Source organism: Rattus norvegicus, chromosome X (assembly GCF_036323735.1).
Source record: "Rattus norvegicus strain BN/NHsdMcwi chromosome X, GRCr8, whole genome shotgun sequence".
NCBI lineage: Eukaryota > Metazoa > Chordata > Mammalia > Rodentia > Muridae > Rattus > Rattus norvegicus.
The window spans coordinates 12,234,851-12,523,208 of NC_086039.1; the positions used below are offsets into that span (position 1 = coordinate 12,234,851).

Genomic DNA, 288,358 nt, shown 5'->3' on the forward strand with positions numbered 1-288,358 from the left:
TGCTGGAATTAAAGATGTATGCCACCACCACTATTTTATCTTATTTGGTTGGTTTGGTTTGGTTTGGTTTTTTTGTTGTATTTCCTGGAACAGACTCTAAAGTCCAGGTTGGCCTTGAATTTAATAAAGTTGCTTGTTTAAGATAGGGGTGTCTGTACTGGCTGGATTTGTGTCAACTTGACACGAGCTGGAGTTATCACAGAGAAAGGAGTCTCAGTTGTGGAAATGCCTCCATGAGACCCAGCTGTAAGGCATTTTCTCAACTAGTGATCAAGGTGGGAGGACCCAGCCCATTGTGGGTGGTGCAGTCCCTGGGCTGGTGCTCCTGGGATCTACAAGAAAACAGGCTGAGCAAGCCAGGGGAAGCAAGCCAGTAAGAAACATCCCTCCATGGCCTCTGCATCAGCTCCTGCTTCCTGACCTGCTTGAGTTCCAGCCCTGACTTCCTTTGGTGATGAACAGCAATGTGGAAGTGTAAGCTGAATAAACCCTTTCCTCCACAACTTGCTTCTTGGTCATGGTGTTTATGCAGAAATAGAAACCCTGACTAAGACACTTTCTCTGCATAGACCTAGCTGTCCTGTAACTGACCAGGCTGACCTAGAACTGCACCTGCTTCCGCCTCCTGAGTGCTGGGATTAAAGGCAAGCACCACCATGCCTGGCACAAATGAATAGTTATTTAAAATTTGTTTTAAGATCTATTTTTAGACACATACAAAATAAATAAATAATTTTTTTTACCAGGGTCTCCCTATGTAGCCCTATCTGTCCTGGAACTCACCGTGTAGACCACAGTGACCTCAAACTCAATGGAGATCTTCCTGCCTCCCAAATGCTGGGACCAAAGGTGTGTACCACCATGCCCAGCTGTAAAAATAAATAAATCTTTTTCTATATTTTAAAAAAGCCAGGTGTGTGGGGTTGGGGATTTAGCTCAGTGGTAGAGCACTTGCCTAGCAAGTGCAAGGCCCTGGGTTCGGTCCCCAGCTCCAAAAAAAGAATTAAAAAAAAAAGCCAGGTGTGGTAGTACAATCATTTAATCCCAGCACTTGGGTGGTAGAGGCAGGTCTCTGGGTTCAAGGCCAGCCCCGCCTGTGTACTGAGTGGATTGCAGGCCAGCACAGGGCTACATCATGATAGCCTGTCTCAAAAAAAGTTCGTTTTTATTTATGTATGTCTAAATTTATGTCTAATTTATATATGTATGTCCAGATAAACATGGAGGTCCCTGTAAACAGCAGAAGAGGTCATCTGATCCCCTGCAAATGGAGCTATAATTAGGAGGTTATAAGATGCTTGACATGGGTGCTGGGAACTGAACTCAGGTCTACTGGAGAGCAGGAAGCTTTTTTTTTTCTGCCTTTATTTTATTTTATTTTATTTTTTTTATTAACTTGAGTATTTCTTATTTACATTTCGAATGTTATTCCCTTTCCCGGTTTCCAGGCAAACATCCCCCTAATCCCTCCCCCTCCCCTTCTTTATGGGTGTTCCCCTCCCCATCCTCCCCCCATTGCCGCCCTCCCCCCAACAATCTTATGTCGAGCAGGAAGCTCTTAAACAGTGAGCCACATCTCCAGCCCCAACTCAGGATGCTCCAGCAAGGCTTCTGGAGAGGCCTGAGAATCCTTGTCATCTTTTGTTGTTAGTGTTAAGAGCCAGCTGACTATTTTTTCTTCCTTTTCCTACTTAACCATAGTGTTAGATGTTGATTTATTTTTATATTGTTTCCTCTGGTGTTTTTTCTATGTCCCAAGCTAGAGTTAACTTGGTGTTTCTTCCTCTGTATGCTTGTGATTTCCACATTGTAAATTGTTTTCATTGTTTTGGGGTATGTTCCAAGGATTGGATGACCATAACCCTCTACAGGCAAGTGGGCTGTGTCACTAGACAGGCAAGTGGGCTGTGTCACCAGACAGGCAAGTGGGCTGTGTCACCAGACGGGCAGAGGAACTGCTGAGCTTGAATGAGCTCGAACCCCAGGAATCCGAGAGATTTGAGAACAGCAGGAGTGGAGCTGCTCCCTACCTGTCTTTGTACCTGCTCTAAACCGTAATAGCCCACTGAGAGGACCAGTCAGTCCCCTAATGTCCTTCCCCTGCAACTAGAGCATCAGCAACTTCTCCAACTCAGGCGACAGAACATTTACCCCCAAATCCCATCCCACTTCCCAAAGTTCATATACTCCCTGTCCTCGTGGATTTATGCACACAAGTTATATTTCACTGAGGATTATCTGACAATGTCTTTCTTTACTGAGCTGTAACACTTGGGGAAGAGGTCTCTCTCCCAAAGCAGTTATCACTGACTCTTGGACCCTCCAGGCTGGCCAGGGTCTCACTGCAGACCCAGGGCCTTTGTTACCTGTCCTGCAAAGACCACTCAAACCTCTTCATTCCTCTTTATGAAGAGCTGTAATGGTAAATAAGAAGTGAACTATGGGGCTGGAGAGAAGGCTCAGTGGTTAAGAGCACTGGCTGCTCTCCTGAGGTCCTAAGCTCAAATCCCAGCAACCACATGGTGGCTCACAACCATCTGTAATGGGATCTGATGCCCTCTTCTGGTGTGTCTGAAGACAGCTACAGTGTACTTATATATAATAAATAAATAAATCTTTAAAAGAGAAGAGCTGTAATACTCCTGGCATTCCAGGCCAGACCAGAGTCTTGTGGAACCTATTGGTCCCAGGTTCTGCTTCATCCTCCTCAGTCTGGCATATAGAAACATCTGTCACATCTGAAGTGGGCAGACTGCAGACAACAGACACCCACAACATGTAGTTTTGTCATGTTCATAAAAATAAATCTACTTTTGTAATCAATTGCTATGTACCTCAGACTTGAGCTTGATTGTAAAAAGGCTGTCCTGCTTTTAGTCCTGGCTGCTTCTTTCTCCTACTTCAGAGGAGACCAAAAGTTTGGCCCAGTTTACCTTGCAACATTTTGGTTCCTGGTTTTTGACACCACAACAGAATCAAGTTCAGTGGATGCAAATGAGTTAGAGGGCTGAGAACTTCTGATGGGTTTTGATTTGTGTATTTAAAAAGGTCAAATCAAGCTGGCCCCTGTGGTGCAGGCCAACAGGACCAGACATCCTGAAAGGATCACCTTACCCTACATGAGTCAGCATCCATCAAGGCCTTCAGGCAGGCTAGTGGTCCACTGTGCTACAAGAGGACCAAGTGCCAGGATACAGACTAAATGTGGACACTCTTGTTTAGAGCTAGTTTTCTCGTCTTCTGGTATTTAACACTAGCTGACTTTTCCCATAAAGATAGCACTATTTTGGTACAAGAAACCTACTTTTCTCCATCTGGTATACACTTGTAGCTCATGTTTCTTCTTCTAGGACAACACAACTAAAAAGAGCCACCATACAGTAAAACCTTCCCACCATCATGACCTTCAAAAGGACAAGGGATCTCTCTTCAGGTTCTATTTGCTTAACTTTGAGCAACAGATTGGAGAAAACACACACACACACACACACATACAAACACACACACACACACACACACACACACACACACACACACCTACCTCTCTTACAAATGTCTATAGAACACAACAAGTTAGCATATGAAACACTAATAAAAGGTGAAAGTTAAATATACTTTTCATACCAGATGACGAGTCCTTTTAAATACTCAAAAGACTAAAAAGGAAAAGACAAAAATCACCTCTTCTGTCAGACGCAATGGTGACCCAAAGCTGCCCTGTACAAATTCAAAGGCCAAAAGGTAATGTGGAAACCAACAGGAAAATTAGCTCATTAGTAAAATTAGCTTTACATAAAAACAGTTTTTCCCCAAATAAACTTTTAGCAACAAGTAATAAATCTGGGTTAAATCTGAGTCTGAATGTTCTGGAATATGTGCACATGAGAGGCTGCCTGCCTGCGTGTGTGCATATGCATGAATCCAGGCTTTGTAGTGCCTGAAGGTCTTACAATTTAGAGAACCCTTTATTAATGAATGAAGAGAAAGCCCAGCACAGTGGCCCACATCTTTAATCCCAGCACTCAGGAAGCAGAGGCAGGCAGATCTCCAAATTTGAGGTCAGCCTGGTCTCCAGAGAGAGTTTCAGGACAGCCAGGGATACATAGAGAAACCCTGTCTCCAAAAGCCAACAATCAAACAGAAAGCTGCAAAGGCTGACGATATAGTTCCTTGGGTAGAGCAGTGCTTGGCTCCATCCAACACCACATAAATCTCCGTGATGGCACGCAGCTGTAACACTAGCACTCCAAAAGGAGACCATCAGGAAATCAAGGCCCCTAAACTACATGGGACTGCTTCGAAACAAAACAAAACAGGCTCCAAATTCAAGAACTGACCTTGTGCGATACTAGGGATGGACTCCAGGGCCTCCTTCCTATCAGTGTAGCATCCTACGGCTAAACTGTATCCACACCCCAGGGAGCAAACTAAAACGATTCCTTAACCAATTTGACCTTGTTATCTTTGCCAATGTCACTATTTTAGTCAAACCAGTATGAAATCAAAGTTTCCCCATTGTTCTGTCAGATAAACTATTAACCCAAAAGGCCCATATTTAAACTTTCTTTCCTCTTCACGGAGTGGTGGTTCATGTCTTTAATTCTCAGAAGGCAGAGACTGGAGGATATTGGTCAAAGTGACTAAACAGTGAGACCGTCTCTCTCTCTCTCTGTCTCTCTCTCTGTCTCTCTCTCTGTCTCTGTCTCTCTCTCTCTCTCTCTCTCTCACACACACACACACACACACACACACACACACACACACACACACACACACACACGTAGGGAGCCGTATTGGATTTGGGCCTGGCTGCTTTGTGACTATGGCTCGAAGTGGCTATGTGACTCTTGGCTGCATGGCCACAGAGGTTCAACCTTGAAATGATTGCCATAAGTCTTGAGATTGTTGGACAAAAGCCTCTCCCATGAATTTACGGCACAGAAAGATAACATTCACAGAATGTTTCAGTCTGAGCAAACACCAGACTCCCTGAGTCTCCATCACATGACCTCTTCACCTTCTGCTATCACTGCTGAAATGCCCTCCTCCCTCCATCCTTTGTGTTTCACAAAGGACACTCCCCCTACCTGAAAGCCTTAAAAGCTGTAATGCTCGCCCCATTAAACGAGACCTTGACAACAGAACTTTTGCTTGGTCTCCTTCACCCCCATTTGACCCACAGGTAGAAGGCCTCTTCGGGACCCTGAATAACTGGGTCCCCGCTGGCGGGGGCACACACACACACACACACACACACACACACACACACACACCCCTTTGGTCTGATCCAAAATATTGTCACAATTCATTTTTTAAATACAAAGTTTCTTTTGACAACTTACAGAAATATCTGAGGGTGTGTGTGATCTCAGCACTCAGGAGATTGAAGCACGATGGGCACTGGCACCAAGTCAGCGTGGGCTAAGCAGCAAGATCTGTCAAGAAAAACAATGATGTTGGAAAGACGGCTTAGCAGGTAAAGGCACTTGTTACCAAGTCTGATGATCTCAGTTCAGTCTCCAGGACCAGATGCTAAAAGGTGAGAACCAATTCTCAAAAGTTGTCCTCTGACCTCCACAAACTAGCTCTGTGGCACACATGCATGTGTACACAGACAAATAGATGTAATTTGTTTGCTTTAGGGTTTTTTGTTTTGTTTCGTTTTGTTTTTCTCCATCTTTATTAACTTGGGTATTTCTTATTTACATTTCCATTGTTATTCCCTTTCCTGGTTTCTGGGCAAACATCCCCCTAATCCCTCCCCCTCCCCTTCTTTATGGGTGTTCCCCTCCCCATCCTCCCCCCATTGCCGCCCTCCCCCCAACAATCTAGTTCACTGGGGGTTCAGTCTTAGCAGGACCCAGGGCTTCCCCTTCCACTGGTGATCTTACTAGAATATTCATTGCTACCTATGGGGTCAGAGTCCAGGGTCAGTCCATGTATAGTCTTTAGATAGTGGCTTAGTCCCTGGAAGCTCTGGTTGCCTGGCATTGTTGTTCATATGGGGTCTTGAGCCCCTTCAAGCTCTTCCAGTTCTTTCTCTGATTCCTTCAACGGGGGTCCTATTCTCAGTTCAGTGGTTTGCTGCTGGCATTCGCCTCTGTATTTGCTGTATTCTGGCTGTGTCTCTCAGGAGCGATCTACATCCGGCTCCTGTCAGCCTGCACTTCTTTGCTTCATCCATCTTGTCTAAATGGGTGGTTGTATATGTATGGGCCACATGTGGGGCAGGCTCTGAATGGGTGTTCCTTCAGTCAGTCTCTGTTCTACACTTTGTCTCCCTACTCCCTCCCAAGGGTACTCTTGTTCCCCTTTTAAAAAAGGAGTGAAGCAGGGGTTGGGGATTTAGCTCAGTGGTAGAGCGCTTGCCTAGGAAGCACAAGGCCTTGGGTTCGGTCCCCAGCTCTGGGAAAAAAAAAAGGAGTGAAGCATTCTCATTTTGGTCATCCTTTTTGAGTTTCATGTGTTCTGTGCATCTAGAGTAATTCAAGCATTTGGGCTAATAGCCACTTATCAATGAGTGCATACCATGTGTGTTTTTCTGTGATTGGGTTACCTCTCTCAGGATGATATTTTCCAGTTCCATCCATTTGCCTAGGAATTTCATGAAGTCATTGTTTTGATAGCTGAGTAATATTCCATTGTGTAGATGTACCACATTTTCTGTATCCATTCCTCTGTTGAAGGGCATCTGGGTTCTTTCCAGCTTCTGGCTATTATAAATAAGGCTGCGATGAACATAGTGGAGCTTGTGTCTTTTTTATATGTTGGGGCATCTTTTGGGTATATGCCCAAGAGGGATATAGCTGAGTCCTCAGGTAGTTCAATGTCCAATTTTCTGAGGAACCTCCAGACTGACTTCCAGAATGGTTGTACCAGTCTACAACCCCACCAACAATGGAGGAGTGTTCCTCTTTCTCCACATCCTCACCATCATTTGCTGTCACCTGAGTTTTTGGGGTTTTTTAGACAGGACTTCTCTGTATAACAGTCCTGGCTGCCCTGGAACTCTCTCTGTAGACCAGGTTGGCCTTGAACTCAGAGATCTGCCTGCCTCTGCCTCCCGAGTACTGGGAATAAAAGTCATGTGCCACCATGCCTGGCAATACATGTAACTTTTGAAAAAGAGAAGGCAAAACTGTTCCCCCAAATGAAAGGAAATGAGAATAAAAAGAAAAAAGGAAAAAAGTTAGATGTAAGCACTCTGATAGGGCAGAAAGGTTGCCCCAAGTTCAAGGTCAATGAGGACGGGGGTGGGGTGGGAGGGGGAGAGAGAGAGAGAGAGAGAGAGAGAGAGAGAGAGAGAGAGAGGATTTCATTGCATAGTCAGCAGCTATTATCGTATTGCATTGTTGATTTCTGCCGTGGGAGACTCTCCAGGGGAAAAAGCACACACACACAGCTCTACATACAGGGAATCCATGACAGACCGAAGTCTTTTGCACCAAAGTCCGACTTGATGAACTACTGACAACCCCGGATTTACTGGGGTTACTAACAGGAGTATGGGGGTGTTCCTTACAGGAGCAGGGGTGACTACAAATCAGATGCTTTCCAGAAAAGCCCACCCAAACACTGGTGACAATACCTGAAAGCCTAAACCCCGAAGTCCTCTTCATAATTGGACAACCGGAGAGGTCTGAGAGATCTCCTTGTAGCAGCTGCTCAGAGTTTCCTCCCCCAATAGTTGTTGGTTGCTTCTAGAAGCCGAGGAAAGAGAGCCCTTTAGAACCTTGCAAGTTTCAGCATTCAGCATATGAAGCTCACATTTCAAGTCTCCTAAGTTTCCCTGAGAGAATGTTTCCCAAGCCCTTCTGATAGTTTAAGTTTTGTTTGTTTAATTCTTATTTTATGTGTATGAGTGTCTCACCAGCATGTATGTGCACCATGTGTATGCTTGGTATCACTGAATTCCCTAAAACTGGAGTTAAAGGTGCCACATGGATCCTGGGAATCAAACCTGGGGCCTCTGCAAGAGCAGGCAGTGTTCTTGCCTGCTGAGCCATTGATGAACCATCCTGCCTCCATCCTATTTGTGGCTAAAACTGTTTCTCAAGGATTGGGCTCTGCCCCACCTGTAACCTTAACTTCAAATGGTTCTATACTGCTTGTTCCAGGAAACAGCAACTGTGCCTTTGTTCCAAAAGTTATGACCATGTTGCAACCCTATTTTTGTTTCAAAAGGTTATTATGACCACCTCACAACCATGTCTTTGTTTCAAACGTTAAGACCAATTTCATACGCTTATGCTCTGCCTGCTTGCCCATCCAATCACCCATTTGGAAACCCCTACCCCCAAGCTATAAAAACCTTGTCTCCCTCACATCCAAGGCTGACTTCTTGAACTCCACCTTAGAGGAGGCAACCTGTGTACATGAATAAAAAAAGAGCTGGCAGTGGGCTATGGTGGCCCTCACCTTTAATGCTAGTACTGGGGAGGCAGAGGCAGATAGTTCTCTGAGTTCAAAGTCAGCTTGATCTACAGAGTGAGTTCAAGGACAGTCGGGGCTGTTACACAGAAAAATTCTTTGGTGTGTGTGTTGGGGGGGGGTGCATAAGCTTGCTTTAATTAATTTGGCCGTGGTGATTTGGGTTGGTGGTCTCTCTTCAAATCTTAACACTATCCCTGGGTTTGGGGATTTAGCTCAGTGGTAGAGCACTTGCCTAGCAAGCGCAAGGCCCTGGGTTCGGTCCCCAGCTCCGGAAAAAAAAAAAAAACAAAACAAAAAAACCAAAAAGAATAGCCGGTACATTTAACACCATCCCTTCAGTCCTCTTTTCTTTGAATTTTTTGAGATTAGGTCTCATTGTGGATGGGTGTTTTGCCTGCACTTTCTGTCTGTGTACACGCAGATCTTGAGGAGGTCAGAAGATCCCCTGGATCCCCTGGAATTGGAGTTACAGATAGTTGTGAGTCACCATGTGGGGACCAGGAATTGAACCCAAGTCCTTTGGAAGAGCAATTAGTACTCAAAACCACTGAGCCATCTCTCCAGTCCCCGCTCAGACAGTTTCATAACTAATAGTTGGGATCATTTTTCACAGACCCTCTTCTGGCTCTGCATACTTGAAACACTGTTTCTCTTCCACCACCCACTTCCCAACTGCTGTGGCTGACTGTGGCGCTGCCAGGTGGGCAGGCAGATTATTCCTGGAAAGCACCCCTGTCCTAAGATGGCCAGTAATTCCCATGTATGGAAATACAATGGCCCATTAGAGTCATCCCAACCGTATCTCCAACGCGACTTCTCAGGATCCAGAAGTCCCTTAGCCTGTGGGGATGGGACAAAGGGAGAGTCATAGTGCGTAGAGATAACAGTTTTGCTTTTAAACTGGGTATGTAGTCCAGGCTGGCTTCAAACTCACAGTGAACCCCCTGTCTGTGCCTCTGTGGTGTCAGGATTACAGAGGAACACCAGCCACCACTTAACCAATTAAGCCCATACCATTCCCTCTCTCCAATTTTACACACATGTATAGTATGACAGTAGCGTTCATTTCTGGGATCACTCCAAGGGTTTCCAGCAAACAAGGAGCCTGGTGCTTGAGCCTTATTTCTGGCTTCCAGCTCTGGATATGTGAGAGTGAGAAAGGTGTAGGTGGTTTTTTTTTTTTTGTTTTTGTTTTTGTTTTTTGTTTTTGAGTTCTGGTTAACAAAGAGCAAAAAGAGCGGGGGGTGGGGGACAGCGCAGCAAAATCTGAGATGGCGTGGGTACAAAGCTCTTGACTCTGCGCAGCCGCCACAGTTCCCTTCCCCCATTCTCCTTGCCATTGAACAGACATTTTTCCCACCCCTATCCCTCGTGGTTCATGCTACCCTGGGGCCACTAGAGGGCAGCAGAACCTAACAAGCGAGGTCAGACACTAGAGCTGGGTTTCCAAGGGGATTTCCGAACCTGGCTCCCTTAGACTTCCGGTGACACCACCCATCTTTGGCAACAAAAAGTGTGCCCGCTTGGCCAGGCACAGAGCCGCAGAGTCCTGATAGATGCTATTCTGTTAAAGATCAGGTTCATGAAACATCATGGCTTCCTTGTCGCTCCTATGGGCAAAAGGTTCCTACAGGAAGGAGCACATCCTCTGTGTATCCATAACTAATCCTCGTCATCACTGAGCCCACACAGAAACATTGTGAGACCAGAGACTCCTATGGAGGTCAGGAAGAGGCCCCTGCTCCAGGCCTTTGGTGGGGACTCTTGGTTCTTTTTTTTTTTTTTCCGGAGCTGGGGACCGAACCCAGGGCCTTGCGCTTCCTAGGTAAGCGCTCTACCACTGAGCTAAATCCCCAGCCCCCAGGTGGGGACTCTTTAATAGCAGTCAGACCCCAGGACTGAACAAATCACTCTTGCTGTTGGCTTAGTGAGTCTGGGACAGGGGGCAGGGGGACTGCGTGAGTAGATGATGCGGAGTCAGGGCTGGAGGCATCTTACTTGTGACCAGATGAGAGCATGCACCAGTGTGGGCACACCACCCCAGCCTGCAGGTCCGATACGTCTGCCAACAGATGTTTTCTGTGGCCAGTGCTGGTTGTTAGCCCCAGCCTGCCTTCAGGGCCTCAGCGCCAGCAGCTACCTGATTACCAGCTGCCGAATTCCACAAGCATACCCTTTAAAAGGCTCCCTCCATCACGGCATACTCTCCCACCCTGTCTCTCTGTCTCTTGTTCTCTGGGCCAGTCCACGTCCCCTCACCTAAGTAAACCTCGTTCAGGAGATCTATTGCATGAAGGTGCAATCTTTGTGACACACCTTAGCCCCAACCTGCCAAGGCACTCTGCTGGTTAACCCTAACACTGGTAATATGGGATCTAATGGGGACTCTTCCAAGCACTCTGCAACTGAGCTGCGCCCCCAGCTCTCTGAGGTGTATTTTTTTTTGTTATTACTACTTTTATTTTCATTTCTGTGTATGTGGGCACATAAATACTGTGTCCTCAGAGGCATTGATAACCCTAGATCTAGAGTTAGGCTAGTCTCCTATCACCAAAATGTGCATTTTAAAGGTGGTTACGGGATAGTTCAAGACATGGCCCAGGTTCCACTCCCAGCACCCGCATAACCATTCAAAACTAGCTATAACTCCAGTTCTAGGGGATCCAACTTCCTCTTCTAATTCCAAGGCCGTACACACTCATGTGCATACATAGGTGCAAATGAAACATTTGTATCAATGAAATAAAAAAACCCAATGACTCCTGGGGTGGCAATCCTGTGATCTGTGTGATCCTGTGTTGTTTGTGGTGCTGTTTGGTTTTCCTCTTTTACAGGGTAGAAATGTAATCCAGACCTTTCAGAAGCAAACAGTCTCCCACTGAGCCACATCTCAGCTGAGGTCATCTCCTTGATTTACTTGGTTGGTTGGTTGGTTTTGAGTTATGTTCTGTATCGTTGTCTGTTTTTGTTTTGGAGACAGGGTCTCACGTAGCCCAAGATGGCCCTGAACTCATTCTAATCCTCCTCCCTCCACATCCCAAGTTCTGAAATTACAGATATACGACACCACTCTCTCTTTCTCTTTCTCTTTCTCTTTCTCTTTCTCTTTCTCTTTCTCTTTCTCTTTCTCTTTCTCTTTCTCTTTCTCTTTCTCTTTCTCTTTCTCTGTCTCTTTCTCTTTCTCTGTCTCTGTCTCTCTCTCTGTCTCTCTCTCTCTATATATATATATATATATATATATACATATATATATGCTTATTACACTTCCTTTGTGAATACCTTTGACTTGGGGGTGGTGACTCTCCCCACATCAAAGGTACTCACAGGACTTTGATTAGAAATCACACTGCGTAAATTTCTGAGCCACTGCAGCTCACAAACTGCACAGCTACCATCAAAGGCCCTAGAAGTTGATTGGATTCCCATCCCCCTACCCCTCCCAGGGAGCTTCACTCAGATAAAACCAGCCAAATCCTTGATGTCTCAAGAAAAACTTTCAGGATGGCCCACAGTGAAAGAACTAGTGAGTTTCTTAATTATTTGGAGGAAGACATATGGGAAAAGGATAATAGAATACTCCTGACTGTTCCCACCCCAAGGGTGGATGTGGGTGTCTCAAGAGCTGTGTTTAGATGTCTTTATAGTGGCTCTGTGTGCAACTGTGGAGTTTACTAAATTGCTGTCTTCAAGGGATATCACTTACAACAAAGCTTAAAGACAAATGCGGCTTACATGTGAGTGACACTTAAAAGTTATGGAAGGACTGGATAAATGGCTTCAGAGGTTAAGAATGGATGTTGCTCTTGGACCCAAGTTAGGTTCCAATTTCCATGATAGGTGTCTTACAACTGCCTCTTAGATCTCCATGGGCACCTGAATTCATGTGCACGTGCATGAGTTTAAATATATGTTTAAGATTTATTTATTTACTTAATATATACACTGTCTTCATGCATACCAGAAGAGGGCATCAGATCCCATTACAGATGGTTGTGAGCCACCATGTGGTTGCTGGGAATTGAACTCAGGATCTCTGGAAGAGTATCCAGTGCTCTCCAGCCCAAATACATTTTTAAAAATAATTTTTAAAAAGTTATGTACAAAATATACAAGCTGGTTTACTTATTTTTTTAAAGAAATATTAATTTTTAAGTGTGTGTGTATGTCTTTGTACATGTGAATGCAGTTGTCCTTGAAGGCCAGAAGAGGACATTGGATCTCCTAGAACATTGTGACATGTGTGCCAGGAAGCAAATTCTCGTTCTCCAAGAGAGCAGCAAACTCTCTAAACTGCTGAGCCATCCCTTTAGTCCCACTTTTTTCTTAAAGAATTTCCAGGGCTACAGGCTGGAGAAATGACTTGGTGGCTAGGAGTACTTACTGGTGGTCTTCAGGAGGACCCAGGCTCAGTTCTAAGCACCTATGTGGTGACTTACAACTGTCTGGTGTCTGTCACTCCAGTTCATGGGGATCTGATCCTCTCTGTTGATCTCCACAGGCACCAGACATACAGGTAAGGCAAAACACTCATATACACAAAATAAAATAATTTAAAAGAAGGGGTGGAGGAGGAGGAAGGAGGAAGAAGGAAGAGGAAGGATAGAGAGACGGCTCAGTGGTTATGAGTACTGACTGCTCTTCCAGAGGACCTGGGCTTGATTCCCAGCAACCACATGGCAGCTCACAACTGTTTGTAACCCCAGGATACAACATCCTTACACAGATATTTATATGCAGACAAGACACCACTAATGCACATTTTAGAAGAAGAGGAGGAAGAGGAAGAGGAGGAGGAAGAGGAGGAAGAGGAGGAAGAGGAGGAGGAGGAACTAGAACTATTAATATCATTTTTCCAGGGCTGGAGATGTACCTCACTTACAGATGTTTGCCTAGTGTGTACAAGCCCTGCATTTGATCCCCAGCACCCAATAAAACGAGGTGTGTAAGGAAAGTCTGTAATCTCAGCAGACTGATGGTGGAGGCAGGGGAGTCAGAAAGCCATACAGCAAGCTGGAAGCAAAGCCTGGACTATATGGAACCCTGTCCAAGAAAAAAATTCCTTTTATAAATGAAATTGTGATGTGGCTTTATTGTGGTTCAGTATATGCAGATTTAGGGATGGGAAAGGAATGCTGGTCTAGTAAAGCTCTAAGTTGTACGTAAGTAAACATAGTTCACTTCTTTTTTTAAATGTACACTGTAGCTGTCTTCAGACACACCAGAAGAGGGCATCTGATCCCATTACAGATGGTTGTGAGCCACCATGTGGTTGCTGGGATTTGAACTCAGGACCTTGGGAAGAGCAGTCAGTGCTCTTAACCTCTGAGCCATCTCTCTAGCCCCATAGTTCACTTCTTATTTAGCATCTTTGTGATGTCTTTAGGAAAACATTGTCTGTATAGGCAATTTTAGCTTCACCAAGTGTGGTTGGTGGTTTTTTTTTTTGTTTGTTTGTTTGGTTTTTTTGTTTGTGTGTTTTTGTGTGATTTTGTTTTTAATTTTTACATTTATTTTGTGTATGTGTTCACACATATGTATATGCATTGGCGAGTATATAGTATCGAATATGAGTGGAGATTAGAAGATTGTAAGACCTGTAGTTAACCTATAAGCCCTACCTGCCCAAGGACCAGTCAACTTTCTGGAATTCTGGGAGTTGTAGTTCTTGGAAAATCAAAGCTATATGGGAAAATATGGTGGCTATCTGGTTTTGTCCTACAAACCTATAGCACTGGATATCCCCAGGTGGTCTCCCATCCAAGTACTAACAGGCCCGATCCTGCTTAGCTTCTGAGATCAGGCGCGTTCAAGGTGTATGGCTGTAGACATGGTTTTGTCCTTAAGAAGCCACTACAACATGTGTCTTGTGGCCATTTGATGGGAATCCCGGAGTGGTCCTGATCAGAGTCCATCCTGGTCAGTACTTTTTATCAAAGCTTACTTCAAATTTGGCTCAAAATTGTGGAACTAGTTTTTCTCTTTCAAATCTCAGGATTAACAAAAACATTTTGTGGGAATCTGCATTTTTCCTTTCCAACACATGTATCCTGGGGCTTGGACTCGGATCATCAAGTTAGGATTTGTTCTTTCTTTTCTTTCCTTCTTTCCTTCCTTCCTTTTATGATTCCGTCACCAAGAAAAGCAAACCAAATCCCAAGTTGAGGGGTGCTTTTTCCCCCTCCTGTGTCCCTTAATTTTTCCTGTCTATATTCTGCCTCAAAATCAGAACGCATCTTAGCATCTCAGAATCTCAATAGCAGTAAGCAACCTTTGCTTCTCATGTAAAGCCAGTGCAGGGACAAGCCACTGCAAGGGGACTGCTATTTATGGCCTTCTCTTATTTTCATTCTATATGCAAATAACATGGAATCCCACGGGGGTGGGGAAGTGGGGGGGATATATTTTCTTTCTGGGCAGAATCTCTGCTCAGGCCTGTGGATTTATGCTAATATGAAAACAGTCTGATCACAGCAAGATCTCTGGCGTTACACAAATGGAGTAAAAGGCATTTAGTCCCAACAGTGGATTCATTTCCCTCCTCCGGACCCAATACAGAAACCAACTAATGAAGGATTACTATTATGAAGTCTCCGTTAGCGCTCAGAGGGTCTCTGAACAGCTATAGTCTCCAGGAAGTGAGGGTTCTCTCTGTCTCTCCCTCTCCATGAGTATGTCTCTCTCTGTCTCTGTCTGTCTGTCTGTCTCTGTCTCTCTCTCTCTGTGTGGGGGGGGGCGCAGGAAGAAGTTGCTGGCTGGTTTTTGTCAACTTGACACACCTAGACATCTCAGAAGAGGAACCCTAATTGAGAAAATGCCTTTCCCAGCTAGCCTGTAGGGCATTCTCTCAGTCTCTTGATTAATGATTGATGGAGAGGGCCCAGGCCACTGCAGGGCGCTGCACCCCTGGGCTGATGGTCCTGGGTGGTATAAGAAAGTAGGTTGAGGGCTGGAGAGTTGGCTCAGTGGTTAAGAGCACTGTCTGCTCTTCCAGAGGTCCCGAGTTCAATTCCCAGCAACTACATGGTGGCTCAAAACCATCTGTAATGGGATCCGATGCCCTCTTCTGGTGTCTGAAGACAGCTACAGTGTACTCATATAATAATAAAAAAATCTTTAAAAAAGGAGAAGAAGAAGAAGAAGAAGAAGAAGAAGAAGAAGAAGAAGAAGAAGAAGAAGAAGAAGAAGAGGAGGAGGAGGAGGAGGAGGAGGAGGAGGAGGAGGAGGAGGAGGAGGAGGAGGAGGAGGAGGAGGAGGAGGAGGAGGAGGAGGAGGAGGAGGAGGAGGTTGAGTAAGCCAGTAAGCAGCACTCCTCCACGCCTGCCTTTGGGAATAGTGTTTGTCACAGTGATAAAACCCCTAACAAATCCATTCACTTAATTTGAAGGTTGCTATTTTTCCAGCTAGACTATAACCCAAAGGGCTTCAGCAATCCTCCTGCTTCTGTTCTCCCTCACCTCAGAACCAGGGTTAGTAGTCTGGCCACAGCCAGCTTTTATCTGGGTGCTAGGACTGTTGTGTTTTATTAAAAAGAAAGAAAGAAAGAAAGAAAGAAAGAAAGAAAGAAAGAAAGAAAGAAAGAGAGAGAGAGAGAGAGAGAGAGAGAGAGAGAGAGAGAGAAAGAAAGAAAGGAGAAAGAAAGAGACAGGATCTGTTTGGTAGAGGCGTGTTATGGTGGGATGGAGGGGTGCTGCTGCAGACCTATGCTGATGCATCCCTTCCCCCTGGAGTGTAGGGTAGAGTTTACTTAGGGCATTCGGAGGGGAATCGAGGGGATAGTAGAGACAGAGGAAGGAAGAGAGAGAGAGAGAGAGAGAGAGAGAGAGAGAGAGAGAGAGAGAGAGAGAGAGAGAGAGGAGGAAGAGGTCTGCCAGGAACTCATTGGGGTGGCGGGGGGAGGGAGGGAGGGGGACAGAGAGGGTAAGAGAGTAAGAGGGTAAGAGGGTGAGTAGAGGCCAAGCAGCCCCTGTTCTAGTCAGGCACACCTGGCTGCTGCCAGGTAACTGTGGGGTGGAGCCTAGAAGAAATGCTAACAAGGGCTCGGAATTCAGGTTCTAGTGCATGTGCAGTAAGTACTCTTATCCAGTGAGCCATCTCCCTACTCCCATCAGTTCCTTACTTGTTTTGTTTGTTTTTAGTGACAGGGTTTCTCTGTGTAGCCCTGTCTGTAACTTACTCTGTAGACCAGGCTGGCCTCGAATTCACAAAGATCTGGCCTGCCTCTCCAGTGCTGGGATTAAAGGCATGGGCCACCACTGCCTGGATACTTAAAAACAAAAACAGTCCTGAGGTTTGAATCTAGCACACACATACATATACACATAAAGTAAGTAAATGTAAAATGCTTGTAAAATTCAAACTTACTCGAAACACTCAGAGAATAAAGGAAACCCCCGTTTCAAGGCACACCTCCAGTTCTGGCTGATGCCCAGAGAAACTGGCCTCCTACAGAAAGTGTTAGCACTTTAAAGAGCCTTAGGCTTAAGCCTCTCACAGAAGCTATCACTTTTAAATCTCTTTCAGGTCTGGAACCCAAGTCACACTTTGAGCAATTTAAACAGACGGGAGACAGCAAGTCTGGCCATTTCCATAGCAAAGATACTGTAACAATTACTTTTACATATAGTAGTGTTGTCCCCTGCCCTCAATACTTGCTCTCTAGGAACATCCTGCCTACCTCCCCGACCCAGCTCCCTGATAAGAGACCAGGGACTTGATGTCTGAGCAGGACTTAACAAGGGCTGTTATCAAGTGCCAGCTCCTTTGATGCAGTCTTGGTCTTTGATGGAGGACGGACTGATATGGGCTGGTCATAAATCAGGATCGGCTCCTTTCATTATAGCAACGGAGCCTAACAGACAGGATTTGGTGAATACTTTTTTTTTTCTCGGAGCTGGGGACTGAACCCAGGGCTTTGTGCTTGCTAGGTAAGCGCTCTACCGCTGAGCTAAATCTCCAACCCTGGTGAACACTTCTTAATCAGTTTCTCTAAACCTAAATTTCTATTATGGTAGAGGTCAGAATTTCCCTTCTCACAGGACACTCAATTCCACTTTGTGTAATTTAATATTTCCTAAGCAAGTCTGTTAGTAAATCCTATATACCACCAAGTTATTGCTTCCATTTTCTCCCGTATCAACCAGAGGAAAACAGACCAGACTCTTCTGTGCCAACTCTCCATTTTTGCGGTGTGTTTACATCAGCAGTGCAAACAGCACTTTAAAAAGAAAAACTGCCTCAGAGTCTTACAAAGACACCCCTCCCCCAGCAGATTTTCCCACTGATAAAGGCCATGCTGTCTCAAGCTGCTCATTCATTTGATAAATATATCCATGACCTTTCCCCTACCTTAAAGTCATCCGTATTAGGAAAGCTGGACATCATTAAAAACTGGGCCTGCTTGATTGATATAGCTCCCAGGGACTAAACCACAACCAAAGAGTGCACATGGAGGGACCCATGGCTCCAGCTGCATATGTGGCAGAGGATGGCACTGCTGGGCACCAATCGGAGGAGAAACCCTTGGTCCTGTGAGGGCTCAATTCCCAAATTAGGGGAATGCCAGGGCATTGATGTGGGAGTGGGAGCATCCTCATAGAAGCAGGGGGAGGGGCATAAGAGAGGGGGGAAAGGGAATAACACTTGAAAAATAAATACATAAAATATCCAAGAAAAAAACCTGCCTGCAATACGGCTGGTGCACATAGGACTTCACAGTGACTGAGGCAGCTGCATATAAGACCTGGATCCCACGGGGATCCTAGAGCTGAGAGAAGTAGGCACAAGCCCCTGAGCCTAACCCTGAAGCTATCTCCAGCTGATATGTGTTCAAATATGAAAACAGAGTCTCACTTGGTATGTAAGCCACCCTTTAGGGCAGGCCCTTTACCCACAGAAGTAGACAGAAGGGCTTTGTCTCATGATGCTTTGTCTGAAGTTTTTCGTTACAGAGCTTTTCCTTACATATTAAGGCTTCCGAGTCTGTTTCTGTGTGTTTTCTGTGTGTCCAAATGTGTGTTTCTTGTGTTTTTTCTTTGGCTCTTTTTTTCCTGTTTATTTGTTTTGGTTTATTCTGGATTGTTTGTTTTTTATTTTATCTTTTAAAAAAAGATTTATTTATTTATTTATTTTACATAAGTAAACCATTGCTGTCTTCAGACATCAGATCCCATTATAGATGGTTGTGAGCCACCATGTGGTTGCTGGGATTTGAACTCAGGACCTCTGCAAGAGCAGCCAGTGCTCTTAACCGCTGAGCCATCTCACATGACAGACAGTCAAGGAGCCAAAGTACACACTGCATGGTGGATTCAAATAATACTTTATGGGCAAACTTAAAGGAAAGGGTGGACTGTTTCTGAGTAGAGGGCTGTGGGATGACAAGGAATCTTAGGAATGGGTAGGAATTTCCGTGGAAAAAGAACCTCTCACAGGGTTTCCAGATGTATTATGGTGTCAGATGAGTCATGGTGTCAGATGCATCATGGGAGCTGGTGATTTCATAAAGCTAATGATACTGAGATACCATTACAATGAAGTTAAGGACAGTTAAGCCATCTCCTTTTGTGTCTTAGTGTTGTATTGCAGTGAGGAGAATATTGCATGAGTGAAGCAACTAATACGAGGAAGCATTTGATTGGGGCACTTACAGTTTTGGAGGGTCAGTCTGTGACCATCATGGCAGATAGTCCGGCAGCAAGCAGGCAGGCATGATGCTAGAGTAGTAGCTGAGAGCTTATATTTTGAGACAACCCAAGGCAGAGAGAAGAAAGAGAGTAAGAATAGGCTGGGCTTTTGTCTTAGGATTATCATTGCTGTGATAAAACACTGACCAAAAGCAACTTGGGAAGGAAAGGGTTTCTATAGTTTACACTTCCACATCACTGTTCATCATCAGAGGAAATCAGGACAGAAACTCAAACAGGGCAGGGACCTAGAGGCAGGAGCTGATGCAGAGGCCATGGAGGGGTGCTGCTCACTGACTTGCTCCTCATGGCTTGCTCAGCCTGTTTCCTTTTTATTCTTACCTCTTTTTGGTTTTTGTTTTATTTTTTGTTTTTCCAGACAGGGTTTCACTGTATGATGCTGGCTGTCCCGTCCTAGAACTCACTCTGTAGACCAGGCTGGCCTCAAACTCATAGAGTGCTGGGATTAAAGTCGTGCACCACCACTGCCCTGTCTCAGCCTGCTTTCTTATAGAACCCAGGACCACCAGGGCAGGGATGGCACCACCCACAATGGGCTGGGCCCTCCCCCATCAGTCACTAATTAAGAACATGTCTTACAGCTAGATCTTATGGAGGCATTTTTACATTGGGGTTCCCTCCTCTCAGATGACTCTAGCCTGTGTCAAGTTGACATAAAATTAGCCAGCACAGTTTTTGAACCTCAAAGTCCACTCCCAATGACACATGTCCTCCAACAAGACCACACCTCCTAATCCTTCACAAATAGTTCCATCAACTGAGGACCAAGCATTCAAATATGAGGGCTAGAGAGAAAAGAAAAGAATTAAAATCTTTTACACAGGCAATATGCACAGACACATACATATTCATACACAAACATACTCTGGGCCCAAACACATGTCGTATCAGCCCCACAAGTGTTTATGCATACTTACATACATACATGTATAGGTATACATGTATGTGGATCAGGCAGAGCCCCTCACACCACACACATACATTTGGTGGATGGATGGGTTAGTGCCCCAGATACCACCATTTTATTCCTTTTCTCTGGCCCTCTTATATCTTTTTAGACAAAAATTCTTTAGAAAATTACCTCACAGATAAAATGTTACACAAAAGGGGAGTTACAGAAGGATGTCAATAGTAAGTTCAAAGCAGTGTTTCATTCTAATAAGCTCATTATAAGTTCAAAGATACAGTTTCACAGGGCTTCATATTATCATAGTGCACACCCAAGGCTTCATCCTTGGACTTCACCTAGAATGAATGTTTTCCCTTCGTCATAAATTTGTCCCTATTTCTCTTTTTGGTGTAATTGTGAAAATGTATTCCTATTATGCAGCCTTTACTTATTATTCTATGAGGGGGGGCATGTTCTATTCTTGACTGTAACTTTATTACATCTTTTTGTTAAAACAATTAAAGCCATCTCTTAAAACTTTCTTTCTAAAATTATTTGAATCAAACCAGGAGTTCTATAAAATCATTAATTCAACAAAACAGCATTCATTCATGAAAGTTCATCTTTATGTTGATCTGCAGGAAATCTGCCCAATAGGGTGGGCCGATGCCCAGGAATCACTAGATTACATAATAGTAATAGGAAAAGGTTTGTTGGCTGAAAGAAGCAATCCTGAAATGAAATCTCTTGGAATCTTGCCTCTCAGAGCTCACCCATCATAAGCCATGTAAAAATGATGAGCCACCTCCAGGAAAGTCACCTGCCAGCCTTAGGCTCTCCTAGATGGCTCCTGACAGAACTTACTTTGTAGACCAGGCTGGCCTCAAACTCACAAAGATGCGCCTGCATCTGACTCCAGAGTACTGGGATTAATACCTTGCCTAGCCTGTAGTGCATGTTTTTAATCCCAGCATTCAGGAGGCAGAGGAAATTGGATCTCTGTGAATTCAAGGCTAGCCTGGTCTACATAGCAAGCTCTACACCAATCAAGGCTAAATAGTGAGACCCCCATCTCAGAAATAAACAAAAAAATAAATATTGACCATGCTCATTCTTTTTAACTCCAACACTCAGAAGGCTGAAACTAAAGAAATGCTGTGAGTTTGAGGTTAGTCTAAGTAAAACTGTTGCAAGCAAGCAAGCAAAACAACACAGCAACAAAAGTGAAGGCAAGTTAAGGTATTAAAGAGGTAACAATAGAACAAACCACCCAGGTTCTATCAACCATTCACCGGGAACCAGGCAACCCAAATTTGCCATTTTCTCTCAGTTGCTTGTCACCACCATTGTTTATTTCCTTGTAGTTCTGGGATGGAACAAGGATTCCTGCATGCTAGGCAAATATTCTCTTAGTGTGCCATGACCTGTGTCCCATGTCTGCTTCTCTCACTCAGGGTAGCCAGGCCCTTTGTGCGCAGGGCTGGACTGGAGAGAGGGAAGCTTAGCCAGGCACTGGGTGGGTGCCAGCAGGATCTTGATCGGCTGTGAGTATTCTGGCAAAGAACACTCCCTTCCCCAAGGATAGCTTTAGAAAACTGGTTCAGTTTAATGGGGGGCTGGGAGGGGGAGAAGAGGTTATTTATGCCCTCGAGGATATAGTCACAGTCTCTAGGGCAAGGTTTGTGGGACTGTGTACAATTGGGCAGGACAGGGGTGTTGGAAGACACTTCATCTGCATACTCAGGGTTTGTAGGGGTACAGGGACCGTATAAGGTCAAACAAGGAGTGAAGTCCCGATAACTGTCAGGGTGGTAAATTCTTACTAGGGTTAATGGTGGGAGAGCTAGTTTTCTGGCACCAGGTTGGGAGAAAGGGTATTTAATTATTTATTAATTAATTAATCCTGACAGCAGGTTCACTACCCACCTCAATGTTTTATGTTCCTGAGTGAAAGACTCATACACAGCCTTTATGTTTTGATATACCTTAATCACCTCAAAAGGTGGGCCACTGCCTAACCTCCACGCGGTTAATCCAGAGTTATTACTTACTAATTCTATGTAATATCTTGACTGCTCTGGACTGTCCAAATGGGCTGTGTTCTCCCAGTTCCTTCACATAGCAGCCACGCCTCTCTGTTCTGCACTCTTCTCAGGCATGGCGACTCTCCTTTCCTCCACATTCTCCTGGCCTGGTGGATCTCCTTCTTCCTCTCCTCTCCTCTGGGTCCCAAGCCTGGGAATCCTCAAGTCCCACCTCTGTCTGCCCTGCCCAGCTATTGGTTGTTGGCATCTTTATTTAGCAATCAGAACCAACTGGGGGCTGGTTCCTCCAGTGTCTGACAAATGGATTCTCTCGTGTAAACAATTTTGGGGACCCAAATTAACAGAGTTCTAGCAGCATTAGGCCAAAAACCACTAAAGAGGGGAGATAGCCGGGGCTGGGGATTTAGCTCAGTGGTAGAGCGCTTACCTAGGAAGCGCAAGGCCCTGGGTTCGGTCCCCAGCTCCAAAAAAAAAAAAAGTAAGAGGGGAGATAGCCAGCTACTGCTGTCCTGTCTCTGAGGTTTCCAGGGTTGAAGCTCTCAATCCTTCCTCCATATCCTTGGGCCATTACAGTCCCACAATAACCCCCAGCCTAGTTTTGAAAATTATGTTGGAACTAACATATTTGGTTTTGTGTGCCTGCATGTGTGTATGTGTGCACATGTGCCTGCAGAGACCAGAAGATCTGGAGCTGGAGTTCCAAGTATTTGTCGGCCTGTCCATGTTGGTGCTGGGACCTGCAAAAGTAGTGGGCTTCAGCTGAGCTCTCTCTCCAGCCTCTCCACCTTATTCTTTGACAGCATCTATCTGGGATACTGATAGGCTAGATTGGCTAGACTGGTTGATCCAGGAGTTTCACGGATCTACCTGTCACTACCTCTCTATTGTTGGGGTTATGGCCACACTGTCTGCCTCACCTTGATGGATCTTCAGACACAAGCCTCTCATGCCTGCACTGAAGAGAGGAGCGGGCAGGAGGAACAGAAGCTCAAGAGCACCCCAAGCTACATGAAACATTACCTCACCAACACAACCAAACAGAAAGTTCAGTCCTCAAGCCCATAGGTGATGGTGACCAACTTTAATCCCAGCACTTGGAAGGCAGAGGCAGGCAGATCTCTGGATTCGAGGCCATCCTGGTCTACAGAGTGAGTTTCAGGACAGCCAGGGCTACACAAAGGGAGGGAGGAAGAGACCCGTCCTCACGACTCATGAGCGGGCTGTCAACTAATATGAATAAAGCATCTTTGCATTTTATTCTGGGGGACATTTTATTCTGAGGTGAGCAGACCTACGAAGCAGGCATGAGCCAATGTCCTCCATAGAGGCACTGTTCCACTGGACAGGAGAGCTCACATGCTAGCTGTTAGATCGAGATTGATCAATGTGACCACAAATAAAGAGAAACCTGACCTCTAGAGACACAGATTGTCCTTTAATCAGAACAATAAAAAAGATGTCTCTTCAGTGGAGTGGAGACTACACCCAGGCATAGGGTCTGAAAAGGGAACCGTTGGGATAGAAGACTCCATCTGCAAGTCTATTTCCCTGTAGTGTTAAAGTTGTAGATAACAACAGGTTGCTAGACTGGCTGTTCAGAAAATCCAGGGATTCCTGTTTCCTTCCCATATGCTGGGGCTGTAAACTCAAGAGGTATATTGCCAGGCAGTAGCGGTGCACGCCTTTAATCCTAGCACTTGGGAGGCAGAGGCAGGCAAACCCGCTGAGTTTGAGGCCAGCCTGGTCTACAGAGTAAGTCTCAGGGAGAGTAAGTCTCAGGGCAGCCAGGGCTACAGAGAAACCTTGTCTCAAAAATATCAATAAACTCTGCATATTAAGTCCCACTTCAAAAAAAAAAACAAAACAATGAATCAACAACAATTTATTTGTATGTGTGTGGAAATGTGGGTCAGATGACAACTTGTTGGGTTGAGTTGGTTCTCATTCTGTGGGTCCTGGGAACAGAACTCTAGTTTCTAAATTTGGTAGCAAGCATTTTTATCTGCTAAGCTATCTTTCTGGCCTTTAACTTTTGAAAAATATTTATGAGTGTTTTGCCTGCATGTAGACCATATTATGTGCCTGGTGCCCATAGAGCTTCATACAACATGAATGGTTGTATGAAGTGGGAAAAAATATTTTCAAGATCCTGGCTGGACTTTGGGCTAAACCTGAAGCCAGCCTGACCCTTATGCATGTATGGCACTTAGAGGAACTTTTGCTAACTTGTATTTTTTTGCTGGTGTAACTGCAAGGCTCCTAATCAAACAGAAACGCTATGGTAACACAACTGTGCCCCATTCTTACTAGAAGTTCATATCCTGTCATGTTTGCTAAGTTACTGAAACTACATCAACATGGTATACCAAACCTGTGCTTTTTACTTTTATAAAAACCTCTGCTTGGTGGATCTCTGAATTCCAGGCCAGCCTGGTCTACAGAGTAAGTTTCAGGACCGCCAGGGCTACACAGAGAAACCCTGTCTCGAAAAACAAAAACCCTAAGACAAACCCCTGCTCACTCAAGTTTAGAGCCACTTCTAGACTTGTAGTCATTAGAGTGCATGGCCTGGCTGCATCTGTATGGCTCAATAAAATCTTCAGATTCATAGAGTTTATCTTCCTTAGCTTCTCTTGGGTGAGAAGAGACTGGCTATATAACCAAGAGGCCCTGGTAAGCAAACTGCAAGAACAGTAGATATTCTCAACTTGAGCCATCTTTCCAGCTCCCACCTTTAACTCTTTTTAAACTAACTTCATGTCAAGCCTTAGTATTTAGTGGGGATTTAGGTGACATCATAGTTCTTTTGGGTTCTAGCTTTGTATGTATACTTAGAACTTTATAACCACACTCACCCAGCTTTCTTTGAGTCCATTATGCACTTTAAAACACTTAAATGGTGCCAGCAATGTGGCTCAGAGCATAAAAAAAAAGCACTTGCTGCCAAGTATGACAACTTGAGCTCAGTTCCGAAGACCCATGGGGTGAAAAGGGGAGAACTTTCACAAGTTCCAGTTGTTCTCTGGCCTCCATGAGTTTAGAGTGGCATGCATGCACCCTTCCCCCATCATACACGGTAATAAATGACAGCTTTTTTTTTTTTTTTTGAGAAAGGGTCTATTACATAGTTCTGACTTTTCAGTGACTCACTTTGTAGACCAGGCTGGTCTCAACATCATAGAGATCCACCTACTTCTGCTTCCTGGTGCTGAGATTTAAAAGTATGTACCAACACGCAGGCTTCTACAATCTTTTTATTGAAAACAAGGCCTCTGGCTGACTAGTCAGGGAGCCCCAGCCTACCTTTACCTCCCTAGTCCTGGGATTACAAGTGTGGGTGATCCATACCTGACATTTTTATGTAGGTTCTGCAATTGAGCTCAGATCCTAATGCTTACTGGCAGCATTGTATTGACTGAGCCATTTTCCCAGCCTGCTAATTCTGTACCTTTATGAATTTAGTTTCTCCTTTTCTCTGAGCCTAGCTAGAGCATCAGAACACCCATCCAAAATCTCTCCTGAGCTCATTCAATGTTCCAATGGCCAGTAAAGAAATGGATGTAATCAGCAATAAGAGACAACCATCAAACAGCTCTGAAAGTGGTTTCCCCCTCCTCACTGATATCTGTGACTTGGTGAGAAAGTATGTTCTGAAGCATTAAGGAGCAGTTAGGCACAATTGTACCTTAGCTGAAATGATTCCCTAAATTTCATATATTCAAAGGGAATCTTTGAAAAATGTGCTTGAAATGTTTTGTAATGGTTACATTTTTAGGCTTAGAGTGGCTTAGTGATAGAGTGCTAGCTTACCTAGTATGTGGAAGGCCCTTTGGTTCTATGCCTGGCATGGCACACTAACAAAAACAAAACTATGGAAACTCAGCTGGGTGGGGGTGGCACATGCTTTTAATCCCAGCACTTGGGAGACAAAGGCAGGTGGATATCTATGAGTTCAAGGCCAGCCTGGTCTACAAAGAGTGCCAGTATAGTCAAGGGCTACACAGACTCTGCCTTGAAGAACCAAAATACCTCAAAGTCACATGCAAGGGACCATCACAACATCGAGCTAAAGACTGTGCAAGCCACATGATTTGTGTTTGCATTAGGGTCTCATTTAAATGGAAATGGGCCAACTAGAGTTTTCTAAAAGGTAAGAATTTTGTATGTGATTTGGAACTATTATAGTTTTGAGATAGAGCCAAAATTTAAGTAGATGATGACTGTGAACTCCTGTTTCTCCTCCTAAGTGGTAGGTTCATAGGCTGTACCCTGATTCCACTTAAGATTAAAAAAAAAAAAGGTGGGGCAGGAAGGATGAACCAGAAAATCAGCTGTAAACTTGGCACTTGGGAGGCTGTGACAAAGGGTCAATTTGAGGTTACCCTGGGTTATGGTGAGTTCCAGACCAGCTTGAGCTACAGAGGTCGGTTGTGTTTCAGTAAAATCAAATGTGAGGAATATTTGGGATGCCTTTCTTTAGCAGCAATCCATAGGGAAACAGGCTGTGCTGCAGAAGACAACTGTACTTTTTCAGACACTGAAAAAGTAATTTCAGCATTTCAGATGACATGCTAAAGTGAATTTTCACACTAACAACAAAACAGGTGACTTTTCAGATTTAAGATCAAGAACCAATGTTCAAGCTGCTTGGATATAACACCTGCTGCTGTATCTATAAATGACCCACTATAAATATTTCTCTTAAAAAAATTCAAGGGCCAAATGTGGCTGAGTGATATGGCACTTGCCTATATACATTTGATGCCCTGCATGCCACCCCTAGCAATATAGGGGGAAACCTTATGTTAATAAATGAAAGAAAAACCCAAATTTAATTTATAAAGTTTTATTTTTGTATATGTGCTAGATCTTACGAATTGCAGACAATCTTTATGTCAGTCTGTTGGCTTGTAAAAGGCTAAGAAGTATGTAAGATTTGGGTGGTGAAATTTCCTCTTGGGAACCCCAATTCCAAAAAAAATTGCACTCATTAGTGACTTTAAAATGTGGTTCACCTTTCCCCCTTACACCTGGAAGCTTGGAGGACAAGTGCAAACACAAAATAATCGTTAGAAATACAATCGGCAGCGAGTTCTTAATACATTCAGCACTTCCGTAGTGATTTATCACACCCAAACCCTTTCCAAATATGCAACACTCATGTAGGTGCAGGACCAATTCTGGTTGGGCCCTACAATGAAACCAGTACTGCGAATGGTTCTATTGGTAACACAAAAGCTGGGGCAAAGGGGTGCTGTTTTCCTTTATCAGCAGTCGGTATGTCCTCGTACCTTCAAACTAGAAATAAAAACTGGGCACTTATCACAAAAAGGCAATTTCCTAAAATCCTAAATAAGGCAGGATATAGCCACCAAATTAACCACAAAATTAACAAAGTAAAAAGTTCATGGGAAAAACATAACCTGGAAAAACACTAATAAAAACCTGAAGAACTATGCCAAAGTAGTCACCTGAATATTCAGACTGTTGCTTTCTTTTACAAAAGTAATTCAAATAAAAAAGGCTCCTCATCTTTTAACCAATATGAGGATTAAAGACTTAAGTTGTTATTGTCCCCTAATAAAAGTTAATCATGAAAATAGAAAACATTTGAATAATTCTAGGTCTGTATAATCATAGCTAAGAGACAAAAAAAAAAAGCTGGGAAATCATCACTGAGAAAAATCAACAAAAAGAAACAAAGCCCATATATGTTTATGCTTGTATTTCTGCCTCTGCGATGCTAAACACGAGAAGTCAGTAAGGTGGAGGGCTTAGAAACAGCAGCAATATGGTGTTTACCAAGTTGTACACAAAAATACTTAGATCCGACTGGGCAGAGCCCCAGTTTACACAGTTGCACAACTAAAATCTCTTCAGTCTTTTTTTTTTTTTTTTTTTTTTGGTTCTATTTTTCGGAGCTGGGGACCGAACCCAGGGCCTTGCGCTTCCTAGGCAAGCGCTCTACCACTGAGCTAAATCCCCAACCCCAAAATCTCTTCAGTCTTACGTTAACAGATTCTACTGTCTTCAATAGAGTAATCATGCCATTTAGAAACGTGGGAGTACTTCAAACGAAGACTAGTGATTCTATAACAAACATTTAAAGGAGAAAACATATGGCTCAAAAGAAATCAGTTGAGAGAATAAAATAACTTTGAGGCACTTTAAGACTTGAATTTTAAAATGTGCCACTTATGTTTTAGAGAAAGACCTCAAAATCACCACTATGTTGCTCTTACAATAACATGCATCTTAAAATTTCCGGTTATACATTAATGCTTAAAGAGTTAATATAGAAAATAATTTGCACAAACAAACAAAAATAACTCTGTTCACCTTCCCTCACTCCTGTTCACGACATAGGCCTACTCTTCCTCAAATGAAAGGGAACCATGACTCATAAGCCCTCATCATCTGGAACTGGTGGGCTTACACACTCAAAGCAACTAAAGGGGGTAGGGGGTAGAATTCCTCCAAGAAAAATTCACAGCCTTTGAAAATGTCAAGTTTTCTCTTATCTAGGAAGTCACTAAGTTTTAAGTATTTCATAATTTCCTTAAGAAGCAGAAAATCCCAAACTCGCATGTCAGATGGTAAGATACTGTAACTAGTACCAGTTACTGGTCCAAACAAAGCCAACCTACTTCACTACTTGAAGAACTTTAAAAAACTTCCAGTTGGAACTGCAAACACTGTACAATCTTTGCTCAAACTTCAACTCGGGCTGGAGGCTCAGCCTGAGTTGTAGAGCACTTGCCTGGGGGGACTTCAGGCCCTGGATCCCCAGGCTCCAAAAACCAAAACAAAAGCAAATTCTGATGTAAACAGACTCTAGCTGGTGTCAAAAGTTGCTAAAATTACAGGCAGCCTAGAAGCAGAACTGTGGAATACTGCAAATAAGACACCTAAACCTTTATCTTAAATACTGCCCCTTTTAAATCACAAAATAACATAATGCTCAATTTTGCTTCTGCTTTGATCAATGCCAACTATAGCCTTTCAACATTTTCCTATCAACTGAATCATAAAAATACAACCAAGCTTGTGCTCATTAAATACACATGTATATAAAAACATACAAAAAGTGTAAGATTGATTGCTAGGGAACTTTTACAGCGTCAACATCCTGTTCTCCAAGTCTTTAGTAAAGAGCCAAAGACCCCATCTTTCTGTGCACAAAAACTTAATGAGACTTAAAATCTTCACTGTAGGTTGTGTAAACATGCTATGCACAGAATTAGCTTTCCAGAAATATGCAGTCCTCAGAGAGGGGTGGGGGGCAGGCAGACACACACACACACACAGGCAGACAGAGAAGGTACCAAAACCCCCAAACACACCACAGGACAAAAAGTTCTTCTTAAATCAAATTCTATTTGCAAATTCAGCAAAATAATTTCTATAAAATAAAACAGCAAAATATTTAAATAGGGTAGGTTGTATCTGTTTGCAGGGGTATTTGGTTTTAGACAGGTTCCAAAAAATTACACATATTCAAGTCACCAATTTTCTTTGAAATACAGTTTTAACTGATTCCTTTATCTTTATTCAAATTGTTTACTCTAAAATTTAATCAGTCAATTATATTAACTACCAGTAACGTTTTAAATTAGACCCTGCTTTGAATGTTAAATTTTTTGGAATAATGGAAAAGGAGCTAGGACCATTTTGCTTTCAAGTAAAATTATGACTGAGCAGAGAAATCAGCCAGAGACCTTGGTGCAAAGGTACTCCAAAGATTGTGGGATTCTGAGGACTTCCGCATCACTGGGATCGCACAGAAGGACAGTTTGAAAAGAGTCACTTAGTAAGCTCTAGCAAAGAACGAAATAAGCACACCAAATACAGTCTACTAGGCTCCAGCCAGCATCCTGGTGTAGCAAATTTTTGCTTATTTTGTTTTAAATCTTTCAAAATTCCCATTACCAAGTTGTTAAGTTTAAGTGTTCTTTATTCCACCCAGAGATCACACTGTCAAACATGAGAAGAACATGTGTGTAATTGAGAACCGCCTGCTTGCAACAGTTCTCCCTCAGTCTGTAGTTTATAACCTAGGGTTTAAGAAGGAAAGCTCCGAGCAATGCAGATGCCATGTCAGGACAACTGCAGTCATTATGGTAATATTTCTTCACTGGCTACACTAACTTGTGTGAAGCCATGCTAAATGTTACAGCATATCTATAGCTTCAAAGTGATTAACCTAACATCAGAATAAAAAGGCAATGAAAAAGACCTAGAAACATAGTACATCACCAATTTTCCACATCAACCAAATAATTAAAAGGTAACCAGCCTTACATTGCTCATAGTAAAATTGACTCCAGTGGCAAACAATGAACACGAAACTATTGGTGTGACATGAATGAATGGGCTGTTTTGTTGATGTTGGTTTACTTTTTGTTTTTGTAAAGGAGGTGATCCAACTGCCACAAGGTAGGCAACACTGGCTGCAGAGTGCAGAGGGAGTAACAAGAAAATTAATGTAGTTTTGTAGATCTGTGAGTCTCATCAAGAAAAAAAAAAGTCTCTTGCTTAAGAATTAACAGTCAAACATTAATATACTATATACACCTTTGCCATTTACACATTAGCATCAGGCCATTTATTACAAAACACTATACACTTTCCACTGCAGGCGGGTTATATATTGACAGCAAATTTCTGCAGATAAGACAGTGAATAAACTCTCCACTCCATGTTGATTAGGAATAGTTTTCTAGTTTGAAATATTAGCCAGACACAGAAAAAAGTTGGACTGTAAGGCCTGGGTGCACAGTCTTGATGGAACCAGTTAATATGTGCATTTCACTGATCCTTGGTCTGAGGTGGGGACACTTCTTCACTGCCTTCATAATTTTCTTGTGCTCGTTGGCCAGTTCTCTGAGGGTTGTTCATGTGATGTGCGGCTGGGCCTGTATAGGGCTGTCCATGCACATGGTTATTCTGAAAGGGAAAAGAAATCTGCGTATTACAAATTTTCCATGGCTGGAGAAATGGGTCAAAGGAAAGACTATGTACTGGTACTGGTCAGACGGGAAGCACAGATGGGCTCCTAGCACCCATACCAGGTAGCTTAAACTGGCACAACTCTAGCTATAGGAGGATCTGACACCCAAGTCTCTGATATTCACTTGCATAAATGCACGATATATAATTAAACATGGCAAAATAAAGGAAAAAAAACCAACCTTTACAGCAGTAAGCACATTTTAAAATCGTGAGTTGAAATTAATGGGAGCAGAAACATTTCTTTTACTTTTAGGACTTATAACATCAATTGAAAAGAGAAAAATCTTACAAGCAAATATAAACCTCGGAACCCTATAGTACACATGGCTGGGAGGTTAAGTATAAATCTTTGTCCAAAATGATTGCTTGAAGGAGCTATATTTCTCCTTCTATCATAATGATCTTAGGATATGAACTCAGGTGGGGCTTGTGTAGCAAGTGCCTTTACCCACTGACCCATTTTGTCAGCCCAGCTCCAAAAATTTAGGTGTAAGCCCAACAAATTAAAATACCCCATTACTGTTCTTCGCTGCCATACATTAGTTTTTGTTTTTGTTTTTTGTTTTTTTGGTTCTTTTTTTCGGAGCTGGGGACCGAACCCAGGGCCTTGCGCTTCCTAGGTAAGCACTCTAACCACTGAGCTAAATCCCCAGCCCCCATACATTAGTTTTTAGACTTTACTTGCAGACTTATTCTAACAAGAAATGTCATCATAATCCTTCAGACTAAGCAATGATTATCATTCTATACTGACAGTTTTACTCATTCTATACTAGTACAAGACATACCTATTTGGTAAGGGAACCATCTTCCTGGGGCAAATTCAAATTTGTACTATGACCCCACTCCAACCCATTCTTCTGTCACGCCCTCAAAGTTAGTCCAGAGTCATGGTAAAAAGCCTTCTTTTATAATCAAGCATGAAATTGGTTCTAGAGCAGTGGTTCTCAATAACTTTGCGAGTGTGTGTTAAATAACCTTTTTATAGGACCAACATCAGATATCCTGCATATTTCAGATTTACATTATGATTCATAACAGTACAAAATTACAGTTATGAAATAGCAATGAAAGTAATTTTATTGTTGGGGGCCACAACACAAGGAACTGTATTAAAGGGTTGCAGGTTTGAGGTTGAGAGCCACTGTAGAGGTTAACCCCACCATCTGACTCCTGTTTACCTGCTGATATTGAGATCCAGGGGAATGGGGGTATAATGGGGCATCTTCAGGTGGAGGTGATTCATGCTCATCTGGGGCATCTTGGTCATCTGGTTCCTAATTTTAAACAAAAAGAATTATGCAGGTAACATCAAGCTCACTGCTGATTTTTTTTTTAACTTAGTAACAACTCTTCAAAATTGTGATTATAACTTCTATATCTAAGGCTCAAGGCACCATCCCAAACATCAAAGGGGCAGAGGATTGTAAGAGCCAGGAGGATAGGAAGTCTGGTGTGAACTACATTGCCTAGAAATGTCAGAGAAAGTGTATCCATGCAATCTCAATAACATGGCTGCCTAAACAATGGGTATGTTAACATGGATTGAGGAAGCTTCATGAGTCTTCAACCTTAGACAAACAAGGAATGCTGAAAGCAGAAAAACTATATTCCCCAGGGTAGAGTTCCCCAATTGATTAGACCCAAGTTCGAGTTCCAACACCTACATGGCAGCTCAAAACAATCTGCTAAGTCCAGTTTCAAGGGATCCAATATTCTTTCTTTAGGCCGCAATGGGTGCCAGGCAGGCACATGGTGCACAGACAATATACTCATACACATAAAGATTTAAAAAACAATTAAAAATTCCTAATTTGGGTTCTTCTGGAAGTAATTTCTAAGGTCATACATAGCACAGTAATTTCTCTAGATGGATGCATTTTCATTAATACATACATCACTACATATTAAAGCAAACACCAGTCTGGCAACACTCTTAATAAACAACACTATCATTACTACACAGTCAGTGGCCTATAGAGAATTACTTTGCTTTCTTCCATTTCTATCTCTTGTAGACTTGTGGCTTTTTTTACCTCCTCAGGACAGAGTTCACAAGCTTTTGCAAGTGTCATCCTAGCGCTATGTGATCTCTCCAAGAAGTAGCCATTTGATGTTTCATTGCTTTGCACTGGAGGAGACCAGTTGTTGTAAGTGTACTGAGGATTGCCAGTGTATGGTCTTCTTTCGAGTTCATCTCCAAGCCACTCTACTGCCCAGGTCCATTTCCTTTTAAGATCTCCATTGCCCTTTAAAAGTAAATAAAATTATGTACATTTAAGAGGACTGGGAGTATATCAAAGATAACTTAAAATGGTAACCCCACAAACTGAGGATTCTCTTTTTTTTTTCCTTGAAATAGTCTTGCTATGTAACTCAGGTTATCTGGTAATTGTTATATAGCTCAGGCTGTTGTGAAATCTGTGGTTGTCCCTTCCAGTCTTAGTCTCAAATGCTGAGATTATAGATGTGAACCCCCTCCCCCAAACCTAGATTAAAATAGGATCTTAATGCCTTTTTTCTTTCTTATTCTTTGTCATGTTGGGGAATTGTACATTCTAGGTAAGCACTATATCACAGAGCTACAGGTTTAGCCTTTTAAAACGGGATCTTTGAACTCCGAAATAAGAAAACACCCTTACCTGCAGGATTTGGTAAGCCACAGGACAACTGCTAAAGAGGGCTACCATACATTTTATACATTGGTATGCTCTTTTTTGATAGTGATTCTTAGAACGCTGAATTGTGTCAAACAGCCCATCTCGGTCATCTGGAATTCCTTTAAGGGCATTATGAATTCTGAAAAACAATCAGATGGAAAATAAAACGTCTAAAAGTGAAAAGGAGCTAATAATTATTGAGTGCTCATTACATGCCACCCTGTAAAGTCTGTGGGTTCAGTTGTTTCATAACAGACAGTAAGTACTTTTATTAAACCTTTGAGCAGATGGAGAAATAGATAAAACAGCTTGCCTAGGATCAGACAGATGCTAACTAGTCTGACTCAAGTCTGTATCTTTACTAATTTTACTTGTTCAAATTGCTTTTGATATAAAGTTTAAATACATTTCCAGAAGCAAATTCAGGACTCAAGAGTAAAACAAACTTTAATAAAAAAGTTAACACAGATACTGTAGTTGAAAATAATTTGATTACAATCATTTGTCTTTTGTTTTTGAGACAGGGTTTCATTATGCAACCCAGAAACGTCTTGACCTCTCAATATGACTGCCTCAGCCTCCAAACTGCTGAGATCACATGCTTATGCATCATGCCTAGTGTCTTGTTTATTTTGTTAGCTAGTACCTGCCAATAAACAAAATATGACATAGACCTGTAAGCATAAGTATTATTGAGCAGTAAAAAGGAACATGCTGGATGTAAAGGATCATTGCAATTAATTAGACACAAAATGCTAAATGTTACATTTTGGCAAAATGATTATAAAAGGCAAACTTATAGAAGCAAGCAGATTAATGGTTGCCAGGGGCAACCCAGAGTGTCTAAATGGGTATAGGTTTCTTGCTGTTTGATCTAAGATATTGCATATAAACTCTACCTCTCAAATTTTGTGTTGGGGCTAGCCTAACCCACTTTAGATAAGTGCTTTGCCACCAAGTCATCCCAACCCTACCTTTACTTTTGCCAACTGATATGAACATTACTTTGCCATATCATACTTTATTCCCACTAATATCAACAGTTTTCCAAATATCATCTTTAGTCAGTACTATCTTTGTGTTGCTTCCTCATGTCTAACAATGCAGGATATGTGGAAGACATTATAAATTCTTAAGACCTATTTACCCAACTAAAAAAAACAAAAAAAGCTACACTGAGATCATTTTCAAACTTAAGTTAATCATAAGTTTTTACTGACTACTCGAGTTATATCTCACATTTAATCCAACCAATGTTTTCATCACATCATATGCTAAAACAGAATTTAGATGAATCTATGTCCTTCTACATAGCCTTCAATTCACATGGATCTGCCTGCCTCTGTCTTGGAATACTATGATTAAAGGTCTATATATGCTATAGAATCTTATGCTATTTTTAGAAGAAAAATACTAGAAGCTAGACTGTATTGTAATCATCTGGGAAGTATTAATGGTGACAGCTTAGAATATATTGGATTCAAGAAAACTGACTTTTTGCTTACTGTCTATTTTTATAACAGCAATGTGAAATAATGATAAAAAGGATAATTTCATACAAATTCATAAATTCTGGCATTTGTAATCCATTCTAGACTAAAATTCATATTTAAAAATATTCTATTATTTTATATGTAGAAGTGTTTTTCCTGCATGTACATATATGACTGGTGGGTGCCTTAGGAGTCAGGAGAGTGCCAGATCCCAGAGAACTGCAGTTATTGAAGATTTTGAGCCATTATGTGGTATTGGGGAACCAAACCTGGTCAACTATAAGAACAAGTATTTTTAAATGGCCGAGTCATCTCTATAGCCCCTAGAATAGATAAAAATCAGTACTTAACACTCCTTAATCACAGCACTTGAGAGGGAGATACAGGCAGATCTCTGTGAGGTCTGCCTGGTCTACAGAGTGAGTTTCAGCATAGCTTTGGATATACAGCAAAACAAACAACCCCCCCCCAAAACCCCAAGTACTTTAACATGCTTTGTTAACTATCTGTGACCATGTGTAAAACAGCAAATAATTCAAGTTGCCCAGAACTCCTGCTTTCCTAGCAGAGGTTGAATAATGTGACTGTCTTGTTTCAGTTTCAAAACTATCAAAAAGTCCTCTTTTGCTGTTATAATTGGCCTTCATGTATAGCACTGAAGCACTGTCTAGTGTTATCTTACAGAAAGTGTACACTAGAGAAGCTCACATTAGTTGAGAAGATACTAAAAAACAAAACCACCAAACCCCTGACTCCCCCCTCAAACCAACCAACAAAGCCCATCACCACCACCAAAACAAAACCAAAATATCCCAAACACATGGCGTGCATGCCTGTGCGTGAGTCTGTGTCTGTGTGTTTGTGTGGTGTGGGCTCACACACACAGCTGGAGGAAACTGGTTTTCTCCTTCAACCATATGGGATTAATTCAGCTGAGCCACCTTAAAACAAGGTCTTGTTGCAGCCATGGCTGGCCTCAAACTTAAGAGATCTAATTGCCTCTATCTCCTAAGTATTGGGATTAAAACCACATCTAAGAACTATCATTAAATAACTACAGATTATGTTATGAGGTTAGTTCTAAAACTAATGTAATCTAAACCTAAAACAATCTTTGGATTTATTAATAAATTCACATGTATACAAAAAGTCTATTGCTAGTTTCCTTTAATTAAAAAACAATTCAGTTGAATGTTAATATATTATGTATGAAACCTGGGCAACGAGAAAAAAAAACCTAACAAAATTTGGAGAACTTGGTGGTCACTTCTGTCTTGAGTTTTTTCCTATAACACTGATGTTTTATTTTGTTTTAATGTGGTGGTAGTCAATTTCAATTATATGTAACACCTGAGAATAAGTCTAATTAGCCCAATAATAAAAAAGTACCCACCTGTGAGTCTGCCAGGAGTCTTCAATCAGTAAGATTTGTAAAAGCAGATCCAAATAGGGCCGGAGTTCGTAAGTATAGGAATACGCAACCTAGAAATATGTAAGACACAGTGAATAATGTATAAATGGGTAACAAATCAAGTCACAGAGATTTAACAACGGTTATGTTTTCTTAACCTGCCAAAGAAGTTCACTCAGGACAGTAGATGAGAACTGAGGATTCTCCCAGCAGCAAAAGCGAAGCAATTTGACGGTCTCATCAGAGTTACTGCAGTCTTCAATAATTTTCTTCACATAACTTGTTCTCACAAATAAAATGTCTACCACATTTTGTTGAATTGGCATTATAGGTTGTGATAAATTAGGATCACCAAAAGGATTTGGAAGAGAAGGATTACCTACAATACAGATTTGTCAATGAACAACCAATACGTTTCTCCATAAGAACAATGTAAACTTCTCAGAACATAGCCTATCAATGTGTTTTAGAAAAAATGAGCTGTAGGTCAAGCTTTCTAAGCATAACAAAGAAAAGTAGTACTGTGTATTATAATGACTAGATATCCTAACAATTTTTTTTTTACTTTAACCCAGTAGCAAGCAGAAAAAGGTCCATTAACAGGACTGCAGACATTGTAAAATGTTGCAAGAGTTCATACCCTTACTTTGTATTTAAGTGTCTTCAGAACCATATTTAATCTAGTTCTAGATATGACCCAGAGTACTCAAAACTAGTGCCAAGAATAGATTACCATTGATTGAAGACTGCATTCTTGAAGAGACATTGCAACAGCGGATTAACTGTGACACTACGGAGTATAATTTGCCTAATTCAGCATACTGATATTTAATTGGAGGACCAGGACCTTCATCTAAGGACACAAGCATAAAGGTAGCAGGTACACTCAGTTTGAGCAGCTGTGTTTTCTCTGCCACTCCTGCAGTGAAACAGAGACAGAAAACAGGGAAGGAAGACATTAGGATGGAGAGAACTTTGTGAACAAAAAGGGCAGTTATTAAAAATATTTATCCACCACCCGCTCACTCTTTTCATGTATACATGTATTCAATGATGTGCATGCCCATGGAGAACCAAAGTTGATGCTGAGAATCTTCCTAAAACCCCCCTCCACCTTCTCCTCTGTGGCAGGAATTTCTCAAATCCAGAGCTTGCAGATAAGAGTTCACCTTACTAGTCAGCTTGCTCTGTGGATCTTGTCTCAACCTTTTCAGGCTGGAATTGCAGGCAGATCATCATATCCTACTCATCATTTACATGAGGTCTGAGGATTTGAACTCTCTCTTGTACAGCAAGCACTTCGGCTGAACCATTCTTTCTAGCTCAGGTAGATCACCCTCCCCAACCCCCCGAGATAGGGTCTCTACAAATCACTACTATAGATCAGGCCAGTCTCAGATTTAAAGATCTACTTGCTTCTGTCTCCCAAAGAGCTGGGATTAAATTAAAGGTGTTAGCCACCAAGCCTAACCCTTGTCTATCACTTTAAGAACATATCACTTTTACTTGGATTCAGAATTATTTAACCAGCTAAGAAACTTACCCATTTAGCAGTTTCAATATAGCCTGGAAAAGCTAAAATCTAGATGTGAACTACACTATAGCCCCTATTAGAAGACTCCTACTAGAAGTGAGAAACAGGGTTCTGGGATACAGTGTCGGCTAAACATTACAACCAACCCTGGAGACAAATGAGAAGTAAAGTGGGCCACAAATCAGTAAGTGCTGCTTAGGCATGCAACTCAAATTTCAATGTAAAAAGTTTTGTTTTTAACTTTAAAGGAAGTTATTAAAAAATTCTCTAAGCTTCTGAACCAATTCTGAATATGGCTGAATGTAATTATTACTTATAGAATCTGTCAATAGTTATCTTATTAGCAATTTTTATAATTTCTTCTACCATAGTAAATTTATCTCCTGTCCATGCTAATTAAAATAAATAACAAAGTAAGAATTATTTGCTGCTTTTTTTGAGGCAGGGATTTCTATGTAACCCTGGCTGTCCTGGAACTCTTATCTATAGATCAAGCTAGCATTGAACTCATAGAGAGCTGTCTGCCTCCCTAGTACTGAAATTAAAGGTTTATCCCCATCCCTTGATGCTGAAAAAAATCCCATGTTCATGCTAGACAAGTATTCTCCCCCAATCCAATCTTTTGCAACAAAATAAAACAGTAGAAACAATTTGTGCATGATATTTAGGTCCAGTTATAGTAGTAACTAAACAGAAATGAGCAGGTAGTATTAGAAAGAGCAAGCTACTTTGAGAAGAAAAGCAGCATGGCAATTTAAGTCAATTCTTATTTTTAAAAACCTTTAGTGATGCTGGAAATCAAACCTGGGGTTAGTATGAGCTAAGCAAATGCTCTCCTATACCCCTGGCAGTAATTGAATGAACATGTTTTCTCCAATTTTATTTTACTTCAATTGTTTTCAGACCTTATTTCAAAACTGATGACTCACAGTAAAAACATGGCTTCTTTGCAATAAGTGTGGTTATTCTGATTCAGCTAGTGAATTGCATGAAGCCTGGGAATGAGTATGTTAATAAAGCAGATGCAGTATCATTGCTTTTGGAAGCAAAAGACAACAGAATCTCACTTGTATTTACCACGGTATTATGTACAAAATTATGAAGTGCACAGGGGTTCGGGGTATTCTGTATTTAGAGATGGTTTGATATAAAGAAAAAAGAAAAAGGAAAACAAATCCTATTTCATCATTGGACCTTCTGAATGACTATCATTTAATATAATACTTTAACAGAAATTATGAAAACCTCAATTCTTACCTAAATTGGCATACATTACAAACAAGTTGAAATACTGCTGTAAATGACGTCCATGCTCTGAAACCTCCCTCCTCAAGAGATTTAGTACTGCTCTTAGTAGGTGGTCACTCAAACTTAAGTTATCATAAGCCTGTAAAGGAGAAAACACTAGCTGATTCTTAACAAGGTACAAAGACAATTTTATGTGTATGTTGAACACAGAATACTTTCCTGGAAGGACTGATGACATGAATTCTACTCACCCTGCTTACCAGCACTAGACTGATCCAAGGACTTGTGTATGTTAATACTAGAGAAGAGCTTTGCCACTGAGCTTATCTACCAAGATCTTATTATTGAAGAAAGCATCTCAACTAAGTTGGCCAGAGCTTCTCTAGCCTTACCTTCCTAAGCAGCTGGAATTATGGGTCTGTACCACAAACTATTGCAGCACCACACCCAGCTTTTGAGAATTCATTATAGATTTCACTTTGAAGCAACTAAAATCAAAAATGTTTATTAAAAAGCCACCAAAAATAAATGTTATAAAAATCCCATATGGAAACACTACTTTGTATGGTAATTAAAAAACAGGCTGGATAAAAAAAACTCTATCTTCAGAAGATAATTCCCTTTTGTGCTGGTGATGATGGAAACTGGAGCCTTGTATATTTTAGGAATGTTCTCTACCACCTAACCACAACCCAGCCCAATCCACATGTTTTTAAAAGGCAAATAATCACTTGCTTTTTATCTTGTAACTTCAATGGAACTCAGGTTATCAGTCTAGGTCTGATAATGTGTGATAAACATAAGAACCACATTCAGTTTTCTCACTTTAACTTCAGGAAAGTATATATTTTGTAAAGAAAGGTATAATTACCTGACTAGAAGGTCCAGGAGATGCAAAAGGTGAAGGACAAGGCCCATCTTGTAAGGAAAAGTGTGCAATGAAAACTATAAGTTTAGCAAATGCACCTCTCACTTCTGCACTAGGGCATTCCAAAAGGTACTCAGAGAATCGATTTGAAACATTAAAAAGCACATTGTGAGCAAACCAAAACCGCACATTCTTGCTGTGACGGAGGAGAATACACAATGCATCATACCTAAAACAAAACAAAGCACAACTATCAGACTATCAATTCAGTTCACTTTTCCTATAGTAAAGGGATGGAGACTTGGATCAAAACAAACAAACAAAAAAAGCAAGTATCTTTTTTCACTGGAGAGAACAGCAGTAGTGACGACTTCTAGTATTATCATTAAAATGACTGATATGAGCTAGGTGTGGTGGTGCATGTCTATATCCTCCACGCAGATCTGAGTTTAAGGCTAGTCTGGTTTTACGGAGAGTTCCAGGCCAGCCAGGTCTGTTTTCACAGAGAAACCCTGTGTGTGTGTGTTAGGGTAGGGTGGAGTGGAGGTTGGGGGGCAGAAGAGTGGTGACTACTATATGGACTGGTCTAATCTCATGGAATTATAAAATAGGCAAAAGCTTGTATTTGTCATTAAAAATCCATTACTACCCAGAGGTGTTAGCATATACCTTTAATCCCAGAATTTAGGAGTCTTAGTTCGAAGCCAGCTTGGTCTACAGAGCGAGTTTCAGAACACTGAGTGCTGCACAGAGTAACCTTGTCTTAAAAAATAACAAAATAACTTCTTTCCTTAACTGTAGTCATTCTCTCTACCATGTGGGTTTCAAACTCTGTTTTGTCAAGGTTTGGTGGCAAGAGCTTTCACCCACTGAGGTATCTCACTGGCCCCAAGTAAATTAACAATGGTTAAAAAGGCATTAAAGGGTTGGGGGTTTAGCTCAGAGGTAGAGCGCTTGCCAAGCAAGCCCAAGGCCCTGAGTTCAGTCCTCAGCTGGTGGTGGTGGGGGTTTAAAAAAAAGGCATTATAATGGCCTCTATACTTATTTTTACCTTTTGAATTCATGCCAACTATTTTAATATGACTTCTTATTACTATCATTTTTTTTTAAAAATTCTGCCTCTTAAGTTTGAATAATAGTCTTATGGTTCTGAAAAAAAAAACCAGAGAGCACTCTACAAAAACTACCACCAAACGTAAACAGGAAACAAAACAAAACAAGGTACCAATCACTGGCGGATCCTCGGACTATTTTCTTTGTGTGAAATCCTGTAGTAAAAAGGAACCTAGCAGCAAGCTGAATACTAATCATAGTGATTTCTTCTGCTTCAGGAGACAGGTGATCTTGCCCTAAAGAAAAAAAAAAAACATGCACATATTTAAAAAAAAAAATGTCTGTTCAAGCCCCGTTTTCAAATAAGTTTGTATATTGCATTCTCAATTTGTTAAAACACTTCTTAGATTACTTATGAAATTATTATTCCTGATTTTAGAACCAAATACAATGCTTTATACTAATGTATTAAACAAAAAATTTGCTTTAACAAAAACTTGTCTCCAGACAGTATACTTAATACTCAAACACAAATCATCTTTATTTATTTATTTATTTATTTTTTAAAAGATTTATTTAATCCACATATGAGTACACTGTAGCTGTCTTCAGATACACCAGAAGAGGGCATCAGATCCCATTACAGATGGTTGTGAGTCATCATGTGGTTCGTAGCTGGGAATTGAACTCAGGACCTCTGGAAGAGCAGTCAGTACCCTTAACTGCTGAGCCATCTCTCCAGCCCCCACAAATCATCTTAAATGTAACTTTAGCCAAAAGTTACAAAATGGACTTGCATCCATTTAAAATGAAAATGTTGATTTTATATACTTAAATGGGGCGTGGTGACACACGCCTTTAATTCTAGAACTTGGGAGGCAGAGACAGGCAGATCTGAGTTCTAGGACAGCCAGGGGACAGAGAAACATTAAAAAAAAAAAAGCCCAAACCAAATAAACACACACATGCACACATGGCTATGCCTACTAATAAATCTTAGAAATAAGAATTTGTTATAAGAAGCTAACTCTTGACACTTACCTGGTGGAGGGTTTAAATAAACACCATTACATGTAAGTAGCTTTTTCATAAACTGAAAATATTCCAAACTGTACTGCATTCGGTTATGCATGAATTGGACATTCTGCTTCCGCACACTTCTTTCAATGGCCGATGGCATAACAATCTGATGGGGCCTTGTGGTGATAGCAATCTCTGATATGTATCTTATCACCTCATCATCATGATCTATCGTATCCATTCTTTCATAAAAAAGTATATATGCATTCCACCACCTTTTCTGCCGCCTGTACGACATGCGCTTCATCATGTGATCAAACACTTCTCCCATGTACTCGCCACCAAAACACTGGTTTTTCATTTCTTCATCATCATCCATTTTACACTCTGTTACATCTCCATCATCAAATTTATACCAACGATTTTTTTCACCATCTCCTCCATTCCTCTGAATGATGTAAGAATAGTAATGTCCCCCACTTGCTTGACCACTGTGTACAAGCACACCCACAAGTCTGTATTTTGTGCTTCCGGCTTTTTCGCTTTCAGACTGCTCATTCTGTTGTATCAGCTGACTTTCTGGGTTGACATTATCTCCCTCTAGTTTAGCAACACCTGCAACTGTGTACGGCTCCATGTCTAACTCTCGAGGAAACTCAAAGTAATCATTGAACTTGATTGCACATTCTCTTTCCCAGTCATAATCGAATCGTTTTAGTTGGATAGCAAGAACAGGAGGCAACTTTTTAATTAGCAAGCGCTTTACAGTATCAACCTAAAATCAATAGAGAAAATTAATAGATATAATCTATTGCAAAAAGCAAACCAAAATCTAAGCAAACACCACCACCCCCAAATCAGAAAGTTAACCCAGGAAGTCACTCATGTTAGGCAAGCACTCATCCTTTAGCTCTATCTCCAATTCTCTTTTGCTCAGGCTGGCTTTCAACTTGCTCTGTGGCCCAGACAGGCCTTGAATGTATGATCTTCTTGCCTCAGTTACAGGCTTGTGCCATCAAGACCACCAGATCAAGTAAACTTTTTGTCTTGGATTTTTTTTATCTTGGGATGGGGGGGGTCTTATGTTATAGTTGCAGTTGGCTTCAGATTACTGCACTATGACACTTAGGTAAGCCTGAACCTGATACTTGAGTTTTTCTTGTGTAGTTGTAAATCACTACATGTAGCTCTTCAAGTAAATGATTTTGTGTATAAGTGTACCACATGTATGCTTGTGGCTGAGGAGGTCAGACAAGGGCGTTAAGATTCTGTGAAACTGGAACCATAGATGACTACAAGCTGCCATGTTGGTGTTTGAAACCAAATCCAAGTCCTCTACAAAAGTGGTAAGCACTTTTCATGGCTGAGCTCTTTCTCCAGCCTCTTAACACAACTAGGGAGATGTAGGAGACTATCTCAAACAAACAAAATAAATAAAACAAAGAAAACACCATCACCGACACCTCCAATTCATTAATGATAATGTATACACATATACACATACCCCTAAAGAAAACTGTTTTTCTTCACCAGAAACTATTGACTACCCATAGCTCCTCAGAAGTATTATAGTAACAGATAATTCATACCTTTTTATTGCATTTTTCACAATGATAAGCATTTGCCCCTTCTAGTAAATCTCCTTTGACATACTGTTCCAAAGAATCAAGAAGATTTTGGTGGTTTCTAATGTCTACATTCAGAGTCGTAAAAGATTCTTCACATTCATACCTAAAAAGATATCATTTAAGAAGTTATCAGAAAAGGATTCACTGTTCAGTTCTCTAAACACTTCATTACTTAAATATTTAATGAAACTAAATTTGTAATCCTTAAACTATGCAATCTCTAAGGTTATGCAATGTTACCAGTACTGACGGCATTTCCTGGTTGTTCAGACTGTGCTGGTCACTACATTAGGTTGATTACATGCTGTCCTTTGCCTTCATGACAAATTTGCTTGAGAACTATCACCACCCACGCTTGAGTGCAGTGGGAATTAAGACAGGCCAGCTGGAGGAGGCAGAGGCAGGCAAATCTCTGAGTTCAAGTTCAGCCTGTTTTAGTTCCAGGATAGTCCAGGGATACATAGAGAGAACCTATCTTGGAAAAACAAACAAAAAAACCAACCAAACAAAAAGACAGGGCTATTTGAGCTTAAGCATTTGAGCCTACCATGTTATTTTCAGGTATGATTTGTTTTGATAGTAATTCTGGGCCTCTACAGCAAGTACTCAATTCTGCCATTATAGCAGGAGTAGTTAAGTACGTATATACAGAGTGAGCAGGTTCTAATAAAACTTTATAGAAACAGGTAACTTGCTAGATAAGGCTCATGATTTAGAGGTTTTTTGACCACTACTCTGGCAAATAAAGTTCTGGAGTAGTAGACTGCTGTTTTAAAATTTTAAGTGAAAATTATTTTAAAAAATGTATTATTTATATAGTGTGCGTGGCTGCATGCACATGCTATTACATACAAAATGCATGTGAGAGGACAACTTTGTGAAGTTGGTTCTCTTTTTCCATAGTTTGTTAACTTGAGCCTCTACGTGCCTTTACCAGCTGAAACATCTCACTGCCCCCAATTAGAAAAATATTTGTTATTGTTAAAATTTACGTGTTAAGTTTGTGTGTCTGCCATGTGTTGCATGCCCATTGATGCTAGATAAGGGTATTGGATCCCCTGGAGTTTGAGTTGTGGGTCCTGGGAACTAAAAACTTGGGTTCTCTGGAGAGCAGCGAGAGCAGCAAGAGCAGCAAGAGCTTGTAACTGCTGAGCTCCAGTTTATTTTATGTTATTAAAAAATGTATGTGCCAGCATGTATGTCTATGTACAGTGTGCATGCTCAGTGTCCAAAGAAGCCATGAGGAGGTATCTTCATGTAGATGCTGGGAATTGAACCTGGGTCTTCTATAAGAACAGCCAGTTCTTGGTATGAATCTTTTCTTTTCTTTTTTTCGGAGCTGGGGACCGAACCCAGGGCCTTGCATTTGCTAGGCAAGCGCTCTACCACTGAGCTAAATCCCAAACCCAGAACAGCCAGTTCTTAAACAAGCTGGATCTCCAGCACCTCCAATTTTTAAAATCACAGAGTAACACATTTCCTTATAGCACTGAAATAGAACGTTGGTGTGATTTGACAGTCAGTAATGCATATTTAATATTTTATACAGAGAAAATTAATATAGATTGTTTCCCCTTAAGTTTTATATGTATACATACCTTAAAAATGTTGATAATAGGTGTGTGTGTAAAAGATGGCAATAGCTGATACTGTTTAAAGTGATTATTTCATTTAAAAAATTAACACCTGTAGTCTATCATCCTCTAAACTCAGTGTATCTATATTATCTAAATTCTAAGATAAAGGCAAACTTGTAACATCTCTAGTCATTATATAAATTGTCATCTTAGTTCCTTACGAAAATATGAAATAGTAAGACATTAAAAGCACCAAAAAGAATCAAGTTACTTAACAAAACATCCCATAGTACTCAGATATTCACAGTACTTATTCAGTTAAAGAAGATTAATAGTGGTGTATTCCATTTTCATATTAGCACTAGTAAGAATTTTATTCTTATTAGCATATAACAGTAATATTATATATTAGCACTTACCTATGTGGGCAGCCTTGACAAATTTTCTGATCAGCGAAGGAACCTCCCAAGACTTTACTTAGCATAGCTGGATGCCCTAAGGCTTTTAAAGCTTCATCTAAACTATCCACCAATGAATTAAAGAACTCTAAAGCATCATGTTGTTCACGAAGATTAACAGGCTCACCCCAAAGCCTGAGAAATGAATGGAATATAACATGTAACATGTGACAATCACAATACATTTTGTTTTTTACCATTGTGGGTAAGGCAATTACAATGACAGCATATTGAAAAGACTACATGAGCAAGTAGGAAACACAAAAAGGCTAGCACTTTATGTTCAGAGTATTGAAGGGGACAGTGAGACCTGTAGTGAAAGCGGTAATAAAGTGGCAAAGCAATGCCATAGAACTAATGGTCTGGTCGATAGACAGCATAGCTCTGTAAGACAGGTGGTTGCTTCAGATGGTGTGACACATGAATTTTGAGCCCAGCTGTAGATGTCATTAAAATGAGATGGTCAATCTTACATGGATGCTTTCACTAAGCATTTTGCCAAATTTTGGATTACAGACAAAAAGAATGTGTATGCTTACTTTCATTAAGCTTATTTTTCTAAGTGAAAAAAAGAAAGGCTTGATTCTATAGTTAATCTCTTTTCAGTGATTTGAGGACTTAAGTTAGACAAACTAATTCCAAAACTATCATTCATACATATGTATATAACACGAAATGAGAACAGCCATTGCTTCAGTTCAGGTTCTGACAGAATCTACATGTGACCTTGTATTCATAGAATAATACACACAAAGGACCTAAGTGCATTCTTTCTAAGCAAGCGATTATGACAAATGTATTTTATATATGACACAGTACTACTCAATAAATATTTCTTGTACGTAGCAAATAATATTACATATTTTAGACAAAAAAGCCAGTGAAATGTAAATAAGAAATATCAAAAAAAAAAAAAAAAACAAAACCCTAAAACCCAGACCTATCAGTTGTTACATTATTGGAAATAACAATTCGCCATACTTTAAAACATGTATGCCCCTTACAACAGAGACATCTGTTAAGACACCAAGGTTCCAGTTCTTATCATGAACAGATGCTCATGTATGTGAAATTAGATGCCAACATCATTATTAATGTGCTTTTCTCACTCTCCTCAAAGCTTAATTTGAATATAATCACAAAGAACCAATCCTACAAACCTAATCTTGAGGTTCACTAGTAGTACATGGAGCAAAAAACACCAAGGTTTCAAATCTTAAAAACTGCTCTAAATTAACTTGTTCTCTTGATAGATTAACAGCTAGAAGAATTTCATTATATAAGCTAAGTAATATGATTGCTGCCACCATCAGAGAAGAGGCAGAAAAATGCCATGTACCAGCTCCTCGTGGCGGTAAAACTGTAGCCTTGCCTATCTCCTGCTCAAAGCCAAAAATAGCATGCTAATCTGATCAAGCCTCTGGATCTGACCGGGCACCTTAAAGAACTTGCAGGGGAAAAAGTGAAAATAATTTACGGTATATGGTCCTCACATGTCTTCTGATTTGGGGAAAATTATTTGAGATGAGAAAGTTCAAATGCTGACTATATGCAATATTAAGGGAACTTTAAAAAGCATAGTAATAGATTATGTTTTAAAACAAAAAAATACACAATAAAGTATTTATAGGTGAAACTCTGTTATCTGTGATTTGTCTCAAAATAACCTGGAAAGAAGTAGGAAGGAATATATGTTCCTATGATATACCCCTATGATTCTACTGTATATGCATCAGATATTTTCACAATCAAGGTAGCTATGCCTTAAGAGACTAAAGGAAGCTAGAGACTGCAGAAGATCTGGTTCATTTCCCAGCATCCACATAGCGGCTAGGAACCATTTGTAATGCCAGTTCTAGAAGATCTAACACCCTCTTCTGGCCTCCAATGGCACCAGGCATCAATATGGTACATAGTCATACATATAGGCAAAAAAATCCATATGAATAATTTTTTGGCTGGACATGATGGTGTATGCCTTTAACTCCAACATTCTGGAAGCAGAGGCAGAAGGACATCTATGAGTTTAAGGGTAGTATAGTCTACAAAGCCAAGTTCCAGGACAGCCAGGACTACAAAGAGCCGTGGTTCTCAACCTATGGGTTGTGACCTCTTTGGAAACCTTTATCTTCAAAAATATTTATAATTTATAACAATAGCAAAATTATAGTTATGAAGTAGCAATGAAAATGATTTTATGGTTGGGGGGTTACCACAACATCAGGAACCTTATATAAGGGTTGCAGCATTAGAGAGGCTGAGAACCACTAGAGACCCTGTGTCACAAGAAAAATCAAAATAAACAAAAATCAAATGTAGTGGTTTAAATGAGAATGAACCCCCATACACTCATTCATATATTTGCACGCTTAGTCCCTAGTTGATCAACTGTTTAAAGAATTAGGTACAATGGTTCTCAACCTGTGGATCATGACCCCCACAGGTTATAGATCAGATATTTATAATTTATAATAGCAAGATTATAGTAATGAAGCATTAATGAAAATAATCTCCTGGCTGGAGTCACAACATGAGGAACTGTAATAAAGGGCTGCAACATTAGGAAGGTTGAAAAAAAAAAAAACAGTGAATTTAGAGATGTGCCCTTGTTGAAGGTATGCAGCTAGGTGGGCTTGAGGTTTCAGAAGCTACACTAGGATCAGTATATTTCTCTGCCTGCTGCCTATGGATTAGGATGTAGAGCTCTCAACTACCACTCCAGCACTATGCCTGTCAGCTTCCTACTGTGATGGAAATGGACTGATCCTTTGAAACTGTAAGCAAGCCACTTTTATAAGAGTTGCTTGGTCAAGGTGTCTTCTCACAGCAATAGAACAGTAACTAAGTCATCAAAAAAGAAAGCGACTAAAGAATGCTATCCCTACATGTATCAAAGTATCACACACTATACTATAAATCTATTTAATTTTTAACATGTCAAAAATTAACAAAACACAAAAATTGTCCTTCACTATGGATTTTTTCATGGTCAAAACAAAGAAGAAAATCTAAGGGTAGTTAGAGGATTACTATTGCTTAAAAAACTGAACATAAAGGTTTCTTAAGATATGTATTTTAGGAATATGAGCTATTTTTCAAGTGATGTGTTTTATTACTGTCCATCCATACTTTACCTGAACTGTTTCCAAAATCCTCTGGGCACATAGTACTGTAGTCGAGAAGCAGCTAAATGGCCAAAGATAACTTGAAGGTGTCTTAGAACACCAATATTGTACTCTTTTCTATCTTCTGTTTTACTCAGTGGTGGTTTGTCTTCAAATTGTTGAGGATATCCAAACACATCATCCCTGGGATCAACATTGCTCTAGACACCAGAAAGGTATTATGAATGAGCTAATCAGAAGTTTAATAAAATATGTTGAGATAAATTCCAGTTAGTGAAAATACACTTTTACTTTAGTTCTAAGCACTTAATTTTCAAAAGGTGTACACATTTAATACATAGTCTTAGTGTTTGTTCTTGCCATTTCACATAAGTGGGAATATAGACATTAATAGTTATAAAAGAATGAGGGGTTGGGGATTTAGCTCAGTGGTAGAGCGCTTACCTAGGAAGCGCAAGGCCCTGGGTTCGGTCCCCAGCTCCGAAAAAAAGAACCAAAAAAAAAAAAAAAAAAAAAAAAAAAGAATGAAGCTGGGCCCTCCTTAATGTTACATAGAGAGAAAAAAACCCAACTCAACCTGTACCAAAGTCCTAAAAGTTAGAGCTATAAAACAATAAAACCAAACTTGAAGGCAAAATCTTCAAGAAATTGTAGCCTGTAACGATTTCTTACTATATCGAAGGCAAATGAACAATACATGGCAAATTGGATCTCAAGAAAATGGAAAAACTTTTGTGTAAATATACTGCCAAGAGAGGCAATGAATTCAGTGTGGGACGAAAATGGAAAATCACTTATCTGACAAGGAAGTAGAATCCTGAATAGACCGAGGACTCCTTAAACCCACAATTCAATTTTTAACATACAAAAAGCTGGCAAGTCTTTAATCCTAGCACTCAGAAGGGACACCTCTGTGAGTACAAGGCCAATCTGTTCTACACAACAAGTTGCAGGCCAGCCAGAACTATATAGAGAGACACTGCTTTGAAAAAAAATAGCAGAAAGATTTAACAAGTTTTTGTTCAAAGATGTTCTACTTTAAACTCAACTAGAACACCTACTATGCTAAGAACTAAAAGCAGGGTCTAAGAGATTTCTGTATATTCATGTTCATGGCAGCAATACTCATAGTAGCTAAACCAAGGAACCAATCCAAGTGTCTGCTACAGATGAAAAGGATAAACAAAATAAGCTACATATAAGAAGGACGCTCACAAGTTCCAGGTGTGTCTACTTTATTTTCAAAAAAGGCAAATGTAGTCAATCACAAAGAGCAAATGCTGTATGTTTGACTTAGGTCAAATTCATAGATAAAAGGCTTGTCAAAGGTGGTTGTCAAGTTTGGGAGGAGTTATTTAGTGGGCAGAGTTAAAGGTATGCAACAGTAAGTGCACTTTATAGTATTTAGCTGTATAAGAAAACATAGTTTAAGATCAGGTGCATTTTAAGGCCTTGGAAAATAAGTAGTAAAGCTGAGCATTACAGCATGTGCCTTGAGTCCCAGCCACTAGGGCCAGCACAGAAGGTAGTGGGCAACCTGGGAAACATAGCCAGAATCTTAAGTTAAACAAAAACAAATAGTGGTAGAAGGAAGAACATAAAAATTACCAAGGCTCAAAATTTTGAGGGCCACAGAGGAAAATTTATAGTTCAGTGGAAATCTCGTATTTGAAACCTTTAATACAGGAATAAAGCCCCCCTTCCCCTCCATGAAGCTTTGGTAGAAAGTAAAAATACTCAGTCCCCAATCCCTGGATTATTTAAGTCCAGTAGGTCTGGGGAAGAGTTGTTTTAGAAGCTCCAGAAGTGGTAAGCTGTTTCTTCAGAACAAATCCAATTTTACTGAATGAAGGGAAGAAAAGAAGTATCTAAAACATTTATGACAATAAGAATACAACTCATGGGATTCATCTAACACTACAAACAGGAATAAATAAAACAATAAATTCACATATACGCACACACAGTATGGGTACAAACAAGAGCCAACCTCAGTACTGCTCCATTCTTTTTTGAAAGTCACAGGGTTATCAACCTTTCCTGTTGCGACCACTTACATTTTTCCATTGCTTTATTTTGTTTTGGCTACTTTTCAAGAAACTTAAACTTTTGTCACAGGATCATGTAAACAGTATTTGAAGTATGTCAGAGTTTAGTTTTTAAGTAGGAAGACTTGGGGGAAAATATAAACATGTACAAAAGGGAGCAAGCACAGATGAAAGTGAAAAATACAGCTTAGTGTGGTGGTATACGCCATAATCCTACCACCATAGAAACTGAAGCTGGAGACCTTTAGAGGCCAGCTTGGACACCACAGCAAGACTATCTCAAAACAACAACAACAACAACAACAACAACAACAACAACAACAACAACAAAAAACCCCAAAAAACAACAAACAAATAAAAAAACAAAAACCAAAACAAAACATGGAAATAAAAAATTGGGCGGTGGTGGGGTGGGGTGGGGAAAGTGTAGCCTAAGACAATTCTTTGTCCTGTGTGGCTCGGAAAAGCCAAAAGGTTGGCTATCTCCATTTAAACTAGTCAAATTTCAATTTCTATCAAACACTCCTTTAAAAAAGATGGATACTTTGTAACTGCTGTAATGGAGACAACACTGTACTAAGAGGTAGCACGTGGCAGAGGCTGTGCCAACATTCAAACATACTTTTGACAGTCTAAGGAAGGAAACCACAATACGATTAAATCTTCATATCCACTAACAACATCTATGGGTTCACAAAGGTAAACTGATTCTGTACCAAATATGTCCAGACTTTTAAAATCATTACTTTTTATGTAATTCAACTATACAACATTAACAACATGGGGCATTATATGTAATCCTCAGATAACCTAAAGTGTGCAAAAAGATTTGTGTAGGTTCCATTCAGACTACCTGTATATTGGCAAATTTTGACATTTTGGGATGGGGATTTTTTGAAGGGAATCCTGGACCAGGAAGCTTTTGGGAGGGAATTCTGTGGAAACTGATTGGTGACTGTACTTATCCCCTCCATATCCAATGAGAGAATGGTATCTGTTATCAGAATTTCACACAGAGAACAGAAGTAATAAAAGAAATTTACCTCATTGTCCTGCTTCTCATCCCCAGACATATCATCATCTACATCACTACCTGTGCCTTCAATTGCAAGAATACCGTTCCTGATAGAGGGAATCATATAGAGTTGCTGAATCACAGAATTCATGTAACAAGTAGCACCAGCATTTTTCAGCCCCACAAATCCTTTTGGTGGACGGGGTCCAACAGGTGGCAGGTATTCCCACTCAGTAAGTGCCTCACAAGCTGAAAAAAAAAAGAGTAGTTTTACAGCACAAGCAGAGATGAATGATTTTGTGCTTTTTAAGCTCTTTTAAGCTGACAAAACAGAAACACTACTACGTAAGCAGTCATACATAGGAGGCAGGGCTCTGGCTTGGCATTTCTTCATAATAAATACATTTAAGGCAGCAACCCACACCACTGCAGGCTCCTTCACCTACCAATCTATGATCCTATTTGCATGCTTATAAGACAGTGTCTCATATAGCCAGGCTAGCCTGGAACTATCAATGTAACTCTGGATGCTATTCAACTTAAGTTCTTCCTGTTTTTATAATCCTCCCAGTGCTGGGATCATAGTATGTAACACCATGCCTAGTTTATGGAATACTGGTTATCAAAGCCACTGCTTTGTGTAGGTCAAGTATGTATTCTATCAACTGAGCCACATGCCAACTCCCACTAACCCCATTATTTCTAATCTGGTGTTGCTTTTATGGCAGTTTCTTAATATATTCACATGAGATGGCATACAGCTAGCCTTTCCTTGTTAGGTTTGGTGTTATTTGTACTATTCAGTCATTATTTTTTTGGAAAAGTAATTTTATTTATATGTATGTTTGTATATACATGTATGAACAGTTCTGTACCTAGCATAAAGTTAGAAACAATATAAATATTTTCTAGAGGGCCAGCTAAATGAATGACAGTATATTGAAGTGAAAAGTTTATAGCTAATAGATGAGTAGGTAAAAACCACTTGTTTTGAACAAGGAATAATGACAGCAATATCAAGTAGAAAGCAAAGCAAAGAATAGCAGGGGCATTGACAGATGGGGTTCAGCAGTTGAGAGTATTGGCTGTTCTTTCAGAGGACCTGAATATACAGAGAAGATGACAAGAAACATAGGAGGGGTAACAATTATGACTATCAAAAGAGCCAAGGGAGGGGCTGGGGATTTAGCTCAGTGATAGAGCGCTTACCTAGGAAGCGCAAGGCCCTGGGTTCGGTCCCCAGCTCCGAAAAAAAAAAGAACAAAAAAAAAAAAAAAAAAAAAAAAGAGCCAAGGGAACAGATAGGTAAAATGTACTGTTTTAGTGTATACTCTCTTTAGTACTTGTTTGCTTTACTTTTCTTTTCTTTTCTTTTGTTTTATGATGAAGCCTTGGTATGAAGACCTGGCTGTCCTAATTTGCTTGGAGATCAAGTGCTCTTTTAAGGATATGTATTCTGGGCATTTAACTTTACTCCTAGTCTGTGGCACTGCTTGGGTAAGTTTAGGAAGGTGTGGCCTTTTAGAGAAGTTTGTTACTCGGGGCAGGCTCTCAGGCTTTAAAAGTTATATGCCATTTCCAGTTTATTCTGCTTCCTGCTTGCAGCTCCCGGTTGTCAGTGGTACTGCTCCTGCCATGCCTACCTGCTGCCATGCTTCCTTGCTGAGATAGTGAAAGACTTTAAATATCTCTGAAAATAAACCCTTCCTTCTGTAAGTTGGCTTGCTTACTGTGGTTTATCACAGTAATAGAAAACTAACTGATAGAAACAGGTTAGCTTCAAACTCACAGCAACCTTTCAAGGTAGTAGGATTATAGGTGTGTACTGACATACCCGATTTATACTTAAATACCACCTCTGCCCTGAGACAGGGTTTCTCTGAATAGCCTTGTCTGTCCTAGAACTCACTCTGTAGACCAAGCTGGACTCAAATTCAGAGATTCGCCTGCCTCTGACCTCCTCAGTGTTGGGATTACAGGAGTGAGCCATGCTCTCCCAACCTCCAATTTTTTAACATGTAAAATTATTTCACTCAAAAGAAAAACTTCATTAAGCTAAATAAATTTTCACCTCACTACATTTAAACTTGCTGGAACGTAGTGAGAACTTTAAGAAAAAGTAGAGGCATTTCTCCGTGAGGGACGGAAAGATTTTCTGAGTCAAGAGATTATTTTAGGCTGTGGTTGCATTTATGACTACAATAGAGATAGGCTTTATTTCTGATTTGAAAGATAACATTTAATTTACCAAATACTTGTACAACCACTTATGTTCTCATATCTATTTGCTAAAAATCCTAGACTAGTTACTACCAAAACTATGACTTAAAGACATTTATAAGAAGACCAAACGATTTAAAACACAATCATTACCACAACCATGTTTTAAAGTACTTACTAGTTATTGCTGTACCAATGTAATACATTTCAGTCAAAGAATCTACTATCTGTTTGAGGTTCCTTACACAGCCAACAGCTAATGCTACAAGTAACTCAAAACCAGCATTAATTGTGGCTGGTGAACCACAGACAGGAATGGCCTGCTCAGCAGGGAGTTCTCCATTTCTCATATACTGGAGGTAAACATTGGATGCAGGAAAGATGAAATCGTCGATTAATTCCTAAACAGTTCAAAGAAAGGATTAATTATTAGCAATGACATATTCTAGAAAGAGGAATATTTGTCTTAGAATTTGACTTAAGCCTTATTATCACAGAAAATTTATGTGGGTTTTCTAGTAAAAATATTCTACTTTTACCTATTTACTAGACACTTAATTTGTTTTTTAAAGGAATAAAGTCATAATTAATTTATATTTTACATTTACTTTTATTGATACAGGAGTCTATGTAGCCCTGGCTGTCCTTGAACTCAAGAGACCCTTGTGCTTAGATCTATTTTACATTTACTTTAAAAAAATCAAATGGATACCTATAGAAGCCAATTTTGAATACAATTATATCAAAATGACAAATTTTTGTCTGAATTACCAGGTTAAAAAAATTCATCAAGAATTGATATATACGGGGGTTGGGGATTTAGCTCAGACACAGACTGCCAGGTATTCAGGAGTCAGAGGTAGGCAGATCTCTGTAAATTACAGGACAGTCCAAACTACAGAGACTCTGTCTTAAAAAAAGAAAACAAAATAAAAAAACTAAAACAGGCTTGATTCATTTAAATATCCTTAGGAACAGCTCAGATTTTTCAGAATAGAAAAATTAAGTAGCACTTTACACTTACATTTTATATGCATATAATATCTATAAACATGCCATGGTGCTTTATATATTATCTAAACAAATATTGTAACCTTGGTAAAGATTCTTAAGAGGCAGGTTTTATAAAAGGTCAAAGTAACACACCACAGACCTAGTGCTATCAATCATATTAAACAACACGTACAAGGAAAGGATATGTAGTTTAGAATCAAGAACACAGAACTTACTTTAATGAGATTAGCACCCCCCTTTTCACAACCAATATGAAACTTTTTCTCAGGGGTCTGAAAAGCCAGTAGCTCCTTTGTAACCCCAAGGTGTCCTTCTAAGATTGTCTCTTCAACGCCTGTTTCACCTGTTCTTTTAACATCATCCTGCCAAAGAGAAAAAAAAAAAAAAAAACAAATGTTTAACTTATGGAATGGAGGAATCGGAACAAGAAAGAGGTGGAATCTTGCTGGAGGAAATAGATTAGCTACTAGAAAGGTATGTTTGTTGGTTTTGAATTTTGGACTCACTTCCTGTTCTTCCTTTCTGGCTTCATCAGTTTCAACGTTAATGGCCAGCTTCCTGCTTCTACTGCCTTACCTTTCTTGATATGGTGGACTCTTAAACCCTATCCCCTCTCCCTTGTTTTTGTTGGGATGTAGTATCACAGAAACAGAAAAGTAATCAATATAACTATAGATTTCCTCAGAAATAAATTTTCATGTGGCCTTGAAAAGACTTATGATCAAAATTAGTGTATTTGACTACTTTTTTGGTGACAGCAGGGAGGGGCAGTATTTTCTTTAATATGACAACTTGATGAAAGGCAGAAAAGCTGAACCTCAGTATGACAACTGCTCCCACCCCACTGACAAAGTCTCAGTATGTGGCCTTAAATTCACAGAAATCTGCTTGCTTCTGCCTCCCAAGTACTGGGCTTAAAAAACCATGTGGTACTATGCTTACCGTGTATTCTAAACCTTAAACACACATTTTCTGTAAGTAGTAATGCATGCATTCTATAAAGTACAACTCAACAATGTGATGTATGTTCTTTGGTCCCCTTTAACTTTGAAGCTTAAAATGTTCTGAATTATGAACCATTTATAAATGAATCACCATTTCTTAATGATATAAACAAAGTATTAACTGCAACTTACCCTAATTCTTTTAAGCCAATCAATTTCATTATTTAGAAGAACTTCAGCATTGGGTACATTAATGTTACTGTTGTAAGCGTAATTAAGAAGATGCCTTAAAAGAGTAAAGTAGTCGCCTGAATGTTTAGCCCTCTCTCTGGCTGTGCTCTGAAAATGATAAAATACAGTATAATGAATCAATATGTTCATGCTTTGAAGTCCCCTTGTAAAAACCCCGAGTTAACTAATGTTTTATTAATTATAGATTGCCCTGACTGATTCATGCTAAACCTACAAATTCCAGAATATCCTTCCTTGTTGAAGGAGTAAGTTATACTGTTAAACATATTTTTAAGTCTCTTACCCCCAAAACAGTAAAGAGTAGAGTAATGAAGAAAAGTAGAGGCCTGTGTCCCATGCAACATCTGGTGCACATTAAGAAGAATTGTTCCTGTGCTACTTGACGGACAGTTCTGAAATGGAAATGAATTATGTTTAATATATTGTTTTCTCTTGGGGAGGGGATGATACATTAGGAACACAAACTAACATCCACTTAAACACTCATGAAAAGCATACATGTAGATGCATTTACCACTGCATGTTTAGTGACCTCATACTGTCCCTGAAGAGTTTGAGGGATGCATTCTAACCCTTTTCTGAAGAGGATAAAAACTGTAATAGATATCAACATGCCCTATATCGAACCTTAAAACCAGTCCCCTTCCATAGAACTTTTATCCAGTTGTGCCTTAGAGGAGGGGCCAGTGGGGATTATGTTATCACAGAACGCATTCTGCTGCACCTCTTCCTTATCCAGTGGCATTGATTCCAAAAGCATGACCCCCAGATGAGCAACATCGGCATTAACTGGTAACTTCATAGAGATGCCAATTTTCGGGGCTGGAGAGATGGCTCAGCGGTTAAGAGCACCCGACTGCTCTTCCAGAGGTTCTGAGTTCAATTCCCAGCAACCACATGGTGGCTCACAACCATCTGTAATGGGATCTGATGCCCTCTTCTGGTGTGCATGAAGGCAGCTACAGCGTACTTATATATAATAAATGAATAAATTAAAAAAAAAGAAATGCCAATTTTCAGATCCGAAGAGAAATGCTAGTAGTAGGCCTGACCAAGAATGTGTTAACAAATCTTTCAGATGATTCTGATAGTCTCTAAAGGTAGAAAACTACTGTGTTTATAATAAAATAGTTCCTTGAAGATGACTCATGATTAAATAGAACTAGAATGATTCACCCTACTTTTTTCAATGTACACAGCTGTCTAACTATGGTACAATTTTCTTAAAAAGGTAGCAAGTTTCCCCTCTTTTGTATGTGTTTGGATCTCATGAAAAAGGGTTTCTTTTCTTCCCCCAACCTCCACAGCCCTCTGGTTCCTCTGTGTAGCCCTGGCTATCCTAGAACTCACTCTGTAGAACAGGCTGGGCTCGAACTTAAGAGATATGCCTGCCACTGCCTCCCCCCCTTCCGCAGTGCTGGAATTAAAGGGATGCTACTACTACCCAGATGAAAAAGAGTTTCTTAACAGGCTAGACTGGCTATTTTCAAGGAAATCACTCAAGGTTCTTTTCTGATCACTACACATTTCTCACTTGATGCTCCACTGGATCATGTTAGTTGCTAGGACTAGGCAAGTTGTATCCAAGCCATTAATGACATCAATTAGATTTTGTGGTGGTTTTTTATTTTTCAAGACAGGGTTTCTTTGTGAAACCTTGGGTATCCTAGAACTAGCTCTGTTAAAAGAGACTGGCCTTGAACTCACAGAAATCTGTTTACCTCTACCTCCTGCCTGCCCAGTGCTAGTACTACAGGTGTATTGGGATTAGAGGTCTGTATGGTGGTGGTGCTGCAACCACCAACAGGCTGTGCTTGTTTTTTTTTTTTTTTTTTTTTTTTTTTGCTTGTTTGTTTTGTTGTTGTTGTTACTTTGGTTTTGTTTTGAGACACGGCCTTGCTATGTTGCACTGGTTGTCTTGAAACAGAAGAGCAGCCTAGCCACAAACCTAGAGGTCCCTTTGTTCTCTGCCTGCAAAGTGCTGAGATTAAAGATGTGTGCCGTCATGTCTTGCCTAGTTAATTTTATAATTACATGTGAAGATCAGCATCAGACCGCGATAAAAGGATGTAAACCAATCTACAGATTTGAATTGCCTTAAATCCAAATTACTTGCATAAAATCAGCTTGAAACATTAGTAATACTGATTAAATGTTCTTAAAATGAAAAAATGATAGATTATAATTAACCGATCTTTTATGCTTAAATTCCTATGGTAACCCATAAAATTTCACATTAAAGTTGGCAGAGAAATACAAGACAGGAGGCCAATATCCTACCCAATTTTGCTGACTAAAATTAAACAAATTTAGGTTAGGTTAAATAGTAAGTAAAAATTTCCTCAACATTAATGTACCATGGAGAGTATTTGGTTTCTATAATACCTGTATCAACATAAATTTGATTCTACTTTACAAACATAAGATCAAGTTTCTTAAATAAAAAATAAACTTACTTGCTGTGACAGTGTAACAGTAAGTCAATAATAAATGTCTGCCAAGCCTTTTCTTTACTTAGAGCATCTAAGGCTGTTGGAATCAGGGCGAAACACAGTGTCATCACTTCCAATGCCTCACAGCAAACCTGTTCATCTTCAAGGTCTGGCTCATTGCCTGCATTGGTCTGTAAAATAATTGGGAACAAATTATTTAAAGAAGCTTTTAAAGAAAAACCATATGTAATATGAAAGTATAAGGGAAAACACCTTGTTGGGGAACAGAGAGAACAAGAAAAGGGAGGAGGAATTACACAAGATGGATGAAGCAAAGAAGTGCAGGCCGACAGGAGCCGGATGTAGATCGCTCCTGAGAGACACAGCCAGAATACAGCAAATACAGAGGTGAATGCCAGCAGCAAACCACTGAACTGAGAATAGGACCCCCGTTGAAGGAATCAGAGAAAGAACTGGAAGAGCTTGAAGGGGCTCGAGACCCCATATGTACAACAATGCCAAGCAACCAGAGCTTCCAGGGACTAAGCCACTACCTAAAGACTATACATGGACTGACCCTGGACTCTGACCTCATAGGTAGCAATGAATATCCTAGTAAGAGCACCAGTGGAAGGGGAAGCCCTGGGTCCTGCTAAGACTGAACCCCCAGTGAACTAGACTATGGGGGGAGGGCGGCAATGGGGGGAGGGTTGGGAGGGGAACACCCATAAGGAAGGGGAGGGGGGAGGGGGATGTTTGCCCGGAAACCGGGAAAGGGAATAACACTTGAAATGTATATAAGAAATACTCAAGTTAATAAAAAAAAATAAAAAAGAAAAGGGAGGAGGAAGGGAAGGAAAACAACAAAAACTAATGTTTGAAAAGTGCAATGAATAATCTAAATCCTTTGTAAGTTAATTTAGAAAGTGCTTAAAAGAAAATTCTATGTAACTTCAAAGCTTAGCGCTTAAAATTTACCTACCATTAAACTACATATTCCCTCTCTCTACTTATTTCTTGAGGTCTTTAGAAATAGTTTGGAAACTATAATAGAAAACTAAGTCTAATGCCAATATTTTGCTATGATCCAAAAGGGGTTGGACATATACTGAACATATATATCATTGAGCACTTTGTAGTTAAGAAGCTCCTAGAGACCTTCTGAGTTGTACACGTCTGAACCAACAACCAATCATTCCTTCTTTGTGAACCACTCTAGCACAATAGGTAGGTATATTATTGTGCTATTTAATTAAAAAAAATCCAGTCTTTTTGAACAAGTGTTCAGTAAGGCTTAAACACTTTTTCCTAACTCCAAATATGCTGTGACTTTAATGTGACTGAAATGGGCTTTCATTCATTTTGCCAAATGAATATACCAAGGAGACACTATACCAAACAGATTCTACAGGAACACCAAAATAGCAGGAAGGACAAAGTATTCAATATAAAGAGGGCACTATACTGAGCAAGAAGTCCTTATTACTCAAGTTTTTCTTAAGAATGGAGAAGTGTGAGCTGGAGAGTTGACTCAGTAGTTAAGAGCTCTTGTTCTTACAGAGGAATCAGGTTCAATACATAGCACTTGTATGGTGGCTTTCAACTGCCAGGGGATCCAATCCCCTCTTCTGACCTCTGAGGGCACTAGACATTCATGGCACACATGTACACATATAGGTAAAACACTTATACACATAAAAAAATAACAAAGCAAAACTAAAAACAAAACAAAACAACAACAAACCTGTAAGAATGAAACAGTGTCTAAGGGGTAGGTACACATGACAGAACCTTAACTTACACAGGACTGAAAGGTAAAGGAAAATGCAAATTCTTTGAGACGGTCTGACTTCACTGAAATGTAAAAATCTCACTTTTATTCTAAAGTAGCCTCAGATTAAAACTCAAAATTAAACCTTTGGGGGGGTTGGGGATTTAGCTCAGTGGTAGAGCGCTGGCCTAGGAAGCGCAAGGCCCTGGGTTCGGTCCCCAGCTCCGAAAAAAAAGAACAAAAAAAAACCAAAACAACAACAACAAAAAAAAAAAAAAAAACAAAAAACAAAAAAAACAAAACAAAAAAAACCTTTGTTCAGGTACAGCTGCAACTATAACTATGCAAAGTGATGTTTAGTAGTGTAGCCATATATATATTCATTTATATAGGGGTATATTTCTCTCAAAATTCTTACCTTCTCATAAATTTTTGTGACTTCCTCATTTGGGCTGAATACCAGTTGTAATCCCCCACATCCTGATGTCCAAATAATCTTTTGTATAGCTCTAATTACACAAATATCAGGCATATATCTTGAAGCCTATAAAATAATGATTAATTAAAACTGTTGAGAAGACTATTAGTGTTGATCACCACAGAAATGACAACCATTTCATGCCCAGGTATTAGAGAATAAGAAGTTCAAATATTGGTATAAAATTTTCATAGCAGTTTTATTCATATCTAAAGGGCAAAAAAAAAACCCAAGTATATTTTGTCACATATATAAACAAATCATGGAATATTCATAATGGGATTATATGTTTTATTTTATAATATATATGATCTACCTACTTTTTTTTATTTACGTGTATGTGTGTCTGAGTGTACATATATGCATGCATATATATATATTTTTTCAGACAGTCTATGCAGACCAGGCAGGCCTAGAACTCACGTAGATTTGTCTACCTCTGCCACTAAGTCCTAGGTCTATAGGTGAGCCACCACGACTAGCATACAGTGATCCCACAAAATGGAATTTATTTAACAAAATGGAATGATCTATTGGACCTTAGAACACTGACAATTCATAAAGTCATCAATAACTTTTTTTTGAGATTGGGTCTTGCAGGCTGGCCTATTTATTATCCTTTTGCTTTAGCCTCTCAAGTGTTTGGATTATAGGCACATGATCCAACTGAATAAAACTCAAGAAAATGAACACTTTCATAGGGGACAAAAAATTTAGTGGATATCTGATATTAGAACTGAAAGGAAGTACTGACTGCAAAAAACCACAAGGAATAGTTACAGAAACGGTCTGTCTTAGGGCTATATATAGGTGTGAAACGTTGGATTTGACTGTAAGTCCCAAAAGAACAGAAAACTTATTGTGTAGTGTTTGTGTGAGTGTGAAATGTTATATGTATACTCTGAAAAAATGCTGTTTATTATATAAAAAGTTGAAAAAAGTACTAAGAATATTAATTGGCATTAGAAAAACATGATCTAGGCTGAAACAGTAAAATGAGTGAATTTTTAAAAAGGGTTAGAGAGACAGCTCTAGGAGCATTGGCTGCTCTTCCAGAGGACCCAGGGTTCGACTCCCATCATCCACATGGAAGCTCAGAATGGTCTGTAGCTCCAGGTTCTGGAGGATCCAGATGCCTTCTTCTGATCTCAAAGAGCATCAGGCATGCAAGCTGTGCACAGATATATTACATGCAGGCAAAACACACAGAATAAAACCTTTTAAAATTGTATAGTAACAATTATGACCTGTAAAACATTATGTATGATGTATTCTATTTAACTCTTACAATACTAACCTCATCAGAAATCTGCTGAGCAAGACGAACAGACACGTTTCTAAGCATGCATTCAGATGATGGGTTAGGAATGCTCTGAAGGGCACTTTGTAGCACCACTGCTTGATCATGAGTTACTTGGTTGACCTGAAAAACAGTTAACCATCTTATGTCAGTATTCTGTATATAACTTGACCCAATCATTCGTACCCCATTCATCAACATTCCTAAGATGTTTTCTTTCCACATTAACACACAATATCCTGCCAACATGGTATGCAACTAGAACAGATTTCTCTACAGTCCCCTATTCTAGATTAACCTAGCCTGTCTTTCTATTAACATATCAGGTCCAAACTCATCTCAAGATGCAGTAAATCATATTTTTCACATGTGTATCCTTTTAAGCAGACCCTGCTCATAATCTCTAGTTACAAAATTCTACTTTGAAAATTAGAAAAATTATGACTATAAAAAAACAAACAAAAGATAGCAGTACTTTTACTTAATAGTATATTAAGTGTTTTAATGAGAAACAGATAATGTAGTTAGCTAAATACTTCTGATTATCTTTTGAATTGTAACTTTTCTCTATACTGTAAATGTTTAAGATATCCCTACTACTACTAAATTTGTGTTTAGCTTTTAATTGACAACAAATACTTCACAATTATAATACCTTAGTATTTACAGCTAGCAAATGGCCATGTTCTCTAAGTATTATAGAAAAGATACAAGAGGAAGCATGCTATTGCCTTTTGTGTGTTTTGTACACTTCATTAAGTAGTCATGTCATGGATTAAAATAAGAATCTTTTTATCCTTACAAGAGCCCTCCCTCATTCGGTGAGATACAAGGTCTCAGGTTAAAGCTGGTGGTGGGGGAGGGGTGTTAAACTTTTTGCATACATCCTGCTTTGGCATTCCAAGTGCTGGGATTACAGGTAAGAACCATCATACCTGATAAGCATCAGTCTTTCCTTTTTAACCCATTAAAAATTATTTTAAAAATCCTAATGAAATGGACCACAGTATACAATATATAATCTTAGTCATTTTTATCTTTTATGGAAAAAGTTCACTCCTTTTGCTTCTTTTTTGTCTGTTTTTGGTCTTATGTAGCCAAGATTGGCCTTGAATATGTGATCCTTTTGTCTTAGCTTTCCAGATCCTCATGTTATGAGTCTCCACCATGCCTGGCTAGTTTACAGAAAATTTCTAACATATGAAAGTGATCAGATTAAGATAATACAATTATTATTGGGGGCTGGAGAAACAGTTCAGCAGTAGGAGTCTGTGATTCCAGCTCCAGGGAATATGACACTCGCAGACAAAAGTGCAGGCAGAACATCAATTACATAAAATAATAATTATTGTTAACAAGATCAAGGTCTCCATTATTCTGCCTCAACTACTGTCAATTACCTAATCACTCCCTTACTCTCCCATCTCAACTGACATTTAAGACTGCTAGTAGGCAAATCTTAAGTATCTATCATAAAACTTCATTTATACTTGGGCACGGTGGTGCACAACTTTAATCCTAGCACTTGGGAGGCAGAGGTAGGTAGATCTTTGTGAGTTCTGAGTTGAAGGCCAGCCTGGTTTATAGATCAAGATCTAGTAGAAGCTAGGATTAAACAGAAAAACTGTCTCAAAAAAACAAAACAAAAAATCCCCAGAAAACAAAAATAAACAAAAAAGGCCCAACAAATCTAATTAAAAACTTCATTTATGAATTATTTTAGAGACTATTTTAAGAATAAAAACAGGGGGGTTGGGGATTTAGCTCAGTGGTAGAGTGCTTGCCTAGGAAGCGCAAGGCCCTGGTTTCGGTCCCCAGCTCTGTAAAAAAAGAACCCCCCCCCCAAAAAAAAGAATAAAAACAGGGACTCTCATTACGTAGCCCAGGCTGGCCTTGAATATGTTATAATCCTTTTGCCTCAACCCACTAAAGACTTTTGTCTTTTATCAGTAATTCAGTAACTATTTACATAGTTTAGCCTTTAACTAGTCATTAAACTCTAGCATATCTTGAGACCAGCAAAATGGCCTTCATAATTAAAGTTTAAGTCAATGAACATGGGACAAAACCTGGTAAAAGGCTAAATCAATTACAAATCTTAACATCACTTCTTATCTGCTTGGCACAAGTTAGAAATTCATTCATGTGGCATTTATTTTACATTAAGAGTGAAGCAAAACTCAAATGGTCAGAAAGGAACCGAAGGAAATGCCCTCTTAAACTAGTAGTAGCAAAGCCAGTGAAGTGTGTACTTTTAATACAAATATGAGCCAAAGTTGAACTCTACACTTTAGAATCATTGAGAAATTTAACCTTGAAAATGACTATGTACTATTAGAGATTTTAGAAACCAAAACAAAAGTCTGTATTACCGATGTCATAGGATTCACGCCTTCTACACCTGGCTGACATGCTTCTGCCACAGCCCGAACATGGCCATAGCCAATGGCAGTTAGTAACAGTTTGGCTATTTTAAGAGCATTGAGGTAGGCACCCCTTCGAGTTTCCATATCAGCATTTGGTAGGAAGTTATTTCTGGTTAGCATACTCAGAACAAGGGGCAAACCACCACTTTTCAAGAAGTGAAACTGAAAATCAGAGGAGTCATCAGCCAGGGGTGCACCAGCAGGCATTAACAGGGCATAGACTACCTGAAAATAAAAGGGGGGTGGGGAAGAGACACGGATTGAATTAAAAGGGATTTAAGACATAAGCTCCATCAAGACTGCAAAGACATTGACTACCTCAAACCCACCTTATACATCAAAGACCAAATTTAAACAAGAAGAACTAAGTCCAAAATGAAAAACAAAAACAAAAAACTAACCTCTGTTAGGTATAGCACTTGTGAGGCTGAAGGACCAAAGAAAAGTGAGTCAAGAGATGGACTAAGGCTGCTTTCTCCAAGTTTGGCATGATCTAAACAAATAGCTCTTAATTTTTCTATTGTTGTACTATCTGTAAAAGAAAGAGGCATAGTATGAAATAAAACACAATTCACATCTATATCACTTCTAGCATTTTCAAGAGCATGAAACAGCAAACAATTCAGTTAAGCTATCTATACTTGGGTTGACTTAAAAGTAAACAAATCAGAGAGAATCAAAACACCAACCAGAGCCTTTTAATCAGCCAGCCTAAACATAAGGAGCCTCCAGTCAACACGTTCTCTGTCCAATTGCAGGAGACTGATTTAAAAAAAACCCACTTCCAAAGAAGTGTAAATAACAGCAACAGTTCTTACTCCCAAGTTTATTTTGTACTTTCTGACATTACAGATCACTTTGTTTCACTGAAAGACATCACAGTACTCAAGAAACTGAACCTTATTTAAAAAAAAAATCAAACATTAATACAGCGTGAAAAAAAGAGCCTGGCACTTTTGTGCAAACCTTTAATCTCAGTGCAGAGGCAGAGGCAAGCAGAGTTATGTAAGTTTGAAGTCAACCTGGAGTGGCAGGATATCCAGGATTACACAGTGACACGCTGTCTCAGAAAACAAAACAAAAAGCAGAAACCTTGAATGAAGGATGGAACCAAAAAGAAGTAAAGAAATGAGTTTAAGTGAAATTGTTCAGTAGGTAACTACCCGTACCAAACTGTGAAAGACCTGAGTTCAATTCCCAGAACCTACAAGGGGCAAAGAGGAAACTTGATTCCTGAGGCAATCTTCAGATCTCTACACAAACAAAGTGGACCCACACAAAAAATGAATATGTAAATGCAACAATTGTTTTAAAACAAAAGTTCAAGTTCATGAATGGTGGTATATGCCTTAAGTCCCAGTAAAGGCAGGCAAATCTGAGTTCAAAGCTAGCCAGGAACAATTAGCAAGACTCTGTCAAAAAACAGACAAAAACCTTAAATAAAAGCAATGAATTCTAAATAAATCACTTAATGGTTTTAGCTTAAAATGTATGTATTTGGAGTCTTAACCAAAGGTTCGCTTTGTGGCCATTCCAGCTCTTATATGTGTAACTAAATTATTTCAGGTCCCTGATCATATATAAGCTTTTTATTATAAAATATAGATGTCAAAAAACCCTATCCATAAACTTGCTATCAATAGATGGCTATAGTTTTGGGTTATTCACTTATGTTGTGGAAGATGAAGGACAATTTTATTAGAGTGGGAAGGTAAGCTGTGAAACTTGAGTAGCTGCCTGAAGGAGAGAAATGAAGGAGAAGGAAGGTTATGCTGGCAAGGAAGTAAGACCTGTGGTAAACAAGAAACCACATGGCAGGAAAGGAAGCTTTAGAAAGTCAAATGTACTTGGGGAAAGTCCAAGTGTTAAGAAAATCACGGTTAGAAAAGTAAAGGAAAACATATTTTTTGAGCAATTCAGAAAAGTGAGCAGGCTTCCAATCATATAGATTAACTGTTTGTAAGCTTCTGCCTTAGATTATTTTTTTCAAGTTTCTTTGAAGGATACCCAGATCCAAGTAATTATATAATTATAGCAATGCATTATTTAAAAAAGTAAATCCAGCAAAGCACAGTGGTGCAAGCCTTTAATCCAAGCACTAAGGAGGTAGAGGTAAGTGGATCTCCGTGCATTCTAAGACAGCAAACCTACATAGTAAGACCCTGTCTCAGAGAAAGAGAGAGCAAGAGAGAGTGCAAGAGAAAGACAGACAGAAACAGACAGAGTGAAACAGAGACAGACAGAGAAGAGAGACTATGAAGAGCTTAAGATAGACTGGCATATTTAAAAATAATCTTTAAACTCCTGGAAGGAGGTAGCTCTTAGGAAAAACAACTCATTCTGCTTGGTAAAGCAGTACAAACTTTAATCAATAGTTCACTGTTTCAAATTTGGACTATAGCTTGACTTTAAAATGTGAAGTTAATTAGTGTGTGTGTGTGTGTGTGTGTGTGTGTGTGTGTGTGTGAGAGAGAGAGAGAGAGAGAGAGAGAGAGAGAGAGAGAGAGAACACATGCCGTGTGTTCTCACACAGCACAGCACAAAGCTGTCTGAGTACAGCTTTGTTTATTTGTATTTGTGTGCACAACTGTTTATGTGCTTGTGCCATGGGCACCCACGTGGAGGTCAGAGTACAATTTGAAAGAATTCATCCTCTTTCCACCATGTGGGTCCCAGGGATCAAATTCAGGTCTTCAAGGTTGGTGGCAAGCATCTTTACCTACTGAGCCATCTTTACTGGTCCCAGGCAAACATATTCTGCAAATGGCCATACTACATTATTTTAGGATTTTGGGCCACATGGTCTTTGCTACTGAGCTCTCAGCTGTTGATCAACAAAAATTTGCAAAAAATATATAAATGAATGGATGTAGCTGTAAGACAGAAAAATTGAAAAGATTACAGATACTAAAATTTCACAGAATCTGGTATCAAAACTTATATTTTTTATTACATTTATTTGTAGGTGTGTATGTGTAAGTGAATGGTAAATGTATGGAGGTCAGAGGACAGCTGAAGGGAGTCAATTCTCTTCTACAGTTCATCAGACTTGCAGGCACACACCTTTATCCATTGAGCCATCTCCTAAAACTCCAAATAGATACTGTTCTGATTTTATTTTAGCCCTTGAAAAATTTAGACACTTTCTTTAGGTATTGGGCTGTATAAAAATAAGTTGTTAGAAGATTTTGGCTGGGGTTGGGGATTTAGCTCAGTGGTAAGGCAAGCTCCCAGCTCCGAAAAAAAGACAAGGAAAAAAAAAAGATTTTTGGCTTACAGGCTACTTTACTAACCACCGATATATGGTTTACTTAGAAGAGGAATTTGTTAATATACCTTCTAATGTTAGCATGCACTATGTCATCATTGAAAACACCTTACCTGGCGGCATAAGTTTCATAAGAACTCTTGCTCCATCTCTAAGAGGGGGCATATTTAGGCTGCTCCCTAAGTCTGCAACTTGCCAAAGGAAAGAGATGTATCTGGGATGAAGTGACATTATCTAGAATATAAGACATAAATAATTAGCTGAAAAATTACTCCTGGGCTTCAAAAAAGGTCTTCCTAAAATCTTATCTCCATACTTTGCTCCTGTTACTTCTGTTATTCTTGTTCATCTCATCTGTATAAATTCTTCATGGTGCAGACCTAAAACATCATCCAGGCCACATTTGTTTTATTATACTATTTCTCACCTGCATATAACTTAAGAGACTCCGAACATAGTGAAACTGCCACCATGCCATTACTAAACTTCTAACCAATTTGTTCTTATACTGGATTGACTGGTGTTACTGCAGTCATTAAAGTTCTTATGAAGTGAAAGCAGAGGTCAGTAGGGGACGCCAGTGTTTTCTTTGGATACAATGACAAAGATTACGGATATTTTCATATATACAAAGTTTTTTTAAAAAAAAATCCATTTTATAAAACAAATAGGTAAGATAGTGATGGCTTTTTTTAAAAAAAATCCATTTTATAAAACAAATAGGTAAGATAGTGATGGCTTTCTAAATTTGTATACTGAAATGTTATAATTAAATTCCAATGGATTAATTATATGTACATATAACTAAATATTTATTAACTACAGGGAAGTTTTAGTTTAAATTTCAACTGAGTTACAATTACATTTCAGAGGGACTGAAGGATAAATGTGCAGATATTTCTTCAACAACAACAAAAGCAGTTGTTCTCCAACAAAAACATCCTGTTTATGTACTGTCTGTTCTCAGCAATTCTCAACAAATATAATGACCTGCACAACTGAATATACTTACCACTCCAGGCAAACAGCTTTCTACCTCTGGGTTGGGACCATCACTGTAATGATTACCATGGTTTCCAGGAGATCCAGTTGAGGAATCAGAGGAGCTATCAGGACTTGACGGCATATTGGAGCTGATTTGTGTAAGTTTGGCTGTAATTAGCTGAAAAGGATACAAATTGGAATCAAAGACAAGGAAAAAAAAACAAGAGAAAACTTGGAAGCTAGTGATATGTCAACAATTGAATTTAGAAAACTAGATGCTGGGGGCTGGAGAGGTAGCTCATTGATTAAGAGCACTGGCAGTTATTGTAGGGGACCTGGGTTGCATTCCCAGCACCAATATTCAGGGGATCCAATTTCCTCTGATTTTCAAGGGGCATACACATGGTACAGATATACATGCATACAAAACAATCATATACATAAAATAATTAAACAAAAATTAGATGCTAATATTTTTTAAAGTACTCTTTGTTCTAACTACTTGTTTTGATATATTCTAAGTGTTCGATGCATGTCTAAATTAGTGTTATAACCTTAGCATCTGACATTAAGAATCACATAATAAATAGTTAACAATAAAATACAGAATGAGGTTCTATTTAAAAAATTTTCAGGGGGTAACTAAATATACTTACTGATTTATCTTTTAGGTTTAATTGTCCAATCAACTTTCTGTCATCTCCAGGATCAATAAGCTCACCACCCACAAAGAGTTCAATTTTTGTATGAGCTACATTGGCTTTAATGCGATTTAGTATACATCGTCGAACTGAACCAATGGTATCATTTGTATGAGACCAAACTTCCAAGTCATCTACTTGTCTGCCCTGGTTTGGAAACCGAACTATAAAAGAGAGGTGTTTACCACGGAAAGCTCTGGTGGGGAAAAGAAATGGAAAATACTATGTTCAGCAAATCTCCAAATTTAGCTGCCAAGAAAATAAAGATGGAACTTTAACATTGAATATTTTCTTTTTTTCTTTTTTTTTTTTTTTTGGTTCTTTTTTTCAGAGCTGGGGACCGAACCCAGGGCCTTGCGCTTCCTAGGCAAGCGCGAATATTTTCTTATTAAATAAAAGTGAATTGAAGACATTATAGTGCCTTGGAAAGAAATTCTTTATCCTTTTAACTATAAATACTCTAGTATCCAAAACACAATGACTATATTCTATTGTTAGTACTTTGATGTTCACAATCATATAAAATAATGTATTGACCTAAAAAGAATTAATACAAATACCAGGCATGGTGCCTCATTCCAGAAATCCCAGCCATTGTTGAGGTAGAAGGATTACATATCTAAGGCGAGGATGAGCAACTCTAAGCAACTACATCCAATCTGCCCCACCGATTAAGATACAGATATAGTAGGAACATTTCATTCACTTCTATACTTGTAAAGCCCAAATCACTAATCCTTGCTGTTTATAAATGTGCAAGTTAAGATTTACCTTGAGAACATCAATAAAAAAGCTGTTACACATTCTGCTTGAACTTTGATTTGTGAGACTGTCTCACTGTGTAGCTTTAGCTGTCCTGAACTTGCTATGTAGACCAAGTTGCCCTTAACTGGGAGAGATCCACCACCGTTCTTTGCCTGAGTGCTGGGATTAGAGGCACGCACTACTGCCCAGAATTGCCCAAAAACCTTTTATCAAGTCATTCCAAAACTACATTATGTTGACATTTTATCTTGAAGGTATGATACAAAAAATATGAAATTATATCAAGGAACAACTTAACATAAATATTATTTGAATTATTAAATGGTAAGGCCTTGAAAGAAATATGGTTAAACTATTTGAAAGTGTGTTTTAAGTATACTGATTACCTGTCATGTGAGTTTTTAAGAATTCAATTGAAGTAATTTTCAATCTGAGTATTATTTTGTTGTTGTTTTTTTGAGACAGGGTGCAGAGGAACCAGGTTAGGTTCTTAGTACCTACATGGCAGCTCACCTTACAGGGCTCAAATGTCTTATGACTCCAGTCCCAGGGGATCTAGGGCTTGTTTCTGACCTCTAAGGGCACCAGACATACATATGGAACACATACATACATGTAAAGTAAACACTCATACACAGAAAATAAACTAAATCTGAAAAAAGGAAAAAATTAACTATGCACCATGTTCCCCCCCCCCCCTTTTTTGTAACAGAATCTCACTATGGAGCCTTGACTGAGCTAGAACTTATGATACTGACCAGGGAAGAAGTCAGTCTCAAACTGGCAACAGTCTCCCCTGCCTATGCATCCTGAGCGTTCAGCTAAAAGGCATGCTATAATGTTTAACAGTATAAACAAGTATAAAAAAAACTGAAACTGAAGGGATGTCTCAGTGGTAAGAGTGCTTATTGTACAAGCACAAAGCACGAGGGCCCAAGTCCAAATCTCCAGCCCCTATATTAGCTTTTTAGCTAAAGGTGCTCATAATTCTAAAAGTGTGGGTGACGAAAATAAGATGATTGGGGTTTGCTGCCTGTCTAGCTCCTAGCTCATTGAGAGGACAGATTAAACGGAATAGTAAGGAGAATAACAGGACAGGACACCCAAAGTCTACTACTGGCTTCCACAAAGGAGCATGATGGGTACACCTTTACTCATAAAAATGTGTATATAAAACACAATTATATTGAAACTTGGGGCTTATGAGGTTTCTCAGTATATAAAGGGGATTGCTACCAAACCTGAAAACCCAAATGGTCCCTGGGAACCAAATGACCCAAATGGTAAACGAACAGACTCCTTTGAATTGTCCTCTGATCTCCACACTTGCACCACGGCACATGCACAGCCACATAAATGAAATAGTATTTTTTTATGTAAAAGGAAAATTAATAAAATAAAAACTGACATTGAAGGAATAAAAAGTCTGTTATTTAAAAAAGATAACATGGTGGGCATGTAATCCCTGCACAGGGGAAGCAGTGACAATCTAAGTTTAAGGCCACTCTGAACACTACACAGTGAGAAACATATTTAATCAAAACAAAATAATCACAAACTTTTTAAAAAAGCTCTAGAAACTCTGACCTACTTTCTTCCCTAATAAACTATTCTATCACAAAAATAAGCAAATATCTCCATAAGATGCTTATGTTGTTGGTTTTTTTTTTTTTCCCGAACCCGGGGCCTTGAAGCTTGCTGGGCGAGCGCTCTACCACTGAGCTAAAAAAAATCCCCAACCCGATGCTTATGTTTTTAAAGGTCAAGATACATTTTCAAAAAGATAAATCTCTTTTCTTCTCTTTCCCTTGTACACATTTTTAAATAGGGAAATGGTTAGGAAAATATCAAGCAACTAAAAATTAATCCCAGGTATCAATTATTCACAAACCTTGACATAGGCAAAATTGTTCTTTCTTCATGATAATCACTGTCACATTCATTTATATATTCTCTTAAAACAGTTAATACTCGGACCATTCGAACAGCTTCCTGTCTTGCACAATTAATACTGTCTTTGTCACCATCCAAAACACACAACGTGTCATAAGAGGCTTTCAAACGATCAAAGCAAGACTGAATGAAGTCTTCATGGATCACCACCTGCAAATATAATATATAGAGGAGAACATCTAACAATGTTGCTCTAAACAATAATCATATTTTAAGCAGATAGTTTATTATTTAAAGAGAAACTAATGTCAAATAAGTTTATCAAAGGAGATAAAAAAAGAAATTTAGAGTATATGTTACTAATTACAAAAGAAACTCAGCAGAGTCTTTAGTATTTCAATACATAATAATTGACATTCAAAGTAACCCAACCTCTTCAAGATTATCATCAAGGCAAGATTCATTTAGACAGTACTTCATATAAGTATTCTATATATGTATATATTTTGAGGCAAATTGCTACTATATAGTCCAAACTGGCTTAAAACCTATAATTTTCCTGTCCCAAGCTCTCTGATACCAAGATCATAGGCATATACCACCACACCCAACTTTTACATATGTTTTTAATAGCTGAAACAAAACAATTTCCAGTTAATTCTGAATTAAAGAGAAACATCTTATGAGGATTATAGTCCTATCAATTGGAATTCTAGCTTGTACAAGTTTTAATGCAGATCCTCTCACCTGATTGACCTGCAGTCTTGGACCAAGGTTTGTGTATATCTCTTTGAGGAGATCAATAGCTCGGCTGGCAATATCATCATTACTCTGAATTACAACCTACATTAAAAAAATTAATATTTCTCAAGAAATGTTTCATTAGTTATTTTTAATACACTATTTAACAACATAATGGTACACTGAGTAAGTAAATGAGACAAACAGATCTAAGAATAAATGCCAATTTTTAAATTTACTACAAATAAAATATGGTTTGACCAAAATATGAGGCTTTCAAGGAGGAATTTAAACTAGGTAGAAGAAAACAAGATTCTATTTGAATACAGATTTAGTATAAAAATTCTTCCGGGCTGGAGAGATGGCTCAGTGGTTAAGAGCACCGACTACTCTTCCTGAGGTCCTGAGTTCAGCAACCACATGGTGGCTCACAACCATCTGTAATGAGATCTGATGCCCTCTTCTGGTGTGTCTGAAGGCAGCTACAGTGTACTCATATACAATAAAATAAAATTAAAAAAAAAATTCTTCCTTCTCTCAGTTCTATAATATTTACAATCCATACCTATTTACATTGTGGTTTTCAAACTCTGTCCTACCCTCTAGTGTTTAGATGAAATATGTCAAGGCTGATCCCTGTAGAGAGGTTTGGAGAAGGCAAGATTAAGAAAGCCTGGAGACAAGGAACAAACATATACAGGCTTCCTCTATTCAACTGTTTATATTTTTCATTATCATGTAAAGTGTGATTATTGCTGTTATTTTCAGGATCTTACTCTATATCTCTAGCCTCAGGCTGGCCTAGACCTCTACTTTTCAAATATGTGCCATCCACTCATTTTACCTGAGGCGCGAATTTGGATTTAGAGAAGGGTTTGTAACATTAAAGTATGTGCTGGAGACTGAACCTGGGGCTTAATCCACGCTTACATACGCACTGCCTTTCAAGCACTTTCACTGCTTTTAAAACAGACAAACACCCTACAACTCCAAGCTTTACTTATTTGAAGTATTAAGCACTCAAATACCACATGAAACACTTTGGTATATGTATATGATTTGCAGACATCTAAAACATAGTAATACAAGCAGCTATATTTAACCAACCTAAGACTTTAAAGATAGAAATATAAAATATCATAATAGATACTTTAGACTTCAATAGATCAACACTATACTTTTCTATATTTAAAAGAATGTTAAACAATGCTAGTAAGGAACACACAAATGCAAGATAATGATAAATCCTGAGTCAAGCATCAGAACACAATTTATATGCTACATTTTTAGTTATAGTTACTTATTCATACAATATCAGGTACAATGTGGACAGAGCTCCTATTTTTGACTTACCCTCCAAAGATAGTCTAATCCTATCAATTCCAAATCATCCATCATATAGGCTCTTCTTTTTGCTACTAGTTTTCCTTCTCGACAATTCACAGCTTTGAAGAATCTCTCAAAACATTTCATTCCATTTTCAGTTAATAGTGAAGGATCAAGCTGAAGCACATTACTTTCAAAGAAGTCCTTATTGATATCAGGATCTAAGTCTGGTTCATCTCCCATTAATTTGGAATACCACTTAAAGCAGGCTTCACGGTCACAAAGATAAACCGCATTCTCTGCTAAGCACTTCCATATTTGTTTTGCCTGAGGAGCACACAGCCATAGCTGGCCATCCTTCAATAAAAATCTTAGAAAAACAAAAAATTAATTTATTTGACATTTATTCTGAAATATAACCTACCTATCTGTGTATAAAATAATATCTACACCACAATTATATATATTGAACTTGCTTCTCGGTTTTTATCTGATTTCCAAGAGTTACACAGAGAAAGCCTGTCTTGAAAATCAAAAACAAACTAAACAAAGAAAAGAACAAAGCAAAAAAAAAAAAAAAAAGACAACCATTTGTCTCACACTGGTTACTCTAAAACATCTGACTCTTGTTGATCAAATAGGAGGTAAAATATAAAATGTTTATTAGCACAGGCTAAGAGGTATTAATAAAAATAAGGTCCTTTTGCCTCTGGTAAAACTGTTGGTATACACAGGTAAGTACTAACATAAATAACCAGTCGGGACTGTAACACATCTTCGATTCCAAACTTCAATATGGCAAAGGGGCTTGCACCATTTTCTAGCTCTAGTAAGCCAAAGGGATACAGGTCATCAATAACTATGACTCACTAAGGCAACAATTATCAATGTGAGGTTGAAAAGCATCAACTTTAAACAAATGCCAATAATTCTTAAAAGATGGGAGAGGTTTTCTCAAGTTAAAATCATTATGCAATCCTATTTTCACCCCCAAACAAAAGAGCTCAATAAAATAAAGTCAACCAACAATCAAAGGGGGAAAACACAAAAATACTCTCCAGGACCTACCTATATCAGAGCAACAAATGCAACCAATTTTCAGATTTACTGATATTTAGGACTTGTCTGACTTCTTAAGATGTACCCCTTGTTATAAACCTTTAAATACAAGGGACTTTTCAAATCTTTAAAGGATTGATTATTCACTAAAAGTTGATATCATGGAGCAAATCTTTGGAAGATTCCAATGTGGTTTAATGAAACATACCCATTTTCCTCATCCTTCTTAGAGAAGATGTATTAATAACATGATTTCAAACTGCCTTTGCTAGCCACTGTAGAACAATGTACTACAGGGCTCAGACTGCTTTGGTCCAAAAGAACTTTTCTCTCAATTGTTTAGTTCTGATGGTACTAATGATAGTATGGTTCTCCATCTGGTTTGTATCAATGTATAAAAGTTTGTCCTCTAGGGAGGAGGGGTGGGGTGAAGAACTCTGGGAAGGAGGACGGGGGGGGGGTGTCAACATTTGGAATGTAAACAAAAAAATCTAAAATATTGTCCTCTAAAAGTAAACATTTCCAGCATAAACAAATATGAGAAGTCTATCCTACAGCTTAAAAAAATGAAATGAATGTTACAATCCCCTTTAACCTTATAGTATTCAGCAACATAGGAAGCTGTGGCAAAGGGAAAAATCAACAAAGACAGCATATTCAGTCAGTATACTCTGGTCAGAGACGAATACTAATTATATTAAACAAACCTAAGAAAGTTAAGACGTTCTTGGACTTCTTGAACATGACTATATCTACTTCCCACTCTCACAGTTTGTGGGTCATAGTCTTCATTGTCTGCAAATTAAGAAAATTAAAAAGATGCATTATATATATATGAATAATCATACCATTGCTGATTTCAACCAAGTAACCTGTCAGCTCAAAAGAAAAAAATCATTGATCAATCATTATATAAGGCAAGTGCAAATCTAATAACTGGTACATTGATAATTGGTGCTTTCCAACCCATCTAATATCCTAATGAAATATACATTCGTTTTATAAAACCCAAAGGAAGTGGTCTGTTAAATGTGCCACCAAAACTCTTTTTTTTTTTTTTGGTTCTTTTTTTTTTCTTTTCGGAGCTGGGGACCGAACCCAGGGCCTTGCGCTTCCTAGGTAACCAAAACTCTTTAGAACAATCCTTTTCCTCCTTCGTATATTTGGGCTATAAATTCTAGGCAAGAGTTTTAGAGAAGTGATGCTATATCCTCCTGGTATCAACAATCAGAAGGCAGATCATGTCACTTTGTGGCAATCCTCACGATGCTCTTTGATTACATAGTTGAAATGGTTTCCACTAGGCTTCTTCACTGTCAAGATGCCATTTTTGCCCCATTGGTTTTAGCAATTCACCCTACTCCATTCTGTGTTCAATTATGAACACTTTGGACATAGAGCTTTGAAAAAGTCCAAGGAAACCCAAACAATAATCGAGAAAAGTCAAGAAATAAAGACTCTAGCTTTGTAAGACATGGGAAATGGTGGTGGACACCTATAGTCTCAGCAATGGGGAGGGGCAGAGGCAGGCAGATCTTTGTGAGTCTGAGTTCAGTTGGTATATACAGTTGAGTTCCAGGCCAGGCATGGATACATAGAAAGATCCTGTCTCAAAAACAAATATAAAAGCTGATAATTTTACTGTAAGTAGTAGTCTCAACAATTCTTTGGTTTGCTAGCAAAAAAGGAAGACAACCATTCCTGACTTGTATTATCTTATGTAGCAGGTATCCCATGGAGGAAATATATACAATCAATTAAAGAATCTTAGAAAATTGGTTGGCAGATAACCAACACAAAATCAGTTCTCATTAATTTAAGTATCAAGTTGTGAGAGTTATTTTAGAATTCATTATGAAAAATTAAGTTGGGGTTGGAGAATTGGTTCAGTGGGTAAGACTACTTGTTGCTCTTGCAGGAGCTGGGTTCATTTTCCAGCATAACACAGAGTGGCTCAAACTGGTAACTTCACTTCCAGGAGATCTGATGTCCTCTTCTGACAGCTTTATGCACCAGACATGAATATAGTGCACATACATACCTGGAAAACACTCATTCACATATAATAATAAATACATCAAAATCAATTAAGTTCATCTGTTAATAAACTTTTTTCATTTTTCAAGACAAAGTTTCTCTGTGTATCCCTGGCTGTCCTGGAACTCCCTGTATAAACTAACAGAAATCTGCCTGCTGAGTGCTGAGATTAAAGGTTATGAGCTCCCACCTCAAGCAAATAAAAATTATTTTTTTTCTTTTTTTCAGAGCTGGGGACCGAACCCAGGGCCAAGCGCTCTGGCACTGAGCTAAATCCCCAACCCCAATAAAAATTATTTTAATCACCACCAACATCATCAATTTAAAGTCTTCAGGTTTTTGAGAGAGTTGTGTAATTACCAGTCTTATAGTGTACCACATTTTTCATCTTAGAGATTATACAAATCATTTTTGTTTCCTCTCCATACACAGACAGAGTATTATCTGAGGCATTTCATATGTGTAATTATAACATAGTCATATTGGGGAGCACAAATTTATCAGTGCTCCCCCAAATTAGCAAGTTTTCAAGATTCATGTATATTATAGAATGTTATTCTTTTGACATGATGAGCAGTATTTTACTCTATGGACATATCAATTTTTATTATTTCTACTTTAGGCTATTGTAACAAGTTTGCTATAAATATTCATTTCCAAGTTTTTTTTAATAGTTTGTTTCCATTTTACTTGAGTATGAGCCATACTAGATTCTGTATAATATTTAGAAGAACTGCCAATCTAGTTAGTAAATATGGTCACAAAGAATGAAGATCTAATTTCTGAATAGTCTCAGCAATACCAAAGTGTTATCCTATATCACAATATATATTCTTGCTTACCGTGGTTTTGACTTACATCTTTTTTTTTTCTTTTTTTCGGAGCTGGGGACCGAACCCAGGGCCTTGCGCTTCCTAGGCAAGCGCTCTACCACTGAGCTAAATCCCCAACCCCTTGGCTTACATTTTTAAAATTAATGATATTGAACATCTTTTAAAGTTCTTACTAGCCACCTATAGTTTCTCTGAAGAAATTTCAACCTGTTTCATATCCAGCCCTGAGTAGGTGATGTAGCATAACGCACTTACACAGCATTATTGAGTACTCTGTGAGACTGGGATCACAGAAGGGCTCATTTTGCCTTCTAGGTGGAAACTTGTTTGCTGTACCATTTCACTTGGTGACAGCAGTTAAGAGGGAGCTACAATCCTTTTAGATGTTCTTCACCCATCTCTCTGTAGACAAATTACATGACATGGAATGTTCTGGTTTCTTCAAATATAACCAACTGTGGAAACTCTGTCCCTATGCCTTCTCTCCACCCTTTGGGTAGAATGTCTGTGTTACTTAGGTAGGAATCAGAGACAAGACAGCATCCAGCTTTTTCGAGAATGATATCTGAGTTATCAATATGTGCAAGGGTAAAAATAGGGCCATTAATTTCCCCTGGTATAGACAACTGGAACCAGCTTGGGGGTGGTAATTAGTGCCCTAATGACGGCATATAATGTTTGTAGTTAAGTTTTTTTTTTTTTGTTTTTTTTTTTTAAAGATTTATTTATTGTATATGAGTACACTGTAGCTGTCTTCAGACACACCAGAAGAGGGCATCGAATCTCATTACAGATGGTTGTGAGCCACCATGTGGTTGCTGGGATTTGAACTCAGGACCTCAGGAAGAACAGTCGGTGCTCTTAACCACTGAGCCATCTCTCCAGCCCTGTAGTTAAGTTTTAACTTAATAGATACTGAATGGGCAGGGTAATGAAGTCACATCTGCATATTTAAGAAGGCATCTGTAACAAGGACTAAGAAAAAGAAGGCTAACAGCTTACTGTGCAAGAAACCAAGTGCAATCCTAGATTAGGAGCTGTGGGGAGGGAGACTACTCCTTAGTCAAACTAGTCCAGAATAGTTTTTTCATGGTGAACGAGTTGTAGCACAAATGCTAGTTCTGAGATCTAGATTTGTTATAACTCCTTATAACAATTTTTAAGCACTTTAAAATTATTTTTATCCATTTAAATGTTTTGTTTTGTCAAGGTCCACTGACTTTTATTTTCCTTTATGAGTTTATATTTTATTTATTCAATGTGTATAGTTATTTTAATTATTTTGTTCTAGTTTTGGCCAATAAACACCTAATTCTTCATTCTTTAAACATAAACTTGATTCTTTGATCACTTTTATACTTTTGCAAGTAAGAAGTCCTTGCTTCAGGCCCCAAAACATCCATTTCTCCAGATAAGTAGTAGGTAGAAAATGCTAACAAAGTAGTTAATACTATATTTTTAAAACCCATATACAGTTTGTACTTCATGGCTGAGAACAAGGAAAAGCGATGAGGCAAATCACATTTCTAGTAAGTGTTGAGGTCAGCACAATAACTATCCTTGCAGTGAACTAAAGCTTCAGTGACAACTGAAAGGTGGTTTACACTTTGCTATGCAGTCTGTACAGAAAAACTCAAGGAAGATGGGTAAGCACCAGCATATGAAAGCACTAGTAGTTACAACACATAGGCAAATATTGGTAAAAAAATTTTAGTAAGTTCCTCTTTCGTTACTTAAGAAAGTTGATATAGAAGATGGTGCTGGGTATAGTGGTGTAGCCTTTAGTTCCAGTACTTGGGAGGCAGAAGCAGATTTCATGGAGATCAAGGGCAGATTTGTTTACAGTTTCAAGACAGCCTGAATTATACAGTAAGATCTTTCTTTCTCTGGAGGAGGAGGAAGAGGAAGAGGAGGAGGAGGAGGAGGAGGAGTTGGAGTTGTGAAGAACAGCAGCATTGACCAAGACAAAAACAATCCCAACGTAGAACTTGAAACATTTTAACCATTTGACTGATAAGCATTCCCATCCAAGCTGAAGATGCTTATGGTAATGAAATATAAACAGAACATATACTTAATGTTGATGCAAAGGTTACATGTAATTCAGATTATCAGTTAACTGTAGAAGTTTGATGTTATTCTGCTAAGCATCTCATTTATAATGAGAGTCACCCAACACATTCACCATGCACAAGCAACAAATTCTGTAATTTACTGCACAATTGCAAATTCAAAAATGTTGGCAGACATTACTATCACAGAAGTAACTTAATGTGCATTCAATAGGATTTTAGTAGCATTAAAAATTACCTCTTGCCCATATTGAAATAAGTATAAAACATATACTAGTGTTCCTTACAATAGTGCTATATTATAGTGAAATAGTATACAGACTAAGACAAAGAGATATGTGGTATCAATTCAGAGGAAAATATAAAAAAATCCAGTGCTTACTATGTGCCAGATATTGTTTTAGCATAAGTAACTTAGCGATGGTCATAAAAAATACTATGTTTGAGTCAGTCATTCATATATCAGACTTGGACAATATATGTGTGAACTGACACGTATTGACAGCAAAATAGACAATATAAGAAAAAAGAAAAAAGCCTTGAAAAATGCAAGCATTCGTGTAAAATTTGACTGAAATGGAATAGAAAACGTTAGTGAGGCTGAACTGAAACTACACACCCTAACTAAAACTCCTAAGCACCCAAAAGCACATTTTCCAATTTCTGAGAAGAAAATATAGCCTGTATCATACTTACCTTGGGGCAAAGTCTGAACTGATAATTAAAAAGGCTGTATCACCAAGAGATTATAGAAAAAAGTCTGATGAATTAAATCTCAATGCTTGACTGTCTATGTACAGAGCTTATGACCTTTTCTCATCACATTTTGGTTTTCTCTGGTATAGAAAACATACCACATGGTTGTATATCTACATGGCCTTCAATGTTCGATCATGGCGATGAGAAACGATTTAAGATTAAAATGATTGAAGATCACTATTTGGTCCTTCCTCAACTGCCTAATGTTTTAAATATTTATCTGGCACCAACCACATCTAGGAGGACTCAGCTGGCCTAAAAGGGAGAAATCTAACAGCAGAGTCAACAAAATCAGTAGGACTATCTGAAGAGTTATTTTTAATTATGTTTATCGGAATTTTTAATGTTAAAACAGAAGTTTGGTAATCTATAAGCACTATGAATTTAATTGAATGTCAAGTCCATTCTTGCAACACTGAAATAGTGTTACAAATCTTCATTTTTAATATATATTCTGTAAATCTAATAACATAGCAAGTGAATGGTATATACAGGTATCATGTATAATTCAGCCTGTAGCATTGAAACTACATAAAGTTCTCTATGGTAGGGACAAACCAGAACATTAGGAAATGGCTTTTCTTTTGGGAATGCTGGACTATAAACATGACATAAAACAAAGAGTGTTTACTAAGAAGCACACTATACCCTAGCAAAAGAAAGGAAATAATTTTCAACAAATCGCAAAGAAGATAGCCACACAAACATAATTCCACCTCTAACAACAAAAATAACAGGAAACAACAACCACTATTCCTTAATATCTCTCAACATCAATGGACTCAATTCCCCAATAAAAGGACATAGACTAACAGACTGGATACGTAAACAGGACCCAGCATTTTACTGCATTATAGGAAACACACCTCAGAGACAAAGACAGACACTACCTTAGAGTAAAAGACTGGAAAACATTTTTCCTAGCAAATAGTCCCAAGAAACAAGCTGAGTAGCCATTCTAATATGGAATAAAATCGACTTTCAACCAAAAGTTATCAAAAAAGATAAGGAAGGACACTTCATAATCATCAAAGAAAAAAAACTCTCAATCCTAAATATCTATGCTCCAAATGCAAGGGCACCTACATACATAAAAGAAAGCTTACTAAAGCTCAAAACACACATTGCACCTCACACAATAATAGTAGGAGATTTCAACACCCCACTCTCATCAATGGACAGATCATGAAAACAGAAACTAAACAGAGACACTAACAGAAGTTATGAACCAAACGGATTTAACAGATATTTATAGAACATTTCATTCTATTTTTTTTTCCGGAGCTGGGGACTGAACCCAGGGCCTTGCGCATGCTAGGCAAGCACTCTACCGCTGAGCTAAATCCCCAACCCGTGAACATTTCATTCTAAAACAAAAGAATATACCTTCTTCTCAGCAGCTCATGCTTCTGAAAAATTGACCATATAATTGGTCACAAAACAGGCCTCAAAAGAGACAAGAAGATTGAAAAAAATCCCATGCATCCTATCAGATCACCATGGACTAAGGCTGGTCTTCAATAACAACAAAAACAACAGAAAGCCAACATAAACATGGAAGTTGAACAATGCTCTACTCAATGATAACCTGGTCAAGGAAGAAATAAATTAAAGGCTTTTTAGAACTTAATGAAAACGAGGATACAACATACCCAAACTCATGGGACACAATGAAAGCAGTGCTAACAGGAAAACTCATAGCTCTGAGCGCCTCCAAAAAGAAACTGGAGAGTATATAGCTTGACAACACATCTGAAAGCTCTAGAACAAAAAAGAAGCAAATACACCCAGGAGGAGTAGAAGGCAGGAAATAATCAAACTCAGAGCTGAAATCAACCAAGTAGAAACAAAAAGGACTATACAAAGAATCAACCAAAACCTGGTTCTTTGAGAAAATCAAAAAGAGAGATAAACCCTTAGCCAGACTAACGAGAGGACACAGAGAGAATATCCAAATTAACAAAACCAGAAATGAAAAGGGAGACATAACAACAGAAACTGAGGAAATTAGAAAAATCATCAGATCCTATACAAAAGCCTATATTTCAACAAAACTGGAAAATCTGGAGGAAATGGGACAATTTCCTAGACAGATACCAGGTACCAAAGTTAAATCAGGAACAGATAAACCATTTAAACAACCTCATAACCCCTAAAGAAATAGAAGCACTCATTAAAAGTCTCCCAACCAAAAAAAGCCCAGGACCAGGTTCAGTGCAGAATTCTATCAGACCTTCATAGAAGACGCCAGACCAATACTGTCCAAACTATTCCACAAAATAGAAACAGACAGAACACTACCCATTCCTTCTATGAAGCCACAATTATGCTTATATCTAAACCAAATAAAGACCCAACAAAAAAAGAGAACTTCAGACCAATTTCCTTTATGAATATCGATTAAAAAAAAACAATAAAATTCTCACAAATGGAATCCCCAAGAACACATCAAAATGATCAATCACCATAATCAAGTAGGCTTCATCCCGGGGATGCAAGGATGTTTCAATATACAGAAATACATCAATGTAATCCAATATATAAACAAACTCAAAGGAAAACAAACCACATGGTCATTTCATTAGATGCTGAGAAAGCATTTGACAAAATTCAACACCCCTTCATGATAAAAGTCATGGAAAGGTCAGGAATTCAAGGCCCATATCTAAACATAGGAAAAGCAATATACAGCAAACCACAGTCAATATCAAACTAAATGGAGAGAAAGTTGAAGCAATCCCACAAAAATCAGGGACTAGACAAGGCTGCCCACTCTCTCCCTACTTATGCAATATAGTATCGAAAGTCCTAGCCAGAGCAATTAGACAACAAAAGGAGGTCAAAGGGATATAAAGTAGAAAGGAAGAAATCAAAAATGTCACTATTTGCAGATGATATGATAGTATACGTAAGTGTCCGTAAAAATTCCACCAGAGAACTCCTAAACCTCTTAACTTCAGCAAAGTGGCTGAGTATAAAATTAACTCAAAAAATCAGTAGCCTTCCTCTACTCATAGGATAATCAGGCTGAGAAAGAAATCAGGGATATGTCACCCCTCACAATAGTCCCAAATAATATAAAATATCTTGGTGTGACTCTAACCAAGCAAGTGAAAGATCTATATGACAAGAACTTCAAGTCTCTGAAGAAAGAAATCAAAGATTTCAGAATGGAAAGATCTCCCATGCTCATGGATTGGCAGGATTAATATAGTGAAAATGGCTATCCTGTCGAAAGCAATCTATAGATTCAATGCAATTTCCACCAAAATTCCAATTCAATTTTTCATACAATTAGAAAAAACAATTTGAAAAATCATTTAGAATAACAAAAAAACCTAGGATAACAAAAACTATTCTCAACAACTTCTAATAGAATTACCATCCCTGACCTCAAGCTGGATTACCAAGCAATTGTGACAAAAACTGTATGGTATTGGTATAGAGACAGGCAGGTAGATCAATGGAATAGAATTTAAGACTCAGAAATGAACCCACACACCTATGGTCACTTGACTTTGGACAAAGAAGCTAAAACCATCCAGTGGGAAAAATGATAGCATTTTCAACAAATGGTGCTGGTTCAACTGGAGGTCAGCATGTAGAAGAATGCAAATTGATCCACTTTTATCTCCTTATACAAAGCTCAAGTCCAAGTAGATCAAGGACCTCCAATCAAACCAGATACACTCAAACTAAAAGAAGAGAAAATGGGGAAAAGCCTTGAACACATGGCACAAGTGAAAATTTTCTGAACAGAAGCCAATGGCTTATGCTCTAAAGAATCAACAAACGAGACTTCATAAAATTGCAAAGCTTCTTTAAGGCAAAAGACACTGTCATCTGGACAAAATGGCAACCAACAGATAGGGAAAAGATCTTTACCAATCCTACAACTGATAGAGGGCTAATATCCAATATATACAAATAACTCAAGAGGTTAGACTCCAGAGAATCAAATAATCCTATTAAAAATGGGGTACAGAAGTAAACAAAGAATTCTTAGCTGGGAATATCGAATTCGGATGAGAAGTACCTAAAGAAATGTTCAACATCCTTAGTCATCAGGGAAATGCAAATCAAATCAACTCTGAGATTCCACCTCACACCAGTCAGAATGACTAAGATAAAAAAAGACAGGTGACAGCAGATGCTGGTGAGGATGTGGAGAAAGAGGAACATTGTTGGTGGGATTGCAAACTGGTACAACCACTCTGGCGGTTCCTCAGAAATTTGGACATAGTAAATTTGGACCTGAGGACCCAGCTATACCAACATATAACAAGGACACATGCTCTACTATGTTCATAGCAGCCTTATTTATAATAGCCAGAAGCTGGAAAGAACCTAGATATCCTTCAACAAAGGAATGGATACAAAATACATGATACATCCACACAATGGAGTACTACGCAGCTATTAAAAACAATTACTTCATAAAATTCTTAGGCAAATGGATGGGACTAGAAAATATTATCCTGAGTGAGGTAACCTAATCACAAAAAAACCACATATGGTATGCACTCATTGATAAGTGGATCTTAGCCCAAAAGCTTGGAATACCCAAGATACAATTTACACACCACATGAAGTTCAAGAAGGACACAGAGCCAAAATGTGGAGCAGAGACTAAAGGAAAGGCTATCCAGAGACTGTTCCACCACGTGATTCATCCCACATACAGTCACCAAACCCAGACACTATTTTGGATGCCAAGAAGTGCATGCTGCCAGGAGCCTGATATAGCTGTCACCTAAGAGACTGTGCCAGAGCATGACAAATACAGAGGTGGATGCTTGCAGTCAACCACTGGACTGAGAACGGGGTCACCAAAGGAAGAATTAGAGAAGGGACTAAAGGAACTGAAGGAGTTTGCGACCCCATAAGAAGAACAACAGTATCAACCAACCACAACCCCCAGAGCTCCCAGGGACTAAACTCCCAAGAGAGTATACATGGGAGCGACCAATGGTTCCTGCTGCATATGTAGAAGAGGATGGCCTTATTGGGCATCAATGGGAGGAGAACCCTTCTGGAAAGGTTCGATCCTCCAGTGTAGGGCAATGCTAGGGCAGGGAGATGGGAGTGGGTGATTGAGCACCCTTATAGAAGCAGAGGAAGGGGGGACAAGGGTTTCCAGAGGGGAAACCAGGAAAGGGGATAAATTTGAAATGTAAATAAAGAAAATATCCAATAAAAGAAAACAATGAGATGATATACAGAAAAAAAAGCACATTAGTAAAGAGATTCTGACATGATGTTTAGAAGTCAAAATATGTTGACATAAGGCTTCACATATAGAAGACACTTAAAAAGACTTACAGAAGCAAAAGTTTTCTTAAAATTTGATGTAGTAATAAAAGAAATCATACACATTATCTCAAAAGGTCATAAGAAATTCTTAATACTGACTGGCAGTGCCAAGCAGAGGCGAAACAGAAACCAAACTTAACTATGAAAGGCAAACACTAAGTAAAAAGTGTTGAACATTTTATATATGTGTGTGTATGTATATATATATGTATATATGTGTGTATATACACATACATACGTACTTACATATATACACACACACATATATATATGAATGATCTGAGAATATATATTGATCTTAAGTCACAAAGTAAGAATTCATAAAACCAATGAATTAGTTTTTTAAAATAAAATTGTCACGCCTGCGGTAGTTTATGGAAAACACCAGTCGCTGTTTCTTCCTAAAGTTCAGATATCTTACAATACATACCTCTGCCATACAGTCTCATGCTTTCCATGTAAGTTGCAAGGTTTTCTGCTACCAAAGTAACTAGGGCATGATTGTGCTGAAGTTGATTGATTAAATCATGGCGATAAAATACATGGGGACTTCTCTGAGTTTGACTGAAACGAGAAGAACTTAACAATATAATTAGGCAATTAAACTCTTGTAATCAAGTGTTATTACAACTAAATTACTATCTACTAATTAAAAACTCAGCTTTACTCATTTACTTACTTAAAGACATTAAGCAAATTTAAAAGAAATTAATGTTAAAAAATAACTATTAGTTGAAAATCAAGATCAGTTTGTGTCTATTCTTATAGTGTGGCAATAGCAAAGCATTTTAATAAGAATACATGATTTTTTGAAAATTACAAAAATCCAAACTTCTTTGTACATACAGCTAGTATTGATTGCAATTGCTGGTCAATATTCTTTATTATTAATGAGGCCAAACAGATGGCTTAGCAGGAAAAGGCACTTGCTGCCAGTTTGGAAACTTGAGTTTGATCCCCTTATCCTCATTTTGGAAGATGAGAACATGTTGTCCTCTGACATACAAAAATAAGTTCCTATCCTCTGTTCCCCCCCAAAAAATGTAGTAAATTTTAAAAACTATTAGCTGTTTAAGTTAGTTATAGCCTGGGAACATTTGGTTTGCAGCCTAGTTGTTCTTGTCACCAGAAAGATACTTAATTCCTTTTCAATTTGTTTTGTCACAAAACAAATTTCAAAGTCAACTTTCATGGCTTGTACTACCATTCTGATATAAAGAAGGTCATTAATTTCTAGGATAGTAGCTGAATACTATGTTTAACTGAAAGTTAATAGATTTCAGAAAGGACAAGTGACATATATAGCATGGGCCAAACATACTCAAAGTAGATTACTTTGACAAACATTACTTTTTCCTCCATCTGCATCTATTACACAAGGAAACCATGATTTTTTTAAAGAATACTCCCAATTATATGATTGCATTGTTCACACTTCATTTATGAATATTAGTTCTAGTACACTCAGGCTTTCTTCCACTCCACATAATTTTTCCTTTTTATGCCAACCATTTTAACTCCTTCCCAGAAAATAAGAGGGCAATTTGTATTTATAAACAGATTTTGAAACCTTAAGATAGTACATTTATTTTATCCATTAATTCATTTTCTTTTAAAAAGACTATCCGGTATTCTTAAGCACTGTACCATCTCTTCAGCACCTGATTTTTTGTGTGTTAATTTTTCATTTTTTGATTTGCTTGAGATAGGGCTTCACTCTGTAGTCCTGGCTGGCCTAGAACTCAGGTTGGCCTGGAAACTATATAAATCCATCTACCTCTGATTCCTTAATTCTTAGGTTAAGGGTACGTTTCACCATGCCTGGCCTAAGATAGTGTACTTAAGAAATGATATTAAAAAGTTCAGTGTTCTATCATGCCATCTACTATCATTTAAATTTCCATGCAATTTAATCTTCTAAATTAACTTTAAAAATTAAAAAACAACCTTTTTTTATGAAAACATCCATGAAACAGCAAGATCACTTTTGATTTAATAGCTTACCTTCCTCATCAATGAAACAGAGAAGTTAGGAATGACAAAAGATTCTTTTGTTCCAAAAGGACCCCTTTTCTTAAAGTTTCCTGTCACTCCATTTACTTTCTTTAAAATTTTCTTTTACCAACTGAAATTAACAAACCATAAATAAAAATATTTAAACTGTCTAGTTTTAAATGTCTTACCTCAAATTTTGAGGTGCTTCACCAAACAAACTGCAAATTTCTCTAATTTGTTTCAGTGCAGGAATGACCCACTTGTCATTTGTGCGAAGTTCTTCTATGAAGCGATCTATCCACTGGATCTTTTGTGTGTCCCGGTCCTTAAACAATTTCAGTATTTTATATAAATTAATACTCAGGAGAATTCTATCTCATCTAAGTCACAATGTTCAAAGATAAATGTATATTATAATGAAATTAAGCTAAATTCCAATAATCCACGGAATTATAGTCAGTTTTTCTTATAAGATTTATATAATAAATGCTATGCTGTAACTTTGAGAGTTTAATTTTTTTAAAGTGCTCTAGGTATGTCTTATCTTCACATTTACTACCAAACTCTAAATAGTAAAACACTAAAATTTATCACATACATATATACATGTAAAGTTTGACTTATAACTTACTAGGTTTAAGATTTATTGTTTTAACTTAAGAGATTCTATGTCATCACAGAATCATGCATTAACATGCAACATCCTAATGCTATGATCTACTGCCTAGAAAATTCTAATTGTTCTTAATCTTTTATGAGCAAAGAAAGTATTTATCTACAAAATTCCTAACTCAGCTGTAATATTTCTATTCTATTTGATTCCTTTACTATATAGTTGACAACACTATCACTAAATGACTTCCTTTCATAGAGACTCAGATGGTTCTTAAAACATTATTGTAGAGACCTAAGAAAGGCAGGTTTACACGAACATCAATTCTTGAAGTCATTAAAAATATTAGGCTACGATAACCAAAATTATCCTGTACTTTAGCCATCCTATCTAGCACTGTAGTAACATAAAAGTCATAGAACCAAGCCAAACAACACCTGCTTACCTGGGAGCAACTATAATCTAGTATTTTGATGTGAGCACTGAGAGCCAAGTCCATGATATCCACAGGCACATCATCACTGTGAGCTAGATTCCACAGAAGGTTCAACACTTTATGTGCCATCACACCATCTTTATCATCTTCTGCAAGACGACGAATCAGCTCAAGGAGCTTTTCACGTTGCTTTTTACTTGCATTTGTCCAACTGGCCTAGAAAGACATTTAAATGACATGAAAACCCTCATTTCGTTTTTTTCCTCTTCATTTTTTAGTGTTTTAGGGTAGTGTGGTAGATCTTGAGTTTGAGGCCAACCTGGTCTATAAGCAGCCAGGGATACACAGTAAGATGCTCCCCAACTAAAAAAAAAAGTGCTTGCTGTTTGTTTAGCAAGCTCTTGATAAGCATTTATCAAAGGAGAAATCAATTAATCATTAAGCAATAATCATTAAGGAATTATCTAAAGATTATCCTGGGAGAAAGACGACCCAAAGGATGTAATAATTGCTTTATTTCTTTTCTTCTTTCAAGTCTGTCAGTGGTCATATAGCAGAACTATTCAGGACTCGCCTCAATATTAAGGATGTATGACTATTAACTTTAGGGCATTCACAATAACTTCTTACATTATTTCTACAAATGTCTTTAACATATTTCAAATGATGGGGAAAATGTATAAAGCAAGTTTATCTTTTCGTGTTAAAATGTATGATGAATTTAATAATGCATAAAACAGTCATTTAATAATTTGTTCCCTTCAAAGCAGTAAAATTTTCAACAAGATATTTGATTTACAACTTTTAATGTGTTAAAACTGATCTGAACTTAGTGAATATAGACTTTTAGACTTTATGTCTAGTGACTGACTTAATATGTCTGGGGTAGAGGGTCATTTCTTCCCTACTGTGAAATATACATTGAAGAAGATGTAAACTGGTTTCGTTATAAGAGTATTCGGTATAGACATCTATGTAACCATTGCCTACATTAAAAAACCGTATGTTTGTGGTGAATAGAATCCTAGGACCCATCTGGGACTATTTCTGAAATTTATGTTAATTAATCAAGGTACAGAACTTACTACATAGTTTCAGTGCTTTTTCAGTATACTGCCAATGAGATTTACCCATGTTGCTAAATCACTCCTGTTTGTTTATTCCCATTGCCATGGAGTATTCCATCCCTTATATATCCTCTCTACTGAGCCATTTGTAAGCTACTACAAACCACTTTAGCTCATGGGTTTTTGGACATGCAATGTGGTTTGGGACTGAATGAGAGCCTCGTTATGCCAGGCAAACATTGTACTGCTGAGTTATACTGATATTCCCAGAATATTATACTTCATCAGAAATACCACACAACCTTCCAAAGTGTTATGGCAACTTATATTTAATAGTAATACTTGGTGACTAATGATATAGTGCCAATAGTTAAAAGGCCCTCCCTTTGTAAGTACTCTCATAATATCATGTTCTTAATTCACAAATTAACTAACCAGTTAACTATGCACTGAATCTCAGTGACTGATGAGAGAGATTGTTAACACTATATAAAAGGACAACAAAACCAATGTATGACTGTATGGTCTGGCACTGCCATGTAAACCGCTACATTTCTATTAAGTTATGCTTTACCCCAGTATATATCCCCAGAACACCATTGTATTGATATTTCTTTTATTGCTCTCTCTTATGTTTCTCACAATCTTCCTTTACTACTTTTCTATACTTCAACCTATTTCCAAATAAACTGGGAAAAGAAATTCAAAACATAACCTGAACTTTGAACAAGAGTCTTTATTACAGCTAAATCTATCATGAAAAAGAAAATCAAGCTCTTAGAAAACACTGGCAAAGTCTTCCAAACCAGATAAAGTCCTTTTATATCAGAAACTGTCTCATGAGCTTTTTAAGTGTTTGTGGATTAAGAATAACTTGTAGTTGTAATAAATCAATTCTATGTAAATATAAAATGGTAATAACTCTGTTGTGTTAATAATTACCTTAAAGCAATCAAAAAGATGATCAAGTTGTTCAGGAGAAAAATCCCATGCCAATTTGGCCAGTAGATCATGGACATTCTTTACGATGGCTTCATGTTTCCCTGCCTATTGATAAAAAACAAAGATCACATAGCACACAAGACTGTGAATAATAGAAACATTATTTAGGGGGTTGGGGATTTAGTTCAGTGGTAGAGGCCCTGGATTCGGTCCTCAGCTGGGGGGGGGGGGGGGGGGCATTATCTATACTGATCGCTAATGACCACCAGGAAATCATCATTTCCATTTAATGGCTACATAAAATTCTTAACTATTGATTCTTTAGATCTAAAATCTGACAATTTCATTTCTGCATATACAGAGTTAACATGTACTTTAGGAAATATCAAAATTTTAATTAGTTTATTGAATATACTTTAATGTCATAAGTACGGCACATTATTATTATCCTTTTCCCATACTGGAACTTTAAATAGTCAAAAGCAAAGCTATTTTCTGTATTTCTAGAAAGTAAAAAACAAAAACAAAAACAAAAAAACCCAAAGCTTTTGAGATTGCTCCACCTGGGGATCCAGCCCAACCACATACAGCCACCAAACCCAATCACTATTGCTGATGCCAAGAAGTGCATGCTGACAGGAGTCTGATATAGCCGTCTCCTGAGAGGCTCTGCCAGAGCATGACAAATACAGAGGTGAATGCTCACAGCCAACCACTGAACTGAAAATGGGGTCCCCATTGGAAGAGTTAGAGAAAGGATTGAAGGAGCTGAAGGGGCTTACAACCCCATAAGAACAACAATGCCAACCAACCAGAGCTCCCAGGGACTAAACCACCATCCAAAGAGTACATAGGGACAGACCCATGGCTCCAGCTGCATATGTAGTAGAGGATGGCCTTGTTGGGCACCAATGGAAGGAGAAGCCCTTGGTTCTGCCAAGGCTGGACCCCCCCAGTGTAGGGGAATGTCAGGGTGGGGAGGTGGGAAGGGGTGAGGGGAACATCCTCACAGAAGAAGGATGAAGGGGGATGGGAGAGGTGGTTTACAGAGGGGAAACCGGGAAAGGGAATAACATTTGAAAGGTAAATAAAAAAATATCAAATAAAACAAAAAGGAAAAAAAAGCTTTGTAAATTAGAACTCAACAATGTTTCTGTAGTTTCTGGCTTTTAAAAACTTTTCAGAAAGGTTGCTAATCCTTCTGAAAAGTTTTAAGTCTTGGAATTGAGTGATTTAACTATACTGAAGGGTTTTTAAGTCTATTAAGAAGTCAATGATAAGTGTATATTTTCTCAATAGATAATATTTTATTTTTTGGCACGAAGGCAAGCACAGTGTGCCACTGAGCTGTAAGTATGTATCCGTAGCCCTTGCTTTCTAGGTCAGAAGCTTGGGCTTTGTAGCCCAAGCTACCTTCCAATACTTGATTCTCCCACTTGTAAACTTCCCATGTGCTGAGACTGCAGATATACACAAGCACAGTTTCCCTTATTTTTATTTATTTTTGCCTCTTTCATATTTGCCAAATATGAACTGTTGATGTTGAGTATTCAAACATTTGTAAGAGGTTTAAAGATTCTTACCTGTGCTGCCCAGATATTATCAAGATCTTGCAAGGTCAGAGCTTTTTCTTTTATGACAAAGCGAAGAATCTTTTCTAGTTTCTCTACATACTGTGGTTGATGAAGACTATCTCGTAAAACTATTGATAAAATATTGTTCTGCTGTATCCATTCCTAAATGGATTTTAAAAAGCAGATTTTAGAACAAAATAAAACACCTTTTTAAAGCACTAAAATATAATTTAAAGAATACATAGAACTTCAAAAGCATATTTACAAAATAATATGCAAGAATGCACTGTGTTCATAAAAAATTACTTTCTTCATGCCTCCACATCCATACCTGAGACAAAGTAATTTATTGGGGAATATCTCCATAAATTATAAACACTGAAATCATCAAAAAGATATTGTACATTCCAGCATTTACCTCATAAAAATATTATTTAAATGCATCACTTAAGGTTTAAGTAGAATAGGCACAGGGTCATCTTTGGTGTTTGCTTTCTTAAACTAATTCTTCCCCAGAATGGTTTAAGTATTAGGTTAAAAGATACTTTTAAAAAGATTTTGATTTATTAACTGACTGCCATGTATTGGATGCTACTGTTGCTTGCATCTTTGAAATCTAATAAGAGATACATTTTCTTAGCCTAGTAAACAGGTTTTCAGATATTGATTGGCACTGGTATCTGAATCAAGTCTACACCTTCCATTGTTTGTTTCTGTATCACTGTGCTAGACTAAGCCAGCTTGACTATCATTTACCTAACTTTAAAGTAGGATCATGAATTTTTTAAAAAAAGATGATCCAGTACTCAATTTTCTTAGAATAAAGATAGAATAAAGATAGGTAGGCCCAAATGTGCTATAAATATGAATCTTTTTAACTAATATAAGTTTAAAAATTCCCAACTTGTTAAAGGATTTTTTTCTAAAATATAACAAATATGTACCAATGTCAAACTACCACAAATTTTTATACATTTAATGATATTTTATATCTATATTTTAGGATGGTTCACACAGCTCAAGGACCGACAATATTTTCAATGCCGACAGGCACATAACATACATAAAACTAGACATCTACCACTTGACCTCCTAACCCAGGGAATGGTTTAAATATCCTGTATACTTTTCTTTCTGCTGACAACTAAACCAAAGGCCTCTATGAATAAGCTACACTTCAAACTTCATCATATTTTCTTTTTAAATCAATTCTAATCATTTCTCAAACCATTAATAGAAATAGAAGAGATTCTTGAAAGTAAAGACATTGATTTGCCATAGATGTCTCATGATTGCCACATATGTACTCAAATAACATGTGTTTTATAGTCAGTAACTTATTACAGCAGAACATAAAAGTTTTCTAAGTATTTAATGCCAAAATGATACAAAATTATGCACTTTAAAAACAAATTCTCGGGCTGGAGAGATGGCTCAGTGGCTAAGAGTCCTGAGTTCAAATCCCAGCAAACACATGGTGGCTCACAATCATCTGTAATGAGATCTGATGCCCTCTTCTGAAGGCAGCTATAGTGTACTCATATAGAATAAATGAATGAATCTTTAAAAAAAATCTCAAAAATCAAGATAAAAGTAATTTGTGTGGCTCTTAGTGTGTGTGCGCGCGCACACACACACACAATAGACAGAGATAGAGACGGAGACAGAGAGACAGGGTTTCAATATGTAACCTTGGCTGGCCTTAAGCATGTAGCAAATATTCCTGCTACTGCTTTCGCAGTGCTAAGATTCTGGTTGTGCCTAACAATATCCTCCTGTGCATTTTCTGTCTACAAGTCATTAACTGGAATTGGTCATATGTACATGCCCCTTGTTCAATTATGTTTCAAATACTATCTCACTCATCCTCGGGCTTACTTCTACAATTTGTGTAGCAAAACTTACAATAATCTAATAATTACATTCAACAATAAATTTATCAAAGACATACTCAGCCACCAAATAAGTATGCTACTTTACAAAGTTAAAGATTAACAAAGTGGTAAATTAATCAAAATATTCAATCTTCAACTCTAATTTAGAATGCTAACATTACTAATTTTACTGACAGCCATTCCAGGATTAAGTGTTTATTTACTCACAGCCATCCTCTCTGCTGTGAGCCACTCTTCTTCCTCAGAACTGCCATGCCGATGGGTATAGTATGACACACTGGAAATCACCTTATTAACCTCATTCAGTGCATTCATCTTTCCATTGAAGGAAGAAATTTGCAATAATCTGTAAGAGAAATTCAGTTGTAGATTGATTCTAAAAATTCATGTAAACAATTATTTTCACGATAAATAACTTACCTAAGTATCATTTTTAACCTAAATATTTCTAAGTTCTTTACAGTTTCTTCCTGTCCAGGAACTCGTGAAGCTAAACTCTTCAATGATTTAATAATCATTGAGAGAGCATCATTTTTGGCTTCATTCTTTGCTTCTTTCTTCAGCTCTTCATCAGTTAAGTTTTCTAAAAACTGTGGAACCATTTCTATTATTGGAAGAAAGTATTTTTTCACCGTGTGAAGAGTAAGAAACTCATAGCACTGTCCAAATGGTCTGAAAGAAGATAGGAAACTCCTGTAAATACTTGATTTCTTAAGAGCAATTTAGTAAATTCTCATAGCACATGTATTATTTTAAAAAACATTCTGCGTGTGTATATGGATTAGGTATATGCAGATGCCCTCAGAAGCCAGAGATGCTGGATTTTCCTAGAGCTGGTGTTAAAGACAGTTATTCCCTGCCATAGACAGGTGCAGGGAATAAAGCTCAGGTGATCTGAAAAAACAGCCACTTAACCACCAAGTCGTCTCTCCAGCCCCAATTACTCCATTTCTAAATTGAGCCAAAACAAAAAAACAGAAACTAACAACATACTTAACATTTCACTTTAACATGTTACTTACTTAATAAGGGCTGCAATTATCTGAACATTTAATGCTGATCCATTAATAAAACGATCATGCAGTATCTGGAATCCATTTAAAGTGCCAAATTTGTTGAGGAGATCCACTAGCCAACCCTGCAATACAATGAACAGAAATTTACTTTCTTGGAGGATAAACAAAGTACTATTATGACTGACACATTAAAGCCAATTCATTTTAAATCATTCTTGAAAAGGCTTCAAAACATTCACAGTAATAGACCTCTGATGCAGCAGCAATAAATAGTAAGCATGAATTAGATTACAAGAACATACTGCTCATATCACTTGCTTATTAAGCTATGTTTTGGTCTCAGCTATCCCACTTTTAAGAGTATATGGCTTTCCTAAATACCTAAAAACGCTTGTATTAAAAAATGTAAAAAGTTAAAAAGACCTTAAATAATAGATCAAAGAAAATCTAGTGTAACAAATTATGAGACAATTTCTTATTGTAGTTGTATTTAATTTTTCCAAATAATCCTGAGGCTCAAAAGTAAACTGTCACCTGAAAACTGTTGCAGAAATAGAACATTTGTCTACTATGAGCAAAGGCATAGAGAGGTTTGATAAAATACTTGCATTGCAGGATGAACAAAAAGAGAAAAAATTAAAGAGAAAACTGAATTATAATGTGGAATATATGGTAGTACTAACTAGAAAGTCTGGATGCTTTTGCTAACTTACATGAATATATTTGGTTCCCATTTTATTATTTTTCAATCAAGTTTCCAACTGAAGCAACTTAAAATTTACTAAAAGATTACAAGAGAATTAAATATATCTGAAAGCTAAGTATTAAGAGAACCTTTTTTACACTTTGCTACCCTCTAAAGAGCCATGTTTTAAAAACCAGTGAGGGGAAAGAAAGACAATTTCTTTATTAATGCCCTAAGCCAAAACAATACCTACAGCTATTTTTAAAAGGGTGACTGCTGAATAAAAGATTTTAATGTTAATATTTATTTTGTTTTGTTTGTTTGTTTTGAGACAGGCTTTCTTTGTGTAGCTGTGGCTATCCTGGAACTTGCCCTTTAGACCAGGCTGACCTCAAACCTCAGAGATCCACTACCTGCCTGTGCCTCACCAAGCCCAGCTATTAATATTTGTTTTAAAGACCAAATACAAAAAATGAATTGTAGCAATATAAATTCTAAGTTCTCTAAGAAATCTAAACTACCATTTTTTTTACTTTTACTTTGCTCTTAGAAGCATTTCTAGGTCATTAAACACTTCTCTCTCTCTCTCTCTCTCTCTCTCTCTCTCTCTCTGTGTGTGTGTGTGTGTGTGTGTGTGTGTGTGTGTGTGTGTGTGCGCACGCGCTCGTGTGTATTTGTCTGCATGCATTTGCACCATGTGCATGCCTGCTGCCCAGAGACCACAAGAGAGCTTTGGATCTACTAGAGCTGAAATTAAGGATGATTGTGGGCTACCATATGGGTGCTGTCAACAACCTAGTTCCTCTAAAGGAGCAACAAGTGCTCTTTAACCATTGAGCAATCCCTCTGTCCCCAAGTCCAAAGCTTACCAGATCTCTTTTGGGATTACTTGTAATATATTGTTAAAATTTTCTTCACTAAGGTACTGAGCATGATGGCATATGCATTTAACTATTCTAGCACTTGGGAAGCAGAGGCAGGCGGATTCCTGCAAGTTTAGGGCCAGCTTGGACCGTGAGTTCCGGGATAGCCAGGACTACACAGAGAGATATTGTCTTGGTAACTAGAATAAGACTACTGAGCTGAAATACTTTTTTTTTTTTCCTTTTTTCTTTTTTTCGGATCTGGGGACCGAACCCAGGGCATAGTTATGTATATTCTTTCTCCTTTTTAAAAAGAATTTATGTTTCCGAGTGTTTTGTCTGCACCTATGGATGTCAGGAGGAATCAGATGCCCTGGAACTGGCAACATCAAACTAGTCCTACATAGAAATTTTTTTGAAACGACTTCATAGCTTAGAATGTGCATGCACTTTTAAATGTAGTTTTACCTATATTTTTTATACATGGTTCTTTTTTAAGAATCGCATATATGCTTGGTGTAGTGAGTAGCACACCTTTAATCCCAGCACTCAGGGGCAGAAGGAGTCAGGTCTCTTAAGTCTGGTCTACATAGTGAACCTAAGGATGCTAAATCTTTGGAGAGTTTCTTTTATATCATAGTGTCTGCAACCAACTAATGACAGAGTTGAAAATTCTGACCAATACATTCTTGATAATTTTTTAAAAGTTCACAAAGGGGGTTGGGGACTTAGCTCAGCGGTAGAGTGCTTGCCTAGCAAGCGCAAGGCCCTGGGTTCGGTCCCCAGCTCCGAAAAAAAGAAAAGAAAAAAAAAAGTTCACAAAGATTCAACAATGAAAAAATATCAAAAAATTCCTCAGATTTCAGTAGCTAGCAGACAACTCTCCAGAAACATGGATTATAACTATAATCTAAAAAATATATATACTAAACTTCAAGGCTTTGTATTTATTGATTATATTTAAGTACACTGTAGCTGTCTTCAGACACACCAGAAGAGGGCATCAGATTTCATTACAGATGGTTGTGAGCCACCATGTGGTTGCTGGGATTTGAACTCAGGACTCGTACTTAGCCACTGAGCCATCTCTCCAGCTCCACTTCAAGACTTTGAATCTCTGTCATTCTTGACAGTTTTTGTATAAGAATCAGATCTCAAATACATAAAATATCTTCAGCCAGAAATCACTCCAAATCTTTGCATTAGCCATGTTAAATTGAGTTATTTTCTGTGAGCCCCTGAAGCAGATTACTGACTGAGAAACAAATGGAATAAAAGAAATAGAGGTATAGACAGACTTCTCCATGCTCATCCCCATAATCTCTCTGCATAGTCCCAGCTGTTTTGGAATTTGCTTTTATAGATGAGGCTAACCTCGAACTTAAGAGATCCAACCTGCCTCTGCCTCTGGGATTAAAAGTGTATATCACCATGCCTAGCTAGATGGAACTTTTGATTTTGAAGATCATTACTTTGATGGCAACTGGATGCTACTCAAGCAAAAACAAGTGACAACAATATGGACTGGAAAAATAACAGTTCTTAATTTAACACGATTGGTGGCTCGGCTTTGTTCTTACAGAGAAATTGGGTTCAATTCCCAGTACCCACATGGTGACTAACAACACTGTGCATCTCCAGTTACAGCAGATCCAATGCCTTCTTCTGGCCTCCGAAGAGCACCAGGCTTGCACACAGTTCAAACAAACATACAGGCAAATTACTCATGGAAATAAAATAAATAAATCTTGAAAAAGTGTCCCTAAATTTAGAAATTATGTATATGCTATCACTAAAGAAAATAAAATCTTAAAAGTATAAAATTTAAAGTGTACAGAAAAATAACTACCAAGTACAGTCTTGTTTACACTGCTATAAAAATTGTTTTCAAATATATATTTTAGTAAAATTTCAAAGACTTACTACGCTGCTTCTATTTTATAATTATATATTTTATCTATTTTGAAGTTTAAAAAATTTAGAATATAAAAAAATCATCATGGTCTTATTGATTCACACCTGAGGTTTTTAATCAGTCATAATCTCCTCTACTATTATTATAAAGGAGATCTTATATATTAACCCAATTTATGACTATTTCCAGGTTCAGTAAAAGATAACAGAAATTAAGTATAGACAATTAATATGAAGAAAAATTTTAAGAAGTCATAAGCACTGAACTAAAATGCTATGACTATGCAAAAAGGCTCCTAGTGCTATATATAAAAGTCTCAAAACACATTTGGCTGTCAGATGTCAACTATTACTACACAGAAAAACCAAATAGTATTACAAATAAAAAGTATAGCTTTGGTACAAATTAAGAATTCAAGTCATAATGCAGGACTTCTTTCAGAGTATAATTAAACCAGTCTTTTGCCAGTAGACTGAGATTAAAGTTCTGTGGTAGAACAAAATAATCTTAATATTTAGATTTGAAAACAACAAACTAACATACTTTTGGTGATCGAGGGTCTGGAGAACGAGCAAAGAGTTCATCTTCAGGCAACTGAACACTTGAGGACACTGACTCGCAGGGACGTGTACCATTGTAGATATGGAATTTGCAATGAGGATTTAAGGCCATGGCAAGAAGTTCTAGAAGTGGAAACCAGTCTTGGGCTAACTTAGCCACACACAGCTCCACCAGGCGATGAGTATTGTTAATAATACATCTCTGTTATATATGGGAGAAAGGTGATTTAGAATGTGAAAACATTGCAATTTCAAACAGATGTAACACTAATTACCCTTGATATTAAATGAGCTCCTTATTTTTTTATACTGATAGATACTAGTTTATTCACTAGTACTATGACCAAATTAATTTGCTTTTAAAAAGCTACTTGCTTAAAAATGAAATAGGTATTATGAGTAGCAAAATTCTACTCTGATGTCTTCAGACCAGATACAAATTCCCATTTTTCTAAAATTGAAACCATGTATCAGTTATCCCAGATAGAAAAGTATACACTGCCAAGCTCTACATTTCTAAATCTAAGAAATTATGTTAAACCAGATGATGGGACTTTTACCCCATAGTCGTAATTGAAAAAAAAATGGTTCAGACCACAAACCATCATCTGCGTCATGACTATTTTCATACAGAGAAACAGGTTTGTAGCATTTACAGCACCTTCTTAGTCCAAAAACAACTTCTTTGACTGAAAGAAGTGAAATCTGATTTCATCCTACAAATAATGAGTACTGAAGTATTTGTCTTTGTCTCTGCTCAATATTTGGAGATATTAGGGACCTGAGACCACTTTAAGTAGTCTTTACTTAAAAAGAAATCACAACTGTAAATTACATCAAGACTACAGAACTATTTAAACAGTAGCTCAATAATGTAAATACTTAGGAACTTTAAGTGCCCAAATTAAAATATACATGTGAGTTCATTTCTCAATTACTTCTATAACACTGACCTTTCTGGTGCCTCCAGACCTGTGCTATATTTTCCCCTTCTTGGGCCTTTTGTCTTTAATACATAAAATAGCAGCATATTTGATAATTGATAGCATCAAATTTTCAATAAAATGTGGCAACCTGCCTAAGGTTCCAAGGCACTGGAGAACCAGGAAGAAAGATTAAACCAAGTATTTTTAACTCTAAAATCTCATGCTAATTTTAAAGGCTCATGCTGCCTGGAAAGAGATGAACTAATCTGAAATTACTTTGTTACATGTTATCTTCTAATAGGCCGATACACAAACACACACATACTTGTTCTTCCCATCTAGTGGATCACTATATAATCTGCTTTTTAAAAGTCAAATGGAAAACTCACATGAATTTCAAACTTCCAGCCACTCACTGCTTCATCTGTAAGGATTTTTGTGAATGAGATTGTTAGCCCATCTCGGAAAAATCTCTGACATGCTTCACTTTTGACATCAAGGCCTAAGAAAGGGGAGAAAAAATAATTATGCTCAACTATATGATGAAAGACATCAGAAGTAATCAGAAACCCAGATAACAAGCTTGCAGTTCCAGAGCACATCTGGGGAAAAATGCGCACAGTGAAATATTTAAAGGTTTCTGTATGTCAGAAAAGAAACGTAACTCAGAATTACTCTGTAAAGAAAAATTTAAGGATTGAAAGAGCTGAAGGGGTTTGCAACCCCATAAGAACAACAATACCAACCAACCAGAGCTCCCAGGAACTAAACCACTACCCAAAAGACTGTACATGGACAGACCCATGGCTCCAGCTGCATATGTAGCAGAGGATGGCCTTGTTGAGCACCAATGGAAGGAGAAGCCCTTGGTCCTGCCAAGGCTTGATACCCCAGTGTAAGGGAATTTCAGGGCAGGGAAGTGGGATGGGGTGGGTGGTTGGGGAGGGAGAGTGACCTCCTAGAAGGGGGCTAGGGTATTTATGGACAGAAAACCAGGAAAGGGAATAATATTTGAAATATAAATTTAAAAAATTACAAGCTGGAAAAAAAAAAGAAAAATTTCAATGTGTATGTAACAGCCTGAGTTTATATCATGTTGAGTGCAGGTGTTCAAAGAGATGGTATCTTGATTCCCAGGAGCTAGTATTACAGGTAGTTGCAGGCCACCAGTCATGGGTGCTAGGAACTAAACCTGGGTTTCTTCTCCAAGAGGAGCAAGCATCCATAAATTAACTGTTTGGCTATTTCCTCAGCCCTCCCACCCCAAATAAAATTTTAAAATAATTATGCAAAAGTACATTTAATGTGATAATATTAATAACTCAGGACTGGGGATATAGCTTACTGTGAAAGCAGCTACTCTTTTTTTATTTTTTATTTTTTTATTAACTTGAGTATTTCTTATTTACATTTCGAGTGTTATTCCCTTTCCCGGTTTCCAGGCAAACATCCCCCTAATCCCTCCCCCCCCTTCTTTATGGGTGCTCCCCTCCCCCTCCCCCCTTGTCGCCCTCCCCCCAACAATCACGTTCACTGGGGGTTCAGCCTTAGCAGGACCAAGGGCTTCCCCTTCCACTGGTGCTCTTACTAGGATATTCATTGCTACCTATGAGGTCAGAGTCCAGGGTCAGTCCATGTATAGTCTTTAGGTAGTGGCTTAGTCCCTGGAAGCTCTAGTTGCTTGGCATTGTTGTTCATAAGGGATCTCGAGCCCCTTCTAGCTCTTCCAGTTCTTTCTCTGATTCCTTCAACGGGGGTCCTATTCTCAGTTCAGTTGTTTGCTGCTGGCATTCGCCTCTGTGTCTGTATTTGCTGTATTCTGGCTGTGTCTCTCAGGAGAGATCTACATCCGGCTCCTGTTGGCCTGCACTTCTTTGCTTCATCCATCTTGTCTAAATGGGTGGCTGTATATGTATGGGCCACATGTGGGGCAGGCTCTGAATGGGTGTTCCTTCTGTCTCTGTTTTAATCTTTGCCTCTCTATTCCCTGCCAAGGGTATTCTTTTTCCTCATTTAAAGAAGGAGTGAAGCATTCACATTTTGATCATCCTTCTTGAGTTTCATGTGTTCTGTGTATCTAGGGTAATTCAAGCATTTGGGCTAATAGCCACTTATCAATGAGTGCATACCATGTGTGTTTTTCTGTGATTGGGTTACCTCACTCAGGATGATATTTTCCAGTTCCAACCATTTGTCTACGAATTTCATAAAGTCGTTGTTTTTGATAGCTGAGTAATATTCCATTGTGTAGATGTACCACATTTTCTGTATCCATTCCTCTGTTGAAGGGCATCTGGGTTCTTTCCAGCTTCTGGCTATTATAAATAAGGCTACTACAAACATAGTGGAGCATTTGTCTTTGTTATATGTTGGGGCATCTTTTGAGTATATGCCCAAGAGAGGTATAGCTGGATCCTCAGGTAGTTCAATGTCCAATTTTCTGAGGAACCTCCAGACTGATTTCCAGAATGGTTGTACCAGTCTGCAATCCCACCAACAATGGAGGAGTGTTCCTCTTTCTCCACATCCTCGCCAGCATCTGCTGTCACCTGAGTTTTTGATCTTAGCCATTCTCACTGGTGTGAGGTGAAATCTCAGGGTTGTTTTGATTTGCATTTCCCTTATGACTAAAGATGTTGAACATTTCTTTAGGTGTTTCTCAGCCATTTGGCATTCCTCAGCTGTGAATTCTTTGTTTAGTTCTGAACCCCATTTTTTAATAGGGTTATTTGTCTCCCTGCGGTCTAACTTCTTGAGTTCTTTGTATATTTTGGATATAAGGCCTCTATCTGTTGTAGGATTGGTAAAGATCTTTCCCCAATCTGTTGGTTGCTGTTTTGTCCTAACCACAGTGTCCTTTGCCTTACAGAAGCTTTGCAGTTTTATGAGATCCCATTTGTCGATTCTTGATCTTAGAGCATAAGCCATTGGTGTTTTGTTCAGGAAATTTTTTCCAGTACCCATGTGTTCCAGATGCTGCCCTAGTTTTTCTTCTACTAGTTTGAGTGTATCTGGTTTGATGTGGAGGTCCTTGATCACTTGGACTTAAGGAAAGCAGCTACTCTTAACATGTACAAGATCTTAGGTTTGATCATTAATGAAGTAAAAATAAAAACTGAAAATGCTACAAATTATGACACTATATCTTAAACCCAAAATGATGGTCAGTATCATGTGACAGAAACTAAGTGTTTTATAATACCATCTTGTTCTGAAAATAAGCCTTAAATTTTACATTTCATAATTATTTTTTAAATATTAGTTCATAAACTATATACTTAGCACCCATTCATATTTTTACTACTCTCCAAATGACCAAGTACAATGAATTGTTTTGTCTTTTTATTTTCTATACATATCTTTCTTCTTCCAAGCCAAGGACCTATTTTATCTTCCTTTTAAAACTGCATTATTTATGCGTGTTCATGCATGCATGTATGATCTGGGAAGATGGGTGCTATGGAGTACATATGGAAATCAGAGGACAACTGTGTAATTAGTTGGCTTCTTCCACCTATAAGTGGATTCTAGGGATTGAATTCTGATCATCGGGTCATCTCGTCAACCCTACACTTTTATATACTTGCTTATCGCATCTGATTTTTTTTAAAGAAGGACAACAGAGCCAAGTGTCATCAAATACAAAATGTCTTTAACATCTCAATTTGTACAAAAAATATTTGGTTTTAATTGTACAATATGGGTGACATTAAACTGAGCCTTATGTAAAATAAATGAGTGCTAAAAATAAATATGAGCAAGGTATATATGCCACTGAATGCCAATGGAATTAACTGAAATACTGTGTTTTTATTACACAGTTAATGCTTACACTATAACCAGCAATGCTCATTTAAATTATGGAAAATATCAAACATCTGAATAACTTAGAGATTGATAAGGCATAATAAACATTCTTTTCTTTTTTCTTTTTTTCGAAGCTGGGGACCGAACCCAGGGCCTTGCGCTCGCTAGGCAAGCGCTGTACCACTGAGCTAAATCCCCAACCCCATAAACATTCTTTAAACAAAGGAGGAATAACTAATGTGAGATAAAATTCTCCTTGCCAGGGAATGCCACAAACCCAAGCATGGTACTATATAAAAGACGTTGATTTTTGACAATAACTAATATAAATGGCTTATTGTCAGTTATAACACAGCTGTGGTGGTATGTTTTGGTTAACTGTCCTCTAACAGTTTGGTCACCACTCTGTGGTGATATGGAGACTTGCTGAATCCTCTAAGAGGCAGATTCTAGCAATAAAGAACCTGACCGGCTAGACTGATGACTCAGCGGTTAAGGGCACTGACTGTTCTTCCAGAGGTCCTGAGTTCAATTCCCAGCAACCACATGGTGGCTCACAACCATGTGTAATGAGATCTGATGCCTTCTTCTGGTGTGTCTGAAGACCGCCACAGTGTGCTCATATATAATAAATAAATAAATCTTTTTTAAAAAACTGAAAAAAGTAGTGGTTTGTCCTCAACACTGATTTGCTCCCAAAAGACTCTGAATCTTTTTCTTTTGCTTCTTAGATACTAAAAGGTGAGCCTCTTTGCTCTATTCACACTTTGCCTTGGCCCAAATTATGAAATCTTGAAAATTATGAGCCAAAATAAGTATTTTCTGTTTATAAGCTAATTTTATAAGCTGATTATTTGTTATTTTTCACAATAATAAAAAGATAATACAAAATATTTCATAAAATTAAATACTGCTCCTTTTTAATTTCCAGTGCCTTATTAGCCAGGGCAGTATTGGCATACACCTTTATACCAACGTTCAGGTGGCAGAGACAGAACTGGAATTCAGGAACAGCCAAGGCTACTTAGAGAATCCCTGTCTCAAAAAATAAAACAAAACAGTTCTAGTGCCTTAAAAAAATGAACTGACGCCATAGCCCTCTACTAAGAGAATTCTACAGCACCAGAAATAGACAAGAGTAATTTAATGAAATTGTTCAATTTCAACGTTAACATTTTACTTCTGGACAACTGAGTATCAGATTCCTTTTATTGGGTTTTTAGTGTATCTTTTAATCACAGAACAACTTTACAAGTCTTTTTTCTTTTAGAGAAAAAAATTACATGTATAACTTTTTAAAAGGTAGTTTTATTTAAGAAACACATTACTGGGCTAGCCATATGGCTCAGTCTATAAACACATTTGGCTCCCAGGGACCTACAGGGTGGATGGAAAAGAATCAACTCTTACAAGTTCTTGATTGTACATGTATCCCACCCCAAACCACAATGAATACATAAATTGAAAAAAAAAAATCAACAAAATAGTCATCTTCATTCAAAGAATCATAGATTAGGCATCATGTACCTTTGCTTCAGGAAAGCTTAAGTAATTTATAGGTTTACACACGACTCATCTCAAGATCAGAAATCCCTTTGGATACTCACTATCCCCTTCCCACTTCTGCAACTACTTAAACCTGAGTGATATTTGTACTAGGCATCACCTACGGATTATTTAATTGTAAAACCTTTGTGTACATTATGGAATTCCCATAACAGAAATGTTTTAAATCATTGGCTGATTGCAAATCTAAACAATGGGCTTACTCTTTATAGACATATGAATAATACATATACATTTTATATCTACCACTCTTGAGCTTGCATTCTTTTAAAAAGGACAATCCTCTATTTGTAAGCTTAATATATACTTACTTAAACACTTTGTTTTAACAGGAAAATGAAGTTTTCAAGAATACAGTGAAAATCTATTTAGCAGCATGCATTTAGAAAAGCATTACACCAAGACATACCTTTCTTACTAAGATCAATAGCAGCTTCTAAAAGCACTTCTAATTCCCCTTTCGGCAAAACTGGAACGACCCAGCGAGGCCTAGGAATTTATAAAATAAAGAGGCTTACTGGTTATGCACTAAATGAAAGAGATACTACAGTCAGTTACTAAATACAATTATTTATCTCACTATGAAAATATTAAATATTAACTAAAATAGCATTAGATATGAAAACATTGGTGCTGGCTAGAGTTTTTTACAATTATCATTTGTTGTCTCTACAAGCAGAATTTTAAATAGTAATATAAACTACTACAATAAAATATCATTTAGGTACCACAGAGGCCTGTTATGAAAACTTCACAGGAAAGAGCTTTCAGGATTCAGATTTTAAAAAGTCTTGAACTTCCTCACAAACAAAAACTGCTGGAGGCCAAAACTGATTTATGCTTGATAATCTGTCAACTTTTTCTAACGACCAATTAGAAATAAATAACTACCCATTGTTTATTTATAAACATTCTTTGTCTTTTTTTTCCATCAAGAATTGTTTTTATGCAGCCTGGTATCTAATCTGCATATTTTACCAATCACCAGGCAAATCTGAAATGTAACAATGCAACTGTTATGTCATCTGAGAACAATCAAGGGTTGTTATAAATATATACTTTCAATAGTTCATTGCATGTGATTAATATACATATGCTGCTACTAGAAGCATATATGTTCTCTTAAATGTTACTTTGAAAATGAGTCAATTGGAAGAATATTTCAAACAAGTTACAAAATTATAGTAAAATTTTTATGTGTAGAAAAATCAGTAATACATAACAAACAGAAATATATGAAAATGTACTCCCAATTATTAAAAAATTTTGGTTGGAATACATGAAAACAGGGGAATAAAGCTGGGGGGTTATGAGGGAGGGGTCAGAGAGAGAAGCGATCTATTTACTGTATATAACACAACATAGTTCGATACTTAGCAATGCACACTTATTACTAAGAAAATCAGACATTTGTTTGCGTGCTTTTTCCAGACCAAGCCTCACTATGTGGCTCTGGCTGTCCTAGAATTCACTATGTAAACCAGGCTGGCCTTGAACTCAGAAATCTGCCTACTCCTACCGATTGTTGAGATTAATGATGTGGGACCCTATAACCAACTCAGTTTTATTTTAATGCAAAGGCTTTTTATTTCCCTGTGCATGTACTGGTTTTGACTTTAAAGTAAAAATATACCAAAAAGTAAAGCAAAGTACCTATAAGAAAGTGTATTTTCGGGGGTTGGGGATTTAGCTCAGTGGTAGAGTGCTTGCCTAGCAAACACAAGGCCCTGGGTTCGGTCCCCAGCTCCGAAAAAAAAAAAAAAGAACAAAAAAAAAAAAAAAAAAGAAAGTGTATTTTCATTATTCTTTTAAAAATATTCTCATTTTTAATTAATTTATATGTATGATGCCATGTAGGTACCAGGAATTAAACCCAGGTCCTCTGGAAAAGCAGCAAGCACTCTTTTTTTTTCTTTCTTTCTTTTTTTCGGAGCTGGGGACCAAACGCAGGGCCTTGTGCTTGCTAGGCAAGCGCTCTACCACTGAGCTAAATCCCCAACCAGCAGCAAGCACTCTTAATGGCTGAGCCATCACTCCAGTGTCCAGTTTTTGAGTGGCCCTTTTGTTGAACTCACACTGCCCACTGAGGACAATGCTCAGATGGAGTTTTTTTGTTTGTTTGTTTTTTTGGTTTTTTTTTTTTTTTGGATATGTTCTTCTTGGTTCTTTACAAACTTTTCTTACTCTACAGAACATCATGAAGGGCAGGCTAAGAAACTCCTTATAACTTGGATTTGCTTCAGAGCCACCCTACATTATTAAAGTCAGTCAAGACCATGCCAATTGTAAAGAAGCTTCATCGACTCTTAAAAAGGCAAACTATATATATATATATATATATATATATATATATATATATATACATATATATATATATATAAAGTTACTAATGTTCTTTCTCCTTTTCATTAGACCCATAAAGAACCATGGGTTGAAAAGTACTTGGCAGTGACTATGATGGGAAAATCAAGGCAACAGGTTCCTCTTCATTGTCTTTGTGTTACCCACCACACATAATGCTATAAAAAAACCAACCTTGCTTTTCTTATATATTACATAAATTAGAAACAAAACCAACTGACCTGTTGATCATATCATCTAACTTTGCCAGGTCAGTGTGTGGAAATGCAGGTTCCTCATCTTCAATCTGGGGAGGAGCATCACCTTGGCCTTGCTCATCAGGAGGAGTTGCAGGGGAATTTTCATTGGATGAATCAGGCGATGAAGTCTTGATTAAAATATAACATTACAGATATAAGTTTCTATTAACACACACACAAACACTAATATATTAGCATTATTTTAAAAGAATATTAGTAACAAAATTCTACAAGGATATCATTGAAAGCTTATGACTTAATATGTTCTCCTTTCAAAGTTTATGCTGAACTTCCAAGACAGACTAGCAACCTGTTGGTAAACTTTCACACTTAAAATGGAGAACACCTCAGTTACCAAACAGCTAAGTTGCCAGGCAAAGAATTCAAGAGCTAGAAACCCCACACAAAAGCTATCTGAAGCATGTAACTTTAGAAGCCTGTTTTAAACAACCAATAAAACACTGTCCCGTGTATTCCCATTCTTACAGAAAACACTGACAAAAATAACTGTAAACATCTATATAACACCACACCAACAAATAAAACACCAGTGATGACATTTTAATTAACCCCTTGTGATCTTTTTATGAGCTAAATAAAAACTGGCCATGTATGCATAAATTTAATAAAACTGGAACTATATTTGTCCTTTATCATTCAATATCTAAGTATTCAAATTCTTCAGCATTACATAAATTAAAAATAACATGAATAAATGGCAAGTATAAATCTTCTTGCAAAAAACATTTTTTTCTTTAGGATACTAGAAATATAACTACAACAGTATAGATAATTACTTTTAAAGCTATTGGCACAGGTTGCCAAATTTTAATCCAGATCCTTCTCAGATACCACATCTGAGGAATATTCATGCCACTTGTTAGTGATTTTTATGACTTAAAATTTCTTCTATATGTACAGATTTTAAAGTTAAAATTTTGATTAAGAAATTCCCTTTATGGGCTGTAACAAGATGGCTTAATGAGTAAGGAAGACACTTGCTGCTGAGTCTGATACCTTGAATTAAATACCCAGAACGCATACAGTGCAGAGAACTGACTCGCTTGAGTTGTTATTTCTATTTTCCTTTTAAGTAAATATATGCAAAGCTTATGAGAAACTGAGTGCTGGGCTGGAGGGATTACTCAGAAGTTAAGAGAGTGTACTGCTGTTCCAGAGGAACAGAGTTAAATTCCTGGGACCTGGACAAGGCAGTTCACAATCACCTTTCATACCAGCTCCAGGGAGATCTTACACCAACCTCTCTGTACCGCAACCTGCACTTATGTGCACATACCCATACCCAGATATACACACACATATATTTAAAAATAATGAGAAGGAAAACCAAACTAAAAAATTAAGCCCTAACTAACTTGGGCTCTGATTAAAGCTTTGGTTGTTCCTTTGTGATCCAACAGTATCAGATTTTATGAAGTACTTAAAACACATTAAAGAATAACAATAAGAAAGAATGAGAAATTCTAAGGTAAACAGAGTGATTCTAAAAGCAAGAGTATAATTTGCTTTTTTTCTTTTGTTTTAAAATTACCAGCCATCTTAATACATTGTGCATATATAATACCCAACAGACATATAATATTAATGTCACAAACCTAAAACTTCTAAAAAGATCAAGTAGATTTTAAAATAAAAGTTAACATATGCTTTTAATCTCAGCATATGGGAGACAGAGACATGAGATCTGAGATTGAGGCCAGTCTGGTTTACATAAAGGGTTCCAGGCCAGCCAAAGCTGCATAGTGAGAGAACAAATCTCAAAATGAGTGTAATGTTAACAACTAGGATATTTTTTCACTGAACCATAAACATTGCACAAGCGGTTAGAGTCCATGTACAATGCAGGTTAGCAGAAAAGACACGAGAAAGATGAACTACTAGCTCCTGGTTTAAAAATAAGCCATCATTAGTATCCAACAGCCCGTTGACTATGCTTAAAGAAACTTGAATACCGGCCTTCAAATTTATGATCCCAACTTCTATGACCATTTTATGTCTTAAATGAGAATTGTAAGAGAAAATGAATTAACAAAGTTGCCACATTTGAGTGAGGGTATCTGGCTTGCTCATTTCTCTCAACTGGGAAAGGAAGGGAAGTCAGAGGGGGAAAAAGTCAGATGAGAGTAATGATAGAATAGATAACCTGTAATGGCGGAATAGTAAATAAATAAATCCTAATGATTTTATGTATATGGCACACAAAATGGAATTATAATTTACTTGGTCCCATAGGCTACACTAAATCATGCAATGGTTTCTCCCAGAATTGACACCAAGCTTAATTTGTTCATTTTATTGAATACTGATAATCTAAGTCATCTGAAAAAAAAATGTTGCTTTCAGCACCTATGGTTTTTGGCTACTGAAAACTTGTATTTACTTTTTTAAAAACATTCCTTTTATGGTTACTTGACAATTCTTTCTAGCACATTTCCTTCTTTAGCACTCAAGAGTTTAGGAGACATAGCAATGTGACTTTAACTAGATCTTTAATTTCTTACCTGATTCTGTTGGAGGGGGGGCTGAGACTGTCCATCAGGAGCTTGGCCCTGGTTGTCATTCCCTCCAACTGGAGAGCCACGAGTCGTGGCTGTCATACTCGACACAGGGCAGATCTTTGCAATTTTGTCTGCTTATGTAGTTGTCTTAAGAAAAGAAATTATAGTCCACTTATAGAAGACGAAGTACCAGCATTTGTCAGTCTTAAAAGGTTCCAATTCAAGAATAAAACATCTTGCAGAGACCATTGCATAACCTACAAGTAAAAGAGAAAAGAGAATATTTTATTTTAGATATAATGAACATGATATCACCAGTGAATCGAGTCAAGAGAGCATGGCTATATAAATGACAGGTAAATAAATAAATGACAGGTACTACGTTCAACTTAAACTAATAATGGTAGTACGGCAGTCATTATACCACAAAACCCATACAAGTTTAGCTATATCAAGTAATTTCAATTTTCCTCTGGAACTTCAAAGGCAAGTGTATCAAGAAGTTAGTTGCCGCTGGGATTTAGCTCAGTGGTAGAGCGCTTACCTAGGAAGCCCAAGGCAAGACCAACCAGCGCAAGGCCCTGGGTTCGGTCCCCAGCTCCGGAAAAAAAGAACCAAAAAAAAAAAAAAAAAAAAAAAGAAAGCTGAAAGAAGTTAGTTGCCACTTGTTAAATCGTGGAATGGGGCAAACTGACCTTAACTGGCTAATGCCTTAAGTATATTGCAAAAGCATGCATACTCAGGACATAAAGCACAAACTGACTTGTCAATTTTAAGACACACTACTCATCTAACAAAGACAACAAGTTCTCCAACACACACGACAGACACACACCTAAAACAGAAAACAAGCATCAACACCTAGACTTTGAATTTTAGATTCCATAATTGTAAGAAATCTACACTTATTATTTATATCCCATCCTTATTCCCAAACCAAAGACCTCAAACCTCATCACACCTTTTGAAGGGAATTTTTCTTTGTAAAGAGTAAACTGTAACCCACTACTCCAGTACAACTGAATTCATCAAGTAATTGTAGCATTCTACTTTTGATAAGGTTTTCATTACAAGCACTCCTGAAGCCCTCTCAAGGCAACAGGTCCCAATCACTTAGTAGCAAGCATTCTTTATAATCTAACAAAAGTGCACAGAATACAAAGCAAACTTTAATTCCAATTATTATACCACTGAGTTTCCTTTTGGTCTTCAAGAGTAAAAGTAAAAGTACCCCTGGTCTTTTTCAAGAGGTACTTTTTTTAATAGTGCTGATGTCCAGATTCCTCATTAGGTACAATCAGGCCTATATAAAGAACAAACCAACCAACTTCCTGTGAATGAGTCTAATGTGCTACTAGACTGAGAAACTGGGTTGTTATCTGTATTTAGGTCTAATTTTTACCACTCTCACGTTCCCCAGCCCAGAACAGCCCATGTACTCTAAAATTGAAATTTAACCTAAGCCAGTCAAGGTTCTTACTCACTGGCTCGTAGAGAGACTGCTAGAAGCATTTTGCAAAATTTCTACTCATAACCTGGCTTAAGCCATTCAAGTTCATCATGGCATATAAAACATATTTGGAGCTCTTATACTACAGATAAAACATGCAGATAAAACACCCAGGCACATAATTTTTAAAATTAAAAAGTATTATTATTAAAATAATTAAAACCTTTTTTAATTAAAAAAAAAATAAGGTACAAAGTGAGAAAGATAAGTCAATATCAACCTCCAGCATCCACATACAAAAATTTATAAAAATTATTATTCAACGAGGAGATGAAAGGTCATGCTGCAAAGTTGGAAAGACAGCACATTTTTTAATTTTTTAGGTATATTTATTTTGTGTGTATGAGTGTTCTACTTGCATGTATACCTCGTGCCAAAGGGGACATCAGATCCCACTATAGATTGTTGTGAGCTACCTACCATGTGGTTGCTGGGAATTGAACTCAGGACCTCTGGATGAGCAGACCTTAAATGCTCTTAACCTCTAAGCCATCTCTCCAGCCCAAGACAGTACATTTATAATTTAACAGTTTAGTCCATAGTCAAGAATGCAAATATCTCTATGCAATTTTATTTAAAATTTTTTAAAGTTTTCTGGTGGTGGTAGTACATGCCTTTAATCCCAGAACTCAGGAGGCAGAGGCAGGCAGATCTCTTGAGCTTGAGACCAGCCTTGACTACAGAGTAAGTTACAGGACAGTCAGGGCTGCACAGAGAAACCCTGCTCAAAGAAATAAAAAAAAATGGGGCTGGAGAGATGGCTCAGCGGTTAAGAGCACACAACTGCTCTTCCAGAGGTCCTGAGTTCAATTCCCAGCAACCACATGGTGGCTCACAACCATCTGTAAAGAGATCCAATGCCCTCTTCTAGTGTATCTGAAGACAGCTACAGTGTACTTATATATAATAAAATGAATAAATCTTTAAAAAAAAGAAATAAAAAAATTACATTTTAATTTTCTTGGGTGGAGGTATGAGATGCTAAGGTACACAAACAAAGCTCAGGTAGCAATTTGCTAAGACTCATGTAGGTCATGGAGACTGAACTTCGGTTGTCAGGTTTGATGGCAGGGACCTTTATCTGATGAATTATCTCACTGGTCCCTCTAAGCAATTTTTGAATTTAATCTTTCTTCAAGAATAAAATATTTCATTGTCCTAGCCCCCAATACTCCTCCCATAATTATCAGTATATGAAGTCATCATTCTGAATTCTTATTGGTTCCCAACATTAAGAACAAGGTTCTAAGTGTGATGCCAGTTCTAGACAACTTCACAACCAATCAATTCAGAAACTGAAAATGAAGATGTTCAAGTTATTCCCATGTCAACCTTATGTTCATAATCTATTCTCAATACTACTTAAAATTCTCTTCATATATTTTGTAACTAAGTCACTATATCTATCTAGGAGTAGTTTCTAAGGATAACTTCCTAGAAGTCACTGCAACAGACCTGCACCCTGCATTTGAAATTCCTTATAGCAACTGAAATGTGTTCACTTAGAAATGCTTGATAATTAACTAAATACTCTTATTCAGACCTCCTGGAATCCATATTAAGGTTTGTCAAGTCCTATATACACGATTACAGTACTGGAAACTTCAGTGAATGTTAGCATCCTTTCTATGCATTATTTTCAAAACCAACATTTTAGTGATTATTGTCAAACTGAAGAATTTTAAATTAAAAATGACTTTTAAGAATGGTGACATCAGAAGCTCTGTGGGCAGTTTCCTCAGTAAAACATCACCAGCAGGTAAAAAAAAAAAACTAATCAAACAAACAAACAAAAAACAAAACAACCCCTTTCCCCTGGCTCGCAGCGCGATGCCTGGAGTTACTGTAAAAGACATTAACCAGCAGGAGTTCGTCAGAGCTCTGGCAGCCTTCCTCAAAAAGTCTGGGAAGCTGAAAGTCCCCGAATGGGTGGACACAGTCAAGCTGGCCAAACATAAAGAGCTTGCCCCATATGATGAGAACTGGTTCTACACATGAGCTGCTTCCACAGCACGGCATCTGTACCTCCGTGGTGGTGCAGGGGTTGGTTCCATGACCAAGATCTATGGAGGCAGAGAAACGGTGTCAGGCCCAGCCACTTCAGCAGAGGCTGGCTCTAAGAGTGTGGCCCGCTGGGTCCTCCTAGCCCTGGAGGGGCTGAAAATGGTGGAAAAGGACCAAGATGGGGGCCGCAAGCTAACACCTCAGGGACAGAGAGATCTGGACAGGATCGCTGGACAGGTGGCAGCTGCTAACAAGAAGCATTAGAACAAAGCATGCTGGGTTAATAAATTGCCTCATTCATAAAAACAAACAAACAAACAAAAACAAAACAAAACTAAGTCTCTTGAAATTGTCCTAAGGCATATAACAAAAATTTTGATCACAACAAACTATATCAGTAAGGACAGAACCTGGCATTTAAATCACCATGGTTTCATTCCAGAGAAGCATATTGAAGAACATTGGGCTCTCCCCTCCAAGCTAATGCTATCTTCCTGGGAGAAAAAAGCAGCTAGATTTCTCATCACATCCAGCAAGAGGCTCTATTGCAGGAAGACTGACTGGACTCTTTTGTTCCATCTAGGCCCTACCTAAGGGGCAAAATTCTACTCCAAGGGCACAAGCCAAGAATACTACAGTCCTAATGGCTCTCATCCTGTCTCATCCATAGGTTCAAGATCCCAAGGCAGGAGATAGGCTAAAAGTCACAGAGTAGATGCTGCCTCCACACAGATGTCTGCTAAGGAAGTAGGGGCTTTAACTATAAGAGAATCCAGCTATAGCCTGCTTCTTCAGTTCTGAAGAGGGATAAAGGTTCTACCAGGGAGGAAGAAAATATAAACAAAAATTAAATTTCTTTCATAGTAAACTGGCTTTATTTCAATTAAGATTCTGGTAACTCCATAAATGCCAATAAAAACCACCCAGCGAGGGGCTGGGGATTTAGCTCAGTGGTAGAGCGCTTACCTAGGAAGCTCAAGGCCCTGGGTTCGGTCCCCAGCTCCAAAAAAAAAAAAAAAAAAAAAAAAAAAAAAAGAACCAAAAACCACCCAGCGAGCAGTTTATCAAAGACAACCAGAGAATGGAGCTGCAACCAACCATCCTGAGTCAAAAACAAAGCCCCAAGAACCAGCACAAAGGATTATCCCTGGAAAATGAGAATTTAATTGGATCAGGGATCAGACTGGGGAATTTTATAACCTAAAGCATCACGTAAAACAATAGAGCAACCAGTAGGTAATTAGTAAAAGCTAATATCTGGGTGGAAGAGTGGGCAGGCAAAGACACACACACTGCTTGTTGAAACACTCAACAGAGAGACCACAGAGATTCTAAAAATGACAGGAAGATTTATTAAAATTGTTCCCCTAGTTATTACATAAATAAACCAAACAAAAAAACAAAGCTCTGGATGTGGCAAGGTAAGTAAAAAATCATATACTACATTATATGAAGTGTCCATTTTTACATTAGAAATCAAAATACATGAAAACAGGGGACTGGAGAGATGGCTCAGCGGTTAAGAGCACCTGACTACTCTTCCAGAGGTCCTGAGTTCAATTCCCAGCAACCACATGGTGGCTCACAACCATCTGTAAAGAGATCCGATGACCTCTTCTGGTGTATCTGAAGGCAGCTACAGTGTACTTATATATAATAAATGAATAAATCTTTAAAAAAAATACATGAAAACAGGAATGTGTCATCCACCTACAGGGACAAAAAACCTTCAAAGAGTCCAGATGTCCAACTTAGCAAGACTTCAAAACAGCTCTTGCATGTATGCTCAAAAAATTAAAGGAAAGCAGGATACTAGGAAAGGAAAATGTGATTATATCCTTTGAGGGTGTACTATTAAAAAATATACAAAAAGGACATTGAAAAACAAAATCCAAGAGCCAAGTCAAAGGTCTGGACTTGAAAAGTATAAGGGGGGGGGGGGGGGTTGGGGATTTAGCTCAGTGGTAGAGCGCTTGCCTAGCAAGCGCAAGGCCCTGGGTTCCGTCCCCAGCTCCGAAAAAAGGAAAAGAAAAAAAAAAAAGAAAAGTATAAGGGAAATTAAAAATTTACTACAATCAGCAAATTTGCAGATTGTTACATAGCAGTCTGAAAAACAAAACAAAAAAAAAAACAACAGATTATCAGAGCAATAATATATCACTCATCAACATAGAGTAATGAATAAGAAAAGATCTGTGATGAAATTATGGTCAAAATCTCACCCCAAATTTAATGAAAGAACATCAAAGTTTCAATAAATTCCAAGTGGAATACATGTAAAGATCTGGACCAAGAAATTACTATAATCAAACTGACACCTTGAAACAGAAAATTTTGGTGTGAAAATATTTTGTTTATTCTTCACTGATTTAAAGCATAAAAAGCAAATTTCAGTAGCCATTTGGCAATGGATTTTCCTAATAGCACAAGCAACAAAATGAACAGACAAACTAGACTTAACCAAAATCACAAACTTTGAAGGCTTGGGTTGTAGCACAATGGGAGAATGTAAGCACTGTATGTGAATGCTCAATCTCTAGTACCCAAAATAATAATTAAAGGGCCAGCCACATTCCTGAGCTTTAATGAAGATCGGGGGAGAGTGATAATAAAGATGGGGAGAAATTAGAACCATTGTGTGCTGCTTTTAAAGAAAGGTAATTTACCAAGTGAACCATTGTGTGCTGCTTTTAAAGAAAGGTAATTTACCAAGTGTGGTGGCACATACCTTTAATCCTAGCACTCTGGAGGCAGACGCAGATAGATCTCTCAGCTTGAGACTAGCTCACTCTACAAAGTTCCAGGCTAGCAAACGCCAGCTTGTATACTGTCTTAAAAAAAGATTTTTATAAGCCATGGCATGCATGAAAATTTGAGTGTATTATTTTATGAAATAAAATATGAAATAAGCCACTAAGAAAAAGATACAAATGCTATATTTATGAGATAGTCATCAAATTCATAAAGCAGAATTGTGGCTGTTGCCAGCCTTCCTCAATCATACTATTTTGTAGCCATAAGTTTATTGTCCCACATTCTTCTTGGCTTTGTCTAGCCACATGCTCTGCCTTTAGAATTTTTTTCTTGCAGTTCTACCTGATTTTTATATGTACTTTAATCTTGTATCCTAACTCAGGAACTTCGACCCTTCCATATACCCCTTCCCTTTTGTTACCTTTAAAGGGTCTTATACTTTGTCAGGAATTGAGGACCTTTTCAAATGTGCTATTTATGTATGTATTAAGTTTTGTTACTGTTTTTTGGTTTTTTGAGACAATTTTTTTTTCTCTGTAGCCCTGGCACTCTCTGGAACTAGCTTTGCAGACCAGGCTGGCCTTAAACTCATAAATCCACATGCCTCTGCCTCTCAAGTGTTAGGACTAAAGGTGTATGCCACTACAACTATTAGAATTTTTAACTGTTACTAATTACAAAGTAAGATAGCTTTCAGTTAACCAAACTGTTCTTAATTTCACTGTTTCTCATGAATCTCATTTTTCCAAGGCTGATTTTGCAGAACATAGGGGTTTTTTTTTCTTTTTCCAGCAATGCATAGTACAATATAACAGGACCACACATTCCAAGTATCCTCTTACTCTCTCCAGGTGGCTAAACACCTCCAGAGATTATTAGAAAACTTTAACGAGAGGATGTACAAGGGCCAGGAACATACAGAAGGGACCCAGTAAAAATATTTTTCAAAATGCTGATTAGATTATTACTCACTCTTGACAATTCTTATTTTTGAACCTTTGTTCAAAGGCTCTTAATTAGAATAGGATTTCTAGGCTGATGATGGAGGATAGAGGGAGGGAATCTCCAAATTATATACATTGTCAAGATTTTCCGCTTTTGATATACATTGTCACAATTGCTATGGATAACTGGTGAAATACACAATTTCAACATTTTTATATAACATAGCTGTATATTATGTGCATTAGCCCAAAACTCTATTACAGTTGACAGTTACATTGTCCTTTGTGAATACTGAATTTTTGAGTAAAAAAGTTACCTTCTACAATATTAATTCATAGCATCATAATATTCCTATCAGAGAGTTTGTTCTGGCTCTAAAAAAATTTTGATAGCAGGGAAATTAAGCCAGTAACAAGATGACATCAAAATTATGCAGTTGAACACAACTTGCTAATTATCTGTTGAATGAAAGAAAATATAAACAAACCACCCTTTGAGGTACAATTGTATCTTTCCCATTTAATAGAGAAATGACTTAGTAATAAGTATCTAATTGTGGTTCTAATTCATTTGATTACACCTGCTAGGTTTCTATCAATACTAAGCTGGCTTAAGTTGGCTACAGTTAAGTTCTGGGTCTACATTTAGAGAATCTTTTAATTACTTCCTAAATATAAATATTGCTTAGGGAATCTGGGCGTGGTAACACACCCCTTTAATTAAAACACTCAGGAGGCAGAGGTAGTTTGCTAAGTTCGGGACCAGTTGGGGCTACAAAACAAGTTCCAGAACAGCCAGGACTACATAGAGAAACCTTTGTGGGGGGTGGGGGGACAAAATTAAAAATCAAATGTTGGGTTGGGGATTTAGCTCAGTGGTAGAGCGCTTGCCTAGCAAGCGCAAGGTCCTGGGTTTGGTCCCCAGCTCCGAAAAAAAAAAAAAAAAAGAAAAACAAATTTATAAAAAAAAAATCAAATGTTACTTAAATATATAAACAAAATTAAAAATCAAACTTATTTGTAGTTATATAAAACCAAGCAATATATATGCATATGTATATATTAACTAAGTCCAAACAAACCCATGAATATAACACATGCAGATTTAGAAGTAGTTGTGACAGCTAGGTTTGAATTCTTCAGCCTAGCATGGGTATACCAAAACTGTCATATGCCATGTGGAAGACAGTTTTCTTACTTCTACTTCAATTACTATATCACTCTGTACACATGTTATGCTATGATATCATTTGCTCCTGGCACTAACTAATATATACCATTCATGTGTAAAATTTGCCTGCTAGTCTCATTATCCCAGAAATCAACAGATGAAAAGATTTATGTTTTAAAAGGTAAACTGAAGAGGTAAAACTTTAAAAGGTAAACTTTAAAAGGTTTCCTGAAAAACACACCAACAAAATCTACAGAAAGCTACAACTTTCAGGGAGGGATGGCTCAAAGAAAAATTAGGATTTGGAAATAACCAGCCAAAATGAAGGTGAGTCTACATCTATCCTTTCCCTAGACACGTTAACATTGCAACGCTCACCATACAAAGTTTTTTTTCCTATCATCAAAATGCTATTTTAGCTTGTCATTGGTTTATTAATTACAGTTCTGCTTCCTGAAACATAATATAAAGTTAAATTCACTACTATCTACCTTATCATCTTTCCAAAAGAAAAAAACCAGACTTATTGTATATACAGTTCAGGGTATATTTACAACAGAAAGATATACTTTTACCTAAAATTTATTAAATCCTTGCAAAAGGTACAAGAACACAATAAACCTCAGTCCCCAAAACATCACCAGCCAACATACATGAGAAATATTGATTTAAACTACTAAATCACACATCAAGCAATAAACCTTTCTGTAATATGTAATACCCTACTCTTGAAATGACTGCCTAAGATGAACTCAAAGTTACTAGCTAACAGACTTTGCTTTTCCAGACAGGGTTTCTCTGTGTAGCCTTAGCTGTCCTGGAACTCAAGAAAACCACCTACCTCTGCCTCCCGAGTGCTGAATTAAAGGTGCCCTACCACTGCCAGGCTGTCAAAACACTTTACAAGTGACTAATCGAACAGAATGACTTCAGAGCAACAAAGACTTCATTCAATAAACATCTTAATCAAGGCAGATAGATCATTAATAACATTATTTATATATCTATCTATATCCATCTTCCATAACTGGACTGGTTAAACAACAGTTGTAGGAGAGTAAAAGGTGTGACAAAGGAAACTAAACAATTTCAAACTGTTTCCCATTAATAAGAATATCTCATTGTATTATTCAGAAGTCAAAATCCAAATCACTTTATCTGAACTATACAATTGAAAATTGAAGCATATTATCAGTACTTCGCCTTTTATTGTTAATATTCCATTGTATGGTATATATTTTATGAATATATTTATTATATGAGGGCATTTGGGTTTATTTTGTTTTGTTTTTTAAGACAGCGTCTCTATGAAGCCCCTGCTGCCCTGAAACTCACTCTTTAGATCAGGCTGGTCTCAAACACAAGAGATCCACCTGCCCCCCAAGTGCTGGGATTAAAAGGGTATGCTACCATGCCAGGCTCTGTGCCAACATTTGTATTAGTACAAAAAAAGATCACTGAAATCCAAGTGTCTACCAACAGAAGAATGGATAAATTAACAATACATTGATATATGTGCACATAACTAGCAGAAAGGTCAAAATATATTTGAGTAATAAGGAAACCTTCTAGACTACTACTAAAAATGTTCTGTATAATAACCTGATTGGTGACTATACAGGTAAATTATCTGTTATAAAGTAAAATTTTTTAGTAAATTAGATGCCATTCTAAAAATCTGAACTTTCTTGTCTACAGTAGCCTTGTATGCTACTGATAATCCACTGGTGTTCTTGAGAATTCTTATTTTGGGGGAAGTCTTTTCATAAATACATTTACACTGATGGGGAATAAGTTATTCTTAATTAGCTTTTATTGGTTATATGCATGCACTCATGGATACCTATGGAGGCCAGAGGGTGATTGATCTGCTAGAACAGGGTTATTTATACCTGGTTATGAGACACCCAAAACAAATCTTTGGAAATTATTAGGCTAAGAAATATAAGCTTTCCAGCACTTGAGAGGTAGAAGCAGTTGGAGCTCTATGAGTTCAAGGCCAACATAGACTACAGAGAGAGTTCCAAGACAGCCAGAGCTACACAAAGAAACCCTGTCTCAAAAAACAAAAAACAAAAACAAAACCCAAAAAAGATATACAATAAAAACCAATAAGCTTGTTAGGTTAGTTCCCTTTAAAAAATAATCAAAAATTAGGTATCGCTATTTTCTCTGAAATCATGTTAGACGAAAATCACTGCTACTTCATTTACCTGTGCACATTCATCTTCTACTCAGAAAAAATAACTTCCCCTTAAATATTATTTGTTTTCCTAGCAGACTACCAACTTTAAGCTGCATTAATATTCTTGAAGCTTAAGCTAGATTTCAGATGAAAGAAAATTTCCCCAAGTTTTGGGCTAGGGACGTACCTCAGTAATAGGAAGCTTGCCCATAGAGGACAAAGGTGATAAATATATTTAGATAATTCACCCTTTAATGTATGTAAAGGTGCACATTGTGAGAGTAGTCCTTCTATAACCCAGATTCTGCTCTGTGACCTCAACATGTCTTAGCAGTCAGCAGCTCCTACTGAGAGGGAACTGAAGTTAGGAGAAGTTAAAAGAGGTGTTTTGCCTTAGAATCCATACAGAGACAAAGACAGAACCCTGGGGGATCCCATTCTTTTATTTCATTGTCAAAATCTTTATTATCCAACTGAACTATTATAATACTATCTCAAGTCTCTGCTACATTTCTACTTCAATATATCTACCATGCTATTCTCAGAATCTTTATGTTTTGTGTATGCAGGGGAGTGTATACATAGGCCGGTGGAACTTATTTTTTGAGACAGGGTTTCTCACCTGCCTGGAACTGTCCAGTGAGCCCTAGGATTCATCTATATTTCCTCACTGCTGAAATTAGCAGGTACATGCTATAGCTGGCTTTATGTGAGGTCTCTGGATTTAACTCCATTCTTCATATTTAATGATTGGCCTATATCCCCAACCCCCTCAGAATTTCCTTAAAAAGCAAACTCTTTCACTTAAAGGCCATTCACTTATTATAAAACCCAAACTTAAATTAAATTCCCTAACATATTATCTTATAACCTAGCCTAAACGAAGTCTCATCTCCCATAACTCCTCCTGACTCACTGCACTCTTCCTTCAAGTAATGGGTCTCAATTTTGCATTTGGTGCACACTTTTCCAATTCCTGAAGCCATTACTAGTCATCACAATGCAGAGAAGGGTCCTACTAAAATTTTATAGGTAGAAATCAGACATGATTAGTAATTAGTACAGCATGCCTCAAGGAAGTGTCTGGTCAAATAGCATGTGGTCACCAACATCAAGGTTAAGAAACACCACCTGAAGGTCCCTACTCTAATTCTGGTGGCATCAAAGTGACATTTTTGAAGATTTGCAAACCCCATTTAAAAAATCCAAACAAACTGAGCAATCTCTCCTAACACTACATTTTTATGGTTGGTTTTTGGTGCTGAGAATGATCACAAAAGCTTCATGCTTAGTAAATACCAAGCATACTATCACTTAGCTACACCCTCAGCCCCTTGCACAAGATACAGCTCTTATGTAACTGTCTGGCCCTAGATATCCTAGAGTCTTTTTTTTTTTTTTTTTGGTTCTTTTTTTCGGAGCGGGGGACCAAACCCAGGGCCCTTGCGCTTCCTAGGCAAGCGCTCTACCACTGAGCTAAATCCCCAACCCCTAGAGTCTTTTAAGGTAGACGTTAATCACCATCCTTATATCTCCCTACACCTATAATGGTGTTAAAATGAATGAATTTAAGTCAATCATCACAGCAAGACAGCAATCAGAGTTTGTTTGAATTCCTTTTACAATTTCACCAAGATCCAATACTTGCTCACCACTTAGCAGTTACAACTATAATCTAAGCCTCTAGGATTATTGAGGGTATGGTAGGTGGGAAAGAAAGACATTCCTATTAACCTGTTACAACACCTAATACACAGAGGAAGGGGTGGAGATACAGGGATTATGAAAGGCTGGAGTACTACTTACTATACCAACTACTGACCAATTAACTTGGAGAATGAGAAAAAACCTTACAAAAGTAGACTATGTCAAAATGACTTTGTTTCTCATGGAACTGACACAGTAAACATTTTGAGAAGTATTTGTGGAGAGCAGGAAGAAATAAGGGCATTAAAACAACCCCCACCTTACATTTAACTAATGTAATGACTAATTAACTTCAATGCATAGTAGGAAAGGAAAGTGCTCACAAAAAATAAATTCATGGGAAGATTCTTCGATCTTCACTCAGCTACACAACCACAATCCCTTTCCCCAGTCAGGCCTGGTGGCTCCTGACTGTAACCCTAGCTAGCACTCTTGAGGCTGAAGCAAGAAGATCACAGGGAGCTGGAGGCCAGAAGAGATTACATATAAGCTACTGGCTGTAAGAGGGGGAAAAAAAACAGACAGGCATGGTGGTGCAGGCCTGTATTCTCTACCAGCACTTGGAAAGCTGAGGCAGGAGTGTCAGGAGTTTGAGATCAGAAACATGAAAGCCTGTCTCAAAAAGTCAACAATGAAAAGAAAACAAATTAAAAAAAAATACCCCTTCCTCAAGTGTACTTCATTATCCTTCAAGAATTCAAATCTCTCAAAGATAAACAACAGTGTTTCCCCACTATCAAAATGAAGGAATTTATAAAATTCCTGGTTACCTTCAACTGTCAAATAGAAACCATGGGCTGGGAATATAGCTCAGTTGGTGCAGTACTTGTCTGGTATTAGTACAGCCCTGGCTTAATACCCAGCACTGCATAAACCAAAAATGGCAACACACTCCTGGGATCACTCCTGGGATCCCGGCATTCAGGCGGAGGTAGGAGGTGTAAGGTAGCACTCACCTACACAATGAGTCACAGCCTAACTTGGTATACATAAAACTATGTTTCAAAAAACAAACTACTACTACAAAAAATAGAAACCCTCTTTAAAAAGGAGAAAATGAGGATATGGGAAATAAATCTTAAGAGTGAATAGGACATTTTTAAAGTGGGAAACAAAGTTATAAAGTCATATTAAAATCAACTTTATGATAAGGTTTAAAAGTATCTATGAAAGTGTAGTAAAAAGATAAAACTAATGACTGGCAAGGATGACAGACGACTGTATTTCCAGCTACCTGAAATAAGACTAAATTTCATAATCAGAAAAAATTAAAGTATAACACCCCTGAAAGCTTTCCATCAAATATTAAATTGCAACTTAACTGGCTTGAAAGAGAACTTTTGATATTTTAAATTTTTTTTATCAAATGAAGTTTCACTGTATTCCCTAATATAGTTTTCAAATTTAGCATACACTTCACTGGCCTCCTTTCAAAACTGTACTGGCTCAAAGATTCTAATGAAGTAAATATGGAGACTAATTTTAAATTCATTTTAATATAGTGTGGAACAATTCTGTTTTTTTAAATCTTGTATTCTTATTACCTGATACAGTTCCCAATACACAGTACAACCCAGTACATAACAGGTATTTACTATATAATTAAACTTGAAGCACAAAGCAGAATATTCAAGATAGAACTAGACTGCAATAGAGCAATAAAGTAGGATATGCTAGAATTAATGGAGTAATTCTCTTGGGGTAATTCCCTACCAGGGAACTTTTTAGAAGCACACTCTAGATCTTCACTGCAGACTAACTGAATTAAACTCTGGGGATGATCAGAGAAATTTTTGGATTAACCCTCCAGGTCTGGGAACCACTTCTCTAAACCAGCTCAGGCAAACTAGGGTGACAAACTAAATCCAACCTCTTGGTTTGTTTCTTGTTCAACCTACAACATTAAGAATGACTTAACACTGGGTTGGGGATTTAGCTCAGTGGTAGAGCACTTGCCTAGGAAGCGCAAGGCCCTGGGTTCGGTCCCCAGCTCCGAAAAAAAGAAGTAAAAAAAAAAAAAAAGAAGAATGACTTAACACTGAAATATTTGCAATCAACTTGAGAACACTAGCTTTAAATCCCAATTAAACAAAATACTATATTATACTCTCAAACCAAGTCTTATTTTCTTCTCATTAGACCTATATTATACTTAATGTGTCTAGTTACATTTTTATTTCAACATACAATTCAATGTCCTCAATTTTACCTCTTGGCCCACAAAGTCCAAACCATTATTATCTGGCCTCTTATAGAAAAAGTTTTGCTTAAGTTATTATAAAGAAGAGCAACCCAATCCTTTTGCACTACTGTGCTCAGAAACAAACCACTCTGTTAAGGCTAGAATACAGGTCTAAGCATCAACTGTCATGTTCTCTGGTGTCAAAGTTACTAAAACAGACTCAAGGAGCTCATATAATTGAGAGTAAACACAAGAAAAAGAGACCTGTAACCAACCACCAAAATGTGTTGACTTTCAAAAGCCACCAGTCAGCAAAATACACGGCACTAAGACAGGAATGGGAGTGTTCCCCTTCTCTACCTTCTTTCCTGTCTTTCCCTTCCACACTCAGAATATACAGGTTGAGATTTAACATCTCTGTGCCTACTCTTTAAGCATTCTACTGGCCCAGTGATCCTGGCTATTGTTCACTTCATTTCATTGCCTCAGTTTCTTGGGTGGTGCAAGGAATGACCAAAGTAATGACAACAATTATCATTTATCCCACATCTCAAGCCAGTGATACTTTGATATGAATTAAAAATTAAGACATTTTCAAATGCAGCTTGGTCTTCATATGGGTCCCCCAACAACTGAAGCAGAGGCTGTTCATGAATCTGTTGCCTTCCTGTAGAATCCCATTCCCCTAGCTGGACCACCTTTTGCCTAGCCTCAGAGGAGGAAGATGCACCAGCAATAACCTGGTGTGTGTGGAGGGGGATAACCAGGGAGGTCTCCCCATTCTCAGAGAAGGGGAAGGGGAGATGGGGGAAGAGGGGGTACTGGGAGGAGAAGCTGATATTGGGATGTAAAGTGAATAAATAAGAAAATTAAGGAACTTTCAAGCCAACAACAAGATAAGCTAAATTATAAAATATTGAACAAAGAAGGGCAACTACTTGGAAAAAGAATGAGAAAGGAGACAAAGGCAAGAACTGATAATAAAGAGGTATAAAGATCAAAGTACACAATAAACATTTAGAAATAATGAAATTTATATTGTACAATAAAATAAACTAATTTTTAAAAACTTAAGAACAAATACAGTTTTGTTTTGGCTTCTTTATTTTTTGAGACATGTTGCTATGTAGCCATTAGTGGCTAGCCTTGAACTCAAGAGCACTGGTCTTTCTGCCTCTGCCTCCCAGGTACTGGGATTAAAGGTTTGCAACACCAAGCCCAGCTGAAGTTTTCCTTTTGTTCAAGTGTCAGCTAACCCTGCGTAATAAGCATGCAACATTTAAAAAAAATTCTTTCAGACTATCAGCCCTGTGACACTTATTTTTACAATCAGTAAAAAGAAAATGAATTTAACTAAAAACAGCCTGAGTAAGTCTGCGAGACCCTGTCTCAAAATAAAAAGTAAATAAAAGATGGAAGAATGGCACTGGGGATACATACAGGTTAGTGGCAAAGAGAAAGCTTGCTAAAGCATATTCAAGGCCCTAGTTTCAATCCCTGGTACTGCAAGCAAATCAAATAGGACCCCGATTTTGCCATTGAGAGAAATCAATAACGTTGTAGGTGTTCTGCAAATACTGAAAGGTAAAAGGCAAAATCTCTGACCTTAATATCCATTAACTTATGAATGATGGCAAAGCTATTGGTTTAAAAAACAACTGGCATTTGTTAATTATGGAAATAGCTTCATGAAGAAGGTAGTCTATATTATACATGCTATCTTGGTTATGTTTCTTCGCCTCACTGGGCCATTTCCTTCTTTGTTAAGAAGGTCTAGGTTCAACAGTACAGTGGTGGTGCATACCTTTAAGCCCAGCACTGGGAAGGCAGAGACAGGCAGATCTACCAGCCTGGTCTACAGTCAGGATTGTTACACAGAGAAACCCTTTGTCTTGAAACAAACAAACAAAAGACTAGATTCATTCCAGAATTCATCATATAAGGACTATCAAAGCTCAGCAGTTAAGAGTACTTGCTCTTGCAGAGGACCAAGGTTTAGTTTCCAGTAAGCTATCTTGTGGCTTACAACTGTAACTCCAGTTCCAAGGGATCCTATGTCTTCTTTTGGCCCTGAGGGCACTGAATCAATGTGTGCATTTAACACTCACACACATTAGATAGATAGATGGATGGATGGATGGTTGGTTGGTTGACCCATGTCTGAGTTCCAGGCCAGCCTGGTCTACACAGCAAGGACCAGGCTAACCAAGTGATTGACACAGAGTAAATAAAAGATAAGAGGAGGATTATCAGCTTAAGTGACTCCTTCTTTAACCAGCATTCTCCCATGCCAAGAATGTTCAAAGAATTCATTTCCAGCTGGGCATAACAGACTGGTATCCTAGCACTGGGAGGCAGAGGCAAGTGGATCTCTTAAGTTTAAGGCCAACCTGGTCCATCTATCAAGTTCCAGGACAGCCTAGGTTATACACCTGCTGAGACCTTGTCTAAAAAAAAAAAAAAAACCAAAAAACTCATTTACACTATCCTTGATACATCCTTCACTAGAGAAAATAAATCCAGATGAAATAACACCTATTTTAAAGAAACTAAAAATAGGACAATCCCGAATTGGTTTACACCTTAAGAGGGTCTACTACTTATATCTACCTAAATCAGTTTCTATGAGACACATAAAAATTATGCCAATTAGAGCCTAGGAGGGACTTTAGAGATAACTAATCTGGTGCCTTTCCTTTTATACAATAGTAGTTGCTAGATCAATGCCTAGGACATAGCAGATACCAAATAATTATCTGTGAATAGATAAAAATAGTCAATGCATTAAAAGATATTAAAAACATTAACTCTGGAGCCAGAAACCTTAATTCTTGAGAAGGTTCTCAAAACTAATGAATGTGTGAAATAATAATTTGAGTCATACCTGTGCAATCACTGCCTCATATACCTAATTAATCTAAGTGCTGAACTTCTCCCCATGTTTGGGTTTGAGTCAGAAATTTTTGATTGACAAAATTAGGTTCAAGTGTATTACTAACAGAATACAAAACGCACAGGGCTGCAAATCCTCCCCTTTCCCTAAAATGAACTGCAAAATAACTCTGCTGTCCTGGGTTGCCAAGACAGAACTCTAATCATTAGGCTTGTACTCCAAGCACATTTACTTTGTCCGCCTTTTTCTTTAAATGTCCAGTTCCTTCTCCAAACTTTACTTGTAAGCCATAGAATAAAACCAAGACAAACATACTTTGAAAATGTTCCACAAATGATTCTGACACACAGTTGAGGCAGAGAAATAACTGTTAGGCAATCACCCAGAATAAAATTGGAAACTACTCAGTGTGGCATGGCAGGTCTATACTCTCATGTACTTAGGCTGAGGCCAATCTGCTTCATGGGGGACCAGTCAGAAAACACCAAACAACCAAAAGTTATTTGCTAAATATACATGTAAGGTATACATGTACCTATGATGGGTACAGGACTTTGCATAGGTGTGCTTGAAAAATAAAGTTTAATCATTTCTAAGCCTTTTGGCCAAGATCAAGCGTAATTTTAGGTAAATATTTCATTTTAACAGTATAATACTTTCCCATATCTTTTCCCTAAAAATACACTAGTCATTTTAGCACCAATGACATGTGTCAGAAAATGTCATAGTCTTTTCTTTACTTAGGAAAAATCAGAGACAGATGATGTACCAGCAAATACCTGCAATCCTAGCACTTGGAAGGTGGAGGCAGAAGGATCAGGAATTTAAAGTCACCTTTGGCTATACAGCCAGTTTATATGCAGCCTAGGTTTATGAGCTCCTGTCTCAAAACACGCAAACAAAAATAATACAAAAGATCTTTAAATATCACTAAAATCCCATTTCTAAAATTCACTAAAGTTATTTGAGGATTCTTATGTCACATTAAGAATGATGATAGAGATGTAACTTGGTGGTAGCATTTAACTGCCCTAGGATTGATGTGTTCCTAAGGAAATGGGGCACATAAACCCAACATCTGTTGTGGCTATTTTCATTCCATAATTATCAACCAACGCCACAAAAATGCTAAAAGAAATCCTTAGTCTTAAACTTTTTACTGAAAGTAAAATTTTAAATTAAATGAAACTCAAGAGAGTTCTCAAACTGAAATTACAATTTCACTGTATGTTGAGATAATATGAATTCCCAAGAAACAAGTATCTTTTCATTTCAGGGATGTAAAAGTTGCCTAGTATTATTTTAGTCATAAAGTCACTCACTAGTAACCTATTACTCTGAACATTTTGGTAGAGGTATGGAAGACACCTATTTGTTCTATTTTCCATGGTCAATCAAGCTATTTTTCAAATGTCAGACTGTTTTGACAGTCTAAAAATAAAACTAATCTAAAGCTACTCTCTTACAGTCAACAAACTAAAGGGTCTAAATTTCTTTTAAAATAGTAGTCAGTATCATTTCACTAATATGGCACCTAAGTTAAAGTACCACTAGCTAAGTATGACAGATGTTAAGCCCTCCACTGCTATAATACCTATATAGTGTATAAATGAGAATGTTTAAATGTTTAATAGTGTAATTAATACTAAATAAGTGCTAATTATGCTGAAAATGGAAAACAGTTAGAAAAAACATTTTTATCTATAAAAGTTCTATAATAATATGCAACAATAGCCCCACAGTTTAAACTCTGATACAGTATCAAAATCATAGGCAATACTCTTAAAATATAGCTTTTATTCAGTCCCATATCAGATAAACAACAAAACCACTCCCAAGTGATTCTAATATCCAGAGTTGAGTATGAATGCAGTAAATCCTTCCCAAACACTGTTAGAACATGTAAAATCACAAGAGACGTCAACAAATAACATGGTTCTCAACGATGCAGATCCCAAAACAATGAAATGGAAACTAGACTTGTTTATCAATTTTTGAGAACTATTTCAAGATTCAGAATATTTATCAGCAAGAAAATATAATATACGAAATAATAAAAGTATTGTGTGCTTTTCAAATAAAGTTCAAGTAGTTCAACAACCACAGAATATCTCACTTCATAGGGGATCAAAGTCAAAGACTAATCCATATATAAATATGTGTGTATACACACAAACACACACAAGTGCAAGCACGCATGTGTCTTTGTGTTAATATTAGTGGTCGTGTGTGTGTGTGTGTGTGTGTGTGTGTGTGTGTGTGTGTAGGTCAGAGGGGTGTCAGATCCCCTTGAGCTGAAGTTACAGTCTGTGGGCTGCCTGATGTGGGTGCTAGGAATCCAACTTGGATTCTCTGAAAGAACAGTATGTGCCCTTAACTACTGAGCCATTTCTCCAGCCTTATATATTTCAAATATTTTTCTCTCACCTGCTTTAAACAAATACTGGTTCTAATAATAAAATTCTAGAAATATAAAAATTTTAAAAGTTGATCCATTAAATAGAAAAAATAAACGAATAGAATGTTTTCATGTGTCCAACCAATCAATAACTAAATGACTGGCATATGACAAACATCCATGAATAGCTTTATTAATATGTCAAAAAATAATTTAAAGAGACACCACTAAATCACTCTTCTAGAGATTATCATAAAATGTATTTCAAGATGCTAGAAAACAAAAGAACCAAAGTAAATCCTACTGGATGGAGCATTCCACTGACAGGCAGAAAATGAAGGGATCCCCATGAAATGCTACATAATTTAAGGAAAAAATCTGCTTCAAAGTTACTTTTAGAAAAAGAAAAAGAACAAACAAACAAACAACACTAAGATTCTTGTCCATGCTGTTCTGGTCCTTCCAGACAGTCCCTTAGATTCTACCAAGGTCAGCAAACAAAAGGAACAGCAGAACATTAAGATAACCTATTTGGGGGGAGAAAAAGATATATATATATATATATATATATATATATATATATATATATATATAGCTTAAAAGATGGACTTTTTAGTGAGAGAAAACATACTTTTTTTTTCACCCTTGAAACATTAAATTCCAAATACTTCCGGCTTTCATTCTACCAAACACTGGAACAATAAAGTATAATAATAAATAAACAGTAAAGGGGTTAAAGTTGCAAGTTTGACAAAGCAAGTTTAAACATTGCAAAAATAAATGTTGCTATCTCTGTATATTTAATACCTAAATCTTCTAAGAATTGGAAGGCATTTTGCTGAAGCCAAAATGGCAGCCTGGTGATTCAGTAGACCAGAACAATCTAAAGAAAGAGTTTGTAGTCTCTATTTTTAATTAAGTTCAAGTGTACGGCCTGGCCATGGCTAACCAATCCTTATAATAAAGAAAGCTAATGAGATCCCTTATTACCCGCTGCAGAATTCCCACGTTAAGTACACCCAAAATAATTCTTTGTAAGTCAAATTATACAAAGAAGAGAGATGGAAGTCTGGTAGGTTTTAAGGTAAAAAAAAAATTACTACAAATGCCTCTCCTACCAAAAGAAACGAAAATATTACCAAACCCCACAATTCCTTCATTTACAACCAACGACCCTCTGCAGCAATTACACACACCTGTAAACTGTGGCTGTGAAAATTCAATTAACGGTGTAACTACAGAATTTCTAAAGTAATAATTTAAGTACCTTGTCTCGAAAAATCTTATTCCAGTCTCTGAAGAAACCCAAACAGAAACAAACCCCCAGCTTCGCACCTGTTTAACTTAAATATTTCACAATGAATGAAAAACAATCCATTTATCAAGCCTGAAGCCTCACACCACAAGCATCTGAAGGTTTTATTAGACACAAATTTGCACATACTAGTATTTTCTTTCTTCGTCTTCTTTTTTCTTGTTCTTCAGGAACAGCTAAAAATACAAAGGTGGTAGGTCTACTCTCGCTTGGAAGCGATTTCGGCATCAAGACATCCTTCCAGGCCTTTGGCCTTGAGCAGATGAAGCGGGGTGAGGGAGGTGTGGGAGAGCGATAACCGGCTCAGACTTCCCAGGGCACTGGGCCACCGAGCGACTGCAGGTTATCGCGGGAGGGCGGAGAGGAGACAAACTAGTCCGCAGGCCTGATAGCCAGGCGTCGCCGGCGTCGCCGAGGCCTAGCTCTCCCGCTCCAAATCACTCCACCTCAGTAATGGCGTTCGGTGTCAAGTGGAACAGGCTGAGGGCGTCCGCGGCCGGGTTAAGGGGCGCGCGAACCAACCGTCCCCGCCCCCACCCCCGGCGCGCCCGCGCGCCGTCGCGCGCTCCGAGCCGACCTCCCGCGCGGGTGGAGGGGCCGCACGCCGCGCACGGAGTCTCCATCCTCCTCCTCTCCACTCTAGTCAGGACGGGAAGGGGGAGGAAGGGGAGGGCCAGAGCCGTCAGCCATTTTCCCTGCCAGTCCAAAACACACTCACACACACCGACACGCTCATTCACAGACACGGACACGCGCTCACGGGACACCTACCGCGCGCACGACGGAGGCTCGCGCGCGTTCGCGTTGGCCTGGCCCCCGGGTGACAAGGGAAGCCCCCCACACCAACAGCCAGTGACCCCCAAGGGAGGGACCTCTTACGCACGCACACCCCCTCGCGCCGTCCTCCCCACCCCTCCAGCCAGCTGTAGGCCCCAGAAAGGCGAGTGGCCCGGCATCGCCAAGCTAACTACTCACCAAACACAACACAGGAGTCTTCTAAGAAGCAGGACACGCGGAGGCGGGAGACGAAATGCAAAAGCTCGATCCTGGGACGAGGCCTAACCTGGGAGCATCCCAAGCCAGGGGCTGACGAGGGACAAAAATATGAGGAGAGGCTGCGGATGCCGGGCTCACAGCGCTCTACGCGAACCGACAAGGGGTCGGCCCCTCACCCTAGCCGCCCTAGGGCAGCGGTGGCCACGGCCGCCTCCTCCTCCCTCTCAGCCGGCGGCGGCCCTCTTCCCCCTTCTCCCCTCAGGCTGGGGCGCTCTCTGAGCTCAGTCAGGCTCCGGGCAGTGCGTTTCTCCTGCGTCACCTCCTCCTGCTCCTCCTCCTGCAGCGGCAGTTTCACCTTCCCCTAGTCGCCGCCTCTGTCCCCCCACTCCGGGCCTGCTCGCTTGGCTGCGGCTCCTCTCCTCACTCCCGTCACCGACTCCAACCCCTGGGGCGGTAAAGGCAGCCGCCTCCCTTGAGGGAGAGGCGGCGGCGGCGGCCGGCTCCCGCGAGGCCTGGGAGCGGGTGCAAGGCAGGGAGGGGGTTCGGTAGGACAGAGAGGAGGGCCCGAACGGGCCGTTTACCGAGAGGTTGCGGCTCCGCCACCGGCGGAGTCTAGCTTCCGCAGCTTTGAGTACCACAGCCTCGTCAATATGGCGGATCCAACAAATCAAAAAAGAAAAGAGAAAAAGAAAAAGAAAAAGAAAACCCGCACGGCCAGTGGCAGTGTCGGCGGCGGCAGCGGCAGCAGCGACAGCGACAGCAGCGGCAGCAGCGGCAGCAGCGCAGACTCCCACTAGTCTCAGCGCCGCCCAGGCTCAGAACTTCCCCGCCCCCGTCAGGCCCCTCCCCCTCCAAACCCCGCCCCTCCGCGCTGGGCCCGGCCCCTCCCCCTGCCCAGCCCCCATCTGGGCCAGCTGCCCCCTCTCCCTGTCCACTTCGGGTTGGTGAGGGAAGGAAAGGAAGAACGCTCTGGGCCACTAGGGGGCCCGGACAAGGCGGTGGAAGGCTGTAACACAGCAAACTGGGTGGGGGAGGAGAAAACAATGCTAGGGAAAGATTATTCAGCTCTACCGTCGCTTCCGGACGGCCTGTCCAGGGTATCTTGCGAGAGCCAGAGACTCTTACATACCCCTCAGCTAGGGGACCTGGCCGAAGGCTGACGAAGGACCCAGAACACTCCAAAGAGGAGGGTGGGGTGGGGTGGGGGAAGGGAGAAACCCAGCAGGCAGCCTGAGCAAAGGGACTAGTCTGTCAGTAATGGTGGGGATGTGGACAGGAGAGGGTTAAGCACAGAAGCTGCAGCCTTGTCGCCGAGTTTGACTAGGGCTGCTTGTTTTTGTTCCATTGTGAACCGTGGCCCCACCATGGAGTGCCCGGATGGTGACGTCACCCGCCTCCCCCTTTTCCGGAATGGTTGGGGGGGTTGGGGGAGGACCGAAAGAAGAGATTCCTGGGTCCCAATGCTAGGCGTTTGCACCCGCGTCGCTTGAGGGTCTTGACTGCGCAGCTGACCCGCGTCACGTGACACGAGGACAGGACAGGTGGTGCCAGGTCCTGAGGGTTTGGCCACCTGCACCCGGCCGATAAGGGGAAGGTGTGGCTTGCACTCCAGAGCAGAGAGCCTTCCCACTCCACTTTGAGGGAGGCGCTTTAAGCAGCCCATTCACAGGATCCTGCAGCATCAGTACCTAAAAGCATTTCGTCAGTCTTAAAGGCATAGTGACTGGGACTGAGAATATTTTGGACACAGGAATCCTTACAACAGAAAAGACAAAAAATTATACACTATCCTACACACCTTAGCTACTCAGTAATACTAAGTCTAGCAAAATGAACTTCCATTGCCCTATCATCAGCACTATTCAGTGTGAGAACCTGGGAGGGACTTAGGAACTCATCCGCTATGTCAGGGACTATTTTCTGTATACTGAGAATTCAAAGTACAGGCTGCAGAGGAAAAATGTATCAGAGCAATCTCAAATGTTGGTAGGTTTGGAACAATTCCATAATTTACCTAAAATTCACAAATGAAGAGGAAATAAATCGATCACATTTCATTTTGACTTAAAAATGCCTGTTGGCAGCAAATCTCATTTAAAATCATTATAAAATACTATAAAGTCCATTATATTTCGTATAGGGTTGTTGAAGTATGCTATAAATATAGTCAATTCTAATAAATGAATGTTAAATGGAATCCCAAAGAATTCAGGTGATAGGGGTTGGGGATTTAGCTCAGTGGTAGAGCTCTTGCCTAGCAAGCGCAAGGCCCTGGGTTCGGTCCCCAGCTCCGAAAAAAAAAGAAAAGAAAAAAAAAAAAGAATTCAGGTGATAATGAGTTACTGGTGTAATTTTTTAAAACCATTTCTCTATGCAGCACATGACTGTTTTCACCACAAAAACAAATAGCTTACCCTAAACCCATTATTTATAGTCCTTATTATAACTCTCAACACATGCAATCTTGTTTATGTAATTACTTCCATGCATGCTTTCCCTTGCTTATGGAGCCTCCCAAGAGAGAGGTTACCACCCATTGAACACTCTAAATTTGCTAAGCGGGGAGGGTATTTAATCCTCAGAACCCTCTGAAACAGAGGGATTAGTATCTGTAGCCTTGATTTTAAATAGAAAAACAAAACTGGTAAATCATTTGTTTAAGATCAACAGGATTGGTAAATAAATGTAGTTCTTTTGGCCACATCTAAAGTGCATCCTTAACAAAAATGTCCACAGTAGCCAATTCTATTCAGCATTATACTTGAGGTTCTAGCCAAAGAAGGAAAAGACGTGAGAGATTCCCAGATATGAAAGGAAAAATTAAAACTTTCCTTGCAAATAACATAATCTTACATAGGGAAAGTCCTAGGTAATCCTCTATTAAAAACAATAAAACTAATACATGATTTTTTTAACAAGACTGAGGCTAGAGATCTGTCTACTTCCATTCATCCTCTCAAACAAAATGCTATCACATTATACCCTAAAAATATGATTACTATGTGTCAATTTAAAATTACAATCCAACCCTTTTTAGGCAACCTACAGAATGTTTTTTTAAAAAGTCTCTGTAAATCATTTATCTAATAGGGAATTAACATCCACAATATTACCTTCAACTCAACAGCAAAACAAATAAAATCCTTCAATATAGAAAAAAACAAAAGGGTCTAGAGTGAGGGTCTAGGATGGCCAGGACTACACAGAAAGACAATGCCCAAAACACCAACAAAACCAAAAATAAAACAAAACAAAAAAAAGCAAAAGGAGCCGGTGAATAATTCACTGGGTAAAAGTGCTCGCTGTTAAGTCTGACAACCTGAGTTTGATCCTTGGAAGCCACATGGTGGAAGAAGTAAATAGGTTCCTTCAAGTTGTCCTCTGATCTCTGGTAATGCATGTACACACACACACACACACACACACACACACACACACACACACACAATTTTAAAATGTAAAAACTAAGCAAAGGAAACTGGATATAAGGCAGTTATAGTTGCCTGTAACCCCAGCACTCTGGAGGCAGAGGCAGAGTCAGGATGATGTTCAGATTGAGTCCAGCCTGGGTTACATAGTCAAACTCTATCTCAAATGGTAAAATCAAAATTTAAAAATGAAAATAGATAAAGGACTGGAACACACATTCATCAAATATGTGAATGGCTAATAAATACATGAAAAAATACCTAACTGAACCATTCATTAGAGATGTGTAAATCAAAGATAACAAGATAACAAACACTTCATAGTCATTAGAAAGACTATTATAGAAAAAGCAAGCTAGCAAGCAAGGAGATAATGAGTGCCAAGATACAGAGAAATTGAAATTCTACCTTGTGGTGGAAAAGTAAAATGGTACAGCTGCTATTGAAAGCCATAGGGCAGATCTTCAAACAAACAAGCAAACATAACATTACTAATTCTACTCCTAGGTAAAACCTTAAAGAACTGAAAACAGGGGCCCAAACAATTGCTTGTATACCAAAGCTCATAGTCACAATAGCCAAATGTGGGGACCACCCAAATGTTGAGTAGATGAATAGATAAACAAAATGTGGGAGATATATACAATGAATGTTACTCAGCCTTAAAAAGGAATGAGTCTCTGACAGACATTAGAACATACATGAACCTTGGAAACATACTGAGTAAAATAAGCAGGACAGAAAAGTTCCCATGCGATTTCACTTCTGTGTGGTACCAAGAGTAGACAAAGTAGGGCTGGAGAGACGGCTCAGTGGTTACGAGCACTGACTGTTCTTCCAGAGATCCTGAGTTCAAATCCCAGCAACCACATGGTGGCTCACAACCATCTGTAATAAGATCTGATGTCCTCTTCTGGTGTGTCTGAAGACAGCTACAGTGTACTCATATATAATAAATAAATAAATCTTTTTTCTTTTTTTTTTCTTTTCTTTTTTTCGGAGCTGGGGACCAAACCCAGGGCCTGGCGCTTCCTAGGCAAGCGCTCTACCACTGAGCTAAATCCCCAACCCCAGCACATCTAGTTTTTTTTTTAAAAAATATTTATTTTATATCTATGAGTACACTGTAGTTGTCTTCAGACACACCAGAAGAGGGCACCGGATCTCATTACAGATGGTTGTGAGCCACCATGTGGTTGCTGGGATTTGAACTCAGGACCTCTGGAAGAGCAGTCAGTGCTCTTAACCGCTGAGCCATCTCTCCAGCCCAGCACATCTAGTTTTAAGTCTTAGTTCTCCAGCTACTCCCCAGGAGCAAGTGTACACTTGGCTGCCAGGCTGGGTATGGCCACAGGACTGGCCCCTGGGACATCCTTCATTGTTTTTGAGACTGAATAAGAAGTAAGTCCAATGCCACAGTATAAGTGAAATGAAGACTCACTGTAGTCAAGCCCTTTCTTCTCACTTCCCCTATCTTGGTTTCTCTTTTCTAACAGTTGTCCTTTCAGGTTGAAGACTATAATTCTTTTAAACTTCCTGGTTCTTTGCCATTAGGACAAAACTTTATTATATTCCATTTCCTCATAAAATTTCTCATTGTACTCTATCCCCTCCTCACTCAACCCCAAAAATATTTGCCAAGTCTACTCATACTTATATATTCAGACATATATATTCATGTATGCTAAGTATATGCTTACTAGCATACATCCTAAAATGTAGGCTTTCTTGAGGACAAATTTCAAACAAGTTCTATAGGCAAGGGGTTAAATGATTCTCCCTATGGAAAAAAAATTTCCCATTAGAAATGATCTGTCCATCTTGCTCTGATTGGCACCTCTCTGAAACTAACCTATTTGCAGTCAAGGACTTGGCTCCAAAGTCCAGCAAGAACACCAAGAGTAACTCAGGTTGGATCATCTCTGTCTCAGGGATATACTCACAAAGAAGACATTTCCTATACCTGCCTACTTGAGAGAGCTAAAGCAAATGCTTTAATCTTAGAAACTGCACCAGCAGTCACCAGTGAATGTCACAGTCATTACAAGGAAAACATCAACGATAAGCTAGCTAAAGATTATTATTAAATCAAAGAATATTTAAGATTCTTAAATAAATCTTTATTTTTATATATTTTATATTTTATATATTTTATATAGTTTAGTTTATATATGAAATTGGATAGTTGTCTCAGATTTCATAATGAAACCTTAATATATTTCATATCAAGTTGTGAAACTGAACAAAAATGTCTAACTATTCACAAGAAAGACATTTAATCAACCATGTTTTCTCCCTCCTGAATTTTGTGCTTTTTTAATTTTTTTGGCTGTTTACAATTTGTAATTTGTGGTGATTCCTTTTCTCATTATAAATATTCACTTTTTTTGTATAGTTTGTAGAAAGCTCCCTAGATTGTGTCAGACTTCACAAAGCCCAGAGTTTTCCCCATTATCTCATTAGAAATTATGAATCAAGCCTTGCAGTGGTGGTGCACACACCTTTAACCCCAGCTCAGAGGCTGAGGCAGGCAGATCTCTGAGTTCCAGACCAGCCTTGTCTACAGAGTGAGTACCAGGACAGCTAAGGCTACACAGGGAGACATCTCTCAAGGAAAGAGAGAAAGGTGGAGGGGGTTGGGGGAATGACAGGACACTAACAGGTACACCAGCATCCATTTCTCTCAGCTTCCTGAGTGTGGATGCCTCAACCTGCCTCAAACATCATGATAGATAAATTGTATAACAATGGATCAAAATTAGTCCTTCCTGGGGTTGGGGAATTTAGCTCAGTGGTAGAGCGCTTGCCTAGGATGCGCAAGGCCCTGGGTTCGGTCCCCAGCTCCGAAAAAAAAGAACCCCCCCCCCAAAAAATTAGTCCTTCCTTCCTTAAGTTGTTTTTGCTAACTCTTTTGTCATAGAAAGAAGAAACGTAAATAATTTAGTGCCAGTGTAAAGTCTGTTCGTGTTTTGTGATAGCATCTTCCAGTGACTAAACAACACGAAGTTGTTTGCAGCAACCTTTAAAAAGCCAAGGGGAAAAAAAAACAAGGCAAACACATGGAACAAGATGAAATATTTTTCACCTTGATTTTATTTCTTTTTTTTTTCTGTTTGTTTTGAAACAGGTCTCTCCATAGTCCTAGCTATCCTGAAGTTCACTATGTAGACCAGACTAGTCTCAAACTTACAGAGATCCATCAACCTCTGCCTCTTGAGGTTTAAAAGTATGGACAACCATGACAAGCTCACTTTGGTTTTCAAGCTGGTAAGGTGCCCCAAGCCTGTGCAGGAAACTGTATGGCTCTGCAGGATGCCCAAAAAGGCTCCACATGCAGGAACAAAACCAGAGGAATTACATGGCAGCAGGGCAGACCACCAAAGATAAGAAGCAACTTAGAAAAGCGCAGGTGACAAACACCTATTTCACTAAAAAGTAGCTTTTCAAACTGTTGACACTCTATAGTAGGTTCCTTGGTTAATAAACACTATACCATTGTTAATAATCATGTTGTTGACTCCTTTAAGAATGAGCTCTTCCAGTTGTGCTCTCTCTGTTAGATTTATCTATATTTGGCTATCGTGCAATAAGCACAAGAGACTAGAGAGCTGTAAGATTCGAAGCAATCTTGAATCTAGAGAGATTCAAGATTCGAAAATTGAGACCTGAAAAGGCTGGCTGAATCCCAGAGCTGACTCTCCCCACTCCCAACAGGAAGCATCAGTTAATATTTGTCCAGTGAGTCTGTGGTCTTCATTCAAAGCGTTAGGAGATTCTTTTTGCTTTAGATTATGGGGATCTTTGGATGTTCTGCTTAAAATGTGAAAGGATCAATTTCCTGTAGTCTGTGCAAACTACCACAGTGTAAAATAATTAGATCTTTTTGTGGTTTTCTTGTAAGCAAAAGATAATTCTGTGTAGCTCTAAGAAGTACAGATTTCTTTAGCCTGAGAGGGAGGATCATATTGTTTGTCACACAGCTCACACCTATTCCTGACCCTATCATGCCAGCCCCAGCTCCTCACAGAGGCATAGCTCAGAGCCCTGGTCTGGAATATTCTGAATTGTCTAGGTCTTCCCTATTGTCAACATAAGCCTCCTAAGTTTATTATACACAGAATAACAACATGACTCTTTTAATCATTTTCATAATCAAAACATGATATTCTACAGGACCACTGTCTTGATCCTTTGGGGCATTGTCATTCTGGAAACAAGAAAAAGACTGGGGCTGAAGAAATAGCATAGCAGTTTAGAATACTTGCTGTTCTTACTGAGGATCCAGATTCACTTCCCAGCACCCACATGGCAGTTCACCACTATGGGTAGCTCCAGTTCCAGGGGATCCAATGCCCTCTTCCAACATAGGCACCAGGCATTCATATAGGGCACATACATACATACATACATACATACATACATACATACATACAGGCAAAATACACACATAAAATAAACATAAATCCTTTTTCACAAAAGAAAAAATCCTTTGGCACTATTGAAATTCACAGCATAAACAAAATTATAAGGGATTTTCTTTTTTACAATCCAGTTTCCTAATAGAATTGTCTGGAAATATTTTTTAAAATGTGTTAAGATTCTGAATTCCAAAAATCATTCTTAGTATTGAAACAGCTTCTTTAGAAACCTTTGTAAATAACATAGCAATGACATGAACTCTGTTTTTTATAGAACTTTCTAGAATCAAGACTAGCAGTGCCAAGAATTCAACTAAAAGAGATGCTTCCCAGATAATTCCATGGCAGATTACTGAAGTGTGAATTCTACTTATTTCATAATTTCTAAGACATTATTCATTAACCAAGTTTGTATGTTTGAGAGTGTGGTCACAGAGTGATTATTTTATTAAAGATATCCTGCAATTCAGAACTTTTTACTGATTCAAAGAGGGCCCATTTTTTCATTTCAATTGACACTAGTAGGATCTGGGCATATGTTTATTTTTATATTGTAAATATTGCATGTTTTATTGCTAAAAACAGACATTCTTTTTTGGCTCTTAAATATCTTTTGTCTCTTACTCTTAAAGACTTCATGCCAGGTAGTGGTAGTAGTGGTGGTGGTGGTGGTACATGTCTTTAATCCCAGCACTTAGGCAGACCCAGGCACATCTCAGTGTGCTTGAGGCCAGCTTGGTCTACAGACTGAGTTCCAGGACAGCCAGGGCCCAGAGAAACCCTGTCTGAAAAAAAATCTTTTTAGAAAAACAGGAATGGCTACCTGTCAGCTACCTAGCATAAAAGGTCTCCTTTCCACTTTTCGGTTCATCCCAGGACCTTTTGCCTTTTTGAGGGTTGACTGGGGTACGACAGCAGACATGCAGCTCTGCCCTTGCTTTAGCCAGCCCATCTGCTTGTTTCCAGGAGGTGCTGCTGTTGGAGGCTGGCTGTTCACTCTCAGTTTGCTTAAGCACTCAGCCAGCCTTTCCTTGGTCAAGTCCTTCAACAAACATGGAAGCGCCTACTGAAAGTGTGACAGATGACAGCTTTTAAATGTGTGCTACAAATGGCAATGGAACAAGCAGTGTTCTGGAAAAGGGCTTTCCATGTACTTTAGAACCTCCAAGCAAACAAAACTCTCCTATGTAGCACATAACCAAACCATTTAACAAAATATGATGACATTACAAAACTGTCTGGCCAATAGAGGAGAAACTGTCTTGTATTCTACCACCCAAATCAACAACTAATGTCATTTAAACATATTTCCTTTCAGATTTATTTCAATGAGCAGTTTTTCTAAAAGTCAATTCTTTTTTTTTTCTTTTTTTTTTTTTTTTTTTTTTTTTTCGGAGCTGGGGACCGAACCCAGGGTCTTGCACTTGCTAGGCAAGCGCTCTACCACTGAGCTAAATCCCCAACTAAAAATCAATTCTTAAAATAATCTAACAATATTAAAAAATATTTGAAGTTTTTGTTTGCTTTGTTTTTGGGATAAGGTCACATGTAATCCGGGCTGATCTCAAATGTGCTACAGAGCTGAGGCTGACCGTGGATCATTAACCCTCCAGCCTTCCCTCTCTTCAATGCTGAGATTACAGACATGCCTTGCCACATCTGGGATAAGTTTGAAAACTGAAAGACAAAAATATTTTTCACAATTCTGAAACACAACAATAATAGCAATAATGGGTTATATATGTATTTTTTACTGATCTTCAAAGATCTCATTGTGAGAAATAGATCTCTATGAATATTCATATAGTCATTTACATGCTCTTCATCTCCTTTACCTTCTCCCCTAACTTTTAGAAAATTTTAAAATGTTTCACACATCATTCCACATCTGGGTATATTTAGAACTAAGTAGTTTTAATCAACAGTATCATACTGGGTAAATGCTGGACAACTGGATAACCAGTTGTTAAGTATTTGGTATGTTATTTAATCTTTTTGCTATGATAAGAAAATGCTGACTTTCTAAAGCGGTGCATGAGGACCTCAGGAGTCATCATTGCTGACCTTACAATAACAGAAAAGCAAACAACCTTAAAATCAACAACTCCTCTTAGAGCAATCAGAAAATTGAGGTCACAAGGTTAAAAGTGCCATTACCCCCCTACACACAGACACACAGACACAGACACACACACACACACACACACAGACACACACACACACACACACACACACACACACACACGAGACAGAGGCATGAAAAGCTTAGAAAAATTACAGTTTACCAAAGCAGATGTTTGGAATAGAAGCCTGCCAGCTAGGGCCAGAACTAGGGTTAGGTATAGTTAAATTGTAATTGAAAGTGTGTATGGACAAACCTGAGAGTAAAAACTACTAGCTGGGGGCTGGGGATTCTATACAATTTTGTGAGTTTTACCTGCAGGAACTTTCCATGTTCTGAGGGTGTGCTTTTGAGTGAGTTTCGGGAGGTGATTGCCTCTTTTCAATCAGATAGGAGAAGAAACTATTTTGAAAGATTCTTAGAGGATTTTGTTCTCAACAAAGGCATGTCTACAAGGAAAAGTATTTTACCAAAGTCTAACCACCTTAGGTATGGTTCTAATCAAACTGGATGGCTTCTAGCCTTCCACATAGGGGAAAGGAATGCCTGCCAATGTAGATGGGGGTAGGGGAAGGAACATAAGCCAACTTCCCAATCCAGCCATCCAGCTGCATAAGTTCACTAAAAGACCGACAGTTAAGGCAGAAGACTGTAATATCTTTCCCGTCTCCAATACTGGAGCCATATCAGTGAAGATTCAATCCTGCTAGCAATGTTTACCTTCGATATGCCTGCCTGTCAACAAGAACATTAAAAACACACTGAGAAAAATTTTAAATACAGTTTTAAGAGCTAAGTCTCAGAAGCTCATTCAGTTATTGGAGAGATACTGGTCACATCAGCAGGGATTTAAAACCACTACAATATACTAAGGGATTTAATAAAAAAAAAAAAAACTGGGGGGTTGGGGATTTAGCTCAGTGGTAGAGCGCTTGCCTAGTAAGCACAAGGCCCTGGGTTCGGTCCCCAGCTCCAAAAAAATAAAATAAAATAAAATAAAATAAAATAAAATAAAATAAATAAAATAAAATAAAAACTGGAATGCATTCCAAATAAAACAGATAGAACAAATAAAAAATGCTAGATATCAAAATGGGGGCTACAGATGTAGGACAGTCAGAAACTATAGACATAGTGTGAAAAAAGCCCTAGATTCAATACACACACACACACACACACACACACACACACACACACACACACACACACACCACAAATTCTAAATAACCACGACAGAAATCAGGCGCATGCACCTTTTGAGAGGCTCAATTCTAGCCTGGTATGTGAATTCAAGGGAAATGCCAGAGAACGTGAACTCGTGCCAATAGAAACCTCTAAAATGTTAATGCAAAAAAAGAAAGAAAGGGAGGGAGGGAAGGAGGGAAGGAAGGAGGGAGAGCAAAAGGGAAAGAGGGAGGGAGGAAGGGAAGGACAGAGGGTCCTGTGGTTTGGAGAGATGGCTCAGCCTTTAAGAGCACTGGCTGCTCTTCCAGAGGACCTAGATTCAATTCCCGGTACCCACATGGCAGTTCACAGCTGTGTGTAACACCAGTTCCAGGGGATCCTACACCCTCACACAGATATACATGTACGTAAAACACCTACGCACACAAAATAAAAATAAATCTTAAAAAAGGGACCAAAAAGAAAGGAACAGAAGAAATATTTAATATTACACTGGCTGAGAATTTAACAATATTTATAATTATTTACTTTTATTTTATGTGAATACATGTTTGCCTTGACATATGAGGAATGGATACACACCACATATGTGCCTGGTGCCAAAAGAGGCTAGAAGAAGGAATCAGATGTCCTGAAACAGGAGTTATAGAGGCTAGTGTTGTACGAACAGCAGTTGTGAGGAGAACTGGAGTCGAGCTACCATGTACTTAGGGCCACATACTGGGGCTACAGCAAGAGCAGCCAATGCTCCTAACTCCTGAGCCACCTCTCTAGCCTGAAGTCCCCAGCTTTTTTTGTTTTGTTTTGAGTCAGTGTAGCCTTGAACTCTCCCCCACCCACCCCTTTTTTGGAGACAGAGTCTCTCTATTATGTAGATCTGGCTGTCCTAGAACTCACTCTATAGACTGGGCTAGTCTCTGCCTCCTGAGTGCTGGGATTAAAGCTGTGCACCACCACAACCAGACTGAATTTCTCCAAATTAATAATGATAAACACCAACTACAGGTCCAAGAGCAGAAAACAGTAAGCAGAATAAATGCCCCCCCCCCAAAATTGGTATCTGGGGGGGCTGGGGATTTAGCTCAGTGGTAGAGCGCTTACCTAGGAAGCGCAAGGCCCTGGGTTCGGTCCCCAGCTCCGAAAAAAAAGAACCAAAAAAAAAATTGGTATCTGGGCATCATGTGTAATCATATAATATCAAATATCATATTCATTGTAGAAATTGTTGGAAGAAACAAGAGGACGGTGACATTAGGTTTCTCTTTGGAACCCTTGCACATGAGAGTGAAAGAAATCTTTAAAGTGCTGGGGTAGGCACACAAACTAGAATTCTGTATCTAGCCAAGTTAATCTTTAAATGTGAAGGAGAAATAAGATTTTTCTCAAAGTTCTTTGGCTGGTAGAATTATCTAAAAAGAAATGTTCAAATAAGCTTTTCAATTACATAGGTCAGAAACTCAGCTCTCTAGTGAGAGACAGTTAGAAAAGAAATAAATAAAGGTAGGATAAAGTCATTGGCATTTCTCCTTAACTGACCTAAGAATAGTTTGCTCAAATCCTAATAGTGAAAGAATATTTGGTGGCTATAGCTGATGGATAGATAACTAAAAAGAATGACAGGCATGTCATGTGCAATGGGAGAGAAGACTCGGGAATATTCTATTAGAAGTTTCTTTAATACCTGAAATAGTATAGTTATTTGGAAGTGGACTCAGATTAGCTGTAAATATATATTACAAACTCTAAGAGCAAGTTTGTTGGAGTTTGTTTCTAAGACGAGTCTCCTAATTTGGCCCAGGCTTGCCCCAAACTCACTGGGCCCAAGGGCTGGTTCTTTCTATATGAGTCACCCAAGTAGTTGGGACAGAAATATGTCATTGTCCCTGATTTTGTTTAACAAAAATTTTCCTGGGGAGACAGAATATACATGCCTATTTACTTACGTAGGTAGGGAACCCAGGACACAGCAAAGTATGGATACAACCTAGGTCCAATTTGGTGGACTGATGAGTTTTATTACAGTTACAGGAATATGGGTAAGGGGTTACTTATAGGACTAGAAATGACTCAAAGGCAGCTGCACCATCAAAGCCCACCCAGCATGGTGACAGCTCACAAAGCAGGGATCCTGGTGCACACTGCACAGCCTGCAGGCAGCTCAACAAGTTAGAAAGTGTCCTTTCCAGGTGCCTCAGTGGGTCTGAACCTCTTCCAGGCACCTTGGCTGATCTGGTCTTAGGGTCTTATTTGCAGTTTGTTTGTTTGTTTGTTTTTTACTCCAAGAGTCTTATTTGCAGGCCAGCTTCCTAGTCTGAGGGGGATGCTGCACTTCTACTTTGGCAGGGAGGGGCCTCATGAATCTGGTCAGCTTCAGGGACTTCCTGAAGCTATTTTGAGTTATTTAATATCTTGTTTAAATTAAAGAGCTTCCCTGTAGGATGAAATGTTTCAATTTTGGAAGAAACTGTTACAAAACACATGGTTGGGAGATTTTTTAAATGGTATTATTATTTATTCTTTGAAGATTTCATAACACTGAGAATTTCATATAATATATTTTGATCATAATCATCCCCACTCCTCCAGCCAACTCCTCAAAGATATACAACTCTACCTTGACATCCCGTCCCAACTTTCTGACCTCTTTTTTTTATTTTTCTTAAAATAACCCATCAAGTCCAATTTCAGCTAAGTATATAACCCTAGGTGTAGGCCCATCCACTGGACCATGGCTGACTACCAGGAATCACACCCTTTTAAAAAAACCTTTTTCTCCCTCCCCAGGAAGCCATCAACCGCCAATAGCTTCTCTCTTTTTTTTTTCTTTTTTTTTTCTCCCCCCCCCCCCACCCCCCGGAGCTGGGGACGGAACCCAGGGCCTTGCGCTTGCTAGGCAAGCGCTCTACCACTGAGCTAAATCCCCGACACCCCCCACCTCCCCGCCAATAGCGTCTCAACTGAAGTGGCTGAAGTGGAGCTCATGAGCTCTTCTTTAGATGTTTATTCTTTTTAAGTATAATTGACATGCTAAGAAAGAAGAGAAAAGGGGTTGGGGATTTAGCTCAGTGGTAGAGCGCTTGCCTAGCAGGCGCAAGGCTCTGGGTTCGGTCCTCAGCTCCGGAAAAAAAAAAGAAGAGAAAATGGAACCTTATAAAATGCTCAATTAACACCAGGAAGGGTAGGAAAAGAATGAAAGAGATCAAAGAACAAGGTCAAAGAACAGAAAGGAATAACAAACATGGGAGACAGAAATACAGCTATATTGATAGTACTAGAAGCATCAGTAGTCCAAATACACCAATTAAAAGACAGCAGAACTAGGCCTGTAGCATAGTGATAGAACCAAGGCTTACAATGTATGGTACCCTGTGCGGCATCTCCAGCACAAAAAAAGAGATCAAGCAAGCTAGGTAATGGGGTGGGAACTGGAACGAGAACCGGGAGAAAGAGCTGGAGCAAGCTAGTCAGAGGTGATCAAAAGAAAAGGCTTACTATTTGTTGTCTAAGAAGCCCATTTTAAATATTAAAGGCACTGAAAGATTAAAAGATGGCCTTGCCTTTAATCCCAGCACTTGGGAAGCAAAGACAAGTGGATCTCTGAGTTCAAAGCCAGCCAGAGAAGTAAACCACTGTCTCAAAAAAAAAAAAAAAACAAAAACAAACAATAAAAGTTAAAAATGGCATTTTTGTCTTCCTAACACTATCAAAGGAAAGCAGAAGCGTTTATTTCCAACAAAAATGTTCCAATGAATAATGGTGGCCCTAATTCACTTACGCTTATTTAGAAGGCAGAGTTTGGGTTGTACCTATAGCTCGGTAGCACACACAAAGCCCCACATTCCGTCCCAAGAATCCCCATAAAACTACACCAGGCAGAGGCCTACATCTAACCCCAGCACTGTGGAGGCAAGAGGATCAGATGTTCCAAGAGGGTCTGTCGAAAACAAAACAAAAAAGACGATCACTCTTTTGTTCTGATGTACAAAACACATTCAGTAAGTATAGAGAGACCCACAACCACTTACTGTTTGTACGCATATGTCAGTTTTCACACTTTAACACTAATGGCTATCATTTACTGTTTATTATGTACTAACTGCTCCTCTTATTGACTATATTAGCTCTTGTAGTCCTTGGAATCAACTTTAAATTAGGTACTACTGTCATTATATTTTAGATAATATAGGTTAAGCATTTAGTCAGATTTTTGTGATTTTTTTCATCTGAGAGTCAAAATTTAGCTCTATATAGTGTTTTTAGCCTTTCTGTAGGGGTTACACATATATGGGCATGTGTGTGTGTGTGTGTGTGTGTGTGTGTGTGTGTGTGTGTGCGCGCACGCGTCTGCCATGCATGTGCGCACATAAGAATGTGTTTTCATGTGGAAACCAGTGGACAACCTTGAGCGTGGCTCCACAGGAGGTGTCCGTGTTCTCCTCCTCCTCTTCTTCCTCCTCCTCCCCCTCCTCCTCCCTCTCCTCCTCGTCCTCTTCTTCTATTTTTTAAATTTTGATTTTTATCTATGTGTTTGTGTATGTGTATGCAACATGTGTAGGAGTCCTGTTGGAAGGCAAAAGGGTGTTTCAGATCCCTTGGAGTTGGAGTTACAGCTGGTTGTGAACTGCTTGGCATGGGTGTTGGGAATTAACTTGGGTCATCTGAAAGAGCAGCTAGTGTTCTTAATCACTGAGCTATCTTTCCAGCGCCCCACTGGAGACAGGGTCTCTCACTGACCTGGAACTTGACAAGAAAGCTACACTGGCTGGCCAGTGAGCCCCAGAAATTCATCTTTGTCCACCTTCCCATTGCCACCATTATAAGCATATACCACCATATCTGGCTTTTTCTCATGTGGGTTGGGAGATGAACTCAAGTCTTTTTAGCTATTGAGCTATCTCCTCTTTCACCGTTCTATATTTTAACTACATATAAACATAGTCATAGAGTGGACTAGGAGGTTACCTGACTACAGTAGTCAGTATTCCTTATTATCAGCCTTTTACTATTATTATATTTCATTGAACCTGGGGTACCATCTATTACAAGATACATCACTAGATCAAATGCCGCTGACAAGGAAAGAAGATGCTGCCAATCACAATGATGGAAGATTCTACTGAGTGTTGGAAAATACATTCCAGTTTCAAAGGCACGAGAAAATGTACTTTTCAGATGAATAGAATTCAGTGATTATGAAGTAAGTTCATATTTAGAGTCCAAGTGGCTTTAACAACTGCCACTGTCCCAAAGGTCCCTTACATAGCATGTTTTGAGAGTACCTTTGAGAGGTAAACTTGCTTATTTAACTGCCTATTTGATGTCTCCATGTGCATAGTTTACAGTTATCTCAAAACTGCATGAGTTTTTGTCATCCACCATCTTGTATGGTTACTTCGTTCTTTCCCACTATTCGGGTCAGATACCTTGGAGTCAACAGATTCTGGTACTTCTACCTTCCGCAAAACCTCATAGTTTGGGCATTTCTTGCCATTCTCATACACCAGAGTACCTGTAGCAGAGACGTAGCTGCTCACCTCAGCCATGCTTCCCTCTTCCTCCCGGGCACACATGTTCCAGCTTCCTTTAAGGCAGATAGAGCCATATGATGAGATTATGGCTCTTTGGTGGTGGTGCTGGTGTGCATGTGTTCAGACAGGTTCTCATGTAGCCCAGGCTAGCTGGCCTGGGATTCAATATATACCTGAAGATAACTTTGAATGTCTGATCCTCCTACCTTTTACCTTCAAAGCACTGAGATGACAGGAATGCACTACCCATACTCCACATTAGCACTGCTGGATGAATCCCAAAGCTTTACATATGCTAGGTAAGCACTCTACCAACCACACTCCATTCCTAGCCCATAGATGAGGTGACAATTGGTAGAATATATGAAGACATTTTTGGCTATAAAACTCCAATAGTCTTAACTGCGTTTCTCTCCTTCCAGTTTGTTGCAACAGCAATGACTGTGGATTGTCACCTCAATGATTTGGTTGCTATGTGTTGAAAGCAACAGAGTCCATGTGAGGCAGGGTTTCTGACTGCTTAGGGGAGTGCCCTTTGACCTGTTCACCTGTCCAGTACATAAGATGAGTGATTGCAATCTGGGGGGTTCTGAGCACTGGGCAGTAAGGAAACTGATATTGGAGTTCAGAAAGATGGAGAGCCACATTACAAAGCAGCAAAATTCTTGATTAAAATGTCACCTGTGATAAATCGGGAGCCATACAAAATGCCTCCTGTGCCAATAACTTCATGGAAAGGGGACAGAAGGCAATGGGAGGTGTGCATCGGTGGTTATTTGGTGCATTTAGCAAAGGAGGGAGGAAGGCAGTGGGCAAGGGGTGGAGGGCAGCAAACGCAGGCAAGAACTGGCTGAAGAGCAGAAAGGAGAAGTCAGAGTTGGGAAATTTGGGAATTGGGTTTAAAAACTGGATTTTCGGGGCTGGGGATTTAGCTCAGTGGTAGAGCGCTTACCTAGGAAGCACAAGGCCCTGGGTTCGGTCCCCAGCTCTGAAAAAAAGAACCAAAAAAAAAAAAAAAAAAAAAAAAAAACCCTGGATTGTCCCTTTGTCCAAAATACTAGAAGGCAGACTGAGAAATGCTTTGTGCATCCAAAATGTAAGGGAATGTATGACATGCCGATGACTTTGCACATCTTCATCTAGGCCACATGAGCAAGGCTTAACTGCAGTCTGAAAGGAGTCTTGGCAGAGTGCCCTGTGATTGCTCCTGGAACAGGCAGCGATAAGGACAGGGGCTACTGCAAGGGAGTTCCTTGTCCCTATCTTGTGGGAGACCGCCACAAGGCCATTTCTCAGCCATCTTCTTTGAGGGAGGACAGTCCTTTCCATCCTCCCTGACTCCTACCTCAAGGACATCTGTAGGCCTCTGTGGTATATGAGGATACCCCTGTTCTGCACTGAGATCTGCCTTCTGCATGGCTGAAGAACCTACCTACCGTCAGGTGGTTTGCTTTGTCCTTTGGCTCCTTGGGTCAGACATCATCCTGTAGAACTCAGATGCAGAGCACTGATGCCATGTTGATCCCATTTCCACAGCTCTTTAAGTAATAGCATTCCTACCCATTTGATCCTTGCTATGTAGGACCAGCCAAGTCAGCAAAAGAGTAGCAAGCCAGCCTAAAACCTTTCTCATTTTAAGTATACAGCAAGAAAAAAGGAACTTGGCAGTATCTCTGTATACTTAAAAACTGGAACTGTATTGTTTTCTTTTGTTTTGTTTGTTTTTCAAGACAGGATTTCTCTCTGTGACAGCTTTCGCTGTTCTGGAACTTACTCTGTAGACCAGGATGGCCTTAAACTCACAGAGATCCACCTGTCTCTGCTAGGATCAAAGGCACGTGCCACTATTACTCAGCTTCTGGAACTGTATTTTAAGAGAACATATTTGTTAACATCTACTGCAATTTTTAAAATACATATTCTTTCTGACTCAATATTTCTACTACTCTGAATCTAGCCTAGAGAAACAAGAACACTGGGACTAATTATAGAACTTTTGTGACAGTTAAAACAGGGCAACCTGTGAAATAAGCCATGGCGTATACATGCTGAGGACTATTATGCATTAGTTAAAAAGAAATAATCTGTGTGAAACTTCTAAGATAAATTACTTAATGAGTAAGGGAAACTTAGAAAATGATCATTATACCGTGAACTGAAATTTAAAAACCTATAGAAATGGCATATATTTCAAAATAACAAGTGCTTATATGTTTAAAGGTGCACATAAATGCCAACCAATACAGTAGTTGCTTCATGAGAGGGATAAAGAGAAGGCAATTGGGATTGGGAGGGTGGATGGAGAGGGCTGTAGTCTTGTAATAATAAACTGTCTTCCAAAGACAATGAAGACTTGTGCAACAAGAAACCAATTGTTTTATAAAGGCCATTTGGCTGTGCTGCAGAGACTGCCCCTCTTCCTTACCAGTTTAACATGCACTGGTTCAACCTGCAACTGCTAGCAGGAATTCTAGGGGGCTAATGCAGTTCACTAGTGACTAAGAGATTCTGTCAGTCAAGAGCTAGTCAAGAATAGGAGGCCATATTAATAATTTTAAGTAACTAGCCAAGGGGATGAAAGGAACTCTATGATATTTTGGAGGCAGTAACTATAAGAAGCAGTGACTGTCTCAGGTATGGGATTTGCAAAAATGATGGAACTAGTAGAAGCTAGAAACTGGGAGGAGGAGCTCCGTGGAGCTGGGCCCAGGCTCCATGAAGGGATGCTGCTCACCTCATGCTGACATTTTCTGAAGCTCGTTAACTGCAAACAACTCAGCTGCACACCCAGGGAAGGCACAGCTGGTACCAAGGAGAAGTGTCTCTCGGGGAAGCTGAGAGACACAGGAAGCTGACAGGAAAGAAGAAGAGAAAGCATTTAAGTTCCTTCACCCCCCTTGAGCCTGTCAGTTCTTCTATGCCCCTCATAGCCCAAGTCAAGCAGGAAGCCACCAGCAAAGAAATTATGTGGCTTACAGAGTTTCCAGTCAAAATCTAGATCATAGGTGCCGGACGGAGATCCTGGGTTCCATCCCTCGTCCCCCAAAACTGTACATGATGGCACAGGCCTGTAACTTTTAGAAATGAGGTGAAATGATTAAGGTGTCCTTTATTTAAATTAGACAGGAGGCTATTTTCAGGGAAGAAGGGGACCAACAGGTCGGGAAAAGAGGGACAGGAGAGAGTCGTGGGCTAGTGAAAATCAGTACAATGTTATATACATAAGAAACTGTCCAAATGAAGCCCGTTATTTTGTATGGTAACAATAAAAGGCCAGGTTTCAATAAAACACATAATTAGTAAACAAATGATTGGATGGATATTTATGAATTGTACAGGTCTGGGCTGTCCACACTGATGACAAAAGCATTTACATATCTCCTGCTATCCCTTCACTAAATGTTTATGTCCCAATCCTGACGCTCTTTCTGAGTCTGGATGCATTTAACATAAAACTACCATTCTGGATGCGCCAAGAGTTTATAAAATAAAGGCAAGATGCAGGCTTCCTATTCATCTGCCAACTTTGTAATTACTAGCTTGGCATCCTAGCAAACAGTGGGCTTTTTTTAAGTATCAATATGTAGATTGTTTCAAAGTTACAAGGTTTGGTTTTGTTTTGTTTTTTGTTTTTTTTTTTGTTTTTTTTTTTTTTTTGGAGGAGTGTGGTGCTGGAGTTAGATAGACCCCAGGCCTTGTGCATGCTCAGCAAGCTCTCTTCCACTGAACCACACTAACTACCATTATGCTTTCTGAAGTTCAGATTGTTCTATCTCGGGCCAGTAAGAGCTCCTTAGAAAGTGTAGTTTTCTTTTCATCCTTAATTTCTAGTAAGAGGGTCTTCCAGGTTCATCTTGTATCTATCTATTCAGCCTCAGAACTGGAAGGAGCCATTTCTCTAAGGAGCTCTGAATGGTTTTCTGTTTAAATGATATTTAAACATCATGATCTGCATGCAGTCTTGACTGACATTTTGGTATAATTTCTTTCTTGGCTCTTCATTGAACAGAACTAAGAAAGTTGTGCCTTTTAGAAAAGGAAATTATGACAAACTCCTACTTCCAGTCTAAGAAGTAAAAAGGTTTCCAGTTAATTTCCTTGAGTTATATCTCTCTTTTCATGTGTAAAATCTTAGTTCTTAATGATGTTAACATACTAAATTATCTGGTTTACTCCACTACACAAATGTAGTTCTGGGATAATATCAATGCTATTAGTGACAATTTGATCATGGAATGCCATTTAAGATTTAGCTAGTTATTTTTGTCCTTGAAACCCAGACACAGGGGGATACATAATAAAAACACTCTGTCTATAAGTCACTTTTGCCACTAGCTTTATAGTTGGGCTCCCCTTCCCCAGTTCATCTTTAAATTTTAAAAACTATCTTTTTTTTTCTTTTTTGCTTATATTCAATTTTTTAAATTATTAAAAACCAATTTTACAGTTCTCAAGCTTATATAACAAACTAGCGGTGTAAAACAACAAACATATATTCTCTCAGAGTTTTCCAAGGTCAGAAAGCTGGGGCAGCTTAGCTTAGCAGTCCTGGTTTAGAGATGCTCAAGGCAGGCTCTCTTACCAAGCTGCAAGCATCTTAAGGCTAGTTCAGAGCTGGAGGTGTGGCTTCCAAGATGGCCTCTCATAAGGCTCTCATTGAGCCTCAGATTCTCCTCATGTTCTTGACAGAGCAAAGAATTTCCCAGAGAACAAATGATCCGGGAAAGAGAAAGGGCAACAAGGAAGCTACATTGTGTCTAAAACCTAGTTGTGATGGCTTCTCCGCCTTTTGGCTAAGATCAAGTGTAAAAACCTAGTTGTGGAAAGGATCACACAGCCCAACCAGGGCACCCTGTTGGTAGGACATCACAACGGTCTGAATACTGACAGATGGTTATCATTGAAGGTTATCTTTTACATAAAACTAAAAACCAAAACAACAAAAAGTATGAAGCAAAATACATTCAAAGAAGCTAGATCCCACCTTCGTACATTCTGAACTCCCTCCCTCCACCCTTAGGAAACCACTTTTACCAATTCCTGCTTCATCTTTCCAGTCTTTTGTCTTGAAAAATATCAGAAAATAGAGACTTACAACTCTCCAAGATTGATTTGCTATAAAGCATTCCTGCACCTTGCTTTTTCTCAGCACCAGTACTGTTTTTTTTACCCCTGGGGGAGGGGGGTCATTCAAGACAGAGTTTCTCTGTGTAGTCCTGGTTGTCCTGGAACTGTAGACCAGGCTGACCTCATACCTCAGCCTGCCAAGGGCTGGGATCAAAGGCGTGTGTCACCACTGCCTGGCTCAGCACCATACTCTTAACAGCAGCATACAGATGTCATCAGTCCATTACGGTGCTTCATTCAACTCTGCTATGTAACTACTGTCCTTTAGTCACTAAAGTTTAGTGTTTCAATGCCTTCATCATTTTGCAATTATTCTTTACATTTAGGGTACCTGAATTGCTTAAATTTTTTGTCATTATAAATAAGGCTATAGTAAATATGCTTGTTGTATGAATTTTCTGGATGTGCAATTATCTTAGACAACTTGAATTAAAGGTACAGATTCATTAAGTCCAAGGCCGATACTTTTTGCCTGTTCTATACATTGTCAAATTGATCCACATTAAACATTACATATACCCCCATGACATTCCTATATAAAACAGTGTTCGTTTTGTTCTGTGCTTTTTGTTGTTGTTTTTATTTTTGTGGTTTTTTTCTTTTTGAGACAGGCTTTTACTTTGTAGCCTTGGTTGTCCCAGAACTCGCTCTGTAGACGAGGCTGGCCTCGAACTTGAAAACCCACCTGCCTTAGCCTCCCAAGTGCTGAAACTAAAGACATGCTACCATGTTTAGGCTCTTGTCTACATTCTCATCTGCATTGAGTTAATCTTTACTATTTTTACAGAAAGCTAAGTATATCTGTGTAGTTGTACATTTTTGCACCATATCTTAGTACTTAGTTTACCCTATCAGCTCTTGTCTGCATTCTCATCTAGACTGAATTAATGTGAAGGAGTCGTACATTTTTACACCATATCCTAATACTTAGTTTACCCTATCACTATGCATGTCAATGATAATGCATTACTTTTGAAATTCACACACACATATCAAATACCATTTAATTTATTCTTCCATATTTAATCTAAAGTGCATGTGGACTCCAAGAATATTTTTCTGAGCCATTAATATTTAGTATTTACATGCAAGGCTCTAATGATAGTGCAAGTAATATAAAATCCAATACAAATTATTACGATATACTTATATGCTTAGAGATCAGAAAATACTTGAAGTGTTTTGTTAGATTTACAGCATCATGGTTTTATTCTGACTGTAACAATGGTTGTTAATACCTTCTCACTAAGAAAATTTCAACTGGTAGAGCTCTATTATTCATAAGCTTTCCGTTCAGTAAATTATTTCTAAAATAGCACTGTCATGTTCCTCATCAAGATGGCCATGGTCGGGTTGGGGATTTAGCTCAGTGGTAGAGCGCTTGCCTAGGAAGTGCAAGGCCCTGGGTTCGGTCCCCAGCTCCGGAAAAAAAAAGAACCAAAAAAAAAAAAAAAAAAAAAAAAGATGGCCATGGTCAGTTGTTTCTAAGTCCATGTGTCCTCATTCCCTCCTTTTACTTTCCAGAGTGACATTTCCAAAATATTTCTGGCATACATTAGCTAGCTATCCAGAGAGTGATTTATAGGTCAGAAAATAACTGTTCTTGTTGTAAAGTACTTAAGCACAGATTGCCACACTGCTACCATCAATCCTGAGAATATATCCCTAGTATTTAGACATCTAGCTAGTTTTCTGAATACCAGAGCCCTGTCCGACAAAGGTTTGTAGTAGTAAGATCGATCTCTGAGCAATCACCAATCTCATTGTTATCCATAAACAAATATAACAAACTGGGTCAACATGCCCTGAAATTCCTTGGGCTGATGCTTAAAAAGAAGCACTGTTAATTAGTGTGTTTCATGTCTTCACAAGCAAAACTAGGCAGATCTGCTAAAAATTAACCCCTGTAGTACAAAGAACACATCACACATGGTGTCTCCAAGTTTTTCAGAGTTAACAGAATGTAAAACACATTTTTGGACTATAATGCAAACAAAACAAACAAACAACAGTGAAGGCAGGGTACTTATAAAGAAAAACGAAGAATATACAACCAATGAAAATGTTAAAATCCAGTGTCTTAAAGGATGCAGGGGGAAAAATTGGTTTATTTATTTATTTTTTAATTTTCTTTTTTTTTTCCCCCGCTCTTAATGTATCGATCTCCCAGAACTAGGGTATTTATTTACATTTCAAATGTTATTCCCTTTCCCAATTTCCTGTCCATAAGCCCCTAACCCCTCCCCCTCTCCCTTCTATAAGGGTGTTCCCCTCCCCATACACCCCTCCTTACCAACCCCCCACCCCCGCCCCATGGCCTCTTCATTTATTGCTCAAGGAAAGCACACATAGAGGTTTCCCATGATACTCATTGGTATTCTTCATGAAACTTCTTTTAAAGGAGTACTTCCAAGTGACATACTTAGTGACTCATTTTTGCTCTGGTTACATTTTGTCACCTGGGAAGAGGAAACCTCAACTGATGGAGATCAGACTGGCCTGGAGGCATTTGGCCTGGTGGCTGTGGAGGCATTTTTCTTGATCAATGATAGATGCGGGATGGCCCAGCCTACCAGTGTGGCCACCCATGGACAGGTGGCCCTAGGTGGTATAAAAACACAGGCTGAGTAAGCCCTGGGGTGCATGGCAGTAAGCAGTGCTCCTCCATGGCCTCCTACCTCCAGGTCCCTGCCTGGCTTCCCTCAGTTATGGACAATCTAAAACAAACCCCTCCAAGGTGCTTTATGTCATAGTGTTTGCCAAGAAAACAGTGGAAGATATGGGCAGGGAGAAATTACTAGGCTGTTAATATCAATACAGTGGATCACAACATAATGTTATAGACACCCAAATGCCAGTCAATATGAAATCTGTGTCATTAAAGCAGATGTAATTATTCAAAATGTTTGTATAGAACTCCATTTTGTGGCAGATACTGTCAGAAATCCTCTAAGTGCTTTTGGTATGCCGAAGTCTTGTTCTGAGTAGCAATGTTTTCTGCACAATATCAGGGCAACCCTGACCCCACTTTCCCTCTCCCCCTGCACCTAACATTTTAGTTAAGGTCATTGAATGTGAGAGCCTACTGGGCACCTCTCCAAAGGGTTTTTTTGTTTGTTTGTTTGTTTTTGTTTTTTTTTTGTTTTTGTTTTGCTTTCCTCATGAAAGGGACTGATTCCTTTCTGATTCCTATTGCAAAGCTGATGAGCAAGTGGTGGATGGTGTCTTCTGCAGCTTGGAGCAAGCAGTGTCTTTAAAGGTGGTGAGCTGTAAGGTGCTTTTCAGATTCCCCTCCTTTAAGGCTCCTAGCTATCAGGAGGGTTACCAGCCTGTACCAGCCTTAATCTGCCCACTTGCTGGCTGGCTCTGGGAATGATACTCACAATAAGGCAGTTGCCCTGCCCAGTGACACCCCCGCCCAGCTCTTCTCCAGGGATAGACAGCCGGCATCAAACAAATGCCCCAGCTTTCTTTCTTCCAATGGGGACAGGGATGTAGGGAATTCTAAACCCAAGCTCCAGCCATTCTGACGACTGCAGCACTGCCTCACGTCCTCTCCAGTCTAATCCTGTTTCACTCCCTTCCCCCACTAGTGCTTGCTTGCTCTTTGGTCTCGAAAGCACTCCCGGATAAGCTTCCTGAACTCAAATCTCTTGTCTCCAGAGTCTGTTTCCCAGGAAACCCCACCCACAACACTAGCGATACATTTATTCAAATGAAAGGATGTTCAAAATATATTGCTACATAACAACAGGTTATAACGCAGTATGCATGATGTCATCCTGTTTTTGTTTTATACAGATTTCTCCATACGCACAGAAAATACATCTGGGAAACATTTTAGTAGATAATCGAAGAATGTCTTTTTTGACCATGTATATAGGATTTCGTTTCTGGTTTGGGTTTGTGTTTTCTTGAGACTAAGGGTCAAATTCAGCCCAAAACCATCACAGAATACCCTATGTAACTGCAAGTGACCTTGAACCCGAGTCCTGCCTTTGCCTCTCAGGTGCTAAGATCAAGTCTGCTTCACTCTGCCTGCCAGTTAAGGTATAATTTCTTAAATAAGACTTTAAAAGTAGAAGCCATACAGAACGGCTTATACACATTTCACATCTAAATTTTAAAAAATTATGTTAACCACAAAATGCTTCACAAAACAAAACCTTAAACCGGGAGTGGTAGCACATGCCCCCAGGAAGTGGAGGCAGGAGCATTCAGGCCAGCTAGGATTACCCAGTGAGACTCTTGTTTCAGAGAGGAAACAACAATTCTCTGGCCTAGTGTTTTGCATCTCCAACAGAACTGACAAAAGACTGAGTCTGAAGAATGTAACAAAGAGATTGGGGAAAAAATCAATTCAGAAAAGAAGGCACAGAATTTTTACAATGACAAAGCAATTTACAAAAGAAAAGCCATATTACGAATAAAATATTAAAAGACTCTCAACCTCACCAGCAAATTCAAACATTTTTTCAAACCTCAGACAGATAAAAAAATTAAAAATACTGATGATGTCCAGAGTTACCAAAGTTGTAGAGAGTATAGAGAAGCAGGTACTGACTTACCACGTTTTTAAAATAAAAAAAAAATAGTTAATTTGACCCAGCTTGTTTGGGGAGTAATTTTTTAAATTTTTATTTATACAATTGTGTGTGTGTGTGTGTGTGTGTAACATGAGTACATGTACAAGCATGCCATGAATGTGTGGTAGTTAGGAGTCAGTTCTTCCCTTCCACTATGTGGGGTTTGGGGATCCCATTCGGCAGCCATCGATTGCCTTTACCCGCTGGCTGTCTCCCTGGCTGAGAATAATTCATTTTCAAATGAAGTTTGTGTACACTCTAGGTCCTTTACATTGCCGTATAAACTTTTTTTTTCTTTTTTCTTTTTCTTTTTTTTTTTTTTTGGAGCTGGGGACCCAGGGCCTTGTGCTTGCTAGGCAAGCGCTCTACCACTGAGCTAAATCCCCAACCCCGCCATATAAACTTTAGAACTAGATTTTCAGTATTTACCCAAACAACTGTGGATATCTGGGTATGGATTACCTTGAATCTGGAGATCGATTTAGGGCAGACTGACATGCCAACACTTCCAGGCCTTTTGATTTGTGGGTTTGGCCTATCTCATTGTATACTTCATTTCCCTTTCCTTTCTCTAGAACATGTTTTGTTACTTTGACGTTTTGTTTATACATGTTAGCTTTATTGAATCATTTTAATGGTTTTGATGAGGTTACACATGGAATGTCATTTTTTAAATTGTATGTTTTCAATTGTTTTTTGGTAGCATGTCAAAGTAAAACTGAGTTTTAGAAACATGAACTCTGGCTTCTGTGACTTTAATGTATTCCTAAAGGTTTTCTAAAGAAATAGTCATGTCATGTGCAAACAGAACCAGTTTCTGATGTGCACGCTTTGAAGAGAAGCGGAGAGAATGAACATTATTGCCTGACTTCTACTTTAAGGAGAAAATGTCCGATACTTCTCTGTTAACTCTGATGCTATAAGGGTTTTGTTTTGTTTGTTTGTTCGTTTTGTTTATAGGTGTCATTCATCCTCTTGGAGAACAATGTGGACTTGAAGATATAGCTATATAAACTACCAAAATGTAAATGCAAAAATAAATGGGAGTCAGGTATAGGTCTACGGCTTAGTCGATAGAGGGTTTACCTAGCATGCACAGGCCCTTGGCCATATCTGAAGCACCACATAAATCTGGTGATACACGCCATAATCTCAGCACTCGAGCAGGAGAGCAAATATCAGAAATTCAAAGGCATCCGTAATTGCTAGCTAGCAACTTCAAGGTCAGCCTGGGATATTATGAGAGTCTGATCTCCAAAGAATGGAAAAGGGGGGAGGGGCTGGAGAGACGGCTCAGCGCAATTGACAGTTCAAGAAATGTTCATGTTTCTTTCAGGTAGAAGAAAATTGATAGCAGATGACAGTCTGAACATATACAAATGAACAAGCCAGAAATGCTTAACAAATTTGATAAATATAAGTTCATTTATTTCTTTTTGCACTGCTGACAATGGAATCCATGGCTTTATGGAGTCAAGTGTTCTACAACTGCGCCACACCCGAGCCCTGTAAGAATTTTCAAAATATCTTTTATTTGTGTAAATATCTTTAAAAGATTATCGTCTGTCTAAACAAAAGTCATATGACGTATGACATGGTTCAAAACACATATCGTGGGCTGGAGAAGTGGCTTAGCAGTTAAGAGGACTTGCTGCTATTGCAGAGGGCCTGAGTACAGTTCTCAGCACATCGGGTGGCTCGCCCCCACATGGAACTCCAGTTCCAGGACATCCAACACCTGCTCCACTCACTGGGGGCACTTACGACTCAGGCACACACACATAAAATAAAAATAAATCAATTTTTAATAAAAGGTAGCTTCCTTTCCTTCTTTCTTTGTATGTGTGTGAGAGATAAGCTATTGGACATTGACTAAACTTAGGTCTCAGACATGCTAGGGGAGCATTCTGGTAGTGAGCAATGTCCCTAGTCCCATCCTTTCCTTTTGCAAAACTGAAACTTTACATCCATTAAACAACAACTCCCCATTCTGCCCTCTCCACTTCCCCTAGTAGCTAGCATTCTGCTTTCTGTCTCTACGTACTTGATGATTCTACTTACCTTAGTTAAGTGTGATCAGAACATTTGTATTTTTGTCACTGGCTGATTTCACTTGGCTTAATGTTAGAGCATTTGTCAGAACGTCCTTTAAAAAAGAAAAAACAAAAACAAAAACACAGAAACAGTATTCCATTGTATGGTCACAGCACACTTTCTGTAGATATTTATCAATTTATAAACACTTAGATTGCTGTAAGTAATGATGCTATAAAACATTGCTCTGAGTCTTCATTTTCAGTTCTTTTGTATCTATATCTGAAAGTAGAACTGCTGTATTGTATAGTAATTTTAAGTGATCAGACATGCCTTTAGTATGGGATTTATGTCTAAAATATATAAAGAATGCTGAGACACTAATAAGGAACAAACACAGATACTTTGCTGAAGAAGGTACCTAAGTTGCCAAAAAGCACTTGGAAGGATGCTTGATACCATTACAATTATTAGGGAAATGTAAAAGGCACAAGATAGCACTCTACCTTATTAGAATGGCAAAACTGCAAAGAAACATACAGGGAGAGGCAAGGATACAGAAAAATGGGACCTTTCATACATCGTTGGGAGAAGTGTCAAATGAAATAATCTCACATGGCAAAATAGTTAGCAGTTTCTATGTAAGCATGAGGACCCAAGTTTGTCCCCAGAACCCAAGTAAAAAACCTAGACATGAGTGGTACATGTTTTGAATCATGGTACTCCATGGAGACAGAGGCCTGGTCTGCTTATTGAGTACTAGGGCATCCAGGGCTACAGAGTGAGACCTCATCAAAAAAAGCAAAATAACAAACCTGGGCACGGTGATACATGCATGGAATCACAATCCTGGAGAAGCTGAGGGATAGCAGGGTCCCTAGGGTTTGTTGGCTACCCAGTCAAGTTGAGTCAGTGAGCTCCAGGTTCAGTGACACACTGTGTCTCAATAAGTAAGGTGGAGACTCATTGAGAAACACTCCTCCAACCTGCATACACACGGGAAAAAAAGGAGAAGATTAAACATGTGCCATTTTGTGATCCAGCCATTTTATTCCTACACATTTAGCCACAAGCAAAGAAAGAGTTGCATATAAATGTTCAGAACCACTTGATTTATCACAGCCCTAAATTGGGAACAACTGATTCCAAATCATTAACAAATTAAAGGGATAGCCCCATTGTCATACAGTCAGACAAGAGAATCTGAAAACAGGGAGAAAAACTATCAATCAGTATAGTAATATGGATGACTTGTAACTGAGTTATCGTGTGTGAAAGAAGCCAGCCAAGAATCATTGACTACAGTTATGCAAAATTCTAAACAATACAATTTTATTTTGTGCTAGGGAAGTAGATATGGGTGTGATATGGCAAGCCTCTAATCCCAGCACCCAGGAGGCCAAAGCCTGAAGATGGTAAGTCAGAGGGGTCAGCCTGGGCTACATAGTAAGAGCCTGAGCCCTGGTTGCCTGGGGTGAGGGGTCAGGTAGGGAAGACTGAAGGAATTTGAAAGGGAAATTAGGAAATTTCTGAGGCAATAGATTTGTTCAGTTTTAGTTGTGGTGATCTATAGTGGGGTGTGTGTGTGTGTGTGTGTGTGTATGATGCAATCATATATTTTAAATATATACACGTCCTTATAAACTAATTGCACCTCAGTATAAACACAAAAACTCCCAGAACTGACTTTATAGTTCTTTCCCTGAAACCATGGTTCTTTCCTCTTACATAATCTTGAAAGCAGGGAAACAGAAAATTGTTGGCAGAGATGTATCTTTTCAAGATTTTTTTAAAGACAAAAAAATAAAAACAAAAAACCAAACCAACCAAACAAACAAAAACCCCAAAACCCAACCAAGAAACTGATTTTCTAAAATGTCTTCCTACTAATGGATTCCCATTCAGTTGAAGAGGCCTACCAAGCCTGTACACATCCTTTCATGGTGGTGATGACGTATGAAAAAACACAGTTAGGGCCCTGGGCTTCTAGAAAATGGAGTAAAATGCACCTTCCCCAGTATCACTAAGAACACCCAAAATGCCTAATTTTAGATATAAAATAAGGTGGAGAAGAAAAGCAGAGCTATTGAGGGTTACCGGACGTGATGAACACATGACTGTGGGGTTCCATACCTTCCAGACTGGTTTTGGAGAAGCCAGCACCCAAGAAAGAGCAGGCACAGACAGAAAAACGAAAAACGAAATAAACAAACAAAAAACCACCCTGCAAGAAAAATCTGCTTTTTCTATCTAGACAGAAAACATCTGCACAATAACTGCTCCATTTCAGCCAAACACTACAAGGGGAAAAAAATCTCAAAAGCCTGTGTGGCCCCACCCTTAAGCAAGAAAGGCTTGAGCCTCCAAACAGTAAAGAGACATTCCCACACACCCCTTGCCTCAGGGAGATAGCAGGGAAGGCAGGATTCCAAGCGCTGTGGCCTGCGGGCAGGCTAGGGCGCCTCCCATTCCTTGGCTCAACTGAAACAGCCCGGACTTTCCCCTCCGCCGAGAAGCACCGAGGCGCCCCGCCCCCTCGCTGACGTCACCCAGCCCAGGGTCTGAACTTTCACCCCCCTCGCAGCGCTGACGAGTTCCCCTCTACCGCCAGATTACTGGAGGCAATGTCTAGGCGCCACAGAGCGCAAGGCGACTGGCGGCCAGCGGCCTAGAGTGGAGCCAGCATCCCGTCCCGCCCCGCTCGGCCCCGCCCCGCCAGGCAGTCCCAAGCCGTCCAGGAGCGCAGGCGCAGGTGCAGGCGCGCGCGTGCGCACACGTCAGCAAACGCTGCTCTCGGAATCTGGAACTTAACCCTTCCCTGCCCGAAGTTGGTTAGTTTGAGCTGCTTAGGTGAGACTTGCTGAAACATAGTATTTGACCAATATAATGTCAATTTTTGAAAAGTACTCTCTATACTAAGAATCTGGGAATTCTCAGCTTGAATGGGAAATGACAATTCACTAAGATGACAGGATTGTTAAAATCATCTGGCAAGAATTTAAAAAACAGCTGTCATTTAAAAAAACACATTGGAATTTTTGTGAGCATGTTTTTTTTGAAACAAATGGAGAGGAAAGTCTCAAAACTCAAAATGCAGTTTTTTTTAACTGAAAATTACAATAGCTTACAGGCAAAAATAATAGACTCAATAGCAGAACTTAAAAGTCTGAGGAGAAAATCAGAATTGGATGTTAAAATAGAATTTACTCCATTTAAGCAAGGAGAGAAAATAGACTGGAAGAAAAGACCAGACCTTCAGGGACATGAAAGATAATATTTTAAAAATCTATTTTTTTAACATGAGAATGTCAAGAGAGAAAGATGAAACTAAAGTAGTAGTCAAAGAATTAATGCCTGAAATTTTCTGAAATTTGCCAAAAAGGCATAAACATATAGATACAAGAGTGTGTGTCTGTGTTGGTTTTGGGGGCATAGTTTCTGTGTAGCTCTGGCTCTCCTGGAACTCGCTCTACCTGTAGACCAGGCTGGCCTCCAACTTACAGAGATCCTCCTGCCTCAGCCTCAAGTGCCAGGATTAAACGCACTCACCACCATTGTAGTGAGAACATTTTAACCAGGATAAACAACAACAAAAATCTTTGGTTTATTAGAGCCAAGCTTCTGAAAATTAATACAAACTAATCTAAGCACCTAGAGGAAACCATGTTATCTAAAGAGGGAAAATAGGAGAAAGCCAAAAACAGTGGAAGAAGTTTAGTCAGGCCTGGTGGGTCTCATGAGCCACACGAGGCAGTCTGAGGGAGGAGGCTTTCAATTCAGAAACCAACCTGGGTTACACAGGGAGACCCTAAATAAAAACAACAAAAATACCTTCAAATGTAGATTTATATAGCTTGCAAACATAGCCTTCAGGAATGAAAGGGAAATTAAGATATATTTTCTTATGACAAAACCAAAACAACAACAACATCAAACAAACAACAAAGAATTTGCTGCTGACATATCCTAAAGAATGGCTAAAGAAAGTTTTTTTGACAAAAAGAAACTGATATAACTCCAGGGTAGAGCACCTGCCTCGCACGCACAAGCCCCTGGGCTTGATTTTCCAGAATAGCAAATAGGAACCATGATAATCTTGATAAACATAAATGACAAGTCTTGGCAATCAGAAAGGAAGGAAGAATGAAAGAATAAAAGGGGAGATAAATACAATAGACATTTTTCTCTCATCGTGGTCTTTCTAAATCATGCTTAACAGTTAAAGCAACAGTTACAGCACTGGCTTTTATAGTTCTTAATATATGTAGAGGAAATCGTTAACATAATTATATTATGAATGGGGGAGTGTTGAGTTATCAAGAGGTAAGATTTCTACGCTTCATTCAAACTGTTAAAATGGAGAGTCCAGTATATTAACTCGTGTGTGTGTATGTGTGTGTATACATATGTATGTGTATATGTATATACATATGTATATATATACATATATATGAATGCTTACACATTAAAAGTACCAGGCAAAGATACACCCAGAAGGACATATTGACATGAACCTGTAGTCCCATCTACTCCCAGGCTCAAGTCATCTGACTTGAGCCTGGGCGTTTAGGAGACATGCCAGATGTCCATTTCTTGAGAGAGAGAGAGAGAGAGAGACAGAGACAGAGACAGAGACAGAGACAGAGACACAGAGAGAGACACACAGAGAGAGAGACACAGAGAGAGAGAGAGAACAAGAACAAGAAAAACACGTCGGGCGTTGTGATAGTTTCTGTAATCCCACACTCAGGAAGTAGAGGCAGGAGGATCAGACACTCAACGTCACCCTGGTCTACATTAGAAGTTTAAGGCCAGCCGGGACCACATGAGACCCTATCTGAAACAAAAGAACAACAAACTATATACAAGGAAAACTAGAGCTAAATCAACATGAAAGTACAAAATATCTATAAGAAACACATGAGGAAGGCCGGTGAAGGAGCAAATGAGAGGGTGATGGAGGTGAAAGGTCAGAGGAACCCTTTTGTCACCTAGAGCATAGTCTATCCTAGGCTTTGGGATACATCAGAAATGTGGAAAGGAAGAAGAACCTAGTGGGCTGTTCCACAGAGCTGGCATTGGCTAATAGGTTGCCAGCAGGGCTGTTTGCACTAGGACTCAAGGAGGGCTCTTCTCCAATCCTCCACCACACCAGAAGGGGCTCTTTGCCAAGGCGTGGGCTCTTCTAACTCCAGCACCGTAAGGGATCCCTGCTGGGGCAGCATGGCATTTCTGTTTTCTGATTACAAAAGCCCAAAGTACCACTGTGTGTCTGTGTGACCTACAGTGCTGGTAAAATGGAATGAAATGGCTTTGAAAAGAGCCTGATACAACTTTGGCAAGAGCTAGAAGCAAACTCAATACATTTGGAGCTCTGCCCTGTTCCAAGTCAGGCAATCTTGGCAAACTCTTCCTTCTAGATATAAAGACCCATTTTAGCAGGCATCTTTGCTCTTTGAGTCACTCAGAAGAAAATGTGAACTGAGCCCTGGAAGCGATCAACTGCCCCTTCACGCTATTGAGGAGAGGTTAGGCTATCTGGTCCTTCCTGCCAGGAGACGAGCCCCAAATCTGGTAATAGGACCACCTTCTAGGACCTATGGGCCCTCTATTTCCGGCTCCTCCAATCCTTGGTGTCCCAGAAGAATACCCCTAAAGGCTTTCCTTAGAGTTATTTGTAACTTTTATACTTTTGAAAACAGGGAAAATAAGATGGTTTAGCAAGAAAAGGCATTTGCTTTCCAGCCAGGAAACCTGAGTTGGATCCTCCAAACCCACATGGTGGAAGGAGACTCCCACAAGTTCTCCTCTGACTTCTGCACTCACTCCATGGTGCATGTGCCCTCACCCAAAAATGAGTCCAAAAAAGTTTTTTATAAACAAGAAAAATAACCAAGCATTCATCGGTGGCACACACCTTTAATCCCAGAACTTGGGAGGCAGAGACACACAGATCTCTGAGTTGGAGGCCAGCCTGGGCTACAGAGTGAGTTCCAGGGCAGCCAGGGCTACACAGAGAAACCCTGTCCAAACAAACAAAAAAACAACAAAAGCCGCCCCCCCCCAAAGAAAAGCCAAAGGGGAAAAAAGTGGCCAGACTATTAGCACAAGACAGGCCATTCATTATTCCAAACGCTGTTTTAATTAGTTTGACACCAAAGCATCATAATACCCCTAATAGTGGCACTATTACCATCGAATATTAAAATCACTTTCAGAAAAAAATTCCAACTGGATGTGGTGCCTCACACCTGTAGCCCAAAATTCAATAGGCAGAGGCAGGAGGATCACTACAAATTAGAGGCCAGCCTGATCTATATAGCGAGTTTCAGACCAGCAATGGTTGTATAAAGAGGTAGGGAAAGTCTCAAAACAAGACTAAACCAGTACAAAAGAGTAACATGGCTAACTTCCTTTTACAGACATAATAAAGAAATGACCAAATAGAGCAGATTCATGGGAAATTGATATTTTTGCAATATAAAGTTTTCCAGTCCACGTTTCCCCACTCCTTGCCAACCTTTTAGCATACACAAGTTTCCACACTGGCCATCCTCACTTCCCCATACTCATAGAGCATGGTTAATGATACTTTCTTGCCTCATCAGCTGGCTAGGAACTACATTCCAATGGTCATGAGCTTCTCCGATTTTGTGTTCAAAGCTTTTGATGTTTTTTTCTACCACACCTGTGTCATCTGAAGCCCATCTCTCATTTTGAGCTTTCAAATGATTTTTCCAATCCTGAATGGATGTATCACATTCTTTTAATTAATTTTATGAAAGTCATCTTTTATGGCCATTCTGTATTCTGTTAATGCAGTGAGTACCCTTTACTTTCAAATTGTTCAGATGTCCGGTGTTTCTGAGAGAAACACATCCTTTCATACAGAAATACAGGGCAGTCTTTGCCAGCTCTTTCCAGACTGTGTCGTGATGACTCATGGTGGCAACCCTCTAGAGCTTTGCATAGTTTTGATATTATGTGCCGGAATTTTGTAAGAAATGTCTTCTCGACACACCAGAACCTGAAGGAAACAGACCGGATAAACAGTTCTCTGCACACAAATCCCGTGAGAGGGAGAGCTGAACCTTCAGAGAGGCAGACAAGCCTGGGAAACCAGAAGAGACTTCTCTCTGCACACACATCTCGGACGCCAGAGGAAAAAGCCAAAGACCATCTGGAACCCTGGTGCACTGAAGCTCCCGGAAACGGCGGCACAGGTCTTCCTGGTTGCTGCCGCTGCAGAGAGCCCGTGGGCAGCACCCCACGAGCGAACTTGAGCCCCGGGACCACAGGTAAGACCAACTTTTCTGCTGCAAGAAAGCTGCCTGGTGAACTCAAGACACAGGCCCACAGGAACAGCTGAAGACCTGTAGAGAGGAAAAACTACACGCCGGAAAGCAGAACACTCTGTCCCCATAACTGACTGAAAGAGAGGAAAACAGGTCTACAGCACTCCTGACACACAGGCTTATAGGACAGTCTAGCCACTGTCAGAAATAGCAGAACAAAGTAACACTAGAGATAATCTGATGGCGAGAGGCAAGCGCAGGAACCCAAGCAACAGAAACCAAGACTACATGGCACCATCGGAGCCCAATTCTCCCATCAAAACAAACATGGAATATCCAAACACACCAGAAAAGCAAGATCTAGTTTCAAAATCATTTTTGATCATGATGCTGGAGGACTTCAAGAAAGACGTGAAGAACTCCCTTAGAGAACAAGTAGAAGCCTACAGAGAGGAATCACAAAAATGCCTGAAAGAATCGCAAAAATCCCTGGAAGAATTCCAGGAAAACATAAATAAACAAGTAGAAGCCCATAGAGAGGAGACACAAAAATCCCTGAAAGAATTCCAGGAAAACATAAATAAACAAGTAGAAGCCCATAGAGAGGAGACACAAAAATCCCTGAAAGAACTCCAGGAAAACACAATCAAACAGTTGAAGGAATTAAAAATGGAAATAGAAGCAATCAAGAAAGAACACATGGAAATAACCCTGGATATAGAAAACCAAAAGAAGAGACAAGGAGCTGTAGATACAAGCTTCACCAACAGAATACAAGAGATGGAAGAGAGAATCTCGGGAGCAGAAGATTCCATAGAAATCATTGACTCAACTGTCAAAGATAATGTAAAGCGGAAAAAGCTACTGGTCCAAAACATACAGGAAATCCAGGACTCAATGAGAAGATCAAACCTAAGGATAATAGGTATAGAAGAGAGTGAAGACTCCCAGCTCAAAGGACCAGTAAATATCTTCAACAAAATCATAGAAGAAAACTTCCCTAACCTAAAGAAAGAGATACCCATAGACATACAAGAAGCCTACAGAACTCCAAATAGATTGGACCAGAAAAGAAACACCTCCCGTCACATAATTGTCAAAACACCAAACGCACAAAATAAAGAAAGAATATTAAAAGCAGTAAGGGGAAAAGGTCAAGTAACATATAAAGGGAGACCTATCAGAATCACACCAGACTTCTCGCCAGAAACTATGAAGGCCAGAAGATCCTGGACTGATGTCATACAGACCCTAAGAGAACACAACTGCCAGCCCAGGTTACTGTATCCAGAAAAACTCTCAATTAACATTGATGGAGAAACCAAGATATTCCATGACAAAACCAAATTTACACAATATCTTTCTACAAATCCAGCACTACAAAGGATAATAAATGGTAAAGCCCAACATAAGGAGGCAAGCTATACCCTAGAAGAAGCAAGAAACTAATCGTCTTGGCAACAAAACAAAGAGAATGAAAGCACACAAACATAACCTCACATCCAAATATGAATATAATGGGAAGCAATAATCACTATTCCTTAATATCTCTCAATATCAATGGCCTCAACTCCCCAATAAAAAGACATAGATTAACAAACTGGATACGCAACGAGGACCCTGCATTCTGCTGCCTACAGGAAACACACCTCACAGACAAAGACAGATACTACCTCAGAGTGAAAGGCTGGAAAACAACTTTCCAAGCAAATGGTCAGAAGAAGCAAGCTGGAGTAGCCATTCTAATATCAAATAAAATCAATTTCCAACTAAAAGTCATCAAAAAAGATAAGGAAGGACACTTCATATTCATCAAAGGAAAAATCCACCAAGATGAACTCTCAATCCTAAATATCTATGCCCCAAATACAAGGGCACCTACATACGTAAAAGAAACCTTACTAAAGCTCAAAACACACATTGCACCTCACACAATAATAGTGGGAGATTTCAACACCCCACTCTCATCAATGGACAGATCATGGAAACAGAAATTAAACAGTGATGTCGACAGACTAAGAGAAGTCATGAAGGGCTGGGGATTTAGCTCAGTGGTAGAGCGCTTACCTAGGAAGCGCAAGGCCCTGGGTTCGGTCCCCAGCTCCGAAAAAAAGAACAAAAAAAAAAAAAAAAAAAAAGAGAAGTCATGAGCCAAATGGACTTAACAGATATTTATAGAACATTGTATCCTAAAGCAAAAGGATATACCTTCTTCTCAGCTCCTCATGGTACTTTCTCCAAAATTGACCATATAATTGGTCAAAAAACGGGCCTCAACATGTACAGAAAGATAGAAATAATCCCATGCGTGCTATCAGACCACCACGGCCTAAAACTGGTCTTCAATAACAATAAGGGAAGAATGCCCACATATACGTGGAAATTGAACAATGCTCTACTCAATGATAACCTGGTCAAGGAAGAAATAAAGAAAGAAATTAAAAACTTTTTAGAATTTAATGAAAATGAAGATACAACATACCCAAACTTATGGGACACAATGAAAGCTGTGCTAAGAGGAAAACTCATAGCGCTGAGTGCCTGCAGAAAGAAACAGGAAAGAGCATATGTCAGCAGCTTGACAGCACACCTAAAAGCTCTAGAACAAAAAGAAGCAAATACACCCAGGAGGAGTAGAAGGCAGGAAATAATCAAACTCAGAGCTGAAATCAACCAAGTAGAAACAAAAAGGACCACAGAAAGAATCAACAGAACCAAAAGCTGGTTCTTTGAGAAAATCAACAAGATAGATAAACCCTTAGCCAGACTAACGAGAGGACACAGAGAGTGCGTCCAAATTAACAAAATCAGAAATGAAAAGGGAGACATAACTACAGATTCCGAGGAAATTCAAAAAATCATCAGATCTTACTATAAAAACCTATATTCAACAAAACTTGAAAATCTTCAGGAAATGGACAATTTCCTAGACAGATACCAGGTATCGAAGTTAAATCAGGAACAGATAAACCAGTTAAACAACCCCATAACTCCTAAGGAAATAGAAGCAGTCATTAAAGGTCTCCCAACCAAAAAGAGCCCAGGTCCAGACGGGTTTAGTGCAGAATTCTATCAAACCTTCATAGAAGACCTCATACCAATATTATCCAAACTATTCCACAAAATTGAAACAGATGGAGCACTACCTAATTCCTTCTACGAAGCCACAATTACTCTTATACCTAAACCACACAAAGACACAACAAAGAAAGAGAACTTCAGACCAATTTCCCTTATGAATATCGACGCAAAAATACTCAATAAAATTCTGGCAAACCGATTCAAGAGCACATCAAAACAATCATCCACCATGATCAAGTAGGCTTCATCCCAGGCATGCAGGGATGGTTTAATATACGGAAAACCATCAACGTGATCCATTATATAAACAAACTGAAAGAACAGAACCACATGATCATTTCATTAGATGCTGAGAAAGCATTTGACAAAATTCAACACCCCTTCATGATAAAAGTCCTGGAAAGAATAGGAATTCAAGGCCCATACCTAAACATAGTAAAAGCCATATACAGCAAACCAGTTGCTAACATTAAACTAAATGGAGAGAAACTTGAAGCAATCCCACTAAAATCAGGGACTAGACAAGGCTGCCCACTCTCTCCCTACTTATTCAATATAGTTCTTGAAGTTCTAGCCAGAGCAATCAGACAACAAAAGGAGATCAAGGGGATACAGATCGGAAAAGAAGAGGTCAAAATATCACTATTTGCAGATGACATGATAGTATATTTAAGTGATCCCAAAAGTTCCACCAGAGAACTACTAAAGCTGATAAACAACTTCAGCAAAGTGGCTGGGTATAAAATTAACTCAAATAGATCAGTTGCCTTCCTCTATACAAAAGAGAAACAAGCCGAGAAAGAAATTAGGGAAACGACACCCTTCATAATAGACCCAAATAATATAAAGTACCTCGGTGTGACTTTAACCAAGCAAGTAAAAGATCTGTACAATAAGAACTTCAAGACACTGAGGAAAGAAATTGAAGAAGACCTCAGAAGATGGAAAGATCTCCCATGCTCATGGATTGGCAGGATTAATATAGTAAAAATGGCCATTTTACCAAAAGCAATCTACAGATTCAATGCAATCCCCATCAAAATACCAATCCAATTCTTCAAAGAGTTAGACAGAACAATTTGCAAATTCATCTGGAATAACAAAAAACCCAGGATAGCTAAAGCTATCCTCAACAATAAAAGGACTTCAGGGGGAATCACTATCCCTGAACTCAAGCAGTATTACAGAGCAATAGTGATAAAAACTGCATGGTATTGGTACAGAGACAGACAGATAGACCAATGGAACAGAATTGAAGACCCAGAAATGAACCCACACACCTATGGTCACTTGATTTTTGACAAAGGAGCCAAAACCATCCAATGGAAAAAAGATAGCATTTTCAGCAAATGGTGCTGGTTCAACTGGAGGGCAACATGTAGAAGAATGCAGATCGATCCATCCTTATCACCCTGTACAAAGCTTAAGTCCAAGTGGATCAAGGACCTCCACATCAAACCAGACACACTCAAACTAATAGAAGAAAAACTAGGGAAGCATCTGGAACACATGGGCACTGGAAAAAATTTCCTGAACAAAACACCAATGGCTTATGCTCTAAGATCAAGAATCGACAAATGGGATCTCATAAAACTGCAAAGCTTCTGTAAGGCAAAGGACACGGTGGTTAGGACAAAACGGCAACCAACAGATTGGGAAAAGATCTTTACCAATCCTACAACAGATAGAGGCCTTATATCCAAAATATACAAAGAACTCAAGAAGTTAGACCGCAGGGAAACAAATAACCCTATTAAAAAATGGGGTTCAAAGCTAAACAAAGAATTCACAGCTGAGGAATGCCGAATGGCTGAGAAACACCTAAAGAAATGTTCAACATCTTTAGTCATAAGGGAAATGCAAATCAAAACAACCCTGAGATTTCACCTCACACCAGTGAGAATGGCTAAGATCAAAAACTCAGGTGACAGCAGATGCTGGCGAGGATGTGGAGAAAGAGGAACACTCCTCCATTGTTGGTGGGATTGCAGACTGGTAAAACCATTCTGGAAATCAGTCTGGAGGTTCCTCAGAAAATTGGACATTGAACTGCCTGAGGATCCAGCTATACCTCTCTTGGGCATATACCCAAAAGATGCCTCAACATATAAAAGAGACACGTGCTCCACTATGTTCATCGCAGCCTTATTTATAATAGCCAGAAGCTGGAAAGAACCCAGATGCCCTTCAACAGAGGAATGGATACAGAAAATGTGGTACATCTACACAATGGAATATTACTCAGCTATCAAAAACAACGAGTTTATGAAATTCGTAGGCAAATGGTTGGAACTGGAAAATATCATCCTGAGTGAGCTAACCCAATCACAGAAAGACATACATGGTATGCACTCATTGATAAGTGGCTATTAGCCCAAATGCTTGAATTACCCTAGATCCCTAGAACAAACGAAACTCAAGACGGATGATCAAAATGTGAATGCTTCACTCCTTCTTTAAATGAGGAAAAAGAATACCCTTGGCAGGGAAGGGAGAGGCAAAGATTAAAACAGAGACTGAAGGAACACCCATTCAGAGCCTGCCCCACATGTGTCCCATACATATACAGCCACCCAATTAGACAAGATGGATGAAGCAAAGAAGTGCAGACCGACAGGAGCCGGATGTAGATCGCTCCTGAGAGACACAGCCAGAATACAGCAAATACAGAGGCGAATGCCAGCAGCAAACCAGTGAACTGAGAATAGGTCCCCCGTTGAAGGAATCAGAGAAAGAACTGGAAGAGCTTGAAGGGGCTCGAGACCCCATATGTACAACAATGCCAAGCAACCAGAGCTTCCAGGGACTAAGCCACTACCTAAAGACTATACATGGACTGACCCTGAACTCTGACCCCATAGGTAGCAATGAATATCCTAGTAAGAGCACCAGTGGAAGGGGAAGCCCTGGGTCCTGCTAAGACTGAACCCCCAGTGAACTAGACTATGGGGGGAGGGCGGCAACGGGGGGAGGGTTGGGAGGGGAACACCCATAAGGAAGGGGGGGGAGGGGGATGTTTGCCCGGAAACCGGGAAAGGGAATAACACTTGAAATGTATATAAGAAATACTCAAGTTAATAAAAAAAAAAAAGAAATGTCTTCTCTAAGAGCTAGTGACCTGAATCAGAAAAATCTTAAAAATCCCCAGGTTGCTTGTTGCACAAGTGCAGGTATGTCTGTCTCTTCAGTTTAAGAAACTTCACAGTTTCCCAGCCTTCTCTTGTGAATATAGTTATAATTTATTTTTTATGCATTGCTACATACACATAACAAAGCACACACCAGACACATATATAATCACCATCATCTATATGATGTGTCTTCCTTTATTCCTGATAGAGATTCTATTTATCTTCTTCACTTTTCTCCTCCATCAGTCTACCTAGAGTTTTATCTAGTTTATAGATGGTCTCAAAGAGCCAGCTTTAGGTTTATTGATCTTTGTATTATTTGTCCATATTCTATTATTTATTATTGTGTGTATACGATGTGCAGGGAGTGCACACACATGCCTTGGAGCATGTGTGGAAGATAAACTTGTGGAGTCAGTTCCCTACTTCACCTTCACATGAGCTTCAGGGATTGAACTCGGGTCATCAGGTTTGTGCCATTTAGTCAGTCCCCATTTTCTATTTTATTGCTTTTAGCGGGCAGCCTCACTTTTTCTTGGCGTCTTACTCCAGGTTTAATATGTTCTTGTTCTAGCTTTTTATTTATTTTTATTATTTTTTGGAGATTATAATATAATTTCATCCTTTCCCCCGTCCCCCCTCCAAGCCCACCCATGTACCTCCCCTCTGCTGCTCTTTCTCAATTTCATGACCTTCTTTTCTTTAATTGGTGTGTGTGTGTGTGTGTGTGTGTGTGTGTGTGTGTGTGTGTGTTAGGCTCAGTCTGTATACTGTTACTTGCGTGTATGTATGCTTTCATGGCTGACCATTTGGTATTGAATAACCAATTGTCATGCTCTTCCCTGGGGAAGACTACTTCTGTTCTCCGCATTTCATAGTTACCTGTAGTTTTTTGTGTAGGGTTGATGCCTAATGGCTTTTCCCATCTGCTTTAGTTCCAGCCCCACAACTGGATTCGTGTGTATTTGTGAGTGGCATGTTCTGAGTACTGGTGTGCATACCAGAAGGGCATGTGAAGTGGCCAGAGGTTAAAGTGAGAATTTCTTCATCAAGCACTTCTTTACCTTGTTTATTCAGTTTCATTGATTGATTGAAAATCTCTCACTACGTAGCCCTGGCTGGCCTAGAACTCACTATGTAAGTAGGCCAGGCTGACCTCAAACTCACAGAGATCCTCCTGTCTCCACCAAGACTAGAGATCTGTGCCTCCTTGTTTTTTGAGGCAGTGTCTCACTGAAGCATGACACTTGGGTCTTTGTGTTGGGCAACAAGCATTTTACCCACTGAGCTATCTCCCCAAACCCATACTCCTGTGTTTTTGAAGGCTATGTTTCCTGAGAAGAAAATTGTAAGAAGATGCATTTCCCTCTATTCCAGCTCATTAAGGAACTATTTATAATGCCTTTCACAGTTAGAGAAGTCTACAGAGACTTTGTGTACAGCTTTGATCACCTGTATGTAGTGTAATGTGCTTGTCTTCCCTTGTGCCTTCTCAGGTTTTCTTTATCGCTGGTTTTCAGCAACGACCTGGCTGTGTTTTGATGTGGTGGCGCTCTTTGTGTTTTATGTTGTTATTCTTTGTGCAATTTAGATGGGTGGCTTTATGGGATTTCTAAAATTGAATTTGGAAACTCTGTGAAATGTACATTATATTGGTAAATTGTCATGTACTGTGTGTGCTCACTCAGAAGCTGGCTCTAGAAGCATCCCCCACGCCCCATTTCAGACCCAACCATGTTTGTCTCAGTGTCCCCCAAAGCTGATTATCTGAGCACAGGCTATCTGCTCAAACTGTGACAGGGAGGAGAGAGAACAGCAAAACAACCTGGGAATACAAACATCACATCCTTGACAACAGTACAAGGTAAAACATTTCCTACAGAAGTTGCTGTTGTTTGTGGTATAAAATTGCCTGCAGTGGGAAAGGGAGGCCAGAAGCCAGCCATGGGGAACTCAGCCATGGGAAACACTGCATGGAAGGAACGCTCTATTAGGAATGCCAACCAACTGTCTCCATTCCCCAGTTGGTTTGTGCTGGGTGTTGTGAGCACCTGATTTGATGATGTTATCTTTATGTTGCTATTATTCTTTCCCTTGGAAGCCTCACCTAAGGAGATACTCTACTTTGCCCAGGAATCTCTGTATCTGGAACTCTATCCGGGTCCTGGGTTGGCAATATTCTGTATCTATCAATGCAACTATCGCTTGCAGTTCATTCTTTTGCTTTGACTTCCTGTATGCATAATAAACTCACTCATTGAGAACCAGAAGTAGCTACCGTAGATCATTTTTGGAACCTTACAGAATGCTTTGGGCCATTTTAAAAAATATTTTTGGGTGCCCAGCTTTTCTCCCCTCTTGGGATTCTAACTGTACATACACAAAGCTTCTTGATTCTGTCACTGAAGGTATGCATATTGTTTTGTAACAGTTTTCCTCATTGTTCTTTATTTTAGATGCATTTTTGTTGCTTAAGATCTCTGGTGTTGGTGCCTGGGGAGGTGGCTCCATACCTAGCATGCTTGCTGTACAAATATGAGAACCTGAGATTGCTTCTCTGGCAATCATGTAAAAGCTAGGTGGCCTGTGTCTGAACCCGAGTGCTGGGAAGGTGGAGACCAGAGGATCTCTGGAACTTGTCAGCTAGCCACTGTAGTCAAACTGAGTAGTGTGGAGTGAGAGACATTGTCTCAAAAGCAGAAATGGATGCTATTCCCAAAATAAACAAATGAGATTAATAGCAAATTAGGAGACAGATAGGTGTTCTTAATCTCATGCAAGAGACTATAAATGTGGATATTATAGTTTTCCTACTTAAAATTTTCACTTAGTTATTTTTGCATAGCAGTTATTTCTGCTTTCATTGTGTCCAGGTTCCTTTACTATACTTTCTACTTTCCATTTTTATAATGGCTGTGCTTTGCTTGATGAGTTGTATCCTGTGGATGTGATGGTCAAGGGAAATTTCTGGAACTTCTTTTTTTTTTTTTTTTTGGTTCTTTTTTTTCGGAGCTGGGGACTGAACCCAGGGCCTTGCGCTTCCTAGGCAAGCGCTCTACCACTGAGCTAAATCCCCAACCCCTTCTGGAACTTCTAGAATCTTCCTATCATGTCATTATATTAACCCATGGATTTTTATTTCATAGGCCATTGCCTTGAACTACAGTGAAGGTGACATTCTGTCAATGTTCTATACTGTCTATTTAATGACATATCCAGTAGTAATAAGTCACCGTTTGTTTTGGAGTGCCATTTTGGTCTCCTGTTCTAAGTACTATCAAACCAAGTTTCATAGGACAATGAAAACAAAACACAAACACATCATGACTATCACATTTGGTCACATTTTGGTTAAGACTAGAATTATTCATCATGTTCGTTTCACCAAAGGTCACACTAGTTATATATGTAACAGCTGCCCAGTTTGATGATACAGAACAGAGCTTGTGTATGTGGAGAGAACTTACTTACAACTCATTAGTGTGTCAAGATGGTTTCTAGGAGCTTTCTAAACTTGCCTCCTAGTCTAAATAACTCTAAAGATTTGTTGATGAAGTAAAGATAAAGTGTTGTGCCAGAGACAAATTAATGATTGGCCAGTCCTTAGTGCAAGTATGAGAAAGTCATCTGGGATTGCACTTTATAAAACATACACTAATTACTAATAGATAAAGGATTGAGTTAAAACACAAAAGATGATTATTTTCCCATCTTGGGTATGCAAATGACTGCTTTACCTGTCGGTAAAATTTAGTGATGCTTCAAAGACTTTTGTTTTACCTGTATGATAGTGCCATAACTTTTGACATATTTCTCAAGGAAGAAATAGTATTTCTCTATTCTTAATCATGTAATTGTGGGAATAAGTTGCTGGTAAGGTACATAATTGTGAGAGTGAAGAAGACTGTTGCTGCCTTATCTGCATTTCTCACTTCTAGTTTTGCAAATGCATAAAGACTCCATTGTGAAAACTGTTACAAGGTGCCATGGAAGGTTTTAACAGACTCATTGCCAATGAAACGAGGGGATTGCATTAAACTAAACTACTATCAGCTATAAAGTTTAAAATTATTTGTCATTTTGCTGTGTGGAATAGAGGCTTTCTCTCAGTGCATTGTCTATACTTTTGACAATCACCATCTTCGATTACCAATCAGATGATAAACATATTATATAGAAAGACTGAAAATCATTGAAATTATTTAAGGAACCATTTAACAGATCATAACATTAGACCTTCAAGACTCTCAGGATGCAGGGAAAAATTGCTAAAAATATTTAACCCTGTTCATTCACAATGATTATTTTAAAATAATCATAGATTATAAGTTTACCTATAATTTGATTGTCTGCTTTTATCAAAAAGAGTATAATGATGTTGTGATGGTTCCAGAGTCAAAGTTCTGGTTTAAACTATGTTTCTGACATTCACTGACTATGTGACTTTGGGAAAGCCACAAGTCCCTACAACTGGATCAGGAACATTGGGGCCTAGGACCTTGTCAAAAGTCTGTATGTATTCAGAACTTTTGGGCCAGGCTACACATGCTGGGCTTTCATAAGGCCTACCTCTTGATCAGAAGTTGAGTGTCTGTGGTGTATGGGTGTGTGCACATGTGTATCCCGGTGCACGTGATACGTGTTTGTAGAGGCCAGAGGTCAATGCCAGGAGTCTGCCTCTGTTGTTCTCTACCTGTTGTTTTGAGGAAAGTTTGAGAACCACTGGTGCCAGTCACTATCATGCCTTCCATTCCATCCCTGCTAATTTCTTAAGAAAGTATATGCTGGCTAGGTTGTTTGCTTGCTTGCTTGCTTGCTTGCTTTTTGTCAACTTGACTCTGTCACCTGGAAAGAGGGAACTATACTTGAGACAAATGCCTCCATCACAATGGCCTGTACATAAATTTAGGAGGCATTTTCTTGCTTAATGATTGATACAGAAGAACTTAGCCCACTAAGGGCAGTGCTATGCCTGGGCAGATGGTCCAGGGATTGTATAAGAGTGCAAACTAAGCAAGTCATAGGGAGTAAGCCAGTAAGCAGCATTCTTCTGCAGCTTGTGCTTCAGTTCCTGCTTCCAGGTTCCTGTCCTGACCTTCCCACAATGATGGACTGTGCTGGAGACTTACAAGCCAAATAAATCCTTAACTTTTCCAAATTGGGTTTGATGAACAATTTATCACAGCAACAGAAACCTAACTAGAAAGAAACCTAATTAGAAAAAAGTACATATAGCTGACCTACTTTCTTCTTCCCTCCATTCTTCCTCCTTCCTTCTTTTTTTTGAATAGTCACTTGCTGGTTGTTTGTTTGGTTTTACAAGACAAGGTTTCTCTGTGTAAGTGCCTTGTCTGTCCTGGAAACTGTCTTTGGACAGTCCAGGCTGGTCTCAAACTCACAAATATCTACCTGTCTCTGCCTCCTGAGTGCTGGGATTATAGGTGTATACCACCACTGCCTGGCTTGAATAGTCACTTTAAAAATATATATGTATGTGCAAGTTTTAATTTTTATTAATTCTGTTAGGTACTGGAGATCAAATCCCAGGCCTTGTACACACTAGACAGTGTTCTACCACTCAGCCATACCCTTGACCTTTTGTTTTTCATTCTTCACTAATGCATGATAACCGTGTTTTTCCTGAAGAACAGTATGGTGTTTCAGTATATACACATCAAAGAAAATGATCAGATCAGGATTATTGGTTTCATCACCTCAGACATTTAGTGTTCTAATTCTTTGTATTGGGAACATTAAAAAAATCTCTCTTAGCAAATGCTTTTGAAATACACAACCGATTGCTGACATAGTTATCATGTTCATCATGAGACAGAACACTAAAAGTTCTTCCTCCTAGCCAACTGCAACCTTGTGCCTGTTAGCCATCCTTTCTATGTGATTACTGCTCCTTATTGTTCCCAGTCTATGGCAACTATGATGGGTATTGGTGATCAACTGGACTACAACTGGAATTAACTAAAACCCAAGTGGCTAGGTACACCTGTAAGGGATGTTTTCCCATTTGCATGGGAAGATCCACTTTTAATCCAGTTCTCTTGGGGAGGGAAGATCCATCTTTAATCTGGGTCACACCTTCTGCTGGCAGCCTAGATAGCAGACATGGAAGAAAGAAGCTTGTTCATTGCCTTCTTGCTCTTGCTCTCAGTAGCAAGTTCATTTCTTCACTGGCATTAGAACCTACTTCTTTGGGGTTCTGTTTTATGCTAAAGACGAGCTGAGACTTACAGTCTCGTGGACTGAGCAACTACTGGAATTTTGGACTTTCCCTTCGTAACAGCCATTGTTGGACTAGCCTGTAATTGTGTGTGTGTGTGTGTGTGTGTGTGTGTGTGTGTGTGTGTGTGTAGAACCTTACTCTCCTCTAGAGAACCCTGATTTTGAAGTAACCATTATACCATTATTTTTACCTACTTCTATGAGATCAGTTGAGGCTAGAACTGTAACTAAGTTTAGAATGATTACTTAACCTTGGATTTGTTTCCTAACACACACACACACACACACACACACACACACACACACACACACACACCACACCACACCACACCACACCAAACTGTAAAATCTGTGCATTTATTTCTTGGCAGTTGTCTCGTCACTTAGATACTTTGTCCCAATTTTTCATTCCTAATAGAAGATTCATTAAGACTCAGTAGGTCTTCTTACTGAGACTTCTAAGCTTAGGAGGTAAGAACTCATAGACTTTAGAAAGTTCCTGATACTTAGAACACTCACAAGACCCCTTTCCCCAAGATTATACAAGAATAACAATTTCTGGAAAGGAGAGATGATCCATGGCTCAAGCTGCCTGTAAGTCATGTAGGAAGCTGCTTGGATGCTTCTTTTGTGAGTCATCACCATGCTGGGGAGGTTTTGTAGTGACACATTGCCTTTGACTCACTCTGCTCCTGTAAGTAATCCCAATAATGTCTCAGGTTCACGGAGCTCCACTTAGGTAAAATCATTTATTTCATCTGTTGTTGATGAATAAACATTTGTTCAGATTTCCTCAAGTGTCATGCAACCTCACATGCACATATGCGTGGGTGCGTGTGCGTGTGTGTGTGCGTGTGTGTGTGTGTGTGTGTGCGTGTGTGTGTGTGTATGTGTATGTGTGTGTGTGCATGCACTCGTGTTTGTGTGTATGTGTGTGTGTGCATGCACTCGTGTTTGTGTGTATGTTTGTGTTTGTGTGACTTGTGTATCTGGGTACATATGCACACATGCGCAGAGGCCTCCACATTACTGTTTTTTTTTTTTTTTCTTTTTTTCGGAGCTGGGGACCGAACCCAGGACCTTGCGCTTGCTAGGCAAGCGCTCTACCACTGAGCTAAATCCCCAACCCCCACATTACTGTTTTGAGGCAGCATCTTTCACTGAAACTGGAGCTCACCAATCAGTTAGGCTGGCTGGCCACTGAGCTCCCAACTCATCTGTTTCTGCCTCCCCAACACTGACATTACGGATGCCTGTCACCACCCCCAATTTTTTGTTTTACTTGGTGTTTTGGTTTGCCCAGAAGTTATCTGTATTTTGATGCTAATTCCACTGCCCCAAGGACAGTTGCCTAGTCAAGGACTCAGAACTCAGGTGACTTCAGCAGAACCACCTCCCCATTGAATTTGTAAAGTACAGGTGAGGGGCAGGTACAGGTTAGAAGGAGGCCTGTCATTGGAGGAGAAGGAAGGATGGGCGGGAGAGAAGTTTGAAGGAAGAGGAGGAGAGAGAGAAAGGAAGAGACAAGAGGAGGAGAGAGTGAGAAGCCCTGGCAGGTGACCTTAAGATTCTGCTCTGTGTATTTACAGGTTGTTATCAATGTTCCTAAGGGATGGATGGTACCAGGCTTTGTATGTTTAAGTGGGCAATTATATCTTACCAATTGGGTCAAAGATTATTGTGTTGTGTGTTCTTTTATGTGAGGGTTTGAGTGTAGGAAAATGTGCGGCAGCAGGAGACACTGGGCCGCCAAGGAGTTGGGATGTGATTCCACCAAGATATCTAGCAGATACCTTGGGCACTGCGGTGCGGACCTAGTGGGATAAAAGACAACTATACTTTTTTATTTTTTATATTTTTACAACAACAACAACTTGGATGCTAAAGATTGAACTCAGGTCCTCATGTCCACAAGCACATTACTGACCAAGCCAAGTCCCACACAACATCTTTAAAAGTTAAAAGCTTTTCTTAAAATTAGTTCTTTTTTGAGAACACCTCCATTTCCTCCCATGCCCTCCCTCTCAAATGCATAATCTTTAAGTATTATTATTATATGTATGTGTACAAGTATATGTATATATGTAACATGTATGTACATATGTATATATAACCTACTAAATCTAGGTAGCTTTATTCTTGCGTTCATGGGCCCAAGGTGAATGATTTGAGATTGCAAAGCTATGTGGGAGCTTGGTCCTGGAAAAAACTGATTCTCCCTCTCTCATTATCTGTAGCTCTCCACCCAGGTTTGCGACCACCCAGTTTCCCCTCTTCGAATGAGCATCTTAATTGGTGATGTCCTTATGCTGGTCTGGTTCAAGCAATTACCATTGTTGAGAGTTCATGGGTGCGTTTTGCCTGCTGTGTCCGGGGGAAGAATTGAAATCGTAAGCTGTGGTAGTACATGTCTCAGACAAGTTTTAAGAACGAGGATTCGAGAATTCCAGGACAGCCTTGGCTACATAATGGGAGGCCAGCCTGAGCTACATGAAACTGCTTTCAAAGCATAAAACAAAACAAAAACATCAAAAAATGTGAAATGGTAAGCCTCTCTTATTCTCAGGGAGGTCTATGAAGCCCATGAGCAACAATTAACAGATTATAAACGTTCGAACAAAAAGTCAAGCAGACTAAACTTCAGAGACCAATTAAACATACCCATTCCTTCTCTACTTTTCTTTTATGTGCTGAGGTTCAGACCTTGGCTCCTGTAGCAAACATTGTCACCTGAGCAACATCCCCAGGCCTGCAATGGAGGTTTTTTAACAGTAGGCTTTCTTTGGCCTCCTGAATGTCTGGCAATGGAATGGGATGGACTGGAAAGGGCCGAGCTGCCCTTTGCACCTTGTACTCTTCTTGCTCAAGGCAAATTTCATTCCAGCAGGTATGACTCTGTTTGAAAGTCAGCATACTAAGGAGTCTGGAGGGGCAAAACAAATAAAATGATCAGCATGGAGGAGGTGAGACTTGGGAATGGAACGCCGGGCTTTTTCGGTAAGAGGCCAGAAGATGGCCAAACATCATTGGGTGCCGCACACCTGTATGTAATCCCAGCACTCTGGAGGCAGAGGCAGGCGGATCTCAGTTCGAGGCCAGCTTGGTCTACAGAGTGAGTTCCAAGACAACTAGAGATACACGGAGAAACCATGTCTTGTAGAAAAAAAACAAGCAAATAAACTACCTGCCTCCCCAAGAAAAGGGGCCAGAGGATGGCTACCAAGACTCCAGGACTGAATCCTTGAGCTCTGAGACTCGGTAAATAAAATGGAGAATGACCATCAGACTCTGGCTTCCACACAAATACATGCACATACACATGTGTGCCCATGCACATGTGAATATGCATACACACACACACACACACACACACACACACACACACACACACACACACACACCAAAACAATTTATGATCATCCTTGGCTACAAGGACCAGCTTGGGCTACAAGCAACCCTGTCTCAAAAGAGAGAAAAACAAGCAAACAAACAAAACCCCAAATCAACAAGTAAATAAATGTCACTAACCCATGTTGCCTTTTCTCATTAATAATACATGTTGGATGTATTCCTATACTGCTACATGGGTGCTTTCCACCCTCAAAGTTATGAGTACTTCCTGACTGAACTATAACTTAGATAACTGGCCTCCCACTAAAGGACACAGACTACTTCCAGTCTTTAGTGCTCAGTGTTTTGTTGTATATACATAAAATTTTGCACATGTGTAAATATTTCTCGAAGGTAATCAGATAGGGTTGGAATTAATGCTCAAAAGGTTTGTATGTTTACAAATTTGATACTTTGGGGGTTATGTGTTGTGCACATGTGTGGACACACGTATGCACAGGTGTACACATGTGCCAGAGGAGGACATCAGATGTCTTCTCTCTTACTGCTTTATTCCTTTGAAACAGGGTCTCTCACTGAAGTTTTCCGGCCAGGGTGGTGGCCAGCAGGTCCCACCCCCACATCTCTAACCCCTTCTTCCAGTGGCAGAATTCATTTCCTTTGGCCACACCTGACTTTTTACACAGATACTGGTGTTCTGGACTCAGGTCCTCATCCAAGCTCTGAGACATTTACGTAGTTTTGATAACTTTCGTAAAACTATCCTTTGTGGTTTTTACCAATTTATACTCCCACAGGCAGGGTTTGAGAAAATCTAACACAGGAATATTTTCACTCTATACTTTGTGTCAGAAAGGTTGACACTGTTGCTTCAGGAAACGAGCTCACGGAAATGTTTCCTGTCGGCCCAGGTTTCCAGGTCAGGCCAAAGCCAGAGGCAGCTAGGTCACGTCTCTCATGAAGTTGTATGAAACTGTTAACTTTATTTATAGAAGTTCATTAAATAATCCCTATAGTTTGGAACATTATATTCCCTATATTTCCAGTCTCCTGAAATGTGAACTCTAACCCCATGATGATGGCCAAAATAAATATGCTGCTTTATAGCCTGTTTTTGAATTGGACCTTTTATTGATTCTCTGAATTTCACATTATGTGTCCCAACCCCACTCATCTCCCTGTCTCTTCATAACCACCCCAAACACATAACGTGTTGATAGACTGACTTATTTTCTTGGAGGATGGTGCTTGGGATCAAGTCCACATGTTTAACCACTGAACTACTACGCACATAGTCCTTGCAATAGTTCAGTATTTAAGAACGTGTACTGATCTTGCAGAGAACCTGCGGTCACTTCCCAGTACATACATAGGTTGGGAAGTTCATAGCAGCCCATAACTCGTTCCAGGGGGAATTTGTGGCTTCTGGCCTCCAAGGGCACAGTTCATACATACATATACACATGCATACATACATACATACATACATACATACATACATACATACATAAGGTTAAAATAAATGTTTAAACCTTACATATACATATGCGTCTGTGCATATATATATATATATATATATATATATATATATATATATATGGGGTGGGGCACATGAGTGTCACAGCATGTGTGTGGCGGTCATAGGATAACGTGTGAGAGTGGAGCCTCTTTTACCATGTGGGTTCTGGGGATGAAATTCAGGTGGTTGGGTTTGTCAACAAGCATTTTGTCCACTGAGTCATTTCATGGGCCCCTACATGTATTTTAAATGTAAATGTTATGTTGAATTTGACGAATGTTGGCTCAGAAATTCTAGAAAAGTCAAAAGTGAGCAGGAGCACTAAATCATCTATCAGATTACTCCGGCATGTTTCTCATGTCTTCAGGCTCAGTTCTGTACTTGGGAGCAGCGATTTTTCTCTCTAATAGTGTTAGGAATTCTGAGTAGCTCTTGAGTCCCAGCCTTTGTATTCAAACTGAATAACAATACCCTATTATCATAGCTGATTCCTGCTTTAATCTTTCTCACAGAACCTCTTCACATTGCAAGACAATGCAAAATGCAGATAGAAAGAGCTGAGTTAAGGTTTAATTCTCTAGGGTGCTCCTTTTGTTCGCATTAAGCTCTGTGGACCCTGTCGGCCAAGGAGATTGAGTAACAACACACACTCTGGAAGAACAGAACATTACGGACAAACAACTGCGTGCTGCTTGAAGCGAAGGCTCGACTAGGATCTTTGTATGGAATTGTTTACCCACCCATTTACTTAGCACAGGTCATGTGTCCATCTCTGCAGCTTGTGGGAGAGGAACAGAATTTGCTTGTGCACTGTACTGTAGCAACCTAAAAGAGATTTATTCCCGCCCCCGCCACCTTTTGCAAAGTCCATGGTCACAGGACTCTTCAAAAGCCTCTCAACAGCAGATAGTGTTATTTATTCATCTGGAAAATAACCAGAGCCTGTTTTTCTGGAATGATTTGCCCCCCGGATGTTTCTGAAAATAGACAGTACAATACATCAGTCATGTAATCCTAGGACTGCACAAGATACATTGTTAAAGGTCCTCTCAAGTAGAACATTCCACATCTGCATGGAATAACGGCAGTAATCTAGTCTTCCTTCATATCTTATATTCAGGTTGGCATTATTATTATTATTATTATTATTATTTTATCATCAATATTATTATTTTGCCGGTAGTTGGAGATGGAGTCCAAGTTATTGAGCTCTGCCACTGACCTATATCTCAAGCCCTTGTTTTTGTTTTTCTTGGGGACAAGGTCCCACTCTATACCTTAGGATAACCTTGAATCCACAGATTCATTTGCCTTTGCACCCCAAGTACTGGGATTACAGGTGTAGGCCACGCCACACCCAACACTTGATCTTATTTCTTCCTTATGTTTTTTTTCCTTTCCCAATACCAGTGGCCAACGACTCACTAGTACTCAGGGTTACAGTCCCAGAGCAGGCCTGAGGTTGGTCAGGAAAATGAAGTGTCTGTGTGTTCTTAAAATGCACACTCTGCTGCAATGAGTCCCGGTAGAGCTTGATGGTCCACATTTCTAATACACTAGAGGTGATGGATGCCTTGCTGTTCATCTGAGGACCACATGTTGATGGCAAGGGTGTCTGCCCTATAACCTCAGAGAGGATAAAGCATTTACAGCCCGACTCAAAGTGCAAAAGCAATAAGGAAAAATATTTGATAAACTTGGTTGCACTAAAATAACCCATTGCATGCAGAAATGCCTGCAATAGGACAAAAAGGAAAAAAAAGGGGAAACACAGTTCCAGCTTGTATCATGAAGGGTTCCTATCTCCAGTACTCGAGAGGCTTTTAAAATGGGAGAAGACTAAAACTCCTAGGAAATGGTCTAATAGTAGGAGAAATAAGTTGAAGCAAAAGAAATGCAAATGTTCTGAGCCACGTAGCAAGGAAATCTTATTCGCAGCAAGAGAAATGCAACATGCATTGTTGTGAAATGTTCTCTGGCATGGAATGTTAAGTATATACCAAAAAAAGCAAGGCAGGAAAATAAAAGGATGGAATTTACTACTTTAGTAAGCAAAGGAAAACACATAAGGCAGAGACATGGTCGCACATTTTCATCACAGCACTATGAAGGTGGAGGCAGGATGTGTAGATTCAAGATTATCCTAGGTTATACAGTAAGACCTTGTTGGTCCCCCTCCCCCCAAAAGAATTTCCGCCACCACTACCAAGAGCTGGGGATATAGGTCACTGGCAATGGAGATAACAGCAAGGTAAAAGTCGTGGGAAGGAGAAAATGGAAAAAAATGGGGCATGGGGTAGTTAATTGGGAGTGGGGAAGAAGGTCAACACATACACACATGTACACATACATATACAGCTTAAATGGAAATTTCCCAGCTGAAGCAGTAAAGTGGTAATGCTGCACCCAAGAGGCATAGACTATCTAACAAAAGCCACGACACCAGACACAAGAAGCCTTGATAAGTCATTGGTCAAGGGAGGTCAAGAGGACATTATTATAGGCTATTGTTGTTGCCCTTTATTGTCCCCTAGACCTTGAAGGACCCAGGGAATCTGAGAGGACCTGACAAGAAAGCCTGAGGACTAGCTTTAATGGAAACAGAAGGTGCCATGTAAGCTTCCAAGGGAGGGAAGCAACCCATAGTCTTACTCGGCACACCTGTAAACTCCAATGGCCAACACTAACTCTAAAGGGGCAATAACGTCACTCATACGTCGGGCACAACCTATTGGATTGGGCTCTCCAATTGGATTTAAGGTTCACTCAACAGCAAGGAAACCATCTCTGGCCAACTACTCAGGGCTAGTGAGGCTACGGATCTTGGGAGAGAAGTTACAACTGCCACTTTACTAAACTAGCACAATTCCTAACTGCATTTTTCTGTATACCCATGGACAGATGTAATCATCACCTCTCATCAAAGAAACTTCTCTTTGCAACAGATGGAGACCATTACAGGAAACCATAGCCAACCAGAATGCAGCGAATGAGTAACCGGTTGTGTGGTGCCCAGCCCCAACTGATTGATCTACAATACAACTGAGATCCAGAAAGATTGGAGTATGAAAGGATATCTTCTGATGGAGGTGATTCATGCGCATCTGGGGGCATCTTAGTAATATGGTTCCTAATTTTAAAGAAAAAGAATTATGCAGGCAACATCAAGCTCACTGCTAACTTTCCTGTTGATTTAACAATTTTTTTTTTCCGGAGCTGGGGACCGAACTCAGGGCCTTGCGCTTGCTAGGCAAGCGCTCTACCACTGAGCTAAATCCCCAACCCCTTAGTAACAATTTTTAAAAACTCTGTTTATAACTCCTGTATCTAAGGCTCAGGGAACCTCTCTAACCATTGAGGGGGCAGAAAGATTTTAAGAGCCTGAGAAACAGGATGTCTGCTGGGAGATTGCATCTCCTAGAAATATAAGAGAAGTCACACCCATGAACTTTCAACATGTCTGCCTAAACAAGACCTGAACAAGGACACCACCAATAGACATGCAAGAGAAAAATACCAGAGAGCCCTAACCCTAGACCAAGAGTTATATACAGCTAAGGAATGCTGAAGAGCGCCCCCACACATCGTGATCAGCCCTGAAATCATATACACACAAGTAACATTAAACGAGTTGAGAAGATTGCGCACGTGTGTATATCAATTAAAGAAAATGAGGTCAGAAGTTATGAATTTGAGAAAGAGTAAGCAGGGTATGGGGAACATGGGAGAAGTTAGAGGGAGGAAAAGGAAAGGGGAAAATAATGTAGATATATTTCATTTTGAAAAATGTTTAATAAAAAACTTGCATAAGACTGAGCTCACCAAAGGTCCATCATGGATGGGGGAGGGGCTCATAAGGTCACCGCCCTCCCAACAAGTTATTGGCAGTTAATGGTTCCTGGGAGAGGGGGAGGCATTTTCTTCAGTGGAGTAGCCATTGGTAAATGGCTCAAGTGCTAATGAATAACCTCCTACCCAAGTTCAAGCAAGCAATTCTAAATAAACTCCTTGGCTCGCACCCCAAAACTGGAATCCAGGGAAGGGGGAAGGGAATAGTTTCAAAGAAGGGTTTCAGTTGCAGGGAGCAAGGGCCAAGAGAAGGTAATGGGGTGAACATGACTAAAATATATTATACACATGTATGAAATCATCCAAAACTACACTGATGATAAAAGCAGAAGGAAACAAATAGATTTTTTGTAGTGACTTGTTGGCTTAGCCAAATAGAAATTATTGCAAGTAAACTTTTTATCTTTTAGAAAAATTATTTTATATTTTATGTGTATGGGTGTTTTGCCTGCATGTATGTTTGTGCACCACGTGCATGCCTGGTGTCTGTGTTTGGTCCCCTGAGGAGACCAGAAGAAGATGTCAGATCCCATAGATTTAGAGTTACAGAAGGCTACCATATAGGTGCTGAAACTCAAACTCATGTGTTCTGTAGGAATAGTCAGTGCTCTTAACCACTGAGCCGTCTCTTCCACTCCTCAAGTGAGCTTTAAGAGATAGTTATTTGATTCAGTTTGTTTTTTTCAAGACAGGGTTTCTCTGTATAGCCCTGGCTGTCCTGGAACTCACTCTGTAGACCAGGCTGGCCTAAAATTCACAGGGATCCACCTGCCTCTTCCTCCCAAGTGCTGGGATTAAGTAAGAGTGTGCCACCATTGCCCAGGCTTGATTCATACTGTCTAATGAGATATACTGTAACTATAAAAAGAAAATTCAGAAAAAAATCCAATATCTTTTTTTTTCTGGTACTATAAATAGGCTTATATTATGTAATAACACAAATGTGGCTATAAAGTTTATAATTATATCCATAAATTATACCTACAATTATAAAAGCTTATAATAGTGTTAAGATTTTTAACATAGGGGAGAAAAAAATCTAAAATTAAACTCGGATTCTATGAATAGGCACTACCAGGATAGATGATGTTTTTTTGTGTATGTATGTTTGTATGTACATGTCCAACATGTACATACAACACATGTGTGTTTGCACAAATGTACACGTGTCTGAAGGCCCTAACTTGAAGTTTTGTGTCTTTTTCCATCACTTTCAACTTTATTTACCGAGACTGTTTTTCACTGAACTTAGAGCTTGCCAATTCTGGCTACTCTAACCACCCAACTTGTCCTGTGGCCCATCTCTGTCTCTGCCTCTCTGGAGCTGAGATCTTTAGGCAGTCACCATCCCTGTCCCACTGCTATGGGGGTTCTGGAAATCTGAACTCCAGGTCTTACAATTGTGGGGAAAACATTTGAAATGCTGAACCATCTCCCCAGACCTATGATGTATTACTCTGAACCCTTCAGCACAGGACATTGACATAATGAAATAGAAAATATACAAAGAAAATTCTGAGTTATGAAAACTCCAGGAACGGCAACAGTGAAGTCAGCAAAGCTGAGAGCTTAGCCAATCTCTCAGTCTCTGTCTCTGTCTCTGTCTCTGTCTCTCTGTCTCTGTCTCTGTCTCTGTCTCTCTCTCTCTCTCTCTCTCTGTGTGTGTGTGTGTGTGTGTGTGTGTGTGTGTGTGTGTGTGAGTGTGAGAATAGTTATTTTGCCAGCATGCATGGCTATGCTTGGTGCCCTCAGAGGCCAGAAGAGGACTTCAGATCTTCTAAAGAAGATGTGGGTGCTGGGAGTCAAACCTGGGAGTGTTTTTAACCACTGAGCAATCTCTAGTACCCAAGCTACTCTTTTATTTATTATTCTTTTTTGTACTTATTCACTTTAAACCTACTTTCTTGTAAAGCATGATTTTTCCTTGTAAGAACCACTGACAGTCAAACTCTATTTATTCAGATACCAGTACTTGACAGCCATTTTCTTGAAATTAAGTGAGCCTGTCACTTCAAGGAAAATAATTTGACAGTTGTTGTTGCCAATGATAAAATTCAGCTTTCAAGAGAAAAATGTAATTTTAGAAATCTTGTATACACTCCTGTGAGTTTTATATCCTTTCAATATTTAAAGACTTTCCTGATGAGATTGGTGATGATATTCATAAATGTGTGTGTGTGTGTGTATGTGTGTGTGTGTGTGTGTGTGTGTGTGTGTGTGTGTGTGTGTGTGTGTTTAAGAATTGGTGTAACTGTATGTGGTGGCACATACCATTAATCCCAGAACTTGGGAGGTAGAGGCAGATGGATCTCTGTGAGTTCCAGGCTAAGTCAGTCTGATTTATATACATAGTGAGCTCCAAGACAGCTAGGGCATTACATAGGGGGACCCTGAACTATTGCTTTTGAAATGACTCATGCATGATATTACAAAATTGTAGATGGATAAAAGATCTGTTCAAAGTACATGATAGATTTTAATGGAGCAATATAAAAAGTATCTTGGTGTAGTTTCAAGTTCCACATTGCAATTACCCTTTAAAATGCTCCCACTTCCTTCTGGAAAGAATGCCCACAATGGTCTGTAGAGGTTATTTAAATGTTCCCTCTGAGCTGGGGCTGTGGGTGCAGCTCAGTAGAAGAGCAAGTGCATTTCCAAGACTGTAGCTCCAAGCTGGAGAGATGGCTCAGTGGTGGAGAGCGCTTGCTCATGTGAGGGACCTGGATTCAGTTCTCAGCACTCACATGGTAGCTCGCAGCCATGTGTAAATCCTATTCCAGGAGGCTCCCTTCTAGTTTCCATGCAGGCAAAACACTCATAAATAAAAAAAATCAATAAATCTAAAAAAATTAAGACTCATGGCTCCTATCCCCAGCAGGATGCTCCTTTATTTTCCAACTCTGTATGAATCTGCATATTTCTTAGATATTAATATTAATACTTCAACTAAAGCAATGCATCCAATAGACTGAATATAAACGACATGAGAATCCACCCCACCCATCATCTAAGCCACAAATTAAAGACATGTACTCAAATGTACAGTGTCAATTTTTCTCCATGATTGTTTTGTTTTGGAGAATATCATAAATTATATTTCTCATGCTATACTCATGATTTTTAATGTATGCCTTCCTTATCTAATTTGAAATAAGATCTCAAGTAGCCTTGAAGTGGAAACTTCTAGTTCTTTTGGAAAGTTAGTTATGCATTTGACATATTTGATGTTTTGCTGGGATAAACAGGTGAAAGGATGTCTTGCCAAAGTAAACACTTAAAAGATTGTTTCCTAAGCAGACTCAGGTGAAAGGATGTTTGGCTATAGCAGACTCATGAAAGGACCCTTGATGAAGAAGTATAGACATGACTCTACAGACAAGTGCTGAGCCTTGGTTTGGTTTGTTACACCTCCTCATTATTCTTTGATAATACATGAGTTGGTTCACCTTCCATAGAATGCCACCATTGAGAGAATAAACTCGCCCAAGAACACTTGTGAGGTTCCTGTGGCAGCTTGCTGCTTCTGCAGCCTCACCTCAGGCTGGTTGGTGAGCCTGGTGGTTTCTTCAGGATTGAACTACTGCTGCCAGTTTCTACCTGGTGTCTGGTTGCTGAAAGGACTGGACTGTAGCTGCTAGTTCGTGCCTGGTGTCTGCCTGCCTAGAGGACCTGTCTGCAGCTGCTGAATTGTATTTGGTGTTTGCTATGGGACTGAACTGCTGCCCAAGAATATCAAGCTCACCCCCAAAGAACCATTGCTGAACAGGTCCACTTCCCCCATATCCTGATAACTTTTCTCTTTCATTACCTTTGCTGGGTGGTGACCTAGAGGAGAGGTTGAATCCTTATTAAAAGTAGGCTGCAATAACTTTATGCCTAAGTAGCCCAAACTGGCATCAAACAGTCTTATGTATCCTAGGATAGCTTTGAATTGCTGATCTTCCCTAAAGGCTGGGATTACAGGTAAGGACCACTTCTGTTTTATGCAGTGCTGAGAATCACATTAGGGCCTAGTATATTCCAGGAAAGCACTGATTAAACTACATCTCCATACCTCACCGTTACTCTTTTTTTTAAAGATGATGTTTACTATGTGGTCCTGGCTGGGCTAGAACTCTCTATGTAGTCCAAGCTGACTGTAGTTCACACAGATCGACTTGCTTCTGCCCCTTTCATTCTGTGATTATTATTTAAAATAATAAATTCTAAAATGTCACAGTTTCAGCATTAAACATAGTAAGCCATATCCAATGTAAAGAACCTTTTTTGAACCTGGCAGTGGTGGTGCACACCTTTAATCCCAGCACTCGGGACGCAGAGACAGGTGAATCTCTGATTTCAAGGCTGCCTGGTCTACAGAGTGAGGTCTGGGACAGCCATAGCTATACACAGAAACCCTGTCTCAAAACAAAACAAAACAAACAAAACAAAAACAACAACAAAGAAAGTTCTTTGGTGTCATAATAAAATATGGTATAATGAAATAAGTATGAAAGAATTGTGAGTTCCAAAGGTTTGAGACCTTTGAATTTGAATATCGTTTTCCAAATGGTTAACAAAGGCAGAGAGCTATTAGATATTGATCCCTAGCCCCTACGTGACACAAATGACACTATCCTTTACATCTTGTCTTAGCTATTTTCTCACTGCTGTTACAGAACATCTGTGCAAGCAACTTAACTCGGGTCCACAGTCTGTCATGGCTGGGAACCAATGGTGGTGAGAGAGGTTCTGGCTGGGCAAGGGTGTGAAGAGGCATGTCATATTTTGGTCCTGAGTCAGGGGAGAGAGAGATGAATGCTGGTGCTCAGTTTGATTTGTTCTTTTTTTGTGTGTGTGACAATTCTGGAATTTGGTTTCTTTAAAAAAAACACATAAATATAGAATGTGTGTTGATTTTAATCTCAGGTGCAGATATATGTGGCTATGGAGCTGCCTCAGACTGACCGTAGCAGCTGACTGTGATTCGCCTCATGCTCTAGCAGAGGCACCGTTTTGCCAGCTGCAGATAATTTCTACAGTTGGGCGTAGATTGGGAACCTGGAAATTTTTCAGAGGGTACATAAATGCCAGAACCCTGCTGGGGGTGGGTGGTTGGTGATTGTTCAGGGGGGTTGTTTGCAGTTTGTTAGTAGTTGTGCTCAGAGAAGAAACTGAAGGAAAGAAATTAGATCCAGGGATTTCACTCTCTTCCATCCTTCTTTATCTCCTATCTAGTAACGGGGGTGAAGCGGGGGTGGGGGAGCAAAGGGTGGGAAAAAGAATCCACAAAATAGCAAAGACCAGCTACAAGAGTAAGGCTATGTGTGGGAGTGAGAGTGGCAGGTACTTTAGCTGGCTACTCTTCAGAAAATAGGTGGCCTATTGGCCACCTTTCAATGGAGCCTGGTGAACATGGCTTTTTATGGAAGAAAAGCTGAAAAGTTCTTCCAAATTTTTACCTTTGGGCACTGGAAACAATAAGTTCAAAGGACCTGGGGCAGGCAAGAGCTCGGTGGTGATGGAAGGCTAAGGTGACTAGAGAGAGTAATGCAGATGAGGAGATCGCAGATCATGGAGGTAGGAATGCACCAGAGCCCTGGCTACCAGCTCTTTAGATTTCTCTGGAAGACCAATGGGAACTGAGGGGTTTCAAGCAAGTAAACACCCTGGGCTAGGTCAGGTAGGTTACTGTGCATGCTGCCTGGGTCAAGGGTGACTGGTCAGGTGGGCAAGTGTGGAACAACTAAACCATCCAGGAGGCTCTCTTACCAGAAGTCCAAGGGAAGATGCTAATGACAGCAAGGTGCCCAGACCTGTGGGAGAACTCAATGCTAGTGTGTGCCCACATGGTACCCAGAGTACTGTACTCTTGCAACCCATGAGTGCTAACCTGGAATCTACCATGTCCCAGGAGATCCTTGGATGAATTTGCCAAGGAGCCCGCCACCCGTTGGAAAGGTGTCTGACCATTGTTCTGGCAGATGTGGCAATATGGGGGTCACAGTTTCCAATGGGTTCTCAAAGGTGACAGAGACAATGAGAAATGTCAAAGGTTACTATAGCTGAGTGAAGGGTACACAGAGGAGGTGGGTGGGGCTCGGCTTTCCTTTGGGAACTTTGACAATGACAAAAACAAAGAAGCCCTGTCTGGTAAAGTTTGATAGCTCAAGGTCAGTGCTTTTTCAAAGATCTCTGATCACGCCTGACAGATTGGATGGCTTCAGTGCTCCCTCATGGTGCTGCTTCCCAGGGTGGGCCTTCCTTATGAAGCTTCACTTAGAAGTGAAGTTTAGAAACAGGAAGTATATTAGCATCACTTTATACCCGTTTGATTGGTTCTTGTTTGTTTTGTTGTTGAGATAGATTCTCATTATGTATTCCTGCCTGGCCTGGAACTTGATATTTAGACTATTAAGGCCTCCAATTTAAGAGATTGCCCTGCCTCTCCCTCCTAAGTGCCAGGATTAAAGGCCTGCACCTGCATCAGACCACTGTTTTGCTTTTTTAAAATTTGTTTTTATTCTTTTTGATTTGTGCATATGCAAGTGAGTGTGTGTGTGTGTGTGTGTGTGTGTGTGTGAGAGAGAGAGAGGGGGGGGGAGGGGGAGAGAGAGAGAGAGAGAGAGACAGAGATAGAGACAGACAGGCAGACAGACACTTGGCCATTTAGGCTATTGTCAAATGCCTGGCCTCAAATGATTCAGTGTCACTCCTCTGTGTAGCTGGGACTCAAGATATATTCCACTGAGTTCTGGCTCTAGAGTCTATCAAGTTGTGTGTGTGTGTGTGTGTGTGTGTGTGTGTGTGTGTGTGTGTGTGTGTGTGTGTTTGAGACAGGGACTTCTGTAATTTAGGCTGGCCACATAGCCAAGGCTGGCCTTGAACTCCTGATCTTTCCAGCTTCCATCTCCGGAGCACTGCTCTAGAGTCATTTTAAATAGATTTTTACAGTAAGTGTAGGGTGGGGCTGGAGAAGGTGTGCATCAGTTAAGAACGTTCAACCAGCTGCCCTGCCAGATTCTCAGCACCCACAAGTCACCTCACAAAGATCTGTAACTCTGCTTTCAGGGGGGAAACCATACTCGGGCTCACATACCCACACAGACAAACACACACACCTAAAAATGATACAAATCTACAGAGAAAAAGGGAAATACTCATTGCACCTCAAATTCTTCTGTGTAGGAGGAAGATGGGGTTAAAACTGGGATTCTGTGGGTGACCATAGCCTAGGCCTTGGGTTCCAGGTCTAGCACTGCAAAGAAAGCAGTATAGCATTTTCATTCTTTATTATTATTGAGGATGTGTACAGTGGATGGGTGGTGATATATGGCTCGTGTATGGAAGTCTGAGGAAAACTTTGTAGCATTGGTTATCTCCCTCCACCCTTCCATGAATTCTGGAGACCAAATTTGGCTTGTCAGGCATACACACAACAAGCTATTTTTCCCATTTTGCTGCCTTAAAAAAAACCATTAACGGGGTTGGGGATATAGCTCAGTGGTAGAGCGCTTGCCTAGCAAGCGCAAGGCCCTGGGTTCAGTCCCCAGCTCCGAAAAAAAAGAAAAGAAAAAAAAAAAAACAAACCATTAACTTGCTATGTAGCCAAGACTGAACTAGAACTCACTAAATAGCCCAGGCTGGCCTTGAACTTTGGCTTTCCAAGTATTGAGCTCGCATTCATAAGCCACCAAGTTGGGCCAAATACTTTGACTGCATTTAAATAAACTTGTGAGAAACACTTCTCCCTGATCTCCATAACTGTGAGCCCACACCCTTCCTTTGTTCGCACTGCGGAAGAATAGCACAAAAATGCATAGCTGGACTTTCTCATGCATCAGTCAGAGGTCAAATTTAAATGTGAGCCTAGGAGAGGACTAATCTCCATACAGAAAGCCATTTATTACGTGGAGTACTTTTGTCCCCAGCTAGTTAGAACCATCTCCAAGGTCAAGTTCCTTCCTTCCTTCTTTCTTCCTTCCTTCTTCCTTCCTTCCTTCCTTCCTTCTTTCTTTCCTTCCTTCCTTCCTTCCTCCCTTCCTTCTGTTCTTCCATCTGTCCATCTGTCTGTCCTCTGGCCCTTCCTTCCTGTTTGTTTTTGAGACAGATTCTCACTATGTAGCCCTGAATGGTCTGTAATTCACTCTGTAGACCAGGCTGGCTTGGAACTCACAGACATCTGGCTACTCTGCCTCCTGAGTGTTAGAATTAAAGGCCTGTGCTAGCACTGGGTTGGCAGCTCTTTCATATCAAGGATGTTCCCTGACTCTTCTAGTGACTTTGTAGCATAGGTGACTCAAGTCTACCTTTGAGAAAAGGTTCCTACAGCCTGGTATGGTGGCATTTGCCTGTAATCTCAGAACTTGGGAGGCTGAAGGAGGAGGATTTAGAAGTTCATTTGACTACATAGTGAGGTGGAGGTCATCTCGAGTTACTGGAGATATTGTCTAAAAGAAGGGAGGAGAAAGAAGAGAAGAAAGAGGTGAGGAGGAGAGGAGGTATATATTACCATCTGGTATTTGCTTGTGGCCTGGTGGCAGCAAATCCAGGGCCTATCATTTTGCTCACTTTCCAACCTCAGCCCTTTTCCCTCTAGCTATGACAAAAACTGTTCCCAAAGCATTTTTGTGCCTGTCCTCAGTGTCCCAGGTTAGCCCATGGTTCTTCCTTGTGTGGTCCAGATTCTCCTCTGTTATCATTCTTTCTCTCCAGAGCCACTGGCCACATCCACTGTGGTCTATGAAGAAAGCCTGTCTTTGCTGGCTTAATGGTCAGCAGAGAAACACTGTTTCTAATATAAGGATGTCCCCTTTGGGTCCTATTTGACTCTTAAAATAAAAGGACAATCCTGCACAACTGTGGGAGACTGTACAGGACAGTGGTAAAGAAAGCAAGCTCTGTCTCCACGAACTGATCTCCTTCGGCTAAGTCAGTATCTCTTGGTTACCAGTTTCCCTCCACATCTAAAGCAGGGGAGGTGCTCCTTTACCTGCAAGGCTTCTGACAGTTCAACACACAACTGGATTCGAAGGTTCAACTGGTGAAAATCCTTGGGCACTTCAGGAGAGCTTCTGTAGCCCCTTCAGACCATTCTCCTCTCCATTCTGTTCCACCCTGGCTCCCTGTCTCACTTCTCCGTGGCTTTGGCCAAAGGTAATCCCCAGCAGGACATGCAAGGAAGATGTTTGGGAAGCAAAGGTTCTGGTTCCCTGGCCTATTCCTCTCCTGCATGTGTTGTCTTCCCTAAGAGAAGGCTGTGACTCTTCCCAAGGAGGCCACTGGGCAAGACTTTCTTCTGGGTTCTAGTAGCACAGTGGGAACTTTCAAAGGGGCCCCTTCTTGATGACCTCCTTCTTTAAGTTCTGGTAGTCACTTCCTTACAAGGACTTTAGGAAACAGCAAAGTCAAATACTGTTTGTTTGTTTGTCTTGTTTTTGAGACAGAATCTCATGTAGCTAGGCTGGGCTCAAATGCAATATGTAACTGAGAATAACTTTGAACTCTCAAGCCTCCTAGCTCTACATTCCCAGTGCTAGGAATGCCGACATGAGCCACCATGTTCTGCTTTGCTATGCTCTCTAGATATTTGGTTCATAAACAAAATAAGACAGTGTCACGTGGTGGTATATGGGAGATGGGGCTGGGGAGATGGCTCAGCAGTTAGGGGTGTTCACTGTTCTTGGCTACCAGAATCCTCTGTACTTCCAGTCCAGGATACTCAACACCTTCTGACCTCTTCCAGCTCCTGCATGCATGTGGCACACATATACTCAGGTACATACACACTAAAATAAATGTTTTTCAAGAACAACAACAAAGTACCAGGGCATGGCGGTGCATGTTTTTTTATCCTAGCATCCTAGAAGCTAAGGTGGGTGGATCTTTGTGAGTTCAAGACCAGCCTGGTCTACAGTGTGAGACTCTGTTTCAAACAATCAAACAAAAAATAATGTGTGAGTGCAAGGTAGTTATTACTGTGATTACTTGGCTAATGCCTAGTGGGTAGGAAAATGACTATAAAAGTTATACAGGAGCTGGGGCTGGGGCCGGGACTCAGCCAAGGAGAGGTATTTGTTTGTGGCCTGGTGTCAGCAAATCCAGGGCCTATCGTTTTGCTCACTTTCCAACCTTGACTAGCATGTAGAAGGCCCTGAGATCCATCCCCAGCACTGCATAAACCCTGCAAGGCACACACCTGACTGCAATAAAAGCACTAAAGGGTGGAGACAGGAGGATAAGGAATTTGAAGCCACCTTTGGCAACATGGGAGTTCAAGACCATCTGGGCTACATGAGATCCTGTCTCAAGAACGAAGCAAAGACAAGACAAAACAAGAGCCATGTAGGAAGCCATCTGACTACTCTTTACCTCCAGCGTTTCTCCCATTTCATAGATTACAATGTGAAAACACAGCACAATTACGAAGAATCTGAGAAAAGAATATTTTTTAGGTATGTGAATTTTGGGAAAAGGCCTTCTGTGGCAGCCTCTTTTTCCATCACAGGACAATTTAGGAGCCATATTTTCTTTCTGTTTTGTTTTAAAGACAAGGTTTTTTTTTTTTCTGTGTAGCTCAGGATGGCCTTAAACTCATGCCCTCCCTGATCCTACTGTCTCAGCCTTTCCAGTTGCTAAGGTTACAGACTCCTACACTTAGCTCAGGACTAATATTGTCTTTAGGCTATGCCCCATAGTCTTATTTAGGACTCCAGCTGCTGTGCTTTGATTCTGGGAACACTGGTTGTATCAAACTGTGAGGAAGTCTGGGATATAAGCTCTGTCTTCTTGGTCTATGAATTGTACAAACTTTGACACAACGAAGATGTCTGCCACTTTTTTCATTTCTGGTCTGTTTTCCCCTCTGGCAACCTGACTAAGTCTTAGTGCTGGTGATTAGAGACAGCCCATCCCCTTCAGCACTGGTTCAAGAGTGTAATTAAACATGTGGTGGCCTTATACTTGAAGGTAGCAGCTTCTGTGACCTGAACAGACATCTGTACAAAATGTCAATGTGTTTGTGGTGTCTTCTCTTTAAATTTCACCCACCTCTTCTTGATTGCCATGCAACTTCCTTCCTACTTGCATAAGAAATGTTACCACTGGTTCTGACTTTTCATGTGTGCATGCATCCCTATATGTGTGTGTCCAAGCACGCACGCACAAGTCTGCATGTGCATGTGGAGGTCACAGGATGATGGTGAATGTCTTTCTATCTCTTTTTCCACCTTGTTGCTTTGAGGCAGGCTCTCTCACTGAACCTGGCATTTGACAATTAGGCTTAGCTGACTGGCCTGCAAGTCCTAGGAATCCTCCTGCCTCTGTCTCTCTGGTGCTAGGATTACAAGAACCGTCTTCCGTGACTGTTTTTATACATGCATGGTAGAGATCTGAACTCAGGTCCTCATATTCACCTGACTGTCCTATTGGTTTACCAGCTGAGCAATCTCCCCAGGCCCTGGTTCTAGCTTTCCTAGGATGAATTCTCTACTATAATTTGGTTCTGGAGTGTCCCCGCAAAAGCCCATGCATCAAAGGCTTGGTCTCCAGCCCATTGATAATCCTTTGACAGCAACATAGGCCCTTTCTCAGTCTAGATATGCATGACCTAGGGACTTAGGGTGCTAGACACTCAGTGTTCCCCAAATGTCAACCTGAAGCAGTGGCTTGCCAATTCATTTCCTCACATTAAAGATGTGGCTATACATGATAAAGCAATGTAAAACGAAGCTTTTATTTTTAAGGCGAATTAAAGGTTAGAGAAAGGCCCAAGAGTGTTGAGAGGACGGATGCTGGCAGGGAAAAGCCATACAGCTTCTCTAGTTTGGAGACCTGAGTAGGTGGCTGCTGGGATACTTGTCTAGCAATTTTTATAGGAGTTGTGGCAGAAAGCGAATAAAGACCAAGGTGTCTTTATGGGGAGATTGGTTAATTCTGAGCCAACGAAGGACCCACACATTCTGCGTTTTCCTGGCCCAACTAGGAAGATGATTGTATATTATACATATAGTGCTTGCTTGGTTAGGGAGTGGCTGAAGCCCCTCCACCCCCCACCCATCTATCCACCTCGGTCTTCTGCTTAGTTAGCTATTGACTTTGCCTGGGCTTCTGATCTTTAGACCGGGCTATGTTGCGATTCTCTGATCACACAGGTGTTGCTGGTTTTAGCCCTTGGCTGAGTCTGATAGCTGTAAATTGGATTGGGATGTCTTTGTTCTCCTGGTTACATGGCCATCTTGAAGTTTGACCAGGGTGGGAAAGTAACTCCTATCATATCTACCAAGATACAGCTGCAGTCTTTTTTGGTTAGCTCGTATCCACCTCATTGTCTCTGGGCCTCCTAGTCTGGGATATACGGGGGCTTTTAAAGAAGCTGTTCTTATCCTTACCTAAGTCTATTTCAGTTAGCTGCATGTGTTTCTCGGGCATCAGGAGTAAAGGAAGTTGAGTCAGCTGGAGTCTGCCAACACTGTCTTACTCATAGCCCTTCCTCTTACCCAGTTGCAAGCCCTCTTATTTCTCATCCCTAACATCCCTGACTTGGCCATTTTAGCCCTAGTATTCCTTTTAACCCTAATGTCCATTTATACATTAGAACCTTTAAGCTGTAGAATCATTGGGAGAAAGGTCACTGGGAGCATGACCTTGAAAAAAATATTGGGATGTTGATCTCTTATATTTTTGGTTGCGAGCCTAGCCTTTAATGGCTGAGCCATCTTTCCAGCCTGAGCATCCCAAAAGAGATAAACAGACTTCCCCCAACACCCAGGCCCAAAGCAAGACGACCAAGAACCTATGAATTGATACAACAGACTGAGTCAAAGCAAACCCTTTCCTCTTCCCAAGTTGATTCCCTCATTCTTCTTTTGCATCTCAAATATAATTTTCTTTCTCTCTCTCTCCCTCCCCTCTTTTTTAGATTTAGGATTTTGTTATGTAACTCAAGCTGACCTCAAACTCATGCTCTGCCTGTCTCAGCTCCCTAAGTGCTGGAATTTCAACTAGCATTCTTTTTTTTTCCTTTTTTTTTTTTCAGAGCTGGGGACCGAACCCAGGGCCTTGCGCTTGCTAGGCAAGCGCTCTACCACTGAGCTAAATCCCCAACCCCTCAACTAGCATTCTTGAGAGTATATTTGTACTGTATCCCCCAATCTCCTCTTAGTCCATATGTTTGTTATCTTTTGTTGTGTTACTTTTCCTGGGACAATGTAAACAAATGTCAAATCTAGATAGTGTGGACAACAGACCCAAAAAATGATTACCTTAGTAAATGAGGTTTTTTTTTGTTTTTTTTTTTTTGGTTCTTTTTTTCGGAGCTGGGGACCGAACCCAGGGCCTTGCGCTTCCTAGGCAAGCGCTCTGCCACTGAGCTAAATCCCCAGCCCTAGTAAATGAGTTTTATTAGGGTAATTTATAGAAGCATAGGTGACTTGGGGAGCAGCTTTATCACCCCAAAGCCCACCACATTATGGATGATGACTCAAAAAACCTAGTGTCCACCCGGTGCAACTTACAGGTAGCTCTACTAGTAACTGTTGACTCTTTCTAGAACCTGGGACTACGGGTTTGTGACTCTTAGAAATGTCTAAGTTTTCTTAGCCTTTTAAGTTTCTTTAGCTTCCTAGGTCTTATGAGTCTGCTTCCTCTGTCCAAGAGAAAATGTTTCAATCAGAGGAAATAGGCAAAAAACAAAAAGACTCACAGGTCAAGTCTTGAACTGGCAGTGTGGGTAAATCAAGTTACCTTTTGTCCATGGCTGCAGGATTTGACTCAAATGAACTCTGAAGTGCTATACACATATGGCACCTGAGAGTCCCATTGATCTAGTTAAGGTTGTTTCTTCTTTTTTGTCAATTTGACATAAGCTGGCATCCTCTGGGAAGAAGAGATCTCAACTGAATAAATCCCTCCTTTAGACTGACTTGCAGATAAATCTGTGGGAAATTTTCTTGATTGGTGATTGACGAAGGAGGGCCCAGTCATTGTGGGTGCTGTCATCCCTGGGCTGATGTGGGAATGTTCAGCCCATTGTGGATAGGACCACCCCTGGGCTGTTGGTCCTGGGTTCTATAAGAAAACAGGCCGAACAAGGCATGGAGAACAAGCCAGTAAGCAGCACCTCTCCATGTCCTCTGGCTCCTGCCTCTAGGTTCCTGCCCTGACTTCCCTTCATGATAGACTATAAGATGAAATAAACTCTTTCCCAAATTGCTTTTGGTTGTGGTGTTTATCAGAGCAATAGAAAGCACGCCAGCACACCCACTTAGGGCCACTACTTCTTCCATCCATCTTTCCTCCACTTCAGTACAATTTAACACTTTCTGGCTGCCTGCTAGGGACTGCTTGATTTTTTTTTCTTTTGGTTCTTTTTTTCGGAGCTGGGGATCGAACCCAGGGCTTTGCGCTTCCTAGGCAAGCGCTCTACCACTGAGCTAAATCCCCAACCCCGGGACTGCTTGATTTAATCAAGCTACCAGACAGAACTCCAAGAGGAGCTCAGCTCTTTTCTTTAATTGGTACCCAAGGGTGGCCCCTTCCTCTCCAAACATAATTGCCTGTCATTAAAGCCTGTTACTGTCCCTCCTCCAGTTCTGCAATTCCATGGTTATTCTCTCCTAAAATTAAGATGCTTGTTCTTAGTAAGCACACCATAAAAAGAAAGAAAAACATACCAAGCTACACTTAATGGCAAAAATGTCTTTGAAAAGAAATGAAGTTGCAAACTAGAATTGCCTACATAGTCACTGTCAACTCTGTCTGCTGACACATATGTTTAGTCAGAGGATGCTAGAATGATCCAGCAACTTGAACATAAATGAATACGAGAGCGCTGAAATTATACTTTGGTGCTGTCTTAAAATCAATTACCAAAAGGATCGGGGTTTCAGCTGGACCCCAAAGGATGTCCAGTTACCTACTTTAACACTATTCATTTAGAGTCAGAAGGTAGCTACGCACTGCCTCTGCCTTTCTGTGTATGTACATGTGTGTACATGGAGGCCAGATGTCAAAGCCCATGCTGTACCTCAGGTGTCAACCATCTTAATTTTGAGACAGGCTCTTTCACTTGGCCTAGAACTCTCCAATTAGGCTAGATTAGCTGCTAGTGACGTTCCTTGTCTCTGCCTCCCCAGCACTGAGATTACCATGCCCAACACATCTGGCTTTTTCACACAGTTGCTTGGACTGAACTAAGGACTTCATGATTACACAAGCACTTTAATGACTGAGCTACCTTCTCAGCCCCCTCTTTTGCTTTTAGGTGCTAGAGATTGAAAGCAGGCACCATGTTGGCACCTCAGCCCCATCTCCTAAACTGCCTTGAAAATTGGGGGTAGGTACCTTCTTGAATTCTGTGTATGCATGTGCATCTATGTGAGTGTATGCCATATTTGTGCAGAGTCCAGAAAGGGGTGTCAGATCCCTTAGAACTGGAGGTCACAGGCAATTGTGAGCCACTCAGCATGAATGCTGGGACCCAAACTGGAGTCCTCTGCAAGAGCAAGGCAAAATTTTCTGGCTAAGCATCTCCCTATCCTCTAAGCTGCCTTTCTAAAGGAAGTATGTTGTCTTAAACTTTGTATTGAAGTGTAACACATGTACAGACATGTGACTAAGTCTTGAGTGTACACTTGGCTATGTTTCCACAGACTTAAGTGTGTGCTCGCATGGTCAAGAAGCGGAAAGCAGTCCAGGGATGGTGGCACATATCTGTAGCTCCAGCACTCCAGAGGCTGAAAAGGAAGACTGCCTTAGGATCAAGGACAGCCCGGGCTACAGAGTACCAAGTAAACTTGGGCTACACAGTAAGACCCTGCCTTGAAAGAAAGAGGAGGGGAGGGAGGGGTAGATGGATAGAGGGAGGGGAAATGTCCAATGATTCCTTACAAAGTTCCCTTCCAGACCCTTCCAGTCCCTTGCCAAGTCTACTCCCCTGATTATTTTCTTTTTAGCACCTTCGTCTAGCATACCGTATAGTTTAGTTGTCATATTTATAACGTGTCCCCTCTACCAGGTTGTATTTCACAAAAGCAGGAGCTTATGAACGTCTTTGATAAATGCTGTAATGCCAACTCCTTGAACGCTGTCTAATATGTAGTCATCTGCTGTGTTCTTGTATAGCTTGGGACCAGGTGACGAGAGAATAAAAAGGGACAGACCCAGACACTGACACATACAGAAAAGCTGGGATTGAGTCGTCTGAGCTCTCTCATTGGAAAACCCACAGTGTTCCTTTGTTATATACAGTTGAGCAAAGAGGGCGGGTTATTGCATGCAGTTGAACCAGGAAGTGGGTTATTTCATACAGCTGTACAAGGAGGCAACTTTAGCTAACCTTGGTAGGATCGGTCTCTGTAGGAGAGCAGTCTTCAGGTTGTAAATGTCGGGTGGAGGACAAAGCTATATTGGACATTTTCTGTACATGCTATCAACATCTGCACATCGAAGACTTTGCCATCCCTCTGAACCTCACCAAGGGAAGGCTGTTCTACCCGCATGGGTCTGAGGCTTCGGGGTCCTTGATAGGGTTATGCCTATGTCAAACGTACACATTTGCTCAAGAATTCATTGACTCTCTGGAGTTTTCATTCAGGAAATACTTGTGAAACTAATGAATGAAGCCATGCCATAAGGAATACTAGAAACTAAACTGGTAAAATGATGAAGAAACTATACCCTAGCCATACATTGGAATATCATTCAAGCACAAAGGAAAGGAAGTATGGATGTATGCTAGGGCATAGCTGAACCTTGAAAAACACAGAATTAGCTACGTGCTATTTAGTGTACTTTTTATTGTGATTCATTTTGTCATGTGACAACACCTTAGGACTCGAGGTACTCGAGGTAGTCCTCTGACCTCTACATACACATTTGTGCATGTGGACCCACACAAATATGAACACACTCCTCAATGCATACAAACATGCATACACACACACATGTGAGTGTGCGTGCGCATGCACACACATGTGAGTGTGCGTGCGCATGCACACACACACACACACACACATACACATCTAGTAATAATAAAGTTCTTATAAAAACAAGGTAGGCTGGAAAAATGGCTCAAGAGGGAAAACACTGACTTCCTGTTCAAGTGTGAAGATCAGAGTTTGGATCTCTAGAGCCTAGATAGAATCAGCTGAGGTAACATGCATCTGTAATCCCAACAGCACAATTGTGAGACAGGAGGATCCCCAGAAACTCACAGGCCAGAGAGCTTAGCAAACATTGCAATGAGCAACAAGAAACCCTGTTTCCAACAAGGTAGAAAGTGAAGACTGTTGTCAAATGATTGTCCTCTGACCTCTACCCATGACTGCCTTCTTACCTCTTCATGTGCATCTTAACATGTATGCGTCCACACTCACACACATGAAGGTATATACACAGATATATACACATCATACACACAAAAATTTAAAAGTCTAAAACCCTGAAAGAGGTACTCAAAGAGTGGATGGTGTACATCTAGCTCTTGGGAGTCAAGTCCTCGAGAATTATGAGGATTCCCTGGACCACCCAGAAAACCCCTGTCTCAAAAATAAATACAATAAATAAAAATCCCCCAAAACCCAAACCAGACAAAGACATTCTGCATCCAGGGAGCTGAAGTTTCGTAGTGGGCTGAATGGCAGTCCCCAGAAGATGTGTCCTGATCCTCCTCCACAACCTGTGAATGTGACCTTATATGGTTAAAAAAAAGACCTTTACAGTTGTCATTGAGTTAAGAGCGTCCTGGATTATGTGGAAGGAACCTACGTTCCAATGACAAATGTTCTTGTAAGAAAAGAGAGAGATTGGATACAGACCAAAGACACAGGCAGAAAGTTAGAGATAACAGGCACAGATGTGGTGGAGAACCAGCCAACGAGCATCAATGCTTGCTAGCAACTGCCAGAAACCAGGACAAGCTTGGCCCATGGAAGCTTTGATCTTAACATCTAGACTCTGGAAGTGTGAGACAACTGGTGTTTGTTTCCTTAACTAGCAAGTCTGGGGTCATTGGCTCCTGTTACAGCCAAGAACTGGATTTTGGAGCAGGTAAAACTGTACACAGAAACAGGAGTTTGGCTCTCTGAGGTTTGAAGGTTTGAAAAAATAACTTTTCTTTTTCTGTGTAATTTTTGTGTCTTGTGGGGGTGGGCATGTTGCACAAGGTCTTGTGGAGGCTAGAAGTCAACCGTCCTAATTTCACATCTGTTGTCATGAAAAAATACCCTGACAAAAAGTGACTTAGGGGAGGAAGGTTTTTTTGCTTTTATTAAGCTCACAATTTCAGATTGCAGTCCATCTCCATATTCAAGGAAGTCTGGGCAGAAATTTGAAGTGGCTAGTCACAGCATGTGTGCAGGCAGAAGCAGAGAGAATGCATGTATGCCTACTGCTGAGCTCACTTGTATTCAGTTCAGAACCCAAAACCTAAGGAATGGTACTGCCTACAGTGGGCTTCATTTTCCTACCTCAATTAATGTAACCAAAACTGTCCCTCACGAGATTTAGAGCAAAGGTTCTCAACCTTCCTAATGTTGTGACCCTTTAATACAGTTCCTCTGTATTAACATCTGCACTGACATCCAACCATACAATTATTGTTGTTGCTCCTTTGTCACTGTAATTTTGCTACTGTTATGAATCATAATGTAAATGTTTTTGGAGATAGAGGTTTGCCAAGGGGATGGTGACCCACTGATTGAGACCCACTGATGTAAAACAATCCCTCATTAAGAGCCTCTTTCCGGGTGATTCTAGATTGGGTCAAATTGACAGTTACAAGTAACCATCCATCTATGGGGCTATCTACCTTATTTTCTTTTTGATCCAGGATATCACCTTGTCCTGGTGCTTACTGGGTGGGCTACGCTGGCTGGACAGTGAACAGCAGGGGCCCATCTGCCTCAACCTGCCCAGCGCTGGGATTACAAGTGAATGCCATTGCACACTTAGCTTTTTGGTAAAATGCAAGTTTTGTGACTCAAACTCTGGTCCTAATGTGTTCAGGGCAAGCACCCTGCCAAAGGAGCCATTTACAGCCCTTTCCCTTCTTATTTTGTTTGCAAAAACGATTTTATTTGTGTGTGCATGCGTGTGTGTATGTGTGTGTGTGTGTGTGTGTGTGTGTGAGAGAGAGAGAGAGAGAGAGAGAGAGAGAGAGAGAGAGAGAGAGAGAGGTTAAACATGGTGCCCATGGAGGCCAGAAGAAGGTGTACGAGCTCCTGGAGTTACAGGTGGTTATAAGCATGAAACATGGTTGCTGGGATCTGAATTCAGGTCCCCTGTAAGAGCAGCAAGCACTCAAACACAGAGCCATCTCTAGCCCCATCTTCCTTCTTTTTCTTTTTTTCTGGAAGGTGTCACTCTATAGCCATGGCTGGCTATGCACTCACTGTTCTCTCTCGATCTCTGGAGTGCTGAGGCCTTGTACCACCATGCCCAATGAAAGATCTCTTATTTGGGTCCTGGAGGGTGAGCAGGCAGTTATATCATTTTCATAGGAACCTTCAAAAGTGTGTTCAGGTAACCCATAGCCAAGGGGAGGGTTCCCTGCAGAGGACTGACCTGTGGTCATTTTCTACTCTTTGCCCTCTTGTCGGCTTCAGTCAGTAAGTGGGTGCTCCAGGCACAAGAACTAGAAGACTTAAAAGTCAGCCAAGGAGAAAGTAATTTATATTTGCTTGGTGGGAATAAAATTTTACTGCTCTGTGAGCCAGGCTTATTAATTCAGAATATGGGAAGAGAAAATTGACGAAGTCAGCCACCTCTTATTTGATAAAGTGACCAGCCACATGAGGCAGGCATGTTTTAAGTGGGTGTAAACGCTCATTATGTGAGGATGGAAAGTGGGGGGGAGATGAACAGGTCTAGTCTTGAAAGAACAAAGGCCATGGGCCATTAACATACTTATACGTTCCTATGACATGTGTTCAATGTTGGGCAGGGAAGATGGCTCAGTGGGTAAAATGCTTGCTGTGCAAATATCCACGTAAAAGCCCAGTGAGGCAGTGCTGAGGGTTGGGGATTGGGGCATTACAGGGAGACAGACAAATCATCCCAGGACTAGCCAAAAGAGAGTGAGCTCTAGATTCAGGAAAGATCCTGTCTTAAAAAAAAAGACAGAGGCCTACACACACACACACACACACACACACACACACACACACACACACACACACACACACACACACAGGTTCAACAGCAACATTTTCTACTGGAAAGTTTAGAAACAGTTCCTTTCCCGGCTGCAAGGCCAGGGCAGTAAGAGGAGGCAGGGAGGAATCCCTGATATATTTATCTAACAGCAGAACCCTGGCTACATTGCAGTATCCAGGTGGGGTTCATAATGCTTATGAGTCTTCACTCCCATCCACTTGTAACTCCCACTGGATCTTTAAAGAATTGGATTTCCGAGTGAGGTCCACTCCCTTCTCCTTCAGTTCAATGGATTCACAGCATAGAGACTGGACAGGTTATTTTCTTTGGCTCTGACCTAAGGAGCTCATTGCCAAACACCATGAAAACGTGCAGTGTACAAAATGGCTCCTTTATCAATTCCTCTCCCATGAAAACGTGCAGTGTACAAAATGGCTCCTTTATCAATTCCTCTCCCATGAAAACGTGCAGTGTACAAAATGGCTCCTTTATCAATTCCTCTCCCATGAAAACGTGCAGTGTACAAAATGGCTCCTTTATCAATTCCTCTCCCATGAAAACGTGCAGTGTACAAAATGGCTCCTTTATCAATTCCTCTCCCATGAAAACGTGAAGTCTACAAAATGGCTCCTTTATCAATTCCTCTCCCATGAAAACGTGAAGTCTACAAAATGGCTCCTTTATCAATTCCTCTCCCATGAAAACGTGCAGTGTACAAAATGGCTCCTTTATCAATTCCTCTCCCATGAAAACGTGCAGTGTACAAAATGGCTCCTTTATCAATTCCTCTCCCATGAAAACGTGCAGTGTACAAAATGGCTCCTTTATCAATTCCTCTCCCATGAAAACGTGCAGTGTACAAAATGGCTCCTTTATCAATTCCTCTCCCATGAAAACGTGCAGTGTACAAAATGGCTCCTTTATCAATTCCTCTCCCATGAAAACGTGAAGTCTACAAAATGGCTCCTTTATCAATTCCTCTCCCATGAAAACGTGAAGTCTACAAAATGGCTCCTTTATCAATTCCTCTCCCATGAAAACGTGAAGTCTACAAAATGGCTCCTTTATCAATTCCTCTCCGGTTCCATCTTTTTATTTTATAAGCACAAGGTCAAAGGCAGTGATTTTTTTTCCCGTTATTCCTTTCTCGTTCCTCTGCCTACTTTGCACTGTGTAGAGGGCTCATTTAATAATCCCTCTTATTTCCTGTCTGTAAATCAAACATATGGATACATAGATTCTAAATAGCAAGTAGGAATCCACCATACAACACAGAGCAATTATTGTCTTGTGCTGTTTTTCATTTAAAGTAAGAGAAAGTCTGTAAGTACTCTCAGGATTGAGACCTGGAGGCAGAGCCACCCACAGATGGGGGAAGTGCTCCCAGGACAGACGTGTCTGTCTGGAGAGCAGTCCCTAGCCACTACTGGAAAAACATGTGTGCAGCTGGACAAATCAGAGCTTGCAGGAAAATTACCGAAGCTATGTGTATCCAGCCACCAGGAAGGTGGAGCTCTAAAGAGTGGAGAGACAGCCAGGCCAGTGGTGGGGGTGGCTGAGGCAGCTGCTGGGGAATGAGCCAGCAGCAGGGGCTGGGAGCTAAGCCCAGGAGAGCTGGAGGGAGCTGAGAGCTTTGGGGCACCTCTGCCTGTGTCAGAGCCTGCTAATCTTACCAAATTTCTCTGCTCAATTCTCTCTTTTTGCCAGCTCTAACCCGACAAGGGAGGGGCTTCTAGGTCCCAGACTTAATCAAGCTTCTCAAGCACAGTGCAGTACACTGCCTGTCACCATGAGAACTAAAATGACATCACAAAGTGAGCAAAAATAGCCCCTCTCCCTAGCTCAGACTAGCTTCCAACTCGTGATCCAACTGCTCGGCCTCTGCATTGCTGTGACTGCAGTCATGAGCTACCTCCCTCAGCTTAGCAAAAGCAATTTTACTTTATTTTATATTGATTATCATTGGGAGGGCCATAGAGAGCGTGTGCCAGTCAGAGGACAATTTGCGGGAGTTGGTTTGCTTAATCCACAGTGGGATCCAAGAATTAAACTCACGTTGTTTGGCAGGCTGTGTGGCAACTTCGTTCACTGTCTTGTCAGGTCCAAAAACAATTTTAAAAGAATTCCAATCATACTGCTTCCTAGGTCAGAATTCAGAATGAAGGCCCATGTGGTGATCTGTGCACTCATGCCTGTGTACTAGGAATGCAGATGTGATCTGTGCTTGCATACCTGTGTACATAGATAGGAATGCAGATGTGATCTGTGCATGTATGCCTGTGTACATAGGAATGCAGATGTGATCTGTGCTTGCATACCTGTGTACATAGATAGGAATGCAGATGTGATCTGTGCATGTATGCCTGTGTACATAGGAATGCAGATGTCAGAGTCATCTGACCTTTTGGAGCTAGCGCTAGTGAACCATCATGGGTGATGGAAACCAAGATGTGGGTGCTGGGAATTGAACTTGAAGTCCCGTGAAGAGCAGTACATATTCTTAACACCTGAGCCATCTCTCTAGTCCTGCGATGACCTATTTAAGGATGGCTAAGTTAATCATACTTTCTCAGGCTTGCCTCCATCTAGACACTAACGGGCACCTTTGGACAAATCGCTCCACTTTCTACAAAATGGCAGAGCACCATTCCTCTGTATATAGTAAGAGATCTTCAAATGAGAAACGAAAGTGAGCAAACAGCCATGGAGGGTGTGAATGCCTTTGTTTCAAGGACTATTTGTCAATTAGCAAATGTTTCTAGAGTTATAGCTGGCCATGGTGCCTCATACCTTTAATCTCAGTGCTCGATTGGGAGACAGAGTCAAGAGTATCTCTGTGTTCGAGGTCAGCCTGCTCTACAAAGGAAGTTCCAGGACAGCCATGGCTTCATTGGGAAACCTTGTCTCAAACCAACCAAACAAGCGTATTAATCATATGCCAGTGGGTCCCTCTGACAATCCGACACTTGCAGGTATCATACACTCTGACCCCACAGTTCCCCTCCAATCATCTTTGACATTAAGGTTCCCTGTTTCATTCTTTGTTTTGGAGTTCTACACACAAGAGGAAGCCTACGACATTTGTCTTTCTGTACCCGGCTTATTTTTCTTAGCACGATACCTCCCACTTCCGTCCATTTTTCTGCAAATGACAAGACTTCAGTCTTTACTGACAAAACCTGCATTTTATACTTAGAGCCACTTATTCTCTGAGTGATAAAGAGTGAGCAGGTCACACCCCCATTTTAATGGACGGGTAAGCAGCACATATCTTGGAGCTGCTTTGGGGACACTGGTTGAGGGCCCTTTCTGTGTCTTGGCTTTGCAGCACCTCAATCTCCTTATGCCAATTTCAGGTTAGAACAGATGAGCACTGTTTCAAGGATGCCTTGAGCAACTGCAAAGAGCTTCTAAGAGACCCCAAATTTAAACCTCACCTGCAAATAGCACAGATATGAGTAATCAAGACAATTGTGGTGGGCTCGGGAGAGCTTTGCGCTCAGCACCAAGGAAAAAAAAAGGATTGTCAAAGCAGACGTTGTCTTATCTTCAGATTGTTGCTTGTTGTGCTTTGGTTTTCTAAGATCAAAGGACTGCAGGAGACTCTGGGTTCACTGAAGAGTATGAAGAGGACAAACAGATCCTCATTTTGACTGTAGAACACAGGCTTCAGGGAGCAGGTGCACCAGCTGCCCCTTGGCCATATAGTCTAGAAGATGGCCAGTCTTGCCCCTTTGATGTATCCTTAAAGAACCTAGCTGTATAGCCACTTCCCCTTTGGGGCACATAATCAATCTTACTGTTTGTGCACAACAGTCCTCACAAGCTGGTACAGCATGGTCCATTGCTCTGTGTGGACACAACAGAATCATTAATGATTTACATCAAAATCCTTCTGAAGGCCACATTCCCAGGTACTGGTCAAAGCTTGAATGTGCTTCTAGAAGGCCTTGGAGAGGCTCAAGGATTGAGCAACCAGACATGTTACTCTTTTTTGTTCTTCACCGTCATCATCATTGTCGTCGTCTTTTTGAGAGAGAGAGAGAGAGAGGGTCTCTCGATTTAGCACTGGCTGTCCTGGAACTCTTTATGTAGACCGGCAGATCAGACTGGCCTTAAGCTCACAGAGATTCAGCGGCCTCTGCCTCCTGAGTGCTGGGATCAAAGGTGTGTGCCACTCTGCCTAGGGTTCTACTCTTCTCTACCCTCCAACCTTCAGAGTGTAGTCTCCTTTGCACCAGACAGGGGTAATGACTTACTCTTTATGATTCTCAAGTTCAATATCGACAGAGACAATTTATTTGTCTGTTTGTGTCAGGTGCTTATTTGCAGGCCAACCAAGCAAAGTTACTACGTGGGTTTATGCACACACAGAGGCCATTGCAACTCCTCAGACTTCCTCAGAAGAGCTTTAGGGCATTATCATAAAGCTAATTATTACAGTCTTGCATTTTCAGGAAGCTCTCTGAGATGGAGTTTAATGTGCAATATGTTTGTTAAGGGGTTGGGGGTGACTCAGTAGATAAGTTCACTGTGCAATCATGAGGACTAGTTTGAGTGTCCAGCATTCTCGTAAAGGCTGGCTACGTCGGCACATTGGCTATAATGCCAGCACTCAGGAGGTGGAGACTGAAGGAACCTCGGAGCTTTCTGGACTGTCAATGTAGTCACATGATTGGGATCTACGTTGAGTAAGAAACATAGTCTCTAAAAATAAGGTAAGTTCTTGAAGAACACCACCCAATGCCCCCAACCCCCATGAGTGTACTCATGGAAGGTAGAAGAATGTGGGATAGGACAGAGAGAGAACTCAAGCTCACACACAGCTCTCATGATGGACTTTGTTGACCTTGCAGAGAACTCTGGGGTTAGAAAGGTTATTCAGAGTTGTCCAAAGATGAGCAGGGATGGTCAGACCTTTATACCCTCTCATTGATCCTTTGTTAGGTGTGAGCTATTTGGGCAGCTCCCCATGTCTGAGGTAGAGCTTGAGGAATTTGTTGGCTGAGGGCTGCTTGTGCTGACCACACTCTTAAAGGAGGAAAACAGTCAAGCATTGAAAGGAGTCTGGGTAGGGGTTGGGGATTTAGCTCAGTGGTAGAGCACTTGCCTAGCAAGTGCAAGGCCCTGGGTTCGGTCCCCAGCTCCGGAAAAAAAAAAGAAAAAAAAAAAAGGAGTCTGGGTAGCACTACAGCACAGTCACCATTACAATGCCTCCTTAGAGGCATCTACCAATACATCTTTAAAAATACATAAATATTAAGACATTTAAAGCATAATGTCATGTTAAATTACGAAGAAAACATTATGCAGACTCATTAAATCACAACCTGGAATAAAGATCTTTTACAATGCAATTGAAAATTCGCAAAGGAGGGGCTGGCACATCCGTTGAGTTGGAAAAGGGGAAGCCTGACAACCGAAGTTCCACCTCTAGGACCCACAGGATGGACAGCACTGACTCCTGCCAGTTGACCTCTGCCTTCCATATGTGTACCATGGCACAACTTGTGTGCCCGCACACATACACAAAAGTAATTTAAAAGGAAAGAGCAGATGGGTCTGTATGGGGTGGCACATGCCTGTAATCTTAGCCCTTAGGAGGTAGCAGCAAGAGGGTTCAAGGTCATCCTCGCCTACGTGAGACTCTATCTCAAAACTCCTAAGACAAAACAACTCAGGGGAGTAAAAGTTTTGAGTAGCATTTCATCAAAGATGGCATCTAAGTTGCTAAGAAACAACAAAAGATGTTCAATATTAGTGTTTAGGGAAATGTCTGAACAGTCAAAATCACAGGTACTTCATTCCCCTAGGGTGGCTACACTCAAAAAGACAGGCAGTGGCTATTTGAATGTAGAGAAATGAGAATTCCCTACATAGCGGAAAATAGCACAACCAATTTGGAGACAGAAATTCCATTCCTGGCATCTGTCTACATGAGAGCGATGAAAGCATGTGTCCACATAAAGACTTGTGTTGTTAAAATCTGGACCAGTGTTGCTGATAACAGCAAAAGGTGGAAACAACCCAAATGGCCACGCACCAATGAAACAGAAGGTGGGGTACCCGCATCCTATCATCCCTTCTTAGAATAGTGTCTTCCCATCAAAAGCAATGGATTACTGACATATGCTACAACGTGGACGAACCTTTAAAGTATTATCATTAAGAAAGCCAGCCTCAAACAAAAACCCCAGACACTATATGGTTCCATTTTCATCAGAGTCCAGGAAGGGTGAATCTACAGTGTCAGTAGCTGTCGGGTAAGAAAGTTCTAAAGCTTGGTTGTGGTTTGGCTTGCCCCACTCACTAAACGTAACTACAACTCACTGAGTTGCTCATTTAAAAAGGGTGAATCTGCTAATTGTAAATTATGCCCCCAATAAAGTAGTTTTAACATTTCAATCTGCTAAACTATTGGCTAATAGATTCTGGGAAGGAGGGACTCCTCGTCTTCAGTTGTAAACTCACTTGCTGACCCTACCAAACTTTAAAAAAAAATAGCTTCAAACCCAGGGCATTCATTTGGCCCTGGTCAAACTCACTGGGTCTTGACACAGGAATATGAGAGAGCAGTTTGTAGCAAAAATGGGAAAGAAAGGGTGGGAGTAAGCACGGTCTGTGTGCACGATGTGCATATGTGAAGCCATCAAAGAACACACTTCATTTTTAAAAAGATTCATCTCTTCAGATGAAACCCGAGTCTTTACAATCCTCTACCGAACTCCAAGGAACGTCGAGGCTGGAGATGCTCAGACTTGATTACAGGGCAGCTGCATTAAAAGCAAAGCTCTGGGGTTGGGGATTTAGCTCAGTGGTAGAGCCCTTGCCTAGGAAGCACAAGGCCCTGGGTTCGGTCCCCAGCTCAGAAAAAAAGAACCGAAAAGAAAAAGGAAAAAAAAAAAGCAAAGCTCTTTTGTACTTAATATTTTTTTCAGCCCAGATGGAGAAATATGTAATAAATAAAATCCAAGGGAACCAAAACCAAAGGGGAATCTAATTTTCAAAATGGATGAGGGGATGTCATTGTGGAGGGGAGCACTTGCCTAGAACGCTCTAAGTCCTGGGACCTAGCCTCAGTCACAAGCCCCAGAAATTCACTAATAGTCCAGTGTTCAGGGCCAATGAGATGGCTAGGCAGGAAAAGACATTTGCTACCAAGCCTGACAACTCAAGTTCAAACACCAGTAGCCATGAGGTAGAAGAGGTAGGACGACATCCACATTCTGTTCCTACTCTGGAACGCATACTAGACATTTCATTCTCTGACTCAGAACACTTTCTCGGCACACTGTAGCTCAAGCCATGAAGAATGTGCTCTCCCTTTTAGGACATTGAAGACCAAAAAGTGACCAGAATTATTACATGAAAATGGCAATCAGGTTTTAACAAACAAGTCCGTGAGGGAACATGTAGAAAGGAACTGAGCAAAGTCTCTTCTCATCGTCTGTTCAATTGTCACATGAAGAGACTAGATTTCCTGTCACCAATGCAGAATCGATGAGATTCGTCATTATACTGAGAGAAACTGGCAGCCACAGGCAGTTTAATCACCCTGCAGATGTGAGCAGGATGCTGCCCTGGTTCTCGTTTACAGTTTTGGGGTAGATTTTTTCATATTGGTCGCTGAGGGAGGATAACCTGAACAGGCTCCAGGAGGTGAGCAGGTCCCAGGAAGGCTTGACTCTCTCTTTTTTTTTTATTTTTTATTAACTTGAGTATTTCTTATATACATTTCGAGTGTTATTCCCTTTCCCGGTTTCCGGGCAAACATCCCCCTCCCCCCTCCCCTTCCTTATGGGTGTTCCCCTCCCAACCCTCCCCCCATTGCCGCCCTCCCCCATAGACTAGTTCACTGGGGGTTCAGTCTTAGCAGGACCCAGGGCTTCCCCTTCCACTGGTGCTCTTACTAGGATATTCATTGCTACCTATGAGGTCAGAGTCCAGGGTCAGTCCATGTATAGTCTTTAGGTAGTGGCTTAGTCCCTGGAAGCTCTGGTTGCTTGGCATTGTTGTACTTTTGGGGTCTCGAGCCCCTTCAAGCTCTTCCAGTTCTTTCTCTGATTCCTTCAACGGGGGACCTATTCTCAGTTCACTGGTTTGCTGCTGGCATTCGCCTCTGTATTTGCTGTATTCTGGCTGTGTCTCTCAGGAGCGATCTACATCCGGCTCCTGTCGGTCTGCACTTCTTTGCTTCATCCATCTTGTCTAATTGGGTGGCTGTATATGTATGGGCCACATGTGGGGCAGGCTCTGAATGGGTGTTCCTTCAGTCTCTGTTTTAATCTTTGCCTCTCCCTTCCCTGCCAAGGGTATTCTTTTTCCTCATTTAAAGAAGGAGTGAAGCATTCACATTTTGATCATCCGTCTTGAGTTTCGTTTGTTCTAGGGATCTAGGGTAATTCAAGCATTTGGGCTAATAGCCACTTATCAATGAGTGCATACCATGTATGTCTTTCTGTGATTGGGTTGGCTCACTCAGGATGATATTTTCCAGTTCCAACCATTTGCCTATGAATTTCATAAACTCGTTGTTTTTGATAGCTGAGTAATATTCCATTGTGTAGATGTACCACATTTTCTGTATCCATTCCTCTGTTGAAGGGCATCTGGGTTCTTTCCAGCTTCTGGCTATTATAAATAAGGCTGCGATGAACATAGTGGAGCACGTGTCTCTTTTATATGTTGAGGCATCTTTTGGGTATATGCCCAAGAGAGGTATAGCTGGATCCTCAGGCAGTTCAATGTCCAATTTTCTGAGGAACCTCCAGACTGATTTCCAGAATGGTTTTACCAGTCTGCAATCCCACCAACAATGGAGGAGTGTTCCTCTTTCTCCACATCCTCGCCAGCATCTGCTGTCACCTGAGTTTTTGATCTTAGCCATTCTCACTGGTGTGAGGTGAAATCTCAGGGTTGTTTTGATTTGCATTTCCCTTATGACTAAAGATGTTGAACATTTCTTTAGGTGTTTCTCAGCCATTCGGCATTCTTCAGCTGTGAATTCTTTGTTTAGCTCTGAACCCCATTTTTTAATAGGGTTATTTGTTTCCCTGCGGTCTAACTTCTTGAGTTCTTTGTATATTTTGGATATAAGGCCTCTATCTGTTGTAGGATTGGTAAAGATCTTTTCCCAATCTGTTGGTTGCCGTTTTGTCCTAACCACAGTGTCCTTTGCCTTACAGAAGCTTTGCAGTTTTATGAGATCCCATTTGTCGATTCTTGATCTTAGAGCATAAGCCATTGGTGTTTTGTTCAGGAAATTTTTTCCAGTAAGGCTTGACTCTCTTATCTCCCCATCTCTCCAGTTCTTTCCATGGCTTTTCATCCTCCCAGGTGCCTGGTTTTGAAACTGCAGAGTCATTCTGGGCCTATCTTCCCATATCCTGCCGGCCCCGCCCCCCCAGGGTGGTCAGTTTCCAAGTCTTATCAGGGTGATTGCCTCTGTCTCTCCCTACAGGCTCCTGCTTCCTCTTATCTGACCCCAGTTATCTGTTAACATCCTCTCTGCCTCTAGCCTCCGTCCTTCCAAAAACCAGGGCTCCCTCAATACTTTGCAAAATCTTAAAAACTAGCACTAAAGGTTCTTCCACAACCTGCCTCACCTTCCTGTTAATGTTTTTGGGTCAACTTGCCTGGGCCTTGAAGTATCCAGATATCTGGGTTTAAATTTTTCTAGGTATTTCTGTGAGGTTTTTGATTTGGGTGATACTAATATAAATTGGTAGATTTAGGGTAAAGCAGATGCCCTTCCACAACAGAGTGGACACTGGCTAATCACTTAAATGCTTTTGACCAAGGCAGCATTGAGTTCCGCAGCAGACTACCTTCAGACAATCTGCAACACTGGTTCTTCCTTCCTGGTTCTACAGCAGACAGCCTTCGTTCACACTTGAACTGGAACATTGGCTATCCTGGGTCAACAACCTGCCTAGGCCATTGTGTAGATTTTGGAGTTGCTAGTCTTCATGATTATGCAAAAAAATTACTTATTCTCTCTCTCTCTCTCTCTCTCTCTCTCTCTCTCTCTCTCTCTCTCACACACACACACACACACACACACACACACACACACACACACACACACAGTGCTTCTTTTGTCTTCAAAACCTCACTAACACCCTTCCTAACCACGAAAGAGCACACTGTCCTTTGACCATCCAACCTTCCGTTTTAATGAAAGTAGCCTTGTCTACTAGAAGGCCCACTCTGATCTCCTCCGAACTCTAAGTACGTCATCTATGATCTTCTGTTACCTCATGTTATTTTTTTTTAAGAAGAAAACATCTTTTTTTTATTCTGTGAACAGCTTCGGGACAAAATGTCTTTTCTCAAATACACAACCAGTTGCTTAATAATTCTTAGATCTGTCAGTCACCTCAAAGGTACTGTGCCCAAGTCTGAACTCTCTCTTCTCAGTAAAGCTTAGCTATTTCCTTGTTTTCTGTCTCAGGAGATAACACTGGAGCCACAGGCCTAAGGAGAGACACTGAGATTTACAGACAGGAGATTTAGTGGGAGTTGTGAACAACGACTGATCCTCTCTTCCTTAAGGTCCCAAGGTCAAACCAATGAGTACACCGTAGTTCACCTGAGGAATCAATGAGTTTACTGTGCTTACTTTAGGTAAAACGTTACTTGCTAGAGCATGGGTGACCCCCAAAGCAGCCACACTGGAGTCCCTCATAGTGATAGACAGGGAGCCCCTCTCAGTTAACCATCTCTCTATTCTACCATCTCACCCAAGCCCACAAGCAATTAGGGGCAAATTACATAGAGATGTCTGAGAGGAATGGCTAGAAATTCAAGCTAGGGTCCAATAATAATCCATTCTCTCTCTCTCTCTCTCTCTCTCTCTCTCTCTCTCTCTCTCTCTCTTTCCAAGGCCATGGAGGCAAGCCACAGGTCTGATCTTAATGGGCTCTCCCAGGTGGGCACAGCTGACCTCATGGTGATAGTGGCAATTTGGTTTGGAGGACAGCACCGAACAAACCTTTACTTTAGGAAAGTAAAGGAAGCTCGATTAGGTAGGGGGTAAAGTTGTGATTTGACATTTATTAACCTAGGCTTCCGTGGAGTTTCTGGAGCTGGGAGATAAGCGTGTTGTCATGTCCAGAGTTGGAACAAGTAGGCGGTGCCTTTGCAACCCCTTCACAGACAAAACTCTCCTATATACCTCCATGGTCTCCTTCACATTCACGGCTTCCTTCTTTATCACTTGTTATTGCATCCAGATATGGGTTTGTATACAGACATATATTCCCAAATATAACCTGTTAATTTCATATAATGTTACTTGTATGTATGTTTTCAGGGTTGGTCGTTTGGCACTGGACAGTCAATTGGTGTGCTTTTCCCTGAGGAGGGAGGGCCACTTCACTCCCAGCTTTACCTTTTTTTTTTTTTTTTGATACAGAATCTCATTATGTAGTCTTAGTTGACCTGAGACTCACTGGCCTCAAACTCACAAACATCCATCTGCCTCTGCCTCCTGAGTGCTGAGATTAAAAACATGTGCCACCATGCCTGGCCTCATTCATTTTACTTATTAGAAACACAGCTCTCAAAGAGAGTCTTTACCAGCTATACATCGAACAGAGGATTAGTAACCAGAATACACACACTGAACACTGAACAGTAGGAAAAGAACCCCATTATAAATGAGCTAATAAAATGAACAGAGAGGGTACAAATGATGAAATACATATGGCCAAAAAGGCATATGAAAAATGTTTGTCCTTATTAGCCATCCAAGAAAGGGCAAATCAAAAACAGTCAGCCATTAAGAAAACAGCAGCCCCAAATGTTGGTGAATTACTGGACAGAAAGCAACCTTTATACATTGCTAATGGGGACAAAAACCAGTCTAGTCACTACGGAGGTTTTTTAAAAAAAATAGAAAATAGGGCCAGACATGTTGACATATGCTTTTAATCCCCCAGCACTCAGGAGACAGAAGCAGGCAGATCTCTGAGTTTAATGCCAGACTGGTCTACAGAGTGTGTTCTGGGCCAGTCAGGACCACATAATGAGACCCAGTCTCAAAAAATTCAAATCAAACCAACACCCCCTCCTCTCTCCAAAAGAACCGCTAAAACTAGATCTACTGCATAACGTAGCCCTTCTACCTCTGGCTATTTAGGCAAAAGGCTCCCAGCCATCATATGACAGAGGTGCTTACTCATCAGTGTTCACTGCAGTAGCTCAGGGCTGGAACCAGCCCAGCTGTCCGCCAGGGTGGGGGCTGGGGGGATAAGGAAGAGGAATTTTTTCAGACACAGAGCAAAGTGAAGTTATGTCACATTAAGCAAACTAAGCCAGTCTTAGATGAATATTACATGCTTTCTCTCATTTGCAGACCCTAGATTTTATATAGTCACATAAAACCATATCTATCTATATTATAAAAGTAGAAAGTAAAACTGTGGAGTATTGAGACTAATTGATCAGCCTTTCTTTTGTATATAGTTTTTAAAGATTTAGTTGTATGTGAGGGTGTGAGAGTTTGTGTGTGAGTGTGAGTGTGTGTGTGTGTGCGTGTGTGTGAGTGTGAGTGTGTGAGTGTGTATGTGAGTATGTGTGTGTGAGTGTGTGTGTTGTGTGTGTATGTGAGTGTGTGAGTGGGAGTGTGTGTATGTGAGTGTGTGTGCGTGTGTGTGTATGAGTGTGTATGTGACTGTGTCTGTGAGTGTGTGTGAATGTGTGTGAATGTGTGTGAGTGTGTGTGTGAGTATGTGAGTGTGTGTGCGTGTGTGTGAGTGTGTGTGAGTGTGTGTGTATGTGAGTGTGTGTGTGCGTGTGTGTGTATGTGAGTGTGTGTGTGTGAGTGTGTGTGAGTGTGAGTGTGTGTGAGTGTGTGTATGTGAGTGTGTGTGCGTGTGTGTATGTGAGTGTGTGTGTGTGAGTGTGTGTGTATGTGAGTGTGTGGGTGTGTGGGGTGTGGGTGTGAGTGTGGATGTGAGTGTGGGTGTCCATGGAAGGCCATTGGCTTCAGTTCCCATGGAGCTGGAATAACAGACAGTTATGAGGCACCTGATGCAGGCAGTGGCAATCAAGTTCGGAGCCCCTGGAAAAACAGCGTGTGCTCTTAAGCACTGAGCCATCATCTCCCTAGCCTCCATCCTCAGTGTGTTTTTTAAAAATCAAGAGTAATGTTCGTTTTTGTGATGCTCACCATTCCTGCATGTTCTCAGAACTGTTGTTAGACTTCGAGTCAGATCCGAAGACACCCTGCTTGAAAGGTTTCTCCTTACTTGGATGCAGTATATGACTTGGGCCTGACCCATGTGATCTGTAGGTATCTACGATATATAAATTATTCATGGCACAGATGGTGTTCTGATTCTGTCCTGCATTCTCAGTGTTCTGTGCCTTTCCTGCCTGCACTCAATTACGAAGCGCACAGTCCTTGTTAGGTACTGTTCTAACAGCACTGGGCATCTCTTAATTACAAATACATGCCTTTGCTTCCAATAGCCTCTCCCTCCCCACCAACTTAGCTTTCATTGCTTAAAGTAAAAACTAAAAATATTTTTTTTCTGTGAGTGCTATCAGGTTAAGGAAGAGAAAGGTGTGTGTGTGGGGGGGGGTCCTGTCTTTTATTTTGTCACAGGGAAATGGGGGGCATAATTGAAATTTGCCCAGGTTCAAATGAGAGGCTATGAATGATGGAGCCCTTACTGTTCCCTCTTTTGTCTGTTGCTGTCAGTGGTCAGAACTCTGATTTTAATAAGGTCAAATGACTTGCCAGATCATAAACTACATTCCTCAGCTTTGCTAGAGCTAGTCTGTATGCTGGCATTCTAACCAAAGGTACAAACACATAGAACTTATGATACACCTGCAAGGTCATGTTCTGTCTTACTTAGCTTTCTCTTGCTGTGACCAAACACCATAACCAAAAGCAAGTTAGAGGAAAGGGTTTATTTGGCTCATACTGCCATATCATTGCTATTCATCCCCAAAGGAAGGGAGGACAGGAACTCAAACAAGACAGGAAACTGGAGGCAGGAGCTGATGCAGAGGCCACGGAGGGATGCTGCTTACTGGGTTGGTCATCTTGGCTTGCTCAGTCTGCTTTCTTATAGAACCTAGACCACCAGCCCAGGGATAGCACTACCCAGAGTGGGCTGGGCCCTCCCCCAGAGGAACAATTTGCTACCTTTTCCCATTACTTGCTGGCTAGAAAGGGAACATAGTGATCATGAACTATGTGGATAATGGGTAACCTGGGGATGTCATTTCCATAATAAGGAAGAACAGAGCAGCTTCAGATTATATATGTCTAGAGGAAAGAATGAGTTCCTCTCTTGTAGGACTCACTGTTTTGGTTCTTTGAGACAGCATCCAAAATTATAGTTTTATGAAAAGTACAGGTAATTGAGCAGAAAATTGTTTTTATTAAAAGACCAGGAAAATAAACAAGAAAAGTCTTTGTATTTTATTTGCACATGAAAGTTGGCTCAGAGAAAAGGGATCACTGGATTTAACTCAATACTTGGTTATAGAAATGCTGATAGGTAACAGGGCTGGTTAATTCCCCTCCTAAATCCTTGCTTCTGTGAATTGACTTGTAGAGGTACATAGAGAGACCCTGTCTCCAATAAATTAGAATGGATGGAGACCTTGAACCTCAACTTGCAGGCACCTCCTGGTTCTTTTCAGACTAACACATTATTTTTTTTACAATTCACAGGAGCATAAGAAAGAAGTACTATGAGGTCCCTCTTTGAACCTAGAATACCACATGAATGCTATGATCATAAGAAGCCCAGAGCAAGGCTCCATTTGCTTTTGAAGAAGAGGGTAAGGAGATGATATTCTCAAGAAAAAGATTTTGCCCAAAATGGAGATTCCCTGCCCATTGTCTCTCACTGCAACCCCTGTAGTCCCCACAAAAGATTTTACCCCGCCCCAAGATAGTTAAGACAGGAAAGTATAAAAGTAGCTTTTATCGTCCTGTTGTACTTGTTGTCTGGGAGGTTTATTGATGAATAAGCTCAATTTTGCTTGTTCTTTCTGAACTCTGGCTGGCGGGTTCAACCTAGGCATTCTGGCTCAAACTCTCTCCAAGCTGACTGATTTGATCTGGCTTTCTTCTCTATCTCTGAATTGTTCTGCTTCACCTCAAACTAACTCTAGCAATCTTTTCTAATCTTCTGGCTTCTTCTTATCTCTGGCTCATTCTACTTTACCTGTGTCTAGCTTGTTCTCTCTTCAATCTGTCTCTGTGAAACTCTCTGCAACCTGTCTCTCTACAACTGTCCTGGTAAACCTGCCTCCTTCTCCCCCTCTGCTCTCCCTCTTAACTCTACTGTATCGCTCTCCACAAACTCTACTCCATTGCTGTACTATACTCTCTTCTTCCTGTCCTGTCTTTCCCTTAAGTAGTTTTCCTTTGTTCTCCTTCTGAGAACTGGGCATATCCTATTCTGTCAAATCTTTCTCTGATTCATCACTTTGTCTGTCTGTCAATCAGACATCTCTTTTGAACATGGGTGCTCCCTTCTACAAACTAACTTTACCTTAATTGTTTGGGATTAAAGATGAGTACTAAGGTGAGTCTGTGTTCCAGCCAGAAGGATTAAGGTGTGTGCTAAGGGCTGAGCTACACCACAACTAGAAGCAGGTTTAAATATCCTGTAGCAGGAAAGTCTCCTCTGTTTCTTTAGGGGGAGTCTTAAACCTATTTCCTCCCATTGAATTCTGCCTCCTGAGGTTTTGAACAGTGAGTATCTTATATTCTAACAGTTGGGTATGACATATGCCAAGAAGGGTCTTAATCAAAGCAGAATACCCTCAAATAATAAAGAAGGGTCTTGAACACTTCTGAGAATGTCTCAAAAGAATTTTAAAAGTCAGGCTAACACATATCAACAAGTGCCTCAAACACAGCAGCAAGCACTTTAAAGAAGTCAGCTGGGTGTGGTGGCACACACCCATAGTTCAGCACTCAGGAGGCTGACAGAAACTGAAGTAGGAGAGCTATGGGTTTGAAAACAGCCAGGGCTCTACTGAGAGTTCCAGGCCAGCCTGGCATACCTGAGGAAATTCTGTCAAGAAAGAAAGAAATGGAGGAAAGAAGGAAGGAAGGAGAGAAGGAAGGAAGGAAGGAAGGAAAGAAGGAAGGAAAGGAGGGAGGGAGGGAAAGAAAATATCATCAAGCTGTTTTTCTGTAATGGATTTTATTGATATATAATTCATATGTGGTATGAGTAATCACCTTAAGAAGCACAGTTCTGGGGTTGGGGATTTAGCTCAGTGGTAGAGCACTTGCCTAGGAAGCGCAAGGCCCTGGGTTCGGTCCCCAGCTCTGAAAAAAAGAACCCCCCCCCAAAAAAAAAGAAAAGAAAAGAAAAAAAAGAAGCACAGTTCTAGCACTCTTGTAGAGTCTTGAATACATACATCACTACCACCTCAATCTAGAAATTTTATTAACACCCTAATACCTATTAGCGCCCACTCTTCATTCCTCCCTACTCCAGACAATAGCAATGTCTAGTCTTTCTAACTCATGACCTTTTAGTTTCGATCCCCTCTCTTAGTATAACATTTTCAGGATCTGTCATGTTGTGGTATGTATTGATATTTCACTTCTTTTTTAAAAAAATATGACTAAGGATTATTTCATCGTGTAGATGTACTTTATCTGCCCATTTGTTAGATGATAGACATTGGGGAATACTTCCACTTTTGAACTATCATGGCTCCTGTCAATGCCCTGAGTGTTTCAGTTCACACATTTTTGTGTGAACAATGGGTTTCATTTCTCTAGGGTATCTGCTTAGGAGAGTTGGACCTCATGATAAGAATTTTAATTACTTCAGGAAGGGTCACAGATCAAACAAGACAGATTTCAATTATAAAGGAAGGATTCAAATATATTGGTAAGTGCCCCAAACATGTCCTAAACACTCTCAAAGTGAGAGAAAACGTCTGTTGTTTTGTTTTCTGAGACAGGGTTTTCCTGTGTAGTCCTGGCTATCCTGGAACTTGCTCTGTAGACTAGGCTGGCCTTGAACTCACAAAGATCTGCCTACCTTTGTCTCCTAAGTGCTGGAATTAAAGGTGCACGCCACCACTACCCAAGAAAAGAAGTGTCTTAATCACATTATAAATAACTCTTGAACTGATTGCTAATGGCCACAATGACTCAAAAATTCAAACTAGTGATGAAAAGGGCTGAAGAGAATGGCTTAAATATGTCACAAAAGGGTCTCAAACCTACAGAAAGAGTGTCACATAATCAAAAAGGGTCACTGACCTTTTAGGTCTCAAAATATCAGAAAGGGTCTTTGATAATTAGGAAAGGAAGTAAAAAGTCTCAAAGAATCACGAGAATATCAGGAGTCATTTTACCAACAAGAAGAGCCTCATGGTCTGACCAAGTCTCTAATATAACAGAAGACTGACTTAAGTGCCTACAGCTGGAAAAGGAAGGGTCCTAACGCCATCCACAGAGTTTAAAATAGCTCTCTGCAGCTGAGTACGGTAGAACATGCTTGTGATGCAGCACTTGGGAGGAATAGACAGGGGACCCAGGAGTTGGAGGCTGTTTTCACTGCATAAGACGTTCTAATTCATTAGACTACATAAGGCCCTACGGTCTCAACCATGGCAACAGAGTCACAAACAGAGAACAACGCCTCAAGACTATCACATGTCATCTCAAGCAAGCAACCTGAAAAACTTGCAAGTAGGTCAGTCAGTGTCTCCAATGGAAAGGAACAATCTTGCATAGCCTGGATTCTTGTTGTAAATACATCAAGAAGTCTCAAACTTGTCACAAAAAACGTCTCAAACAAGTATAGGTCTCAAAAATTCCAGAAAGGGACTCAAGTGAAGTAGTCTCTGGCAAGTCAGATAGGGGGTTGATTTCTCTTTGAAGGGGCCTTCAGTGTCATTAGGGAAAGTCTCAAATATAGTGAAAGATGCTCAGTATACCAGCATATGTCCCCAAACGAAAGGTGTGTGTGTGTGTGTGTGTGTGTGTGTGTGTGTGTGTGAATTCTCTCTCATCATTCTTAAGAGCACAAGGAAAAGCTATAAAATTGGCAATAGCAAATACAAATAAATGGGCAAATGTCTTAAGGATATCAGAGAAGGCCTCCCGTGTGATGCTAAAGAGGTTATAAGGCTCCTCAACTGTTCTACTGTGTTTGCAGCTGCCTGTGGTGGCTCTGAAGCACTTGTTCTCTACTTGTGAGCCTTTCTGTCGTGTTTTCTTGACAGTTTTGGGGCCCATCTCATCAGAAAGAGTGTGAAGTACAGAGCGGCATTAATTAATACATTAATACATTAGAAGGGGTCTCAGATATGTTAGGAGATGTCACCAAGATGATAGAAGACTCAGGAGATATCATTATCAGGAAATATCCAAAGCACGGTTCCTTACCTCCCTCCCTCCCTCATTTCCTTCCTTCCTTCCTTCCTTTCTTTTTCTTTTTAAAAGATTTACCTGGGGGTTGGGGATTTAGCTCAGTGGTAGAGCGCTTGCCTAGCACGCACAAGGCCCTGGGCTCGGTCCCCAGCTCCGAAAAAAAGAAAAAAGCAAAAGAAGAAAAAAAAAAGATTTACCTGATACAATCTAGAGTGTGCACACACCTGGAATGGCCTCCAACTGGCAGGTAGAATCTCCAGTGAGGAAGTGTAGCATCCACATCAGAAAGTATTTCACACACTGTCAAACAGCCTCACCTTCGGCAAACATCTTCTCAAATAACTCTGAAAGGTCTCAAAGTCCTCAGAAACAGCAAAACGTATGTAACCGAAGGCCTCAAGTAGAAAAAAAAAAAACCAGGCTTGCATGCCTATGGAAGGGTCTTAGCCTTTCAAGGAAAGGTTTCAGTGAATTGTGAAGGATATCAGACTAGCCTGAGAAGTTTCCTAGTACAACAAGAAGAGTCTCAAAGTTCTCAAGAACTTACAGAACAGACACAAAGGCTCTTTTTTTTTTTTTTGGTTCTTTTTTTCGGAGCTGGGGACCGAACCCAGGGCCTTGCGCTTCCTAGGTAAGCGCTCTACCACTGAGCTAAATCCCCAGCCCCGACACAAAGGCTCTTAATTACCTAAGTATGCATCTCAGTTAAGTCCAGAACATGATCTAAGTAGTCAAGATGAGTCACGTGTAAGTCAGTGGGGTTTTCCAAACTAAAGGAAGAGCCTTAAATCCCTGTGAGAGACTTTCAAACACATCTGAAAGGTTCTCAAGAAAGGTGGACAGTCACAAGCTATTAAAAAAAATCTCCTGAACAACAGAGTTCCAAAAGCCAATGAAAGGTCTCAAATATCCAGGTAAGGAAAAAAAATCTCAGAAAATCTCTCAAAACCATGAGAAATGATTGTAAGGAGACAAATGCCTCATAGATGAGATTATAGGCTGGCATAGTTGGGGTATCTCAGAGACATCAAGAAGACTCTCACAAACATGTCAGGAAAGTCATGTTGTAGCAAACATGTTAGGAATTGTCTTTAACATAGACGAAGGCTTGAACAAATTCAGAATGGTCTCACATGCGTCAGAAAGCATTTCCAACAAGACAGGAGGTCTCTCCAACAGCTGAGTATCTGGAATACTTCAGGAATGATAGCACCCAAGTCTGGGTGTCTGTGGTGTCTCAAGAAGAGTCACAATCCCCAGAAAAGGTTTCAGACACAACAGAGAAGGGTCTCAACATCATCAAAAAGTCTCAAATACCTCATGAAGTGTCTTAAATCAGGACAGGATACTTCTGAAGCAGGACAGAAAGTATTCTCAAGAGGGGAGGGAGAAGGGTCTGAACTTTATGATCAGTCTTCTCAAATCAGCTTGGAAGGATCTCAAAGTCATCAAAAGGGCATGGAATTGATCAGTAAGGATCAGTTACAGTCTGAAATACATCTGCAGGGGTCTTGAATATTTCACTATGAGGCTCACCTGACTTTTGGGAATATCTCACACCAGTCAGAAAAGATTGTAGTACCTCACTAAGAATCCTGACAACACATCTTCAAAAGAGTCTTAAGTACGTAAAGCTCTCAAATAAGATAAGAAGGGGCCTGAAATATTCCAAGGAGGGGTTGTAGACATGTTGGGAAGTGTCTGGACAGTCTCGGAAACCATCACCAACAAGCCCAGGAGGGCCCAAAGTAGTCAACAAGAACTTGAAATATGTCACTGATTGCCTCAAGCAGCAGACACAAAGAGACCTCTAGCTAGGTTACAAGTCAGAAAAATTATTTACTAGGCAAGTAAGAGTGTCAAGCAAGCCATGAAGTCATGAAGGGTGTTGGTAAGTTCTAGAAGAGCAACCAACATCTCTAAGATATCAGGAACTATTTTATATAAGCATGAAGGTCCTGACATGTCACGAAAAGACCTAAAATATGTCCTAGATATACCAGACCAGTTCCCAAACAAGTCCAAGTGGGTATTTGACCAGGAGAGTCATGGAAGGCAGTATCTAAAACATTTTAGTATCATTCTAGAACATACAGGCAAGTTTTTAAACACATCAGGAAACCTCTCAAACAAAGCAGGAAGATTTTCAAAGCAGCTCAGGGCTATAATTTGGATAGAGAGATGACTCAACAGTTAAGAATACTTGGTGCAGGAAGCGCAAGGCCCTGGGTTCGGTCTCCAGCTCCGAAAAAAAAGAACCAAAAAAAAAAAAAAAAAAAAAAGAATACTTGGTGCTTTGCAATTTAGCTCCCAGCACAACATCTAGCTCACAGTCATCTGTAACTCCAGTTTCAGGGGCTCCAACATCCTTATCTGGTCTCTGTGAGCACCAGGTCCACACCATGCACATATATACATGCAAGCCAACACTCATCCACATAAATAAAAATATTTTTAAAAGAGTTGTAATTAAGTCAGGAAGGGTCTCAGAATGGAAGTGTCTTAGATAAAACAAAGAATGTCACTATATAAAAAAGAATCTCAAATGTGTCAGGAGTAACCTTAAAGATGCCTAACTGAGTAACAAACTGTTAACAAGAGCTGTATTCTGGGGAATGTCTTAAAGGCATCTGGAATCCGCAAGTCTGAAAGTTCTCTGGGTGATTAAGATAAGCTCCAAACAAGTCAATGTGCATCTCCATCTGGGAGAAAGAGGCCCAGATACCTTCAAAAGAGTCTCAGGCATACCAGAGGAAGCTTTCGCATAAGTTCGGAAGGCTCTCAAGCAACTCAAAAGAGATGCCTAACATGTCATGATCAGTCTCACCCAAGGCAGGGGAACTTGGGAAAATGTCAGGTATGGACCACACCCACAGAGTCAAGAAAGTTCTCAAATCTTTCCGTAATTCTGAAGGGTCTCAAAAAGCAGCTAGGGTGTCAAACATGCCTGACATTGTCTTGAATAATGGGAAAGGGTACTAATGTGTCACAAATGGGTTTATAAATGTCAGGGAGCATGTGACAATCATTAGGCTGAGCAGACATACTAAAATAGGAAGAATCTCAAACACACAAGAGGAGTCTGTTATATACCAAGAAGACATTCAACAATGTTGGAATGGTGTCACATAGTCATGGAGGGTGTCAGACAAGCCACAGAGTATCTCAGAGTCATCGGAAACAGGTCTAAGCAGTCCGGAAAAGTCTCCAACATGTTGGCAAGTTCTCTAAGCATCACAGAGACTCTGGGTGTGGTGATAAACAAGTCAGGAAAAATGTGAAAGTCATCTGTACAAATCTCAGATGTGTAGAAAAAGGCTTACTACAGGAAGAGTCTTAGATCTATCTGAAAGGGTTTCAGACTCAAAGGAAGAGATTAATTACATCAGTCGCTATTTCTAACAGCCTAAGGAGTGTCTCCGCCATGTGAGAAAGACAACCAGTCAGAAATAGTGTCCACTAGGCAAGGGATGATTTCAAATACAAAAGGAACTATCTAAAACTGGAAGTTCTCATTATCTCATTATGGGCCTCAAGTTGTTAGGAAGAGTCTCAAATATTTTACGTGGAAGTCCTAATGCACAGCTCCAGTAGTCTATAAACTTGGCTAATATATCAGAAAGAGTCTTAGCTACACTAGGAAAATCATCCAATAAATCAATCAGGGTTTCAAACAACTTAGAAAGACCCTCAAAGATGTTGAAAAGTTTCTCATCCAACCAGGAAAGCTGTCATGTGAGCTATTATAAACAGACTCAAACAGGTCAAGTCACATCTAAAATGTCATGCATGGATTCAGACATGTCATAAATCACCTCAAAACAAATTAGGGATGTTTGAACAGTCTTAAACAGATGGGCACAGTCATAACACATCGGGGATGGTCTCAGATATGTCAGGATTGTTAACCAAGAATCTCAAAAAAGACTGTTGTAGACTTTCATTGCTGTAACTAAAAATCTAAGAGGAACAGTTTGGAGGAAGAAAGTTTACCTTGGCTCACAGTTTTAGTGGTTTCTGCCCATAGTCCTTGGTTTCATTGATTCTGGGCCCATGGTTTAGGTAGAATGTCACTGTGGTAGAAGCATGTACAGACAGGAAGGAGAACAGAATTTAGCCCCTAAAAACAATCCCCCTAGTGACCTACTTTCTTCAACCAAGACTCACCTTTTAAAGTTGCCAAGACCTCTCAAATAGTGCCACTGGCTGGGAACCAACTCTCTCATACATAAGTCTTTTGGAGGGACATTTCATATCCAAACCACAACAGATGTCTAATCAGGATGAGTTTCCAAGTTTTCAAGACTTTCACATATGTCTGGAAGTCATGTCAAGCAGATAGGGAGATGCCCAGATCCATGGAGAATCATCTCAACCATGTTCAGATCTCAGTATCCCTAGATTGAGTCTGAATTATGTCATTCCTGACATAGGGTCTTCAACATGTCTGGAAGGGTTGTTCTACACATGTCTGGAAGAGTCACAAATAGATCTGGAAGAATCACAAGAAAGTGGGACATCCAAATAAGTCAGGAAATATCTCAACTGAGTTGGGAACTGTCTTGAAAATGTCAGAAAGGGGCTCTCCCATGAAAGACTTGAAGCAAGTTAGGAAAGGTCGCTGATAAAGTAGGGAGAGTTGCATATTCACTAGGAAGCGGACATAATTCACCAGGCATCGAAAACAAACCTGAAATCTTCAAGTACATTGGTAAGCTGAGACAAAGGCAGTTCATTTTCTGTAATGGGGCTGTAGACATTAGGATGTCTACAATGAATACCATGGTGGGAATAAAAACATCCGACTTCAGGAGTCATGGTCCCATGCTCCAGGAGTCACCCAGTTCCAAAACTTTGAACCAGAGCTACATATCTAAGTGCACACTTCCTGGATTCTATAGGCTTTCTTCTCATTTTTCCCCTTACATGTATTCATACATGCGTGTATGTGCATGCGTGAGTGTGGGCTTACATGCATGTATATATCAAAACGTGTGTATGTGGAGGTCAGAGGACAACTTCTAGGATTTTTCTCCCTTTTTCATGTGGATCTCAGGGATCGAACTCAGGAACTTGCTCTTGGCTGAAAGCACCTCTACATGCTGCACCATGTCTCTGGCCCCAAGTGTAGCCCAGACTGGCTGATGATGATCTCAAACAGATAGGGAGACCTTAGGATACATGCGTGAATTGATAATGTACCTCCTACGTCTGCCTCTTCAGCATGTCTCACAGGTATTAGCCACCACAACTAGCTTAGGCTTTTGTTTTAACTCTTATGGTTTGTAACACTGCAAGGCAAGACCAAAATAAATTCAGACTGTAAATAAATTCAGACCTAGAGCTTGGCCTTACGGCCAGAGATGCTATTTCAAAGAAATCCTTTAGATAGTTCTTTCATTGCCGTGTTGACCTCCAGCCTTTAGCTGTATGTTCGAATGTGTTCAGAATCTCAGAAAGAGCCAGAAATATATGGCCAACCCGTCCCCCACCCACTCCTCATTGCCCCTCCCCCAACGCAGGAATTCATTTGGCTGCCTAATGAATAGAAACCCAGACTTCTCTGACACAGCTTCCTGGGTCACAGTCAAAGAGCCAGTGTGCGTGGGGTTTTTTGTTTGTTTGTTTGTTTGTTTGTTTTGTTTTTTTGTTTTTGTTTTTGTTTTTTTTCCCTGCTGCGTTCCATCTCAGCTGGGCTGTTACCAAGAGCAAAATGAACCCAAACGTACAAGCACCTTAAGGTTGTGTATGGGGGTTGTTTTAAAAAGTTGGCTTTTGATATAATTCCAAGGAATTCTACACAAAGAGAAACTGTGAGCAACACTGACTGCCACATTTTTTTCTTTAATAAAAAACCAGCAAGCCATCCTAAAGCGAGGCAGTGAAGCCCAGGCAGGCTTGTGATTCGAAGATTGCATCCACTTTCAATGGAGAAGCAAACGGTTTCTGAGTTGTCTTTCTCTAAGTTGTTTACTGTAAATGCTTTAATTAGATACTGCCCAAGTTTGTTGCTAACTTTGAGGGAGGTTTTTTTTCCTTCTTTTTTAAGCTCTTGGAACTATTCCCTTCCCAAAATAGAGGTCTTTGTGCTTTGAATAATGCACATTTTTTTTAAATAAAAAAGCTACTCTCTTGGACTGTGTTTTAGATAAGGTCAGAAAATGTGAGAGTCAGCATTGCTGGCTAAAGGGTGTGAGGAACTCCGTAGTGCTTTCAGTGTGAAAAATTAAAAAAAAAAAAAAAGAAAACCTCAAAAGAACACATGACCAGCTCTTCAGGTCTCAAAAATTATTGCATCTGAGAGTGGCATTGAATTACAATCTGTCAAATTAATAACCATAAAAATTAAAAATAGATGACCTAATTTGGTCTTCTAAATTATTTTTGAGAATCACTGACTCATGCCAAGATTTTCTCCAGTGAAGCTAGAGGCCTGCACCACTTGCTCTATCGAGCCACCTCAGGAGCTGGGGCTGGAGATTACCTTGCACCCTGTCCCACCTCAGGCCTGGGCTTTGATGGCCGAGTAATAGAAAGCACGCACAGGGCCACCTTCCACAGAACTTTCCTGATTTCTTTGAAATCCACATCCTTATCACAAAGAACACTGGGGAAACACTGACACTTAATGTATTGTGTTGAAGATGGTGCAGCAGTTTGGAGCTGGTGAGACAGCTCCCGATTCTGACACCAAGGCTAATGGTTTGTGTTTGATCCCGAGGACCCACATGGTAAAAAGAAAAAAGGGACTTCTACAAGTTGTTATCTAACCTCCACATGTGCATGTGAACACACATACACATACACATCACACACACAGACCTAGTATGCCAATATACAAATACATATACACATAAACAGAGGCACACATGTAAATAAACACACCACATACATGCATCCATATACAAACACATACACATATAAACACATACATGTACCCAAACATATACACATCAAACTCACACATAAACATGTATATCCATATACAAACAGACACGTACAAACACATACAAAGCATACACACACAAATATTCATATACAAATGCATACACACATAAACACACACATATAAACACATTTACATACATATCACACACACCCATAAATATTCACATATAAATAAACACATAGACACATCAACAGAGAGAGAGAGAGAGAGAGAGAGAGAGAGAGAGAGAGAGAGAATGGGATTTAGCTGACAGATTATGCAGTAGGAAATTCTGCTTCATTTTTACCTAGTTCCTTAGTCTTATGTTTCTGTGTCAAAGCAGTTGAAATAAACAATGTAAAAGGAGGCAAGGTTGCTTTGGGCTCACAGTATTGGCATTTTGTTGTGGCAAAGGCATCAACACATCAGGGTAGGGAACATGTGGCAGAGGAGGCTGGTTAGTTCATGCTGTCCTGGGAGCAAAGAAGGAGATAAGAAGGGACCAGGGTTCAATATCCCTTCACGGACATATCTACAGTGACCTACTTCTACTTGGCCTAAGCTCTTAAAGATTCCATAATCTTCAAATAGAGCCTCAGGGTGGGGACCAAGTGCCTTTTGATGGGATATTCCAGGACTATAGAACCAGACAAAAACATGTATGGATTTATATGTAAAAATATACTTAAGACTCAATTCAATCTTTGAAAGAATCTTTAAAAACAAAAGACAGACAAACAAAACTACATTCCCTGACTCCAGACAAAGAAGTAAACATCTGTAACTCCTTAGGAACAGAGAATAAGATAATAAGATAAAAGGCAGCTTAGGCTACGTGTTGAGTTCTAGAACAGCCTGTGCTACATAGCAAAGATTGTCTCAAACAAACAAAAACAAATACCAACAACAAAACCCTCAAAACAAACAAAAAAACTTGATACACATAATACACTAAAAGCCAAAGCAAAACAACAACAGACCCCTAAGATTGGCCAATCAGTGGGTAAAGGTGATTGCCATGCAAATTTGATAACCGGAGTTTGATCCCCTGAACCCTTATAAAGGGAGAAGAAAAGAATCAACTCCACAAAGTTGTCCTCTGACCACCATATACATACCATGGCAGTGATCTGCCCCACATCATACAAACTCAGTAAGGATACATTTTTTAAAAAAATATTTAAAAGTATTTTATATAATATATTTTGATAATATTCTTTCTTCTTTCCCAACTCCTCCCCACCTCCCTACCCACCCAACTTCATGTTCTTTCTTTTTCTTCAAAAAGACAAAAACAAACAAACAAACAAAAACCAGGAAAAGCAAAAAAAAAAAAAAAGAACAAAAATCAAAATGGACAAAAAAATAGCAGGGAGGTGGTGGTTCACACCTTTAGTCTCAAAACTTGGGAGACAGAGACAGGCCGATCTCTGTGAGTTCAAGGCCAGCCTGTCTACAGAGCCAGTTCCAGGCCAGCCAGAGCTATACAGTGAGACCCTGTCTCAAACAGTCCATGGGGCCTGCTCTGGAGTGTGGTTTATATACAGTGACAGTCCACTGGAATAATTTCATGCTAAAATACATTTTTTAAATTAAAAATTAATGAAAGAAATAACTATACATTTTAAGCATGAAAAGGGAGGCGAATCAGTGGTAGAGAGTTTATGTAGTATGCCACAAACACTTGAAGTTTGATCTCCAACACCGTCAAAAAAATTTTTTTTCAGTGCTTGACATTGATGATATGTGTCTATAATCCCAGCACCTAGGGTTGGTCTCTTTCTTTCCTTCTTTTTTTCTTTCTTTCTTCCTTCCTTCCTCCCATCCTTCTTCCTTCCTTCCTTTCTTCCTTTCTTTGTTTCTTTTTTTTTCTGAGACAGAATTTCTTGGTGTAGCCCTGTCTGTCCTGGAACTCTCACTCTGTATATAGACCAGGTTGGCCTCAAACTCCGGCATCCTCCTGCCTCTGCCTCCCCACTACTGGGATTAAAGGCCTGTGCCACCACTGCCTGGCTATATCTTATTTCAATAAACAAATGGCCAATCTCCTTTTACTCAGAAACATTTCCAAACATGTACATCAGTTAGTACTGATAGGAATGATAGGGGCAGGAAGAAAACCTAGGTTACCCCCCCCACCCCCATTCCCATCCACACTGAGGGAATGGAAAGAGGGGACAGAGTAGCAGCCCTAACTGAGGCACTCTCTCTTTTTAATGGGCTTTCCATTATTTGGTCCTAATTCTTCACGTCATTTGTGTATGCTTGGCTAACAAGAGTCTACCTAAGCCTGTATAAACCCCAGTACAGTCTTCGCATCAGCATAGTCTTTGTATCGTAACTCTTCTAAGCAGTGGTCAGAGCCCAGGTCATCAGAGGAAGACTGCCATAGGGACAAACACACTGCTCAAGACCCACCCTCCCTTCTGCTACCTTCCCTCTTGGCGTTGTCTTGCTCTTCATCCACTAGCTACCTATTCATGGACTCTTTCTATGGAAACCCACTCTTAAAAGGCATTACACCACTGAGAGATCAGAACCTTAATGCCTGCTGACCACCTCTCTCACATTCAGCTTGTCAAGGGCTTTAGACCCCAACACTTTCTAGGGAAGCTCTTTCCATTAGCATCCTCCTGCCTCCTGGAGTTCAGAGTGTCTATATTTCCCTTTGGGTTGTCACTCCCAGGTGGCTAAAAGTCTTCCACATTGGTTCAGCCTTTGCTGTCTGCCCACGTTTATTCATGGAGGAGTCCGAGACAAGAACTTACACATGAACAGCCACTTGCTTCAGCAGCTAAGATCATACGACCAATTTTTATTTCATATATATTCCCAGCTGTTTTTCAAACCTCACCATCATGAGAATAGCTTAAAACTTATCCCAGATGTTATATTTTTACACCAAAAATATTTCAAGTATGCATTCAGGAAAGATTTTTAAAAGCCCCTCCCTCCACTATCCCTACTAAAAAAATATTGGCACTAGCCTATTAATACCAATGAACTCTGCTCAGTATCTGCTCAGTATCTAGAGCAGTGGTTCTCAACCTGTGGAGTGAGACCCCTTTTGGGAGTCAAAAGACCCTTTCACAGACATTGAATATCACACATCTTGCATATCAGATATTTACATTATAATTCTTAACAGTAGGAAAATTATAGTTATGAAGTAGCAATGAAATAATTTTATGGTTGGGGGTCACCACAACGTGAGGAACTGTATAAAGAGTTACAGCATTAGGAAGCCTGAAAAAGACTGGTCTAGGGTGTTCTCTATTCTTCTGTGTATATGTTTCTACGATTTGGTTTGTTTAAACTAGGAATCAGACATGACCCCTTATAGTGCATGATAAGTATGTCTCAAACGCCTGTTTATGATTACTCCTTTTCTGACTAACATTCTGCCATTTGTCTGTGGGGGAAAGGACAGCTTTTTTTTTTTTAATCTTTATTAACTTGAGTATTTCTTATTTACATTTCGATTGTTATTCCCTTTCCTGGTTTCTGGGCCAACATCCCCCTAACCCCTCCCCCTCCCCTTCTACATGGGTGTTCCCCTCCCCATCCTCCCCCCATTGCCGCCCTCCCCCCAACAATCCCGTTCACTGGGGGTTCAGTCTTAGCAGGACCAAGGGCTTCCCCTTCCACTGGTGCTCGAAAGGACAGCTTTTGATCTGGAAATTTTCCCATAGGCAGTTATTTGACTGATCGCCTCCATTTCTTGTTTGTCATTTAACACACAGACACCCAAAAGTCTGTCTTTTCTGTGCATTTATAATTAGATGTGGAAGCTTGATCAGATTCAGATTTGGTTTCATTAGCAAGAATGCTTCAGATCACAGCACACCAGGATGCATGTGCTACCTGGCTACTCTACTTTTTATAATATTAACACAAAATATCAAATATAGGTATGGTTGGCTCTGTCTTTCATATAGTACAAAGGGATGCCAAGATTCTGCATTTCATTTGAGCTTGCAAATGTGTGAGATTCTAATTCCGTTCTTTCTTGGATAAAGTATTTCTATAATAAAAACAACTTTCTTCATTAACTCTCTGGATACCTTGCAGCATTGTCCATAGCATGAAGAAAGAGGAAGAAGTATCTGGTTTCTAATTCTTACTTATTTTAAAAAGGATGAGTTGGTTCCCTAGTGTTATCTACAGGGAACCAAGGACCTTTGACAAAAATCATTTCAGCACATCTGATGTTTTTCAATCCATTACATTCATTATTCATTTTTATTTCCCATCTTTTAACAATTTTATGGCATACAGCTCATCCATTTAAAGCCCAAGGCTCAATGTTTTTTAGGACAGTATCATAATCTAATTTTTATAACATTTGATGTCAAAAAGAAACCATTAGCAATCACGTCCACTGCCTTTGATACCCCATAACACTAGGAAAATACCGATCTATTCTCTGGCCCTATTGATTTATTTATTGTAGACATTTCATGTAAGTGGAAATACATAATACATAGCCTCTATCTGGCTTCTTTCTCTCAGTATAACAATTTTAAGGTTTACCCATGCTGTAGTATGTGCTGGTCCTTCATTCCTTTTCAGTGCAATAATATTTCATTATACTAATGAACGACACCTTGGTTACCCATTCATCTATTGCTGGACATTTGGTTTCTTAAACTGTTAACCTCTGGAACCTGTGACTATGACTTGATTTGGGAAAAGATCCCTTGTAGATGTTATTAAATTAAGGATCGCAAGATGAGATCATCCCGGATCATCTCTACAGGCCCTAAAGCCAGTGAATAAGAAATATCGTAAGAGGCATATAGGGGAGATCAGAAGAGGGCTAGGGGTGGATTCCATGGGGAGGTGGAGACAAAGATTGGACTGATGCCACCACAGCAAGCAGAGGAAGGTCCTGAGCAGCTAGAAATCAGAAGCTATGGTTGATGCTCCCTTAGGATGTCCAGAGGGCATAGCATAGACCTGCTTACATCTGGATTTCAGGGTTCTGAGTACCAGCACTATGGGTGAATAAATGTCTGTTGTTTTAAGCCAAGTTTGTGACTTGCTACAGCAGTCCCAGGAAGCCAATAAAGGGGTTGTTTCCATTGCGTTCCATAGCTCTACCAAAATACCTGTGAGAAGAGCTTAAAATGAAGAATTCTTTATTTTAACTCCCAGCTTTGGAAGGTTTAGTCAGTGCTCAGTCAGTTTTATTGCTTTGGGTCTGAGGCAAGGCTGAACATCATGGTACAGGAATATGTAGGGGAGGAGGCTGTTCACCCCATAGAAGACAGGAAGCAGAAGGAACAGGAAGAGGCCTCTTCGAAGACAGGCCCTTAGTTAACCATTTCCTCCAGCCAGGCCCCACCTCCCAAAGTCTCCACCGTCTCCAGAGTTAGCACTACCAGCTGCGAATCCGTACATCTTTGAGAATCTAACCACAGCCGGATTGTTTCTACCATTTGGCTATTAGGAGTAATGTTGTAATGAGTGTTTGTGTGCAGGGTTTGGGATGGATGTGCGCTTTCATTTCTCTTGGGTGTGGAATTGTTGCATCATATGGTAACTTCTGAGGTTTTGAGGAACTGCTAAAGTGTTGAATGGGACTCATGCAGCTTACGGTCCTGTGGGTAATGTATGAAGACTCCCTCCCTCCACGCCCTCACAAACTCTTTTTATCTTTTATCGTGGTTGTTGCCATCCTAGAGTATGGGAAGTGGTCTCTCCTAGTGGCTTTGATTTGTACTTCCTTAATGACTAATGACTTTGAGGCTTTTTTTCATAGTCTCACTGGCATGTGAACATGTTCTTTGGCCACATGTCTAGATTCTCAGCCATTCTTACATCAGTTTTTTTTTTAATAAACCCAGCTCTAAGAGAGGCTTTATTTATTTGTTGAAGGGGGCTGTGAGTGTGCTGTAGTGCATAGGTGTGGAGGTCTGAGAATATCTTGCAGGGAATTGTTCTCCCTCCACCGTGCTGGTCCTGGGGACTGAACCTGAGTCATCAGGCTTAGTCAACAAACACTCACCCCTCAATTGTTTTTTTGTTTTGTTTTGTTTTGTTTTTGCTACATTATTAGAGGTTTCTTTTTTTGGTTTTGTTTTTGCATATTCTGGATATACATCCTTTTTAATATCAGAATTTCAAATATTTTCTGTCCATTTTGAGTATTGTCTCACTTCGTTGTATTGCTTGTTTTCTTTCTTATCTGATCTTTCAGTGCTGTGGATTGAACTCAGAGCTTTGTGCTTGCTAGGCAAGCATTAAACTACTGTGGTAGTTAAATTCCTGTGCTTTAAGTGCAATACTTAAGAATCCTCTGTCCAGGGCTGGAGAGATGGCTCAGCGGTTAAGAGCACTGCCTGCTCCTCTAGAGGTCCTGAGTTCAAATCCCAGCAACCACATGGTGGCTCACAACCATCTGTAATGGGATCCCATGTCCCTTTCTGATGTGTCTGAAGACAGTGACAGTGTATGCACATACATGAAATAAATAAAATCTTACAAAAAAAAGAATCCTCTGTCCAACCATGAAACCATATATATATATATATATATATATATATAGCTTCATTCTTTTGAAAATTAAACTCTGTCTGAGATGGATAGTGTTAACTCTCAACTTAATACAATCTAGAATTACCTGGGAGTTGGGTCTCTGGGTATGTTTGTGACAGATTATTTTAAGTTAATTGATGTAGAAAGACCTATCTTGATTATAGGAAGGACTATTCTGTGGCCAGGGGATTCTACACTCTATAAAATGGAGAAAGTGAACAGAGCAATGAGCATGCATTCATCCCCTCTGCTTTCTGTTTGTGGATATGATGTGAGTAGCTGCTTTAAGATCCTGCTGCCTTGGGGTTGGGGATTTAGCTCAGTGGTAGAGCACTTGCCTAGCAAGCGCAAGGCCCTGGGTTCGGTCCCCAGCTCCGGAAAAAAAAGAAAAAAGAAAAAAAAGAAAGAAAAAATGAAAAAGATCCTGCTGCCTTGACTTTCCCACCATGGTGGAACGGGCCTTTGATCTTTGAGCCAAAAACCAAACCTTTCTACCCTAAGTTAGTCTCATAAAAGTGTTTTTATCACAACATCAAGAAGAGAAGCTAAACCAAATTGTTCCAAACATATTTGTTTAACGAATCACCATTTAACTGCTAAGCCATCTCAGCATACTTGGTAAAAATCATCTCTTGCTTTTGGCTCCAAGGAGCTAAGTGCAACTTTTTGGTTGTCCCCAGCGTTCACCTGGCACCAGCTTCCTCCACCATACTGCCCAAGTTTGGTTGACCCAAACAAAGTCAAAGTTGTGTGCCAGGCGGCCAGAGATGTGGTTAGTGTCACATCCACCTTTGCTCCCAAGATGGATCCCCTGGGTCTGTCTCCAGAAAAGGTAGTGATGATATTGCCAAGGCAAGCAAGAGGCTTTTGGTGATGGGGCAGCCCAGTTTCAGAGACCCAAGCAATTTGGAGATGGCAGCGTCATGGGACAACTGCTAACAGCACCCACGGAGAGGAGCAAGCCAGTAAGCAGCACTCCCCCATGGCCTCTGCATCGGGTCCTGCTTCCAGGCCCCTGCCTTGAGTTCCTGCCCTGAATTCCCTGGATCATCGATAAACCACAAGTTGTAAGATGAAATAAACCCTTTCTTCCCCAAGTTGCTTTTGATCATGTTTTATCATGACAATAGAAAGAAAGCAAAGAAGGAAAAAGAAACCAGGATTGGTGCTGTCTACCTTTTTTTTCTCTGAGTTAGGGCTAGTTGATTAGGTTAGGTTGGCTGGCCAGCAGTCCCCAGGATTCAGCTGCCTCCTCTCTGGTGCTGGGAAGCATAAGTGTGAGCTGCCATGCCTAGCTTTTTTTATGTGGGTGCTACAATCAAACTCAGGTCCTTGTGTTTATGTGGCAGCACTTTCTCAACTGGGACATCTCCCCAGCCCATCTGTGTTTTCCTTAAGGTTGGCGCATGCGTAAGCTTTCAATTTTCTACAAATATACTTCTTCAATGATCATTGGTCATGTGTCAGGAGTAGGTCCTCAGTATGGAATAGCAATCTAAGTCACAGTGAGTTAAACCTGATGGGATTTACAGTGTATAGCCATGTAGCCCAGGGTGTCTTTGACCCTGCCTCAGCCTTCCCAATGTCATCATGGCCACCTAAGCAAAAGTTTTCTTTATTAAGGTTTACTTCTTTTTATTTTAATTGTATGGGAGGGCATGTATTGGTAGATATGCACATGCTAGCACAGGTGCCCAAGAAGTATCAGATCTCCCCAGAGCTGGAGTTACAGACTGTTGTGAGCCTTCCAACATGGGTGCTGGAACTGAAGTTGGGTCTTCTGAAAGAGCAGCAAGCACTCTCAACCTCTGAGCCATCTCTCCATCTGACTAAGCAATAGTATTTTGAGTACAGATTTTGTGTCCTTCTGGACTACCAGATGCCCTGGTCTTATTTTGTATTGTATAGTCCCTGTCTGAAAATGAGAACCTGCTTCTAGAATTTAGGAGCTTAAGGTCCTTTTTCTTTCAGCCTCCCCCAGAGCCATACATATCAGTCCAGCCTTTCTCCATTGCTTATTTGTAACTTCCCACTCCAACACAAAGAAGCCATCCTCCATTTGTTTAAGAGTTGGCTTCTAGGGGCTGGGGATTTAGCTCAGTGGTAGAACGCTTACCTAGGAAGCGCAAGGCCCTGGGTTCGGTCCCCAGCTCCGAAAAAAAGAACCAAAAAAAAAAAAAAAAGAGTTGGCTTCTGGTATATAGCATACCATAGCGTCCGACCTGTTAATGTGACCTCATGAGGAATAACTCAGACAACTGCAGGTTACACTCTAGTTCCTTTCAGGTTTAGTCTCATGCTTGTTGCCCAACTCTTTTCCTTTCTATCCCTTCCGGTGAAATAATTTTGCACATGTGTAGTGCTGTAAGATTCTTGAGTCACATTCTGAGCTCCATCTTCCAATCTCCTAACCTATGATTTTAAAAGGAAGAAAAAAAAAACCTTGTCTACGAGAGGGTCTACTTTGGATTCTGAAAATGTCATATGTCAGAATAGCTTCACTACCGGAAAATTCCCCCACACTTCATTTACTCAAGTGTTCCTCTTCTCCAAATCCATGGCAACCACTGGTCTGCTTATTAGCTCTCATTTTGCCTTTTTCTAAATGCCAGAGAAAATGCCTTTCTGTACTGGTTACTTTCACTGAACAAAGACGCGTGAACCTTCAGTCAGTATAGAGCACGCATGGAGGTCCTGGGTTCATGCTATAAACTGGATATGGTAGCACACGCCTGTAATTTCAACACTTGGGAGCCAGAGGTAGGAGGATCTTCGAGATCATCCTTGGCTACATAGGAAATCAAAAGCCAAACTGAGCTACATGAAACTCTGTCTCAAAAAAAATTACAATCAGGTCATACAAGAATATGGATGAAGGTCAGATATGGTAGCACAGCCCTTGGATCCCAGCTACTCAGGAGGCCGAGGCAGGAAAATAATATCAGGTTAGAGAACAACCAAAAAGCTTCATGAGACCCGGTCTCAGGATAAAAATTGCAAAGGGCTGGGGCTGAAACTCAGGGGTAGAGCAGTTGTCTTGAGACTCATGCCCACCCTAGGGAAAAGGAAAGAGTAGCAAAGAAGAGGAAAAGATTGGTGCTTCACACGCCTTTGTTCAGTGAAAGTCACCAGTACAGAAAAGCATTTTCTCTGGCATTTGGAAAAAGGCAAAATGAGAGTTAATGAGCAGACCAGTGGTTGCCATGGATTTGGAGAACAGGAACACTTGAGTAAATGAAGTGTGGGGGACTTTTCCGGTAGTGAAGCTATTCTGCTTGACACTATGCTGGGGGACATATGACATTTCTAGCCCACTTCATTTTTTTTTAATAATTGAATAGTATTCCGCTGTGTACATGGTCCTCACTGTACCTATTTGTTCATACAGCCATCTACTGAAATACCTCTTGGCTGTTTCCTGTTTAAGGCAGCTATGAATACATCTGCTGTAAACATTTATATGTAGGGGTTCGTGTGAGCATAACTCAATAACAGTTGATTAAATACTGAGAAGTACAATTGCTGTATTGCACAATAAGACTATGTTTAGTTATGAAAAAATCTGACAGTCTTCCAGATTGTTAAATCCTCTCCAGCGGCAAGAAAGGAGGTCCATCTCTGCCAGCAGTTAGTACTGCCAGTTTTCTTTTTTTTCTTTTGAATTTTACAACTCTAATACCTGTGTGTTAGTAGCTCATTTGTGCTAAGTAAAATCTTTGGTAGCTCACAGCATCTCTTCTGCTCTGACATTTGCCTTCGCCTTCCCTTGGGAGTTTCACCCAGACCTTTCTGTATTATGTATGTAACATGGTCCTCACCTTCCGTAGATTTCTGGGTGGAAAGAGCTGGGTGCCTCCTGGAACAGCTCTGTGATAAAATCTGGTCTTTGGCTAGCCCTTTCTCTCTACGGTGAACAGCAAAGTACCAAAGGTGCAGTTTTATTTCTGGTGTCAATTGGCTGGTCTGAATTTGATGCTCAGGGAAATAGATTGCTCCAGGAACTGAAGTATGACTCATTCAAAGAACTTATGATTTCTTCCCCATCTATTAACTGCCGGAAGCTGAACTCTGCTTTGTCCCAAACTCCTGGTACAGCTTACTTTTCACCTGCCCACACATGGCTAGGCGTGGTCTTGGCTCTTGGATGGCTTCTGCAGGCTCCTCAATGCCCCAGCCTCTTCTCTTTTGAGAGTGACTAGCAAATAATTTCCTATACACCTGTTCAGTAGCCATGAAAGTGCAACCCCTTAATAACTCACTGTTGTATATATACGTTTGGCTTGTATACTTTACTGGTTTTTGTTTTTGTTTTTGCATTGTAGTTTTGTGCGTGAGCTGTAGTAGTCAACTAGATCTACCAATAGGGCTCTCCTCCCTCCCTTGCCTCCCCCTGTTTCCTTCTTATTTATTAAGACAGAGTCTCACTCACTATGCAGTTCTGGTTGGACTAGAACCCTCTATGCAGCCACAAACTCAGAGAGATCCTCCTGCCTTTGCCTCCTCATTGCTGGGATTAAAGGAGTCTGCCATCATTCCTGGCCTTTATATTTCTTTACATTTAGTTTCCTTGCACAGTTCTTTCTTTTCCTCCTCCTCCTCCTCTTCCTCCTCCTCCTCCTCCTCTTCCTCCTTTTTTTGTAGAAGAGCACAGAGCATTGGATCTGCAGAGTTTCTGAGCCTTTCAATTTTGCTAATGACACACTCCTGGTGCATTTCTACATGGATTCCATACCTACTTTTCTTGCCAATACTGACTGAGGCCAGGAGGTTCAGTTAGACTCAGTTGTCTTTTTCTTTTTTGTTTTTAAGACTTATTTATTTTAATGTAGGGGGTGTTTTTCCTCCATGTATTTATGCATACCATTTACATGCCTGGTGTCTGAGGAGGTCAGATGATCATCAGCTACCACCATGTGGGTGCCAGGAATTGAACCCAGTTCCTCTGCAAAAGCAAAAAGTGCTCCTTACTTCTGAGCCATCTTTATGCCCCCTTTCTTTTTTAAAAAATTAAAAGTTTATTCCTTGATAACTTCGTCAGCATATATAATGAATTTTGATCAGATTCACCCCTCATTGCCCTCTCTGATCTCCTCAGACCACCTTTGGACCTCTAGATTCAGTTTGATATTTTTAAAAAAGATTTATTTGATTTTTAATTGTGTGTGTGTGTGTGTATGTGTATGTGTGTGTGTGTATGTGTGTGCCCTGTGTGGTGGGGTATGTGCATGTGTGAGCGTAAGTGCTCTCAGAGGCCAGAAGGTGTTGCATCCCCTGGAGCTGAAGTTACAGTGGTGCTGAGCAGCCTGATTTGGGTGCTGGGACCTGGTCACAAGTGCTCTACAAGATGGGTATATGCTCTTAACTGCTGACCCATCTCTCGATCCCTTAGTTTTTACTTTGATCTGTGTTTCAAGACTGTGATAGTGAGTTCTAGCTCCAGGAGATCATCATGGCTGCTTGTGTTTTTCTTTGATTGTAGCCCCTGCAGATCATTGGCATTCAGATCTCAGTCTGTCATTTTCTTTGATCACTTAGGATACGTCCCCAATCTGCTAGTGGTACAGTTTCTATAGGAAAATCAGGGTACATGCTTGACACTTTCTCTATATTTTATCCATTTTCTTATTTTATGTACATTAGTGTTTTGCCTGAATGTGTGTCTGTGTAAGGGTGTCAGAAGCCCTGAAACTGGAGTTACAGATAGGAGTGAGCTGCCATGTGGGTGCTGGGAATTGGTCCTCTTGAAGAACAATCAGTGCTCTTAACCACTGAGCCATCTCTCCAGTCCCATTTTATCCATTTTTAAGTGATGAATTGGTCTCTTGATATCTTTCATAGTGTTCAATATTTAAATATCACTATGGATTTTAAAATAGAAGTCTATTTCCTGAGTTTTACATGTGTGTGTGTGTGTGTGTGTGTGTGTGTGTGTGTGTGTGTGCACATTTGAAACAAGGTCTCACTGTGTAGTCCTGGCTGCCCTGAAACTTGCTATGTAACCCAGGCTGTCCTCAAACACACAGAGATCTGCCTGCCTCTGCTTCCAAAGTGCTAGGATTAAAAATATGTGACATCATGCCCTGGAGTAGAAACTTAAGGGTTCTTTGGAAAGTTGGTTGGATAGTGCTTTGCTGGGGCATGAAGGAACATTTAGCTGAAGTGCACACAGTGAAATACTAACACGGACTCATGAAGGAACGTTTGGCTGAAGCAGACACAGGAGAGAGGTTGTTCTGCTAAGGCAAACAAGTGAGAGGACACGTGATGAAGGAGTCTTCACTAACAACACACATGTATTGGTCCTCCTTACATTGCATAGTTGAGCTGCATTTGTCAGGACTCCATAGAGAAAAACACACCAAAAAAGCTCTGGTGATATACCGCAGTTTCTTGCTACTTCCTCAGACTCAGGCTGATTGGCAAAGTGGTGTCAGCTGAGACATGCACGTGCTGAGGCAAGACCTGTGAGGGACACATGCTGTGTGGAGGTTAGAAATAGGACTCAAGGGCCATGATGGAGGCTGAACTGGGCTTATAGAGCTGTGCATCATCTGTGGGTCTTGTGTCTTTGCTGATCTTCACTTCCCAGAGAGAGGCACAGCTAAGAATTTCTGGTGTTTCTCCTGGTCCCTCTTGCTGAGGAGGGCCAAGGCCTGGCTGTCTCTGCTAAGTCACACTGTTGTCATCCCGAATTTACTGTACTGGACTGCTGGTGTATCTGTGAAGTCTTTGCGAGTAAATCAAGCTTCCTCTGCTTGTGTAACCTGTGAACTGAACTGCCAATTTCCAGACAACACAGACAGGAGTTGCTTCAAAAGAACCTTTCTAAACAGGTCCACTTCTCCCGTATCCTTTCTTTTCCAATACCTCTGGTGGTTGGTGGACTAAAAGGGAGGTTAAAGTGTTTAAGAACCAGCATTAAAAAATGAGATTTGGGGCTGGGGATTTAGCTCAGTGGTAGAGCGCTTGCCTAGGAAGCGCAAGGCCCTGGGTTCGGTTCCCAGCTCCGAAAAAAAAGAACCAAAAAAAAAAAAAAGAGATTTGAAAAAAATTAGTTACAATGCCCAGTTTATATTTTTTATTTTTGCTTTAAAATTAGCATATAAGGTGTTCTGTTTCATAAGACTCTGATGATTACAGCATTTTCAAAGATAGTTTTTGTTGATCCCCCAGCTCCTCTCTCATATCTCTCTGCCCCCTCCTTGTACCCTTCTAACCCTAGAGCCCTTCTAACTGCCTTCGTGTCACATAGAATCTATTACCCACCCTCCCTTTCTCAGCGCTGCTGCCTTCCTCCCAGCATGGTCCCCCTTAGTATATACACATTACAAGCTAGGATCTGCGCATGACAGGAACCCTGAAAATTCTCTTTCTCTTTCTGAGTCTGGGATACCTTATTGATATAAAAATTTCAAGATGCAACCTCTAGTGGTTAGTTTTGTGTGTCAACTTGACACGAGCTGGAGTTGTCCCAGAGAAAGGAGCCTCCCTTGAGGAAAGGCCTCCATGACACCCAGCTGGAAGGCATTTTCTCAATTAGTGATCAAGGGGGAGGGCCCATTGTGGGTGGTGCCATCCCTGGGCTGGTGCTCCTGGGTTCTATAAGAAAGCAGGCTGAGCAAGCCAGGGGGAGCAAGTCAGTAAGAAACATCCCTCCATGGCCTCTGCATCAGCTCCTGCTTCCTGACCCGCGTGAGTTCCTGTCCTGACTTCCTTTGGTGATGAACAGCCATGTGGAAGTGTAAGCTGAATGAACCCTTTCCTCCCCAACTGGCTTCTTGGTCATGGTGTTTGTGCAGGACTAGAAACCCTGACTGAGACACACCCATTTCCTTGACTCTTCATAATTTAATTTGGTTGTTCCATTGTATATATGTACCTCAGTTTTACTATGCATTCGTCAACTGATGGGCATCTAGGCTGATTGTATTTCCTTGCTATTATGAATAGAGCTTCAGCGAACATGGATATGCTAGTGTCTCTGTGGTAGGATATGGAGTCCTTCCAATATGTGCCCCTGGGGTAGTAGAGTTAGTGTGATGGTTTACATATGCTTGGCCCAGAAAGTGGCCAGGAAGTAGGTGTGGCCTTGTTGCAGTAGGTGTGTCATTGTGGGTGTGGGCTATAATTCCGTAGTCCTAGCTGCCTGGAAGTCAGTCTTCCATCAACATTCTTCAGATGAAGATGTAGAACTCTCAGCTCCTCCTGCACCATGCCTGCTTGGATGCTGCCATGCTCCCGCCTGGATGGTAATGGACTGAACCTCTGAACTTGTAAGCCAGCCCCAATTAAATGTTGTCCTCATAAGAGTAGCCTTGGTCATGGTGTCTGGTCATAGCAGTAAAACCCTAACTAAGACAGTTAGGTCTTATGATTATTCTATGTTTAGTTTTTTGAGAAACCTCCATACTGGTTTCCATAAAGGGTGCATTTATTTATATTCCCCCCTCCCCAGCAGGGAATAGAGTACCTCCCTCCCCACATTTGTTGGCATTTGATTTGTGGACAGCCATTCTCACTGGGATCTTTTTTATCTGAACTTTGAAGTCATTTTTATTTGCATCCCCTTGATGGCTAAAATACCTTTAAAAGTACTTATAGGTCATTTGGGATTCTTCTTTTGAGAACCGTCTATACATTTCATTAGCACATTGATCAGCACTGTGGGGGAGAGGGGTGGTATTTAATTTTTGCAGTTTTTTAAAAATTTTTTTAAATAAAATGCAATAAAATTCTTTATGTAGAGCAAACTATACTTGAACTTGTGCCAAACCTCCTGCCTTGGCCTCAGGGCTGAGATTCGGGGAGCGCGCACATCACCATGCTCAGTTCTCCTTGCGTTATAGTGTGCATGAGAGCTGTTCCATTCAAAAAGCTACTTTAAAAATAACTTTTGTAAGTCTCTAAGTAACCTTCATCTGGAGCCTTTTGAATGGAGTTAGAATTCCATTCTCACCCCTGCTTTCCAATCAGCCCAAGCAAACGAGAGCCAGAGTGAGAAGAGAAACACCCCGCCACTGTCTGCACTGTCAAAACTATGACTCACGCCCAGCTCTGAGCCTGTCTTGGGAGTCAGCAGGAAGACAGGATTTGTCCTAGGGCTGACGCAGTTAACAAATGCAGTTTCAACATGGGCCACTTCACATCTGCACTGAGTAAGCATATCCTGTCCTATATGCTTTATTAAAATTCATCTGTGGATCTTGAGTGCATGAAGATTTTGAGTCTAAAGTGCTTTAACACTTTTTAAATTAGAAAATATGTACATGGAGATGCTTCCCTTTGAACTTTAGCTCAGAATCCAGCAGCTGAGCAGACAGCTGCAGGAAAGTTACACAACACACTTGCATGGATGGATATGTTGCCCTAATCTCTACCCATTCCTCTCCTTTTGAGCCTATTGACATTTAGTTTTTATTTTCCCATCTTGCCTCTGGGTTTACGTGCTCAGTTGGACAAATAGAATCTAATTTACAAGTAGATATGGAAGCACCATAAGGTCCTTGTCTAAAGTCTACATGAAAGAAAAATGGTCATGAAGAAATCAAAGTTGACCTGTTGGTTGTGCCACATCCCTTAATTCCAGCTCTCTGCAGGCAGAGGTAGTCAGGTCTCTGAATTGGAAGCCAGCCTGGTCTACAGAGTGAGTTCCGGGACAGCCAGTGAGACAGTGAAACCCTGTCTTGAAAAAACAGAGAGAGAGAGAGAGAGAGAGAGAGAGAGAGAGAGAGAGAGAGAGAGAGAGAGAGAGAGGACACAGAGAAAGAAAAATGGAAGAGCTGGGGAGATTGGCTCAATCAGGAAAGTGTTCTCCACACAACCATAAAGACCTGAGTTTAATCCTCAGAATCTACATAAGAAGTAGAAAAGAAAGCCAGGATTTTAGCACACACTTGTAACCCCAGCACTGGAGAGGAAGAGATAAGCAGATCCCTGGGGCTGACTCATCAGCCAGCCTAGCCTAATTGGTAAACTCCAAGTCAGTAAGACACTGTCTCAACAAACAAGGCAGATAGATGGGATGGCTCCTGAGGAATAACACCTAAGGTTGACCTCTGGCCTACATGCACATATGTGCATTCATGAGAGAGAGAGAGAGAGAGAGAGAGAGAGAGAGAGAGAGAGAGAGAGAGAGAGAGAGAGAGAGAAGACAGAGAGACAGAGACAGAGAAGACATATATCAAAGCCTCCATAGAAAAAGTTGCAGGGATATGGGAACACCTTAATTGCTGAGGTATGGCACTCAAATGTTTTTTTTAAGTGCAGCACAGAAGCTGGAAAGATCAGTAGTTAAGAGCACTGGCTGCTCTTCCAGAAGACCCAGGTTTGTTTCCCAACACCCATAGGATGGCTAACTCTAGTTCCAGAGGATCTGACACCTTCTTCTGCCCTTCTCTGATACTGCACACACATGAAGCACAAGCATACATGAAGGAAAAACAACCATACAGATAAAATAAAGGTAAATAAAATCTCAAAAAAGTACAGTACGCTAGATATGGTGGTACATACCAGTTATCACAGCACACAGGAGACTGAGGATTAGGGGTCCAAGGCCATCCTGGGCTAAATAATGAAACTGTGTTTCAAAAAATAAACCAAGCTCCAAAGAAGCATACCCAGATGCCCAAATATTGTCACATGAATATGTTCTGGGGACAAGGACAAGAATAAGGTGTTTCCAAACCTATTAATAATGATTACTTTATTCACTTGGTAAAAATTTCAGAAATACCATTTATATACCCACCCCTGTGCCTAGCATTTGGAACACAGCTATGAAAGATCCTCGTGGAGCTGATGCTGTGAAGAATTGCTAAGGGACCGAAATTTTACCCTACATGCAAGCTAAGACATTTACTTGACCCAGTTTCACAGTGGCTGGCAGAAGTCAACTGACCTGGGTCAAAGGCAAAGAATTTTTCTTGCTCACAGCAGAGCAAGCTGTATGGGTGCGAGTGTATTTACACGAGTTCTCCTTGTCCCCAAATCCGATGAGGGTGGCAGAGACAGACACAGGTAGGTGCTGTGTGCATGGTGGGCTGCATTTCAGGAAAAAGCTACAGACTTTACAGAACTTACTAATAGGTGGTAAGCACCTTTGGCACTAGATGGAGGCAGCATAACCATCTTCTAAGCCTGGTGGCTTTATAATATCCTTAAAGAGACTACACAGAGCAAGTCAGTGCCAGTCTAGACCAACCAATAGGTAACTGGACCTCTGCTAAGTTAAGCAGGATTGATTAGTGGCCTCTAGTTGACCCCAGATACCTGAGCAATAAAAGCTATTGTTTATTGCTGCGGTTTTGTGACTGATCAGTGGCATTATTATAGCAACACACTACTGATACCATCACAGAAACATTTTTGGTTCCAAAATTGACTTTTCCCTATATACCTAAATACTCTCGGAAATGTGGATCTTATCAGATCATTTACTGTCTGAAAGTCTCCAGGTGCAGACTGCAGCCCAGATGTGAAATATAGTCCTTGGTGGTCTGGTCTGGTCCTCATTTTCTTTCCAAAATTGTATATATGTAGGTTTACCACAGGATATTTTCTTCCAGTTATTTTTTCAACTTCTCTGATCACCTCTTTTCCTTCTTCCTTCTTCCCCCTGCCCCGTTCTCTTTCTTGCATGGGGTCTCTTATAGAAAACACACACACACACACACACACACACATATGTATATACATATACATATATACACATACATATACACATATACATATACACACACAAAGATATATATATATACATATATATATATATATATATTTACTTAAAAAAAACCCAAATCTTTAGAATACATTGTTTTTAAGACAGGGTCTCATGTTGCCCCAAGCTGGCTTTGAATTCATTATGTAGGTAAAGGTGGTCTTGAATTCCTGATAATCCTGCCTCTACCTCTCAAAGTCTGGGATTACAGGTTTGTGCCACCATGCTTAGTTTTATGCAGTACTGAGAATGAAACCTAGAGATTACTGTGTGCTAAACAAGTACTCTACCAAATGAGCTTTACCTCCAGCCCCTTTTAAGGTTGAAAAATTAAGTATTCATTTTAGCCTACCCGAAAAGCATAGAAATTAATAATGGGCATTTTAGTGGGCTGAATTCCTTGAGGATTTTGTCTCTCCTCTCTCTCTCTCTCTCTCTCTCTCTCTCTCTCTCTCTCTCTCTCTTTGTATTTTTGCTTACATTAGGTCCACTGCCTATTGTTTGGTTTGGTTTTCCAAGACAGGATTTCACTGTGTAGCCCTGGCTGCTGCTACCTTCTTCTTCTTTTCACTTCTACTTTCTACATGAGGAGCAGGGAGAGTCTCTCTATCTAGCACAGGATGGCTTCAACTGTGTGGTCCTCCTACAGTCTCCCAAGTGCTGAGGTTGCTGGTGCGTACCCACACTTGACTTGTGTGCTGTTCTTTTCTTTTTAAGTGTGTATGTGTGTGTGTGTGTGTGTGTCTGTGTGTGTCTGTGTTTAAGAGTAGGTACTGTCCTTTGCAGAGGAAGAGAATACAGTTGCCAGTATATCAAACAGCTCAATTCCCTGTAACTCCAGCTCTGGGCGGGGGGTGCGGGGGGCAATCCAATGCCTCTGTCCTCTTCAAGCACTTACACTCATGTTGTACACACACACACACACACACACACACACACACACACACACACACGGTGCTCTCATGCTGTCATTTATTATCACTGAACATGAAGGTACTGTCTATATGGAGAGAAAAAAATCACTGAACAAACAACAAACAACTTTAGAAAAACAATTACCAAGTTTATAGTGGACAACGGGTTCATATATTCTCCGTATAGATTAAAAAGTGGCACACACCTTCAGTCCTAGCACTCAGAAAGCTGATGCAGGTGAATCTCTTTGAGTTTGAAGCCACCCTGCTCTATCTACATAGTAAGTTCCAGGCCAGCCAAAATTACTGTAGTGATTTGAATAAGAATGTCCCTCATAGGCTCATAGATTTGAATACTTGGTCACCAGGAAGTGGTACTATTTGAAAAGATTAAGAGGGCTGGAGAGATGGCTCAGTGGTTAAGAGCACTGACTGCTCTTCCAGAGGTCCTGAGTTCAATTCCCAGCAACCACATGGTGGCTCACAACCATCTGTAATGAGATCTGATGCCCTCTTCTGGTGTGTCTGAAGACAGCGACAGTACTTATATATAATCAATAATTCTTTAAAAGAAAGATTAGGAGGTATGGCCTTGTTGGAGTAAGTGTCACTGAGGGTGGGTATTAGCATCTCGTTTTAGCTGGGGTGGTGGTAGTACTTTTAATCCCAGCACTCTGGAAGCAGTAGGCAGATCTCTGTGATTTCAAGTCCAGCCTGGTCTACAGAATGAGTTGCAGGACAGCCAGGGCTGTTAGACAGAGAAACTCCGTCTCTGAGGCAGGGAGAGGGGAGTCCAGAGCATCTCTTCTTACTACTGCCTATGGAGGATGATGTATAACCGTCCTTTTCCAGCACCATGTCTGCCTGGGTGCTGCCATGCTTCCCGCTGCCATAATAATGGACTAAACATCTGAACTGTGAGCCAGCCTCAATTAAATGCTTTCTCTTATAAGAGTTGCCATGGCCATGGGTGTCTTGTCACAGCAATAGAACAGTGACTTAAGACTGCATGTCACCACCCTTGAAATAGTTGGATAGATAGATAGATAGATAGATAGATAGATAGATAGATAGATAGATAGATGTTAAGAATTTAAAAATATAATTAAGGAGATGAAGAGATGCTTCAGCAGTTAAGAATGTATACTGTTCTTGCAGAAGACCTACATCAGGGGGTTCATGCTCCAGGTAACTCCAGCTCAGGGGGTGTTGTGATAGAATCATGGCTCATGTCTGGAGAGACCACACCAGGCCAATGCAGTTCCATGGGAGAGAGATTTATTGTGGGGGAAGGGGACAAAAAGAGGCAATGAAGAAGAAGGGAAAAAAGAGAGTGAAGGTCAAGACAGTCTGCCTTTTATTTAGGCTGTGATGTAACTGCTCACAAGTTAAGGTGGGAGATGGACTCTGGAAATGTATGGCAATTACCATGGCAACAGATGCGTGGGTTCCTGTTGCCTATGGGTGACGTCACCATCACCGCTGAATTTGGAGGTGATCTTCAACCAAACATAAAGCTGATTCCTGATACCAACAGGGTGTCTAATGCCTCTGGCCTCAAGGTACCTGACATGCTCATTCCCACATGCATTATATAATCAAAAATAAATTTTAAAAAGCATAAAAAGTATACAGCAACATAATATGAGTGGTTATTTCTACATCTCTGGGTGATAGGATTATGGTAGAATTTAAAATTAATTTTAAGATTTTTAATGTATCTAAGAAGAAATAAATGTGAATTATGTATATATTTTATTGGGAAAAATAGAATCAATGGTGCCTTCTCTCAGTTTTTAAATGATATTTTCTCTTCACTTGTTTAAGAGAGAATCTCACTATGTAGCCCAGGTTAGCTTCAGCCTCAGGATCTGCTCACCTCAGTCTCCTGAGTGCTGGAATTCTAGGAACATGTTGCCATACCCAGCTATTTTCTTACATTTCTTTTCTTTTTTGGCCTGGAACTCATTTTGTAGACTAGGCTATACTCACAAAAATCCACTTGCCTTTGTTGCATTACTTACATGCACTTGAAGCTAACCAAACCTCCGTGCTTAAGTGCAAAGCATTGCTGGGTAGCCTTCCAGTGAGCCCCAGACACTAGTCCCCTCTCTGATTACTCTGAAGTTGAGAATCTTTATTTGCTCAGGGTCCTTGGGGAGCCCTGGAGCCCTAGGAGGTTTTCAATGGCCCCACACCACCTCAGGGCAGTTGTCCAGAAACTCCCAGTGTAGCTCACAGCTCATATGAGAAGATTTGAGAAATCTGAGTGTTCATTAAAGGGGAGATTTCAATATATTATGCTATGGGCTCTAAGGGTTCAAATACAAGTTCCATGGAGAGTTCTGGTGTCTTTCTCTTCTAGAACCCACACTATTTTTTTTGTCTTTATAGAATCCCCAAGTGATTCTAGATGCTGAATAGCATGAAGCAATGGTAATTTTATTATGCATGATGGTTTCCATGGGCCAGTGCTTCAAACAGGAACCCTTGGAGACATCTTACTTCAACTTCACAATGCCTGGGTTTCCCTGGGACAAACTAGCAGGCAGGAGCTGGAACCATGAGAAGGGTTCAGTCACCCACACAGCCGGTGGTTGATGCCGGCTGTCAGCCAGCCCTCCTACGTGTCCCTGTGGCCTTCTCATGTAGCCCAGGCAAAGCTGGGGTTGAGTCCAAGAGCAAGTATTCTGGGAGAGATCCCAGAAGAATCTGTCTCCTGACCTAGCCTTGGAAAAAGTCAGCGTCATTTTACTGTACTCATGGACAGGAGTCCTCAGAAGCCTCTGCCCAAATTCCAGAGAAGGAAACAAAGTCTGCAGTCTATGGTAGAAGGGGGTCCATGCCACATAGAATGAACACATGCATTGGTGCAGCCATGCTATGAAAATGCAACCCAGGACACTGTCCAAATTTATATAGGAACTCGGTAAACATCCTCCCTTCCTCCTTTCTGCTCTGTCTCTCTCTCTGTGTGTGTCTCTCCCTCCCTCTTCCTCCTCTTCCACTCACCTCTTACTTTCTTCCTCCCTCCTTCCTTCCCTCCCTATTCTCTCTCTCTCTCTCTCTCTCTCTCTCTCTCTCTCTCTCTCTCCCTCTCCCTCTCCCTCTCCCTCTCCCTCTCCCTCTCCCTCTCCCTCTCCCTCTCCCTCTCCCTCTCCCTTTCCCTCTGTAAGGCTCAAAGTGAGTCATAACCATCAGGAGACCCCCACAAGTGAGACACGAGAACAGAGTTCAATGCAAACGCAAGAGGTTTATTTTCTGATGCATCGGGGTCAACCTTCAATCGGTCCCTCATGATGAGTGACTAGAAGGTGACCCTGAATGGCTATAACAAGCAGTTTTTATACTTTTTAGGGGTACAGATTACATTAGCAATGTTACAGTTTAAACTTATTGGCTAAGCATATTGACCTTTGCATCTATTGGATAGCAAGCTTATGATATGTATTCGAACTCTATCTGGGACCAGAGGGTCAGGTAACTATCAGTCAGTACATTCTGCGGTTTTTCAAGAATGTCCCTGCTCCTCTCGAGGACTGTGGGTAGAGAATGGAACTTGTCCTAGCCTTGATCTGAGGTGGGAAACTGGTACTTGGCCTAATCTTGATCTGAGGCGGTGGGTGTAAAACTGGCAAAAGTCCTTAGGGTCCTTCACAGGAACCCCATAACCTTCCTACTTTCTTTTTTTTTTTTTTTTTGTTCTTTTTTTCGGAGCTGGGGACTGAACCCAGGGCCTTGCGCTTCCTAGGTAAGCACTCTACCACTGAGCTAAATCCCCAGCCCCACCTTCCTACTTTCTACCAGGCCAAGCCTCTTATTAGCTTTTATACTTCAGTAAGAACTAGGGTTGTTCACTCCCCCTTTTTCTTGTATAAGCTCCAATCCTGGAGCTATGCTCAGGGGTCTCTGGTGACTAACTCATATTTTTTAGGTTCTGTTCTCAGGGTCTCATATTGTTGGCACAGGTCCATCAGCTATACTGCACCTATTTTCTCTTTTATGAAGGCTATCAGCTTGTTCAATATGCAGGGTCTAAAGGTCAACAATAGCAGAACAATTATGGATCTTAACAAGGTGGATATGAGGGTGGTTAGCCAAGGGGATGAGTTAAACCAAGCTTTGAACCAGCCCTGACTGTTCTCTCTCTTCTGTTTGGCTAGCCCTTCTCTCATCTTGGCCATCATATCACAATTTGTACAACCTAAGTACCCAAGCTTTTCTCTTTAGCCATCTCCTTGGCTCTTTGCCTTTCTGAGTGAATCTGATTATTGAGTTCTAGGTAGTATTTGCACAGAAATTATCTCAATACCCTAGGTTCCCCTGGTCAGGCCCCTCGGTAGTGTAAATTTTTACCATGATAATTCCAAGAGGAGGAGGGGTTCCAGTAGGTGTCTCCTGTAGTCTCAAATCCCTGGACAGCACAATAAAGCTGGTGTGGACCCCCACATCGGTGAACTTCTGCCCAGTTTCTTCCATTGAGGGTAAACATAAGTGGGGGGTCTCCTGCAAGTGACAGCTCTGTGCAGGGAATGCATATCCAGCCCACAGTCCTCTTTCTCCCATATGGGCAGTTTGTTTCTGCCAGCACTCCTGCCATGGGTGGGGATGTCCCATGAGTCAAGTCCTGCTACCACCTGACACAGGTCAAGAGTTAGGTCAGGCCACCATGTGTTGAGGGGTTTGGAGGCAGTCAGGGAGGCGATGTCATCTCCAGTTCCAGTAGAAATCATAGTCCAGGTTTGACAGACCGGCACATGGGGCAGCAGGAGTCCCTGGGGAGTGGGTATCTGTAGGTTTAACATGGGATGCATGCACCAGGGCTGCAATACTGTCCACCTTAAGGACTGTATGAGTGGTTAAAGTACCAGGAAGGGTCCCTTCTACCGGGGTTCCAGCAACTGTGCCTGATCCCTCTGGATGTAGACCCAGTCACCAGTCTGGAAATGGTAAGGGGTCTCTAGCATTCCTGGAGCATATAAGGCAGATGGTTTGGGCCAAATCTCATGTTATATTGACTGAAAGGCTTGGAGCCTCAAGAAGAGGTTCCTATCAATGAGTTGGGATACCTCTAGGGAGGGCCCAGTAGTCACCAAGGGAGTTGAGGTACCAAACAGGATCTCAAAAGGGGTCAGGTTAAAATGGTAGGGGATGTTCTGGACCACCCAGTCAGCACCAGTCTCCAAGGTCAATTTAATTAAGGTCTATTTTAGGTTTCTGTTCATTCTCTCTCCCTGCCCTGAGCTCTGGGGATGGTACACACAATGGAGCTTCCAATTAGTCCCCAATATCTTTGCCAATCCCTGACTTACCTTAGAAACAAAAGCAGGACCATTGTCCAATCCAATTATCTTGGGCAACCCAAATCTCGGGAAGATTTCTTCTATATCTTTTTGACTACCACAGTAGCTGTTTTCTGCTTGATGAGTAAGCCTCAACCCATCCAGAGAAAGTATCTACAAACACTAGGAGGTATTTGTAATCATGTTTTCCTAGTTTAACTTCTGTAAAATCAACTTCCCAATAAACCCCAGGTCATTCTTCCTCAGGTCTCTTGCTCTGTTTGCTCTTGGCTGCATAAGCATTCACTTGCTGACATACCTTACACTGTTCTACCGTCTGTCTGGCTAAAAACCTAAGTAAAGTCTATTACATATACCTTAACTGCTTGGATGAGCTTTTTATCCCCTAAATGAGTCCATTCATGCATTTGGCAAAGTGAGTCTTTTGTTTGTTCTCTGGGGACTATAGCTTTGTGCCATTGTCCTTCCTCTTCTAAGCAATTTGGGCCTTCTGTTGTACATTCTAAGTGAGGCCATCCCTTAGTCCAATCCAAGTTCCCAGTGCTGTCTCTTGCAGGCCCATAACCAGGACAGGCTCCTGCATAGCCACTTCTCGAGCCACCTGATCTGCCTGGTTATTGCCCCATGCCACTGAGTCTCTTCCCTTCTGATGTCCTGGGCAATGAATAATACTCACAGTTGCTGGCTTCATCAGGGCATCTAAGAGATCCAAGATTTTCTGTTTGTTTTCTTTCTCTTGGTATATAGTCTCATGGGTATGGGCTGTGGCAAAGGCATCTGCTCCAATGTGCTGGGGAGTAGAGGTTCAGCCATCTCAGATGACATTTGTGTTGTCCACACGGCAGCACCTACTCATCTCTGACCTTCATGAAGAAAACTGCTTCTGTCTGTAGACAAGGTAGCCTTGGCTCCCAGCAGGGGTCGGTCAGTGGGAGAGGTCTTCCCTCCACCCATGGGCTTCTGCCAGTATTTGACACCCATGCTGTGGTGGCTCCAGGTTGGGACTGAGCAGCAAGGTGGCCAGATTGAGCCCAACTGGTAGAGAATCTAGTCCATGTCTGCTGACCGGTGGTCCCATCCTCTGGGTCTTTCCATTCAAAGGCGAAGTATTTTTAACTTTAGGGTGCTAAGGTCAGACAGAAGAAAGCACCTTTCAAGTCTAAAACGGTGTACCAATTTCTGGAAGGTGGTGAAGAACTCAGAGTGTAGGGGTTAGGCACAGTAGGGTGGAAGTCAGCCACTCTACCACAGTTTATCTCTCCTAAGTCCTGGCCTGGGTGATAATTGTTAGTGCCTGGCTTCTTAACTGGCAGGAGCAGTGTGTTCCAGGCAGAACAGCACTAAGCAACACCCCAAGCTGGAGGAGCCAGGAGTGGCTTAATTCCTCTCATGCCTCCCCTGACATCAGATACTGGTGCACTGAGACAGGGTCAGCCTGGGTCTTAAGCTCTACATACGCAGCCTGCAGATACGCATACGCACAGAGTAGCCTAACCATTTCAGCCCAAGCAAGAGGAAACTTTTCCAGCCATCGAACAATATCCTCTGTCTTTTGGGTATTGGTCTCAAAAATTTTGTGTCTTCCAGTCTAATAGTAAGGACCTGGACAGGTTCTTCAGCAGACCCCCTCAATTGAGGGCCTTTGTGAAGGAAGTGGATCTGAGCCCCCATTTTGGAGAGCAAATCTCTCCTGAGCAAAGGATATGGGCAGTCAGGGATGACCATGAACGAGTGGTATACCTGGCTCACACTCAGGTCTACAATCTTTGGGTAGTCCATGTGGCCTCTTGGGCCCACAATTTTTTTTCCTGGAGACTGGCCCATCAACTTGGAGGACTGAGTGTTGGGCCCCAGTATTCACCAAGAATTTGATGGGTTTCCCTTCCACTTTTAACCCTGTCCTCCTAGTCTCTGCCTTCCCCCAGGGCTAACACCTTTGCCATTTGGGAGTGCTTTTCCCAAGACCTGGAATTTCCTGCCCCCAGTTTCTGTTTGTTAGGCCCCTCTCCCTGCAGTAAGCACACTGGTCCTTTGTAATGGGTTCTTTCTCTCTTTAGTTGGAGTCTTTCTCTGCTTTCCCTAACTACTGTAGCCAAAATTCTACAGTAAATTCCTTTCCTGTCACCTTTCTTTTTGTATCTCCCTTTCATCTTCTTCCTTTCTTTTTCTATGCTCCTTCTCCTCCTCTGTCTCCCTGTTATGGTAGACTTACTCAGCAACCTGCACTAAATCCTTCAACAACTCATCCTGTAGTCCCTCTAGCCTCTGAAGCTTTGTTCTGATATCTCTACTAGCCTGGTCTATAAAAGCCAAAGTCACAGTAGCTTTGTGCTCCTTGCTGCTGGGGTATATTGGTGGAATGCCTCCATGAGCTGCTCTAGAAAGGCTGCGGGCGACTTACAATAAGTCCCTGCTTAACCTCACATGTCTTGGTTAAATTGGTGGGTCATCCTGCAACCCCCTTGAGACCTGCCAATGGAGTCTGGTGGTAGACCTTCAGGTGATCCTTACTTCCTGCTGTATTAGTAGTCCCAGTCAGGTCTAGTCAGGGAAAATCCGCTGTCAATGACAGCCTGGTCAATCAATGGTGCCCCCGTGTATGAGGGCACATTCTTTCTGTCTTCCTGCATTATCCTCTCTCACTCTCCGGTCGTGAAGAACACTCTCATGAGTTGTTGGATATCATCCCAGGTGGGCTGATGAGTAAATAAAACAGTCTGAGATTAATCAGCCCCTTGGTGTTATCTGGAAAGGGGGGTGTTGGGCCTTACAGTTATACAAGTCAACCAAAGAAAGGGGCCAATATTGCATGGCCTGATTGCCATCCTCATCTATGAGCCTGTAGGCTCAGAGGGGGAGGGCCACTGTTGTATCAGGTGAAGTGGCCCTCTTGCTCTGGGTCCCCATGGCCGGTCCTGGTTCTGAGGGTCCCTTGATGGATCTTGAGAAAGAGTAGGGTAAAGGGATCCTGGATGAGAACTCAAAGGAGATCTCTGAAAAGGGGCCATGGGAACTGGGGCCATGGTAAGGGGTTAAGGGGTAGAAGATCCATCAGCAGCAGATCCGCTGTGGAAGGGTCCTGGAGGATCTTTACAGACTCATTGGTCTCTATAGGGTTCTTCTCCTTTATGAACAGGACCTGCTTGAGTCTTGGAGACCAAAAAGCTTTTATCTAAGACAGGGGGTTCTCCACTAGATCCTTCCAGGTTAGGGCACTTGGTCTGAGTACTCAAGGGATCCTGGCCTAAAGACTCTTTCTTCTACTGCTTCGATCACCTACAAATCAAAGGTCCCATACGCATTCTGACTGCCAAATATATAATGAGTATAAATTATTTAAAACCACCTTTATCCAGAACCAAGACTTGTCTTGGTGGTTGGAAACATTCCCATCGGTCTGTCCACCCTACTCTGAAGGTTGCCATTTGGAGGAACAGAAAGTAACTAACCTGCCCTTCTTTACTACTATTGACAAGTTTTCTCCTCTTTTCCTAACTTCCCTTCAGTGATTAATAAGGATGTTTAATGGGGTAGATTCTGTCTGTCCCATGTCCAAAAATAGCATCAGTCACAGTCCAAGTCCAAGAACACAGAGAAAGACAATCCACACTAGTTTCACCCCTGCCATGGGTGCAGAGCAAGACCCACTTGATCGGCTCCTGCCGATACTGAAGTCCAAAAACAAAGAGAAAGACAATCAACACAAAGACAGCTTGCTCCACTTGTGGGCACAGAAGCCAGGTAATCAGGTGACCTGCCAGCTTATGCTGGAATCGAGGCTACAGATACAGGTGACCCTCTAGATTAAGCTGTTATTGAGTCCAACAGTTTCCAAAAGGAGCAGAGTCCTCCCAACTCCCGCCAGACCAGACCAGACCAGACCAGACCAGACCAGAGGCTCTCTAAGCCTTACAGACGCTTGCGAGCAAACCAAAAGCAAGACAGACAGCACGGATGCAGACAGCACGGATACAAACAACACGGCGGATACAGACAACCCCAGTACCTGACATCAAGCTTGGATTGTTCCTCTGACCACCGTTCCTCCCAACCCTATAGGGAGGGTCTGGCTTCCCGCCCATGCACCAAATGTAAGGCTCGAAGTGAGTCTTAACTACTGGGTTCTCTCTCTCCCTATCCTCCTCCCCTTCCTCCTCTCTGTGACATGAACATTTTCAGTCCAGTCTATGAATGACCTTGAACTCCTGATCTTTCTGCCTCAGCCTCTCTTGAGTGCTAAGATTACAAATATAATGAGCCACCATGCTAAGTCTTTGCCCTTAATATCTTGAATCCATGCATTTTTAAATTTATTGATATTGTATGTGGACACACGGCATGTATTGTGTGTGCGTGAGTGCGTGCGTGCAAATGACAGTCAGAGGTCAGTTTTCCAGCAAGCACCTTTACCCTCTCGCTGAGCCATCTAACCAATCCTTGATTCTATATTGTTTTGGGGTGGAGGTGGGGTAGTAGATATAGCTTAGTGGTAGAGTATTTGCCAAACACATGTGAGGCCTGGGATTTTATCCTTACCACAAAAATAAATAAATAATCTCCAAGGATTTTCTTTTCTTTCTGCCTTCCCTCCCGATTTGTCTCCCCCTCCCTCCTTTCCTCCCTAACCTTCATCTGTCCTTCCTTCAGTTATTATATAAACAGCACAGCCATCAGTGAGCTATTGTTTCATGAGAAGGCTTGCCTGGTGTCTCCCTAAATCATTTTATTTTTGATGTTTACATTTCATATTCCCATATAACCATATTTTTTATGTTCTGGAGAGAAGGCTGTCTTTTCAAACAAGCCTTTGTTAGAGCTTACCTAATTATTTACAAGAAAGAGTTTATGACATTAAAAGCATCAGAATTGAGTTAATCTCCTGTTCAGTGCTTCCTACGTGCTAGGCACTGTTCCAAGCAGACCCTTACAAAGCAACCTGCTCAGTCTCCATAACCTTGTTCCCAAACTATAAATGAGGAAACTAAGGCTCAGAGAATTTCCCAAAGTCATGGAGTTGTCACACAGCAGAGCCAAGTGTCAAATTTGTCATATGCCTTCCAAATTTGTTGTTTTGTTTGTTGTTTATTGGAATAGGGTTTTACTATGTGGCCCAGGTTGGCCCGGAACTCTTGATCCTCCTGCCTTGGCCTTCTGAATGCTGGGATTACAGACACGCACTGCATTCGAAGCACCTCCATTAGCTGCGATCATACCCATCTGACTGGATACTATCAGTCACTGTGGTCTATGTCTTCTTTATCACTCACTGCTCCATTGGCCTTTTATTACCTTGAGCAAAAAGGGCTATGCAGTCCCCAGAGGTTCCCAGATGTCCAAAATAACAGGAAAGGCCTGGGAAAGGCCTGGGAGTGCAGACAGTATACCACCTCTTACTTGCCTTTGCCCTCGTTCTTGTCCTTATCTTTGTCTTCTCCTAGCCAGCTGACAAGGAGCAGCTCTCATCCTGAAGCTGCCTCCATCTGATCTGTCCTCCCCTTATGTGTCTCAGCCAAAAGTGGCTGGGAGGACTGATGATAGTTGGCGAGACCCGGGGTAGTGAAATGTCCAAGAGACCCAAAGCACTTTGTTACTGCCTTATGGTATTTTTCTCACGGAACACCAGTAATGCACTTTGGAACTCCTCACTTAGGACAATTTGGAGAGACTGAGCAATTTTAAGTGACTTTCCCATATCCCACAGTCAAAAGACTTTTGAGATCCAAACAAAATTCACTGCAAAGAAATATCCCACAAACAGACTCCCACAAACAGACTCCCCAAGGTGATCTGGCTCCCTGGGTTGAGATGTTAACAGCTTAATCAGTTGGCACACCTTTCTTTTTTAAAATAATTTATTTATTCTTATTTTATGAGCATTGGTGTTTTGCCTGCACATATGTCTGTGTGAGGGAGTCAGATCCCCTGGAACTGGAGTTGCCACGTGGCTGCTGGAAATTGAATCCAGGTCCTCTGGAAGAGCAACCAGTGCTTTAACCACTGAACCATCTCTCCAGCCCCCACTTGGGGTATCTTAATAATTATGGTTGCACTTAAACAAAATCCTTCTGAGAAGCCTGTGTAAGGTGGTGAGACCTCACCAGAAGTCTGCTCCAAATCTGAAGTGACACAGCCAAAATTCTGCAACTAGAGTGCAGAACTATTTCAAAGAAAGTCCTGAAGGGGTCCATCTGATCCATCTGACGTGTTTCCCAAAAGAAAGTTTTTCAGGATGACAACCTGGGTGGGAGTTCCATTGGTCAAAAAGCACCATGTATTTAAAGTAATAAATGAAACATTTGTTATTTCAATAGCGAATAATATAGCACAAGTCCCTGAGGCAGACTTTTTGAAAGCCAGAGAGAAAGGAAAGAGAAAAGGCTTCGAAAAGTATGCAGTTTGGGTTGGGACATTTGCCAGGAAAAGCTGGGTAATGAAGGATTAAAATGAAAACAAAATTGGAAAGGAAACAAGGGTAAGGGAAGGGCCATGGGGGAAAAGAGGCAGAGAAATGAACGTGCAAGAGAAGAGACCGGAATCCTATTGTGAGAGGTGCTGTGGGAAAGTGAAAGCCAAGTTCAAACTCAGGAAGAAAGAAAACCCATCAGAGACAGCAAATACAAGAGCCTCGGGGAAAAGATGGGTTAGGAAAGAGAAAGAGAAAAAGGAAGTGATTTTAACAGGAACAGACCAAAATGGACATGAACTGTGTCATTTGAAGGGAAACAGGGAGATAAAGGGGCAGGGGGGCTTTCTGTTCGAAGTAGAGGCTATTCAATGTGCTCTCACATCCTCTCTCAGTTTCAGAGGATGAAAGTGTGGGATGGACTAGGAAAAGCTGGCTAGGTGGTTTGGCTGGGGCTCTGATCACAGCTCAGGATGTAACAGGACTGGATTGTATTGGTGGCTTGGTCTGATCAACATTTTTTTTTTAGGTGTGTCTCTCCCTCAATCTTCCACTCACCCCTTCCTTCCTTCCTTCCTTCCTTCCTTCCTTCCTTCCTTCCTTCCTCCCTTCCTTCCTCCCTTCCTTCCTTCCTTCCTCCCTTCCTTCCCCTCCTCTCTCCTCCCCTCCCCTTTCTCCCCTTCTCTCCCCTCACCCTCCCTTCCTTCCTTCCTCCCTAACCCAAAGGCTTGCGGTAGTAGAATAGGAGAACATGTGCATTGGGGCTAGAGAGATGGCCCAGAGAGCAAAGGCACTTACTGCCAAGCCTTAGCCCTCCACTCACTTGGTGAAAGGAGAAAACCAACTCTCACAAGTGGTCTTCTGACTGCCTCCTGAGCACCATAGCATTCATGGGTGTCCACACACACAAAATTGCAAGCACACATTAAACAAGCAAACAAACAATAAACAAACAAATACATGTAAACAGTAACCGAAAGGAATGCATTGAGAAGGAAGGATGGAGGCTTGGCTCATGACAGCTTCCAAGCTGCAAACATCACAATAGGGGCCATCCCTTGCCTTGAAGGTCTTGTCCCTCCACTTCAGGTACCAGGTGATACCGTACATTTAGGTGTGATGTAGACTTTCTATACTTTAGGACAAACATTGCACTTGGGTGGAATATTTCAGAAGCCACTTCTCCACATGCTGGGATTCAGAACTGAGATTCTTACAGTTTATGGTGTCTTGACCTTGAACTTCTTGTCTCCCCAGCTGGAGTACATTGTTAGCCACAGTTGTACTTTTGGCTCTCTCTTGATCTTATACTTGCTCCTGATATTCAACACCTTGCCTTGAGAACCCATCTACTTCTGAACACTCTCCGTGGCTCTGGATCTTGCCTTAGTATTACCAAGAACATTCTAGAGACTCCAACTACTAGAGAGAAGTAACTGTCACCCATTGTCTATTGTCCCCTTGGTGTCTAAGCACCGCCTATATCTGGACTCTTATCAGATGTACAAGTGCCCTTAGGGGCACTCTGTTCACCTCTGGCTGGTTGTTGGTGTGACTGTCTGTCTGTCTGTCTCTGTCTCCATCTCTCTCTGTCTCTTTGTGTCTGTCTCAGTCTTTCTGTCTTTCTGTCTCTCTCTCTCTGCTCTCTCTCTCTCTCTCTCTCTCTCTCTCTCTCTCTCTCTCTCTGTGTGTGTGTGTGTGTGTGTGTGTGTGTGTGTGTGTACAATACACATTGCACATTGGTATGTGTGGAGGCCAGAGATTGCTGGATTGTTGTCAGGTATCTTCCTTAATTGCTCTCCATCTTGGTTTTTGACAGGGCCTCTCACTGAACCTGTGCCTCTCGGTTTTCACTAGACTGGCCAGCCAGTGTGTCCCCCGAGATCGCCCCCCGCCACGCGGGTGGGTATATGAGATCCAAACTCGAGATTTTGCGCTTGCTTGGCAGGTGCTTTCACCTACAGAGCCAACTCTCCATCTCCCCAGCTCTGATCTCTCTAATCACATGTCATGGGCTGCCAGCTATACTGGACTGCTCTTAACCCAGAGGCTGGGTCTGTGGTCCCACACTCCCGCAGCTGTGCCCACCTCCACCGCATCTGCTTCCTTTCAGAGGAGTCGGCAGCAGCTCAAGTGGTCATGCCTTCCAGCCTGCCCATCTTACTACTGCCAACTCGATCATTCTCAGATGGCTTTTTGGACTTGAAAAAAAAAATCAATAGCTTGCTTCAGTATTTTCAAAATATTTTACTAGTAAGGTTGTATATTTAACTACACTGGAGCCAAGAAGAGACTGGGAAAACACACTTAAAATTCAGAGACGTGGCAGATACTGACATTGGCCCATTCATTGTCCCTTGGCACTCATTTTCCAGCACAAGACCAATACTTCTAATGCAAGAACCTGTGGCTAGCAGTTTGCACGCTTTCCCTCAACTATGGCCAGCACTAGAAAGAAGGGACATGTCAAGGAATAAAACTGGGATTCAGCTTAAGATAAATACACTAGCTTCCTGCCTTCAGGTCTTCAGGGGTGTGTGTGTGTGTGTGTGTGTGTGTGTGTGTGTGTGTGTGTGTGTGTGTGTGTGTTGGACAGGTACACAGTGCAGCTTCCATAGTAGAGCTTCAACTGCCCATAACTACATGTTCGGTAACTCACCCCACTTCTCTTCCTTATCTTGCTTGTGTTGTTTTCCAACCCTCCTACCAGCATTTCCTGAGAGTCCCTTTCTCCTCATACATCAAATTAATGTTTGTGTGCCAGTGGGTCAAACTAAGACAGGACGACTCACAGTCAAGGTGAAGGGTTTCCTAATATTTTTGAGAAATACTTTGAGCACTAATAAAATAAGACTTTTTGTTTGTATGTTTGTTTGTTTGAAGCAAGGTTTCTCTGCGTAGCCCTGGCTGTCCTGGAACTTTATAATGTAAACCAAGCTGGCCTCAAACTCACAGAGATCCACCTGCCTCTGCCTCTCAAGCACCACCACTGCTTGGCTTCAATAATACATTTTCAATGCTATGATAAAGCAAGCAGTAAAGTTTCCCAGGAACTGTACTCTGCATAGGTCACGTGAGTTCTGCTGACTTTTGAGATTTTAAAAGAGTTTATGAGATTTTTTGTGGTCAAATCAATTTAGATCAAAGAAAATTAAGCAAGTTTCTTCACCTTAGTACTCCTGTAGAAAACATAGGAATTTGCAAATTTTCCGATGTCTTCCCATGTTCAATTAATCTCATGATCCTCCTGCTTCAGCCTCCCAAGTACTGTGAAGGCCTGTGCCATCAGGCCTAGTTGAGATATAAAATTTTATATGCAAAATCTAGTGGAACAATGAAGCAATCAGACCATAATCAGTCAGATGCATTAAATGTTAACATACATAGATTCTCTATACCAGTGGTTCTCAACCTTCCTAATGCTACAACCCTTTAATACACTTCCTCATGTTGTGGTGACCCCCCCATCTCTGCCTTAGAGAACAAAAGTATTTCATTTCTACTTCATAACTGTTTTTCTTGCTACTGTTATGAATCATAATGTAAATATTTGATATGCAGGATATCTGGTATGCCATCCCTGAAGGGGTTTTGACCCACAGGTTGAAAACCACTGATTTTGTCTTTCCAGACATCCCTGTTCCCTGTTGATGCTTACTGCAGCCACAGTCAACCCTACTGTATACTTCAACGTCGGGGCAATGACAGGCATTTGGGCCATGTCTCCTTCAAGATATTTGCAGACAAAGCTTCAAAGACAGCAGAAACATTTTGTGCTGTGAGCATTGAAGAGAAAGGGTTTGGATATAAGGGTTCCTCCTTTCACAGAATTATTCCAGGATTCGTGGGTCAGGGAGGTGACTTCACACACCATGATGGCACTGGTGGCAAGTCCATCTATGGGAGAAAATCTGAGGGTGGGAACTCCATCCTGAAGCAAATACAAGTCCTAGCATCTTCTTCATGGCAAATGCTGGACCAAACTCAAATGGTTCACACTTGTGTCTGCACTGCCAAGTCTGAATGTCTGGATGGCAAACGTGGTGTTTGGGGAAAGAGGGAGGGCATGAGCTTCGTGGATGCCATGCAGCAGTTTGGGCACTGGAACTGTAAGACCAGGAAGAAGATTGCCATTTCCAAACGTAAACAACTCTAATTTCTTTTGACTTGCAGGCATTTTATCCACCAAACCATTCCTTCTGTAGCTCAGGAGAGTGCCCCCACCCTATCTGCTGACAGTACCCTGTAATTTCTGCTCTCGCTGAAGTTCTTTGGGTTCCATATTTTCCTCATTCCCCTCCAAGTATAACCGGGTTGCAGAGTTGAGTTTATGATTATGAATAGAAACTAAATAAAAAGAAAACTACTGATTTAGAAGAACCAGTAAGTATGCTATGTAAGGAGATAAAGTCAATAACCTCTCAAGCTCAAGACTGGAAGGTAGGAAAAATGAAACAGAAATGGAAAAACAGAATAAAAAGTAAACTTCAGGGGCTGGAGAGATGGCTCAGTGGTTAAGAGCGCTGACTGCTCTTCCAGAGATCCTGAGTTCAATTCCCAGCAGCCACATGGTGGCTCACAACCATCTGTAATGAGATCTGATACCCTCTTCTGGTGTGTTTGAAGACAGCTACAGGGTACTTATATATAATAAATGAATAAATAAATAAATCTATCTTTAAAAAGTAAATTTCAAAGTTAAGCATTTGTATAACAATAATTATGTTTAAGTTAATGGCTTGATATACCAATTACAAGGCACAGATTAGCAGAGGGCATTTAAAAATGGCCCAAATGTATATTGTTTACAAGAAAAACATTACAGATATGATAGTTTAAAAGTGAAAACACAGACCAGTTATGTAATTCAAATATTAATAAAACGAAAATAGTAATAATATCAGATAGAGTGAAGAGAAAAAATGCCAGTGATACTGTACTATTACATTACATAACATTACACAAAGAAGGTATCACTTTCTATGTGTATCTGCTGTAAACCATGGAGCTAAACATGTGAACCTAAAATTATAGGACTGAGGGCTAGAGAGATTGCCCAGTGGTTAAGAGTTCTTCCGACTCTTGGAGAGGACCTGAGTTCAGTTCCCAGCACCCACACGGAGTGACCTGTAACTTCAGCTCTAAGGAATCTAACCTCTGCCCTCCAAATGCACCTACACTCATATGCACATACACACACACAAAATTAAAAAATAAAACCTATAAGAAAAATTATAGAACTAGAAGGAGAATAGACACAGCCAGGATGCCAATGCTTTTCTTTCAACAGTTAATAAATAGCTAGGCAGAAGATACACACCCATACACCAACTGGATGGAATCAACATGGACCAATCCAATTGACAGGAGAATTTTTGGTTTTGTTTTCGACTGCTCATGGAACATACACCAAGGCCCTGGGCCATAAAACAAACCTTAGCAAATTCCAAAGAAAGCATATATTGTGGTCTTTATGCTTTGTGTCTTTATGTAACCAATAGCAGAAAGCTAATGGGAATATTTCCCAAGCTTTAGAAACTAAACTTACCATTTAAAACAAAACAAACAAACAGGGGACAACAAACAGGAAATCTCAAGTGAATCTAAAAATTATGCTCGGATTGAGTAAGAGTAAAAGCCAAAATATATGCTATCGAAATATGGGGCACAGAGGAACACTGAGAGGAACAACAGATGCTAACAGCAGGGCGGGGGAATACCTTCTAATCTGTGATTTAATCCCACCTCAAGAAACAAGAACAAGGGGCTGGAGAGGTGGCTCAGCGGTCAAGAGCACTGACTGCTCTTCCGGAGGTCCTGAGTTCAAATCCCAGCAACCACATGGTGGCTCACAACCATCTGTAATGGGATCTGATGCCCTCTTCTGGTGTGTCAGAAGACAGCTACAGTGTACTCATATACAAAATAAATAAATCTTTAAAAAAAAAAAAGAACCAAGAACAAAATCCAGTGTGAGAAGTAGGGAATTAAAAAGGAGAGGAGAGAGCTCAGTGAGGTTGAACCCAGGAAAAAAAGAGAAAGAAACGGAACAAAAAGCTTATTCTTTGCAAAGGTCAATCAAATTTGGGGCTGTTATACAAACCCATACATGTGACAGAACTATACACATGGCCTTTGCCAGTGTCAACTTCCTGGTTTCTCAAACCACACGGTAACTAGAGGGAATGTAAACCTCAGGAAAGTTAAGGTGAAGAGAGCTCATGAGACCTGTCTGAATCACCTTTGCACTGTCCTTTGGCTCCACTATCTCAGGGTAAAAAAGGAGGTGGGTGTGTTGAGGCATCCCTGGAATCCCAGCAATTAGGAGGCTGAGGCAGGAGGTCCTTGAATTCAAGGTCAGCCTGGACTACTCAGTTAGGTCTTATCTCACAAAGAATGAATACATTTTTAAAAGACTTTAATTCACGGAATTCGTACAATGTTATGTTTTACAGTGTTTTCTATAATTCCTGACAGGAAAACTACAGGGTGTTGAGAGAGTTTATAACAAATGTTCTTAATAATACAAGGTTCTGTGACTTTCCAAGAGCCTGTCTGGCTTTCTCTAAAGGTTGTCTCATCTCTCAGGTCTTAATTAACGATGCCCAGGAGGGAACAACCAGCTTCAGACAGAACCTCTTGTTCCAGACAATGTGGATAGGATCTTCTTTGGCTTTCTAAGTAGCTATTACACATGTTCTTGCACCTTTCCAGTATATTCGTGTGTGTGTGTGTGTGTGTGTGTGTGTGTGTGTGTGTGTGTGTGTGTTGAGAAAGGTTCTTGCTTTGTGACTCGAGATAGTCTGGAATTCATTATGTAGCCCAGGCTGTCTCAGGCTCCCTAAAGCTGTTATTACCACTGTGTACAATAATGCCCTGTCCTAGTTTTATCTGAGTCGTATAGTGAAATAAACTCTTCAGAGACAGACAGACAGACTGACTGACTTAAACTATGGCTTGCATAGAACTCCCCATGTAGCCCAAAGTTGGCCTCAACCTCACAAAGATTCACCTGTCTTCGTCTTCTGAGTGCTGAATTAAAGGTGCGCTCTACCATGCTCATCTTAAAGTAGACTTCATGTCTGTTAGCTCGTTGTCCATAAGGAAGACCATCTTCCATCTAGCAAGTCAGCTGTACAAATGTCAGTCTGAATGGCTTTTGACGTTCACGCTAGCCACTCTTGTCCCAAATCTTCAGCCGCCCTGGAGGTGAAGGATGTGGCTCAAATTTCAAGAATTTCTGACTCGTCTGCAGGGACTAAAGCTAGCTATCTACTTCAACTCTTTGTTTTTTGAAAGAAAAGATTAGTGCTTTAGATGGTGGTCAAGCCTTTGATCCCAGCACTTGGGAGTCAGAGGCAGGCGGATCTTTGTGAGTTCTAGGCAAGTCTGGTCCACAGTGAGTTCCAGGACAGCCAGGGCTACACACAGAGAAACTCTGCCTCCAATTTCCCCTGCCCCATAAAAAAATAGGTGCCAAGCCAGACGTGGTGGTATATACCTTTAATCTCAATATCCAGGAGGCAGAGGCAGGCGGATTTTTTGTGAATTTGAGGCCAACCTTGTCTAGAGAGTTCCAGACCTGCTAGGACCTGTCTCAAAAGGGGGAACAGGTAGCCCTTTAACCCTGGCATTTGGAAGCCATAAGACATGTGGATTTCCATGTGTTTGAGGCCAGCCTGGCCTTCCTAACAGGTTCCCTGAAAGTATATTATCTGAGTTTTTATTCTTATTACTTAAATATATGGTACAGTATTAATAACTATCTTTGATAGGAGGCACAGCTGAGTGAATCTTTGAGTTCAAGGCCAACTTGACCTATAGAGCAAGAGTTCCAAGACTGCCAGGGCTACATAGAGAAACCCTGTCTCCAAAATGTCTAATAAGAATTACAGCAACAACAACGGCTATCTTTAAAATGTTATTTTTATTTGTAACTACGTGTATGCATGTGTGTCTCAGTGTGGACTTGTGGATGCCGTGTATGGCTTTGTGGTCAGAGGCATGGAGTGGCAGGTAGTTGTGAGCCTGCTTGTGCTGGATGCCAGGAGCAGAGCTCAAGTCCCCTCCAAGAGCAGTACATGCTCTCGCCCGCTGAGCCCTCTCTCCAGCCCCAGTACATGCTCTTAACCGCTGAGTCATCTCTCTAGCCCAGTAGTTTGGGTGATTATTTGTAAATTTGATTCTGTTTTTTTAAAGTTTACCATGCACTACTCAATAAATCTGTGATGACAAAGGAACTAAGGCTTACTGGATGTACAGCTATCAATCAGGGTGTGGCATAATCTTGGGTGTTCAAGATTTAGCCACAAGGCTTGAGGAACTTTAACGCTTAAGGAATGTTAATGCTTTAAATGATTCTGCTTTGTCAAGGTTTACCAGAACTGGCCAGAACTATATTTAAATATAACCAAGTGAGGGAGAAGTCCAGAAAAAGGAAATGGGGTAGGTGGGTGGGGGTCTCCTGGCTGGTACTGAAACCTAGGAACTTGTGAACTCTGGACAATGGTTATACCACCAGACTACTTTCCTAGTCCCCCCACCCCTACACACACACCATTTTCACTTTTAATTTTTACTCTTTTTTTTTAAATTGTTTTGTCTTGTTTGTAGTTTATAACTTTTAATTTTGAGACAGTATCTTAACCCAGGCTGAATGGGATCTAATAGCCCAGTCAGGCCTTGCATGCTCAAGCCTTCTATAGCCTCAAAATCCTGAATAGGTCTGTGCCACCAGGCCTGGTCCACAAATCTTAATCACCTACCCTCATAGCCAAAGTAGAATTAAAAAATTAAATGTATACAATAATAAAGAAGAACCAGGCCTCTTGGATGTGGTTAATGTAGTTGAGATGTGAACCTTAGAGCAGATGTAGGGGCCAGCGGGTGGTTCCCTGGATAAAGTGTTTGCTGCATAGCACCAGGACCTGCGTGTATGTGCACCTCCAGCATAGAAAGCTGGATGTCGTGGCACTTGCCTGGAATCCCAGAGCTGGGAAGTTGTAACTGGGAAGCTCTGTAATCCAAGAGCTGGGACTCACTGGCTAGCCAAACTTAGACCATCAGTGATCTCCAGGTTCCATGAATGATTCTGTCTCAAAAATAGCAAAGTAGAGGGCCTGGAGAGATGGCTCAGCCATTAAATGCAAGCTAGTCTTACAGAAGACCCAAGTTTGGTTTGATGCCCTGAAGACATCTGCACTTGTGTGCATATACGCCCCCTCCACACATACTCATATACACAATAAATCCAACTATTACCAACCAAAGGGGACACAAGGGTAAGGCAAGAAAATGGAAAGTATGCTGATTCTAGTCATGCCTTATAAAGGAATTGATACACAGAGTTCCCATTAGTCCTTTGATGCAGTCATTGTTATGACAGTAGAAAAAATTAGAAGTCTCCAAATTAGGCATTTGTGGAACTTAAATGTATAATTTCTGCTCAAGGAATCTGCTGAGCACTTTACAAAGTTTATCAGCCTACAACGAGTTGCAGCATCCCGTTAGTAAAATGGAAAGGAAGAATGGCAGCGTTCACAACTAACCCCAAGCTGTAGACTGTGGCTCTGCTTCATAACAAAGAGCAAACCAATAAGAAACAAATTCATTAGTACCTGAGATGGAGGGGCAGAAGGATCTGGAGCTCCTGGCCAGCCTCGGGTACCTGAAACCCTGTCTCAAAGAAAGGGCAGAGGAAGAGGAGAAAGACTTAGCTAAGCAAGACCAGTGCAAACGACTTCGAGCCTTAAGTAGCTTGCTTGCCCTTGATTGCTTTGCCCAAGTACACTGTAACTTAGTTTCAAGAGCCCAGCTTTAGGAAACAGTTCATATCATAACCTAGCCATAAAAATGTTATCAATTCTTGAGCAAAGTTCCTATCATTATTTAGGCAATCAAATGGCTTTAGACCCCAAAAGACTGTAGTCGAGAAGACATAACCATTCAGCTGGGAACATAGCTCAACGGGATAGGTCGTGTAGAACGCAGGAAGCCCTGGGTTCCATCCCAAGTATCACGCACACAAAAAAAACCCACAGAAACCCAAATCTCTTCTGAGCCAGTATTGGACACTGGCAAAACTTTTATTGGCACTAAATGGAACAAATGTTTGTAAATACTTATTACCCCCCTCCCTCCCCAAATAGCTCAATAAACGAAAATTATCTAAAGTCACAACTGACTGGCCTACTTAACACATTCACATCAAGGAAAACGGATGACGAAAAATGAACACTATGATTATTTATCAGGGAAAACCACAGTAAAGGCTCACAGTTTGGCCCAAGACCCCCACAGTAAGCAAAACGAAAAGGTTGAAACGTCTACTGGCGGTCAGTTGACAGATTATCCACTAAAACACCAATTAGCTAATATCTTCCGCACTACTGTTACAAAGATATGCAAAGCTTGTGTCTTTAAAGCTACATTTTTCCAAACACATGGCAGTCTATTTACCCATCTTCCTTTGGAGGAGTGAACCAGCCTTTTTTCTCATGCATCTGCACGACAGAGTCATAGGACTGTTGGGCTGTTTCTAGATTATATTGATTCTTATCTGCTCCAAAGCGCACCCTGGCCTTGCCTTTGACTAGGGTGGCGTTGATCTGCATAATAACCGATTCTATGGAGTACGCGCTGCTCCAGCCCTGCTTGGTGAGCAGTTCCATACACAATGCCCCTCCGCCCAAGACATACCCTCCAGAGAGAATGGGCAACTCGACGCGAACAAAGGGAGGATCAAACGGAAAGTTATCTTTGAAAGAAAAGTTAAGCAAAATATATTCTATGCCTTCTTTTTCTTTCAAGAGCTGAAGGTCGCCGTACAAGGGACTATCGGGGTCAACCTTCCTCAGTTTAACGTGCCAGTCATATAAGCTGTCGTTTATCAGTTCCACAGAATAAGTCCCCGACTTGTAACTCTGCGACCTGTATATCTCTCTGAGTTCTTTCATGAGTCTATTTGAAGCATGCACTGAGCCAGACACGGTACCATTCAAATGCTCTTGCCTTTGGCTCTTCTTGATATTCTCTAATATTGCCAAATGCTCTTTCTCAAGCCCTTCATCCTCTGACTTTTTCTCACTACAAGTATCTTCTTTCAGCTCATAATGATCCAAGTCTTCCAGCCCGTCAGCTGCATCTTCCTCTTCATCTTCAGAAGGCACCTCCTCGATGGTCGCTTTCTGGGCGATGGGGACCGGCTGGTCCAGCATCTTCACATCCAGGTGCTCAGGCAGGTTATATAAGCTGCAGAGTTCGCAGATCAGCCACTTGAGCTGCTGACGAAGCGAACTGTTGGGCTTCGAATCTTCCAGACGTTCCAGGATCGATGTGAGGTCTGGATCGTCAGAGTCCACGAACCATATCGGCGGCGAGGATGGGTAGGACTCGGTGATGGTGCAGTGCAGGGTGAGCGGCGGCGGCAAGGGCGGGCTGCCCGCGGGCGCCGGCGGCACCAGGAACTGACACTGCAGCTCATCCAGCTGCCAGCTCACGATGCGCAGCCGCTCGTGGTCCTTGTCGAAGATGGACGCTAGGAACTCCAGCTCGGCCTTAAGCCCCGACGACATCCTTCCTCTCGGGTCCTCCGAGACGAGTGTGGAAGCGAAGCGGCCCCGCGAGACGCCTGCTGGGCTGCCACCGCCCCTGGGGCCGCCGGGCCGGGCTCCTGCGGCTCCGCCTCTGCCCGCCTCCGCGACCCGCAGAGCGTGGCCGCCGCAGTCATAAGTCTAAGCACTGTGTCGCACAGTGATCTACAGGGCCTTTTCGTCTTGCATAAGGGAACCTTTTGTTATTTTTGTTTTTTAAATTTTGCTTTGAAACATAGTCTCGAATAGCGGGGGCTGGTTTTGAACTCTGTGTAACCAAAGATGGCCTTGAACGCCTGACCCTCCCGCCTCTGCCTCCCTCTTCACCCAGTGCTGATATCACAGCGCCACCACACCCAGTTTATGGCCTACTGGGAATGGAAGCCAAGGCCACATGCATTCTAGGCATGCAAGCTACAGTCAGAGGCTGACTTTCAAAGAAATTTGAACTTCTGATCTTTCTACCCTCACCTCCTGGGTGGTGGGATTACAGGAACGCACCACCACAGCTAGTTTGTGTTGTGCAAAGGCTACCCAGGGCTTGGATCCCCAGTCGGTTCATTTCGATAGTCATTTTAGTTGTTTCCATATGGTGGCTAGCTTGAATCCTGCTGCAGTGAACATGGTTCACTGATTTCAGAGGTGGGAGATGGCTCAGCAAAAAAGTCTCACTCGATACCCAAGCCTGAGGAGTTCAAATCTTCAGCGCATGTATAAAAAGCTTGGCTTGACCTAACATAGGCCTGTAATCCCAGAGCTGTGTGAGAGGCAGACTGGGAGCTTGCCTTGCCTTGCCTTACCTTCTCGCCTTGCCTTGCCTGCACATAACAAAACACATACACACAGTGAGTCGGGGAGGCAGAGAGGAAAGAGTGGGGGAGGGTTGCGGGGGGGGGGGGATGACAGACAGACAGAGACAGAGACACAGAGAGACAAAGACACAGAGAGCAAGGACAGAGACGGGGGAGAGAGCTCCTGCTTTTGATTCTTTTGAACAGTAAGCAGAAGCAGGCTGGTGGAATCATAAGGCTTTATGCTGTACATAGATTTTTAAGGAAACTTCACGACTACTTTCAGTTCACCAGTTTCTCCACATCTTTGTTACCACTGGTCATTTTCTTTTCGCTTTTATTATTGTTTATTTTTATCATGCCTCCTACGAGTGAGGTGTGACAAGACACTTCTTGGTGGCTTTCATCTGCAGTTTGGGTTTCACAAGAGTCACACTTCCTGTCTTCTCATGAGAAATGCCTATCGAGTCCTTTGTCCATCTTAAAACCAGGTTTTTGCTTTGTTTGTTTTGTGATATTAACCTAAAAGTTTCCATCTTTATTTTTCTCTTCTGTGTGTGGGTATTTTGCCCCATGTATGTATGTGTGCACATCAAGTGAGTGTGGCACACGTGTGGGCCAGAAGAAACCCCTAGGACTGGGGTTACAGGCCGTTGTGAACTGCCATGTGGATGCTGGGAATTTAATGCGGGTCCTCTTAACTGCCGAGCCAACTCTCCAGCCCAAGGTATTAACCTTTTTTTTTTTGTTTCTTTGTCGGTTGTTTTTTGAGACAGACTTTCTCTGTTTAGCCCTGGCTGACCTGAAACTCACTCTGTAGACCAGGCTGACCTCAAACTCAGAAAGATCTGCCTGCCTCTGCCTCCTGAGTGCTCAGATGAAAGGCGTGCACCACCACTGCTCGACTAAGATATTAATGTGAAATTATTACATGTGTAAAGTTTGAAGCATTTTCTCAAATTCTACTGGCTGCTTTTTCATACTGTTGACTATTCTGACCAGGAGTTTCTTAGTTCGATGTAATTTTCCATGTCCGGTTTTGGCTTTGTTGTTTGTGTTTTGGGGTTTATATGCGTAGATAAGTGTTGTGAAGATTCCCCCTCACCCATTCTTCCAAAAGTGTTTACTATTTCAGAACTTGTGTTCATGTCTTTAACCTATTTTGAGTTGACATTGGTATTTGGTGTAAGACAAATGTCAAATTGATTCTTTGTGCCTGTTGTTCTAGCTACCGGCTCTATAGCTGTGACAAAACGCCATGACCAGCCAGGATATCTGTGGATAGCCTGTTTCCCACACAGAATTTGATGAAGTAATTATCTTTCCCTAATCGTGTAATTTTGGTACACATATCAAGGATTGCTTGGTCATATATGTCCATGATCATGTTTATTCTCTCTTCTTTCTGTCCCATTCTGTGTGTCTGTCTCTATGTCAATACCATACTCTTCTGCTCACTGTAGCTTTGCAATAGATTTTGAAATGGAGAAATATGAAGCATCTACCTGTGTTCTTCGTGTTCATTATTGTTTTTAATGTTAGAAATCCTTTACAGTTACGTTGTAATTGTAATACTTTTCTATCTCTGGGGGGAAAGCCACTTGGATCTTTGGAGGTCTGTACTGAAGCTGAGTTCTGCTCTGAGCGGTATAGATAGAGCAGCAAGATTAAATCTCCTAGCCCATGCCTTCAGGAGATCTTTCCATTTGATGTGTTTTTTTTCATTCCTTTCAGCCATGTTTTATAGCTTTCAGTGTACAAATCTCTTCTTTATTAACTCATTCCTTACTGAAGCTATTCTTTTTTTGATGCTGCTGTAAATGAATCAACTGAAGTTTTCGTTTGTTTTCTGCTCTTTGATGTGTGTGTGCATGTGGGGTTTGCAAGAGTCAGTGCACATCAATGACGATATCATTCTCTACACACTCTGTAGGTTTGCTTGGCTTTCGATTTGTGCTGTTCTGTTTGTTTCTTGAGACAGGGTTTCTCTGTTTAGTCTTGGTTGTCCTGGAACTTGCTCTGTAGACCAAGCTGTCCTCAGACTCACAGAGATCCACCTGCCTCTGCCTCCAAAGTGCTGAGATTAAAGACATACACCATCACTGTCTCTGTGATTTACTTTTATACAGCATAGCACCCACATTACCAAGTGAGCCATCTCCACAGTCCTTAATTTCCTTTTAAATAAGAGTACACATGGCAGGGCTGGAGAGATGGCTCAGAGGTTGAGAGCACTGACTGCTCTTCTGAAGGTTCTGAGTTCAAATCCCAGCAACCACTGGTGGCTCACAACCGCCTGTAATGAGATCTGATACCCTGTATCTGAGGACAGCTACAGTGTACTTATATAAAATAAAAAAAGAGTACACATGGAGGGACCCATGGTTCCAGCCACATATGTAGCAGAGGATGGCATTGTTGGGCATCAATAAGAGGAGAAGCCCTTGGTCCTGTGAAGGCTCAATTCCAAGTGTAGGGGAATGCCAGGTTGGTGAGGTGGGAGTGGGTGGGTTGGAGGGGGAGCATCCTCATAGAAGAAGGGGAGGGGGGATGGGGGAGGGGATGGGGGGATGGGGGGATGGGGGGATGGGGGAGGGGATGGGGGGATGGGAGGGGGGAGGGGAGGGGGAGGGGAGGGGGGAGGGGGGAGGGGAGGGGGGAGGGGGGAGGGGAGGGGGGAGGGGGGAGGGGAGGGGGAACTGGAAAAGGCAATAACATTTGAAATGTAAATGCATAAAATATCCAGTAAGAATGTTGTTAACTGATATTGTATTGAAACATAACTGATTTTTTTCTTTAACACACCACATACACACACACACACACACACACACACACACACACACACACACGACCATGCAAACAAGCAAGTAAACAAGCAAAAACAAAGCAACCATTTTTCTATGCAGTGCAGACTGAAATCAAAGTCACAATCCTCCTGCCTCAGTTTTCTGAGTGTTGGGGTTGCAGGAGTATGAGCATGTCATCTCTGTCTTTTTAATGTTCACTGTATTCACTCCTTAGTTCCAGTAGTATGCAGATGCATGCATGTTTGCAAACTTGAGAAGTTTCTATGTCCAAGATCATATGATCTGTAGGCAGATGAGTTACAATTTTCCTTTCTGATTAGAATAGTGTTTACTTCATTCTGTTGCTTAATCAATTTTACTAGGACTTTCAGTACTACATGGTAAATGGTAAAAGTGGGCGTCAGTGCCTCACTTTTTGATCCTCTAGGTTCTTAGCATTGTTACCTGGTTGCTTGGCGCATGTGGCCTTTATTATGCTGGGTCCTTTTATCTATTCCTGGTTTGTGTTCTTCTGAATGTCTAATTCTGTGAAATGATTTTCTTAACTGCTTAAGAGGACCATGGGATTCTCATTCTTTGTAGCTTGGGGATGGTGTACGGCTGTGATCGACATTCATATATGAAACCAGTCACTCTCTCATCCCATCAACAGATCTCACTGGGTCATGACATAATCATTTTAGTGTGCTGCCAAATTATGGCATGAATAAGTTCTTGAGGGTATCTATCTGCGTGTATGCTTACCAAGAATACTGAACTGGGGGGTTGGGGATTTGGCTCAGTGGTAGAGCGCTTGCCTAGCAAGCGAAAGGCCCTGGGTTCGATCCCCAGCTCCGAAAAAAAGAATAGGAAAAAAAAAGAATATTGAACTGGGGTTGGAAGGACAACTCAGTGGCTAAGAGCCCTTGCTGCTTGTCTAGATGACCCAGGTTCAGTTCCCAGCACACACACTATAGCTCACAGCCATTTGTAACTCAAATTCCAGGAAGATCAAACACCCTTTTCTGGCCTCTGCAGGCATCGGGCATGCACGTGCTGTCATACACTAGGCAAAGCCCCCACACACATAGAGTAAAAATAAATGCTGGCTGCGGTGGCACACGCCTATAATCCCAGCACTTTGGAGGCAGAGGCAGGAGAATTTGTGTGAGTTCAAGGCCAGCCTGGTCTATGAAGCAAGTACAGGACAGCCAGGGCTCTATTGCACAGAAAAACCCTGTCTCAAAAAACAAACAAACAAATAAATAAAAATCTTTTAAAAAGAATTTTAAATGAGCATTGAGCTGTATCCCTGCCCTCACCCTGTGTCATTCACAGCTTTGGTATAAAGATATTGCTTACTTCACAATATGAACTGAGACATAAGTAACCCTGCCTCTTCTGTGTACTGGAAAAGTCTGGAAAGTCTGACACTAACATTTGTTTAAATGTTGAGGAGAATTCACCAATGAAGCCATTGCTCTAGAAGTTTCCTCCTCCCGTCCTCCCTTCCTCATCTTTATTGTCCTCTTCCTCTTCTTCCTCCTTTCCTCTTCCCCTGCTCATGCCCTCTTCCTCCTCCTCTTCCTCCCCTTCCCCCTCTTCTCCCTCCCTCTTTCCTCTTCCCCTTCTCCTTTCTCTTATTCCTCCCCTTCCTCCCCCACTGTACTTCTCTAGCTGGAGCCCATGCCTTTGCACAAGCTACCACTGAGAATACGCTCTTTCCCCCTCCCCCGCCCCCAGCTTTCTCTGTTCGAGTTTTGATTGCCTAAGAGTTAGGAGACTGCTCAGATGTATGATTTCTCCAACTCCCATTGAGTTTGTAGCGTATAACACTCCAGGATTTTAGCCATTTCTTTTAGCTCATCCAGCTGCTGTGATATTTACATGTCACCCACGAGCACCTTTCACTTCTGTGCTATCAGTTGTCTTTCCTCCTCCTCCTCCTCCTTTTTGGTATGACTAAAAGTTTGTCAATTTCGCTAATCTTCTTAAGAAACACAGTTCTTAGTTTCATTGTTTTTAATTGTGTATATTTATGCAAGTCTGTCTTAGGGTGTGTGCACATGAATGCAGGACCTGCCAAGGCCAGAAGAAAATGTCAATGTCCTGGAGCTGGAGTCGTAGTCAGCTGGGAGCTGCCTGGTATGGTGCTGGAAACTGAACTCTGATCGTCCGGAAGTGCAGCATGCACTCCCCCCCCTTTTTTTCCGGAGCTGGGGACCAAACCCAGGGCCTTGTGGTTGCTAGGCAAGCGCTCTACCACTGAGCTAAACCCCCAACCCCGCATGCACTCTTTTTAAAAAGGATTTAATTGTATTGTTTTAAATTATGGATTCCTGTGTACATGAGCAAGTAGTGTAGAGTGTGCAGAGGCCCGAGGCACGGGTTTCCTAGAACTGGAGTTACAAAGGCTTGTAAATCAGCCCACGATGGTGCTGGGATCTGAACTCCAGTCTTCTTGCAAAAGCAGTATGCATTCGTTTTTTATTTTTATTTATTATTATTTTTTAGTATAGAATAGATTTTATTCAGGGCATGGGGAGGGCAGTTGAGAGGGTACTAGAGGCAGAGAAAGGCAGGGAGAGAGAGAGAGAGTAGAAAAGTAGAGGCCATGGAATGGGGGGATGGGGAGAGAAGGAGGAAGGGACAGAGGAGGAGCGGGAGGGCAAGAAGACCAGGGTGTATACATTAACTGCTGGGCCGTCATTCAGTCTCCAGTGTGTAGTCTTAACCAGTGAACTCTCTCCAGCCCCGGTCTTATTGTTGTTATTTTAACTATCCTTTATTCAATTTATTGTTCTAATATCATATAGCTTTCTGTTTGCAGCCTTAGTTTTTTTCCCCCTAGTTTGTTGTTGTTTGAAACTATTTTTTGGGCTGGAGAGATGGCTCAGTGGTTAAGAGCACCGACTGCTCTTCCAGAGGTCCTGAGTTCAAATCCCAGCAACCACATGGTGGTTCACGACCATCTGTAATGGGATCTGATGTGTGTCTGAAGACAGCAGCAGTGTACCCACATAGATAAAATAAATAAATCTTTTTTTAAAAAAAAGACACAGCATCTTTCTATGTAGCACAAGCCTTAAAGCTTCCATCCCCAACTTCCCCCAAGTCTCTTTAAAAACTTTTTAAATTACATTTGTTTTATGTGACACACTAAATGTATGGAAGTCACAAGACAACCTCCAGGAGTTGGTTCTTATTACCATATGGCTCGAACCTGTACCATCAGGTTTGGTGGCAAGATTACTTACGGTCCCATCTAGGTAGACTCTGGTTTCTTTGGCAGGAGAACTAGATTGTTTGAGGTCTTCCCTTTTGAAAATGTTCAAATGTTCAAAGCCTTAGTTATGTGTCTATGTGTGCGTCTCTGCGTGAGGACACACCCACAAGTGCAGTACCCGAAGACGCTAGAAGAGAGGTTGGATCGTCTGGAGCTAAAGTTCCAGTCAGTTGTGGGCCCCGAACATGGATACTGATAATCCAACTGGGATCTTTTGGAAGGGCAGGAAGCACTCTCAACTGCTGAACTATCCGTCCGACCCTGGAGTGGTGGTGCTGTTGGTGGGTCGTTCCCTTTTGAATGTATGGCTGCCTTACCATGTAAGGCATCACTAACTGGTTAAATCACTAAGCAGCCCCTAGAACTACTCCTGCTGCAGCCCATCTATCTCGGTGTATTGCATTTCCTGTCCCTCTGCCCTCCCTCCATCCCTCTTTTCCTCCTTTTTCGTCCTTCTTTCTGAGGCACTGGGCCTTTGCGGATTCTACGCACACACCAGTTCCTGTTGTGTATTTATTTCCGCTTGTCCCAAGTTGTTTTCCGCTTGCCCTTCTGACTTCTCTTTCAATCTTCTATTGTCTGACTCCGCTGTTTTACTGTACACATTTGGGAACTGCTGAGGGTCGTGCGTGGTTGCTGTTGATTCTAGTTTTGTTCCACTATGGTCCGGGAAGTGACATGTACAATTTCGGTCTCCTTCACTGGGTTGGAGCTCTTCCGACACACATGAGTCATGTTAGAGAATGTGTGCCTGAGAAGCGTGTGTGTCCCATTGCCGTGGAGTGAAGCGTTCTACCGTTACCCTGTGGGTGGCGACTTCCCCCTCTAAGTTACATGAGTGTTAACTGTCTTTCTTTTTAATCTTTTGTATACCATGTGGTCACAGAGTCCAGAAGAAGATGTCACATCCCTGCAGCTGGAATGACAGGCAGTTCATAGCTGCCCAAGGACATGGATGCTGGGAATCAAACTCAGGCCCTTTGGAGAGCAGCGCATATTCAGAAGCCATGCGTCATTTATCCAGCCTAACTACGTGAATCTGTGTGTCTGATATGTTTGGAGGCTGGATGCTGTCTGCATACCTAGCTAGGCTCGTTCTATCTTCCCAGTGAACTGTCCCTTCTGTTTCATGTTGATAGTCTTTGCCCAGCCCAAGTATGGCTACCCAGCTTTCTCTCCTATCCATTTGCTTCCACCCTTTGTGCTGCCTTCTGAAGTAAGCCAAAGGGCTCTGGCTCTCCCTCAAGCTCTCAGCACCTGGTGTTTGTTCAGTCCTGTCCTTGCTCTAAGGCAGAGAACAAGGAAATGGGTCTGTAAAAAGGCAGGAATGCTGAGCTCAGTTCCCTAAAGACTGAGAGACCAAAGAGTGTCCCCTGTACACAGGCTCCAGTACTCAGCTGCCCCCAGGCATCAGGCCTGTCCAGAGTCTGAGACAGAACTCAGTCCCTCAGGCAGCCCCAAGAAACCCAGATGTTGACTTCATGGCTGCATCTGCTTCTTATCTGCCCCCTCTCTCCCCACCAGCCTCTAAGTTTCGAGGGCCTGTCTGCTATCTTAGGGGAGGGTTCCCATAGAGCAACTGGAGTCTGCCTAGCTCTTTCTCCTTCCAAGTGACCCAGGCATCTGAAGCATGCTGAGTCTTGTCAGCACTCTTGAGACAGGCAAGACAGAAGCCAGTCCCTCAGGGTGGCCCCTGACCTCAGAAAGTCAGAATGTTTGCTATCCTGTCCAATCTGGTCCTGTCTCTCCCTTCCCAGGGAGCAGCCAGGGTACTGAGAATTACCTCCCTCTCCCTAGGGCAGGCCTGTGCTGACCAGAGGTGCCTGCACTTCCCAACGAAGCTCTTGTCCCACTCTCTTGGGATATGGGAGCCACCTGGCTGGCTTCTGCATTCCCACAAATGGAATTGGCCCACACGTTGGTGTGGACACTGTGTCCCTGAGGGAAGGGAAAATGGTCTCGGGCCTCTTAATCTGCCATGTTGCTGACATCACTGTGACTCAGCAGTTTAAAAAGAGGTCTTCACGTATTGTCTCTATAAAATAGTGAGTTTCACCGAGACCGAGGATTTCTACTTTGTCTCTGTCCCCTCAGTATCCTCTCTTGACCTCTTCCGCTCTCCCTTCCATCCTGCCTGTTTTGTTGTTTTGTGATTTTAAATCTGCGATTCATACGTGAGACAAAGAACACCATAGTCTTTTTTCTAATTCTGGCTCCTTTTGCTTAATATTACGATCTCTAGATGAGTCCATGTTTTCTGCAAATGACATCATTTCATTCTTCTTTATGCTGAATAAAACTCCATTGTAGGAGCTGGTAAGGTGGTTCATTGGTTAGAGACACTTGCTGCTCTTTCAGAGGACATGGGTTTGGTTCCACTTGGACCCACATGACAGCTCAGAATTGTCTGTAACTCTAAGTAAGGTACCAAGGAACCTTTTTTTGGCCTCTGTACACACATACACATGGCAGAAAAAAAATGTGTGCACATGCAATGAACAAATCTTTGGAAGAAATAAAAAAAAGACCTTTGTTGTATATACGAACCGTGTTTTTTCTTGCACATCCATCTCTCAGTAAGCACTGCTGCTGATCCCATGATTTGGCTATTGTGAATGATGTCACAAAGAGCAAGAGTGTGGAAGAGATCTCTAGAGAAAGCCGGCTTACATTGCTCTGAGTAGATTTCCAGAAATGGCATAACTGGATCATATATTAGTTCTGTCTTTATGACATTTTTAGGTGCCTCTGTAGTGATTTCTACAATAGCTGCACTAGTGCACACACACACACACACACACACACACACACACACACACACACACACCAGCACCTCCTACCTTCG

General features: G+C 40.6%; 2 protein-coding genes, 1 non-coding gene and 2 pseudogenes across 14 annotated transcripts; 3 read left to right on the forward strand and 2 right to left on the reverse strand.

Annotated features, from left to right (window-relative positions):
• Positions 1-26,782: 26,782 nt before the first annotated feature.
• Positions 26,783-164,930, reverse strand: Usp9x (ubiquitin specific peptidase 9, X-linked). Of its 12 annotated transcripts, none has more exons than XM_063280116.1 (48): positions 164,667-164,930; positions 163,090-163,260; positions 162,302-162,386; positions 153,262-153,378; positions 111,791-112,044; positions 109,251-109,396; positions 107,078-107,157; positions 101,685-101,797; positions 100,353-100,571; positions 96,353-96,468; positions 95,751-96,002; positions 95,538-95,676; positions 93,445-93,597; positions 91,862-91,966; positions 89,862-90,068; positions 88,992-89,128; positions 87,239-87,372; positions 76,502-76,589; positions 74,763-75,105; positions 73,416-73,511; positions 72,667-72,878; positions 69,966-70,206; positions 69,338-69,487; positions 68,439-68,559; positions 65,459-65,589; positions 65,004-65,282; positions 62,629-62,754; positions 61,272-61,397; positions 59,107-59,273; positions 56,934-57,042; positions 56,591-56,737; positions 55,670-55,816; positions 54,619-54,841; positions 52,249-52,469; positions 49,167-49,357; positions 45,994-46,167; positions 43,959-44,100; positions 42,391-43,144; positions 41,522-41,645; positions 40,300-40,525; positions 39,438-39,567; positions 37,380-37,565; positions 36,805-37,025; positions 36,629-36,717; positions 33,725-33,881; positions 33,071-33,331; positions 32,264-32,359; positions 26,901-31,016 (listed from the first exon to the last, which is right to left on the reverse strand). In XM_063280116.1, exons 5-48 carry the CDS (start codon positions 111,884-111,886, stop codon positions 30,879-30,881), a joined length of 7,713 nt encoding a protein of 2,570 aa, XP_063136186.1. In that variant the 5' UTR covers positions 111,887-112,044; positions 153,262-153,378; positions 162,302-162,386; positions 163,090-163,260; positions 164,667-164,930; the 3' UTR covers positions 26,901-30,878. The 12 variants fall into 12 exon arrangements, with proteins under 12 accessions (NP_001129395.1, XP_063136186.1, XP_038955788.1 ...); XM_039099860.2 differs by having other exon boundaries at positions 87,239-87,387; XM_063280114.1 differs by having other exon boundaries at positions 87,239-87,387; positions 164,408-164,930.
• Rps19-ps3 (ribosomal protein S19, pseudogene 3) lies at positions 115,126-115,898 on the forward strand (annotated as a pseudogene).
• Positions 144,719-144,791, forward strand: Trnat-agu31 (transfer RNA threonine (anticodon AGU) 31). Its single transcript has one exon. It is a non-coding gene; the product is annotated as a tRNA-Thr (tRNA).
• On the forward strand, positions 270,680-271,415 carry Ppia-ps1 (peptidylprolyl isomerase A, pseudogene 1; annotated as a pseudogene).
• On the reverse strand, positions 277,108-278,629 carry Ube2q2l (ubiquitin-conjugating enzyme E2Q family member 2-like). The gene has a single exon (NM_001135997.2). The coding sequence runs from the start codon at positions 278,627-278,629 to the stop codon at positions 277,511-277,513; it is 1,119 nt and encodes a 372-aa protein (NP_001129469.1). The 3' UTR covers positions 277,108-277,510.
• Between the last annotated feature and the right edge of the window lie 9,729 nt (positions 278,630-288,358).

Coding starts and splice junctions, on each gene's coding strand:
- Usp9x (XM_039099861.2), bottom strand. CDS start 111,886: ATGACAGCCACGACTCGTGGCTCTCCAGTTGGAGGGAATGACAACCAG. Junction 57,043..59,106: donor CTGTTACACTGTCACAGCAA/GTAAGTTTATTT, acceptor TTTCCATTTCAG/AACTGTCCGTCAAGTAGCAC. Junction 36,718..36,804: donor TGAGTGAACTTCTTTGGCAG/GTTAAGAAAACA, acceptor ACATATTTCTAG/GTTGCGTATTCCTATACTTA.
- Ube2q2l (NM_001135997.2), bottom strand. CDS start 278,629: ATGTCGTCGGGGCTTAAGGCCGAGCTGGAGTTCCTAGCGTCCATCTTC.